This window comes from Microtus pennsylvanicus, chromosome 7 (genome assembly GCF_037038515.1).
Source record: "Microtus pennsylvanicus isolate mMicPen1 chromosome 7, mMicPen1.hap1, whole genome shotgun sequence".
Taxonomy (NCBI): Eukaryota; Metazoa; Chordata; class Mammalia; order Rodentia; family Cricetidae; genus Microtus; species Microtus pennsylvanicus.
Genome location: NC_134585.1, coordinates 11158484 through 11402276, shown reverse-complemented (window position 1 = coordinate 11402276; position 243793 = coordinate 11158484). Strand labels below are relative to the sequence as shown.

The window sequence follows — 243793 nt, the reverse complement described above, 5'->3', positions numbered from 1 at the left end:
TCCCTGAGGGAGTGTGGCCTGAGACTTGTGTAAGCCCTTCCCTTCCCCAAGTTGCTTTTGGTCGTGGTGCTTTATCACAGCAATATAACTAAGACGAATTAAAAATGAAAATAAATCCACTGGGGGGACTTAGATGAACGTATAGTCTCGTTCCCTTCAGGAGGGTGGGTGGGGACAGGTGCTGCTCGCCGGGTTTTTGCGTTCCCTCATGTGCACCAGGAGCATCTGTTAAGTGCATTTTTATCAGCTGTCGCGTTCATTAAGAGCAAAGTCCTCAGCACACTGTAAGCATATATCTCAACCGGAACGGACCCATTTGCCTGCGAGAGAAAACCTGGAACTTGGGGCTTGCGCACGTAGCACCCAGGAACCCTTACCTTCCTAGAGTGCACCTCCAGCTACGAAAGCGGCGACAGCGCATGCGCAGCCCCGGACCCCTGCGCGAAAGACAGCAGGCGCCTGCGCAGTGGTGGGCTGGGGGGGAGGCGGCGGACATGGCGCGTGCGCGGAGGAATAGTAAGGGGGGGCGGCGCCGGCCGGCCAGGGGTGGATAAGGGGCGGGCGGAGGGCGGGAGCCGCAAGGGAGACAGGGCGGGCCGAGGGAGCGGCGCCGTGGGGTTGGCTGCTGCCCTGAGGCCGGACTCAACGGATCCGGGCCGCGCCACCGGGCAGGCGAGCTCGCCGCCCGGCCCCAGCCCGGAGCCAGCGAGTGAGCGAGGCGGTGCCGCGCGGTAAGAGCCAGGCCAGGGCAGGGTCTTCTCCGCTTATGCCGCGGGCATGCTCGTCTCCTCAGCGCCGCCCGCGCGGCCAGGCCCGGGCGGCCCCGCAGACCCTGGCGGCGGCCCCGCGCCTGCGCTGTCCCCCCCTTTGCCACCCCCCCTCACCCCCAGCCATCGGCGCCTGCGCCGTGTCCCTTCCCGGGCGGACCTCACAGCTTGCCGGGCAGACCCCCCCCTCCCCCCGGGAGCCCTGGCTGGCGTGGTACCCAGCTAGCCGGGGATCTCATCCTTGCGGAGAGTCTAGTGCTTGGAATCCCTGTGGTGCCGGGGGAGACGGGGCTTTCACCCTGGTCCCTTGCCCTGGGCTGGGACAGGTTGCCTCCCCGTCTGGAGGATTGAGGGTGGGGAGCAGGGGCGGGAAGCGGAGGAACACCCCCCCCCCCGCCCTCCCTGAAGGCTGCGTCCTACTGTTAGGACCTGGCTGTTTGCAGCTGGCAGTGTTCTTTATTCTTGAGACTTGGCTAATTGTTTCAGGTTGGATATGTGTTGTTGAAGAAATGATGCATTTCCAAGCAGTGGTTACGTTTGAGACATCCGTAGTTCTTTGTTGTGTGTGTGTTTCTTGGTGGGTTTAGCTATTTATAAACCAAATGAAAATTTCGGTGATCATTCAAATTCAGGCAACCTTGATTTCTTCACTCCCTTGAAGGATCTGTCTGTCCTAAAGTGCAGGTGGGGAAGAAACTCCATGATAAAATGGAATATTGACCTTGTCATGGGAAAGAACCTTAAGCTTTGGCCCATACCTGTAATACTGGTACTTGGGAGGCTGAGGCAGGATGAGCTCAGAGTTGGGCTGCAGAGTGAGACACCTTGACTCAAAAATAAATAATAGACGGATCGTGGAGCCCAACAGGGCTTGCCCTTCAGGAGCTTAAATCCTGAGGTGAATTCAGCTATGGACCACAGGCAACAGCAGTTCTTCCTGAAGGTTTGGAGCGAGGGACCTGTGTTGTTGCATAGGCGGTTCGGTCCTCCTTCAGTACATTAGGGAAAAGTTTGAAAAACGGTATGTCTGTGTTAGAGTCGTACAGATTTTTCCCTATCCTTTCATTGTACTGGGTTAATATAAGAAACTATTAATGATTGAGGTGTACTTTGGGATTAAGGGCATGGCAAATGGCTAGATACATGCCTTTATAGCTAAGCTATATCCCCAACCCTACTAGCCTCTTAACCTTTAATTGGGAGATAGATGGAGGTCAGACCAAGTGTCCCAGACCGCTATAACTCTCACTTTGTTGCCACGCAGGCCTGGAACGTTCAGTCCTGCTTCAGCCTCTTGAGTAGCTGGAATTCGCTGCAAGCCTACCCCACACCACCAGCCTAACTCCATCATTCTGTAAGAGACTCGAGTGTCTACCCACTTTAGTTCTCTCATGCCCTGTGCAACCAGAACAAGTGTGATTTTTTTCTTAATTAAAAAATATATAAGTAATGCATCTATGTTGCAAAATAGTCAAACCATTGTAGAGGAGAAAAAGAATTGGTTTCGTTACAGTTTTTCCTATTGAGAAAGAGCTGGCGTCCTCCTTCCCTTTATCTCCCATTAAAAAGTCCCATTTTCCCCTTTGGATTCCAGTGTACACCAAACAGTGTTCTAACCTCAGAAACTTTAGATAGCGTGAGAATGTTTTGTATGTATGTTTGCCTCTATATTTTCTATGTATGTAAGGATTTCTTTGATGTTTCAGTAAGAAAGGTGATTAACGTGCCGTAGAAAAACTGTATCAAGCTGTCTCTTGGTATCAGTCAAAAATATCCTAGCTGATGCAGAGCGGACAGCTTAAGTGAAATTTGTTCAGGCTGTGACCCTGCATTTCGTTTTCTTGACAACACGTGACTTCTGAAGCAGAGGTTCACTTTCATTTGATCAGATGACTCGGGTATTGCAAAGGGTCAAAACTCTTGTCAGGGATGGGTTTTCTTCATGCTCACAACTGGCTAAATAACCATATGCATATTCAAATCACACGTCTGACTTGCACCAAGTGTTCTGCAAACATCTCACCCCAATAGAGGAATGGTGACAGTCTCACGACGTTGGAAAGATTTCTTTTGTCTTTATGTCTTTGGGCAAGTAAACCTTCCTTTCTGGTTCTCACTTTCTCCATTCTGTATGCATCCATGTGAAGGAGCTCTTGGAGCTTGTCTGCAGTTTTTAACAAGTGTCTACATAATGCTATGAAGTGTTAAATTATTCTTTTATCAATAAAAACTCAGGAGTCAGATATGGGGGGATCTGTATGATCAGAGAAGCAGTGGAGAAGCTGCCTTTGACCCCCTTTCTTATCCTTCCTTGACCCAAAAGGCTGAGATTATTTGTAGGCTGCTCCCTACTACTTTCTGTGTCTCTCCATATGTTCTAGGTTCTCCAAATCTCTATGGCTAATTTTGGTCAGCTAGTAGCTAGCTCCACTGTCTGATTCAAGGTAAACTTTATTGGCAGAATCAGAAGTGTCAGCGTGTGATCAAAATATCCCACACAACACTGAAGTTTCCTCAAAAATTTGGGTGACGAGCCAGGCTATGTAGTAAGGTAGGTGAGAATGAATTTGGGACCTTCTGGTGTGAAGGAGTATTGAGTAGTCCTTTATATAATAAGAAAAAGAAGGACAGTGTTTGGAGTTTTAATGATACTGAATTTTAGCCAATTTAAAGGACCGTCATTTCTAAAAAAACAAAGTAAACCAAAATCACTCAGTTTCTTGGTGATAACATTAAGCATTCAGGAACTGGAAAGTTGACTCAGTGGTAAAGAGCATTTGTTGTTCTTACAGAGGACCTGGGTTTGGTTCCCAGCACCCATGTACATGGTGCCTCACAACCAGCTGAAACTCCAGATACAAGGGACCCAACATCTTCTTTGACCTCCCTGGGCACCAAGCATGCATGTAGTGCACATACATACATTCTTGCAAAGCACTCATACATACAAATAAACCTAAAGCAATCTTAAAATTCAGCATCTAGTTGGATATGGCTTTACAAGCTTCTAGTTTCAGTTCTTTTGGAGACTGAGGTGGAAGGATTGCTTGCTCTAGTCTGAGGCCAGTCTGAGCGATATAGGTAGGCCCTGTGTAAAAGAAATTTAAGTGTCATTTATGATGGTGTGTGGGGATTGCAAATGGTAAATACAAGATAGTTTGTGGATTGTGAGTGTAGACCTAGAGAGAGCATAAAGTTGTGTTTTGCTGTTCTTGAGTTTAAGGGAAAATGTCTGGGCTGTTGCTTTTAGGAAGATCCAAATACAGCTGCAGCCCTCAGGAGGCCCAGGCAGATGGAGCTCCAGGACAGCTGAGACTACATTAAAGAGACCCGGTCTCAGAACACCAAGGGGAAAAAAGATGTACATACATTTTGTCTGGTTTTTTTTTGTTTGTTTGTTTATTTTTGAGACTGTATCTTTTGTAATTCAGGCTGCCCTTGAACTCACTGTGTAGCCAAGCGTATGGTCAGCAAACACTCCATCAGCTGGGCTATATTCCTAGGTCTGAACTACTACTTGAGAGAAATGACTTTGGGGTGGTTTACCATGCGTGTAAAAAGCCATTAAGTTCAATATTAAGCATGTCCTGTTTTGATTATGTTGAAAATAAAGCTCTTGGGCTGGGGGGTTAGGGGGATTAAGGCTCTTGCTGCATAAGATTGGGGACCGAAGTGTGGATCCCCAGAATCCACATAAAGTTGATGTGGTAGTGCTTCTCTGTCACCGCAGCACTGCAGTGGCAAGTTCTGAGGAGATAGGAGGATCCTTTGACGCTTGCTCCCTGGCCCGCCAGCTTGTGGTATGCTACAGCACACAAGGGGCCCTGTGTCAAGATGGAAGGTGAGGACCGGCACCGAGTGGTCTTCTGACCTCCACATGTGCTATGTGGCACTGGATGTCTGTATGTGAGAACACACATAGACACGCTATGCACAAACATCAGTGTGTATTTCTCGCGTTGATATAAAGTGCCAGTTTTTCCCCTCTTCCATTTGTGTGTGTGCTTGTCTGTCTGTGTGCGTCATGTGTATAAAGTGTCCGCTAGTGGAGGTTGACTGGTCCTTGGAATTGTGTGTGCCAACAAAACAATGCTAAGGGAAGTTCCTGTTGGTTAGAATTGTTAGTACTGAATAGATTCACTGCAAAGTAAAAAACTCCTGTCAACTCAGAAGTTTGTTATTGTTTTTTTTTTTCTCCTGAATCTCTTTCTGATCTGAAACAGCATGATGATCAAATTGGTCTTGGGGATGTAGCTTAGTACTCAATATCCCTAGAAATCAGGGACATGCAGATGAAAACTACTCGGAGATACTATCTCGTTCTAGTCACTGGCTAGTGAGAAATCTGATATGGGGAAGAGGAACTCTTACTCACAGATGGTGGGAGTGCAAATTTATATAGCCATTATGGCAGTCAGTTTGGCAGCGACTCTGTACTACTCCTGGGTATTTCCCTAAAGATAGCCTATCACAGAGATATTTTCACATCCGTGTTGATTGCTGCAAGGACGTAGAAGCAGCCTAAGTATCCATCAACTCATGATTGGACAATGAAAATATAGTGTGTACATACAGTGGAATAATATTCATCTGTAAGTAACAGCGAAATCATGACATTTGCAGGAAGGTGGATGAACCTGGAAAGCTTATTAAGTGAGGTGACCCAAACTCTAAAAAACCAGACCACATGTCCCTTCTCATATGTCAGTCCCAGTCTGTGATGTGTTCATGGGTGTGTATAAACAGGGGTAAGTGTGCATTAAATCCAGAAGTTAAGAAGGGAGACTGTCAGGTGATGAAGAAATGGGCAAAAGGACATAAGTCATGAGGGAGGACTCAAACTTCATTCCTCTGGTTTTAACTTGGTCATAGGTGGTTTTCTGTGTGTGTAGGGGGTATGTGAATTAAACTTTCTGTATGTTGAAATAGCAATAATCATTTCGTTCCAAAAAAAGAATCTAACATGTGTTAGTCTTTTGAGGCAGTGATTGTGAAGGTTGGGCTAGGTTTTTAATCCCATTGATTAGCACACTATGACATGATTAGTTGCTGAGTACATTTGTCTCATTGACCCACTTTTAGAAAAAAATGATTTTTTTTGTTGTTATTTTGGAGGGAGGGGTTTAAAAACTGGAAATTTTTCTGTTTTTTTTCTTTTAAAGTTGTCAAATCATTCTATTACAGTGTTATTTAATGTGTAAATTGTATTGCTATTTATAAAGTATTGTTTTAAGAAAACTTAAGCTTGGGAAGTAGCCTAGTGGTAGAGTACTTGCCTAGAGTGCACAAGGTCCTGGGTTCAGTTCCCAGTATCACAAAAATAAGTCAAATAGGTTTAAAGAATTGAAGGGGCGGGAGATATTGAGGCAGCTTTGATCCATAGCAAATATAGAGGACTTTGATGTTCATGAAGCTTTTACTACAGTTTATGGTAGTCTGTTCTGCACTTACCCTCCAGAAAATACAGTTACAAAAGCATACTGTTTAAAAAAAAAAAGCAGAACAGGGAAATCTCTGTGAGTTCAAGACCAGCCTGGTCTACAGAGCGAGTGCCAGCACAACTAGAGCTACACAGAGAAACCAAATAAATAAATAAATAAATATAAACTATATAGCAGTTAAAGAATTCTTGTTGTAGTTCAGAATAGCCTTTAACAGTGTGCGAATGAGCGTAACTAGGTTTCAGTAAAAGTTAAGACCGCAGATTTTCATGTTGTGAAGTAGTCTAGATTTACTCTCCAATCTTTCAGTAACACAGTAATAGAATCTGAGTTTGTGATACTTTACAATTTTGAGTTTGCACTTGTTCCTTGCTGTGTATGGAGATATAGTTGATTCTCACACACTGGTTCTGTACTCTGAGACCGTGCTGTGTTTAGATTCCTCAGTAGTACTTGCTGTAGATTCTATCGGCTATTTCATTCATTGGGGTCTAGCAGTCAAAGCAGTTTTATTTCCTCCTCCCCAGTTTGAATACCATTTAGTTTTTGTGTTTGTCTCTCTTTCCTGGCTAGAACCTTCGATATGTAGTAACACAGAAGTGAGAGGAATGGGCTTTCTTTCTTTTCTCTCCTCACATGGAGGCACCAGCTCCCTTGGAACTGGAGTTACAGATGCTGTTAGCTGCCATGTGGTCCTCTGGAAGAGCAGCCAGTGCTCTTATCTGCTGAGCCATCTCTGCAGCCCTTCAAATTTTTCTTCTAGGACAAAATTCTGTTTTATGGCATTCAGCATGACATTAACTATCAGTATTTCATAGAAACTATATGTCAAGTTAAAGAGATTTATAGCTTTCTTGGGGTTTTTGTTTTATTGAATTTTTTTCTGCTGAACTAATCGTATTGCTCTTCTTATTTATGTGGTAACTTTGAATTGCATTGAATTTTGAATGTTAAACTTTGACTTGTGGATTAAGTTACTTACATATGCTCTTAAAAATTATTTATCCAACCAAAAAAAATTTTAAAAAGCCAGGCAGTGGTGGCACACACCTTTAATACCAGCTCTCAGGGAGGCAGAGGCAGGTGGATCTCTGTGAGTTCAAGGCCAGCCTGGTCTACAGAGTGAGTTTCAGGACAGTTAGGGCTACACAGTGAAACCCTGTCTTGAAAAACATCAAAAATTTATTTATTTATTGGTGTATGTATGTATGTATGTGTGTGTGTGTGTGTGTGTGTGTGTGTGTAGGTGAGGTTTGTGTATGTGTGTATACATGTATGTGAATGTGTGTGTGTGATATACATGCCATAACACAGAGGACAAGTTGTAGGAGTTGGTTCACGTCATCAGATTTGGTAGCAAATTCCTTAACCCAACAAGCTGGCTCACTGGAACTCATGCACCATTGGCTATTTTGTTTATTTTCAAAACAGGGTTTCTCTATGTAGCTCTGGCTATACTTGAACTCTGAGATCCACGCACCTCTGCTTCCTGAATGCTGGATTAAAGGCATGTACCACCGGTCTGGTCCTGATATTCATTCTTGATACATAATCTTTGCTTTGAATTGTTGAATTATATTTGCTTCTTTTGTGATACAAGGACTCAAACCCAGGGTCCATGCTAGGCAAACACTGGTACAGTACCCTCAAGTCAGAGTTTTCTGAAATTTTGTTTAGAATTTATACATTCATTTTCTTAAGAAATATTGATCAATAGGGTTTCTTTTTTTTGTTGTTTTTTCTCTCCCTTTTCTCTGCCTTTGCACAAGCTAATTGATAAAATGAACTGGGAAATACTTTTTAGTTTTTTTGAAGAACATTATGATTTGGATGTGTTCTCCAAGAAGAATGCTTTGGAAACTCGATCTCCAATGCTACAGAATTAGGAGGTGAGGCGTAGGCAGCTCTTGAGTCATGAGAATTCACTCCCTCAAATGGATTAAATGGCAGTTATAAAAGGCTTGAGGCTATGCGTTCAGGCCTTTGCTCTTTCAAGTTGTCTGTCTTTCGCCTTCTTTCATGGGTGAGCACAGGAAGAGCTGGCCAGATATGGCTCTTCCAGACTAGACTTCTCTTTTTCTGTGTTCCAGTCCATTTCTGTTCACAATTACCCAGGCTGAGGTTTCCTATTAGATCAGTTCAGAACAAACTAGCTATAGAAAATTGATACCAAGAAGTCGGACTGTTCCTATTATCAATACCTGATAGTATATATGCACTTTGGGGCCTGAGTGGAGGCTAGATGAATTTAGAGGAGCAATCTAGAGAAAAATCTACATTTCTGTGAAGGGAACATTGCAAGCCCCATCCATAGGAGAGCCTGGACGTTAGGGATTGGCTAGGTGGTTGTCATCAGAATTTGCACAAGAAAGACCATTCTGATGAGGTCTCAGGTGGAGCTAAGGACTAGGTACTGGAAACCTGAGCGAAGGCTCTGTGGTTCCCAGCTGCAAAGACCTTAGTGGCGTGCAGAACCTCAGAATAGTGGCAGGTGAGTGTCAAAGTACAGGATGACCTTTGGTGGTGGGTGGGGGGGTTGCTTATGGTGAAACAAGAGAAATGACAAGGATGGATTAACAAGAGAAGTAGAATAGAAGGGGCTGGAAAATGTAGAGACTAGCCATTTACGAAAGCATGGAGCTGGATGTAATGGTGCGGGTTGGAATCCCAGCACTCACATGGCTGATGAACCCGTGTTACAGAGTGATAATCTTTCCTCTCTTAAAGAACCCAAACAAAGCCAGGTGTGGTGGCTCACAGATGTGATGGCAACACTTTGGATGGAGGCTGAGGCAGGAAGGTTCCTGTGAGTTCAAGGCCGTTTCTGAGCTACGTAGTGAGTTCCAGACTAGCTTGGACTACAGAGTAGAATCCCATCTCAGCAAACCAACCAACAAATCAAACAATGACAACAAAATTCTCCCAAAAGTAAAATTTAAAAGCGTGTTAGAGAATACTCAAGGTGTGACCAAGGAAACATCTGCTAAAAAGATTAAAATGGTTGAAGAAAGAAGGTTGTATTTATGAAGAAAACAGGATAAAGACCCTGAAGACATCTGAGAGACATCGAGGCAAAGTCTTTGAGGTTTGTGTTTGCCAGCAAGACACTGTGGGACGTCATTTGCTGTGCCGTGCTGCCCGTGGACTCTGTTCCCTGAGTTTCAGTGCAGTGTGTTCCAGCACAGTCAGTGTCCCTTTGCCCCAACTGTGACACATGTAGGTCTACGTCCAGGTCAGCTGTCACTCTGAAAGTGGAACCAGTAAGCCTTGGTGCTGTCTGCGTGGTACCGTTTGCAGAGGATGAGCACAGTGCACAGGCCGTGGGCAAAGGGACTGTGCAGTCTCCTTTAGACTTAAGGGGTGGATCAGACAGTCTAAGGGGCTTCGGCAGGAATTTCTTATGGAGTCTGCCCACCGCAGAGCCTTCCGCATGACACTAGCAAACTATGGGATTAGGATGCTGTGGCGACTCCAGCACTATAGGACCCATGGGAGAAGCAGGCACAAGGCTCCAGCCTGGGAGCTCTGTGGCATGACCAGTGTGCACGAAGCCTTGTGGACAGTGCTGCTTGAAGACCCCACATGTCCAGAAGGTGGGGTGTGGAGTCGGAGATTACTGGGGACCTTATGAGTTAATGGAACTTTGCCTGCTGACTTTTGAACTTGGTGCGAGCCGCTGCTCTACTTCCTACACCTAGTCTTCTTACCATTGCATCGCCTTCCTAGTTTCTGTTTTGAGCAAGGTCTCACTGTGTTGACTGTGTAGCCTCAGGTGATTTCAAAATCATCCTCCTATCTCAGCCTCCCTGATGCTGGGACTACAGGTGTGCTGCAATGCCCAGGGCAGTGAAGTGTTTCCTTCTGGTTTTAGTTGTCATTGTATTTCATTCTAGAATTGGAAAACAGATCCTATGAAATGTAGGAAGTGTTCCAGGTAGGGAAACCTTAGCCATAAATCTGACTTCTCTCATAAATACTGGCCATTCAGGTTATCTGCTTTCCACCCCGAGGCCATCTCTACTTTAACGAGCTTTTGTAGTCTGCCTTCCAAGGGATTTGTTTCAGCTAAACTTTTGAACTCTGTGACTTAAAGTGAATCTTAGGTGTAGTTCTCTTTGGCTTTGCTGTTAGTCTTTCTTTGTTTTGCTTACCTTGATTTTCATTGCTTTTCTTTAAAATATTTGAGTTAAATAGATTTATATGTGTATATATATGTGCGTATATACATTATATATATGTATATAGTGTGTGTATGTGTGTTAGAGAAAGAGAAACACGTGTGGCTTGTAGATGTTGTGTTGTTCCCTCCACCGTGTGGGTACCTGGGATTGAATTCAGGTCATCAGGCTTGGCAACAAGTGTCTTTATTCGTTGAATCATCTTGCTGGCCTCTTCTTTTTCTCATTTCTTGAAGAAGCAACAGAAGTATTGCTTTGAGTCTTTTCTTTTTCTTGTGTGTTGTATTAAAATTTACCCCCAAATATTGCTTTAATATTCCCACACATTTTTGTCATGTTCTCATTTTTACTCAATTCAAAATATGTTCTAATGCCCCATTGCTCTCTTCTTCTTCTTCTTCTTCTTCTTCTTCTTCTTCTTCTTCTTCTTCTTCTTCTTATTATTATTATTATTATTATTATTATTATTATTATTAATTGTGGAGGGCTCCTGTTGTCAAGCTGACCTTGAGCTCCTGGGCTTCAGCCTCCTGCAACCTTCAGAACTGCTGGCCTCCACCACTATTCCTGGCTGATTCCCCATTTGATTTCTCCTTTGATTGTTTAGCAGTGCTTGAGAACTTCTTAGAGATCTTTTTGTTATTTTCTAATTAACTAATAGTCTATTAAAAAGAAAACAGGCACAGTACCTCGGAAAAGAAAGCAGTAGTGCACAAGGATAGGAGATTCGTGTTAATCAGAGAACTGTGTTCAAAGGCCAGTGGAGAGCGTCCAGGAGGGTGGAGTGAGTTGATGGCTGAGAACAGGGTGGACAGGTAGATGCCTGGGCAGCCAAAGAGAACGTAAGTGTCAGAACTGCCCCACAGGTGGAGGTTATGCTGAGAGACAGCGGCTGCAGTGATGGTTGCCTGCAGGAGCTCCCAGCCTCTCTGGTAAGCAAGTGATAGAGGGAGACCTGTGAGTCTTTCCAGTACCACAGGGAAATAGAAAAAATTTGGAGTGAGCGTAGGACAAAGGACATTGCCTACTCGCAGTGCTGGGGGCCAAGGTTTATCATGTCACCCTTGTCAGTTCCCACACGTTATTTAATGGGGTCCTTGTAGAGTCTGTGTCATTTTGCTCTCTAACGTACCCAGCCTATGCTGTTTCAGATTCCCAGCTGTTTACCCTGCTACTGAGATATGAGTAGTTGTGGGGTGAGTTGTCGAAACCGTATGACAGGTCACACTGTAGTGGAGTGACTAAGTGACCTGACTCACTGCATGTATTAGCTCTTCAGATCTTAGCTTTTATTGTCTGTTTCTCGAGTGTCTGGTTATAGTTTTTATATAGTTGCTGAGTGGTGTCTTTGGCACATGCCCTGCTTGCTTCCTGTGCATTCTAGGAAGAAATGTATACATCACTGATGTATACTTTCAAGCCGCTGTTTGGAATTCCTCCAAGCACTCTAAGCTCAAGTCTGTTTCTGTTAGGCTAAACCGGCCGCTCTGCCAGTCATGCTGCCTGGGTCACAAGTCACTTCCAGGTGATGTATTTATTATTCCCTCATCTTCCGCAGCCAGTCTCGGAGGACTACTTCCCCTTTCCCACATCCCATCCCATGCCGTCCAACCCAACTATGTGAGCTACAACTCAGAGGACTTAGTTTTTTTCCCGTCTCACTGTCTGCTTTCCTCATGAAACCCCAAACACTTGGCTTTAACTCCTAGCACTTACCAGCAGCCCTCAGTGGCAGTTTTGAGTTGGTTTGGGTACAGGTATACAGATGTAAATTGATGTTCTAAATTAAAAGTGAATTTTTATGAATACTGTATTGTCTGTGTTTGCTACTGCCTACCAAAATATCTGAGCATAAAGCCATCATGATTTGAAGGGTCTTAAATAAAAATTTTCTTTTGATAAATGCTAAGAAATTGTGGCAGAGGAGGGAATGGCCAGAGAAGACTCACAATTTCTTGGATTCTGACTTTAACTTTGAGAACCAATTTATTTTGGACTAAATCTGCAAAAATAATTTGTGTACTCTAGCCGTAAATTCTTTGAGACCATCTTTTCCCAGTCTTGTCGCGTTGTTAAGTATTATCAGCAGTTCAGCAGTCTTCCTCAGCGGTGCGCCAAAACAGATCGCCAGGCCATGATTTCATGTCTGCTATGCTTTTAAAAGCAGTCCCAGGAGAGGATGTAGCTGGAGCTTTGGAAACCCAGGCTCTTTCTATTTGTTTCTTGTATTTCAGTGAGCTTTTCTGTACTAAAACAAAGAACTTCTGAAGACAAACCCATTTCTTGTGGCATCTGCTTAGTTGTGGCTTAATGGAAAGAGCAGCCTTTGGGCAGACCAGTCGCTGAGTTCTCTAGCTTTTCTTTCCCACTTAGCCATGATCCAGCTGCAGTCTGACTTAGACACATCCTTCGCTGGAGCTAGCTTGGCTCTGCTCACCAGTATTGGCATCAACTGCAGGGCCATTTGCACACAGCTGATGAGTGTGCCCCTCTCCCGTGCCTTCCCCTCCAGACTCCCTTTATCATGGCCAAGCAGGGAGGAGGGAGCTGTGAGGGAAAGAGAATCTCAATGTGAGGGTCATTTGCAAAATTTACAGTTACAATCTTAAATGCATACATGTTAATAATTTTAGATGTAGAACAAAACCTGGCCTTAAAAATAAGAAAATACTGTTATATTTTAAATATTCAAAACTTGGCTTTCTTAGACCAGTAAGTATTGAAATTTCTAAAGCAGCGCTAGGCTTTTGCTTGTGGATTTGGACAAAGAAGAGAAACCCATAGCTAAAGGTGCCTCATTCCTGTTTGTCTCCTTGTTTTAGGCATTTTGGCTACACGCCAATCACATGTATGTAGATTTCTGATATGACAAGGCTTGATCATCCCTCTGGGGGGGTTCTTGTATTTGCTTTGAAGTTACATTCCACATTCTACTTTTAAAGTGGTTATTTTTAATGTATTGTCTGAGTGTTATAATTCATAAGCATAATAGCTGTGGTGGAGTTGGGCTGGAGGACTGGATCAGCAGTTAAGACCACCTGCTGCTCTTGCAGAGGACCTGGGTTCAGCCACATTGTGTTTCATAGCAGAGTCTGTAATTCTAGTTCTAGGGGATCTAATGCCTTCTTCTGGTTTCTATAGACATTGCAAGCATGTGATGCCCTTGCCTAAATACAGGCACAACATTCATACTCATAAAATAAGAAGGGCTGGAGAGATGGCTTAGCTGTTAAGATCACTGGCTGCTCTTCCAGAAGACCCAGGTTCCATTACCAGCACCCATAGGGTCACTCACAATGTCTGTAACTCTAGTTCCAGGGGATCTAATGCCCTCTCCTGGCCTCTAAGGGCACTGTAAGCATGTGGTGCAGAGACATACCTGCAGGCAAAATACCCATACATGTAAAATAAAGGGAAAAAATGTTTTAAATCTTACTTTTAAAAACCTTTTGTTGAAGAATTTAGAGTAGAATTAGTTTATTGCATTATGAATGATTTAATAAAACATTTTTATTGGCTTTTCAAAATGAGTTTGGTTTTTGTAGGCATGATTTCTATCAGATTGACTTGGTTTTGATTCATCAGACACTGACTTACCCTTGGCACCTCCCATTCTGTTCTCCTTTGACTATGATTCCTTTCCAGTGTTTAACTCTGTTCTTACTTTATAATATTAAGATAATCTTTATATTTTAAGTACAGAGTTATGAAACTATAGAAAGATGTTTTTAGATTGCCTGGGTCAAGACCTTTTGTAGATATTAAATGGGATAATGCTAGGCATAAAAATCACAATTAATAAGCAATTAATTTTCTAAAAAATGTTTTGAGCACTCCTTGCTGGTGTAAACAAGTTAGCTGTTTACAGAATGTTGGCCTAGGATGTAATCTCAGTCTCTTGATTATCATTCTGATGGACTCCTTACCATGCATCTGCAGCATTTTTGGTTTGTAATTTACAGTGGGAACGATCTAGAAGCTTCTGTTGTTTGTTGACATCTACATGCTAGAATATGTAATTTAATGTAAGTAGTAAGTCAAACAGTCTTTAGTCATTCCTTATAAAGGAGCCTCAGCAGGCATAGAGACACACACCTTTAATTCTAGCATTTAGAAAACAGCTTGGTAGATTCAAGGTCAGCCTGGCAACACAGAGAGTTCTGGCCAGCTAGGGCTACAAAGTGAGACCCTGACTTAAAGGGAGTAGGGGAAAGATTTCTCTTAAAGTACCCTTTGAAGTGCTGCCTTAAAATTTTATGTTTGCTTTATGTGTGTGTGGGGTTTGCTTTTGTCTATTCTGTACACGCCTGTGTGCCCAGTGCTTGTAGAGGCCAGAAGAACGCATTGGATTTCCTGGAATTGTGGTCACAGATGGTCGTGAGCCACCATTTGGGTGCTGGAAATCAACCTGAACCTAGATCCTCTTGGAAGAGCAGCCAGTGCTCTTAACTGCTGAGCCAGCTCTCGAGCTCCAAGTTCTGCCTTTCAGTTAATTGTTTTGAGGTGGTCTCAGTGTAGGTCAGGCTGGTCTCACACTTGTGTGCAGCTGAAGATGACCTTGAATTGATTTTCTCTGCTTCTCAAGTGCTGGGTTTCAGGGATCCACCACTATGCCTGGCTGCCTTTATTTTAATAAGGCTTTAGTAATACTCGGGATTTGTAAGATGTTTTTCTATAAATTTTGATAGCTTTTACGTATCTGGTCGTCGTTGTGTGCTGTTTCCCTGATAAGCATACTAGGTTTATTATTTAATTATCTCAGCATCCTTACAAAGTACATACTGTTACTGACCCCATTTATGAATGAGGGAACTAAAATTTCAAAAGTTAAGCAACTAGTCCCTGGATACAGATTTGATCTCAAGTAGTTATTAGTTTTTATATTTTTGGTTGTGTGCCTAGCCTTTAACGGCTGAGCCATCTCTCCAGCCCTAGTTTTAAAACTAAGCATGGAAGTTTTTTTTTTTTTATCGTCCTCCTCAGCATGGAAGATCTTATGATAGCAGTTGAATTCAGATACTTTCCAATATCAGTACATCTCTTTTGCAGGAGGAAAAATGATTATAATGAAGGTTAATGTTTAAAGGAAAAGATAACATTCCGGTGTGACATAGAAAGTAGCTTGTATGTTTGTGTAGTGTCCAGAAAGGCTCCTGTCCCTCACTGTTAGGTTGGAGGCACCCACAAGCCAGGGAGTGGCTTAAGAGCCCCTCTGGTTTCCAAGACAGTTGGTGTCCTTGATTCAGGGTGGCTTCTCTCTGATGAATTCATAGGGTCCCATAGGCATTGCTTCTAAAACTTGATTGATGTACCTCTAGGTTGGAGAGGCTCAGGTTTCTAAACCCCTCTCTAATCTTGGTATGGTGTAACATCTTTCTAACCCCTGGCCCTGGTGAAATGACTTCTAGAACTAGGATGTAAAGACTTTCCCTCAATGGTTTACATGTGTTATTTGTACCAGAAGTCTTTAAGCAAGACTTTATTAATTCTTACTTATTAGAGAGGAAGTTTATAAAGATAAGTGATTTGACCTTGATAGCATAACTCATAGGCAAAGCTAGAGGTTGGACTCAGGCCTCCTGACTTTATCCTATTTATTAAAACACTATTATCACATTTAGTGTGTATGTATGTATGTGAATGCGTGAGCATATGAACATATATGTACATGGCATGTGAAAGACAGAGGGTAAAGTCTAGCTTGACTGTCTTCATGCTTCTTGCTGGAGAGGAATATCATTCTTCATTGGGTGTGAGGCCCAGAGGAGGCCTCTTTTGGTACACCACAGATGTTATTGTTGCTTTGTCCTATGTAACATTGTCAACAACTAGGTGAATATCTTAGTTTCTTCTCTATTGCTGTGAAAAGACACCATGACAAAGGCAATTTATAAAAGAAAGCATTTAAGAGCCAGGCGGTGGTGCACGCCTTTAATCCCAGCACTTGGGAAGCAGAGGCAGGTGGATCTCTGTGAGTTTGAGGCCCGCCTGGTCTACAAGAGCTAGTTCCAGGACAGGCTCCAAAGGTACAGAAAAACCCTGTCTCAAAAAGCCAAACCAAAACAATGCATTTAATTGAGGACTTGTTTACAGTTTCACAGAGTGAGTCCATAACTATCGTGGCCTGAAGCATGATGATTGGTAGGCAGAGAGGGAGGAAGATAGGGAAGGAGAGGGTGGGGAAAGAAGGGGAGAAAGAGAGTGGGTTCTGCTTGGGCTTCACACCTTCTCCAACAAGGCTACACCTCCTAATCCTTCCTGAAACAGTTCCACCAACTAGTGACCAAGCATTAAAATGTGAGTCCGTAGGGGCCATTCTCAAACAACTACAGTGAGTTACATTCAGTTATGAGGATGCCTTACACATGTTGCTTACCGTGCAGCTTACTCTTTTAGTGCAGAAGTAATAATAGCATGCGAGGCAAGGATGGCGAGATGAGTGAACAGTGGCTGATCTTCAAGGGGTCCTGGATTTGATTCCCAGTACTCGGGTGGTGTCTCACCCTCTTCTGGCCTCCACAGGCACCCAGCACACAAGTGATGCATAGACATACATGTGGGCAAATTATCCATGTACATACAAAAAAAATACATGTATGTTCAGAATGGTGTGTTCAAGTCACCTAATATTGACTCTGTCCTGTGGTTATTAGCCATTACTCTTATGCAGATTTACATTGAGAAAGAGGATACAGGGCAAAAAGAAAAATACAGAATGTACAGTTTGAGGAGAAAAAGATCACGGGGAAATTTGATGTTGGGATCAAGGTGTTTGCTATGCTGAAAGAGAAGGAGAAGCCTGGTGGGAGAAGACCAAAAGGGAGTGGTGGTGCCCTCAGGGCAACATGCCACCCAGCTAATCCTGCAGTGTGTGAAAGGAAATCTGAGGGATTTCCTCCACCTAAAAAGCAACTACAAAGGAATGCCTATGCAATTGTAATTCGAGGAAGGTTCAGGTTCCCTCCAAAGCAAATAGACTTGACAGCAGCAGCCACGTGATTCATTCTGGCTTTAGAACAACGAAAGATACAGGAGTAAAGGGGCTGTGGAATCTTCCTCAGTGTTTAACAAGAGCTGCAGAGGCTGGGCATGTGGCAAGTAGAGGCATGGAGACCCTGAGAGGTCACTTTGTGAAGATATAAATGTGAAGCCTGAATTGTGTTAGAGACCACAAAATGTTGGAGGTGCAAGTGCCATGCATGGGTCACACGCCAGGGAAAACTGAACAGGGAGTAGAACCAGCTGGAGAGAGAGAAGTGTGTTGTGGTTGGTAAAGTTGGGAGGAAAGAGCCATATAAGTAAGCCTTTTAACACTGGACACAGAGCTGCAGGATTTGGAGTTTGCCCTACTGAGTTTTGGATATAGAACTATCCAGCACACAATGTAAGGTGTTCTTCCTTCCCTTCTTCTCTCCGTCCGTCCGCCTGTCTGTCCTTCCTTCCTTCCTTCCTTCCTTCCTTCCTTCCTTCCTTCCTTCCTTCCTTCCTTCCTCCCTTCCTCCCTTCCTCCCTTCCTCCCTTCCTCCCTTCCTCCCTTCCTCCCTTCCTCCCTTCCTCCCTTTTTTTGTTTTTAGACTGGGTTTCTCTGTGTACCTTTGGAGCCTGTCCCGGAACTCACTCCTTATTCCAGGCTGGCCTTGAACTCACCGAATAAGTTCCTTTGCCTCTCGAGTGCTGGGGTTAAAGGCGTACACCACCACTGCTGAGCTTAAGGCGCTCTTTCTACTCAATGAAATAAAATACATTATAAATCAGTAAAGTATTACATTTTGGTAAAGTAATTTAAGGATTGAAATTACATTTTGATAATGTGAGTTTAAGGATTTTCAGCATTGTTTTCTGTTGTGTGACGTCATTTTTCAGATATTTTCATCACAGGGTGAAATTCTTTAGAAATAAGTTTTAAAGAGCTGTTTTCCAATTCTTTTTCAACGTGACATTGTTTCTTTCTTCCCACAGGTTTGATTGTAAATGCATCACCAAGAGGCAGCCCAGAATGAAGAAAGCAAACAGGAGTGTTGGCTCAGTGCCTAAGGTGTCTGGCATAAGCAAACCACAACCAGTAGAAAAAAGCAAACCTGAGAACAGCTCTTCTGCACCCACAGCAGGCAAACCTGTAAAGTTGGGAGCCGCAGCATCTTTGTCAAAGGTATTATATTAGCATAGCAATATTTGAATATGCAGTGGATTCTAGACCTGTATTTTAATATGTTGAATTTATTTATTTATTTATTTATTTTTTTGTTTTTTTGAGACAGGGTTTCTCTGTAGCTTTGGTGCCCGTCCCTGAACTAGCTCTTGTATACCAGGCTGGCCTCGAACTCCCAGAGATCCGCCTGCCTCTGCCTCCCGAGTGCTGAGATTAAAGGTGTGTGCTACCACCGCCCGGCATATGTTGAATTTATTAAATGAATATTATTTGGGGTTCACTCTCTACTAGGACTAGGAACATAGTCTTTGAAGGGATCTTATAGCAGGGAGCCTTAATTGGTGTTTTGGTGTAGCCTTATGAATGGAACTAATAATAGGCTCTGCATGAAAAATAACCCAGTGCCTGCTTTATGCAGGGTGTCGTGTGCAGGTGAGCTGGAGGTAGAGTCTGCCTTCAAGGAGCTTGAGGAGGGAAGGATGGCCACCATGAGATGCAAACAGGAATAACTGACCCACCATGAAAGGCCAGATGCCCAAGACAGTATGGACAGTAGATAATGCTCCTAGCTCAGGAGGACTTTGAAAGGAACTGGCAAGCTGTGTGTTAAAGGATGACTGGCTGTCGTGTTTCTTCCGTCACACACAGCATAAATTTCTTCCTTTTTGTTTTTGTTTTTTCGTGACATGGTTTTTCAGTGTAGCCTCCTGTAGTTTTTGGCTGGTCTGGAACTCTCTGTAGACCAGGCTGACCTTGAGCTCAAAGATCTGCCTGCCTCTGCTTCCTCAGTATTTGAATTAAAAGTGTGTGCCACAACACCTAATTTACAGTATGGATTTCTGTTTTGTCTTTTTTTTTTTTTCCTTTATTTATTTTTCATTGGTAGAAGGCTGTTTGTGGGCATCAGTCTGTTGTGGGAGACTGCTTGCTTGTTCGTTCCCAGCTGCCCAGACTCCAGAAATAATCACACAGAAACTATATTATTTAAGTCACTGCTTGGCCAATCACTTAAGTGTATTGCTAGCTAGCTCTTATATCTTTGATTAACCCATTTCTATTAATCGTGTATCGCCGTGTGGCTGTGGCTTACTGCCACAGTGTATTTGTCTGCAGCGGCAGCTACATGGCTTCTCCCTGACTTCGCCTCTCTCTTTCAGCCCGACTTTACTCTGTTAAGCCATTGGTCGAAAGCAGCTTTTTTATTAACCAATGGCAATAAAGCATATTCACATCATACATCACCTCCTGCATCACTTTTCTTTTCCATTTTATTCCCCCTGGTTTTTGAGACAGGGTTTCTCTACAGCTTTGGAGTCTGTCCTGGAACTAGCTCTAATAGACCAGGATGGCCTTAAACTCACAGAGATCCGCCTGCCTCTGCCTCCTAAGTGCTGGGAGTAAGGTGTGTGCCACCACCACCACCCAGCTGGATTTCTGTTTGTTTTTTTTTTTTTCTTAACAGCTGATCCAGTATTAGTCCTAGTCAGCATTGGGTTTTTAATCCAGTAAGAGCTTAGTTAATTTTCTTTAGACTTTCTTAGAGAATGGATTAATTCTTTTTTAAGAAAGAATTGTAATTAGACCAGAATCTTTGGGGACAGAGGTGAATCCATGGCTTCAAAGGATGGATTTTGGGAACATAGCAGTTTTTCAGGGGTGTTCTTTATTGTCTTGGGCTATCCAGGGATGCTCCACGCCGGTCAGTCTGTCCATCAGTCTGTCTACTAATCACCTGAGTACATGTGTGTGTGTGCCTTCATGCTACAGTAGGTTGTTAGCCTTGGTGATCCACAAATGTACCTGCTGAGCCACAGCCATTGTCCTCGACCTCTACTTTTAAAATGTCTTTATTTTTTTGTTGATGTTATGTCTTGAGACAGGATCTTGCTGTGTAGTCCAGGCTGGCCTCAGATTCCCTGCAGTCCTCCTGTCTCAGCTCCCCAGATGCCAGGATTACAAGTGTGTTGTTCCACTAGACCCAGCTCCTAGTTCAGTGTTGGATGCTGTTACACAGATCCACGCGGGCTTCTCCAGCCCTTCCCATTTAGCACTCATCCCCTTACTCACTTGCCTGCTTCCTTGCTGTAGTGTTGGGATGTTGGGGTCAGCCGATGACACAGGCTCCAGGAAGGGCTTCTGCTAGTCTGACAAGGAGAGACCAAGCATGGCCGACCTCTCCAGCAACCCTTCGTTCAGGCAGAGGGTTTTAGATTGGGGATTAATTTTAAAAGCATTTCAAGTTTGGCAGTGGTGTCACAGGCCTTTAATCCCAGCACTCATGAGACAGAGGCGGGCAGATCTCTGTGAGTTTGAGGCCAGCCTGGTCTACAGAGCGAGTTCCAGAATGGGCTCCAAAGCTACAGAGAAACCTGTCTCAAAAAAAACCAAAGGAAAAAAAAAAAGGAAAAAGCACTCAGAGGAACAACATGTGAGGGATTTCCATGCATGTTCTCAAAGACCTAGCAGGAACTTTCAAGGTTATTGAAACTGAACCTGAGCTGATTCAGTGGGCGTGGAGGGCCCTAATTTTTTCCTCACTATATCCTTGATGAAGTTGCTAGTTGTCATCCTGTGGCCTGGGGGGCAATGCCAGGAATGACCTTTGCCCTACTTCCGATAATCTGAAACAACATCCTGAAGTGTCCCCTGGGTGTCAGAGCTGCCACTCTTTCATGTAAGAGAGGTGGCATGTTCTGACCTAACTGGTTACTCGCTTGCTGGGCTGTCTTCGGAGTGGAGTGCCTGTGTCACAGGAGACCTGTTATTTGTGTGACTGGAAGAACAGGTTGAAATGTTGTTGTTGGATGTGTACCACTGCCTGCCTTCTGTGTCCTGTGTGTCAGATTCACTATGGTATGTGCACTGAGCAGGCATGCCGCATCTGCGGTGTGGGCCTGAAGTTGCTGGGAGTTCGGTCTTGAATGGTGAGTACTTTTCCATTGTAAAGCCAGCATGCACCAGCTATGCAGGCTTTAGGCTCTGTTACATTAGCAGCTTTGTTTGAGTGTGTGTGCATGTGTGTTGGGGGTGGGGTGGGCAGATTTGTATGTAGTAGGGAGGGTCAGCTGTCATACTCTCTAGAACACTGTGTGAACTGGATCGGTTACTGTCACTTAGAAGAAAACTGCTGTTGATTAGAAATTAAAGAAAAGAAAAAGTAAAATAAGCGAAAGGAAGGAAGGAAGGAAGGAAGGAAGGAAGGAAGGAAGAAAGAAAGAAAGAAAGAAAGAAAGAAAGAAAGAAAGAAAGAAAGAAAGAAAGAAAACATTAAAGAACTTTTGAGAGGCTTGGAATTCAGCTCAGTACCAGAGTGCTTGCCTAGCATGTGTTATGCCCCAGGTACCTACCATCCCTAGTACTGTGCAAAAGAAGAGGGTTGCCACATCTCTGGCTTGTTTATATTTTGTTTCTCAGAGTTACTGTAGTTCACTGTTCCTCTGGCACAAACCTCCCACAATCTTCATTCCTGGAACTATAATGGAGCATTGATGAGTGGCAGGATAAATGAAGTGTTTTGTTTCTGGTTATTTAGACATCATGTGTACATACTTAACCCCATTCATACATTTTTGTCATTGATCAATTTTCCCATGACCCCTTTCTCGTAGTGTCAGGGTAAAAGCCCTTGAACTTTTTAGTATCTTATTTCAGATGCCAACTCTAGCTGAGAGTTGGAGGATGATCTTGTGACTTAGCACTCGGTCACTGTGGATGGTAGAAGATGAGCAGTCATAGCTCTCCTCAGTGAGATACGGGAGGTCATTCTCACTCCAGCCAGGGGCTGTGCAGATCCCGCTGGGGCTTCGGCTCTTTTCCCTACTGAGGCAGTCCCTCAGTGCTGGCATCTGCCAGTGTGCATACTGCGTGGTTCTTCCTAGTTAGTACTTGAAGAAGCAGCAGAGTTCCCATTATACTGGGAGATGTTTTTTGTAAAAATTGATGGAGGGGGCTAATCAGCATCAGTCAGAACTCAAATACTGATAGTACTATGTAATTATTTTGATCATATCTTCTGTGATTATATTTTGTACAGGATTGTAGCTTAGAAACAGGCTGCGTGTATAGTATGTAAAAGGCCCTGGGCAGATCCTTAATGCTATACACACACACACACACACACACACACACACCACACACCACACCATATATACACACTACACCACACCACACACGCATAAAACATGCGCAGAGGGCCAGGGCGGGGGAGAGAAAGAAGAGGTTAAAGGTGCACCAGTTTATGTCTGAAATGTACAGTTTGGAAAGTAATCTTAAAATTTAGGAAAATATGTATATTAGACTTGACCATGAGGTGTAGGTGTGGGATTTCACTGTCTGAATCTGCAACATTTTTGCCAAATTAATTTAATCTTGCATCTGTTGTTAAAGGTGTATTCATAACATGCTCCTTCATCAAGCTCGTGTTTTGGGATGTTAATGGTAGGGAATATTTACAGGGATGTTCATCTATTTACAGAGTCTTGTAGTGCAATCAGAAGAAATGGACAAACAGTAGTGAACATACAAGCAGTTTACTGTAGAAGGCAAGCTGGAAAATGCAGCACTGTTTTGAGCGTGTTTGTACGTTGTTGTATAGCTGATGCTCTCAAGGCATACCTTGAGCTTAGTCCTTGTGCAGTGAATGTATCCTGCAACCATCACCCAGATCAGGAAACAGCATCCCTGCTTCTCAGAAGCCTCTCCAGCGCCTCCCCAGAAGGAGATACTGCCCAGAAATTAATTTGCCAGTTTTGAGTTTTATACAAATGTAACATAATAGGTTAGTTACGTTGTTTACTTCCTTTGTTTTAACCACTCAGGGCTGTGTAGAGGGCTATGTAGGAGGAATAATTTGCTTCTGTTGTGTTATGAATGAGATGGAGCACCTTTTGGTGTGTTTTGTTTCTTCCTTTTAGAGACAGACTTTCTATGTTACTGAGGTTTTAGACTCTACATGTATTCTTTACTAAGAATCACCACATACTAACTTTTATTTCTGCTGTTTAATCATTGTCCTGTGTATACATGTGCAAACATGCATTTACATATATGTACACATACAGTTTTTCTTTTTATTTAATTGTAAATTATAGACAGTAATGGTCCTTTACTGGTGAATATTTGTATTTTATAGGAAACGCAAACATTCTCTTTTATAGCCATAGTGTAATTATAAAGCCAGGGCATTATATCACCATAAGCTAGTAGCAGGTGTATAGCCTCATTACATTTGTTAATGGCAATAGTGTTCATTACCAAAAATGAGAGAATTTCTTTTCTCTTTAAAAGAGATTTGCTTTTGTGTGTGAAGGTGTGTTGCCTGCACGTGTCTCTGTATAGCACATGCATGCAGTGCCCACAGAGGCCAGAAGAAGGTGTTAGGTCCCTGGGAGCTGGACTTAGCGCTCCATTTAGATCCTCGGCCCATTTTAAAAACTGAGTCGTTTGTTTCTTCGACTCTTTGATTCCTGAATTTCTTGTCTCTGGTGTTAGTCTTCTGTCAGAGGTGGAGCTGGCGCTCTCCCCACCCACTGGTTCCTTCTTCCTCATACAGCGGCTTTTTAGTTTCCTGAGGTCACACTTGGCGATTGTTGGCCTTAATTCCTGAACAAATGGAGTCCTCTCAGGAAGTCCTTTCCTACACTGAATCTTGTCGATACTGCTGCTGTTTTCGCCAGCAGTTTCATTGTTTCAGCTATCACATTGAGGTCTTTGATCCACTTAGATATCATTTTTGTGCATGGTAATAGATGTAGGTCTAATATTGTTTATCTGTGGACATCCAGTTTTCTCTGCACCATTTGTTAAGATACTGTTTCTTATCCAGTGACTTGGACTTTCTCTTTCTTGTGTGTGTGTGTGTGTAGAGGTCAGAGGACAACTTGTTGGACTTAGTTCTTTCCATCATATATGTTGCAAAGGTTAAACTCAGGTCTTCAGGCTGGGTGGCCAGTGAGCCATCTCTCCAGCTCTCTATACTGTTTTTTAATAGCTGTATCCTACATTGTGTTGTGTGCCAATGCAGTTTAAACCATCCTTCTCAAAGGAGTGTGCTATCACACTTTCTGTGTTTTTGCCAGCCTGATAGGTATCAAGTATTTCACTATCTGCTTTCTTTTCTTTCCTTCCTCTTCCTTTTTATTTGTTTGTTTGTTTGCTCATTTATTTATTTTAACTATGATAAGGATTTTTTTTTTTTTGAGTCAAGGTTTCTCTGTAGTTTTGGAGTAGTTTTGGAGTCTGTCCTGGAACTAGCTCTTGTAGACCAGGCTGGCCTTGAACTCACAGAGATCCGCCTGCCTCGCCTCCGCCTCCTGAGTACTGGGATTAAAGAAAGGCATGCGCCACCACCACCCGGCTGGATTTTAATACTTTCTGAAGTTTTGTTTTTATGTACTTAAGTTGATTGAGTTTTTGTTTAATGATTTCAGAATTTCTGGTTGTAGTTAGAAACAATACATTTTATTTCTGATGTGTATATACTTCAGACTCATTCTTTTCCTACTTTGTGAATACACAGTTGCATGATATTTTGTTTGTGTTCTGACAAGTAAAGCTTGCGTGGAGCTCAGATAGCAGAGCTAGCCTCTAGTTAACCTTGGAGGCCAGGCAGTGGTGGCACACGCCTTTAATCCCAGCACTTGGGAGCAGAAAGCCAGCGTATCAGAAGTTCAAGGCTACTCTGGGCTGCAGGTGCTTGAACCAGTCTAAAAGAGTGCCAGGCAGTGGTGGCTCACACTAGGGAGGTGGAGACAGCACCTGGCTCCAGTCAGTCTGAGGATTTGTAGAGACAGGATCTCTCCCATCCAGTCTGAGATTTCGTAGAGGTGAGAAGTGACTGTGGCTGACTGCTCTGCTTCTCTGCTCTTTCAGCTTCCACCCCCTAATATCTGACTCCGGGTTTTTATTTAGTAAGACTAATTAGGATCCCGCTTCACACAGTTGACCTAGCACGGTTTCTTGTAAAACCTATGTCTTCCGAATTACTTTTAAAGCCATAAATCAACAATCTTCCTATATGGTTTCTTTATAGAATTTTTTGCTTATTACTTTGGTTTTTTGAGACAGGGTCTCTTCATGTTAGCTCTTGGCAGTCCTGGAACTCGCTATGTAGACCAGACTGGCCTTCAACTCACAGAGATCCACCTGCCTCTTCCTCCCGAGTGCTTATACTATCTCCTGTGCCACAACTCCTGGCTTATACTATCATTGTGCTGCTGAGAGTGTAACCCAGGACCTCACATGTGCTGGCTAAGAGCTCCGCTGCTGAGCTGCACTCTCGCTTTCGACTCTTATTCTGCTTCACCGATTTCTTCTTGTGTTCATAATGTGTGATCTGAGTTACACAGTAAGAGTTTGTGATTTGCTATCCCAGTGTGTGTTTGACTTTGTCATTACCTGAAGGCAAGTTGCAACCAGAGAAGTGTGACTAGGATTAGTTTCCCTTTTCACCTGACTTAAAGGAAAGAATATTTCAGCCTGGTCTACAGAGCTAGTTCCAGGACAGCCAGGGCTGCTACAAAGAGAAACCCTGTCTCAGGAAAGAAGGGGGGGCGGGGAAGGAAAGAATCTTTAACATAATGGGAAAGAAAAATTAGTTTGAAGATAGTTTGTTTTAAACATATGAAAGGCGATTTGAAATAGAGTATGTTGCTTTTATGTAACTGCTAGTGGTTGAAGATTGATGGAATAGGGAACTTGAGATTTAAAGGTATTTTGTGCTATAGTTGATGGCAGAGACAAGTCTTAAAGAATGTACATATTTCTTGGTTAATTTCCTCCTTTCTCTTTACTCTGTTTTTTAAGCACCAAACAGTATGACAACCCTTAATTATCAGAGTTTAATTCTTTGTAAATGTTTGAAGAACTGATCCCTTTTCTGTCTAATTTTATTTTATTTTATTTTAGTTTTTTTTTTCTTTTTTTTCCCCGAGACAGGGTTTCTCTGTGGCTTTGGTTCCTGTCCTGGAACTAGCTCTGTAGACCAGGCTGGTCTCGAACTCACAGAGATCCGCCTGCCTCTGCCTCCCGAGTGCTGGGATTAAAGGCGTGAGCCACCATCGCCCGGCTTTATTTTTTTTTAAAGATTTATTTATTAAGTATACAACATTCTGCCTCCATGTATGCCCATATATCAGAAGAGGGTGCCAGATCTCATTACAGATGGTTGTGAGCCACCATGTGGTTGCTGGGAATTGAACTCCAGTGCCCTCTGCTGGCCTCTGTGGGCACCTGCTCAAATGTGCTGCACAGTGATATATGAAGGCAAAATATCCATACATATAAAATAAAATAAAAAAGATATTTTAAACAATTGAGTGATGAGGACAGACATTTCCCTATGGAATCCCTGGTATTGAAAACTGGAATAAACTTTAGAGATTACTCATGTATGAGCCATTTTAACTTAAGAAGTCAATGATTATTTAAGAGCATTGCTTTAGCCAAAGATAGAAAATCGATCAGCTAATGTGTGCTTTCACCTTAAGTGGAGAAAAGCTTTGAGGTTTTTTTTAAAGTATTTTTTCTTGGTCTGGGAGATGTTAAATGAGTAAAGCATTTGTTGCCAGGCCTGACTACTTGTGTTTGATCTCCAGGATCCCACATAGTGGAATGAGAGAATAGACTTGTGGGAGTTGACCTCTGACCTCTACCTGTGTTACATTCGCTGTGCAAGAAGGCACATGCATGTGTACATGCACATGCATACACACACTAAATACATAATTAAAGTAATAACAAGTACTTTTCTATAGTTTAATTCCTGGTGTTCAAATAAAAGGTAAAAACAGGTCTGTTTAGTTACTTTTCTCTTGCTGTGAGAAGACATCATGACCAAGGCAACTTAAAAAAAAGGGGGGGGGCATACAGTTTCAGAGGTTTCAGAACTCTGTCATAGTGGGGAACATAGGCAGGCAGTCGTGATATGGAAACAGTAGTTGAGAGCTTAAATCTTGATCCATAAGCATGAGGCAGAGAGCCAACTGGGAATAGTTTGGAAACCTCAAAGTTTTGGAACCCTGAATCCCACCCCCAGTGACACACCTGCTCCAGCAAGGCCATTATCTCCTAATCTTTCCCAAATAGTCTGCCAGCTGGCGACCAAGCATTCAAATATATAAGCCACTGGGAGCCATTCAAACCACCACAGGGTCTCTTCACTGTTTTTTCCTTAATAATTTTATTTATTTTTCCCTAATAATTTTAAAGCTGTTATCATCATCTATAGTGTGTTTTCTTTGAAAAAATCCTCATATTTTAGTCTTCATCTTTTGTTTGTTTGTTTCTGTTTTTGTTTATTGAGACAGGGTTTCTCTTTGAAACAGTCCTGGCTATCCTGGAACTCACTTTGTAGAGAAGGCTTACCTTGAACTCACAGAGATCCACCTGCCTCTGCCACTAACACCTGGCTTTAGTGATCTTTATAAGGTATCAGTGTTAGGAAATAAACCTTAGTGGTGTGAAATTAACCCTTGATGTCCCTGTGAAGTCCCAGTTTTTGTTACTGTATTACTTGGGTCTTGAAAAGTTTCCCGGTTTTTGCAAATTTAGCACTAGAGAATTAGATAAGCTAAGGTGCATTTCAGAACAATTTCTTTTAGAGTCATTTTAAAGTAATGAAGCTTTACTTGAGTGTTAGTGGCAATTTTCGAGCTTACGGCAGTGTACGCCTGTGTAGTTTCATTGAGGTGATCCCGTTCACGAGTGGTGAGCCAAATGAAAGTTTAATGTAGATGACACCTTCCTGTCTCCCTGAATCTGGCACAAGTGGGCACAGCAGGCATCCATAGAATCTTCTATCGTGTGCATGATTTAGAATCTAAAGAAAGACTTGTGTGGTTGCCTGCAGCTGTAAAGAGACTTGGTGTCTGATTGTGCAGCACAGTGGTGCACTGCCTGTTTATTAAATGTCAGAAAGTCTTAGTAGAGTTCTGAAGGATAGGATAAAAGTCAAGAGCCTTGCTTAGCCTTCAAATTAATCTTGCTTCATCCAGTCAATGTCTTTTTATTTTCTCCTGCTTCTAGACCAAGAGCAATGATGACCTTTTAGCTGGAATGGCCGGAGGAGTAAATGCGGCTAATGGTGCTAAAGCAAAGAAGAGCACCTGCTCGTCCGCAGCGCCTTCAGCCCCTGCCCCTGCCATGACCGTCGTGGAGAACAAATCCAAGATTAGCACAGGTATGGGTGGCTTGTACTTATCTGCTTTGGCTCACTTCAGCCTGACACCTTCGTATCCACCCTCCTCCAGGTGAGAGAGAGAACACGCGTGTTTTATTTGTTTCTGTGTAAATGGTTTCAAGGTTGACCACTTTGTACTAGGTGACAGTGAGGGGCTGAGCCTGGGAGAGGTGAATTTCTTTCTCCCAGCAGTCACTGTTGGCTGGAGTGGACTCTGTGAGAATCATGCCCCCGGGTTAGCCCATCTAGTTCTGTCGTCGGTCTTCTTGTTGCAGCTGTTTCTAGAGGAGACAGTCTTGTAGGAGACTTCCTGGTATTCTGTGATGTTCCCTGAGTCCAGATGCAGGAGCTGTGATGTAGATGGATCCATTCAGGCTGGGTTCCCTATAATTGTTGATCTTTGCATTGTGTCCAGTTGGGATTTTCTATAATGGCTTCGGTTTTTTGTAGAGAGGCTTCTTTGAGGAGTGATGGCCACAGTTAGTTATCTGTGGCATAAGGGTAAGATTTAGAATAAAGTAAGGAACTATGCTGGTTTAGCAAAGTGGCATAGTAGAGTCTCTTGTGTGACCTCACTGGTCCTGGGGAGTTCAGTGGGTTTCTAGTACCGGCATAATTTCTCCCATTGACAGCTGTGGGTTACCACCAATGTGTGAGAGCCACTGTAGGGTACCTTTAAGGATATCTTGCCACGATGGTCATTGTTGTGGCTCGTGGTTGTCACAGCTGGCTAGGACTCTTAAGTGCTCCCCTCCCTTGGCAGTTTGCATAGTACTTCTGGTACCATGGAGGCTAGACTTCCAAAGAAGGCTTTTAGGTTAGACCCAGCTTAAATCATCGGAGTCCAGTGGGCTGTGTGTGATTTCTTCAGCAGCAGGGCCTTACCCTCAACCTCTGATGGGAAACCAAGAGCAACAGCCATAGCCTGTATAGTTTTGGGAGTCACTTAGACTACCCAGACCAGCCACTCAAAAAGGAAGTTTCTTGTTTCTGGTATTGGGTTTTTGTTAGTCTATGGTTCTTATGGGTAATGCCCAAGTGGCGTTTCTCTTTCTCTCTCTCTCTCTCTCTCTCCTCTCTCTCTCTCTCTCTCTCTCTCTCTCTCTCTCTCTCTCTCTCTCTCACACACACACACACACACACACACACACACACGTATCTTCTATAATTTTAGGTGAACATTAAATATGATTACTTGAGGCTTTATTAGTCTTGGAGTTATTTGTCCCTCTTCCTTTTCCTTAGCTCTTTGTTTTAGATTAATAATATTAATCTAATGATTTATATTATAATAAAACTAATCTAATTAATAAAGTTAACAAATGAACTTAGAAAATCCTACTGTCTAAGGAGGACTATTACCATACTTCACTCTTATAGTTACAGGGGAAAAAAAGCCTTCAAAACTGTCAGTAACTATAAGATCATGTGATGAAACCCCTAATTTGTACAGTTAATATGTACTAATAAATAATTATAAACCATGAAAATGTCACTTTATATGATAAGGCATATGAAAGAAAACTAATTGGCCGCCATTATAGCAGACCGTCTTCGGTCATTATGTAGTCTCGGCCCTTTTGTTTGTGTTGAACTTTCCTAGCCCAGGGTCCTGCTGTCCTCGTGCCCCTTTGAACTTCTGCAGTTTCTTCTTACATTCCAGATCCCACTCCACCATTCGGTTTAGATTAGCGAGGGAACATTTCCGTCTTTTTTTTTTATAAGCATTATTTTGTTTGATCGTCATTGTAGCTTTTGAAGTTTAGGCTGTATTTTCTTCATTGTAGATATGAGATAACTATACTGAAGTTATTAGCCTAATATCCTTGCCAAAAGCCATCCTTTGTTTCTTGGGAGCTCATTTTGTACCAGGCTATTTAAGGTACAAACCTGCTGATGGAATGAGGTTTGAACCTTCAGTATATTACTTCCAAGCCTGAGGTCATCACATTTAATGCTCTACTCAGGACAAGGATGTTAAGAAGAAATACTCTATTCCCATCTCCTCTTTGTGACTTACAGAGCTGAGCAGGTGGTCATCCCAGTATTCATGCGTGGTTGCCTATTGACGAGCATTCCAGTGTGCACACGTGGTTGCCTACTGATGGTTACACTGACCTTAGGATTCATTCATTACTAGGTACTCTAGTTCAGATTTGTGTGTCTCTGTCAGTCTGCTAATACACTGTAATAAAATACCACAGACTGGGTGGTTCACACAACAGAAATTTATTTTATTATAACGTAGTCTGTAATTTTGATTATAATCAAAGTCTTGGCAGTTTGGCTGCTTTCTCACTGTGTCTCCACCATGTGTCCCTATGCTTTTGTCCTAATCTCTTTTTGTAGTCACAAATCACACTGAGATCACACTGGATCAGGGCCACCCTAACAGCTGTCTTAGTCAGTGTCCCGTTGCTGTGAAGAGAACCATGACCGCGACAACTCTTCTAGAAGAAGGCATTTACATTGGGACTTGCTTACAGTTTCAGTGGTGTGGTCCATTATCAGCGTGGAGGAAGCATGGCAGCGTGCAGGCAGACGTGGTGATGAGCAATAGCTGAGAGCTCTGCTTCTAGATCTGTAGGCAGTAAGAAGAGATTCCAGGTCAAGCTTGGGCTTCCGAAACTTCAAAGTCCTCCCCCAGTGACACACTTTCTCTGACAAGGCTACACCTCCGAATCCTTTAACTAGTGCCACTCCCTAAGCCTATGGGGCCATTCTTATTCAAACCACCACACAGCTCTACCTGAGTTTCATTGACTGGTTCAGTTACCTGGCTACAAAGTTTACAAGAATGGAAGTCTTAGCAGTCCCAGTGTAGAGCTGGAGTCCTCGAGATTGAATCCTGAAGTAGTAGGCTCTAATACCAGCCTTGGCTACAGGATCGAAAAGCTTACCAGAGAGAGAAAGGGCAAGGATACACAGGCGAAAGCTGATATCAAAGGTGTGGCCCAGACAGAAGGTGGATCTTTCCACCTCAAATGACCCAGCCAAGAAAATCCTTCACATCTGTGCCCAGCTGGTTAGGGTCTAGTTGATTCCAGATGTAGTCAGCTTGACAGAGAAGATTAGCTGTAATAATCTTCTAGATTAATTTCCATAAATATCCCCTTTCCTTGTTTCTTTTTTGTCGTCCTTTTGTGTGTCATGCTCACTTCCTCTTCCTTGCCTTTGTCTGTCTTGTAACCAGTCTGACTTCTACCTTACCCTGATTTTGTGGTAAAATGGGCGAACCAAGATTTCTGTCAGTGAGTGACTGTAGACTCTATAACTTAGCCAGTAGTCACTGTTGCCTCTTTTGTAAAAAGTGTGTTATACACATTAATCAGATTCATTGAACGAATATACTTTGGAGTTGAAACAGAACCTTAGCATGTATCCCCAACTAGCCTGGAACTCAATATATTGAATCCTCCTGCCTCTGCTCTGCCTCTTGTGTTAGGATTGCAGGTATGTGCCAACCACTCTATCGTGAAAAATTTTTAACTGCTAATGTTTTATACCTTTGAAAACTGACATGATTGTTTTGCGTGGTGTAAAAGAAATAGAAAAAAATATAAAGAGCAGTATTTTTTACTTCAAAAAACAAGAGCTAGACCTGATTATTGTAGTCCTGTGTCCTCCTACTGTTTCCCCATGCTGGGATGGAACATGACGCCTAGCAGATGCTAAGATGCCCTGCTGCTGAACCCCAGCCTCCGTCCTCTTGTCTTGAGACAGGCTGCCACTGAGTTGTCTGGGCTGGCCTTGAATGTGTTCTGTCCCACGTGCCACCAGGCCCAAAAAGTCCTTGAAACCAGGGAATCATCTTCTAATGAGAAGCTATACATCTGATTTTATACATGAGAAGGGTAGATTTTTATGGTCTGTGTCAGTGTGGCTGGCTGCCCAGCTTTCATCTCAGTAGTCCTGGGTTCTGAACACATGCATTTTGTTTTTAATAATTTTATCTTAAATTCTTTGTTTGAAACATGTAGGCACTAGTTCCTCAGCCAAACGGAGTACTTCAGCCGGTAATAAAGAATCCAGTTCTACCAGAGAAAGATTACGTGAACGCACACGGCTAAATCAGAGCAAAAAACTGCCCTCCGTAAGTCAGGGAGCTAATGACGTGGCCCTGGCTAAGCGGTCTCGGAGTCGTACTGCTGCAGACTCCGATATTCGCATGAGCAAGTCTAAGTCGGACAATCAGATCAGTGACAAAGCTGCCTTGGAAGCCAAGGTGAAAGATCTCCTCACACTGGCAAAAACCAAGGATGTGGAAATCTTACATTTGAGAAACGAACTCCGAGACATGCGTGCTCAGCTGGGCATTAGTGAGGATCCTCTGGAAGGCGATGAAAAGTCTGCAGAGAAGGAAACCATTATTGCTCACCAGCCAACTGATGTGGAGTCTACTCTACTGCAGCTGCAGGAACAGAACACAGCCATCCGAGAGGAGCTCAACCAGCTGAAGAATGAAAACAGAATGCTGAAGGACAGATTGAATGCATTGGGCTTTTCCCTCGAGCAGAGACTGGACAACTCTGAAAAATTGTTTGGCTATCAGTCCGTGAGCCCAGAAATCACCGCTGGTAACCAGAGCGATGGAGGAGGAACTCTGACATCTTCAGTAGAAGGTTCTGCCCCTGGGTCAGTGGAAGATCTCCTGAGTCAAGATGAAAATACACTCATGGACCATCAGCACAGTAACTCTATGGACAACCTGGACAGCGAGTGCAGCGAGGTGTACCAGCCCCTCACCTCAAGTGATGATGCTCTGGATGCCCCCTCGTCTTCAGAGTCAGAGGGCATCCCGAGCATAGAGCGCTCTCGGAAGGGGAGCAGTGGGAATGCGAGCGAGGTCTCCGTTGCGTGCCTGACAGAACGGATTCACCAGATGGAAGAGAACCAGCACAGTACCAGCGAGGAGCTTCAGGCAACTCTGCAAGAGCTCGCTGATCTCCAGCAGATTACCCAAGAACTCAACAGTGAGAACGAGAGGCTAGGAGAGGAGAAGGTCATCCTGATGGAGTCACTGTGTCAGCAGAGCGATAAGTTGGAACACTTTGGCCGACAGATTGAATATTTCCGCTCCCTTCTGGATGAGCATCACATTTCTTACGTCATAGATGAAGATGTAAAGAGTGGGCGCTACATGGAACTAGAGCAGCGCTACATGGATTTGGCTGAGAACGCCCGTTTTGAGCGAGAGCAGCTTCTAGGCGTCCAGCAGCATTTAAGCAACACTCTGAAGATGGCAGAGCAGGACAACAAGGAAGCTCAGGAGATGATTGGTGCCCTCAAAGAGCGCAGCCACCACATGGAGCGCATTATTGAGTCTGAGCAGAAGGGCAAAGCAGCCCTGGCAGCCACGCTGGAGGAGTACAAAGCTACCGTGGCCAGTGACCAGATAGAGATGAATCGCCTGAAGGCCCAGCTGGAGAATGAAAAGCAGAAAGTGGCCGAGCTGTACTCCATTCATAACTCTGGAGACAAATCTGATATCCAGGACCTCCTGGAGAGCGTTAGGTTGGACAAGGAAAAGGCGGAGACTTTGGCCAGTAGCCTGCAGGAAGATCTGGCTCATACCCGGAACGATGCCAATCGATTACAGGACACCATTGCTAAGGTATTGCCCAAGTAAAGATGCCCTCATTTGGCATTACACAGTTGCCATACAAAGCAAGCTTGTTGAGAAACAGAAGTGGTTGCTTAATGTGCCATTGCCTTTTATTGACAATCATCTCAAGTTCTAAAATGTGCTGCCTTAAATAGAATAAAAATTTTCTTTTCGCTTTTCATTTTCTTCCCAGATGGTTTATAGTTAAAATGAATTTGTGCCTTTTTCTGGGCAATAGAGAATTTTATATCCTCATCTTTATTATACTATGGCACGGGGTATATGCTGAGTCAGGATTTCAGTTTTCAAGGATTGGCAGTGTCTGCTGCCTTTTGTCTTGCTATAGTTGTAGTTTTCTCAATGTTTTATTGTGAGTTAATTCTACTTTTTAAGAGCATGGTTACTCCTGTTTCTTGAAGGTGTGGGGTTTGTTGCTGGCAGAGAGCTTAGAGATGATTCCTTCCTCTAGATTTGTTGCTTATGCCACAGATGTTCAGTGTAGTGGTTCCTAGTTAGGGTTTCCGTTGTGTCACCGTGACAACCCTTCTAAAGGAAAACCTGTAATTGAGGTGTGGCCTAGTTTCAGAGGTCCATTGTCATCATGGCAGGACATAGCGGCATGCAGGCAAATGCGGTGCTGAGGAAGGAATGAGTTGGCTACATTTTGCAGGCAACAGGAAGTTAACTGAACAGTGGGTGGTATCTTGAGTGCATACACACACACACACACACACACACACACGAGACCTCAGAGCATCTTTTCGCAATGATATACTTCCTCTAGCAAGGCTACACCTCCTAATAGTGCCTTTCTCTTTGGGGGCCATTTTCTTTCTAACCACCGCAAATAGTGAAGACTAAGTCAGAATGGCTGGTTAGGTTACTGGTGTTCTGACCGGGGTTCTATATCCTGAATGATCATGGAAGTGAGTGTTTTTGTACAAGTTATCTATTCCATCTGATATTTTGGTTCTTTTTTTAATGTGTGTGTGTGTGTGTGTGTGTGTGCTTGTGTTGTTATGACGCATTTGTATGTGCCCAGCCCACAGAAGCTAGAAGGGGGTGTTAGAGTCCTTGAAGCTGGAGTTACAGTCACTTCTTGAGACTCCTGACATGGGTGCTGGGAACTGAACTAGGGCTGTAGAAGGACAGGAAGTACTCTTGATTGCTGAGATCTTCCCCACCCAAGTGCCTTGAGTTTTAAAGAGAGAAGTTCTAGTGCATCTTTGGTTTACATCAGAGGTGGGGAGGTAGAGTATGTGTGTGTGCTGGGGGTTCAGGACATCAGGTGGGGAGGTAAAGTATGTGTGTGTGTTGCTGGGGGTTCAGGACATCAGAGGTGGGGAGATAGAGTGTGTGTGTGTGCTGGGGGTTCAGGACATCAGAGGTGGGGAGGTAGAGTATGTGTGTGTGTTGCTGGGGGTTCAGGACATCAGAGGTGGGGAGGTAGAGTGTGTGTGTGTGCTGGGGGTTCAGGACATCAGGTGGGGAGGTAGAGTATGTGTGTGTGTTGCTGGGGGTTCAGGACATCAGAGGTGGGGAGGTAGAGTGTGTGTGTGTTGCTGGGGGTTCAGGACATCAGGTGGGGAGATAGAGTATGTGTGTGTGCTGGGGGATCAGGACATCAGAGGTGGGGAGGTATAGTGTGTGTGTGTGCTGGGGGTTCAGGACATCAGGTGGGGAGATAGAGTGTGTGTGTGTGTGTGTGCTGGGGGTTCAGGACATCAGAGGTGGGGAGGTATAGTGTGTGTGTGTGCTGGGGGTTCAGGACATCAGAGGTGGGGAGGTATAGTGTGTGTGTGTGCTGGGGGTTCAGGACATCAGAGGTGGGGAGGTAGAGTGTGTGTGTGTGCTGGGGGTTCAGGACATCAGAGGTGGGGAGGTAGAGTGTGTGTGTGTGCTGGGGGTTCAGGACATCAGAGGCGGGGAGGTAGAGTATGTGTGTGTTTCTGGGGGTTCAGGACATCAGAGGTGGGGAGATAGAGTATGTGTGTGTGCTGGGGGTTCAGGACATCAGAGGTGGGGATATAGAGTGTGTGTGTGTGCTGGGGGTTCAGGACATCAGAGGTGGGGAGGTAGAGTGTGTGTGTGTGCTGGGGGATCAGGACTTCAGAGGTGGGGAGATAGAGTGTGTGTGTGTGCTGGGGGATCAGGACATCAGAGGTGGGGAGATAGAGTATGTGTGTGTGCTGGGGGTTCAGGACATCAGAGGTGGGGAGATAGAGTATGTGTGTGTGCTGGGGGTTCAGGACATCAGAGGTGGGGATATAGAGTGTGTGTGTGTGCTGGGGGTTCAGGACATCAGAGGTGGGGAGGTAGAGTGTGTGTGTGTGCTGGGGGATCAGGACTTCAGAGGTGGGGAGATAGAGTGTGTGTGTGTGCTGGGGGATCAGGACATCAGAGGTGGGGAGATAGAGTATGTGTGTGTGCTGGGGGTTCAGGACATCAGAGGTGGGGAGGTAGAGTGTGTGTGTGTGCTGGGGGTTCAGGACATCAGAGGTGGGGAGATAGAGTGTGTGTGTGTGCTGGGGGTTCAGGACATCAGAGGTGGGGAGATAGAGTGTATGTGTGTTGCTGGGGGCGGGGCGGTGTCAGTCAGGACAACTTGTGGGAGTTGGTTTTCTCCTTCTCTCACGCGAGTTCCAAGGATTGGACTCTGGTATTCAGTTTGGCGTGGTGCCCTTCCCTCCTGAGCCATCTTGTCAGTTGATAGTCATCACTTTCAGAGATACAGTTAGGAGGTACATGTTGAGGGGCGCTACGACTAGAGAAAGACTAAAAAATGAAAAGCTATGTTTTACTTACTTTTTGTATGTGTGTCTGTGTGAATGTGCTGTGAGTCACACGAGGAGGCCAGAAGGGGACTTGGAGTATGTCCTCTTCCTCCACCATGTGGGCTCTGGGAATTGAACTCAGGTCCTCGGGCTTGGCAGCTAGCACTTCACCTGCTGAGCCAGATTGCTAGTCTTAATTTTTTTTTAATGGTTTCATATTTGATTTGAGGGGTTTTTTTTGTCATAAGTACAGCATTTTTTTTTAATGGTAGTGCCAGTCGTTCATCAAATGCACACTTTAAGACCAAACCGGAGAAGAGGAAATGCCCCCAAATGCTTCATAAATAATCTGGTTAAGTTCAGTGGTACATCAGTGTAATCCCCGCCAGTGACATAGTGGGGTTTGTCCCCATGTTGTGTTTAGCTAGGTTTTCTGTCTGTCTGAGGCTGCTCACGCTTAGCCTCCATCTCAAACAGTAAATACTCTGCTTGTAGAGTTTATCTTAAAAGACCTCTCCCTTTAACTGCTACCATTTCTTTAGGTCGAAGATGAGTATCGAGCTTTCCAGGAAGAAGCCAAGAAGCAGATTGAGGATTTGAACATGACCCTGGAGAAAGTAAGAGCGGAACTGGAGGAGAAGGAGACGGAAAGGAGCGACATGAAGGAGACTATCTTTGAGCTTGAGGACGAAGTGGAGCAGCACCGAGCCGTGAAGCTTCACGACAACCTCATCATTTCTGATTTAGAGAGTGAGTAGAGGCAGGCTCTCCATTTCTCTCTGTTCCACCCTTCGTGTGCTTGTGTTTAGTGTGGGAAATAATAATCTGACTGGCACGCAGTCTGGGCACAGTAGCACGGCTGACTTTCAGAAGTGTGCTTCCCACGTGAGGGGAACTTTGTTTGGGTCTCTATGTTTTGTTCTCAAATGTTCACTAGAAGCGTTACTTGAGAAAATTATATCTAATTAAGCAAAACCATTTACATGAAGAGCTAATGGCATCAGTTATTATCTAGACCGTAAGAAAAGCCATTTATTTTCTTTTAATGATTGTGACTGTACAGAACAAAAAAGAAAGGACCAATCCTGTAGCGCCCTGATTATGGAGCACTGGTTTCTGTTCTTCTTTTAAATTTATTTTATTACCCTGAAGATGTTGCATTATGGTAGAATGGAACCTCCATTTTCAAGTTTCATTGTACTTTGCATGAGTAGATTTTTTTTAAACTTTATTTTGTAGTTATTTTGGGTTTGTAAGAAAGTTGAGAAGTCAGGTTTTTTATATGAACCTAATCTGTTATCTTATGAATTGTTTGTTTATTAGTTACAAATGAGCGAAAAGAAAAACAACTGCTTGTGCAGTAGGGGAAGCTGAGCGGTCCTTAGGGTTTTCGTATGGGTGGTGGAGGCACATGGCTACGAGGCCCAGCACAAGTGAGATGTGTTCTGACTGAGGTTTTCGGATGGGTGGTGGAGGCTCATGGATATTAGGCACAGCACAAGTGAGATGTGTTCTGACTGAGGTTTTCGTATGGGTGGTGGAGGCTCATGGATATTAGGCACAGCACAAGTGAGATGTGTTCTGACTGAGGCATGTACTGACCACTGAGAAACATTAGACAAACAAGGCGATGCATGTCTACTAGCAGAGGTGTGGAGGGTGCTGCAGCCCTGCACACATTAGTATCATGAAAGAGAAAGGCTGTGGAAATGTCAGTATCCCAGACAACAGAAGATTCAGGAGACATGATAATTAGATGTCTAGACAGGTCGATTACTACAGGGAAAAAATGACATAAAGGCACTAATCAAAAATTGAGTTGTGGCTAAGAGATTAAAGATATGTTAATAATACATTTAGGATGTTGATAATTACACTGTGTTTGCATAAAATATCCCTGTTCTTAGAAACCACACACCGAGTTTTCCAATGAAGGGCTGTGATTACTGCACCCTCAATGAGTTCTGGGAAAAATGAGGTTAGCGGGTAGTAGATACAGAGACAAGGGACAGCGGTTGATAGAACAGTTGAGCACACTGCTGACAGCAGGGCCGTCTGGATAAGTGGGTTTGTACTGTTTGCCACTTCTTGTGAGTTTAAATTATTTCCAAACAGTGCATTTAAAGAACTCTTTGTGTGCCTTTCATCTAGCTCCTAAGTTACTAACAAGGGTTACAGTGTATCACTACTGCCTCCTCCTGTGATGCTGGAGATGAAGCCTAGGAGCCTGTCCATGGAAATCGCACTTTCTCACCACTGAAATACAGCCTCATTTCATACACTGTCCTTACATTACAGAGCTGGAGGGAATGGGGTAGTCTTTTCTGACGCACTAGTTAAAGTCTTCAGATTATTGGATGCGCGCAATACTTCTTTAGACATTATTAGTTTATTATTCCTTGACAGCGTTGATTAGCAAGTACAGCATTGGGCCTATTCATAGGTTGGTGGGGATATTTGAGATATTGTCAAAGAAGAACAGGTCATTTGTGGGAAATTTTCAGGATATAGCTTGGGAATTCTGAGCTCTGGTTAGCTGACCTGAATCTGTGGGTTGACTAAGGTTTTGTTAAGCATTCTCAGGCCTGTCTGTTGAAGTAACCAATGACAGGACAGAATATTTTTGAGAAGATGATGTGACTGTGTACTCTGGCTGGTTTTCTGTGTCAGCTTGACACAAGGCTGAGTCATCAGAGAGGAAGGAACCTCAGTTGAGGAAATGCTTCCACAAGATCCAACTGTAAGGCATTTTCTCAATTAGTGGTCAATGAGGGAAAGCCCAGCCCATTGTGAGTGGTGCCATCCCTGGGCTGCTGGTCCTGGGATCTCTAAGAAAGCAGGCAGAGCAAGCTAGGGGAAGCAAACCAGTAAGCAGTATCCTTCATGGCCTCTGCATCGGCTCCTGACTCCAGGCTCCTGCCCTGCTTGAGTTCCTGTTCTGACTTCCTCCAGTGATGGACTATGATCTGGAAGTGTAAGCCAAATAAACCCTTTCCTCCCCAGCTTGTTCTTTGTTCACAGTGTTTTGTTGTAGTAATAGAAACCCTAACTAAGACAGACTAACATGAACTTCCTCATCTCCAACTTAAAAAAACCTCTGGCCTGATCTTAGTGACATGTGTGTGATGCAGTGCTCAATAGCAATGGATTAGAGTTCTGAGCCATCTTCAGCTACTGCAGTCAGATCTGTGGCAGAACAAAAAACAGACAAGAAAGTCAAAGAACTTAATACTTAAAACTTAAAAAGCATATGTATTTAGGTTTTTTTTAAAAAGATGCATTTTTATTTTCTAAATTGTATGTGTGTGCACATGTCTCTGTGTGGGTCTATGCATATGTGAGTTGAGAGGAGGATGTCGGAGCCCTGTGAACTGTCTGACAGAGTTGAGAGGAGGATGTCTGAGCCCTGTAAACTGTCTGACACAGTTGAGAGGAGGATGTCGGAGCCCTGTAAACTGTCTGACAGAGTTGAGAGGAGGATGTCGGAGCCCTGTAAACTGTCTGACAGAGTTGAGAGGAGGATGTCGGAGCCCTGTAAACTGTCTGACAGAGCTGAGAGGAGGATGTCGGAGCCCTGTAAACTGTCTGACAGAGTTGAGAGGAGGATGTCGGAGCCCTGTGAACTGTCTGACAGAGCTGAGAGGAGGATGTCGGAGCCCTGTAAACTGTCTGACAGAGTTGAGAGGAGGATGTCGGAGCCCTGTGAACTGTCTGACAGAGTTGAGAGGAGGATGTCGGAGCCCTGTGAACTGTCTGACAGAGTTGAGAGGAGGATGTCGGAGCCCTGTGAACTGTCTGACAGAGTTGAGAGGAGGATGTCGGAGCCCTGTGAACTGTCTGACAGAGTTGAGAGGAGGATGTCGGAGCCCTGTAAACTGTCTGACAGAGTTGAGAGGAGGATGTCGGAGCCCTGTAAACTGTCTGACACAGTTGAGAGGAGGATGTCGGAGCCCTGTGAACTGTCTGACAGAGTTGAGAGGAGGATGTCGGAGCCCTGTAAACTGTCTGACACAGTTGAGAGGAGGATGTCGGAGCCCTGTGAACTGTCTGACACAGGTTCTCTCCAACCATAGATTGAGTTTATATTTTATATTTGAGAGAATTTGTTTAATTTTGCTCTTCTTTATTACACATTTTCAAGTTTTATTAGCATATATTAATCTTACATAAGGATGTTTCATTCTGATCTTTTTATGTGTATATAATATATTTTGACCATATTCAGCCATTATTCTATTTGTCTCCTGCTGGTGTCTTCCTCTTTGAGCTAATGTGTGAAGCAATGAGTTTTATTATGGTTTTTTTTATAGGAATGTGGCTAGATTTTTTTTTTTAAATCAGGTTGTTTGTAGACACATAGGCAAGCCACCCGTGGTTACACCGCTATGTCTACCCTCTGCCAGTAGCTGCTTATAAATCTTCAGAGAGAGACGGGGCAATTTTGCTTCTTGCATGTAAGAAGGTTTTACGTTTTCCAGATTAACTCTGGCAGTTCACTCAGTGTCCTGTCCATCCAGTAAACCGGTGCTGCCCTAGTTCTCAGGCAGTCCTTTTAGTTTTGAACAGGGGAAGAGCGACATCTTGTGGTAACTGAGCACTAGCTAGAAAAATCTTAGATGATGAAGATTTGGGCAGCAGAACTCTATAAATCGTTCATTTTCAACATAAGGAATTTAACTAGAAAATGACCAAAAATCCTGAGTAATTAAAAAATCTATATAGCTTCTTTCCCAGCTTTTTGAGATGAAAAGTGTGAATATGTATCATATTGGAAGTGCTTACACTTGATAGTCCTCACAGCCTTACACCGTCGCTGTGTGTGTTGAACTACTTAATAAGTTCCACCCTATGACACCTCATTCTCAAATATTTCTAGGTATGATCCCTGAAAGAAGAGTTCCTGAGCACGTCTAGCAAAATTACTCTTAGTTTCCTACTATCAACTAGTAACTATAATTAGATTTTTTTCAGATGTCACCAAAATGTCTCTATAGCTTTATTTACTCCCAACCTTTAGTGATTTTTAAAATAATGCTACGGATAGGTCCCAGGGCCTCTTGAATGTTAGGAAAGCTTCGTACCAGCAGTTTGGGGTTTTGGCCTGAGACCAGTTTCAAACTCCTCACCTTTCTGCCTCTGAGTTTCCACAGTTCTAGGACTATATGTCTGTGCTGCCCCCCCCTCTGTCTTTCAGATGATAGTCAGGGTCTAAACAAATTTGACACTTTATGTTGGATCTCTAGAGTTTGATGGCAGTCAATTTTTTTCTCTAGAAAATCCTCACATTTGGAGTTAACTCAGCACATGCTATGTGAATTTGATGACAAAGAATTTTTATTTAAGAAAGCAAAACTTTTTCTGTAGAATAATTTAACAGTCATCACCACAATTCGTCAGTCGCTAAATAAGCCTTGTATTCAATAGTAATAGCTCCCCAGTCACCCCAAGAAAAACCCCATATTAAGTAGAGTAACTTTTTCACCCCAATGTAAATTCTGGAATTGATGCATAGGGATTTACGACAGCTCCTAAACTCAAGAATGTGGAGGGACATATGCTCAGAATGAAAGGACAAGTAGAAAACTGCAGGGAAATAAAAACTACAAAACGTAACAAGTAGACACTTTACAACTCCAGATTTAGCATGTATTATAAAAAAAAACCTTACAATCCTTTAAATATCAAACTAAATGAAGAGCAGTGGAGTTGAGGATTAATCTGCTCATTCTGCAGTTATGAGGTATAGGGAGAAAATAGTTGAGGAAAATAAATGGAGATTAATGACCTATGAAATAATCTCAAATTTGCAACACATTTAGAGTCCCAGGAGACTCCCAGATCATACTGGCACCATACAGTATATACCTGGCCTTCTGTGCTCTAGGCCATGGCTTTAGCATTTAAGCCAGAGAGGTGTGATGTAAACTCACAACTTCCGGTTCAGAACATGGCTTCAGATCACCACGTTTCCCCCACCACCACCAAAAAAAGAAAATGAATGAAATATAAAAGCCTTGTAACGCTAACACTGAGATAAAAAACAGTTGGCTTGTGCCAGTAGACAGTGATTTGGAGTAATTTCTGGAATATGGAAAGCAGATAGTATCGGGTATGGAGAAATAAAACAGAATAGAAAAACCTACAGACCACCAGAACAGTGAGAATCAAAGTAATGTTCCCAGCAAGCTTTGGGTGGAAGGGGAGCATGTGACTAGAACTGCCCGCTCAGCACTGGGCACTGTACCGAGGCTCCCGACTTAGCTGGCTCCACCCTTGTTGGGCTGAGAATCTTCTGGATAAAGGAGTAGAACTGGGTGCCAGGACTCTTCTCATGACCTTGGTGTCAGAAAGGAAAGTGGATGGTGCCTACAGAAGTGCAGGCTACCATGTGGTCCAGGAGAGAGGACCATACAGAGGGAAAAGAAATCAGTTTGACCCCACTGTAAAATGGATGTACCACCCAGCACCTTGGTTGGAGTACAGTCCTCCTGTTGATGCGTGTCATCGCAGAGCCTTTACTGTTGCTGTACCGTGAATGAGAAGCCTGTGGGTAGAAGAGTGATTCCTGCAGTCATTAAGAAATGTGTATATGTCGCTAATGCTTAAATAAAGAAATAACAACCAGGACTTACTGGGCATTTTATTATCTTAAAAAAGAAACAGCCTACTAAAGAAAATCAACTGAAGAACACCCCAGATAAAGCTAGGGACTTCATCATCTTCCCTAGCAAGCTGGAGCTGACTGCTATTCTGGGTGTGGTGGTGCAACATACCTTTAACCCCGTCATAGGCAGGTGATCTCTATGAATTCAAGACAAGCCTGATCTAAACAATGCGTTCCAGGCCAGCCAAGGCTACATAGTGAGACCCTGTCTGAACATGATGTGGTGGTGGTGGTGGTGGTGCTGGTGCTGGTGGTGGTGCTGGTGGTGGTGGTGCTGGTGGTGGTGGTGGTGAGTAGCATCAGGGTCTCGTTGAGACAGAGCTGGCACAGTGGGTAAAAGAACTTACTCTGTAAGCACGAGGGCCTGAATTTGAATTCTAGCAATCACATAGAAATTTGGGCATGGCTGTGTGTGCTTGAGAGAGTTCACTGGCCAGCCAGACTGAGTGAAATAGCAAGCTTTGGTTCTGTGAGAGACCCTGTCTCAAGGGAATAAGACAGAGAGTAATGGAGTTTAATATATATAATATATTGAAGTAAAAGTTTATGAAAATACAAATCAGAAAAAGACAAAACAAAGATATTTGACATAGGAAAGAAAATAAAGAGCAAAACAAGATGCCAGTATTCATTGAGCAAATGTGAAAAATTAAAAAGCTTGATAGCATGCAAGAGGAGAGAGCGATCCTCTTCCCCTTCCCCCACCCATCCGACAGGGTGTCCTGGCACTCGCTCTGCAGACCAGGCTGGCTTTGAATTCACAGAGATCCGCCTGCCTCTGCCGCCCAAGTGCTGGGATTAAAGGTGTGCACCACCCCTGCCCCGCTGGGAGCGATATTTTTATGTGCAGTTAAGGAGTATGACCACTGCAGCTTTTTAAAAGAGTGTTGATAAGAACTCCTTTAAAAGATTAGCAGTTGTCTTCCAGGAACCTTCTGTAGGAACAGTATTATAGGTTTGCAGGTGTCTTGTGGGTGCTTGCTGCAGGACTGCTTTGTTAACACAACATTTGGAAATAGTCTATTATATTTTTTAAAGATATATTTTATTTTATGTGCATGAGTTTACTTCCATGTATGTAAGTGCACTGTGTATGTGTCTTGTGCCCCAAGAGTTCAGATGCGGGTGCCGAAACCCCCAGAACTGGGGTTACCGTGCTGGTTCTGGGAACTGAACCTACTACAAGTGCATCCAGTGCTCTTAACTGCTGACCCTTCTCTCCAGTCCCACAGCTTATCCGTTGTAATCTAGTAAATAGCTGTGGACGCAGTGTGGGTCTCCTCTGTTCTATTGCTGTTTTGCCAGTGAGGCTGGAAAAGACAGATCTGAGTCTGTTGGCTAAAAGACAAAACAGAACCAGCCATAGCGCACTTCTGTAGTTTAGAACCACTTAAAGTTTCAAATGTAATGTGGAAATGATAGCCAGACACAACAGTGTTCCTTTTAAAACTGCTGATTTCATTGTACTCTATCAAGCCATAAGTAAATTAGTAATTTTTCAAAAAAGCAGAAAAACAAAACCCCAAAAAACTTAACAAGTCATGTTCTGGTATTCCCTGAATTAGCTATGTTGCTTTTTGTAAGTGTTCTGTCATCATTTCTACTTTTGGAACTTTTCTCCAAGTATTTTCTGAACAACTTTGTAAAGACATTTGCTGTATTTTAACAAAAAGTTGGAACTATGTTAACTCCGTTAGTAGATTTTAAAAGCTAGTTCTGATATGTTCCATTGATGGAATACTCTGGGGCCGTCTAGCTGGTGCTGCACATCTGGCTCTTTCTCCGGGGCCATTTATCTGGTGCTGCACATCTGGCTCTTTCTCTGGGGCCATCTAGCTGGTGCTGCACATCTGGCTCTTTCTCTGGAGCCATCTAGCTGGTGCTGCACATCTGGCTCTTTCTCTGGGGCCATCTAGCTGGTGCTGCACATCTGGCTCTTTCTCTGGAGCCATCTAGCTGGTGCTGCACATCTGGCTCTTTCTCTGGGGCCATCTAGCTGGTGCTGCACATCTGGCTCTTTCTCCGGGGCCATCTAGCTGGTACTGCACATCTGGCTCTTTCTCTGGAGCCATCTAGCTGGTGCTGCACATCTGGCTCTTTCTCTGGGGCCATCTAGCTGGTGCTGCACATCTGGCTCTTTCTCCGGGGCCATCTGACTGGTGCTGCACATCTGGCTCTTTCTCCGGGGCCATCTAGCTGGTACTGCACATCTGGCTCTTTCTCGGGGGCCATCTAGCTGGTGCTATATATCTGGCTTTGCTGATAGTGGATTCCATTATTTACTACAGGCTTGTGAAGCAGTACAAACATAATCTTATTGTGCTTAAAAAAGAGAAAGCTAGCCAGGCGGTGGTGGCGCACGCCTTTAATCCCAGCACTTGGGAGGCAGAGGCAGGCGGATCTCTGTGAGTTCGAGACCAGCCTGGTCTACAAGAGCTAGTTCCAGGACAGGCTCCAAAACCACAGAGAAACCCTGTCTCGGAAAAAAAAAAAAAAAAAAGAGAGAGAAAGCTAGCCAGGTGTGGTAGCACATCTCTAGTTCCGAAACAGGAAGGACATCTTGCCACTGCAGGAATTTAAGGCCTGCCTGGGCAACACAGCAGGACCAAGTTCAAACCAAACCAAGCCAAAACGATAATATTCATATGAAGTCTAGAAAGATGTAAGTTTCAATTTCTGTTTTCTTATTTTTTTTATTGTGAACATATCTTTGAGAATTAAGAAAAAAAATCTTACTTTTTTTTTTTTTTGGAGAAGGGGAGAATAAAGACTTGAGCAAAATTTAAAAGTTAAGTTAAACCATATAAAGTTCATTTGGAAGTCGTTGTGTCTGCCAGGCTCTGTGCACAGCTCCCAGGTCTCTTCACAGATTATTTTGCTCTTGACTTTCCTTTCCTCTGAAAATCGCATTTAGTTATTCACTGGGAAATGCTGGACCAGATGGAAGCAGCTGATGGCACCCAGAGAGCTTCCTGGGCTTTGGAGGCTAGGAAGGTTGTTATGGATGTTGTTGATTTTAATAAGTTCTTGAGAGTACCGTAGCCTGAGCTTGGGTCCATGGTAATGCCTGGTAACACCTGCATGATTGGTGGGCATGGAACCAGAGGTAGCATGGATTACTCTTGATTTGTCAGGGGCAACAGGTCACTGGTGGCGAGACAATTATGGAGCCATTACTAAACAGGAAGGGCAGTGCACAGAACTGCTCAGAACAAAGTTAGATGGAATAATAATGCAACAGCAATTTATCTGATTCCTCGAACAAAAATAGCACTGTAAAAATAGAGGTTTAATCTGTAGTTTAAAAACAAGGAGATAATAGTTTTTAGTGGAATTTGAATTGAAAACAGTAGGTGGCAGTGTCGCTCACGTTAGGAAAGCTGGAGAGGAAGGGAGCACATTTGAAGGTTCCCGAGTGGGGGGATGCTTCCTTCTCCTGTGACCCCCCCCATTGTGCTAAGTGGCAGTAGTCTATAAAAGAACTTAAATAGACATTCCTCCGATATCGGGAAGGAAAAGCTTGTTGCCATTTCTTAACTTTTTATCTCAGAGGAAAAGTACAAACATGATCATAAAGTTTAAATCATATCCCTGAAGACCCGTTTCGTACAGTTTATGCTGTCTGAACATGTCCTCTGGCAGCTTTCCTTCCATTTAAAAGGAATAATGACAGGGCAGTAATTCATGTGTAGTACCAGCTACAGCAGATGCCTCGTTAAGAAGGACTGTGTGCCATCTGTGGACATGAATGTAGAGGTCGATGGAAAAAGGACCAGAACAAAAGGGGATGGTGAAATTAGACTGCGTGGGAGTTTAGTGGGCTGCAAGAATCGTGACGGCAGGTGCTGAAGGTGAGCTGTCCTGCAGTCGGCTGTCCTGTGAATTGTGTCTGACGATGTCCTCTGTGACCAGAAGAAAAGGAAAACAAGTTTTTAAAATTGAATTTTGTTTGTATATGAGTGTTTTGCCTGTGTGGATGTGTCTTGAATATCCTGGAGCTGGAGTTACAGACCGTTGTGAGGTGCCATGTGGGTGCTGGGAATTGAACCTCTGTCATTTGGAAGAATAGCTAGTGTTCTTAACCATTGACCCAGTTCTCTAGCCCCAAGAATTCAAAGAGAATTTTTTTTAATTTATTTATTTATTAATTATGTATACAATAGTCTGTCTGTATGTATGTCTGCAGCCCAGAAGAGGGCACCAGACCTCATTACAGATGGTTGTGAGCCACCATGTGGTTGCCAGGAATTGAACTCAGGACCTTTGGAAGAGCAGGCAATGCTCTTAACCACTGAGCCATCTCTCCAGCCCCTCAAAGCGAATTTTGTTTTGTTTCACTGTTTTTCTTATAAAATATCTTGGGCAGGTAACTTTGTGAGTTCAAGGCTAGCCTGGTCTCGTAGCAAATTGCAGGCCAACAAGGTCTAAATGGGGAGGCACCCTGGAATCAAAACGAAACAACAAACAACTCTGTCCATCAGTGGACCCAGTGTCCTCAGCTTCTGTCCTTCTGCTGTCTGTGTCCGGGTGTCTGCATTCACCCCCTGGGAGCTGACAAGGAGCCAGCCTTCCCTGCTGGTTTCATCACCTTTGTTTCTGTCGGCAGGGAACCGGGCCATGACTTGTCCACTCGTCCTGTTCTCTTTGCCGTGATTGTACTGGGAGGCCTGTCTAGCCCTCAGCGTCCAGTTCAAGGAGGTCTGAAGTAGCTTGTAGCTTTCCCGTGAGGCAGCCTCTAGTTGAATCCTTTGACCACGACACTATCCTGCTTTGCTAGTTCAGTGCAGTCATAACTTTTTTTTTAAAAAAAATCTCTAAGAATGTGGAAACTATGTCTCTTTTTCTTTATATCTTCATTATCTAGAAAAATACCCTGATTCATGGTTTATCTTATAAGATGATAATTGATTAATGAATAAATTTTGAACACTTTATTTCATGGGCCCTGACTTTACTAACAATTTTGGGGTAATGTTTCCTAGTGGAGACATTAGCTATTGGCTGCCATAGGCTGTCCCGCTGTCCCATACCTCATTTTATTCTGTCCTCTCCATTGTTTTGTCTCATTTTATCCAACTTTAGAAAATATTATGTGCTTTAATAATACTTCATACCATTATTTTATTACTGAAGTTAATTCATATCATTTAACAATATCATGGGTTTATGAGTGACTGGGTAGAAGTATTTGCCATGCATGCCTGAATAATCTGAACTCACTCTTGCAACCTAAGGTTGAAGAGAAGAACCAACTCTTAAAGGTGTGTCCCTGACCTGTACACCTGTGCTCACTTGAGTACACAAACATTCTCTCTCTCTCTCTCTCTCTCTCTCTCTCTCTCTCTCTCTCTCTCTCTCTCTCTAAGGTTGAAGAGAAGAACCAACTCTTAAAGGTGTGTCCCTGACCTGTACACCTGTGCTCACTTGAGTACACAAACATTCTCTCTCTCTCTCTCTCTCTCTCTCTCTCTCTCTCTCTCTCTCTCTCTCTCACACACACACACACACACACACACACACACACACACACACTGATTTAAAAAAGTTCAATGTGGTGGTGCATGCCCTTTAATCCCAGCACTTAGGAAGCAGAGACAGGCAGATCTCTGAGTTTGAGGCCAGCCTGGTCTACAGAGTGAGTTCCATATATATAATCATGGCTGGGATGTAGCTCAGTGGCTGAAAACATGTGTGACATATATGAGGCCCTGGATTTACTTTTATTTTATGTGGATGTGGGGGGAGAAGAAAAATATGGATGAGAGTGGAGAGGGAACTGTAACATCAATAGGCAAAATCTTAATAAAGGATTATCATCGTACGTAAGAGGCCTTTCTGGTGCATAACCGAGAAGTGACTTATTCCTGAGCTGTCAGAGTTCCGAGTGTGGCAGCTGTCCAGAGGGACAGTTAGAGCATGGTGCCCGCCTGAGAGATTTCTCTGTGCATGACTTCTAAGGCATTGTTTCCTTCCAACCAAACAGTATGCGATTTCCTATTGTGTTTACTGCTACTAGTCCATAGACTAATTGGTAGCTCTTTGGATATTACAAATTAGTTGTATAAATAATTTTACTGATTTCACTTTTCTTGAATTTATTCCAGTGTTTAAAGGGAATAATGCTTATATGGTTGACAGTGGTAACTTCTCTGATTAAAAGTTTACATTTTAATAGCAGTCAGTGCTATTTTGATTGACTCTGTGCCAATAGTATGTATGTTTATAACAATTGCTTTCAGTTTACTTAGGAAGTGAAGCAGAAACTGTGATCTTGCATTGAATATTTTTTCATGCTTTCAAGTCCTGTGATGAAAGGCAGACAAATCTTAGCTCAGGAAAACTGTTTTGATGGTCATATTTTAGCACCTCTTTTCTATCATTTCTTTGGAACATGTAGTATCATTAAGAACTTGAGGTCTAAGGAGAAATATTTAATCTTTGTGGTCTTTTCAGATACTGTTAAAAAACTCCAAGACCAAAAGCACGACATGGAAAGAGAAATCAAGACCCTCCACAGGAGACTTCGGGTAGGACGGATCTTCATGTGCTGCCAGTACTGAAGTACTAGTGATTTATGGGTAGTAATTTTAGGGAGATTAGTATGGGAGGGTATTACATTTTGAAAAGAAAATTTATTAACTTTTGATTTTAAGATCACAAACAAGGCTGTTTCTGTGTAAGATTTCTGCATTCTCTGGGTTGGGTTAGCTGCCAGCACCCAGGCTGCTAGGATGTGGAGGGAGAGAGTGCTCATCATAGACCTTGAGTCCTGACGCCGTTGTCCTGGCTGCTTTCGTGGTATTAGAAAATTGCTTTGAGGTTGAGAGGGCTCATGCAAGGCCCAGCTGTGGCTCTGGGGGAAGTGAAGCCCCTGGGGAGACTTCTCTGCCCAGCCACACCCGCATCCTTCTTGTCTGTGGGAAGCGGCAGACCACTCAGTTCCTTACAGTCTCTTTGTATGATTGTGTCTGCCTATATTGAGTTCAGTTTTTCTTCTGGCTTCCTCTTCCTTTTCCTTTACTTTAGTTTTTTTTTCCTGCTGGTTTTTGATGTCAGAATATTTATAGATTTTTCACTGTATGGCTCACATACCATTTATATACCTTCACAAACCACTTAGGTACTTTCTCATGCCTTTTATGTGCCTTCACATACTATATATATATACCTTCCCATGCCATTAACACACCCTCACAAACCACTTAGGTACTTTCTCATGCCATTTATGTACCATCACAATACAGTTTATATACCTTCTTAAGAGTTCAGAGGTAAAGCTCTAAGTTTTTGATGTTATTTATTTTTGTAAGACTTGCTTTGAAATTTGCATGAGGAAGGGAAGTCTAACATTTTTTCTCATTAATATTTATTGAGTACTCTGAATACTTGATGGCTCAGTAGGAAGACCAGATGGCAAGTCTTCCCTTCATTTAGAACAAATTCACTGATAAGAGCTGCTTTGTCTGTTAAAATAAGATAACAGCACTCTTGGGATTAAAAAAAAAACTCACCATTCGAGAATATGACTCGCGAGGGCAAACTAATCATTAACAAATTTTACTGCTTTTAAATAAATCTCCATTACTCCCCTTTGGAAATAAAAATTAATCTTTTAATGTAGGAAGAATCTGCAGAATGGCGGCAATTTCAGGCTGATCTCCAGACTGCAGTGGTAATCGCAAATGATATCAAGTCCGAAGCCCAAGAAGAGATTGGTGACCTAAAGCGACGGTTACATGAGGCACAAGAAAAAAATGAGAAACTCACAAAAGAATTGGAGGAAATAAAGTCACGCAAGTATGTTCTGAGAATCCAGTTGTGTGTTTCAGTAACGAACAGTTTGGTCTCAGTCTCGGGATGGGCCTGTCGCTAGTGCTGTCTTAGCTGGACTCTGGCAGTCCACCACTCGGACTTCTCTGTCGACTGCAGTCTGGAAGCGCACAGTCGGCTTCGGTCTGACCCTGCTTCTTGGTAGATGTGTGATCTGTTAACCCTTGCCCTGTGCCTCGGTTCTCTCACCTGTGAATGAAGGCAATGTGAATTGATTTATAGTCTTGTAAGAGTAAGTGAACTAATGCCTGAAAAGTGACCGACCAGTAAACTCGAGTTACTGGTTTTGGGAAAACAGCTGATCTGTTCAGTGTAAGTTTCTTTCCCTCATTCACTGTTGCAATTTCCATTTTTCAGTGACCTCCAAAGTAGTACCCCCCACATCTCACAAAGGGATCACTGGAAATCCGTAAAGATGACTGTATCAGGTGATACCTGTGACATGTTGAGTTCCACCATGAGACTCCGCCTGAGCGGGGGAGAGAATTTATGTGTTTGATGTTATTATTAAGAATTTGGTTTTACTTCACTTTAAATAATTATTAATTAGGCATAGGGAAAGGCTTTTATTTAATTAGTGCCTAGTTCTAATGTGTTGCTAAGTGTTTTTTTATTGGCATCCTTAGGCAGAACTTGGAATGAAGCTTAATGAATCTTCACTGGTATAAAGCTGGCATTACTCTTTTCTCTGTATATTATTAAATAAATAGTTTATCAGAAATGGCTCATTTGATAGTTAACCCTGAGTGATTGAACTTGGTTCTGCCTGTCCATCCACCCATCTGTCCACCCACTCACGGCCCACCCATGACCCACCCACTCATCCATCCATCCGTCCATCAGTCCGTCATGCAGTGGATTAATTTAAGGCCTTACACATGCCAGGCAAGTGCTCTATCACCGAGCCCTAAGATTCAGTTCTTGAAGGATCTTTCCACTGGATCCTGAAAGTTTACTATTCTTTATTTTTCAAAGAAATGCCTGTTAAAAGAGGCAGCATCTTGGGGCTGGAGAGGTAACTAAATGGTTAAGAGAATTCTTCTCTTCCCAGAAGATCTGAGTTTGGGTCCAGCCCCCTTATCAGGTGACTCCAATTGAGGGGACTTGTTGCTCTTCTCTGGCCTCTGTGGTCCCCCCCCCACATGCCCCCCACCACCTCGCGTGCACACACTATTTGAAAAAGGAAGATAGCATCTTACAAGCAGTGATTATCAGAGTGATGTTTTTAAGTACAAAACTACCTAAATGAAAAGTGTATGTTTCACTCAAAATATCCTTAAAGGGGAGTGTGTTGCTTTTACCAAATCCAGTCTTGGAGGGCCTGATTTTCAACCTTCCGTGTGACAAAATGGGAAGTGTGGGCAGGCACTTCCGCTTAACACTGTGTTTCCAAGTGTGAGGTGGCCTTGAGGTGGACACTGTGTGACCTTTCCAGTCTGAGCTGCTCTCTTCTCATGGAACAGCGTTTTTTTATTTGAGAATGATTGGGAGAGAAACTGGCTATTCAAACTCTGTTCTTTGACATTTTCTTTGAAAGTGATTAGGACCCTGTCCCATCGAGGAAAACGCCTGGTGGTATATGTTGTTGTTAATGAAATGTAGGTATTCAAGGGAATGGAAAACCTTTATCTGCCATTGCAAGATGATTTAAAAAGTTTTTTTAAATTATATTTCTTTATTTTGTGTGTGCGCCATTCTGCACATGTGGAAATGAGAAAGCACCTTGTGGAATACACTTCCTACCTTGTGTATTCTGAGCAGCACACTCGGGTTGTTAGCTTTGGTAGGAAACACCTTTGTCTGCTGAGCCATCTCACTGGCCTCAGAGCATGTTGATGCCATCATTTAGCAAGCGTGACTCCAATGTATTAAATGATTCAAGGATTTGAAAAGCCTCTATATTGCCTGTATTTTTCTTATGATCAATATATGTTATATGATGTTGCAGAATCAGATGGATAAAAGTCTTTCAGCGAATTTTAGTGGATAGGGTAGGAGAAATTTACTTACATGGCTTCATTTTCCACATTGAAGCTACGTTTTTCTTCTTGGCGTGCTGTTCTCAGACACAGGGCCTCATTCACGCTCAACACTGTCGTGCTGCACCACGGCTCCAGTCTGCAGCTAAGCTTACCACTTTGGCAGTGCAGATTTAACCCAGGGCCTTCTACCTGTTTAGTCAGGGGCTCAGGACTAAGTTACTTTTCTAGCGTAGCAAAAATTTGGTAACTACCCATTGTTTCATTTTAGTGTACTGAAAAGGTTATTAAAATATTCTTCCCTATTCCAAACACACGTTTGTTTGAGATTTGCATTTTTTATATCTCAGAAGATCGAATACAGAAGAAATGAGAATACATCATTTCTGTTTATCTATTTATTTTGAGACAGGGTCTCTGTAGTCTTGGCTGTAGCTCACTATATATAAACCAGGCTGGTCTTGAATTGGCAGAGATCCACCTGCCTCTCTACCTCATAAGTGCCGGGATTAAAGGCATACACCACCATACTTGGTTAAATATATATTTTTAAAAATGTAAGACACTGTTATTTTTCTTAGTAATTTTTTGAATTTGGAAAATAAAATTTTTTTATTTTTTAATTTATTTATTAAAGATTTCTGTCTCTTCCCCGCCGCCGCCTCCCATTTCTCTCCCCCTCCTCCAATCAAGTCCCCCTCCCTCGTCAGCCCAAAGAGCGATCAGGGTTCCCTGCCTTGTGGGAAGTCCAAGGACCACCCACCTCCATCCAGGTCTAGTAAGGTGAGCATCCAAACTGCCTAGGCTCCCACAAAGCCAGTACGTGCAGTAGGATCAAGAGGAAAATAAAATTTTTAAAAATATTCTTAGATTTTTATTTACTTACCCTTTTTTTTTTTTGAGATAGGGTCTCATTGTGTAACATTTGCTGATCTAGAACTCCCTGTATGTGAGCCTAGAATTCAGAGAGCTGAATAAAATATTTTATGGTCTTAATTAACTTAATGAGCTTTTCCAGTCTTTGCAGGGATTCTCTTTCTGTGACAGTTTTGTCTCATTCTTAGGGAACTGGAACTTTTGGTTCTGTTCCATTGTATGTGTACGCACAGTGCGTTGGCCTCTGTGATCTGCTGGTGAATTCCCAGGTGACTGAGAAGGGCTGTGCCTTCCTGGCAGCACAAAACCAGAGATTCCCAGTTGAGTCAGGCTGTGGCCAGTCTGCTTCCCGATTTACTGCTAATTGATTACTGATGTCCTCACCTGACACTTTATGAAAATGGAACTTGATGGCTATTTAACTTGCTTAGGATAACCTGATAGGAGCATTTCAGCATTATTTCCTGGTGTTTACCAGGCAATTGCTGTGTTCAACTGGTACAACTTATAAAAACAAAAAACAAACCCTGATACCCTTTAATGCTTTTAAATTTTAAATGTATATTTTCTCATACATGCAGATGTCTTTATTCCATTGTTTTTTGTTAGGCAAGAGGAGGAACGAGGCCGGGTCTACAACTACATGAATGCTGTTGAGAGAGATTTGGCAGCCTTGCGGCAAGGGATGGGACTGAGTAGAAGGTCCTCAACTTCTTCAGAGCCAACTCCTACAGTAAAAACCCTCATTAAGTCTTTTGACAGTGCATCTCAAGGTAAGTGAGTCCTTGTCTGTGGTTCCCAAGACTTGTGCTTCTCTGTTTGCTTGACTTAGTTGCCTTAGTTTGCTATTCTGTATCATTTTGTTCTGTTTTGTCAGCTTGCATATAGGGTTTATCATACAGTGCCATGTGCATGTAGTGTCACATACGTCATATTAGGTCTCTTGAGTCAAAGCAAGTTCTGCAGGGTTGGAATGCACTGCTTTAGAAAGCCTGGTCTCAGCCGCGCACCCTACTTCCCTTGCCCAGCAGTATCTTTTCTCTCTAGATGGATCACACTCATTCCTGATTTCTCGTATCTTCTTTATGCGCAGACTTCCTGATACTTAACTCTAGCTCCTAACCTTCCTCCAAATTTCCTAATTCTGTGTACCCAAGTGCCTCATTGACATTGATACTTGAGCATGTGTAGGCGTCCTGTGTTTTCCAGCCTCATCGCTTCTCAAGCCTAGAGTCAGCACGGGTCTACTGAGTCACTGGGACCAGAAACCTAGGACTCTGACTTAAACCCTTTTGCTCACTGTCTGACTTCCAACATGGACTTCTTTGTTCTGTTCTCTTTCTTCACTCTCAGTGACATCGACTTTAGTTCAGGCCATCTTCAGTTAGTAACCAGTAAGCTTCTACTCGCCTTTTTGTCATCAAGAAAGTCTTTCTTGTTTAAAATGCTGTAATTATCTTATGATAGAAGGAAGTGCAGATCAAGGTTGTGTAACCGCTGGGCTACTCTCCTTTTACCTTCTACAGCCCACAACAATGCACTTCAGGGTGAGAACCAAGCTAGACTCTTGATGAGGTAGCTCTTACAACACTGACCCTGAAGACACTTCTGCATAAAAGCTGTAGACGGTCTTATGTGACTGTGTGTGTGTGTGTGTGTGTGCCTTACTTATTGAGACAGGATCCTACTGTGTAGCCCAGGATGACCTAGAATACTCGCTAAGTATCGCAGTCTAGTCTGAGCTTGTTATCCTCTTCTGCCTTAACCTCTGAAGTGCTGAGATCATAGGTGTTCACTGCCATGTCTGCCGTTTATCTGCTTGTTAAAAATACATAAATAATGGTGCTGGGGATAGAACCATGCTACAAGTCACCCCTGAGCTGTGCCCCATCCCTCTTGTTTCCTTTCTTTAGAGTTCATTTCTTTATGGAGTATTTTAGCCATGTGATTAAATAGCAGAAATGAAGTACTGACCTAGGAAAGCATTCGTCTGGTAGGAAAAGAAATACCAGTGTCATAGGCTCTCCCTGTGAGTATTCAGCATAGGTCAGGCATTGTTTCCAGGATACAGTTTGCAGGAAATTAGGAACACTGGCTAACAGGCGAATCCTTCCATGGAGATGAGTAGGAAACTCCCCCTGCATCGTGATAAGTTTATTATTAACTTTCTCATTTACTATTTTTGTAGTGCCAAATGCTGCTGCAGCTGCAATTCCTCGAACGCCCCTGAGTCCAAGTCCCATGAAAACCCCTCCTGCCGCTGCTGTTTCCCCCATGCAGGTGAGTGCCCAGGATTATCAAAGGCTCAGGAAGGTTGAATTGCACGTTAGATCATCTTTTTCAGTTGTGCACATGTCTCAGGTGGTGAATGGACTACTTCAGAAGAGGGAGTGGTAAGGTTCGCTTGGTTAAAATACCACCTGTAGCCTTAACTGAGGCAGTTTATAAATTGTGACGCTCTTCTGGAAAACACTGATGTCTGAGTGAGTGTGTAGCTGGCATATCTTATCTTTTTGCTGTCTAACAGATCACTTCAAAACTGCTGACTTAATGGCTGGAGAGATGGCTGAGCACTTCAGAGCGCTTAGTGCTCTTGTAGAGGTCCTGAGTTCAGTCCCCAGCACTCGTGTGAGACAGCTCACAGTAGCCTGTAACTCCAGCTCCAGGGGTGGATCTGACTCCTTTTCTGGGCTTCCTTGGACACCTGAACTCAAGTGTACACCCAACATGAGTTAAATGTGGATCTACACAAGGCATGAGTGGAGAGAAGAGTTGTTCATTGGAGGCCATTTGTCACAGTTGAGCTCAAGGATATGGCATTGCTGATCTACTATAAATGACTTTCAGAGTTGCTATTCTTTTCTGTTGTTGGGAATAGAGCCAGGAGTAAGGCAGAAGGCTTTTCTCTGTGGAGCTCAAGAGACCCTCTTGTGATGCCATTTCCATAGCCACTTTCAGAATATGGCTGAAGTGAAATACTTTAACATGGGTGAGAGTAGCCAAAGGAAAAATAGCCCCTGAACTAGTATTCTGTGATAAGGATAGCCAGGGCTGCCATTTACCTTAAAATTGAGAGCTTGGGGCATTTTATTTTTTTGAGTTCTATATTGGGTTAATGATTGGCCCTGTGATTTGAGAGTGGACTTTTAAAGTCTAGGATAAGTGAAGTTTCTCAGACAGTGACTTAGCATTTGAAAAGTAAGGAAGCTCCATGGTTAGGCTGCAGATTTAATGCTTTTTAGATGTTCTCTATTAATCAGACTTTTAAAAGAAAACCTAAAGGTACAACGCAAGATGCCAAGTAAAACAAACCTCAAATAAGATAAATAAGACAGGGCTGAGAGATGGCTCAGAGGTTAAAAGCACTGCCTACTCTTCCAAAGGTCCTCAGTTCAATTCCCAGCAACCACATGGTGGCTCACAACCATCTGTAATGAGATCTGGTGCCCTCTTCTGGCCTGCAGGCATACATGCAGACAGAATATGTATACTTAATAAATAAATAAATATTAAAAAAAAGATGAATAAGACAAAGCTTCTCTAGCATTTATCTGTTATATTTCATGTCTAAGATTTTGTAACATCTTTTTGAAGATAGGAAGATTAAAAATACCTGTAGCTAGCAACAAAACTTATTATAATGCTCTTTAATACGTAGTTAGTCTGTCTAGTGTCTCTCAAGCCTAGCTGCACAGAAAACTGCATAAAGAGTTTAGAAATAGATTCCTAGACATTGTCTTTGTGAATAGAATCTCTGGGACAGCACCAGGGTTGGATGTCTTTTTAAAACACTCCATGGGCAGGAATAATTCTTGTCATGTGAAATAACAAGAGTTGTCACAAACAAATGGAAAGCTGGACAAAATCTAGGAAACAATGGTTTTCCGACATTGCACCGCTGTGGTCCCTGAAAAAATTCCCAGCAGATGAGGGAAGCCCTTGTGTGGCTCGAATTGTTTGCCTGGAGGCAGTTTCTAGGTGGCGGTTTAGGGAGGATGAACTAACTTAGGACAGAGAGGGCAGACCAGTTGCATCTGAGGGTATAAGCCAACATTCATGGAAAATGAGACCACTACAATTTTCAGGGCAGAGTCCTTGGGAAGAGGAAACTACAGAGAGGGTCCAGACATTCCCATGGGTATCCTTTGAATCTTTGCCTGAGGCTGGCTGCCGGAAGCCCTAGAAGGCCGGGCTGGAAGAAGTCTTCAGCAGCAATTGCGGGGACTTCTCAGACACTTTCAATAGTTTACGTAGGGTAGGGAATCATGTGAGTTCATATCAGCCACCATGAAGAAACTTCCTTGAACAGATAGGGAATAAAGTACACCTAGACAGCTTTCGAGTCTGGATACTCTAGGTCTGCCCCAAAGACCTCAAAGGTACCTTCCAAAAGGATTAGCAGAGCTGGAAGTAGCAATGCTGTAGGCAGTCTATAAACTCTTCCAGTGAGCTCATCTGCTGGTAGTTAGCGTTTGTGTTCTCTGCTCTTGCTGAGTGTTGGCTAACTTCGTGATTTGTTTCTAATAGCAGAAATATGCAGTGGTGCTTCCGAGAGAAAGTTATAAAATGATTGGCTTCTGCTGTGAGTGCGCCTCTTAGGTTCCCTCACTCTGAGGGAACCCTCTGTAGTTGCCTTGTGCTGAGCTTATTCTTGTGGAAGACCATGGAAGTAAGCTTAGCAGCCACTCTGAGACTCACCATCAAAGAGACCCCTACACCTTCCTCCTGCCTGTCTTTGTGATAACCTGTGATAGCTTGATTTGTCTTCTCACCGAAGACCTGGAGCTACAATTATCCAGCTAAGCTTTTGGACCCATGTAGGGATAAGTCCCGCCCCTAAGGGGGCGTGTTCGCCTCGGGCTAATGTTTGCCTATAAATTTGGTGAGCTCCCAGGTGCTGCTTCTGCTTTCCTGGTCTCCACAAGAACGGTGGTTCTGTAAGTCTATTTCTCCATTAAAGCTGTACTTTTGCATAGGTCTTTTGGGAGAGTGAAATAAGTAGCTAGAAGTTAGTTAGATTTTTTTTTTTAAATATGGCTGAGGGTTGGGGTGTGGAGGCAGAGGCAGGTGGATCTCTTTGAGTCTGAGAGCAGCCTGGTCTACATAGCAAGTTCCAGGACAGCCAGGGTTACATAGTGAGATCCTATCTTTAGGGGTGTGTGTGTGTGTGTGTGTGTGTGTGTGTGTGTGTGTGTGTGTGTGTGTGTGTGAGAGAGAGAGAGAGAGAGAGAGAGAGAGAGAGAGAGAGAGAGAGAGAGAGAGAGAGACGGCTGGAGAAAAGCCAAGGAAATGGAAGCACAAGGAAGAAGGGTGGGTGGCCTGTTCTGTATATTATGGGTTAGAGCAGTAGTGGTGGGTATTTTAGGCTGCTGTGTGTGTCTGCATCAGGGCATCAGGAAACTCCTTATATTGCTGTTGGCAGGAGTTCTGAGTTAAAGACTATAGCCTGAACTGGGACAGTTGTCAAATTATCAAGTGGGAGACATAGTTGAGGTCTGTTTGGAACCAGGACAAGAAAAACCAATAAAACCACAATAGAAACACATCCATATTTTGGTTTGGAACCTAATTTTGTGTTTAGCACATTGGCATATGGTAGTTCAAGAATCTCTTTAAACAGAGGAATTAAATTATATTCCGAGTGCCAGAGGCTTTCAGGGTCAGTGGTATGCGTAACTATAAAAGGCCCCAGGGAAGCATCTTTGTGGGGAGCAAGTGTCCTGCATTTTGACTGTCCGAATTCTGGTTGTGATACCTTAATACAGAAGTATAAGAAAATCAAATGAAGAGGGTGCCAACTGTTAAAACTGTATAAGAATATACATTTTTCTTATAAGTTTATTTACTTTAAAAATGATTAGTTTAATTTTTAATTTTATTATCTAATTTGTTTATTTTATATGCAATTATGTTTTGCTTTCATGTTTGTCTGTGTGAGGGTGTCAGATCCCCTGGAACTGGAGTTGGAGACAGTTGTGAGCTGCCATATGTTTGCAGGGAATTGAACCCAGGTCCTCTGGAAGAGCAGTCAGTGTTCTTAATTGCTGAACCATCTCTCCAGCTCTCAAGTTTATTTTTTTTAAAGTACTGATCACACACTGTATGTTTATATCAAAAGAGTTATGCATTGTTTGTAACTGACATCTACTCTCTGAAGTGTTTTTCTCTGTGAGTCTTAGTACTAGATTTAACATAGCTGCTTTTATTTCAGAGACATTCCATAAGTGGACCAATCTCAACCCCCAAGCCTCTGACAGCCCTGTCAGATAAGAGATCAAACTACGGAGAAATTCCTGTACAAGGTACAGCTAATGCATCCTTAGCATTTCACTTTTTTGTTAATTTTTAGACTCTTTGGCTAACAGCTTATTTTCTTGGTGCTGGTATTATGCTTGTCAACCTGGTATATGTCTTTTTCAAAAGTTTTTCCTAATATGTCTTAACTACAAGTAGGAAACTGAGTTATTAGCAAATGAAGCTTTCATGACAAATGTATTTTTTCCTTTTGTTCTGAGACAAAGTCTTGCTGTATAGTCAGACTTGCATTGAACCGAGTTCTAGGTCTTCCTGCCTGATGCTCCAGAGTGTGGTGTTACAGGGGCATGCCACTCTCCAGGCTGGTACTTTTAAATAATGATAAGTAATGCAGAGTGCATGTCACTGCAGGACATGGTTCACATCATCAGAACACATAAAGCCTTTAAAAACCCACACTTTAATATACAGGCATAGATAAAAGTAAAACAAAGGAAAAGATTGACCATGGAAGCCAAATGTGGTAGCACATGCCTGTGATCCCAGTACAGCAACAACAACATAGAGGTCTGGTGTTAACCTCCTTAGTCTGACATAAAAGGCATTGACCTAATCACTTGGGTAGTTCAGCCCATATTGCAGTCTCCTCTAGGTCCCCTACTTCCGTAATCCTAGTAGGTACCCAGTAATGTACAAACCAAAAAGGGAAATTTTGGGAGAAAAGGATTGGAGTTTGTAACTGAAAGCCTGAGGTGCAAGGAATTGTAAAAGTGAGGCTGTCTTCTGAGGGTTTGGTGGTGCTGTGAAGTTGGGTGTCACTCTTTTGTTCATTAACCAAAGTGACAGTGAACTCTCGTAGTCATTGCCATCTTGATGGTGTCGTTAACCAAGGTAGTGACAAAACTTTTTGCTTATGGTAAGCTCAGCTTCATGGTAATATGAACCTATTGTAGGAGGCTGCTTGTTTGTTCCCAGTTGACCAGAAATAACCACTCAGAAACTGTATTAATTAAATCACTGCTTGGCCTATTAGCTCTAGCTCCTTATTGGCTAGCTCTTACCTCTTAATTTAACGCATTTCTCTTAATCTGTGTAATCACCATGTGATTGTGGCTTACCGGCAAGGTTCCGTCCAGGGTCTGTCTCTGGCATGACTACATGATGTCTCCTTGACAACACCTTCTTTCTCCCAGTATTCAGTTTAGTTTTCCCTGCCTAGCTCTATTCTATGCTATCATAGGCCAAAACAGTTTCTTTATTCATTAACCAATAAAAGCAACATATATACAGAAGGACTTCCCACACCATGAGCCCATTTCCCATAGGGCACAGATCTTTTGGGCACCATCTTTCTCATAGATTAAAGGTAGACAGTTATCCCTTTCCTTTAAAATGACACCTGAGTTAGGTTACCATGGATATAGGAGGAGACAGTACATTGGCCTAGACAGGTAAGCTCCAAATAACAAAGCAAAGAAAAGGAGGAAGGAATTTCATGGCATTAGTGCAAGAAAAGTGAGTATGTCTTACCACAGAAATTGTAAGTGGGAACACTAAGCGGTGCCATCTGGATCTGGCTTTGATCTCCCGTCAGCTGCCCTCCACAAACTGTTGCTGGGAAAGGAGCCCGTGAAGAAATCAAAAGGAATAGGAGGTGTGCCCACCATCCATAGCTTGCACTGTTGCTCTGGGAGACATGGAGAAACTGGGACAGAATCATGACCTTGGTACCATCTTATTCCACTTGCGCATGACTTCAGCTGGGCCAGAAAGATCTGTGACTATTGAAAGGGCCAGAGGAGTTGGTTATCTCCTGTCTGGGAGGATCTCTTTCCTTAGAAATCTTTTTCCAGAATTGTTCTACATCTTGACTTTGTGCTGTTAGCCCATCGGAGCCTCAGCCTCTTGTCATGGAGGTTTCCTATCTCTGGTAATGGAGGGTTTTTGTCTTGCTTTGTATTCTGAGTTGGAGTGCTTTGTTCATCTCCAACCAGTTCCCTCACTTGGCAGTGTTCTATCTTAGGAGCTTTTTGGCAAGCTGAAGTCAGCAAGGACACCCATGGAGCTTTGAACCAAGAATCTATATTCACTTCATGCCAGGGATATCTCTCATTTACTCTCTTTGTCACCCTCCGGATGTCTTGATCCATCAACAAATACTTTGTGATTCTTTGCATTTGCTACCTTGGTCTTGTATATAAGAGTTGGTTCAGTATTTTCTTGTGCCTTCCTGACATTGCCAAAAAAAAAAAAATCTTTCTGTCCTGAGGTCCTTATCGATCCAAAGAGTCACTCACCCTAGATCCCCCATCACAACAGGTAGGACATGCCTCCTCCGAAGGAGGGGATCTCAACCTCGTTCCAAGTACATTTGAAATCCTCTAGATCCCCAAATTGTAGAAAATAAATACTTTTGATGCCACACAACGAAACAGAGTAATTTGGCAAGTCAGTTTTCCTTTTTTCAAATGGAGGAGACGTACCCACACCAGGCTAATGAGCGCCTGCCAGAATGGCTTCTGTCTTTCCCCTCTGGTAGGTGATGGCTGTGTCTTCCCATTGTTGGGCACTCGGCTTCACAGTCTGACATACTGGCTAATTGAATTAAAGAGGGAAATGGGTAGGCCCTTCTCAGGCTGCCTTTGATAGAAAACAGACCAGCCAGCCTGTGTCTCACAAGTGCTATCTCCTTAGGTTTTTCTAGACTTCTCATCAGCTCCTGGGTCCCAGAGCCCTTGCTTTTCCTCCCTTGAATACTTTACTCACAGAATAGTAATTGTCTTGTTCTAGATTCCAAGTTCTGCAAGGGCAAGCTTCGGTTTCCTTTCTTTGACCCTTGCACTAAGCTTAGCTCCCAACAAGTGGTAGATGCTCAAATGATAATGAACGATTTAAAGATAAGGCCAGTGGGGTTTCTCATCAGATAAAGATGCTTGCTACTAAGTCTGGGGACCTGACTTTCATACCTGGAACCTGCAACCTGCATGGTGGAAGGAGAGAACCAGACGTCAACAGAGTAGACTCTGTCACTGTAAAATATACACCAATCCTATTTCCTGAAGAAGGCTAACCCAACTTTTACCTGCAGGTGGAAAGCAGCTTGTTTACTACAGACATAAACAGTCTGTGTCTTACTGTGGCAGGTGTGTCTCAGCTCAAGTTTTTGGAGTGAAATGCTTTAAGAAATGCCAGTAGACTGTTTTATGACTGTTGAGTCACTATCGATGATTTTTTTTTGTATCTGGGGATGGAGCCTGTTGAACACCATTGTAGAGCTGCTCCTCTTGTCCTACTACACATAATCTTAAGAAGAGTAATTTAGCCAGCCGTGGCATTTCATACCTGTAAACCTGGGACTTGGGAGGCTGATGCAGGAGAACAGCATTTGAGACCATTGTGGGCTACATAGTGAACTTCTGCCTCAAAAAAATAAAATGAAATAAAAATTAGTTTTTGATACATTTTTGGAAAGGGCAACTGGGTTATGGCAGGGAGCACATGCTGAAATGAGACATAGGTGTGGACCTTTAGACATGCAGTATGAAAGCACAAGTGGACTGGTGTGTCGGGTATCAAATTACATGAACATTTTTCCAGTTGTGTGCATGTAGGGGTAAGATTGGATAAGGGGACACTTCCATGCAGGGAATGAGCGAGTTGTACGCTACCATCTATAACTGACACTCCTTAGTTTGCTTTTTGAGACAGGGTCGTATTGCATAAATGGCCTGGGACTCTCTCTGTAGACCAGACTGGCCTTGAACTCATGAAATTCCTCTGCCCTGCTGAATTAAATGTGTGTGCCACCACAGCTTGCTAGACACTACTTGTTTTGTCGTTATAACTTTTGTTTTACTTTCTTAGTTTGCTTTGTTGCTTTTTTTGGGAGACTAGACTTTTAAGGAAATGATCCTTATTGTTGGTTTATTATTGACTAAATTTAAAATATTACGGGACTAGAGAGTTCAGTTGGTAAAATATTTTCTGTGCAATCTTGAGGTCTTCAAATCAACCCTAAGCACCCATGTGAAAAATTGAGCATGGTGGTGCACATTTTAAGCCAGCACTAGGGAGGCAGAGACACAGATACTTGGGGCTGACGGGCAAGCCAGCCAGCCAGGCAGTGGCAAGACAATAGTATCAGTGAGAGATCCTCTCAGAAGCCAAGGTGAATGTCTTCTGAGGAAAAACACCTGATTCGACCTCTTGCCTCCACATGTACACACACACACGTACACACACGTACACACACACACACACCACAACACAAATATATAAGTAAATAAAACTTTGATTTCTATTTCCTCTTTCTGTTCTGTCCGTTAGAATTTGTGCATGCTATATTTTTCCTTTAAAAGCCGATAGGGTTTGGAACTCTGCTACTTGTAAGCTGTTTGCATAAAAATGATGTGTGTTAAATGATAAAATCACTAATGATTTTAATCTGCATGTGTCCTATTCTTATGTATAATATGAGCTATCCTCCCTACCCCCTGGGCCTCGTAAGTAAAAAGGATCACTTTTTATTTCAACCTAGATGCTCTGAGGACTCTTGGAAAATATTACTTGGGGACTGTGGAGATGGTTAAGTGCTTAGGAGCATACACTGCTTTTTCAGAGGACTTGTTTGGTTCCCAGTGTCTATCTCAGGTGGCCATAGCTTCCTTTAACATAAATAACCTGTTATTTAGAAACAATGTTGTATGTCATTACTTTTTACATTATGATGGTTAAGAGTGGTATCATTTAAATTGATAAATTCTTTGGTTTTCCCTGTTTAGTTTTTGGTGGTTATTGTTGCCAATCATTGATCCCAGGACCTCATGCATGCTAAAACATGCTTATTGTTGACCTGCTTTTCCAGTCACTAAATAGTTGCTATGTTTAAAAAAAGAAATAGGTGGACATTCATGGAAAGCAAGGCTAATAATAGTCCTTATTAAATAAAAGCCTTATTGTTTAGTTTTACACTGGTCATTTATCCTTAACATATCAGATCCTGGCCAGACAGAACACATACATTCATGTCTTCTAGGCCGAGGACAGCCAGTTGGGTTTGTAGTTGTAGATAAGACATGTACAGGAAGAGAGAATTAGCAGGAACAAAGAGATTTCCCCAGTGTTCCCAGGAACTAAAGAGACTCCTAAGATAGCTTGTGTTCAAGAACCAGACTGAAGCTGTAATAGAGGCGGTATCTGATTGTGCCCTTCCAGCTGCTCAAGAGAGATGAGACTAGACTGGCCCTCAGACTCGAGCCCACAGATGAGGCTGTGGAGGCTCTCAGCACCATCCTCCCAGGAGGAGCCCCTCCTTCACACCCTGTTGTCCATATAATAAACTCCATGTTTTATCAAACCAGGCTCTTGTTTCTTATTTGTGTCTTTGCTTCTATTATTGTGTGACTGAAGTGCAGTTCCCAGCCCTTTTTCTTTTTTTGCTAGTAAGGCCCAACTTGATACCATTATATTTTTCTTTTTAAAAAGAATTTATTTGACTTTATTTTATGTGCATTGGTGTGAAGGTGTTAGATTCTTAAGAACTGTAGTTACAGACAGTTGTAAGCTGCCATGTGGATGCTGGGAATTGAACCCAGGTCCTCCGGAAGAACAGCCAGTGCTCTTAACCTCTGAGCCCTCTCTCTAACCCTATCCATTATATTTTCCTATCTCCTATCTGAAATAAGAATGAACTATTCTCCTTCTGTAGTTGTGTTATGTGTTGCTGTTATGAAATTCTAACCATACGATGGTAATCCAGGTTTGTTGTGGATACACGTATAGGGGATGTTCCCTCTAAATAGGCACAGAGGGGCAAGGTTTTATTTAGTTTGTTCCTTAGGCCCATGCAATAAGGGACCTCTTAATTTTGATTGAGTTGCTTTGAAGAGCTAAGTGGCACAAAATGATTTAGAACAGTCGTGTGTAGCGTGTCTCACTGTCATCTCCAGAAACACACTATTGACCTGGAGTGTTTTACACAGTCCTTGTCTATGGAGGTTATTTTTAATAAATATGCTGTCTGGGGGTTGCAGGGTCTTGGATTAGGAAGAGGGGTGAGCCTCAGGTAAAGAAAAGTCAGTCACCTTTCTTGTACTCTGACCATCTCAGCACTCATGGTTCTGTTTCTGACCTTTCCACTTGGTGCAGAGCATCTTCTAAGAACGTCTTCAACTAGCCGGCCTGCTTCTCTACCCAGAGTCCCTGCCATGGAGAGTGCCAAGACCATCTCCGGTAATGACTTTTATCTGAAAAGTTGTTTGTTTGTTTGTTTGTTTTTTGGTTTTTCGAGACAGGGTTTCTCTGTGGCTTTGGAGCCTGTCCTGGAACTAGCTCTGTAGATCAGGCTGGTCTCGAACTCACAGAGATCTGCCTGCCTCTGCCTCCCGAGTGCTGGGATTAAAGGCGTGCGCCACTACTGCCCGGCCTGAAAAGTTGTTTTAAAAACTCCTGCAGAGGCTTTCAGTTGCCTACATCATGGTAGATGACACGTGAAGGTGCATCTTTGCAGAAGTTGATAGAGCTAGGTGTGCAACAACTGATCTGAAGAGTCAGAACACCAAAGAGTTTCTGGGAACTGAATGTGCCAGTGTGACAAAACCAGGTTACAACAATGACTTCGAAGGCTTACCGTGTTTGTCTTCTGGGCTATCTCTTCTGTCTTTCAGTTATTCGTACTGTTTTCCCTTGTGCCCTTTCAGTTGCACCCGGAAAGGAAAACTGATAACCCTGCCATGCATGGCTAATGTCCTCCATTACATGGCGTGAGCGCACACACCTGCCGCCTTTCCTCTCACCCTTGCTCCCAGCTTACTAAGATCTGTTAATAGGAGAAGGCGTCTGCCCCTTCCAGATCTTTAATGTAGCACATTCCTAACGCTGCCCGTGTTTGTCCTGCTCATCCAGACCCTGTGCGGCAGCCAAAGTGAGTGTATGCCACAGGCAGCATATCTGTGCCCGCTTGTAGAGGCGAGGCAGGAAGGCTGCAGAGTTCCAGGACAGTGTTTTATTTTGTTTTTTCTATGTCAGGCTTGCAAAATTATAGGTGACTGACTTGTTACCTTTTAGTTTTCCGTCTTCCTTGTCTGTCTGAACATGGAGCCTGGCCCAGAGCTGCATGGAACTCTATGAAGAAACATTTTTGCTTCTTCCCCTTTAGCAGTGTCTTGCTACATTTAGAAGGGATGTGTTTAATTGTGGGTGCTGGGTAGGGCTGAGTAGTTGCAAATGTACTCCCTCTGACTTTTAATTGTGTCTGTATGGTACTCATTGTGTACCAGGTGAGTGCTGCAAGGTTCTTGTTCACAGAGACATAAGACAGTTCATATTCTACTACCAACCTTTCACAGATTGTAATTTTTTATTTTTTATCATAATGTTTTATTCTGACCCCATGTTCATGGTAGTCCTCCTGCCTCAGTTTTGAAAGCATAGGGATTCTAATTATAAATTCCCAGCTGTCTAAGTGTTATGAATGAAAAGTAAATACTGTCCAGTCATCAGTAAGAGCAAGTATTAGTTTTTTCTTTCACAGGATATTATTTGTTCTTTAGGAATTGTCAGAAGAAAATGTCAAGAACTCAGACACAAAAACTGAAAACATATATATCACTTTATGTTCTTAAAGATATATAATAATTTTTCAATATATTCACTACATTTCAAACATTTGATGAAGCATTCTGGCCTTTTCTCTAAGACAACCATCTAGATGTCAAAAAATAAGATAACTATTAATCTTTCCAAGATATTTTCTTCACAGAGTTTTTATACCTTTTAAAAACTGAAATAGATTTCATACAGTCTACTCTGATTCTATTTCATACTGTATATTCTTACATTTTCCTGTCCAACTCCTCTCAGATTCTTCCCCACCCACCCAAGTCCACACCCTTTCTTTCTCTCTTATTAGAAAACAAACAGGCATCAATAATAATAGTAATATAAAAACAATTCAGAATAGGGCAAAACAAACAAACAGGAAAAAAGATCCAAGAAAAGGCACAAGAACATATACAGAAGCTCATACACACACACACACACACACACACACACACACACACACACACACACACACACAGAAACCTTTTCTTCAATTAGAAAACACATTGTGTTTGTTCATTGCACATGGCACCAGGTCACATAAGGATTTTCATACAACTCTAAGTTGATCATGTTCCCCATCTTCCTCTTCCATGATTTGTTTCCTTTAGTTCTGTTTGTTCCCCCTGGACAGTTCTGTTTCATGTCATGTGTTCTTCTGTTAGGACCTGTATAGCATCTAGAAACCACAAACGAGAGAAAACATATATTTGTCTTTGTGAGACTGACTTAATTTGTGTAAATAATATAAATGTTGTGAGATCATCTTATCTAGAGTCTAACTGCATCCCTTTCCCTGCAAGTGATGAAATCTTGTTCTTTTGGCTGGGAAAAGAAATCTGCTGTATATATACACCGCTGTTGCTTTGTCGCTTCCTCTGTTGTTTGACACCTGGGCGGGTTCCATAGCTCAGCTAGTGTGAATAGCGCTGCTGTCCACAGTGACAGACAAGTAGCTCTGTGCTGTGTTGATCTGAACAGCTGGTAGTTCTAGCTGTAGTTTGGCGTGAAGCCTCTGTGAGCTCCACAGTAGCTGGACTGCTTATACTCATGATCACTTTCTCAGTGTCACGGCGAAGTAGTGAAGAAATGAAACGGGACATCTCGGCGTCTGAGGGAGCATCACCAGCCTCTCTCATGGCGATGGGCACCACCTCACCACAGCTCTCCCTCTCCTCCTCTCCCACGGCATCAGTCACTCCGAGCACCCGGAGCCGAATAAGGTAGGAGACATGTCCTATGTATCTTTCCTGGCCTTTCCAAGCAAAGGGTGGGCTTACAGGTCAGTGCTGTCTGAGCACTCCCCCTTTCTATTATTCAGTGTTGACTAACTGCATGCTTTTGTTTGGTTTTAAACTAGAAATGAACAAATAAGTACAGGTGAGGTGTCCCTGGTGTCAAAAGTCAAGGGCCTGCCTTTTTGTGTACCAGCATGAAGGCCAGAATGTTTCAGACTTTAGATTTTCAAAATAGAGATGTTCTACTGGTAAATTTGGGGTAAATGCAAATATCCCAAAATCTGGTGCTTGCTTTTCTGGAGGGTGTAGCTCAGTGGTTAAATACTTGTTAGTAAGTGAAAAGGCCTTGGGTTCAATTCCCAGTGTCATAAGTAAATAAATGAAGTTAAGGGAGGGCTAAGAGAAATAAGCAATGTGGGTAGAAGGAGGGCATGCCTGCGGTCTCAGCCTTTAGAAAATGGCTATAAGTGTGAGCCAACCTTGACTACTTAGGGAAGCTTTGTCTTAAAAAAAAAATTAAATTAAAACAAGCTGAAAAGACTCTGAAATCTGAAATACTTTCTAACCTTATATTGTGTAACCACGGGCATCCTGTTAGAGTATTAGAGAGAGCTTCCTAGGTAGATAGATCCTTGGTGAAGCTTTGAGAATTGTGCATAGGGACATTATTGGCAGGATACATAACTTGAATAAACATGGGAAGGAGATGAATAAGCATATAATCAGGGATGTGATCCATGGGACAGATACAGAAAGTCACAGAACGATGTCTCTACTGTCTCAGGGCGGAGAAGATGTCGTTGAGTAGCTAGCTTTTTAGGAACCTTTTCAAAGTCATAACAAGGTCTCTTTGGTGTGGTTAAGGGTAATCAAGTGGAGTGAATGAACTGAGATGATAGAAGAAGTTTTTTCTTCTTCAGGATAGTCCAGGAAACTATCTCAAAGGATATTTGTTCTGGTATTGTGGGTCAGAGTTATCAAGTCTGATCAGGGTCATAGCAGAGTTGGAGAGCTGAAGAAAGGTAGGGTCCAGGAAGTGTCTGCAAAGGCGATGGTTTTAGCAACAGGTTTTTATGTAAAGAATCCAGGCATAGCAGACATGAGAGGCAACTCTGATTGTTCAGATGGACATCAGACAACACGATATTATGTTAATCATTGTCAGCAGGACATGAAAATGTGAATTTATGTTTTGTTTCTAGTTCTTTCTGGCAGAAGCTGCTTAACTAAGTAAGAGTTCAGAGGAAGGCAGGGATGGTGACACATACTTTTAATTATAACACACAGGAAACAGAGGCAGGTACCTCTGAGTTTGGGCCAGCCAGGACAGATAGTGAGACCTTTTTTTCCTACACAACACACAAAGTTTAGAGAGAAAAGATAATGTCAGAAATCTAGCATGCTTTGTTTGTAGGAATGAGAAAAACTGTTGGCTCTGTAGGATTAAGAAAAGAAGGACTAGGAAACTTAGCTTATATCAAGTTTTAGGGTTAGCTTTAAGAACTTTTCAAAAAATTATCATTGTAAAGAAAGGAACTTGCTTCATAGCCTAGGCTGGCCTTGAACTTGAGATTCTCCTTCCTGTTTCCCAGGTGCTGAGATTATATGCTATGCCACCATGCCTGGTATATGAATTTAACTTTTATTTGTATTTATTTATTTTAAAAATTGACTTTATTTTTACTTTATGTGTGTGTGTTCCCTGTATGTATGTCTGTGAACCATGTGTATGCAGTGCCCATAGAGGCCAGAAGAGGGCGTTGGATCCCCTGGGCTGTCAATGTGGTTGCTGGGAATCAAACTTGGTTCCTCAGAAAGAACAGCCAGCGCTCCTAACCTCTGAGCTATCTCCCAGCCCCATGAGCTAACTTTTAAAGTCATACCTCTTGGGTGACCAACCTCTGAGGAATGTGCAGTTTTATTAGAAAGTAGACAGTTGAAGGGCAAAGTAGCTTGACCATCCTGCAGTGCCAAGGACTTGGCCAGGCACAGTGGAGTTCGCCTGTGTCTTAGCACTCAGGGAGAATGAGGCAGAAGGGCTGAGCTCAGGAGTTTGAACACAACCCGGGACATAGTGAGCTTTCCTCTCAAAAATCGGGGTCTACAGCTAGCAGTAAACACATGAGATAATTTTTAGAAGTGATAGTATGGTTTTGTTTGTTTCATCTGCAGTGCTGGGGATTGAACCTAGGGCCCTGGACATTCTAGGCAAGCATTCTAGCACCAAACAGCAGCCTTAGCATTTTTTTTATTTTGTTTTATTTTTAGGTTAGTTCTTTGTTGTTTGTGTTGGTTTTTTTTTTTTTTTTTTTTTTTTTTGAGACAAGCCGGGCTAGCCTAGAACTTTCACTAAAGCCTAGACAGGCCTTGAGCTTGGAGTCTTTCTGCCTCAGCCTCAGAAATGGTGGGAAATGTGGGATTACAGGCGTTTCCCACCATGCTGGGCTTGTATATGGTTTTGGAGTATTTGTGTATGTTGTTGTTGTTTTGTCTCATGAACTTTCTTGGTAGACAAGACTGGCTTTGAACTTAACAGAACTCTTCCTGCCTCTGCATCCTAAGTACCCACACACAATGTAATATGTGTTTTTAATGTTTATTGCCATCTCTTTCCCTCCATACCTTTAAAAAATATAGTAAATTATTTTTGTTATTTTACTTTTTTTTTTCGAGACAGGGTTTCTCTGTAGCTTTTGGTTCCTGTCCTGGAACTAGCTCTTGTAGACCAGGCTGGCCTCGAACTCACAGAGATCTGCCTGCCTCTGCCTCCCGGGTGCTGGGATTAAAGGTGTGCGCCACCACCGTCTGGCCCCTATTTTACTTTTTGATGTGGGTGTTTTGCCTGAATGTATAACTTTGCACTGCATACATGCATGGTAGCTATGGCTGCCAGAGGAAAAGCATTGAATCCCCTGGAAATGGAGTTACAGATACTTGTGAGCTACCATGTAAGTGCTGGGAGTTGAACCTGGGTCCTCTGGAAGGGCAGTCAGTGCTCTTAACCACTGAGCTATCTCCAGCCCTCTAGTTGGAGGCTGCTCGTTCATTTTCTGACCACCCAGACTCGTTTCCTGGTGCCCAGACTCCCAAAATAATCACACAGAAACTATATTATTTTCAATACTGTTAAGCCAATAGCTTAAGTGTATTGTTAGCTGGCTCTTACATCTAGAATTAACCCATCTCCATTATTTTATATCTTACCACGAGGCTCATGGTCTATAAGCAAGGTTCCAGCTGGTGGCTTGCAGTCTGTCTCTTACTTGCAGCTTGTCTTCTGCGGAGGCTCCATGGCTTTTCCCTGACTCCACCTACTCTCTGTATCTCTCTTTCAGCCTGGCTTTACTCTGTTAAGCCATTGGCTGAAAGCAGCTTCTTTATTAATCAATGGCAATAAAACATATTCACAGCATATATCACCTCTCACATCACCTTCAACATCACAGCCTTATTGCCATCTCTTTTCTGTTTTATTTGTCTAGTTTTGAACTAGGCAGTGCTTTAGAATTTTTCATCTCATATAACCTTGTTCTTTATACTTATAATGAGTGAATTTGGAATTGATGAGAGAATTAAGGCAATAAAAAGAAGTAAAATAAACCAAGCATGTTTTGTTAAGTAAGATACTGAACCAAAGACCTGCAACAGTTTTCGATGTCACTGGTGTCACGTTGAGCACCCCAGAGTGCATCCTATTTCTTGTGACCGCTCTTGATGCAGGATCTCTGTTGCTATGTGGATGAGGAGTAGTGTCCCTCCTCCTAGACTTGACAGCTGTGGGACCAGACTAAAAGCTGACTGTGAAATTAAATAAAAAACTATGTCTTTCTGCAAAACAGCCTTAGTTTGTGCAGTTATCTATTCAAAGGTGTAATTAGTGCTGTGGTCTCTTACTGTGGTGCTCAAATATTTCAATTTTGTGTTTCTTATTTTCACAAATTAGGGAGGAACGGAAGGACCCCCTCTCAGCTTTGGCAAGAGAATACGGAGGATCTAAGAGGAACGCCTTGTTGAAGTGGTGTCAGAAGAAAACAGAAGGCTACCAGGTAACCATGTGTTCTCTTTTTCCCTGTGAGCGAATGCTATGCCACCTGTCATGGCTGACTTTGTTCTTACGTTCAACATTATTCTTATCCTGACATTTAGGAATACGTTCTCAGAGTCCATACTGGACTTGGTTGAGTGCTCCTGGGACAAAATAAGTTTCTTGTGTTTGAAAAGTAACCAGTTTTCCAGGACTTTTGATGAGCACCTTTAGAACGTCCTCCTCGCTTTGTGCTTGTGAGTGTGTGAGGGGTATGCCTTCGGGAGTTGCTTTTCTCCTTCCGCTGTGGGTTCCAGGCGACTCAGGCTTGTGCTGTAGGTACTTTCCCCCTGAGGACTTTCACTGGCCCTTACAGCACTTCTCAAGCCCAGGTGAAGGGCTTCTGTTGAGATGACGTGCAGATTAAAATGGAAAACACGCGTATTGTGCTCATAATAGGTTGAGGTGTTTTTGCGTTCATAGCACTTTGCCTTTCCTGTTGTAGTTTATGCCTCACTGTTTCCTCTCTGAACTGTTTGATATCTTGTCACTCCTTCCTGTCTTGCTTCCAGCATCTTATTCAGGTTTTATTTGATGTGATATTAAATACAACTGAGAAAGAGATCTAATTCCACACAAATTGAATGTATTTATTGTACTCCTAAAAAATGTGATTTAAATTTACCCAGGGTCTTCACATAGGATTTAAGTTAGAGACCTTTCCAGATTGCATCTGCTTTTCCTCATAATTGTGCAGGGAATGCCAGAAAGTGATTGGAGCTCTATATTCCTGGGTTCATGTCAACAAAGTAGCCAAGAGAACTAACTATATTCGCAGAAAACTTTCTTGTGGAAGAAATAGCAAAGCAGTAGAGGAATCGGTGAACAAGATCTACCAGTAAGAAACCTCCTGTGGACTTTAAGCAGAGACTGTCAGTTCATTTAGGATTAATGAGCCAAGTGTGTGCAGGAGATGCAAGGAGAAGGCAGTAGTCACTGAGAATTTGCCACCAGTCTGCCCGTTTCTGGCTCTTGTTAGCGAACGTGAGAATAGCATGAAGGTGTGAACAGGGAGCCGTGCATTGTTAGACAAAATGTGAAGTGTTTTAACTGCTGCGGGAAATAATTTAGTAATTCTTAAAAACATTCAGAATTGCCATATTACCTGACAGTTACATCTCGGGATATATATAAGCAGAAGACTTGAAAACAAGGATCCTAAGAGATAGCTTACATGTTCCTATGCCCATGGCACCATAATTCACAGTAGCCAAGAGGTGGAAAGTATAAGCATCCCAGGGACTTGGCAAATGAGTGGATGTGTAATCTTGGATCTCTGCCTACAGCAAAATGTTGTATGTGTATAATGAAAAAAATCTGATACACATTACAATATAGATGAGCCTTCAAGGCTAGAGGAACAAACCTGATGCAAAAGGAACAATTCTGCATGATGTTTATGTAAACACCCACAACAGCGACAGAAGTACACACAGGCAATAGAACCATCTTTGTGTGGGTCTAGGAGGGGTGGGAGCTACTTTAGTAGTTGCAAGATGAGATGGCAGATGGTGATAGAAGTAGAATAGTGCAAATTTCTCATACCACTGATGGTAAAGATTGTAAATTGTATGTATACTTCATCAAATAAGATAATTGCTATTAAAGAAAGCAAAGGGTTGCTACCCCAAGCTAGGAGGTTATTGTGAATGTATTGTTTCTCTGATTCTTTCTGATTTTGTTTTTCCTTTGTATATAAGGAGGCTGCTGTTTTTTAATCTGTTAATGTTGTACCTGCAACTTAACTGAAAGTGTTTATTAGTTATAGAAGTTTCCTGGTGGAGTTTTTAGGGTTCTTTATATATAAAATCATATCATCCCCAAATAAAGGTATGTAGACTTCTTCCTTCCCATTTATATCCCTTGATCTCCTTCCTTTCTTACTGCTCCAGCTGTGACTTCATGTACTATATATTGAAGGGCTATTGAGAGAGTGGACATCCTGTCTTGTTCTGATCTCAGTGGAAATATTTGAGTTTCCTGCTGTTTAGGTTGGTTGGCTCTAGATGTGGTGTAAATTGCCTTTATTATGTTGAGGTATATCCCCTGTATCCCTAGTCTTGTTGGGTTTTGTCAAAGACCTTTTCTGCACTTCATGAAATGATCATGTGGGTTTTGTATTTCAGAATGCTTATGTGGTTTATTATGTTTCTAGATTTATGTATGTTGAATATATAACTCCTGTATCCCTGGGATGAACCTAACAAATGATTATGCTGGAAATTGTATTTGATCTGTTCTTGGATCCAGATTGCAAGTATTTTATTGAGAATTTTTGCATCTATGTTCATAAATGAGATTGATCTGTGTCTTAGGATTTCTATTGCTGTGAAGAGACACCAGGACCACAGTAACTCTTATAGAGGGAAAACATTTAATTGGATGGCTTACAGTTTCAGAGGTTCAGTCCATTATCATCTGTAGGTGGGGGCTGCTTATTTGTTTCCTGGCTGCCCATACCTGAAACAATCACACAGAAACTGTATTAATTAAAACACAGCTTGGCCTATTAGCTCGGGCTTTTTACTAACCAACTCTTACATCTTAAATTAGCCCATTTTTATTATTTTGTATTTTACCATGAGGCTCATAGTTTATTGGTAAGGTTCTCAGGGCATCTGTCTTCTTTGGGCGGTTATGTGGCAGTTACGTGGCATCTCACTGATTCCTCCTTCTTTTCTCCTCTATCTCTGCTTGGAATTTCTGCCTTGCTCTATTCTGCGCTGCAGTAGGCCCAAAGTAGCTTCTTTATTAACTAGTGTAATAAAACATATTCACAGCAAAAAGAGGAGAATCCCACATCAATCATCTTCACGGGACATGGCAGCTTGCAGACAGACATGGTTCTGTAGAGAGACTTAAGAATTATACATCTTTGGTCCATTTGGAACAGGAAGTGAACTGAGACACTGACTGTGCCTTGAGCATATATGAGACCTCAAAGTCCGTCCCACAGTGACGCACGTTCTCCAACAAGACCAGCAGAGCCACACCTCCTGATAGCATCACTCCCTGTGAGCTTATGGGGGCCAATTACATTCAAACTACGATTTTCTTTTTTTGTTGGGTCTTTGTGTGGTTTTGGAGTCAGGGTAATTGTTGCCTTGTATAAAGAATTAGGAAGTGTTCCTTTAGTCTATAATTTGTGGAATAATTTTACAAGTATTGCTACTAATTATTCTTCAATTATTCTATGCTGACTTCATCTGACTTTGTGTGTGTGTGAATGTGTGTGCTTGATTGGGAGACTTGTAATTATTATTCTATTTAATTATTACTTCTATTTCATTCAGAGCTATAGGTCTGCTCGAATTGCTTATTTGTTCTTGATTTAAATTTAGTAGATTGTATATATCAAGAAATTCATCCATTTTTTTATTTAAATATTTATTTATTATTTATTTATTATGTATACAGTATTCTGGTGCCAGAAGAGGGCACCAGACCTCATTACAGATGGTTGTGAGCCACCATGTGGTTGCTGGGAATTGAACTCAGGACCTTTGGAAGAGCAGGCAATGCTCTTAACCTCTGAGCCATCTCTCCAGCCCCCATCATCCATTTCTTTTAGGCTTCCCAGTTTGGTAGAGATTTTTAAAGTCTATCCTTATGATTCTCTGAATTTCCTTAGTGTCTGTTGTAAAATGCCCCCTTTCTCCTCTGATTTTATTAATTTGGATCTTCTGTCTTCTTCATTTCATTGATTCTTTGTAGTATTTTTTGTTTTTATTTCATTGATTTCAGCTTTGAGTTTGATTATTTCTTGCCATCTACTCTTTTTGAGCCAGTCACCTTTTATTGGACATTAGTTCTCATGAGTTGAGTCATGATTTGGAGAGTCAGCCGTTGTAGACTTCTGCATGGATGGTAGCTGGGCAGCTAGTTGTGCTCAGGTGTGTAGCCGGTCTTCACACTGACCTCCCTTCAGTGGGCCTTACGTCACCACTCATGTTTGAGTTCCTTGTAAGAGATGCAGTAGCTGAAAACCTACGATGCTGCCTTTCCAGATGTTGATGTACTTGTGTTGCTGGCTGTATCCTCTCTGAAAGGCTCCCACAGTGTCACTGGAGCTGAAATTCTGTATCGATAGCAGCTTGGCAGCTCTCCATGTTTAACCTCTATGAGCTTCTCCTTCAGCAGCACGAGCATCAACCTCCTGCAGTGTCCCAACCAGTGTGAATGCTGGGAACTGATTTCAGGTCCTCTGCAAGAACAGTACGTGCTCTTGACTGCTGAGCCATCGCTCCAGCCCCAGCCATAATCTCTTTATACTAAAAGACTGATCTGTTAGAGCTCTTGATGTGTCAGACACCACGTAAGAAGTGCCAGAGCCCCTCTCCAGACTGGCTGTGTGTGGGGGTGAGCATCTGTGTCCCTAGGTACAGCAGGGGTTCAGGCCTTGGGTCTCTGCTGCCTCACAAATCTGTTTGACTGTTCTGTGGAGCAGGAGCTGTTACGTGACACTTAGTGTGCACTGTTCTACAGACCCCCAAATGAACCACGAATGCTTTATGTCAAAGAAGCTGGCTAATGAATGGAGATAGATTCCCTAATACTCATATCTGCTTTCATGAACTCTCTTAAGGGGCATCCTCACATTACTGTGCTGATCACTGTAATCTTATTAACCATCCATTAGGAAAATAAACTGTTGTGAATATACCTGTTATCTAACAAATACTTTTGTCTCCTTTAAATTGTGCCCTGCCATTTATTAAGCTCTGTAGTTTTAGAACACCAGAGTTAACATCGGAAGGACCTTGGTGCCCTGACTTTTGAGGGAGAGGAACTTATATGTGTCTGTTGAGTTGATCCTATGGTTTTTCTTTTTTAGTTTGTTGATAGAAGAAATTAAAATCACTCCTCTTTGACTGTTAAGTCATCTGGATTCCCAGGACAAACATTAATGGTTAATGGAGTGTATCTTCTCTTTATTTTTAGAACCTGTTAAGGATTTATTTAGAAGTTATGTCATTTTGTTTCTGTCTACTTTGTCAGTATATGGCATCAAGATATGTTGACTTCCTTGAATAAATTGTTAGGAATTACCTCTGTAGGCTTATGGAGATATCTGTGTAGAACTGGCATCATTTTTGTGTGTGTGTGTGTGTGTGTGTGTGTGTGTGTGTGTGTGTGTGTGTGTGTTCAGTAGAATTTCCCAGTGAAGCCTCTGGACCTGGGCCTTTCTTTGTGGGGAAGTTTTTGATATAAATCTGATTTCTTCAATAGATACAGGCTGTTTGTTTCTTTATCTATGAATGAACTTAAGTTTTAAAAAATCTGACTTGCTGAATATTGACAAAGGTATTCATAGTATCTGTAGGATTCCTTTTATATATAATAGTGTAATTTTTATAGTGTCTTTTTTTTCTCAGATGAATTTACCTAGAAGTTTATCAAATACATTTTTCTTATCAAAGAATTGGTGTTTGGTTTTTGTTTTATATTCTGTTATTTTTAATTTCTGTTTTATCACTCCCACTGTAATTGTTATTTCTTTCTCGTTCCTTTAAGTTTTATTTGTTTTTGTTTTCAAAGGAGGAATAACTTATTTTGGCTCATGTTTTCACAGTTCAGAGCTTGATCACTCAGCTCCATGAACTCGGGCAGAGTGTCGTGGTTACAAGAGTGTGTGATCGAGCAGCCGTGTGTGGCAGATGGAACTGAGGAAGGCTCATTTGCATTTCAGTTTCTTATGGTGAAAGTTGCTATCTTGGTTTGAAGACTTTTATCTTTTCAATTAACATTCTATAAGTTTGATGTGTTGTATTTTAGTTCAAAATGTTCTAACTTTTCATTTCTTTCCTTTTTATTTTTATTTTATTTTGAAACAGAGTTTTAATGCGTTGCTTAGGCCTGGACTCCTGGACTCAAGCCATCCTCCTGTCTCAGTATGTCAACTGGTTGACTAATTTAATCTTCTGACCCATGGGCTACTTAGAAGAGTATTGTTTGGTTTCTAAATATTTGAGGATTTTTCCAGTGATCTTAGTGTTTCTAGTTTAATTCCATTGTGAGCAGAGAATCCTTTCCAAGTTATTAAGACTCAGACTATGGTCTGGCGTGTTCAGAGCTTGTCTGCTGTGCTGGAGACATGCTTTAGATGCCACTTAGTTTCCTTGTGAGAGTAGTGCTCACAGCTCCCCATCCAGCTTTTGCTTACTTACTATCACTTGTTGAGAGGAGGACGTTAGAATCTCTTGACAGTAGTAGCAGGTTTCTCTACCTGTAGTTCTAACGGTTTGGAGCACTTTGACACTAGTTGGTTGTTGGCTGGTTGTTAGTTTGTCCCTGTATCTTAGGCTGGCCTAGAACTTGAGACCATTCTCTTGCCTCAGCCCACCACGTACTGGGGTGGCAGGTGTGCGCTGCTTGCCTAGCTCCAGACACTTACAGATCCATAGATGCTCAGGATTCTTTCTCTTGAGAAATTTGCCTCTGTTGTTATGAAATGACATTTCATTCCTGATGATATCTTCTATTCAACTTTCCTTGTTTGTTAATAATATACCTACTTTCACTTTCTTTTATTCATTCAGCATGGTATGTGTATTTCCGTGTGTGCGCATGTGCGTGCCTGTGCCTGCACCTGCTGCATCTGTATTTATGCATGTAGAGGCTGGACATCAACCTCAGACATTGTTCCCTCTGTTGTCCACCTTTGCTAAGAGGATTTATTTATCGATTATGTATGTGAGTATGTGCATGCATACAGGTACCCTCAGAGTGCATAAGGAGCTGTTGATGCCTTGCAACTAGAGCCGTCTGACATGGGCGCTCAGAACTGAATTTGGGTCCTGGAAGAGAACTACACTCTTTTAACCACTTCTCCGGCCACCACCCTCCCTCCCTTCCTCTTTCCTCCTCTTTTTTTAGAGTCTCTCAGTGGCTTGAGCTTGCTGATTAAGTTAGGCTGACTGATCAGCAAGCCCAGGGATCCCTGTCTCTACTTCCCCAACACTGGGCTACCGGCATTGCCGCCTTGTCTGGGTATTTACTGGGTACTGGGCCTCATACTTGCACAATAAGCACTTTGCCAGCCTCGCTATCTACCCAGCTCCTTTGTGGTGGCAGATAATTTCTTTTTGGTGGCAGATAATTTATTAGTATCTTTATTTTGTTACTGATTTTTCTAAGGTTTATACTATAAATTTTATCATAATTACTTAAAGCTTGTTCTTATTTTCTTTAAGAAAAAAAAAAGATAGCAGCTTTGCCCTCTTTGCTTCTTCTTTCTCTGAAGTAGTAGTCTCCTATGTGTCTACATGTGTTACAGACCTGAGAGTATAGTATTGGAAGAAGACAAGGAGAGCTGTTGTTAGCAGGAGGACCACACACCCACTGTTTTTACCTCATATTTTAGCCTCTTTTCATGAAGAATATTTCTTAATTTATTATTTGTCTTTAGATGATTTTCAGTGTTCTAAATGGTTGTTTTTGAAAATTTGGTCTTGTTTTGAATCTGCTTTTTAGGGGAAGTATTTCTCTCTTCCTTTGCTCTACCACAGCCAAAAATTTCCTAGCATGCTTTATTTTGGTATTCTCCCTGAAACCTCAGTCCTCTTTTGACTAAGCAGAGTCAAAGACAGGAACTTAATGTTCATTCTTTCAGGGTGTGTGTCTCCATGGTTTAGAGTCCACAGAGTCAGAAATAGTTGACAGATAAACTTTCCCAGCATCCTTTGTGACAATAGACCATTCACAGACAAGCAGAGGAAGGGGAAGTTCTTCCATAAACTGTCTGAAGTGAACACACTCATCTCTCCAAGCTTGTGAGTTGTGCATGTGTAGGCGACTCTGCCTTTAAAGCCCAGGTTCCTCCCCTTCTGTCGGGTCCACATGCTGGAGCAGAGCAGGGCTCAGTAGGAGTTGAAGCCTTTTCAGCCGACCTGTTCCAATTCGTCCCTTAGGTTTTACAAAGAGGACTCTTCCAGAGAGACAGGGCAGTGTGCGCAGCCCCCATCCATCCTTCTTTCTCCTTTCTCTTCCTGAGACTGCACCCCCCCTAAATTATGAGGATTAGGGCCAGGCAAGAGAGGGTGGATTGAGTCAGGGTCGGCAGGCTGGAGTCCTGCTGGAGACACACAGTCACAACTGCATATTATATTCCATTTCCTCTCCTACAGCTGACCCCCAGGTCACAGGAATGGCTTCCCAGAGCTCAATTAAAAAGGTGCAAGTGTAGATAAGGTTTTGATCTGAATCAAATCTAAGTTGAAAGTCTAAGTCTCTTCATTTTTCATTGTGTTTTACATGAAAACTGAGTCTGTAAAATAAATCTTATTGTTTGTAAATATTACTGTGTTCCAGGGGTTAAAAATACTTTAACAAAGGGGAGAAAGAATAGCCCAAATTGTAGCTCCACCTTGCTTTCTGTGGGATGCTCCTGCTAAAATGTGGCACCATGAAGCACAGAAACGCCAGTAACTTCTTCTGCCCTGACAGCAAGAGGTCATGGCGGACAGACGAGAGCTTCACATTTCTATAAGGCGCCACCAGGGAGTAGGAGCAGCCAGGGCTTTTCCTGGGCCTGTGTGCTCTGTGTGCTGCAGAGGTTAGATGATGGCTTCGTGGTCACAGTGGAGTGAAAGAGCTGTTTCCTGTTTTCAGGGGATTCCTTTTCATGCCAAACATAGCAGCTGGGAAACAGAGTTTTCCCAGAAGCAAGTGTACTTACTGCGTTTTGTCTAAACATGATTTTGACAGCAACTATTAACATCTATTTCCAGAAATGTCAGTGCTATAATTTTTAAAAGTTAATTTCTTAGTACTGTTACATAAATTACTTTGATCTGTGTCTTGTGTTTTTGTTTTTGAGAAATGAGCTCTCACATTATAGCTCAGGCTGTCCCCAAACTTGCAGTTTCCCAAGTGCTAGAGTTCAGTTATGAGCAATCATACCTTGCAAGTGTGTTTTAGCACATAGATGAGACTGCTCAGTCACCTTTTACCCTCCCTGGCTGACACAATTTCTGCATAGGTGAGGAAGTAGAGAAACAAGACCTATTCTTTGAATACCAACTTTGAATGTTTTCATTGTAAGTATTTTTGGATTTAAGGAGCTGTTTGGTAATAATGCCCTTCTAGCTGCTTGGTAGTCCTGCCGTGCATACAGCAAGAATAGCTGCGTGGAGATAAGGGCTATTACTTCACCAACAGGGTGGGTTCTCAGAGGCCCAAAGAAAGGCTGGCCTGGAGAGTTCAAATGGATTTTTGGGTCCTTGTCTTTCCACTGGATGCAGAAGTTCTGTTCATTTCCCATGCATTTTGCCTCCATGTAACTTCCACCCGTGACGTAGAGAAAACCTGCTGAGCGTAGTAAAATGTTTGGTTTCCAGTGTTCTCAGTTAGCTTTAAAATAATTGTCTTAAGGATGAATTTTCTTATATAAAAAGCAAGGCACTAAAGCCACACATGGTGTGTATGTCTGAATCACTGAGACACTGACTCAAGAGAAGATAGAGTGGAAGGAAGGAATATGGCTGTCTCAAGTCTGACCTAAGGAATTACACTGTTGAGAGACACAAATGTGGTCTGTGACTTTACAATTGGGCCTCCAAGCTCTCAGCTGCTGCCTGTTTATATACTACACTACCCCCCAGCAGCATTCTGATTCTTACATAAGATTCCATAAGTAGGTATTTTTATTATGAACAATGCTCAGAGATAGAAGGGAAACCAGCTAAGCAATGTTTTCAAGATATGCTTAATTATTTTATTAAAAGCAGAATCATTAAGTTGCCTGATTCAAATAGTTTTTAAAATATCATTGAAAATAAATATGTGTAGTGTGTTTCATCTGGTTCAGGATGCTAGCTCAGTGGTGCGGCAGCTCCAGAGAGCTGAAGTTTGACACATTGATTTCATTACATACATGATTGCCTTGGATTTCATAAATGAGGTTAGCCCGAGGGCATCCTGGCTATTTAGGGTGACCTCTCCATTTGTAGAAGCAGCTTACTTATAAAGATTGCCACGTCCTGATAAATAATTATGGAAAGGACAGTCAACCATTAGACTTTGTCAGGAGTGGAAGAGAAGGAGGTTTCTTTCTGAATGGGCTTTTTAGGTCTTAGAGAAAGACGGCTGGCCTGCGCATCTACAAGCACCATCCAGAACTTAATGGCTTCAGATAATGACTTCATCTGTTTAGCTCATCACTCTGCAGCCTGGGTGGGGCATAATGGGCTTATCTCTTCTTCATTTACTTTCCTCAGAGGTGGCTCAGTACTGCCTGGAGCTGGAATCATCTCTTGGCTATCTCCCCCAGGACTGGTGGTTGGTGGCTAATGCCTATAACAGAGGCTCAATACATATTTCTCCTAGCCATCCCTGCCTTCTGGGGGTATGCTCATAACAGAGATAGGTAAAAGTGTCTCTCCTTCTGCGACCTAGCCTTGGTCAGAGGAGCCTTTCTGCCTTACTATTTTTCAGTCAGTTTGGGTTGGGGGTAGGGGACGACGACAGGAAAACAGGTGGCCTGTCTTGAGAAAGTTGTGACAAGTTCTAAAGAGAGTGTGGTCCAGAAAGATTGCTGTAGCTATTTGCCCCAGAGACTTCTTTCTCTTATATAAGTAAGCCAAAAAGATAGTAATATGACAGGCTGGACACAGCCTTATACTCCTTTTTAAAATAAACTTTATTCATTCATTCATTCATTCATTCATTCATTCATTCATTCATTTATTCGTTCATAAGAAGGAGCAATCCGGGGAAGTAAAGCAGTATGAAGGTGAGAATAACAGAGTCTAGGAAGAATTACACATGAGTCAATCTGATGGATCTGCAGGACTCTGAAGCACCTTACCCAAGATGTAGCTTGTATGCTGGAACACAGAGGGAGGTGAGCCCTGCCCCTCAGTAGCCATCCAGAGTGTCTTTCCTCAAATGTCATCTTTTTATCAGAGGTACTTGGGCTGTGTCTGTGCTAATCATAGACCCTCCTACCGTGGTCTCCGGACCTTGGAGTGCAGGTGCACATCACCACCATTGGCACAGCTCTGAAAATGAAAACAGAATTTCTGAGTTCCTGACTGTTGTTTGTGGACCCTGGAATGCCTTTAAAAAAGAGACGTACTAAGGCATAATTGATAAGTACTAGTAAGCTACATATGAGTTTATAATTTAGTAACTCACGGCGTTTTGTATACTGTTAGACTGTAACCACAGCTGATAGGCACATTAGTACATGAGGTCCTCATGCATTTTGTACTCCCTTGGGTCCCACCTTTCACCCTTCGTTTCCAGACAGCCATCCATCTGCTGCCACTGTGCATCATGTGATGTAAGTGGAAAAGATTTACAGAGAGAGGGAATGGCCTCTTTCACTTAGCATTATTGTGAGAATCATCGCTGCTGTATGTATTAGTAATTCACTTCCCTTTCTTCTGAGTAGTAGCCCGTTTATAGATGTACCACAGTGTGTCGGTTCATCTTCTAATGAGCATTTGCGTTATTTCCCATTACTGCTACTGTAAGTTAAACTCCTAGGTACCTTCCTGTGCATGTGTTTGTAAACATAGCTGCTCTTATAAAGTATTATAGATAAACAATGTATCATTTACAAATAAACAAAAATAATTCTTTTAGATCCAGAGGTAAGATCCAGAGTCTGAGGTCAGGGTTTCCAGTGGTCAAATTTTTGTGAGGTTTATGCCCCAGGTTGCAACTTGCCATCTTGTATCTTCACATGACAGAAAAAAAAGATCTGGGAGTCTTTTGTTTATGTTTGATTTGAGATAGAGTCTGTGTATCCCTGTCAGGCCTGGAACGTGCTGGGTAACCAGACTGGTGTGGAGCTTTCATTGATCTCCTGTGTCTGCCTCTCAAATGCCAGGATTGCAGATATTCACTGCTATATCTGGCTTGGAATTCTTTTTCTGTTATTATTATTATCATCATCATCATCATCCTTCTCCTCCTCCTTTCCTCCTCTTTCTCCTCTTTTTAAGGAGACATACAGATTCAAGCAATCTTCTTGCCTAGCATACCACTACCCCCCCCCCACACACACTTGAGATCACAGGCATATACCACTGTATCTGGCTTGGAATCTTTTAGGACACTAATGCCATTCAGTGGTTTACTCTCATGACTTGGTCACTTGTCTAAGCCCTGGCTCCTTATGCTATCACCATAGAAGTTCAGGTTTGAATGTGTGGGTTTGGGGGGACAAGAGCGTTATCTGCGTATCTTAAATACATGAGATCTGAGGTGAGTTGAAGCAGCTTAAGAAGCTGCCAAGCTGTCTGTGCGAGGGGCAGCATCACTTTGCTTTTCCACAAATGTTGGAGGGTTCCGTTCTTTCCTATCCTCACAACACTCTGGGCAGCTCAAGGCTTTCATAAAGTGTGAAGGGAGCTTCCTTGTGGCTCAGTTCTTATAGCGTCTTTCCATATTCTTGTTTGCTACCATATAATTATTCTTTTGCTTGTTTGTTATTCTGTGTTGTCTGTCGACTTTTTTTTTTAATGTTCTGAGTTCAAGCCCTTCAAAAAATGGCTGGCTTTCAAACATTTCCTCAATTTGTACAACTTGCCATTTTTGCTCTTACTATTTTTTGGAGGGCAGAAGTTCTTGATTTTAATAACATCTAATTTATGAAATTATTTTTAATGGAAATCTTTTATGGATGCTTTGGTGTTACATATAAATGTTTGACTAACCCAAAATCTTAAAGAATTGTTTCTTCTTTTTTTCTGGAAAGTTTATACATTTAGGTCTGAATTCATCTCTGCATGTAGTTTAAGACATGAATTGGAGTGAACTTTGTGGCCCCGTGGCCTCTTAAATTGGAGAGGATTGTAGATGGTAGAACAATTTAAAAACATCTTAAAGACAGATTGCATGGTCACACTAATGCATACAGGATGTCCCACAGTATCAGTGGTGGAGCAGTGTGAAGCAAAGAGCATAGACCTTTCTGGAGAGAAGGATGGCTCATCAGGATTAGCACGGTGGCTTCAGAAAGGATGCAGGGGAAAAACAGTGCTTGGAAGCAGATTCTAGGTAATGAATGAACTTTCGAGTTCTTACTGTTTCAGTGCCCTGTGTTTTTATCTCCACACTCCGCAGAGGAGATTAAGTGTAGAGCTAAGTGCCAAGTGGGCGAAGTGTTGCTCTCAGTCTTGGTACTGAGTGACAGCGATACTTTGGGGTTCCACCTGCTAAGTGGGGTGCTTGTTAGGAGCATCTCTGTAATGCCAACCCCTTCAAGTGTCTCAACTTGTGAAGAACCTTTTCTTTTCTGTTTCTGTTCTAAACCATGACCTATGTACATAACCATGACCATGGGCAGCTGGAGAGGTAATTAGATACAAGTAGAAACGACTTATAATCTAGAGCATGACCTTTGTCCTCAGGAACTTTCAGATTATTTCTAAAACTATTACTTCCCAGTATTTTAGAACTGTGCCTTTTCCTGGGCATAATTTAACTGTTTTTTAATGGCTCAGATTTATCTTAGCAAATATTTTTACTTACATCAGCATCGAGTTTTGCGTTCCCTTTGTACTTCTGTTGCCTTTGCTTTTCTTTTATGGTCCTTGACCCTTTATATCTTGTTGTATCCTGTGTTGTATACCAAGAAAATAGCAAGAAAAACTGGTAACGAACTCATTTGCAAAATAAAATCAGAAACATATGAAGCAGCACACACAGGGCATCTGTGGTGGAGTATATGTTCCCCTCTAAGACCTGGGTGAGCTCTGTCCACCATAACAGCAGTGTCTGTTACATCTGGTCCTCAGCAAAGTCTCCTGTGCTTTCTCTTAACAATCTGTTGTGTTAAAGGAAAGTGAATTGCGAGGTTTGGGACTTAAAGGAAGCAAGAGGTGGCAGCACGTTGCCACCTTCTCAAAGGTTTTGCCATTTCCTTCTGCTAGAACTGCTTGGTAAGGTGTGCAGAGTAACACTCACAGGTTTAAGAGGACAACTTGGTCCCTGCTGCACACAACAAAAGAGGTTCATCGTAAGGTGAGCATGCTACGCAGAGCATCTCTTTCCTGAGATCATTTCCTTTCCGAGCTCCTGTGAGACCACAGGCATTTCACATCCAGGATGTCTGCACTTGGATGGCCTTGGTGTGCTGGGTCAGGCTAAATGCATTACCCACATTTCAGAACTAGGAAAAGAACAATGGTCCTCCCAAGTCTCCTGTGCCATCTCGGTGTGAGAGGTTGGGGCAGCAGGTAAGCTTTCTAAATGTGAGTTCCAAGAGAGAAGTGATGTGTCCAAGTTGCAGAGGAGCTCACCGTCAGTACAGTGGTCCAGATCTTCTCACTTTGTATTGACTAGTAGCATGCTGTGGTCTTGGGGTTATATTCAGCCTGTACTTTTAGATGCTCGGGGCTTTCTGAGTTTGTACGTCTTTTGGTGTTTTCTTATGGCTGCATATTATTCAGCAAGTCATGGCTGACACTAGAAAATCACCCAATTTTCTGATCAAGTCCTTAGGTAGGATGAAGCCCACTTTTGAAGAATCGCTTTGGGGAGCAAAGTCATGTAAGTGCTATTCCCTGGATGTACACTGTGAGGGCCCGTGACAGAAGCTTTCTTCATCTCTGGGTGTGGCTAGAGAAGAGGAATTGGAAACTACTGTGGCTATCTTTTGGTACCCAGAAGCCTCTCCCATGGGTGGGGAAGCGTATTTTATATTTGTTCTATGCTTTTGGTTGAATCAACACTGTCTTATGGTCAGGAGCAAGGAAGGCAAGAGAAGGTACAATATACCCAGCTCCAGTAAGAAGAGCTTTACTTACTGTCCTGTTGATCCTTATACTTTGTTGTTGTTCCCATTTGCGTGTGAGAAAAGTGAGGCTCGTATGAGTGAAAAGCCATGTGTTAAGGTCTTCTAGCTAGAGCAAAGTGGTACCAACATCAGAGGCTCTGCCCATAGGAGACTGAAACTCTCGACGCTCTGACCTCACTTGCCCTTTTCAGTGATGTTTACTGAGAAGGTGATTTCACATCCATATTGATTTACAATAGAGAGCAGTTAGCTTCTAAAGAGGTGCATCCCTTAATGGGAGTTCTAGCATGGATTGAAGAGCCTTCATGGAGAAGGTGTTTGAACAAGGTTTCTGTGATGGTTGCATGAGGTGCTTTGGTAGAATTCACATCCCACACTTTCAGATCCTGAACACAAAATTGATGACTTTTTTCTTCTAAAAGTAAACTGAAAAAGACCCCCAGGGATGTTTCATAATGCTTAATTTTCTTCCCCTCAAACATGACCTATTCCCTTAAGAGTTTGGGACAGGTAGTGATTTCCACACAGTTGCTCTCTCATCTTGCCCTGCCAAGTCCTTCCCAGAACACACACCAAGGCAGATGTTAGAGTTACTGTCTGCTCTCTAAAGTCAGAATTACACCTGAGTGGTTAATAACCCCTGGCAGAGCAAAAGTAAATGGAAAGTAAAACTCGTTCTTAACTTGCTAACAAACCTGCTCACACACAGTGTGCCCTTAGTTCATCCTCAGCTGTGGCCCAGCGCCAGTCTCTTCCTAGAAACTCCTGAGGTCTCAGAAAACCAACATTTCCAGTCCTCTGTGCTCTGCCATGACAAAGTTACTGCTTGTTAGCAGGGCTCATGGGAAGCAAAAGACAGGATCCTTATTTCTTAGGATGGCATTTGCTAACTTACTCTGAACTGTCCTCTCAAAATAGTTTAATTTGACTGAAAAAAAGTTTGCAAAGCCATTAACACCCCCCAAACATGCCTCATTTTATTTTTTAAATTGTTTTTATTAAGCTATATATTTTTCTCTGCTCCCCTCCATTCTTCTTACCTCCCCCTCTACCCTCTCCCATGATCCCCATGCTCCCAATTTACTCAGGAGATCTTATCTATTTCTACTTCCCATGTAGATTAGACCCATGTATGTCTCTCTTAGTGTCCTCATTGTTGTCTAGGTTCTCTGGGATTGTGAATTGTAGGCTGATTTTTCTTTGCTTTATGTCTAAAAGCCACTTATGAGTGAGTACATGTGATATCTGTCTTTCTGGGTCTGGGTTACCTCACTCAGTATGATGTTTTCTAGATCCATCCATTTGCCTGCAAATTTCAAGATGTCGTTATTTTTTTCCATTGTGTAGTACTCCATTGCGTAAATGTACCACATTTTACTTACTCATTCTTCAGTTGAGGGGCATTTAGGTTGCTTCCAGGTTCTGGCTATGACAAACAATGCTGCTATGAACATGTCCTTGTTTGTTACCTTGAGCATCCTTTGGGTATATACCCAAAAGTGGAATTGCTGGGTCTTGTGTAGGTTAAGAAATTGCCATACTGATACTATGTTTTATTTTTTATGCTTCAATATATTTGGAGCTTTGAACTAGCTGGGGGTATTATTATTTGAACATGGTTGTGCCTTTCAAAATTAGGGGACAGCGTCTCACTGTTGGGGTTTGGAGAAGCTGTTCATAAGGTCGATGTGTCAGGTTTCTGTGAAGGTACTAGGTCTGCTCAGTCTCCCACTGGTGAAGAAAGCCATTTGATACTCTGCCACTTACCCCATAATATTTTGTTTTGTTTTTAAGAAGTAATTTCTTAGGGCTGGGCCATAATCCATCTCCATAAATAGCTTCATGAAGCAACTACATTTAAGCTATGTGACCTTTTAGTAAATATTCTGAAGAACTAATTGCTACTGAGCTCTACCTGGCATATAGAGGTACTGGGTGTAAAGTACTGCAGGATATGTGATAATTTAAAAAATTGTGGGAAAATACATTTAATAAGGGTTACCATTTGTGAATTTGATATCCAGTGATATTAATTATGCATACAGTGCTGTGCATGGCCACCACTTCCCAGCTCCAGAACTTTCCATCAGCGCCCAGTGGAAATCTTCCACACAGGAAGTTGTCACTCTCCTTTCTTCTAGTACCCTGCAACCATTAATCACGTTCTGTGTGTTTCGTTTAGTGTCAAGACTCACTCATGTTGTAATGTGTCCGCACATGGTTCCTGTCTGTGGCTGACAAATATTCTCTTGTGCAGAAAGACTACACTCCATTTACCCATTCCTGGTTATATGGAGTGTTTCCTTTTGGAGGCTGTTGTGGTTGCAGTGTTGCTTTGACTGTTGCTATACAGGTGTTTAGATGAACATCTATGTTCAGTTCTTCTAAACCTTTCATACAGGCGTACAGTCATTAGTCGTGTAGTGGCCATGTTTGGCTGGCTGAGGACTTGAGAGGCTCCTCAGTGACTCCAGGGTTGGGTTTGTTGTCTTCCTTGATTCTCCAGCTTTCAGGCTGGTCTGGTGGGTCCCCTGACTAGCCTCATGAATTTAAGGATTGCATATTCTGGACAGCCCTGTTGGTTGTACTTACTGCCTGATCTCGGTCCTCTCTCACATCACCTAAAGAAAAGTTTTTGCTTTTTTTTTTTTTTTTAAATGGTGCCCTGACCTTCACAGCTTTAGGGTTGAGCCAGTGTCTTAGTTAGGATTTCTGTTGCAGTGAAGCGGCAAAGAGACACCATGAACACAGCAACTCTTATAAAGGAACATTTAATTGGGGTGCCTTACAGTTCAGGGTCCATTATGGTCCATTATGGTCATGGCAGGATGCAGGCAGGTAAAGTGCTAGAGAGGTAGCTTAGAGTACATCTTTCAGGCAGCAGGAAGCGGTGTGTCTCACTGGCTAGTATCTTGAACATATATAAGAGCTCAAAATCTGTCCCCACCCTATAGTTCCTCCAACAAAGCCATGCCTCCTAATAGTATTTATCACATTCAGACTACCACAGTCAGGTGGAAGAAAACCTGACAAACTTGGAAGGTGATTGTGGTGCACAGTGAGGACTAAGGGTCTCCAATAAGCACGAGGCCCTGCCCTTGGAGGCTCACCAGTTCTGTCATGGATGCCTGACAGGAACTTGAGGAAAGATATTTGCTGATGGTTTCATGGCTACTTGACCCCATGTACTTGAAGCAGCTGGAGTGTGTGGTAGAGACGGCTGTTTACTTTTGATGATGAGAGTTCACAGAACATGACAAGGACCCAGGGATTAATGTACCTTGAGAGCTCCCAATGGGTCTCTTTCCTCCCGCAGTTTCCACAGCCTTCCCAAATAGTGCCACTAACTGGGAAACAGGTGCTAAAAACGAGCCTGTGGGGTCGCTCATGTTCATACTGACAGCAGGTCCCAGCGTCTGACTTCATGGCGTATCTTCTTCCCCCTGGTTGGTCTCCAAAAGGAAAGAACATACATGGTGGCTCAGGGCTCCCACACCTCCCCTCTGGCCTTCTTTAAACAGCACTGGGGGAATGATTAAAAAAGTTTATTTTCAATTTTGTTTTTATAAATCCCTCGCCCCAGCATTTCATACCCAAGCTCCCAGACAGCCTACAAGCCCTGCCCCCTGGTGAGAAGATAGGCACCTGGAGAAACTCACTCCTGCTCCTGCCTGTTGGGTTTCTTTTTCACTTTATATCACAAAACTGGTTGTTAATGAAGATGGCTGTACCGTGTGTGGTCTACAGATTGTGCTTTCTGTAGCCAAGGGCATACGGAAGTAGATGATGAAAGATGAGTCATGCCCTCTGGCTTCTTGCCAGATGCCCATAAAATGCCATTTCCTTAAATAGATCAGACCTTTAATAGCTATTTAAAGAACATGTGGTCTTTCTTTAGATGTGTATTTGGTGGCCCTTAATTAAATTTCAGACAAATTCAAACATTTTTATAAGTGTGTGCGTGCGCGCACACATATGTGTGTACACTTGCATGCGTGTATGTGTGTGTGTTATGTATGTGCGTGTTTGTGTGTACCTGTGTGCACATGCGTATGGCTAGAGGTCTATGACAGGTATCTTCCTTAATTGCTTTCTACCTTATCTTTTTGTAACAGGCTTTCTTACTGAACCTGGAACTCAACTATTAGTCTAGATTGCCTGGGCAGCAAGCCCCGGGAGTCCTTCTTTCTCTTTCTCCCTGGTACTGGGATTGCAGGCTTGTGCCACTGCCCCCAGCTTTGTATGTGAGTCCTGTGACCCTTGTTCACATGACAAGCACATCACTGACTGAGCTATCTTCTCAGTCCCCAGTTTTAGGTATTTTGTGGCATTTTAAATACATATTGAGATTTCTGTACGTCTTGGCTTTCATATCCTACCCCTAAACTCCCAGTGCTTTCAAGGGAATAGGAAGACAGGCCCATCTGATGGCCACTGGCAGAAGTTCATTCCCTGGAAAAATAAAGGTACAAGGAACCGGGCTTCTCTGCTCCAGGCCATCTAAGGTGAGTGTCAAAGGTGACATCACATTTAACTGAGGAAAAGGTACTTTCCATATTCGGCACATGTCTTAGGGTTTCTGTTGCTGTGAAGAGACACTATGACCATGGCAACTCTTATAAAAAAACCTTTTCATTGAGGTGGCGGCTTACAATTTCAGAGGTTCAGTCCTTTATCATCATGGCAGAGAGCATGGCAGCACACAGACAGACATGGTGCTTGCTGGCATAGTAGCCGAGAGTGCTACATCTTGTAGGCAACAGGAAATGATCTGAAAATCACACTGAAGGAAGCTTGAGCAAAAGAGATCTCAAAGCCCGCCCCTACAGTGACACACTTCCTCCAACAGGGCCATGCTTCCTCTTAGTGCCACTTCCTTTTTTTAAAAAAAATATTTATTTATTTATTATGTATACAATATTCTGTCTGTGTGTATGCCTGCAGGCCAGAAGAGGGCACCAGACCTCATTACAGATGGTTGTGAGCCACCATGTGGTTGCCGGGAATTGAACTCAGGACCTTTGGAAGAGCTGGCAGTGCTCTTAACCACTGAGCTATCTCTCCAGCCCAGTGCCACTCCCTTTGGTGGCCATTTTCTTTCAAACCACCACAGCACATTACTGTAGACATTTCCTGGCTGAAACTCTCTATGACTTCTTAAAGACATGGTTTCACTATGTAGCCCAGACTGGCTTTGAGTTCTGGACCCTTCTGCCTCGACCTCGTGAATGCTAGGAGCATAGGCCTGTGCCAACACATTTGGGCTCTTGTAGGACCTTTCTTGCATTTCCTGCTTTCTTTTTCTTTTTTTTTATATTTTATTTATAAAACCTATTAAATTTTTATAATTTTAGTTTATTCTCTCCTACAATACATCCCACCTACAGCTTCCCCTCCTCCCAGTCCTTTCCCCATCTTCTCTCTCCCCCCAGACCCACTGCTCCTCCATTTCCCTCCAGAAAAGAGCAGGCCTCCCGTGATATCCACCAAGCTCAGGAGAATCAGATGCAGTAGTGAAGGCTGGATGAGGCAGCCCAGTAGGAGAGCACTCCTGTTTTCACAACCGTCACGTACTTTTGTCTCTGTGTTCTACTCCAGACGTAGAACTAACTGCTCTGTTGGGTGGGGAAAGCCCAGCTCTGGTGGAAACTGAATGCAAGGTGAGAACCCGCACTAAGAACTGCAACTGGAACTACTAGAATATTTCTTAGCTTCCTCATGGCTTGTTTGTCTTAGAAACAGACTCTCATTCTGTTGCCCAGGCAGGCCTCAAACTCAGGATCTTCCTGCCTCAGCCTCAGAGTACTGAAATTGAATTTTGGTGGATGGCTGGTATGTGTCACCTTGCCCAGCCCCTGCTGCTTCTTCTTGTTCTGGTTTCTTAAAGCTATTTTTTAAAAATATTTATCTTTTTACTTCTAATTACGTGTGTCTGTGTATGGGATATGTGCATTTGAGTGCAGGTGTAGATGGAGGCCTGAGACATTGGAGCCAGAATAGTAAGTGACCTCATGGGTGCTGGGGACCACACTCGGGTCCCTTGGAAGAACAATACATGCCCTTAAAAGCTGAGCCATCTCTCTAACCCCAAGATTTATTTTAATTTAATTATGTGTATATGTGTATACGTCCATTGATTGCCAGAGGAAGCCAGAGATGCCCGGGTAGTTGTGAGCCGCCTGATGTAGGTGATAGGAAACTGCCAAAGGATTGGCGGTGTTGCCTGCAACCAGTAGAAACTCTGTACAGAAAATTGGTGTACATGTTTTCCTCCAGAAAAGTAACTTTGGGCCTGATGGCATGGTTCAGTGGGTAAGTCTGAGTTTGGGCCTGATAACCTGAGTGTGATTCTTGGGATTTACATGGTGGAAGGAGAGAGCCAACCCCTACAAGCTATCTTCAGACTTATAGGGCTCGCGCGCGCGCGCGCGCGCACACACACACACACACACACACACACACACACACACACACACACACTGGCAGCTGTTCTGTATGAGTTGGGAAGTGACACCTCCAGCCAGTAACCCTTTCTTAACCTGCAGTGTAGAGGTACCTCTGGGATGAGCCCTGCAAGATTGGGATTTGCCTGAGCACCAAAGGTTGCTTTGTAAAACCTAGAAATTCCATTGTAGATCTTGTGAACTAAACGCCTTGTAGAAAGAGTGGCTGAAAGTCTGGCACTATTACTGTTACAGGCTATGGCCTTTGTGCTGTGCTCACCTCTTAATTGGCCATTGCTCACTGGAACGTCAGAGTTTTCATGTCCTCTTAGCCTCTGAGCAACACTACTGCATTGGTTACTCTCTTCTTGGCCTTTGGTTTCCACTCACTTTCGTGGTGCTGGGGATTACGCCCGGGGCCTCACGCAATGATAGGAACATTCCTCCCACTGAGCTGCACCACAGCCCTTATCTTCTGAACACCGCCTTCCTTCGCGTGCTAGTTCCTCTCCCACTCTTTGTTCCTCTTCATGCCCCATTAAAGGTTCTTTTCTTCAGCATGGCCACTGCTCTGGGGAGTTCCGAGACCTCCTTTCTCCATCTGCTCCTCTGCACCATCCCTGGGTAACTGGGACAGTGGTAGTCCTACATTTTCTCCTTTGCTCAGTTCTCTCATGACTCCTGCACCCATATCGGTGCTACTAGGCCCCTCTGTCTGTTTACAAAATAGCCTTAAGTTACTGCATCTAAATTGTACCTCCGGTGTGCTCAAACCCTGTTTCCAGTGAGTTCTACTTCTACGAAGGTCACTACAGGTGTTTGGCTCTGGGGAAGCCAAGGGTTATCCTTGGTACAACATGCACTTCCCCTTCGTGCCTCTAACTTGTCACCAAAAGCATTTGCTTTAGCTCTCAGTTACCTCTGTACCCTGTCTCCCTTCCCTCCCACCACAGACCTCTGCAGTCAGCAGTGCCCCCACACACAGACGCAGCCCCAGCCCCCCAACTCCCATTGGCTCTTCTGATTCCCTTTTGATTCCTGTGTAGCCACACTTCCCCCGTGGCCTTCTTTTGGCCCTGGACTGTGTCTGTCCACACGTGGGCTTGTTTTATTTGTCAGCCATCCCTGAGTGCCAAGGCCTCTGGTGAGAATCCATCAGATGGGCAAATGGTCCTCAGAAAGAAGAACTGTGCCCCGTACCCTCCCCTTCCTGTCATCTACCCAGGTTCAAGTCCCCTCATCCAGGCGATCCCAGGTGCCGGCTTACACATAAGCCTTTATTTAGACACAGACTTGAGGTTGTCACTGTCCTCTCAGGGACTCTGGGCCCTTCACTCATTACTTGTTTCGTCCCTTGAGAATTTCATACAGTGTGTTTTGATCATCCCCCCCCCACCACTCCTTCCAGACCCACTCCCCAATTCCCTACCCATCCACCTGTGTCTTTTTTTTCTCCTTGTTCTATGGTGACCTCATAAAGCCTTATTTAAGAGCTGCAGAAACATCCACTTAGACGGCCATGCCAGTCTTGCTGTTTTGAAACAAATGATGATAGATTGGGTGTCTTAGTGTCTGCCTTCTTCACAGTGAATAGGCAACTCGAGGACTCTTCAGGTGTCTCCTAGAGACATAGCAATTCATCATGTTGGGCTGACATTTCTGTATCTGCTTTACTGAAGCCAGGGACAGCTGCTATCAGTTATTTGTCCAGGAAGTGTGAGACCTGGCCCTCCGCCATCCGCAAACTTCACACAGTAGTATTGATTTGGGTTTTCCTGAGTCACAAAATGGTTCAGTTTTTACTAGTTGCCAGTCAAACCAAAGGGTGGCATTTTATTTGGCCATTGTGGGCAGGTAAAGTGACCGAGATTGTGTAGAGCAGCATCCCCAGGATGGCCCATCTGTCTTTGCTGTTGGCCTCCGAGGGGATGTTTAGCTTTGTACTTGTAGAGATAAAACATCAGGCTGCACCTGCTACACTGTGCAGTACAGACTGAGAGAAACAGTAAGAAACAGCTGGTTCTGGTCGCAGCAGACTTGGTGAGGGGCCCAGGATTTCCCACCTCTCCCGGCAGCCTCGGACCTACTCATAGTTCAATTTTGGGGACAGGTGGTCGTCTCTGCAGGGTGGGGCCCTTGGGCCTTCACTGGGTGACGAAAGGAAAAGCTGTTTCTCTGGTGACTTGGTGTGACTTTTTATTAGTCAGTGTGTTTCTTCTCCAGTCTGTTTACCAGTTCTGACATTGTATCGCTGGACTGTAATAAGCAGTGGTGGAGAGCTTCACACGTGGGCAGGGGTTTCCTCTCTGACTTTTTAGCACCGAGCTCTTTTTTGCCTTTGCAAGCCAGCCTGGTGTTTGCAGACCTTTGTAAATTCATCTGACATTATTTTATTAGTAGCAAGACTTTCCGCCCTGACCATTAACAAGAGTTAAACATCTGGAGTGGCTGAGGCAGGAGACCTGCTGTCTCAGCTTGCAGGCTTCTCCCCTCTGTCCAGGGAGCACTCCTGTGTCCAGGCCTGGCATCCTTCCCTACTGAGTGTTTTAGGAGTAGGTCTGGGCAGAGGCTAAGCTGGTACTTAGGGTTCCTTTGGGTTCAGTGCTTAATGGCCTCACAGCCCTTAGTCACCACCTCACTTCTAAACAGCACACTTCCAGCCACCAGGGGGGTGGGCACTCAAGACTCAGCCAAGCATATCTAGATTTGGGCATTATTTTGATCTGAAATGTTAGCACAGAGTATCAAACAAACACCTCTCCCCTGGAAGCCCAGGATCCTTGCCTGGTCAAGCCCGGAGCTGCATCCTGCCTCTGTTTGGAGAGGAGGAGCAGGGGAAGGAGACCCAGGGACAGCAGCAGCAGCTTCTCCCACAGCAGGGTGGGGCTTGTCTGGAGGAAACGGGCCTTAGCCAGGCAGCTGAGGTGCAGGAGCCTCTGCTGCGAGGCGCAGTGACGTTAGGCACGTCCACAACCCTGTGAGAACTGCCTCTGTCTCCGGGAGCAAAAGGGGGCACCGACACAGGAAGAAGGGGTTTGTCTTTTTCCAGCAGTGAATGACCTCGACTGATACTGCCACAGAACTCTGTGTGTCACTAAAAAACTTCCTGCCCTGTTGTCTGCACAAAGCCTAGGCCTTAGCTTCTACATCAGTCACTTAGATGCGAGCCCGAGAAGGATGATGGAAAGGTTTTTCTTTTTTCTTTTTAATTTAGTACCATTAGTGGCCTTTTCTCTTTGGCATTCTGTAAACAAGAGACCTTTCATGTTTATTTTATACTGGACCTTGGATGCCATGTCATTCATCAGTCTTAACCCATTCAGTTCTCCCATGTGCTTCATTCTTGTCTCTTTCCTGTGCCAGTCTGGACTTCTTTGTAAATGCAGCGCTGTCCTCTGAGCATAGGATCTTTACGCAGATACCACACAAGCTGCCCGCCAGTGAGAACTAACTCTGCAAGCCACTGCCCTCTGTTTAAGACTGGCCCAGAATGAGCTTTCCAGTGGTAGAGCACTAGCCTAGCATTTGTGGGAACCCCCAGCCCACCACTGCAAAAGTGACAGCGACCAAGTACTCCAGCTAAGCAAGACTTTAGATGCTTCCTGTGAAGTGTTTGAGACAAAGTCTCAGTCCCTGTCATCTCTACTGCTGCAGAGAACCTTGGACACATGTTTCATCTCCCAGGTCCCTCAGATGGGGCTGGCTGCTTGTCTGCTTCCTAAGATTCAGATGAGAAAAGAGACAGTCAACTGCGCATGAGTATATTCTGGCACCTCGTGTACACTTACACCTGAGGGGGGGGGGTGTTGAAGTCAGATGGGAGAAGCAGGAAGCAGCAGGTGGTCAGGTTACCCACTGCTCTGAGAGCCACTGCACCCAGCAAGGTGTGCTTGGTGAAGGTGCTGTCAGAGGGCAGAGTTCTGTTGTGTGCACCGTCAGGAGCAAGAAGATGCACTTGGTGCTGAAGCTGATGGCCTCATGCTGCTCCGTGAAGGGACCGCCTAGATCAGGAGACACTAGCCAGCTTGGGCACAACTCCCAGCACAGAGAGCTTGGTCTCTACCGGTTTTAGGGTCATCGTTTTATAAAGAGGAGTGAAGATGGTGAAGTGCCTTGTCAGCCGGAAACCACAGCGCTGTGCAGCTTTGAACAGTATTGGCGTACGCTGCTGACCACCCATTCCTGGAGGATTCTCAAAGGCTGGGTGGTTTGTCTTACATAGTGGAGTGTTTCCCAGCCAGCCTGACTTGAAATAATCACATGGAAGCTATATAATTGCAATACTGTTTAGTCAATGGCTTAAGTGTATTTCTAGCTAGCTCTTATATCCTAAACTAACCCATCTCCATTAATCTGTGCATCACCATGAGGTCGTGGCCTACCAGTTTCTGTGGGCTCCAGCCAAGGCATCTGTCTCTGGTAGTAGCTACATGGCTTCTTTCTGACTCTGCCTACTCTGTATATATCTCTTCCAGCCTGGCTATATTCTGTTAAGCCATAGGCCAAAAGCATCTTCTTTATTAACCAATAAAAGCAACACATATACAAAAGGACAGTGGAATTGAACTTTAATGCAGTTGAAGATGGCATACTGAGATGTGAAATGAGGTGTTGGGGAGCTGTTCCTCACGTGTGTGCCAAAGCCTGGTGGATTTGGGGTGCTTTTCACCTTCAGTGCATGTGCCGGTCCCTGAGCAGAGCATGTCTTCTGAGATGTGCAGTGTCTGAAAGGGTGGGAATGTTGTTGGTATTAATATCCCTGTCACTTAAGTGAACCGGTGAGTTTATTGGAGTTCCTTAAGGAGTATGAGAGTTCCCTCCAGGAGCATGGCTTATTCAGCAGTAGCATCAAAAAGCCCCCTCCATTGTAGATTACTCATGAAAGCTAAGTCTCTGCAGCTCCCTACTCAATTTGCAGGCAGATAGGAGAGTCTCCTCAGTGTTACTGGTGTGTGTGACAGTCTCAATGACTATATATCCCAGGCTGGCTTTGAACTCACAATCTACCTGCATAGTAAGATTCCAGGTGTGATCCATTGTGTATCACAATGCCTAGCTTGAAAAATCTTTGAAATGCTTTAATAAGTAATGAGGAGCCTCATTGGTTGTCACTGGCATCTGGCAGTCAGTATTGTTACCATAGCAAGCCTTGGAGAGGCCTTTCCATGTGTAGAACAGCTTATAGATCATGTCTCTGGCCCACGCCTTACCAGGCAGGAATACCAATCTTCAGCTAGTAGGTAGGTGGGTTGCGAGATCATAAAACGCCTAGTGATGGTCACAGGGTAAGTACTGGGACACAGCCCACAGCACGCTCTGGTTCATCCAGAGTGAGGTCACGATGGGAGGCCTCGGTGTCCTCCTTACACAACACTCCTCAGAGAAGACCAGAGCTCACACCGCGTTTCTCTTCTCTCTTCCTTCAGAATATCGACATCACAAACTTCAGCAGCAGCTGGAACGATGGGCTGGCTTTCTGTGCACTGCTCCACACCTATCTCCCGGCCCACATACCCTATCAGGAACTCAACAGCCAAGATAAGGTGAGGCAAAGCTAGGGATGGTGCCTGGTTAGTGGGTCACTCTCTCCTGTCTTGCCACACAGCAGTCTGTCTGGGCTCGTTACCCTGGGATTGGCTGTTACCGCTCAGCCAGTCAGTCCTGGATCTACCCAGAGCTGCCCATGTAACATCATTCCTAGTGGGAGTAGTTGGTTCTTCCTGAGTGACAACTTTTAGGATCAAAGACTAAGAAGTTCAAGAGGAAGCTGACTGGCATGAGCAGCCAGGGCAGTGCCAGCTAGCCTGGGCTAACCCTCTGCTCAAAGCCTGTTCTATACCATGGGTCTCAGAAATGAGAAGGCAGCCATTCTTCTAGTCCAGGCTGTAGTTGCAGTATCCCACTCATAGGGTTCTGCAGCTCCCCCCACTTTACCTTACTGCAGCCTAAGCCCTGTAGAAAACCCTTGAAGTTCCCAAGGGGGAGAATAACCTTTGGGCAGGCATGTGCTTCAGCTTTTGGGACCTGTATCCGGTTAGCTGAGGCCCTTGTGCTAGAATGCAACTTTCTGAGTAAGGAAAGAATAAGTAGATAGAGCTGGAGCTGATGGAGAGGGGTTGTCAAGACCCATGAAGGGGTTACTGTCTGTCCTTCCTGATCTTCAGATGTCTATACACTGCACTGACATGATTTCTTTTGCAGAAAAGGAACTTCACCCTGGCTTTCCAGGCAGCTGAAAGTGTTGGAATCAAATCCACCCTGGTAAGCCCACAACTTACTGAGGAGTTGCTGGCAGTGCCTTCTGCCTAGGCGAAGTGGTCACAGGTGGGCTGGGCTCAGGGTGTGGAGTGCTCGTGGGAGCTCAGCTGTTGCACCAAATGCTTCTCTAAGGAAGCATTCAAGCTCGTGATCATGGTCCCAGCAGCTCTTGTGTGGGGCTATTCCTCATGGTTCTCTGTTCCTCAGCAGAATCTCTGGGTTCATGGGGGGAGCATTGCTGTTCACTGCACTCTGCACAGGGCTGTGTATCTTTTGCTGGTCTAGAGGCTGAGGGCCAGGAGCATCCTGAGTCCAGAAGACATTCTGTAGGTTGCACAGCCCTGCCCACAGTTCCTCACAGGCCCATAGGAAGGTGCTGAAAATTCTGCTCATGGTGCAGGACACCAGTGGTGGGAAATGACGTCCTTTCTTAGGCTTCTGCCCTGCTGACCCCAGCGGGGCTCTCACAGACAAAAACCTGACAGCAGCTCTTGCTGTCCTCCGCAAACAAGCCTGTTGCTTCCAGATGCAAAGAGATGCTTCACCAGCTAGAGGGACAGTGCCCAGATTTGCTCCCGTGACCCTGTGAGACAAGAACATTCTTAGGGCTCTAGGATACCTGCACGTTTGCAGGCCTGCCTCCTCAGCCCTGGGTACCCATTACCTTGACCTGCAGTGACTGTGTGGGCTTTGAAGAAGTATTTACATTCTTAGTAATACTATAACAGTGTTTGCCTGTAATGGCATCTTCTGAATTCATAGAAGCAGGCTTGCTTAGAGTAGCTTTTATTGAGCCGTGTAGGAAGAGATCAGGTACAGTAGGACATTTCACACCACATACAAAGTATTCTCATACATGAAAAGTGGCTAGGTGTTTGAGCCTAAAAAGGAATAGTTGTCAAGATTTATTCTCCAAGCCTTATTTCCTGAAGTCTTAAGTTGCTCAGGCTAGCCCTTCTCACCCCAGACACTCAGGGACACTTCTGGGTTCCTCGGCTGTGAAATAGCCCTCAGACTACTTGGCTCTGCTTTTTAGTTTGCAGCAGGCACTTGTGACAGGTGCTCAGGTCCACACCACAGGTCACTAGTACTCTGCAAAAGGAACTAAAAAAGAAAATCTTTGGTAACTTCTGACACACCGTGGTACTGTGACCCCAAAGGGAAGTAAGTATTTGAGGCCTTGGCAAGCCATGGCTGGAACCCTGGTGGTGCAGGAGTATGACTTGGAATGATCCTGATAGGAAGGCGTGTTCACAGGGGCTGTTGTGGAGGTAGAGCAGCTACTCAAGGCCTGTCCTCTGAAAGAGGGAATAAGCCTTAGACTAAAAGCTGTCTGTGTTTGTTGGGACTAGAAGCCCATGGGATGACCTGGGAAGGCAGATGAATCCTAACCGAGCCTCTTCTCTACCAGGACATCAATGAGATGGCGCGCACCGAGCGACCCGACTGGCAGAACGTAATGCTGTATGTCACGGCCATCTACAAGTACTTTGAAACCTGAGCACACAGGAGGAGCTGCTGCTACCAGCTACGGACCTCTGCAGTCATCAAGTGACAACACCATTAGCTAGAACCCCTAAAGCTTTCAGCGACTCTGGGCCTCTCTGCAGGGAGTGTGCTCAGCTCTAGGCCTCTGCATCGGAACTGGAACTGCAGACCAGGGCTCTTCCATATGGCCATCCTCGGGAGCAGGAAGCACAGCCCACAGCCATCTTACTTCCAGAGACCGTCAAGCTCCATCCGTGCCCTGAAGTGTAAACATCAGGAAGGCTTGTGCCTAGCTCATCTTAGGAATTAAATTGTGGGAACCAGGGGTTAGTGAAAGCTTTAGCCATTGCAATTCTTGACTGTCATCTCTGTGATTCCCAATGCTGGGACAAAGCTGGCCTTGGTCCCTTTGTGTGGGCCTGGGTTCTAGAAGTGTGTTAGAGTCATTATCCTTTCTGTGTGACAGGACTGTCCTAACCACCACAGTTTAATTTAGGAGTGTCAAAAACCCAGCACCCAGGCCCACAGCTAGCTGAGTCTGTACTGCCACCAAACAGACTTTGTCATTGTCAGAAAGAAGCAAGTGGCACATTCAGTGGGTACTTAGCTACTTGCTTCTGGCCCCAGGCAAAAGACTGGTCCAAGGAGTCCTAGTTAAAGTTGCTGTTTTATCATAAGCAATATTGGGAAAATAGCTCCTATTCTGTTAGTACCAAAGTTAGTTGTAGCATAGAAATAAAACACAAAATGTGGGTGTTAGCATGGTGAGAATGAGGATTCACGCAGTAGGGAAAGGAGGAGGCACGTTAGGGAGCCAGAGATTCAAGTCATTGATGGTTGCCCCTCCAGGGCAGGAGTTAAGACAGTGCCTTAGCCCTGCACCAGGACAGCTGCACCCACGCCTACATGAGTATCCTGCATGTTGGTGGGGACTCTGTGGTAGAGGTGGCTCCATGCTGTGCCTGGCATGTGGGGCCTACATCACGAGCCAAGGCCTTACTCAATTCTGTTGATTTCTGGCTGGAATTAAGCAGCCCCTTTTTGGGAATAGGAAGCCCTTATCTCATGTGCCTGACACAGAACTGTTGTTTGAAAAATGTCAAGACCTGTAACTTCCAGTATACACTTGTTTGCCACCTGCAAGACACCATGAGGAAGACCAACCATCAGTAGAAATGGGGTCACAGCCTCAATAACTAAATGGATGCTGGAAAGGTCTCCCAGGAGGCATGCCCAGTTCAGACATGCACTGAGTGAGGTTCTGTGTTCAAGTGTAATGCTTTATGCTGGGACTGTGGTGTGTCTGGAACCTAGAGAAGAGAGTAGTTATTAGGACATGGGCTGTGTCTAGGTGTTCATCAGACAGCCAGTCCTTCCCATCCACCCTGCCCAAATGTCCAAATCTGGCAGCTCGCTTTGCAGTTTTCTGGTGACAACCCCTATTGTTCTGGCTGTCCCAGTGCCTCTCTGGTCTTCCTTGGCCCAGTTCTGTTCTTGCTCTTGTTCTGCTGCTGACCACCTGTCAGGGTGACTGACTATCCATGAGAGAATTACTGTTTCCAGATGAGTCTCCACTGACATCTCTGAGCTTCCAGTGTCTGCTGTCACTTGTCTTCATTGAGGCCTGTCCACTGTGCACCAGGGTGTTGGACCTGAGGCCAGGCTTTATTTATTATGTCATGTTAAAGAGACTTTTCTGGGCTTGCGGTCCACCGCTTCTGTCCCTTGCTGACTAATATGAGCCTAGCCTCGTGCCAGAGTAGAAGTTGCCAGAGTTTTCTGAAAGTATCTGGAGTAAGTTGACTGCTGCTGAAGGGTATGTCCGTATAGAGATAATGTTGATCCAGAATCTGTGGTGCTGGTATAGGCCTGGAGCCAGTAGCAGGGATTGGATGCTAGATGGTGGACTAGGAGGACCCCCTCCCCCAGGCTGCCCATGTTTGTGTGAGGGGCCACAAGTCTTTTGCCTTCTGTAATAGGCCCCTAAAAGAGCACTGTTGGCCCTGTAAACAAGCTTGTAGATGGCCATGTGTATTTAAAAGTAGTATGTGGGAGTTGGTAGAGTGCCTGTCTACAATGCACGAGGCCCTGGGTCGATCCCTAACACCACGTGAACTGGGTGTGGTGGTGTATACCTGTAATTCCAATCCTTGGGAAGTGGAGGCAGGAAGATCAGGAGTCCAGGATTACTGTTGATGGCATGGTGGATTCAATGCCAGCCTTGGCATGGGAACCGGTCCCCCCAAAGAGTGATATTTGGAGGGTCCCTCATTCTGGGTGACTTCCTGGGAAGCTCCAAGATGTAAGCTTGCCCCTCTTCCCTAAAGCACAAATTCACTACAGAAGGACCAGTACCTTTCTACTTTCTCAGTCACAGGCCTCTGCTGATGAATGATACTTTGTCATTTTGTTCTAGTAAATACTCTTGAATGTATTAAATTGTTGTGCTTTGATTTCCTAGTTTGTTCTCCTTCTCTGCTACCCCTCTGATCTTACACAAGCTAGAGCTCTCAGCTCTGATGTGGAATTGGAGTAGAAGGCAAGGGTGTACCTGCCGTAGTACCCTGCCGTGTGGGCTCAGGCAGCTCTGGACAGAGGGTGGAGGAAATGGATGAGCCCAGAGGTTCTGGCCTGCCCAGAAGCCACATGGTATCCGTGGCCAATCTCGAGATCCCATCTTACGGCTAACGCGTCCCACAGTGGAGTCCCTGCATGAGTGAAGCCTCCAGCATAGCCCACACATTGGAACAGGATGTCCCAAATGTTTTTGTTTGCTTTTCTTTTCTTTTTATAAATGTTAGCTTCTTAGAGATGGATTTCAGGATATATAAAGCTATGTATGGGGTTAGGGTATTCTAGCTAGAGGCAGCTAGTTAGGCATTTTTTTTCCTGTGCATCTTTTTTGTTTGAGTGCTGGGGTTCAAACTGCAGGACCTCGCATGTGCTATAACAAATTCTATACCTCTGAGCTGTACTTCCGCTCCGAGTGTGGACCTTGTGTGCAGTGTTTTCAAATCCAGTGTGCTGATGTTGGCCGCTTTCTTTCCTCTTTGCACATGTCACATGCGGGAGAGATCTGTGGACTCAGCATCTGTACACAGGGCACCTATGTTGAACATCCTGCCTAGGCATGATAGTCTCCAGGATTTGGGGTCCCGTGGCGGCCAAGACTCCAGCTGGCCTGAGTTTGGATATGTCCTTAGAGTGCCCACAAGCCATGACCTCCAACATTTCAGGTGCCCAGGACAACCCACATGACCCTAACTCAAGCCTGGAGCAGAGGGCTCTGCTGAATTTTTGGAGCTGTCGTGGCAGGGACTGGACCAGGACTACTCCAGCTCTTCCTCACTCTGAACACTGGATTTGTGTTCTCAGGACATCAGGAACCTGTTGCAAGGCAAGAGGAGTGCTGACCTGCCTGTGGCACTTTCATCTGCCCCTGAGACGGCATCGGGCCCCTCCAAAGAAGGGTCTCCTCAGCCCTGCCGACTGCATGTTGTATGCTGACCCCGAGGGGCTCTTATGTAACCTAGTTTATCTGCCAAGAGTTCTCAGTGATAGTATCTTTTCTTCTTTATCATAGATAAGGGATTGCCAGTCCCAGCCAGTACCTTGATAATGGAGGTTTAGAGCTGTGAGGGGCAGCTCTATTGGAAAAGGAAAATAGGTTCCTAGGAAGAAAGGACTAACTAGAAAGCTTCCCAGACACCTGTATCTACAGCCTCTGGGAGCCAGGGCACCCAGCGGCCACCTCATGCCCCATTTTGACAGGGTTGGCACTTCCCCCAAAGTCTCAGAGGGGCTGCATTATTTGAAGTGGTTCCTCCAGCGGGAAGTGGTCAGATGTGAATGGTCTCAGTGTGTGGCCACTATGCTCTGTGTTGAGTGGTGAAGGTGGAGTCCCAGACTGCTGTGACTCCATTCTGGTGGAACTCTGACAGCAGCAGGTTGGACTCCCCAGGAGGCCAGGCAGGGATAGGAGAGGAAGCCACACTTCTTGGGGGTGAATTAGTATGTGGTTTACCAATGACTACCACCAGGCCCAAAGCCTGGGAGGACTGGTCTTTGTCACCAAAAGTGCCTAGAGGGTGTCTGCATTACCCTGAGTGTGAAAAGGAACCATCAGGGGGCTGGAGAGATGACTCAGCGGTTAAAAGCACTAACTGCTCTTCCAGAGGACCCGGGTTCAATTCCCAGCACTCACATGGCAGCTCACAACTGCCTGAAAAATCCAGTTCCAGAGCGATCTGACACCTTCACACCAATGCACATAAAATAAAAATTTAAAAAAAAAAAAAAGAAAAGGGACCATCAGGGTATCTGAAGTTTGGGAGCTGAGTCCTAGGAAGAGAACGAGATCTTGGAAAGACTACAAGCCAGCGTGCTCTTCATTTTTTATGTGGGCTGGACCGTAGGGTCTTCCCAAGGTGAACAACTTTTCGAATATGCTGGAGCTGTTCTGACCTCTGTGGGCTCCGACTGTCAATCATCCTTTAATGTGAGAGAGGCCTGGTGCATCCCCAGGACTGGGGACACAGAGCACAGGGAGGTGACTTAGGGCCTTCATTGGGGTGATAAGTGGCAAACCCTGGCAGAAGGAACTGCAGAGCATAGTTGCCTCCCACCATGGGGCCAGGACAAGGTTGTGGACACCTCTGCCGTTGGCCCGTCTACAGTACTGCAGCAGATGAACTCCACCGTTGCAATCCAGGGCCGCTGCTCTGTCCCAATGGTAAGAAGTAAGTGAAGGATGGAGCGTTTTCTTGCAAGGCCATAGGTTGGGAGGGAATCACCCTCCTGTCTGCCCTGCTTTGGACAATTTGGTCTGCTTCCTCTCACAGTATTTTGCCTTTTCAGGGTGTCCCTCTAAGGATGAACTTAGCCTCTGGCCCACAGGAAGAAAATTGAGCACTTGGGGTGGCGTGGGGTTCTCAAGGGACTTGGCCCAGAGCCGACTAGGTCCATAGTCCCCAGTCTTGGCGTGTCTTGTTCCCTGATGTGGCCCAGCTGGCCCTAGAGCAAACAATGAGGGCCAGAGGCCACGCAGGTGCATCCTGGGCAGGAACAAAGGGCTGGGGGTAGGGTGGAGGAGTAAGTGGAGAGTGGAATTCTGGGACACGATAGAACCCAGCTGGCCCCACACTTCGGGCTGAGGGGTTGGGACCTGGCCTTAAGGAAGGGTGGGCAGCTAAAAGGCTGCCTGAGGCTATGCGGGGAAACCAAAGCCCAGAGCTAGAAACCGGGCAACCAGGGACCAAGTGCGCTCTCAGGCAGGATCCGCTAGGAACAGGCTTTTACCCTCTGCCTTTGAACCCTTTTCAGGAAGACCCAGGCTCCCGATTGATCTCAGCACCCGCGAAAAACCCACATAACTAGGAAGGGAGTCAGACCAAGACCAAAGTGAACCTTTATTGCCTAGGAAGGCCTGACTCAGCCTCTCGTGGCTCAGCACAGCTCTTCATGGCCATGTGGGCCTATGGAGTTGAAGCCAAGCCAGGCTGTGCCTTACTGTGGTGGCCTTAGGGCACAGTTTTCATGGTGGGTTTCTACCCATCAGAACTTAAGAGTGAACTGCAAGGGCCACTGGCTTTACTTTCCTGCGGGCCGGTATTGGAAAGGAGGCCTTCCTTACTCCTTGGGTAAGACATTGCTGCAGTACACCAGGCAAGACCTCTAGGGCAGCGGTTCCCAACCTTCTTAATGCTGTGATCCTTTAATACAGAGTTCTTCATGTTGTAGTGGCCTCCAGCCATAAACCTATTTTCATTACTACTTAGTAACTAATTCTGCTACTGTTAAGAATCAGAGCAAATATCTGCTATGTCCAATGGCTTTAGGTGGCCCCCGTGAAAGGATCATTGGACCCATGAAGGGTCGCAACCACAGGTTGAAAACCAGTTCTCTAGAGGACTCCTGAAGTGTAAAGCAACCTCTGCTCTCCGCACTAGGAGCTACCGCTACATGCTACAGTATGGTCCTGTAGCGCCTGCACTTCGAGACAGGAACTAGGCTGGAGATTTAAAAACATACAGAAACAGATATACAGGGACACGGGTCATCCTTGATGCAAGAATGCCCACTTTATTGTGTTCAGGGGCAGCTTATATAGTGCTATGGCCACGTCCCAGCTCTCAGGATCTTTCAGCTGCAACCACCAGAAATCACTCCCCTGTCTCGTGCTCAGAGCAGCTGCAAACACAGGAAAACAAGTTTTGCTCAGAGCAGCTGCAAGTTGTTTACAGGAAATTCAGGGTCTGGGGGTCTACAGTCCCCAACAGCTCCCCGTTTTCTATATAAGTAGCACTAATGTTCTTAACTGGCCCGAGCGTGGCACAAATATGTAAAAAAGGAGAGCAACAAACAACCACATGCAAATCGCACAAGAAATCCAACTGCTCTTAAAAGCTGGAAAATGCCCTAGCGAACATGCTCATTCTACGTTCAACATGAATGATAGTAAATGCTGGTGCTGGCTACAAGGTAGTTACAGCAGCCATCCGGCTAATGGCAATTCCAGCTATCGCAAAGGGGGCCCGCAGCGGTGACAATAGGAGCCACTCGTGGTGATCCCGAAGTCTCGGCCAGGATGGTCGGCAGTCATCCTCAAACTCCAGATCCTCCTGCCTCTGCCTCTGCCTCTGCCTCTTTCAGCAAATCCTACTAGCGAGCGCTACCACAACCGGCCAGGGCTGTAGGCAGGCTCAGGGACCTTCGTGGCTACTGTGCGGGGTCCTCAGGTCCTGCCGGAAAGCCTGCTGCTCATGCTACAGCGCTACAGACTCTTGGGTGCACAGAGCTGGGAACCACCACCACCTTCTCGCCCAGCTGCAACCTTCTCCATTGAGGCGGCCCAGAGGGGTCTGAGCAGCTCCGGCTTGCCTCGGCTCCAGCACTTGTTGCCACGCCGATGCTCCTGGCACTACTGCTGTGTCCCCCTGGGCCCCATAACCTCTATTAAACAATTTTGGGAATTTGGGTGTCATTCTCTATACTACTTCCTGCTGTTTATTGGGCAAACTTTCTTTGGGGGGCATTCACAGCAACATTTCATGGGGTCTTGTTGCATCAAACCACATTAGCCTGGAATGAATCCGCAGGTTCTCATCCTCTGTGGAAACAAAAGCAGAACCTCTTTTCTAAAGCCACAAATCCTTAGACCCGTATTTTAAAGTCAAGATACCTTCCTTAGCAGTCCCCAGAATCAAATGTCTCTCTCCAGTCAAAAAAACAAAAGAAAATATACATCTGTGCACATTCTTCCATCTTTTCGAGGCTTATTATTTCTTTACTCCTTTTAATCTGACTGTCTATACTCTCTTTAAAGACTTACTCTTTTTCTTCCATACGCATATACACATACGCATCTTCAATCCACCCTCACCATTCCCGAGGGCGATCTCTCATTATCTCCCTAGTTCCTGTTGTCACCGAGGGCCTTGTACTGTCTACCTATACTACGGGACAATTCAAGTTTGCGAGTCTCGAGCAAGGACCTGGAGCTTTAAACACACAAAGACACAGATACAAAGAGAGACGGGGACACGAGTCATCCTTGATGCAAGAATGCCCACTTTATTGTGTTCAGGGCTCTGGCCACGCCCCAGCTCTCGGGATCTTTCAGCTGCAGCCACCAGAAATCACTCCCCTGTCTCGTGCTCAGAGCAGCTGCAAACACAGAAAAATGAGTCGTTTTGCTCAGAGCAGCTTTAAGCAAGTTGTATGCAGGAAATTAAGGGTGTGGGGGTCCATAGTCCCCAACACTGGAGGAAGGTGCTGGGCCTTGGAATTGTAAGGGCTGGGAAGAGAAGCCTGAGGAATAAGGAGGAACCCTCAGAACTGGGCAGTAGTTGACTTCTACTTCATGAGTCCCCATAACGCCTTCAGGGTGATTTTCAGGATAGTGTTCCCAGGACATAAGTCCGGGAGGATGGCACAGTTCAGGCATGAGGAGGACCAAAGCAAGCGTGCAGTGTCACCAGCTTGAGAATAGGCCCCAGCTTGGTTGTGTCCCCATTCTTAATCCTCTGGTAGCTGTTGGCAAGTCCCGGGAGGTGGCTAAACAAACAACCACATCCCTGGAAGGCATATGGCAATGCATGCCGGTGCCAGAGCAGCCCCAGCAACTGGTTCTGCTTGATGAAGCCTATGGACTTCTTCACCTGCAGTGACAGTACCTCAGTCTCATGTGCTCCTCCAGGGGGTCTCGGGTTTAATTCACATTGCATGCAGGTCCCTGCTCTAACCAGATCTACACATGTGCACACACACACGCATGCCCACTCTCCACCCTACAGTTACTGAAACACTAATGGAGCCTGGACTCATCCAATGGAAACAAGAGGCCAGACTTTGGAGGGATGAGCCCCGGAAAGCGACAATTACCATTTTACAGGCAGGCATTTGGCTTCTCCAAGGGCTAGGCACCTGCACACTCGCTGCCCACCTGTTTCTGTAATGGAGCAACGGGCTGCTTCTGAAGAATTGTTTCTTCACATCCAGACCTTAGCCCTGGGGTCTAGCCTGGTTCTCAGCAAGCCTCTCCACACTTGCCTCTAGACGGCAGTCTGTAGGTTCCAGCAGGTTTCCAGAGAGGCCTTGGCCCTCAGTGCCTGGGTGTATGAAGGACTTCTGCTGGAAACAGATGGAGATTCGCAAATCCATCCAGAGACATGCGTCCAAGGCAGGCTTCGTCGTCCAGCCACCTCCAGAACCAGGGTAGTGAGAGGAGGGGATTCCCAGCCCAGATTTCTGAAAGTCCTAGTTAGTCTGTGGTGCAGACGCAACTCCCTTCTTGCTCTGTAGTGAGGATTGTGGGGAGGAGTCACGGTCCCGTAGGCGTCAGGGGTGAAAGAACAGAAAAGGACCCCGGTCTAAAGTCGGGTGTGGAGCGGTAGCTGGAGTAACAGCACCAGGGCAGCCTTGCTCCGATAGAAAGCAGAACCGGGAGCCCCAGAGTGGCACAGGCAGCCAGCCTGATGCCTTGTAGAGGAGCCACCCGAGAGGGGTGGGGCGCCAAGGCTTCATGGGTGGGGGCATTCGGGTGGGGGTGGGAGTGGCGCTGGAGGAGGCGGTCAGGATGCGTAGACCAGAAGCTCCCATACTGGGACAAGGGGTGCTTTGCTGCCAGACCCATCAAGACTTAGCCCTCCCGGGGCTATTTCCTCTGATTCCCGCCTCGGGGCCTCGGTTTCCCCAAGCGGCGGGGCGGGGCGGGAGCAGCGCTGGTTTCAAAGTCGCCTGCAGGGTGCGCCCATGAGCGGCGCGGCCGGAGCTGGAGCCCGAGCCGCCTCTGAGACGGTGGGAGCCAGCGCAGGAGACAGGTCAGCCGGGGGCCTGGGTCTGGGGAATCTGGGGGAGGAGGGTGTCGCGGGCCGGCGTCTTGGCGACTGTGGCCGTCGGATTCCGAAGGGCCAGGAGGTCTGAGCGAATTAGGACCCTCCCGCCCCTTGGAGCGCCCGCCTCTCCCTCGGACCGGACCCTTCCTTCCTGCTGTCGGGAGGAGAGTCCGCGGGTATCAGGGTCCGAGCCTGTCCTGGCTGCCTCGGGAGTGGCCGCAGCTGGGTTCCTTGGTGCTGGTCACATCCTAAGAGCCCGTGCCTTCGGGGCGGTCCTCAGCGACCGGAAGGTGAGCATGAGCAGGTAGCACGGAAGGGGCTCGAGTAAGGCAGGGCAGCGGAGTTCCTTACAGTCAGTCGATTAGACCGGCAGGCGACGCGCGGCGATGGCCGTCGATTTGTCCGCGCTGAGGACTGAACCTGCAAGCTCACAAGTCGCTTTAGGGCGCGTCCCTGCCAAAGCTAGGCTGCGGACGTCGAGGCGCGGCCGGAGGTAGGCGGGTCAGACTCCCGGGTAAGGGGTTCAGGCTGGCACCAGCTTACAGCCAGGAAGGCACGGAGAGAGCAGGGGAGTTTGGAACCCGGGGGAGGGGAGCATCCTGTTGACAGTGGTGGCGGGAACCCGACTTAGGACACTGGAGAGGCCAGAGGACAAGAGGGTGGGTGAGCGTTTGGGGCTGCCCGAAGCAGGGGGCAGAAATGGCGGGAACGGTGGCAGCTCTCAAGGGTTTGGCAGAAGATGGGCAAGGGAACATTTAGACTAATTTTGCCCGTCCATACAAATGGAGCAGCAGGGATTCACAGTGGTCCAGGGCGACAGAAGCAGGTGGTCTCCAGGACTCTTTCTCCCCACAACTGGGGCAGGCAGAGCTCGTATTCTCCTGATGACTGGGAAGGGATTTGGACCCCTCCCCTTACCCACCAGAGCCCGTGCCTTGTCTCCCTGAGAAAGGAGCCTGCTTTCTGTCCTTCTACCTGGAATGTTCTGCCTCTGCTGCCTAGCTTTCTCTGGACTCCTAGATTCCGCAGCCTTTCAGAAGAGTGTCACACCCAACCAATCTTGTCCTTGGTGTCAGGACTTTTAGGATGATGGTGGAGAGCTTTTGGGAAACACCGGGTTGGGAAGGCCCTGCTTGTTTGGGTCCTTGAGGGCTCCTTAAAGACTGATGGGTCTGTGACTATGATGTCAAGATCTCAAAGTTCAGCCCTTACATTCTGGAAGTTCCCAGGTTCTCTCGGGTTCTGGCATCTCTTGGGCAAACCCTAGCCAGTGTGCACTCTCTCAGAGCTGACCATGACTGTTCCGGGCTGAGCCTATCTCCCTGTTCATGGCTTGAAGTTAGACTAAGGGCAGTTCACACATGTAGTAAGAGACACACTTTGGGTCAGGCAGAAGAAGCAGTGGCTGATCTCCAGGGCCCTGCAGAAGGACTAAAGATTTTGGTGTCCTAACCTGGGTTTTGCTCTTGTCCTCTAGATGTGTACTAAGTGGCCTTGCCACTGCCCTGGGAATCCATTTTCCCATCTATAGAGTAGTGATGTTCTTAGTAATGCTGAACACACAGGTGTAGAGGAAGAGGGGGAAGATAGTCTTTGGCTGGTTATGGGGATAAATTCAGGGGAAGGGGTTGTGGTCAGGATATGCCAGAGGGCAGGTCAGGGAGCTCTGTGCTTAGGTTGGGTAGTCCTGGAGGAAGAGGCAGAGATTGCTATGAGCAGAGGGAAGTGTGGACAAGCGTTAGCTTGGGAGCAAGCATGTGGCATCACGGTGTCAAGTTCTGCAAAGTCCAGGACCTGTAAGGGGAAGCACAGTCCCTGGTAACTCGCTTGTTGCCTGAAATCAGCAGCTCTGGCCTCTAACCTGCCCATTCCTGAGCTAGCGCACCTCATAGAAGTTACGGTCACCATCGCTGTCCTTTTGATACAACCAAACCGGGGCCTTGCCTAATGTGTGCATATGAGAGTAGAGGGAGAGAAAGCTAGGCATATATATATATGATAGATAGATGATAGATGATAGATAAATATATGATATATAGATAGATGTTGGATGATTGATGATAGATAAATAGAAGATAGATAGATAGATAGATAGATAGATAGATGTATGGATGATAGATGATAAATAGATAGATGATAGATAGATAGGTAGATAAGGTTGATAGATGATAGATAGATAGATGATAGATAGATAGATAGATAGATAGATAGATAGATAGATAGATGATAGATGATAGATAGATAGATAGATAGATATTGGATGATAGATGTATGGATGATAGATGATAAATAGATGATAGATAGATAGGTAAGATTGATAGATAACAGACAGATAGGCACAGGTAGGAAGGGTTTTGATGACTATGATGGAGGAGCTGAGGAGGTGGGGCAGATAGACAGATAGATGATGGATGGGTGGATAGATAGATAGATGGACAGACAGACAGATAGATAGACAGGCACAGGTAGGAAGGGTTTTCATGAATGCAATGGAGGAGCTGAGGAGATGGGGACATACAGGTGAGGATGCTCTACCGGCAGGTAACTGAGCTGGTAAAAGAGACTCTCCCAATTACCATGGAAGACTCTGGTCTCTGGGACACATTGGGGACCACAGAAGGGTAGCTCATGACCTGGGGAACTCAGTAGTGGTGAGGGAGCAGAGGTGATACAGTGCTTGAGGAACTGCCCTAGGTCCATACTGGGCCTCCGATAGGAGGAAAAGATTAGGGGTACGGAAAGGGAACCCTGGAGGCTGCTCATGTTCAGAGCAAGGCCCGGAACCATGAGGTGCAGAGAGGAAGGTCCCAGCTCTGAATCTGGAAGCCATGAGATCCTGCCGTGTGCTAAGCAGGGATGGAACGGGGTGGGGGAAACAGCGCCCTCACTCTTGGCCTGGCAAGGGGTTAGACACTAGGACGACAGGTCCTGTGTGGTGTCCCGGGGCTACCTCTAACTTTATGTGACAGGTCTCTTCCAGAGGCTCTAGCTGGAGGAATCTTTACATTTGACCTCGCAGTGACCTCTGAGAGCCATGAGCCCTTCATCTTCTACGGCTGCATCATCACACCCATATCCTAGGGATATGGATAAGCAGTGGGTTTGAACCCCTCATGTCTAGTGTGCAGGCCAGCTCCCTGCCAGGGTTCCACCCCGGGATCCCTTGTTCCCTTTTCAGGAGGAACAGTACCTGTTAACCACTATTTATGGCCGTCACAGGGGCTGCTCATCTATATGATGCTCTAGCCTGTGCACATGGGAGAAGCCAAGGCACAGTAGGGGCGGGGGGAGTCTGTGATGGACGTGGTATGGACCCCGCCGCAGGCTGATCCCACCGCAGGCTGCCCTCCGGGCCCCTCTGTAAGGCCTGGATCCCGGGAGGGGTTATATCTGGAGAAGCAGCCTGCAATGCGTGAGTAGCCCCTGAGGTGAGGACTGGGAACCTGTGATCTTTCTGGGTACCAGACCTGGACAAGTGGGCATGTCAGGGTCCATTCTAGGACTCTCAGTGGGAGAGAAGGGAGATCTGACCAGTAGCCTTTGAACCTAAACGAAGGGAGCCTGGGTCCTGGCTGGTGATAGAGAAGTTGTTTAGAAAGGCAAGCTAGTGCCCCGGCCTCCAGCTGCAGAGAGCTGGTTCTCCCTTCCTGCCCACATCCTGTCCCCAGGAACATAACAGCAGCCATACACCCTGGTTGGTAGGGGAAGGACATACTGGTCACCTACTTGTATTCTTGAGGTCCCAAGCCTTTACCAGGTATTAGAATGTGGGTGCTGCACAACCCTGGAGGGACCCAGGAAGGGGAGGGAGGCCCAGGCCATGCAACATCGGGCAGCCTCAGAGCACACCTGTCTTGTTGATTGGTGTGCTAGGGAGGTTTTCCTGCAAGTCCAGCTACTGCTGAGCAACTACAGGGCTGTGCTTCAGGTGTAAGAGGTACCAGTGCATCCAGCCGTGACTGCTTCGGGTGTAAGAGGTACCGGCACATCCCGCCGTGACTCTTGCTTGGTGCCATTCCACATATCACCCACTTCCCAAGGACAAATATTGAATCTCCTCCATCTAGACTTTGTCTCTGGTTCGTATCACCCATTCCCAAGGACAGATGTTGAATCTCCTCCATCTAGACTTTGTCTCTGGTTCTTGTAGAAATTCCTCGGGATTCTCTTCCATCCACCACTGCCTCGGGCCTCTGCTGCCCGCAGGGCTGACATCTATCACGCTCTTTATGACACGCTCTTTATTTTGATTCCTATTTGTCCTGCCCACGATTTTATGCTGCTTGTTTGTATTTGCTCTGGTGTGCCAGAGAGTTTGCTAGCTCTCATTCTCGTTTATGGCCCTTCCTTTGTAAAATATCTAAATTATCACTACATAGGCCATATCCTCTCCTGTGGGTTTGATACTTTTATTTTCTCTTTCACGGGCTTTTTTTTTTTTTTTTTTTTTTTGAGGGAGTGTCATCATGTAGACTGGCCTGGCCTCCAACTCAGTCACAGAGACCCGCCTATTTCTGCCTTCCAAGTGCTAGGGTTAAAGATAAATGCCGCAATTTTTCTTCTTCATAATCTTGTTTTCTTCTGGCATCTTAAATCTAGTGTGCAGCTCCCCTGAAGTGGGAGATGAGGTCCTGGGCATGGCTTCTAAGTATCTGAATCTCATAGGTAGCAGCTGTCATTGAAGAATTCCCAGGTTCTTGTCTTTTGAGACCCCTGCAGTAGACTCCAGGACGGCAGGGAGCAAAGGTGGCAGCAGACGGCTCAGAGGTTCCCCGTGGCCCAGAAGGTTAGGTAACTGGTGAACATTGTCTATGAGAAAAAGGCAGCCCGGGAACAATGGCACAGGCCTATGTTACAGCAGTTAGAGGTCAGAAGCAGGAGGATCACGAGTTCGAGATTATACTTGGCTACATAGCAAGCTTAAGGCCAGCCTGGGCTACAAGTGACCCATCTCACAACAAAACGAAATCGTAAGGCTGGGGTTCTAGAGCCCAGGAAGAAGCCCAGTGCCGCTGCAGTGGCCTGTCCCTGCGCTACTCTGTTCTGTGTGCTCGGCTGCACCCCGGAGCAGTACGTGGAGCACTGTCTGGGAGCACGGAGACACAGCCAGCAGGGTCCGGAGGCACCACCTGGGCATGTGTACACGGAGCCTGGGGTGGGGTGGGTCAGGAGATATGCGGGTTGGGATTAAGTGGTTTTAATTAAAGTAGCTGGATCAGGGTGGGAGTGAATGGGCGGGAAAAGACAGCATGGAGTGTGACCGCTGGGACCCAAAGGCATTGTCCCTTCAAGTCTACTGATACATGTCCCGTAGCATATGCCTGTGGTTTACACGGGACAGTTCCTACACCCTGCCCTGTCCCCAGCAAAGGACAATCATAAGGAAATGCAACATTATTAATATTTAATTTCCCCTCTTGGCTAGCAACAGATGACTCAAGGATTAATTCGATGGAGACAAAAGATAGGGATAGGAAATTGCTAGATCCCGGCTCTGCACTGGCCCCTTCCCCTGGGCCCCCAGGCTTCCCGTGACTCTAGAGCGGTGGTTCTCAACCTTCTTAATTCTATGACCCTTTAATACAGTTCCTCGTGTTGTGGTGTCCCCCCAACCATAAGATTATTTTCATTACTACTTTATAACTGTAATTTTGCTCCTGTTGTGAATCGTAATATAGATAATTTTTTAGAGATAAAGGTTTGTTGAAGGGGTCGCCTCCCACAGGTTAAGAACCACTGTTGTTGCAGAGAGGGACGTCGGCTGCCGTATCCCTTAGCATTCTCCAGGGACTATGCCACCCTCTAGCGTCCCTGATAAAGGGGAGAGTCTTTTCACCTGTTTGGGCTGCAGCTTCTCATCTGAAAAATGGAATTCACCAGGCCAGCCCAAACACAGCTTTCAGGCATTTTCCAAACTCCCAGACAACACACACAAGTTCCTCAAGGGGGCCCAGTGTAGCCTTGATATTCAGATCCACGGCCACCTGGAGAGCACGGGACTTAACAGTGCAGCGGTGGCTGACGTCTCTTGGCCCCGTCTGTGTGTGGCTCCGTCTGGTCAGTGATACATTCGTAGGTCTGAACTGGCCCAGTGGGAACATTCATACTACAAAGAAAGGCTACAAGGCAGGGTGCCCTGGCCCTGGGCTATTTTGCCTGCCTATAGCTAGACAGCCTCAGCCTTCCCCTGCAGGGCTCCTCCCTCCTGTCTGTCCTGAGAATGCCTCTGGCTCCGCTGATCTGCTGGACTTGGAGCTGGGGAAAGCACAAACGAAAAGAAAGATTCTGGTTTGGCAGCTGCCCAGGTGGCCCTGGGATCAGAGGAGCTTCCCCTGGGATGCGCTGTGATAGCTGAGGCAGGCTGCAGGAATGCTGAAGGAAGGGCAGAGGAAAGGGCCCTGGGACAGGAACCTTTGGTGTGTCCTCAGCCCATGCAAGGCAGGCCTGGCAGGAGGGCCAGCTGTGTTGAGACTGGAGCGCAGCAGGGTGGCCTCAGGGCAGTCAGGGAGGGTGCTGGTGTCCAGAAATATCCAGCGCGGACCCAGCACAGAATGTGAGGATCCTTGAGAACTGGGATGACTCAGTCAGGTAGCGAGGCTGCTGGGAGAACCTCAGCAAATACAGGCCTGAGTTAGGCACTTTCCAAGCCAAGGTTCTGGAAGCGATGGAGTTAGTGCAGTCACTGGCGGGTCAGCCCTGGCGGTGTGGCCATCAGCAGGGCTCTCTCTCGGCTCAAGGAAGGAGCTGGCTCACCTTGACAGAACTGTGTTACGTTCCGCTTTTCCCACTGGGGACCTTGAAGATGGAGGATGTTTAGTGCCTAGGCCGGCTTTCTAGCCATGGGCTGGTCTAATTCCAGACAGCTTCAGTGCCCATCAACACAAATTCCACTAGAACGGGCCCAAGGGATATGTGGTTACCCTCCCCCCAGAAGATACCAGTTGGGAGTCAGGATTCTTGGAAGACAGTAGCTCTCCCGGGGCTCCCTGGGCCTGGCTGGGCCTGGTTGAGCCTGGTTGGGCCTGGTTGAGCCACAGAGGGCTGCTGCAGCCCCACACGTTGAAAGCTACAGCCCAAGGTAGGAGCTGCTGGTCCTGGGCTTGCTGTGGACCCCTGATGCATGCTTCTGTAAACTGTAAGTTGTGTGCACAGAGGGACACGGACCCAGAGGCGGCACACGTCCCGGCTCTAGCCATTCTGCTGGGGAGATGCTTTAAGAACAACTAGTTGGCCATTGGCTTATGCAAAGCTGGGATTCATAAGGGCTTAGCTATAGCTGTCTCTGCTTTACCTAAGGAGCCATGGCGCCTCTTAGGTAGAAACGGTAATACCGTCGGCTTCTGCAGACTTTGGCCTCCCGTTCCTAGCCTTCCGTATCTGCTTCCTCGCTGGGTAGAAGGGCTTCCACACCTGCACAGCTGCAGCCGTGTCTCCCCTGGCTCCAGACTGAAGCCCTGAAGGGAGCTTGGGGTTTATTTATTGCAGTCCCATCTTACCTCTTGGCCATATTCGAGTGGAGAAGACCCTTCTTCCAAGGCCTGGAGTTCCACTCACCCTCAGTCCTGGCGTATAGAAGTAGGAAAGATGTGTTTTCGTGCAGGCACAACCTGGGGTCCTATAGAGGTTCAGAACTGAAGAGGATGAACTGGGAGTGGAGGGATCTCTTGGTTCTTGCCTGGGGGATAGCAGGCTTTTGGGAATGTCCTGCTTACACTGAGTTTTGCAAGCTCAGGGAGTAGGACAGGAGTTTGGGCTTGACTGGGGACTTGCTACAGAGAGAGCAAGACTTCCAGTTTCTAGGGGGTCTCAGCTATTCCTGTGGTCTGACGTTGGGACTCTGGGGTAGTCGTTCCAAATCTGTTATTCTTTTCTCAAGGGGTTATGGATAAGCACGGAAATGAGCCCATGGTTGTCATCTGGGACAATGTAGTGGTGTTACACTCTGAGTGGAGAAACTGAGACCCGGGAAAAAAAAGAGCATTCCTGCCCACAGTCCTCCAGTGGGTCCTCACAAAGCGCCTGTTTTCCTAAAGCTGTAGTCCCAGCAGCAGCTAGGCACGGGGACAGGTGGGAAGAGGCGTGGGAGGAGAGCAGGAGGCGGATCCCTCAGAGAAGGGAAGCAGCCGCAGTGCCTGCCCTGCCCGGGTGCACAGCCTGCTGGCAGGAGCTCTCGGAGCGGTGGCCTTCGCTTGGATCCTGGTTTGCCACCTGTGAGGGTAAGAAAGCTTAGGACATAAGGCTCCCGGGTCCCTTCAGAAAGGAACTCCAGGAGTGTCTGAAGAAGTGTCTGACCTGAGTGACAGTGGTGTCCCTCAGGTGGGGATGGTAGTTCCCTGAGGGGATGGAGCAAGATGAGCTGGGCTGGGAGGCTAGCCCAGTGTGAGAAGGTAGATGGGATTTGGGAAGCCTGGTAGGGAGAGAGCTTTGCTGGAGGGAAGGGTCTCACGGGGCTGATCATGGATGCAGGGACCCAGAGGACAGGACAGGCTGTCACAGAAGATCCGAAAAGCTACAGAAAAGAGGAGCCAGTAGAAGCATCATTTTGCCTTGACTTTAACTTGCTTCCATAGCGCCAGCTGCTAGTCTGGGCTGGTACCCGAAGTGAGGAAAGTGGCAATGTTGGGTAGAGAGTCCTCGTTCTGACTGTTATCCTTCCCATGTCTGTCCTGAAGAGACTGGGGGAGGAACTACTTCCCTGAGAAGGGTTGGGTGAAGATCTTGACCAGAATTCTTTGGAACCATTGAGTTTTTCAGGCCTGTGTCCTGACTGACGGTCACAGATAGGGCAAGACGGGAGTTGTTCCTGGACAGACACTAGGCAGAATCTGGAGTGGCTGGGGTGGCTGAGCTGCTCACTGGCAATCTCTCTTTGCAGGTACTTCAGAAGCCTAAAGTCGAGCGGAGCCCGGCCGGATCCCTTGGCGTAGTCATGATTTTAGGAGACGCGGAATCCTCTGTGAGAAAGCCTGTGGCAAACTCTCTCTGGGAACACTCGTGGCTCTTGTGAGGAAAGGGCTGCGAGACTTGAGTAAGTGGTCAGCTGGGCTGCAGCTATGGACCGAGAGCTGGCCCAGACCTGCATCCTTGCTGAGCCTGCCCAAGTGTGGCTGCTCCCACCATGGTCTCCTCCGTGTACATCATGGTGGAGCTGGCCATTGCTGTGCTGGCCGTCCTGGGCAACGTACTTGTGTGCTGGGCCGTGTGGATCAACAGCAACCTACAGAATGTCACCAACTACTTTGTGGTGTCACTGGCAGCGGCTGACATTGCAGTGGGTGTGCTCGCCATCCCCTTCGCCATCACCATCAGCACCGGCTTCTGCGCCGCCTGCCATGGCTGCCTCTTCTTCGCCTGCTTCGTCCTGGTCCTCACTCAGAGCTCCATCTTCAGCCTCTTGGCCATTGCCATTGACCGCTACATCGCCATCCGCATCCCACTCCGGTGAGCCAGGGCTTGCATATCTGTGGGTACAGAGGACAGGCCTCTGGGTCTTGGTCTGATTCTTGATAGAACTGGAGGTGGCCATACCTGTCTGGCTTATCCCTATAGGTACAGGGTACCCTGGCATCTCCCCAGGTGCCATGCTGAGGCTGTCTACAGGCAGCTGTGTATGGCTCCTGTCAGATGAGGGTGGCCTGGCTCTGATACTGCATGCTGGTGTGTGTGAGTTAGTCTTCATACCTCTAAGCATGATCTGAGGTGGGTGGGGAAGCATGGGAAACCACAGAGCCTTAGCTAGGAACCCGCCTCTGTCACCACCAACCTTCCCCCAGTGTGTGCTTAAGAAGAGTGACCCAGAGAGGGGAAGTGACTTGGCCAAATGCCACAGTGAGTCATTTGGACTTCTATGCAAATTACGTTGCTCTTAAGTCTGAGAGGACTTTGCCTGCTTTAGGGGCTGACTGTGCAGAGGGGGTTTTCTGGTGATTCTGTTGTGACGTGACTTTGGCCAAGTGTTGTGTAATGAAGATCTTCCCAGAGGCCTCTTCCCAGCCACCCTGTAGATAACCCAGACTCTCCCAGGGATTGTACCTCTGTTCTTCTTACCAGAGCTCGGTCCTGTAGCCAGGGTGGCTGCGGGCCCTGAGGAGGGAGTCCATAAAGGGAGATTACAACGTATAGCCCCCAGAGTGAGCTTTTCCTACCCCAGTGGAGTTCCCACCCACAAAGGAAGCATCAGTAACTTTGCTGCGGGCTGAGGGCAGCCAGCGATAGGGACCAGGCTTGGTGAATGGTGAAAATTCAGGGTCAGAGGCAAGAGGGCCTTTAGAGGTCATTTCCTTCCCCCTCATCTTCTGGATGGAAAAAAGAGGCTCTGAGAAGGGGGCTGCCTCTCTCACAGCCATCCAAGGAGTGGGTAGCAGAGCCTGGGGAGAAGTGTAACCCGCCATCAGGGTGACACCAGGCTTCGGGGGTCTCCCCAAGTGCCTCGGTGGTGTCCTGGACAGTACATCACACAGCTGTTGCTTTAAGCTGAGCCCTGAAGCGAACACCCACGCTAGCTTACTTGAAAGGATGGAGCCTGTGCCTTGTGTTGCCTTAAAGACTTCGTCAAAAGGGACTCAGCCAGGCATGGTAGCAAGCACACACACTTGTAGCTGGGAACTTGGCAAAAGCTATAGCCTAAACATGGAGAGTTGCCGGTCAGCCAGGACTTTGCCTGAAGACCCCTGTTCAAAGAAAAGAAAAGAAATAAGCAAAAATGAAAGGGGAGAGACTTCTGGTGAGCTCTACGAAGGGATGGAGTTAAAGGTCGCCTATGGGGACAGTCTGCCCCATTGCCTCCACCCCATACTTCTTAAGTAGACCAAGGTCTAGGTTTCTGCAGTGACAAACTAGAACCCAGAGGCCTAGGGGAAATCTACATGTGGGTCCCCAAGGGGTCAATGGCATCTACCCTCTACTCTGGGAGTCTCCAGTGGTCAGTGGCATTTGCCCTGGGAGTCAGGCTCAGCCATGCAGTAGTAGGTCACCAAGAGGAGCAGTAGCTTAACATTCTCTTTTCCAACTCCGAGGAGCGGCATAGTGGGAAAGATGAGGCTGGCTAGTCTTGGTTTAAAGGCTTCGGCTGGCTCTCCTCTCCTTGGCCTCTCTCTGTCTTTGTCTTCTCAGTATCAAGAGACTGAATCCCAGAAATGGGATGGGATGAGGTGTGTGTCTGTAGGATGCTAGCCGCTCTATGCTAGGCCTGTTTTCTCAGGTGTGACAAGAAGACACATTTCTATGTTGTCCCTCTGAGCTCATAAAGAAAGGTCTGCAGCTTCAGTAAATGGGCAGGAATGACTAGGTCAGGCGGGGTAATGGGGGAAGGATGCAGCTCTTTTGTGAGATGGAGGCTTGGAGCCATTGTATCCTTGACCCCCAGGACCTCCTGACCTCAGTTCCGCTTGGACCTTGGGTCATCTGAGCTCTGAGTGGGGCTGCGAAAAGCACAGGCTGGTCTCGGCCAGGAGCCGAGTTTTACAGCTGCCGCAGAGTGTTAGTACAGTATATCCTTTGAACATCCTGGTCCAGCTTTTCAAGCAGAGCAGATGACATGACCCTTGTGGGAGACCAGAGCCACGAAAGGACATCTCTGTGTCTCCCAACCTGAACAGACTCTAGAGCCTGCCACTGTGTTCCTGGCTATTGAGCCCCTTCACTTGCCGATCCCTCGAAGTTTCTGGTTATTGAGAATGTGGAGGTAACTGTAGAGCAAGGTATCTGAGAGCAAGCCGGGCGTGATAGGAGCATAGAGGACACCAGAGGACCAGGCATGGGGGAGGGTTCTAGATAGGGAGCATCCAGGCATGCAGGGTTTCTGGAAGGGACCAGGGCACCAGGAATGAGGGGGATCTGAAGGGGATTAGGGGATCAGGCATGAGAGGAATCTGGAGGGGACCAGGGGACCAGGCATGAGGGGGACCTGGAGAGGACTAGGCACCCTTGGATAGCTCTGGAGATGTTCTTTAGCTTGGACTCTCATTTTCTTCCCTTCACAGCCAGGAATTCAGCCTCTTCTAAGGTACTTCTTGTTGTATTGGCAAGGTCCATAGGCTCTGGCCTTTGATGGAGGCTTTGTCCCAAGCTTGTACCAGGCACCAGGAATTGGACTGATCACTTCCCTCCTTCCTGAGTGTAGGGACCCTGTTCAATTAAGGCAGGGTCTCTTGGGTGATAAAGAAAATGGGTCGGTGGCAGAGATGAAGTTCTGTGCCTGTAAAGAATGAAAAGCGAGGTGTTAGAGACCAGGCTCCCTCTCCTAGGGACCCTTCACACCACTGTCTGCAAGTCTCACATTGGCCTCTGGGGCTCTCAGACCCAAAGAACGGGCCAAAGGACACACAGGAAATCAGTTGGTGCAAGACCTGAAGTCCTATAAAATACACTTCTCTATTTCCAAAAGGGCACGAGGGCCAGGCATATACACAGTGGGAGAGTGTTTATGTAGCATGCCTAAGGCCTTAAGCGGTATCGCTAGTACCACAAAATGGAAATAAAAAGGCTTTCCATTTGGCTGTAAGTCCCTGCTGGCTTGGCTCAGTGTTCAGTGGTGGAATACTAGTTGCTTAATATAGTGTGAAGCCCGGACTCCATTCTTCCCTCCATGAGGGTGCTGGTGAGGGTGCAGAATTGGGAGGCGGTGTGCCCTGAAGGAAGTCTTTCTGTATTAGTGTTACAGGGTGTGCCTGGTCTTGATAGGTGAAGTAGGGAGTGTCCAGAGGGTAAAACCCTGCCAAAGGTCCCCGAGGAAGGAGTAAGTGAGGCAGGTGTGGTGTGAGGCTGATTTAGGCTGGTCTCTGCCTATGGAGGGATTTTGAGTTTCTTCTTTGGTCAAGATGCTCTTCAATTCTTAGGTCATTGCCCCTTAAGGTGACTTAGAAAATTCCACCTTCTCTCTAGTGTGGTGAATACACATGGAAACTCCACCTGGAATTGTGGGTATGTTCTGGAGCCATGGGGTGAGCCCCCAGGATGGGTGATGAGGATTCCCAGGGGAGGGCAACTTCTACGGATTGGAGGATATACCGATGCAGAGGCCACTTGAAAATAGGGTTGCTGGAGACTCTGGTACCCACACCCTATATCTCCGAGGCTCCCTGGAAGGACTCCATGTTGCACTAGACAGCCTGGACATCATTATGACTGCATAGAATGTATTTATCCAGAAAGCCTCAATGAGACTATGTTAGTCACAGATACAGGCCAGGATGTGCCCTTGAGACAGCTATGGTCTGTTCGTGATTCCATTTGGGTCCTGATGCTATTCTAGACCTCAGACTTTAGCCCTATGACCTTGAATTCTTGATTCTCCTGCCTCTATTTCCAAGTGCTGAAAATATGAGCGTGGGGTCCTATTTGGGTTGTGTGTGTATGTGTAAAAATAAAGCTTGCATGCACTTAAACATTCAAGAAGACTAAAGGTCATATAACCAAATATCTCCAAGACCGTCAGTACATTGCCAACATAGGAAAGTACATCCATAGGGGCTTTCTTTCTAGAATCCAGGGGAAGACTTCCCCTTATGGGTTCCCTGCCTGTAAAAGTAAACTGGACAAACCAGGGATTTCCATGGTGTATTCCCAGAAACTATCAGCCCTGACCTATTGTCTCCCACAACATTGTTAACTCAGAAGCTACTTACTACCGCCTTTCTAACTCCCTGGACAGGGTCAAGAAGGCCTGTTCTGAGAATAGTTTGAAAGTCACGCGGTGGGGAGACCCTACCCCATTCCCAGAAGCCCATCAGTCTCCCATGCAGCCCGTTTCTCTGAATAGCAGCTGAACAACTGATCCCCCCTGAGCCGTTTCTCTGAACAGCGGCCGAATAGCTCTCTGATCCACCCTGAGCCACAGAGTGGTTCCCTGGGGTTTCCAGCCACTAAATTCAGCATCTTGCCCTTACGGAGCAGTGGTGATACATCTAGAATTCTTAGTTTCAGTTTACAAAGGAGGAAATTGAGGCCCAGAGAGGAGAAGTGACGCAGCATTCCCTGCTTATGGGAATGTACCGGTTCTAGGACCCAGGAAGGGTGTGCTTGCCCCAGGAAAGATGTGAACAGTAACATAGCCTCCCCTCCCGTGAGGATCATGTAAAGCACTGTTGAGGGGTGCCTGGCACAGAGTAAGTGTTAGATGAGGTGGGGGCCCTAGGACGTCGTGTTTGAGCCTGCAGAGAGGCACACATACAGTGCTTGGTCTGTGATGGTTGGTGGGCAGAGTTAGTCGGTGACCCTCCTGCAGAGGCCCTGTTACAGGAGGCCAAGGGCCCCACTCGGCGGGCCTGTGAAGCTCCTAAGAACGTGCCTGACAGTTACTGTCTGGGTTCTGAATTGACAGGGCTGGAGTGATAGCTCAGAGGGAGGACTCTTGCCTCTCATATGCAGGGCCTCGGATTTGATCCCAAGCACCACGGCAGAAGAGACTGTAAAAGATCCTGAGAAATTCATCCAGGCTTCAGTTGCCCCAGGGTCTGTTCACAAGAAGTCCCTGTGTCTCTTTGGGCTCAGTTTCAGTTTCCCCTAACACATAACACAGAGGAACAGATTAGATAAGTGGTAAGCAACTACTAGGGCCTGTCTGTCTGTCTGTTTGTCTGTCTATCTATCTATCTATCTATCTATCTATCTATCTATCTATCATCTATCTATCTAATCTATCATCTATCAGTCTTATCTATCTATCGATCATCTATCTTATCTATCTTCTATCATCTATCTAATCTCTATATCATCTATCTATCTTATCTATCTATATATCAGCAACATTTGAAATGGGAGATATTTTTGCCTCAAAAAAAAAAAAAACCCTCTGGTCCTTCTCGAGATCTAGCAACACTGGGTATACATTTTCCTTCTTCCCTTCTTTCTCTTTCTTTCCTCCTTTCTTCCTTCCTTTCTTTTTTATGATACTTAGGGCCTCACACATGTGAGGTAAGTTCTTTAACTCTAGGCATACATGTTGCATCGTGACGAAGATAGGGCAACCAGATACCAGCTTTCCTCCTATGTCTTATATCAGTAGGTGCCTGTGTCTGCTACCCGTAAGCCTTTCTGGAGCTGCTTTCAGTCTGGACTCAATAGGTGTACGTGTTTTCCTTGTTACCTGCTGTAGGCCCCTGTCCACCAGCTGGCAGTGTAGAGATAAATGCAGGAGATTCCTACTCTAAGTGGGCTCCCGGCCTCGGATGAGGCAGGAACCTTCTCCAAGATGTCTAGCCTGAATCTGAAGAGTGGAAGTTCCACTGGGCACCACTGCAAGTGGGCAAGATCGCCCTGGGCACCACTGCGCATTCGTCTTGTTTGGCCAGAATTGAAACCTTTAGATTTATCTCTTAGATGCTACCAAAGCTCCTTTTTATCAGCCAGAAACTCTTACTGAACAGCAGCTGAATGGCTCTGATCCACCCTGAGCCACAGAGTGCCTCCCTTCTTTCTCTAAAGTAATCATGTATTTCCAATGGAGCGGAGTCTACTTTCTGGTGGACAAGTCAAGCCCTGCCCCCACCCCCACCCCGGGGCTGGGAATCAGCACAAGAATGTTTTTATTTACTGCCTTATTTCAGACCCCATTCAGTACCTCTTGATTATTAAGATTGCCAGGAAAATGTCAAGACATAATTGTCTCGTTTCCACCGAGAGGATTGTGGGTGGGTTTGGAGGGCAGGAGGGATGATATCTCATCTGGCCTGGGACTTCTGCTCCTTCTCCATGACCTGGACAGCCTTTTCTTGAGGCCGGTGGAGATTCAAGTCCGATGGGGAAGAACAAGCGTGGAGTATAAGTGGCTCTGACCATCTACAGGTCTGATCTTGCTCGCTCTGTCCCCACCCTGGACAGAACTAGTCCTTCTCTAAAGGAAATCATGTTATCGAAGGAACCACGATTAACCAAACAGAAGAGGCACTTGTCCCCCTAAGATCACCTATTTCTCCCAAACCAAACTCCAGGTGAATCTCATACCTAAGACTAATAACCCCCGAACATTTGTGAGGTTGCGTCCACGTCCTGGATGACCACTTCCCGTCACATCCCTACAGCTATGATAAGGACGAGCCCAGCACCTCACCTACAAGAGATACTACTGAGGCTAGGAGAAGGAAGTGCTCAGTGAAGACCCTGTAAGCAAAAGAGACAGGAACCGTTGGGGCTTCTGTGGGCTTCTGAGCTTGCTGCTCCGCTGACCTTTGTTCGTCAGGCCTCTAACGCTGATCCTCTCTCCCCAGGTACAATGGCTTGGTGACAGGCATGAGGGCAAAGGGCATCATTGCAATTTGTTGGGTGCTGTCGTTCGCCATCGGCCTGACCCCCATGCTGGGCTGGAACAGCTGCGGTCAGGTCAAGGACGGCCAGAACTACACGCAGGCCTGCGGCAAGGGCCAGGTGGCCTGTCTGTTCGAGGACGTGGTGCCCATGAACTACATGGTATACTACAACTTCTTCGCTTTCGTCTTACTGCCCTTGCTGCTCATGCTGGGCATCTACTTGCGGATTTTTTTGGCAGCCCGGAGACAGCTGAAGCAGATGGAAAGCCAACCCCTGCCGGGGGAGCGGACCCGGTCCACGCTGCAGAAGGAGGTCCATGCTGCCAAGTCCCTCGCCATCATCGTGGGGCTCTTTGCCCTCTGCTGGCTGCCGCTCCACATCATCAACTGCTTCACTTTCTTCTGCCCCTCGTGCCAGCACGCCCCTCCGTGGCTCATGTACCTGGCCATCATCCTCTCACACAGCAACTCCGTCGTCAACCCCTTCATCTACGCCTACAGGATCCGCGAGTTCCGCCAGACCTTCCGGAAGATCATCCGCACCCACGTCCTGAGGCGGCAGGAACCCTTCAAGGCCGGGGGTTCCGGTGCCTGGGCCTTGGCGTCTCATAGCACTGAGGGAGAGCAGGTCAGCCTCCGCCTCAATGGCCACCCCCTGGGGGTGTGGGCCAATGGCAGTGCCCCCCATTCTGGACGGAGGCCCAATGGCTACACCCTGGGGCTGGTGAGCGGAGGGAGTTCCCAAGGGTCTCCTGGGGATGTAGAACACCAGGAAGGCGGCCCAGAGCATCCTGGCCTAGGGGAGCAACTGGCCGAGGGCAGAGAAGGAACATCCTCGTGGTCCACAGAGTTTGCCCCTTCCTGAGGGAAAGACATCTTTATCTTTTTGGTTGGCTGGACCAATCTCACTGAGAGAAGACGAGGAAGACCATGCCAGGAAACACACTGGGCATCTGGTTCCCACTTTGGACTAAGAAGAGGGAGCATTGAGCTGGAGCAGCATGAAGCCCAGTAAGAAAGGCCTGGGGTGGAGGAAGCAGATGCCTCGTGCCGTGGGGCCCTGCGTTAGGCCCTAGTTAGAGCAACATCAGCGTCTTCGAAGGTGGGGACCAGTTCCCTGACTCCAGAAGCATCAGAAAGTTCTATCTTGTCTCTGTAGAGCAGCTGTGGCCTGGAGGACTGGCCTGGCCTGATGTTGGGGTATGGCTGCTTCAGGCCTCCCGCCATAGTACACTACCCTCCCCAGACCGTCTCGGGCTCAGGGAGATGCTGGCCTGGAAGTTGGCACTTGACTACTTTTTTTTTTCTTTCCAGAAGATGAAAATGTGAGGAAACCCTTTCTATTTTATTGACGTTCCCTCCCCGGCTGCTGGATCTGTCCTCGATCCTGCCCGTATCCCGAGGAGACACAGGCAACCCTCTCGGGCTGCCACAAGCTGCCATGCACTTAGTCATAGGGCCATCTCGGGGCAGCAAAGCTGGGCTTGAAGACAGGAACTGCAAAGGGAATGGTGCCAGAGTGTGGGCTCTCAGGTCCCATGAGAGAGGTTAGAGCCGTCAAGCCATGGACCTGAGCCTGGGAAGCTCAGAGCTGCCCCGTCAGAGGCCCTGTCTACTGCCTTTCCTCCTGGAGGGACTGATTTCTTTGTTTTTGTTTGTGGGTTTTTTTTCCTGAGATAAAATAAAATGAGCCACACTTGTGTTTTAAATTTATCCGCGAAGAATGATGTCTGAGTTCTTTTCTCGATTTCCTAGCCAGGCCTGATGCACACACGTGAGCTCACGCGATTACACGTGAGAGAATGTGTTTATGGACAGACAGACAAAAGCTACATTGCTCATCCTGGAGATTTTCCAGGCTCTTATTCTCCAAGGGGACAGGCTGCCCGGGTAACACCAGAATCCAAATGCCGGTGTGTTAGGGTAGAGTTGGGAGCATGGGGTGGCAAACTTATATTTCCTATGGGAGACACGGCCATTCCTCACAGGCACCGTGGAAGGTGGGGGCTGTTTGGTCATGCCTTTAGGGTCTTTAACCCCTCCTGTCCTAAAGACTGAAAATGAGAATACCTAGGGCCTTCCTCCTATGCTTCAAGAAGACCTGTCTGTAAGTCACCTCAGAGCCGGGGCCATCAACTCCCGCCGTAGCCAAGAGGCTATCCAAGTCCCAGAAACAGATCTGGGCTGGGGCAGAACTGCCTTCCCTTCCTTCCAACAAAGAAACTATGAGACACTGTCCCTTGCTCCAGCCCTGGGTCCCTGCCTAAGGAGATGCTGCTTTCTCACGGTGATGGATGGTGATGACAGCTCGGGATGGGCAGGGAGCCATGAGTGGTTCTGACAGGGCCCCGAGGGCCGCTTGAGTATTTCTTGGGCTGTGATTTGAGGAAAAGGGTGTTAGAACTTCAACACCACCCTAGGAGCCTTGTTTCACACGCAATTAACAAGCCCAGAGAGGTTAAATTCTTGCACTGGGTTACACAGCAAAACAAGCGGCAGAAGTGGATCTAAGTCCAGGTCCACTCAACTGTGACACTCACGCTTTGTAAAATTGACTGACGATGATCTCAACCAAGCCAAATGGTGTGCAATAATAGCTGTCTCTTGAACTGGCGTTCGCCTTTAATCCCGCCACTCAGGAGGCAGGAATCTCTGAGCTCGAGACCAACCTGGCCTATAGAGTGAGTTCCAGGACAGCCAGGGCTACATAGAGAAACCCCATCTCAAACAAACAAACAAACAAAAGCAAAAAAGATCAAAGAAAAGAAAAAGATTACTTCATTTGATCCATCTGACTCTTCCATTACCCTCTTCACTCTTCTCCTTCACACAGAGGCAGGAATATGTGCAAATTGCTCCCAGCCTCTTTTTCACAAGCTCATCAATTACAGGTCCTCCCGGCTGACTGAGGAGAACCATCTAGAACACTTCTCAGCGGCTCTGAAGCCTGAGTGAACCGCCCTGGCTTGCTCTCCACCGTTGTTAGTAACCTAAGCCTCTTAGTCAGGACAGCGAGGCCAGGAAGTGCCGGTATGAATGTTGAGTGTGTCCTCGTCCTCACCAGCGTCTCCCTCCTCATACCTTAGGTCTGTACTGGCTGAAGACAGAACAGCGAACGAGCCGGGCTGTGTGTGAGGAGGCAGAGAGCAGGGATGTTGCTGGTCATCACTTGGTCCCCAGTTGGTAGGAGAAGTCCAAAGAGAACCACAAATGCAGAAAAGGAAGAAATCTCATCGCCCCAGCCTTTTCTGGCAACTGAACTTTCGGGCTGAGCTGCATAGGTGTAGGCTTTGGGCTTAGGACATCAGGATGAGGGGCTGAGAAAGGACTTATAGGTACAGCTGCGATGCTTTCAGTCAGCCAGGCCCAGCTCTGGAACCCAGGCTTCCTTGTGTCTTCAGAATTCAGTGTTCCATGTTCACATCTACCCCATACAGGCTCCCCCTGTGAGTGGAGAATTTCAGTGTGAGGACACATGTCTGGACACAAACGTATACATGCCGTTCCTCTGATCATAACTGTAAGTGTTCATACATGAACACTGCAAGTGGATGCAGTAAAAATGAGAAGAAAGAATGAAAAAAAAAACTGCCACCGGGCAGTGGTGGTGCACGCCTTTAATCCCAGCACTCTTGGAAGACAGAGACAGGCGGATCTCTATGAGTTTGAGACCAACCTGGTCTACAAGATCTAGTTCCAGGACAGGCTGAATAGCTACAGCAAAACCCTGTCTCAACCCACCCCCCCAAAAAATCCAAAACAAAACCTGCCGAGGTCGAGGTTACCAGTCCATTGTATGACTTAGGTTTTTATTCTGACTAAGAGAGAGCAGAGGGAAAAGGCAGAGTGGACATAGGTCAGCAGGATAAACTTGAGTTGGAAGTATAAACCAAGCGACCTCCCAAATAAGAGTGACAGATTTACCCACTATCTGGACAGCCAGCTTGTGATTCTCAGTGGGGATCTCGAGGACTCTGTTGGGGGGCAGAGGTCACCAGTCTTTGGCTGCCACACAGGACAGCATCAGCTCTCGGCCGCCAGACAAAAAGATCTGAGGGATTTTTCTATGGGGGAGGAACTTGAACTGGCCTGCTTTAATGAGGCAGAGATAGCCATCCATCCCACAGTGTGGCGAGGCATGAAACAGTTCTTTGCCCAGTGGCACGTGTCACCACACTTGAAGCCGGCTCAAGGTGGCATCTGTTGCTGCTCGTGTTCTTTGGAGATAGCGCCAGCTGCTACCAGAAGCTAGTATTCTGTCTGCCAGGGAAGACCTTTTTCATTAAATACCTTAAATACCATGTTCAACTCTCTTTGAGGGGTTTGAGGGTTCCCCATATAATCTATTAACTATACCAGATTTGAAACAAGCTTTAATTGATTTTAGTTCATTGCTTCAGGCTTAACCTTGACAACGTATACAGAAGGCTAAAGCTTGTCCCTCTAAACGAACTAATTTGTGCTTAGCATATATATATATATATATATATATATATATATATATATATATATGACTACAAGCATAATTCAAGCGTGCTATTAATAAGTTTTATTTATTGAATCCAAGTTACAGATATAATATATATAATATATATGTAATATTCTGTAGCAAATTAAGATTACCTATGGATAGAGCCGCCAATACTTTTTGTTACATGTTTTCCACACTGCCTCCAGCCTCTCTGTTGGAGTCTTTTTTTTTTTTCAGTTTACTTAGCTTTATTTTATGTGCATTCGTGTGAAGGTATCAGATCCTTGAGAACTGGAGTTACAGACAGTTGTAAACTGGGAATTGAACCCAGGTCCTCTGGAAGAACAGCCAGTGCTCTTAACTGCTGAGCCACCTCTCCAGCCCCTGTTACATGTTTTAAGTTAAGTATTTTGGTACAGATTTTACAGGCTTTCTTTTTTTAAACCACACTCAATGAACTTACAAATCCTGAGATAAAGTTTAAATAATGGTCTGTTTTGTTGTTGTTTTTATTTTTTGTAAATAAAGTATGAAGTCTTAGCGATAAGAGATTTTTGAGACTAGAGAGTAGAGAAAGCTTAGTGATAAAAGATTTTGCGCAGGTGAGTGGGCAAAAGATTTGGGGGAATCATTGTGTTGTGCAGTGGCAGAAGCTGTTACACAGGCGGTGGCCACCTCAGCAGGAGTGTCCACGGCAAAGCAGATAGTGAAGGACATTAGCCACAGCATGCAGCTCCAGGCAAGGACCCCCTCGGCCTTTGAAAATGTTGTTTTGAGACAGGGTCTCACTATGTCGTCCTGGCTGGCCTGGAACTCACAGAATAGTACCTGTCTCTGCCTCCTGAGTGTTAGCATTAAAGGTGTGTGCCACCAAGCCTCTCCAAAGAGCTTTTCTGAGCACATGGGACCATCATATATTCGTGTCCTCTGGCTACCAGGCCATCTCCAGGACAAGAATGATAGGACCACAGGGAGGCCCAAAACAAAGACCTGACTCAGGCCTGAGCTCAGCCTATCTCAGTCCCCTGAGAAACAGGTTTCTGGGGCTTCTTCTTGCTCTGCTCCTTGCCAGACCTCAAAACCCCACCTTTGTAAATCTCTCCATCTGCCTGAGGCTCCTTGTTTCCCCATGGGTGGCATCGTGAAAGGGGACCTGTGGAACTTGGGGAGTGGAGGAGAGTCACGGGTCTATGTGTTGACCATGGAGCGACAAACCATCAGACATGGAGGAAGGGCTTTTGAATGAGGAGAAATGGACTATTGATGACCCTCGAATCGGTTCCCCACGAATGGGAAATTGACCTTCTTTTAAACTCTCATGGGGAAGTTGAGCATGGTAGCTCATGTCTTTAATCCCAGCACTTAGGAGGCAGAGGCTGGTGGGTCTCTATGAGTTCAAGACCTGGTCTACATAAATAGTTCCAGGACAGCGAGTCAGGGCAATGTAGGGACTCTTTCAAAATAAAAAATAAAAATAAATTTAAAAAAGGTCCTTGCCCTAATCTGCTATTCTGCTCACAGCAGTCCCTTCTGCATCTTCAGGTACCCCTCCCTGTAGCTGTATTAGCAGTAACTGTCAGCTTTAGGACAGCCAATCAGGCCCCAGAACCAAGAAAGATGCCCTCTAAAGAGGGGCTAGCAAGAATGTGGAGCCCAGGTATGGGGGTGCCTTTCTCGACCTCTAGCTCTGCCTTTTCTTCTTAAGGAAGTTTTATTTATTTACCTTATGTGAATAAGTGCTTTGCCTGCATGTATGTCTATGTACCACATGTGTGCCTGGTGCCCGCAAAGGTCAGAAGAGGGCATCAGATTTCTTGGTGCGTGAGTTAGAGATGGTTGTGAGCTACCGTGTGAGTGATGAGAAACTGGGGCCCTCTGCAAAAGCGCTAAGCAGATCCATCTCTCCAGCCATCTGTCCTTTCCTTCCCTGTAATAAAGTACAGCCCGGTCTCCTCTGCCTCCAGCTGCCAGGCTGGGGAAGGACCTGGGCATGGGGAAAGAATGACCAGGCATGGAGTGGGTGTGAATAAAAGTAGATAGTAGCATCCCCAATCAAGGGACTATGTTACAAGGATCCACCTCTATTACTGTATTTTTGAAGTGGAGGGGATTCTGTCTGTTTAGCCCTCTGGACTGGTACCTAGCTAAGAGCAAAGTTCTAGAGAGGGCTGCTTAGGAGCTGAGTCATAAGCCCTGCTCTGTTCCACCTCGAATCACTCAGGGATCCTTGCTGGTCCACACTGAGCCTGGAGCTGGCAACATGCAGAAGGGTCAGCAATCAGTGTAGGAGAATAAACCAGACCTGCCTGATGAGGGCCAGGAGAGAGACATGAATTTGCCGAGTTTGGAAGAGGAAAAGGCCACATTTCCAGGGTTTCCCAAAGTGAGCCATGTTGAGTTAGCCATGGTTGGTGGCGGTCAGCCACATTGAGTTATCTATGGGTTGGTGGTAATCAGGCAGTGAGTTAGCCATGGGTGGTGGTGATCAGCCAGGTTGAGTTATCTATGGGTGGTGGTAATCAGGCAGTGAGTTAGCCATGAGTGGTGGTGATCAGCCAGGTTGAGTTAGCCATAGGCGGTGGTGATCAGCCAGGTTGAGTTATCCACGGGTGGTGGTGACCAACCAGGTTAAGTTAGCCATGACTCGTCCAGGACTGTGACTCTCCAATGTGTTAAAGATAGGAGACCCAGGGGAGTCTGAGTAAGTCTACCTGACTTCCATCTGCCTACGCAGAATTATGCCATCCATTTAGAGGCAATTTTCAAGTTAAAATGTTGTCAGGAGGTTGTCACGGCTTTGATGTCTCTTTTCTGTTCCTTTCAAACCACCCACATCAATAGTTGGGTTGGAATTGGGAACAAGTGGGGTAGAACCTAGTTTAGACTTAGAGATTTTTTTGCAGTTGTTAAAGGTGGTTGGGACTTTCGGGAACGACTGGGTTTTCTCTTCAGAAACTTGAACCACAGAACCCATTGCCACAGCTGCTCTGTTGCCTTCAGGACTTTTAGGGCAACTGGAGAGACCAGAACAGGCATTCGGTGGTTATCCCACACTATCTCCAGGGGTTTCATCTGGCTCGTACTTTCTGTCTCACACAGCAATGCCAGCTAACCCCACCACTGTGTTTGGACGAGACCTCAATGGAGAGTCAGGGTACCAGGTCCCCATAGACCTCTTGACTGTGAGCTGTCCCTCTTGAAGCTGCCGTGCCTCCTCTCCGATAAAAAAGGACAAGAAGTGTGAACGTGCAGGAGATGGTAAATGTGACCTAAGTTCCCAGAATTATAATGATTCCAACTACCAATCAACTGATGAACAGCTACAGTGTCCTTGGCATCGAAGGGGAAAGGAGGCTGTGAGGGGAGAAAAAAATAGGGACAAAGCCAAGAACTGGTGGCCTGGTTTCTGTGTTCCACTCACCACCATTGCTCAGCTCCTCCTAGATGAAGAAATAAGGTTAGCATAAGTTTCAGTCATATCCGGAGGGGTCTCATCACAGGGGGCTCGCCCCAGGTTCAGTGTGGACCGGCAAGGATCCCTGGGTGGTTAGAGGTGGGACAGAGGCAGGGGGTAGGGTTCAGGTCCTCGGCATCCCTGTCTCACACTTTGCTGATAGCTGGGTGCCAGTCCAGGTGAGCAGGTGACTGAAACAGGGACCATTTTCTGCTTCCAACCCTGCCCTTCCCCTCTGCTAACAAAACTCTAGAAAACAGAGGCGCTCGTACATGTGGAAAAGGTGAATGAAGAAGGGACAGTGCAAATATCTGTACATAAAAGAGATCAGATTTCAGAATAGCCTCAGCTGACCAGGCTGATAAAACTGAGCCAGGATCCATGGAAGCCCCACACAAGCTTGACAAGGCAGACCTGTGGAAGGAGATTAACTTGACGGACGGCTCCTTCGTCCAGTTCAGCACTGGATAGCTCCAGGAAGCCGACCTGGGGAAAAAACATCTGAGGCTTGAAACTGTACCTTCACCCCAGCGAACGGGATGGTACCAGGCAAAGGGGACTGTGGCGTGATCAAGGCAGGAAGGGTCTGGGAAGCAAAAGTGGTTGGAGGAAGTGACGTCGAAGACCTGGCAGAGTGGCAGCAGCAGGCGAAGGGAAGATAAAGCGTTAAGAGTTGGTTTTCAGGTAAGTTAGGTGGGCTGTGGTTATCTGGTGGAAGACAGAAAGGAACCTAAGGGACCCCGAGTCCCTGGGCTCGGAATCCAACCTTGTAGTGGCTCTCCAGGGGAAGGACGTTTACTGTTTGCCGGACACAGCATAAAGCTTTGTTGGGTCTATATGTGGGCAGAGAACTAGAGACGGTCACGTGCAAGATAGGGCTAAGCAGATTGTGCCACCTTTAAAATTTTTTATTACATTTATGTACTGTATGCAGAGTGTGTGTTGTTGAGGGGAGGATCAGAGGACAATGTGTAGAAGTCAGCTCTATCTTTTGGTCACATGGGACCCAGGGATGGTAGTCAGGTTTGACAGAAGTGACTTTACCCACGGAACCAACTCGCTGGGTCAGCTTGGGTGCCTTTACAGAGCGTGGTCTTCTCACCCAGTGACCAGCAGAGGGGTCTCACTGCCTCCTCCATCCTGCTGCCACACTTCTGCAGCAGGCTCTTTGGGGGGCCACCAACCGGCTCCCAGATCGTGACATGAGGACTTACTAATTAATGCCTGGCCCTATCCTACGCTTGCTCACTCACTCTTAGAACTTAAACTAACTTGTTTCTCTTCACCTACATTTTGCCTCGGGACTTTTCCCTTTCTTTTATTCTGTGTGTCCTACTCTGTCTGGCTGTCTGGCTGCCTGGCCCTGGGCATCTCCCCCTCTTCTCCCTCATTCTCTCTCCTTCTAGTTATTTTCTCTGCCCACTACCCCCTTGTATCCCTCTACGGCCTAGCTACTGGCCGTTCAGCTTTTTTATTAGACCAACCAGGTGCCTTAGGCAAGCAAAACAACACATCTTTACATCATTAAACAAATGCAGCATAAATAAATGTAACATAAACAAATGTAACACATCTTTGCCTAGTTAAAGTAATAGTCCACAACACACTTCACTTCCCTAATGCTACTGATAAGGGCTCCTTCCTTATAGTCTCAGATCTAATTTGTCACATCTGCTACTTCCTCCTAAACACCTTTGAATCTGTTCTATTTCCCCCTGGATGAACTAACCCTCGAATGTAATAGTCTCAGCTGTGACCCTGTCATCCCCACACAGGTGGGTAAAATTCCTTCTCAGGGTGAGATATAAACCATATCTATTTCTCCTCTCAAGGTCCCAATGACAAACCCAGGCACGATTCCATCAGAGTTCACTCCAGGGAACGAAGAGTTTCTTGAGTGATCTTAAATGAGGGGTTTGTGGCTGCTCCTGCTCCCAGCAGGCAGCACCTGAAAAACCTTTATCCAGCAGGGAGGAGGTCTTTCCCATAGCCGTAGAAATGGAGCTATACTCCCCTAGTCTTTTCTGGCCTATAAACTAGCCCTTCCCTGAGGTCACATACAATTAAGGTAAGGAACAACTGGACACTCAGATGAAGGTCTTATGGCCCTCCCCATCCCCCCACGATGGGGCAAAAACAGTTAAGAAGCCCAGCTGGGGCAATTTATTTGCAAGAGGATATAGCTGCATTACCTAAGATGATGGTTGCGCGATTCAGGAAAGAGTCCCTCACAAGAAGACTGACCTCTCCAACCGACCTTGCATACTTACAATTTCTCTCTGTCTGTTCATTCCACACAATCAAATGAATCTTCCTAAGGCTTCCGTTGTGGACTGGCTAGTCTTATGACACTTGACACAAGCGAGAGTCATTTGGGAAGCAGGAACCTGGACTGAGAAAACACCCCCACCAGACTGGGCTGTAGGCAAGCCTGTGGTGCATCATATTGAGCAATGATTGATACACGAGGACCCAGCTCACTGTGGGTGGGGCAAGTTCTGGGCTGGTGGCCCTGAGTTCTTTAATAAAGCAGGCTGAATAAGCCACGAGGAGCAAGCTAGTAAGTGCCACACCCTCTATGACTTCGGAATCAGTTCCTGCCTCCAGGTTCCTGCCCTGTTTGAGTTCCTGTCCTAATGTCCCTCAGTGATGTACTGTGACCAGGAAGGGTAAGGAGAACTGTTCCCTGTTCCCTCTCAAACTGCTTTGGGTCATGGTGTCTCACCACAGCAATAGTAACCCTAAGATAAGCCATGGCTTTTGTTTGCTGGAAATGATGCATTTCCAACCAAATTCCTAAAAATGCATGTGGCATTTTTTGTTAGTTGAATATAAAATGTTTGTGTATTGGATGCTTGGTCCCACACCAGGTACAGATAATGTCAGAGTTCTAGAAACTTTAAGAGGGTGCACTGGAGAAAGTCAGTCACTAGAGACATGCCTTGTCCCCGTTCCCTGTCATCTTCTGCTTCCTGTTCCCCATAAGGTGAAGAACGGTTTCTGTCACATGTTCCCCCTATCATTTTGTTCCGCCCAATTACACACGGATTGATCCCTGAGACCATGAGTGAAATGGGATGAGAAAGGACTTAAAAATCTCTGCTGAGTGCCTCTTCCCCTCGGGTCTCCTTTAGCCCTCGTGCCTGCCACACATGATGGAAGTTTGTTGCCTGCTGGGAGCTTAGCTTCAGCCACTGAACCCCAATTTAGCTCCTGGATACTGACTGGTTTTCATTGGGGCATGTTTGGTAGACCAAGCATCCTGATCTAAACTCCAGAGTCTCAGAGGCTACAGTGCGGAGAGGACCTCCTCCTTCTGAGGTCAACCCCAGTGAGCACTTGAGACATGTCATGCCTGTGGTGAGAAGGCAGAAAGCACAGCCATGATGTCAAGAGGTCTAGGTGGTCCTCTCCACACATTAGCTGGTCATGTGACTCTGGTCTTGAGAGAAACGGTCCTTCCTTGCACAGTGAAACGGATGGATGGGTGGGTGGGTGGGTGGATGGATGGATGGATGGATGGATGGATGGATGTGTGTGTCCCTTACTGACTGCGGATTGACTCAGCTTTAGGAGTGGCTAAGGAAATAGTAAGAGAGGCTACGAGAAGCCCTGGGAAAGGGAGAGGGAGATGGGGGAGCTAACAGCTCAGAGGAAGGAAGGGCATGCTGGGCTAATGGGATAATTGGATGATCCTCTGAGCTGGGGGCTGCCAGGCTGGGGCCAGCTGGTAGAAGCAGACACAGATAGCACAAGCAAAACAGGGTGCTGGTGCAGGAAGCAGCTTGCTGTGAGAGGTGGGGGAAGGGCAGTGGGAGCCCACGGTGGAGGGCCTTGGAGGGAAACAAATCCCGAGAAGACATAGAGGACAGGCCCTTGGGGAGCTTGAATTCTGATCCTGTGAACTAAGGGGACAGTTAGGGACCCTGAATCCCTTTCTGTACCAGAGCCCATGGACTCAAAGGGTGTCCTGGCCACCAAAGACTTGTCGACACCATGAGGCCTCATGCTTCCCCGTTGGGGATTGCTACAGATGGGGCTTCTGTTTGACATGCCTGTGAAATATTGCTGGATTCTTGTAAAATAGTGAGTTTAGATTCAGGGTTCAGAGAGGCCCTCTATTTCAGGTGTGTATTGGGTCTGCGTTGGGCACAGGACAAGACACATTTTTGGGGAGAGGCCTGATGTAGGAGTCAGAAATCTGACTTCAGGTCTTAGCTTGGGTTGGTCACATAAGTGATGATGTGAGCTCAGTCTATTCATATGATGGGAGCAATAAATGGTCCCTTCCTAAAGGACTCCATTATGAATGGGACCATTATGAAATCATTTGTCAAATACTTTGCTCTCAAATATGTACGTAACTTATGTGATTTGTAGAGGTTGTGTTTTGTTTTAGGAGTCCTAGTTTTCTTTGTAAGATGGTTATATTAGACTGGGTATCCTTATTCTGTTTTTCAAGACGATATTGCCATTAGCCTAGACTGACCTCCAACTCATGAGCCTCTTCATGGCCCCAACTGCCAGCATTACAGCTATGTTCAGCCAGCCATACCTGGATTAGGTGTTCTTTAAGTTCCTTTCTAATTTTAATGACACCAATTCTTACTTAAAAGTCTATCTTGAGATTTGAATACAGTATGAAGAGAAATGTTAATTAGAAGCCAGTTTTATCTATGAATGTAGATATACAATATTAGATATTAACAAGCTGACCTAGCAATGTAGAAAAGGCAATATAAAATCATGACCAAGGGGGCTGAAGAGATGGCTCAGAGGTTAAGAGCATTGGCTGCTCTTCCAGAGGACCTGAGTTCAGTTCCCAGCAACCGCATGGTGGCTCACAACCATCTATAATGAGATCTGGTGCCTTCTTCTTTTGGCAGAAAACTGTATACATAATAAATAAATCCTAAAATAAACAAATCATGACCAATTAGGGTTTACACTAGGGATGCAAGAATGAGTTAACGTTAGGTACCACTCCAATTAATAAATTAAAGAACACCATAGGAGCATCTCTGGACTTGCAGAAAACATTAAAAAAAAAGTCAGCACTGATTCAAGGTTAACACTTGACCAAGTAGAACTACAAAGATGTTTTCTTAATACAATAAAGGGTAATTTTCTTTTCTCTTTTAAGTTTTTTTTATATGTATGTGTCTGGTATGTGCATAATGTGTGTGCAAGTACCAGCGGAGGCCAAGAGAGGACATTCGACCCCTTAGAACTGGAATTAACAAGCAATTATGAACCACCTGATATGGGTGCTGGGAACCAAGCCTGGGTCCTCTACAGGTGTAACAAAGGTTCCTAACCACTGAACCATTTCTTCAGCCCCCTCTTCTCTTTTTAAAATTAATATACAAAGTTTCTAATAATGGGTTTCATTATGGAATTTTCAAACAGTTTTTAAAATTATATTTATTTACTTACTTTATGTTTATCTGTGTACACACACATATGTGCCCCCTCGTGTTTGCCACAGGGCATGTGTGGAAGTCAAAAGAAAATTTTTAAGAGTTGATTCTTGTGGGTTCCAGGGATGAAAATCAGATTTGGCGGCAAGCACCCCTATCCACTTGAGCCATCTTTCCTGCCCCATATTTTGTTTCTGTTGCTCCTTCATTTCTGTCTACCCCACCCCTAACCCGTGCCTTCCTGCCCTGGACTGTGCCCTTCTACCCTCAGTTGTCCCCTTTCCATATTACGTATATTCTATTATCCTCTGGGTGGTCTGAATAAGAATGGCCCCCATGGGCTGATAGATCTGAACGCTTGGTCACCAGGGAGTGGCACTATTTGACAGGGATTAGGAGTTGTAGCCTTTTATAGAGAAAGAGTGTCACTTGGGGTGGGGCTTTGGGAACTCAAATGCTCAAGCCAGGCCCGGTAGCTCTCTCTTCTTGCTGCCTGCTGATCTGGATATAGAGCTCTCGACTCCTCTCCAGCACCATGTCTGCCTGTGCGACGCCACGCTTCCCACCATGATGATAATGGGCTAAACCTCTGAAACTGTGTGCCAGCCCTGATTAACTATTTGTCTTTGTAAGAGTTGCTGTGGTAATGGTGTCTCTTCACAGCAATAGGACACTGACTAAGACACCCTCCCTCCTCACTTTCTTCAAAACTCTTTGCCCCCTCTCCTGGTTTTCTGCAACACCTGTAGAAAACACATGAGATGGTCAGAACTGCGAGTCTTCTCCCTGCGGTGAGATCTTGTGCTCTCTTGTGGTGCAGCACTAAAAGCCCCCAACACACAAGGAAAGAAATGTGTATTGTTAGAAAGGGAAAAATGTTACAATATTTATAAATTTATGGATTTATTGTCTTTAGAGAAAAAAAACATAACCTTTTTCTTCAGAGTATTATAGGAACTAAAAGGGTTCAGTCAAGGATGTTGAATGTAAGATCAACATGAAGACTCAACAGTGTTCCTATATACCAGTGAAAACTGTCACCAGTAGTAATCAAAACAACAATAGCTACGAGAACTAGAAAGCATCTGGGAATAAATTAACGAATAATGCCCAAGACAGATGACAAAGGCTTGACAGACAGCCCGGTAGTAGAGGGCAGACTTGGTATCTGCAAGCATGGGTTCACACACCATACACACAAAGAACAGATCTCAAATAAATATGTGTTATGTTTATGTGTGTGAAGATATGACAGTATAAGATTGGCAGCTCTTTCCAATGCTATATAATCAGCAAAGAAAAACTCTCAAGTAAATAAATATGTGTTATGCTTACAGATAAACAGAGTGAAATTCTCTCCAAGTCTGTAGAGCAGTTGAAAGCTCTTGAAATTACTAGTAGGAGTTTTTCATGAGACCAAAAAATGGAATTTTAAAGATTCATTGCATTAAAAAAAAATGGTCAGAAAGAGCCAGAATAATTCCCGTTCTTTGGAAGAAGGTGAGGACTTACTTTACTGGTTATTCAAATTGAAGTAAAAGCCAGTACAGCAATGCTGTTCAGGAACAGGCAACAGGGGATAGATTCCAACAAGACAGTTGGAAGTAGACCTATCTACCCGTGGGAATGCCGTGTGCGGTAGATGCCCATCTACCCGTGGGAATGCCGCGTGCGGTAGATGTCCATCTACCCGTGGGAATGCAGCGTGCGGTAGATGCCCATCTCCCCGTGGGAATGCCGTGTGCGGTAGATGCCCATCTACCCGTGGGAATGCCGTGTGCGGTAGATGTTCATCTACCCGTGGGAATGCCGTGTGCGGTAGATGCCCATCTACCCGTGGGAATGCAGCGTGCGGTAGAAGTAGACTGGACATGGTCAGGGCTATCTGCAAGAGAGGGGAGAATAGCAGGGGATAGAGAAAAGAAAAAACATAGTAAGAGAAGCAGGATCAGAGAGCATAGAGAACACAGCAAAAACAGCAGGGTTACAAGGAGAAGGGGTAGCTGGGTGCAAAGGGAAGACCTTGAGCAGGAGGACTGTGGGGTAGTGGGGCGAGGTGAGAAGGGGCTAGGGTGCCAGCATGGACTCTGAGATGTGTAGCAGGTGATTGTGATACCAGCGTGAGCTTTGCTATGCCGATAGGCACCACAGGTAGCCAGCCGAATGTCCCTTCTGCCAGAGGCAAGGGAAATGATTCCCTTTGGTCGCGGGGAACCAGCTCCACAGGTCCTGAGGAGTGCTGGCTTCTAACTACCACAAATCCCTCTACAGTTTGAGCTCATTCGGGATGTTTGAACTGCCTTTGGGGATTTGAGAAGTTGGAGTTTTTCTTTGGATCTGATGACCTCTAGCTTTGTATCACTTCTTCAGGGGGACGCCTTTGTAAATCTCTTCTCTGTGTTCTTCTGGTTTGGCCTTCCCGTCATCTTTCCTGGGTTCCATAGAGCTGCCACCCGCCCCATCTACCAGCCACTCTTAGAGGTCCCTGATGTTTAAGGTCTACTGAAGCACGAGGTGGAGGGCTGTACCTGACCCAAGTAACAACAAATGCTGAACTAAGCCCAGTGAACAACAGCCTGTGTCTTCTCCCTTACCCGGCTGCTGAGTGCCAAGCGGGTCCTCCTGCTCACAGAAGGACGCCTGATGGGTCCCTTGCTGCAGAGTATTGGGACCTTTTCATTTGTCTTCCTCTTCTAGGCTCTGTGTGGTCAAGCTGACCTTGGGAAACAATGGTAAACTTGGCTATGGGTCACACAGGACAGTGGAGAGAGGAACAATGGGTGGGACCGTGCAGGGCCAGGACTGCACGGGCCTCTGCTTCCCAGCCCAACTCCTTCCCTAGCCTAGAGGTTTCACACCATGTCCCCTCACAGTGGCAGAGCAGGGGCCTGGAGACCCCTAGACAGATACAGGATTAGGGCTAAGGAAAGCTTTGAAGTTGAACAGTCTCTGCTCACTCTCTCCTTTCATTTTTAATTGAGAAACGTTTCCTTTTCTTCTGCTTCGGAGTACTCTTAAGAGAAGTAAGACAAGACAGAAGGGAGCTGAGAAAGGTGCCTCCCGAGTCCACTGGGCCTGCTAGGACCTCCTGTCTGTGGCACTCACACAGACAGTTTAAGCAGTCTCTGAGGGCCCTCCCCTCACCTGCTCCAGGAACATACAGACTAAATGCCAGAGACCTGGCATCTCCAGTGACCTTTTATCTACACGGGATTGTTTTTGTCTGCCAAATGGAGCAAGAGGAAGGAAGGTCAGCAAATTCTTTTCTTAGCTTCTAAATGGCTAACATTTCAGGAAATCAAAATTCTGAATGGACTAGAGGGCACTTCAATTTATTCTGCCTTGGTGTGGATGGGGCAAGTCCTAAATAAGCTTTCCAGTGTGCAAAGGTGTGGTTTTTTCCTCGCTTAGGGAGGCGTGTGAACGTGTGCTTCTCCAGGCTTAGGGATACGTGTGAACGTGGGCTTCTCCAGGCTTAGGGATACGTGTGAACGTGGGCTTCTTCAGGCTTAGGGACGCGTGTGAACGTGTGCTTCTCCAGGCTTAACGATGCATGTGAAGTGTGCTTCTCGAGGCTCGGGGCATGTGTGAAGGTGTGCTCCAGACTTAGGGGGAAGCCCTTCAAACTTACCGTTCCTGTTTGGACACTCGTTATTAGAACTTTTTTGTTTGTTTTTGTTTTGGCACAGGACAGATGTATGTTTCTGTCTTCTATAAAATTAGACAAAAGTCATATGAAACCGCATAAATCACATGTATAACACTGTCAGGAGCGTGGGGATGTGGTTCGATGGCTCATGCTGGCCTAGGTTGAGGGTCCAGGTTCAGTTCTACAGTATCGCACAACCAACAAATGATAGGAAAACTCACACCCTTCTCTGCAGCGTGTATGGAGGGAGATGGTTTCTCCAGAAACCAGGCTCAGATTGAATAACGCTGAAGGCGGTGGTCCCCAAAGCTGTGTGGAGGAAGAAAGCATGTGAAGAGGAAGGACATAGGAGAAGATGGTAACCCTCCCCCTGGAGAGTCAAGTGTGGGCTCCAGAGCATCCCGAAGAGGGACGTGAAGAAAATGAGATCATTCTGCCTAATTCCATTTGAGTCCAGTGAATGCAACTGCACGCCTAGTGACAGAGGGAAGACCAGTGGTTGCCTGGGCAGGGCCAGGGAGCGAATTACCAAGGGACGTGGGAGACTTGGGCAAGACTGGTGTTTGGACTATGACAGTGCTTACGGGATTATATGTGTACCAAAATATATCCAATCAGATATGTATGTATAGTTATTTTATTCCAGTTATCCCTAAATAGCACTTTTTTTAAAAAAAAATCAATCCACAGAAAACTAGGTGCCTTTTCTAATCATCTCTCATGATTCTAGTTAATTTCAGCTTAAAAAAAAAAGGATTTTCCCTGGCTGATGTCATAACTTTCTGAGGATGAAGTTTTGTTTCTAGTTGATTGAACTGACAAAATGAGCCCAGGACAAACAGCCCGGGCCGTAGCTGTTATCCATCAGCCGAGAGGAGAACATTACACAGACTTGACGGGATTCATCGCAAGCCTTAGGCCAGGGTGCTCCTCGGGTTTCCCTTAGTCTAACAAGGTATGTGAGGCAATCAGAGTTTTGAAAGGAAAGGTTGATTTGGGCTTATTGTGGAGGTCAGGGTCCAGACTGGCTAGCCCAAGTGCTATGGACCTGGAGCAACACAGCACATTATGTCAGGAACGGAAGCCCACTGACGGGTCAACGAGAGTCCAGTGCCTCAGATCACGTAGGGCATTCCCAAGAGCTCTCTCACTAGGCCTTACCTCTAAGGGACACCCCCTGAATAAGTACTGTGGGTTAGGGACTAATCATTTGACACAGGCCTTCAAGGGCTGTTCCATATCCATCCATAGCACTCAAAACTATTAAGGGATTTACGCCTAGAGTGCTACTAGGTAATGATAATGTGTCAAACACAAGTATTTAATTTTATAATATCTAAAATTTCACTAAAATGGCGTTCAGTAGCAAAGTCTGCAGAGAAGTTCTTAGGAAAGCAAACACTTAACATCCTATCCAGAGGACGGAGTGAAGACACTTCCCAGAAAGGCAAGCGAAAGGGCAGGGGCAGACTAGGAATAAACAGAGGCAAAATTCATCGCAACATCAGAATAACAGGCATTTTTAGAAGCACAACAAAGGAAATGAGACAATTGAAGAAAACATCCCAGAGCAAAGGACACGAGTTTTCAGTATGAAAGGGACTCTGAGTGGCCAGCAGGATAGGTATCTCGTGGTGACATTTCCTAATGCCGAGACAGAGAAGTCCTGCAAGCTCACACTTGACTTTGGCCTTTCAACAGCAGCTCTGGAGGCTCAAAGCCCATGGGCTGTGCTGGGAGATGATGGCTGCCCTATTCCGAGGCAGGATGGCTTCCCACCTGGAACTGTACTTGTAATCAAGCATTCGATATCTTCAGACAGGCAAGACTTTGAAGGAGAGTGTCCCACATGTCCTCTCAGGAAGCTCCTACAGTCTGCATGGCATTCAGGAGAAGGAAGGGAAGAGCACAGAATGAGAAGACATGGGGTCCAGGAAGCAGACATCCATCCCTGGAAGGAGGCACAGGAATTCCCCGGTGATGCCGGCAGGGGATTCCAGCATGGCAGCCACACAGCAGATCCTCGGAGTAGGAGCACAGACTCTAAGACACATCCCAAGAGCGACACATTGAAAAGAGATCAAGATAATGGGCCGAGATCAGCTGGTAGGAAGGACCGCTGATAAGACCCTAGACACGTAAATGCATGAAAAAACAAGATAATCAAAACAAAAACATGTTGGAGAGGAAAAGCCCTTGTAGCTGACAACATGGTTCTGTGGTGACCAGTATATGCCTTGTCATGCTAATAAACACTAATTTGAGTACTTATTTTTTTAGTAAATATAAAAATAGCAAGCTTCTTTTACATTTTTAATTTTTGATTATGTGTACATGCGTGTGCCTGTGAGGGACCATGTGCACACACATACCAGTGCCTATTGAAGTCAGAAGCAGCAGATCTTCCAAGAGCTGGGGTAACAGGCGGCAGTGAGCCACCCAGTGTGGGTGCTGGGAATTGAACTGTAGTCCTCTGCAAGAGCAGTATGTGGTCTTAGCAACTGTGCTATCGCTCCTGCCCCTAAAAACAGTAGTAGTATTTTTACATAGTCATGCCTACATATTGTTACAGCTAGCCTATATTAACCCCTTATTAACCATGCTTGTCTCTTTTTTTCTTCAGGAAGAGAGAGAGAGAGAGACGGGGGGGTGGAGAGAGAGAGAGAGAGAGAGGAAGAAATAAAGAAGCACATAGATCTTGATTCTGAATATGAGAAGAACATGTAGTAATTTCCCCCCTCCTATTATTCTTTCTTTCTCCATTTTCTTTTCTCATTCCATAGGGGTCTTCTTTCTACTTTCATATTTTACTTAACTGTATTTATTTGGACAGAATCTCTCATAGTCTAGGCTGTCCTCAAACTCACCGTGTAATCAAGCCTGCCTTTGAACTCCAGGCGCTCAGCCTCCACCTTCCAAATGCTGAGCTGAAGCGTTCTGCTGCATCTGTTTTCATACTTTTGGTGTGTGTATATTTTACAGTCTACATATGGTACCTGAGAGAAAATGCGTGGCATTTGCCTCTTAACAGCACTTTATTTTGCTTAATGCACAATCTCTAGCTTATTTTCCTGCAAATGTCATACTATTTTGTGGCCAAATAAAATTCTATTGCTTGCATAACTAGAGTTTTGGAACTTTTTCTACTTTTAGCTTTTAGATGGGGTCTCACTATGTAGCCCTGACGGACCTGGAACTCACAGAGATCCGCCTGCCTCTGCTTCTGGTGCCGGGATTAAAGGCGTGCGCCATCGTGCTGAGCTATACCACACTTTCATTATCCGTTCATCTGTTGACGGGCGTCCAGGCTGGTTCCGTGTCTTGGCTGTTGTGAGCAGTGCTGTAACAAAGATGGATGCCCAAGTATCTGTACCTTGCTGGCTTTGATTTCTTTGGGTGTAACACAAATGGTAACGCTAGATTAGATGGTGGTTCTATTTTTAACTTTTGGATTTCCATAGCAGTTACACTAACTTTCATTCCCACCAGCAACGTATGTGTTCCTCTGCCTTCCCACATTCCGACCGACATCTGTTTCTTTTCTTGATAACAGCCATTCTGATTGGAGTGAGATGAAATCCCAACATAGTTTTGTTTCCCTGAAGGCTAAGTAAGGATTTGGAATATTTTAAAATACTTATTGGGCTGCTGTAATTGTTCCGAGAACTGCCTGATCAATTAATTTATCTACTTACCGCTTGCTTCTTTATTTTCTTAACTATCTCGGCTATTAATTCTCTGTTGTATGCATCGTTAGCAAAGATTCCCTCCATTCTGTAGATCGTTTCTTCTACGTCGGTAATTATTTTGTCACATGGAAGCTTTTAATTTTGTGAAATTGTATTTGTCAAATTTCGCAATTGTTTCCTGAGCTGCCACAGTCTGTTTTGGAAAGGCCTCGCCGATGTCTCTACATCCTGAAGTGTTTTTCTTGTTGTTTCAGAGCTTTGATCTTATTATACATTAAAGTCTCTGATCTATTTTGAATTGATCCTTACCTAGGGTGAGAGTGAGATCCAGTTTCAAGCTTCTGTGTGTGGACATCCGGTTTTCCCAGCACCATTTGCTAACGAGGCTGTCTTTCCTCCAATGCATTATTTTCAACAGCTTTGCCTAAAACGAAGCGAATAGCAATGTGGTTTTCTTGCTGGTTCCTCTGTTCTGCTCCATTGATTGACATATCTGATGCTATCAGATACTGTGATATCATTAGCATTTGCTCTTTCTGCCCAGTGTTTAGGCTATCCTAGGTCTTTTGTACTTCCATATGAATTTAAGCATTGTTTTCCCAAATTTTGTGGGGAATGCCATAGAGATTGATGGAGATTATACAAGATCTTAGATGACTTTTGGTAGGACAGCCATTTTCACACACCACCCTGATGAACTGTGAACATCCAAAGATTTTCCATCCACTAGCATCTTCTTTAATGTCCTTCAGTTTTTCAGAGATTTTTGTTGTGAAGGGTTTTTCACCTTACTGGTAATGTTTCCTCCTATGCATTTTGAAGTTATACTATTGATATGCCCCAAATTAAGCCATAACTGTATGGAGCATACGGGGACTTAAGAGATTTCTGGCACATATAGAAAGTGGGGGAAAGGGCAGCCAAGTCCTCATTTCCCATAATGTGTATGAAGTCAAAGAACATGCCTAAACCGAAAGATCAGGATGTAGCATTGTAAACATGTCATTTAGAGATAAGTAAATTCCAGAAGAATTAATTAAACAAGCTCAGAGCGCTTCCTTGGAGAGAGGAAAATGGCTTTGAGATGGGTCAAGGGAGATCGTGGACCACTCTTTTTTTGTTTGTTTGGTTTTTGGGTTTTGGTTTATTTTTTGTTTTTTTCAAGACAGGGTTTCTCTGTGTATCTCTGGCTGTCCTGAAACTCACTCTGTAGATGAGGCTGGCCTTGAATTTACAGAGCTCCACCCGCCTCTGCCTCCCTGAGTGCTGGGATTAAAGGTGTGCACCACCTACACCCAGCTCAGAAACCTTGGAGGACTAGCGCACTTTTATACTTTTACAACTCCGTGCTCATGTTATTGGGGAGAGCATTTCAAATCACAGCTATGATAAACAGCAGTAAGCACTGTTTACAGATGCCTGTATGTGGGTGCTGATGTTGGCACCCAGGTTTTAGGAGCAGCCAAGGATGATGCTCCATGTAGGCGTGAAGCCTCCTCTTCTTTTGGGAAACAGCGTGGGGTTGGTCCTATGTTATGCTGACTGCCGTATACAACTGCCCTATGCAACTGCTCTATGCAACTGCCTTACGCAACTGCCCTATGCAAATTCCCATTGTCTACCAGATTGGCAAAGTGGTGAAGCTTTCCTGGGCAGACAGTGCCAACAGAAAACCCGAGCAGGGACAGGGCTACAGCCTGCTATTGAGGGGCCTTATTTGGGAAAAGGGCAAAGGGTAGCAATGCACTGAAGGGTGGTTACCAACATGCAGACTGGCAATGGAGCATGAGAAGAATGAGGTTTCTTGCTAGGGCAGAGCAGGGTTCCCTGAGGCTGGCTACTGCCCTCAGGATCCAACCTTGATTGGACTCCTGTGTTTTTAATTCAGTTAAAGGATGGGCCCAAAGAGGGTGGCTTCCAGCTGAGTTCTCTTGTGTGCTACTAGCAGCAGGTACTGAGGTGGGGAGCAACATGAGATCACAGGACTAAACAAAGAGCAGAGAGGCTGACTCCTAGGGCCTGAGACAACCCATAGTTCATGAAACTCACAGGAACACTTCAAACCAGAGTTTGAAACAAAAGACCCAGAGTTCCCGACCTTTTCTCAGCTACTTCTTGCTTTGTGACTCTGGAGAAGTTAAAATACTAGATTAGATGCTTCTGAGGGTCCCTCCTATTAGGTAAGAAATTAAACTCCATGAGGGCAGGAATCCTGTTTGTCTTATTTGTTGATCCTTCCCCCTGGTACCTAACACAGTGTATCTAAAATAGCACAAACAGCAGAATGAAGAGAAGAAAGACGGGGAGACAAGGAATCTTGGATAGTAAGTTTGACTGTGCAGAAAAATGCACAGCAAAAGACATACACAGTGAGATGGAGCACACCTATAATCACAGCACTCTGGAGATGGAGGAGTCCAAGACTGCTCTCTCTAGTCTACGGAGCAAGCTCAAGGCTCACCTGAACTATCCAGTGAGGCTCTATGCTGAAAAGCAAAGCCTAGGCAAAGTAGCTCAGAGGTTCAGCGCTTGCCTGGCATGCTCAGAGCCCCCAAAGCCAATCCCTAGCACCGCAAGGAGCCAAAATGAATAGCATAACAGCAGGTTCACGGATTCAAGTCCCATCTCAGCTACCCTGCCCTGTGATCTAGCCTCAGATTCTCCTTCATTGTATGAAAAGAGATTTTGTCCACTTTGTCAATTTTTGCTACAGTTTAAATGTTAGACGTTGAATGTCCAGGGAATGTTTTTCAAGCTTTAAATTGTCATACATACAAATAACACTATACACACTGAGCTGGTTGTATGTGTGTGTTTAGAAATATATATGTCTTTGCATACACACACACACACACACACACACACACACAAAACACGGGAATCCAATCAAGGAATCAAGGTTGGATTCCGGGAGGGTGGTAGCCACAGGGAACCCTGTTCTGCCCTAGCATATATAGACACATAAATATGTAACAACCATTAATGAAAAAAGAGGTCATGAATTTGAAAGAGAGCAAGGAGAGGAACACGAGAGGATTTGGAGGGAGGAATGGGAAGGAGGCAATAATGCAATTATATTATAATCTCAACAAAAGAAAGGAATGATTAAAATTCAAAAGGTGTCATAGACTGTGAGCCTGTCTGGTTGGATCCTTGCTAAGTAATATAATCATTAACACATCCACAGCACTCCTGGATGGCTCAGCTCGTCAGCTACTTGTGCCGCTGCAAGTCAAATGTAAAGATCTGGGAGGGTCGGGAGTTTTGATGGAGTAGGCAGGAGGAAGAAGTGAGCTTTTACAATCAAATGGGCAAAGTGCTGAAATGGTCTCAAAAAGACGAGGGTGGGGAATGCCGAGATGAGCACGAGAAGATTGGTCCAGGAACCCAATGCCATACTGCACACTCATGGCCTTCTTTGGGCTTGAATTCTTTCAGACATAGAAAACAGATAATATACCTTTATTATTACTAACAAATCAGCTTTAGGGCTTTTTTAATCAACATTTTTTTTTGAGACAGCCTTGCTATGTAGTTGAGCCCAGCCCCTAGATTGCAATACCCCTGCCTCACTCACATACTTCTGTAATCAGAAGTATGTGGTACTAGTCTTGGCTCTCAAACACGTAGAATGTCATGCCAACCTCTACCAAAAATCATAAGGATAGAGTAGAAAATAAAACTAGCATAATTTCTGTTCTAGAACCTAGAGTTGAGCGAGAGGTAGAGGTAAGAGCGTAAGGACAAAAACGAAATTCTCTGACCTGGCATTGAAAATCTAGTTCAGTCTGAGGCCTGTCCACCCCTACTCAGGTGCCTTGCTAAAACCAAATCCCCTTCATCAAACCTGACATCTATTTCTTACCCAGCATGTTGCTTTTGCATTATTGTAAGTAAACAAACAAACAAAACCCACCATAACTAGGATAGCTTAAGGAAGAGTTTATTTTACTGACGGCTCCAGAGAGAGCTAAGAGTCCATAATGGCAAGGCTGCAAAGAGTATTGTATTGGGGGACCATGTTGGTGAACCTGACATCGGAGTCCCTTCAACCACAATTAGCCTTTACGCTGAGAGCTCAGCTACAACCTGATCCTTGACCAAAGAAAGAGCCGCATAATACATGTTTGTTGTCTGAAGCCGCAAATATTAAAGTGATTTGTTATGCGGTAATAGACAGTGACACCCAACGGAGGTAACATGTGACACAGCAATAAACAGCAAACACATAAGACCTGGCTCACATTGTTAATGAATTCCCTTGACTTCCCCTCGCCCAGAGCAACCTTTGCCTCATTTGAATGTGATGGATCTGCTCTTGTCGGTCATTTTGCACACTGGTGTCACCTCTTCCTTCCTCTCTTGGTGTTTGTCCTTTTCAGTAATTGGAGGCCAGGAGCAGCTTCAATTCCTTTTGGCCCTGTGTTTGGACAGAGCAAGTGTTTGTAGAGAGAAAGAAGTCTGGAAAGGTGGGGAAATGGGAGGGGCTCGGCTTAGGGAGGGAGAGGCAGGTAAACACAGAAGAGGGGCAGGTAAACACTAATGTAAAATTGTCTGAAGCAGTCATCAGAAATCAGTCTTAACTATTTATCAAAGACTGATAATACCTGTAAGTCTGTGTGTAAATGTACATGAGAATTTCTCATCTGAGTTGACAATGCATTCTCCAAGAGCCAAAGACTAGTTATAATAAAAAGCCTAACACCAGGCATGAGAAACCTTCTTTTGAGTTGTTGGCCAGGGTTTGTCAAAGAGACTCCCAAGACGTTACAGTCTATTGCTGTTGCCACTGGCTGCCCCCTGCCCTCAGAGATGGGAGGCAAATCCCTATTGCTGAAGACACCATGCACTTCAGACACAGGGCCCAGAGGCCCCTGAGCTAGAACTGACCTGAAATTCTCCTCTCTGAGGACTAGATTTCATGTTACAGAAAGCAAGCAACCAGCAGCCCTACCCAGTTAGGATGCCTGTGGACCACAACAGTGACCAGCACGGAGCAATAACACGAAGTGTGCACTAGTGACGCTCATGATGGTGACCAGCGGCTCTCTAGTTAGACTTAAGACTCACTCCAAAAGAGGAAAATCCTGCCTGGTACTGGAAACCCAGCTAACTACTCAGACTGTAAAGTCATGGATCTTGAAGGAGAACCTACAACCACCAATTTACTAAGTCAGCATCGTCCCCACCTGCATCCTATGCAGTTGTCCTTAGATACACAGATAAGTGCATCTTGTCTCCACTCTCATCAAGGAAAACGCGCTTTGTAGCAGACAGAGGCCATTACAGAAAACCATAATCAATCAAAATGCAATTGTGACAACCCTCCTTCCCCGCCCCAGCTCTTCGCTCCTTGGACAAATTTGTTGTGAGATTGTATCTCCTAGGATTGTCAAGCACTAACCACCACTCAAAAGTCTCACCAACGTGACTGCTTAAATATGAGATGAATAAGGACAACAATAAAAGACATGCTGAAATGGATGGGGGAAAACTCACAAGGATTTAGCCCTACACAAAGAACTACAGGCAACCGAGGAACGCTGAGAAAGAGAGAGATGGTCTTCCCCAGAGAAGAGCACACTAACTGGGTATCCCACACCATGTGGTCAGCCCTGAAAACATACAAGCACGGAATATGTATGTATATGCATACAAATAGTTATGTGTAACAACAATTAATGAAAAAGAAGCCATAAATTTGAGAGAGAGCTAGAAGGGGTATTTGGGACATTTCGGAAGGAGGAAATAATATAATTACATTATAATATCAAAAAATAATAAAATTAATGAGGCTTCCGAGGCAAACACCAGCGGCCAATCCTCCCCACAATTTGTTTCTGGTGATTTCACCTCCTTGTGGACAGCTTAGCCTTGTTGGCACTTGTGACCGGCGACAGAGAGAGCAGCTCTTGCTCACTTGAGAGGAAAGGAAGCCAATTATTTTTTCAGGCCTCCTTGTCTCATGCTTCTTCTTTCTGGGACCTCTGCAGCGGGACTGGCTGAAGGCTGCTTCCTACACGTAGCCCCACTTACTAAAACACAAATCACATTCACAGCAAACCAAGTGCAAAGGGAAAAGGAAGAAAGGGCTGGAGAGCAGAGTCACTGGGAGTTCAGGCTAAGAATAGAGAGGAACTCTGAGAGCTTCTTGGCTGTGTGACCTCCTGCAGGGACTTGGCAAGAGGCCGGTGCAGCTTTGTTTTTCTAGGCTTTTTACAGAGAAAGAACTGGGCTAGGAGGCAGGAGACTAGGTACCAGGCTGGGCTCTGATAGGCCTCTCTCAGTGACCTTGGGTAAGTGTTCTTTCTAGGCCTCCCTTCCTTGTTTGTAAAATTAAGGGGTTGGAGTAGGCTCCAAGATGATCCAGACTAAGTGTGAGGAGACACAGAAAAATGAAGACTGAATGCTGATGACCAGGGTGGAAGAGCCTGCCTTTCCGCCATTTCTGTCTCTCTTAAAAACCTGATTCCTGTGACCGCCACTTCCTCCTGTAGAAAATCAGGTGTTGTGCCCATTCATCCAAAACCTGGTCCAAAGTTTCCTCGCCACCTGCCTTGTGCCTGGCTTGGTGGCCAAGAAGCAATGGTGAGTCACACACACACACATACAGTTTCCGGTTTATTGGACAGAAGAACGGAAGGGCATATAAGTTGTAACCAATCAAATAAAAGGAAGTGTCATTGAAGGAGGGATTATGCTTGGCCACCGTCTCCATCAGTTCCAGGGTCTGTGACCCAGTCTGGGAGGCACAGACAAACCATTGGAACATGTCACTTAAAAGCCAGTTACCCTCACCCACCTCCGGGAATGAGACGGTTTAAGCCAATCCACTGCTGGACTATTGGAGGTGGACTAAGTGAAATCGACACCCTCGCTCCTATCTCCTTATCTAAAGTTCACACTAGAGGCCACACCGCACTCACAAATTGACAAGGGTATAAAACGTTTCACGCCATTCTGTGCTTGAAACTTTTGAGTTCCAAATAACCTGGTTGATGAGCTAAGAACTAAAGAGGGGGGAGGGTTCAGGGCAGGAGAGCTGCTCTTCCACAGGACCTGGGTTCGAAACCCAGCACCCACTGCTCCGCTAACAACTCTCTGTAACTTCAGTACCAAGGAATCTGACCTCTCTTCTGCCCTCTGCTGGGCGCTGCTCACAAGTGGCCCACAGACAGGCATGCAGGCAAAACACTCACATACATAAAAAAGTTTTTAAAGAGAACTAATTGGGGATTTGGGTTTGGAGGGGCTACAAAGAGAATTTCTTAGAAAGAGACACTGAGGATGTCCCTGAGAGTTTCCAAGTGCCCTTTTCTGCATGGCTTTAGATAAACATGAGCAAGGATGTCAGGAGACAAAGCTCCATTCTCCTTTCCTAGACCTGACAGGTTCCTGGGACTTCTAAGAGATATTCCAAACCAGAGGCGGCTAAGTCCATGCTGCAGGAAGCAATGCACGCCCCACTTTCTGTTAGGGAACAAAACATCTCTTGATGATTGACTCTGAAATTGGACTGGAAGGCCCTGCTAATGATAGGCTTCCTTAGTTCGGGCATCCACCTTGCCTCTTAGACCTGCTTATGTAATACAAAATGGGGTGTTAGCTGACACCAAACATCCCATTGAGTACCCGGAAGTATTGGCAGAAGTAGAATTTCTGTAGGAATCTAGATTGTTTTATAATAAGCTTGCTGCTATACAGTATGGTTTGTGAGACCTTCAGCATGCTTCCAAGTTTTCTACATAGTGGGTGTGGCGGCTCATGCTAATGCCAGAGTTTGGGTGAGAGAATCAATAGGGTCAGGAATTCAAGATCATCTTCAGCTGTATAGTGAGTTTGTAGTCACTCTGAGCTATCAGTGATCCCATTCAAGAGTCAAGGTTAGGATAAAACCGGACTCGCTGAACATAGCGGACAATGAGGACTACTGAGAACTCAAGAACAATGGCAATGGGTTTTTGATCCTACAGCACGTACTGGCTTTGTGGGAGCCTAGGCAGTTTGGATGCTCACCTTACTAGACCTGGATGGAGGTGGGTGGTCCTTGGACTTCCCACAGGGCAGGGAACCCTGATTGCTCTTTGGGCTGACGAGGGAGGGGGACTTGCTTGGGGGAGGGGGAGGGAAATGGGAGGCAGCGGCGGGGAAGAGACAGAAATCTTTAATAAATAAATAAATTTAAAAAAAGAGTCAAGGTTATACTAGGCTATAAGAGACTCAAAGTTGGCCTAGGATACATGAGGAAATTCTACCTCAAAAAAAATACGCATAATCCACACTAAAATTAGTTACAGAATTCCCATTGGAGGTGATGAGGACATTTTGGAAATTGTGGCCATTTACACAATATTGTGACTGTCATCAGTGCCAGCAAGTCATGCACCTCAATGGCGTAGAGAACGAGGCAGCTGTGAGGTACACTTGGGAGGCCGAGATAGAATTGCTGTGGGTTCGTGGCCAACTTGTGTACATACACAGTGAGTTCAGAGACAGCTTTAACTACAAGAGATAAAATGTGTTAAAATAGGTAACTTTGTTTTATGTGTATGTATTTTTAACATAATATGAGCATTAACTAAATATTTGAAACACATATTGCATACGCAACTGTATGTGTATTGTGTGCTCCGTATTCTCTACAAAGAACTTGCTGTGTGTGCCTTAGCCTGGCCTGGGACATATGTTTCTCCCTCCTCTGCCTGCCAAGAGCTGCAGTTACAGGCTCGTACCCCCTCCCCCAGTTGAGCTATTAATTATATCTTGGTAAAAAGCCTTTCTCCATACACCTAAAACTCCGATCTCTTTCTCAATGGCAGTTACTTTCTTCTTGCCTTCTAGAAAGAACCCAGGCATACCAGGCACTTTAAGGTGCCTCTTAAAGTCCACCACATACTTTTATTTTAATACAAATACAAAGAAGTGTCGTGTCGTTCTTTGATCTTTTTTCTTACTTAATAGTACACCTCTCAGATGCTGTGAACCGGCATGGGCACATCCACGCCTTTCCTTGCACCTCTCTAGAACCCACCTAAGAACCTAGGGGCTTCTTTGATGAGTGCCCATATTGATGAACATGCTGCTTGCTTCTAGTCTTTCACCAGAAAGCAATGGGTTTGTAAACATCCATTCATTTATTATCTCAGGCACATGCGTGAACCTTTCATGTGTGGGATGATTTCTTAGTTACGTGGTGCAAGGTCCAAAGTCAGGGCATATCAGGTATTGCATGGTTGAACTTTTTCCCTACAATCGAGACCAATTTTTGTTACATTCCTAGTTATTTATTTGGGGAGTGGGCATGGTGGGCTGAGGCCCATTGTGGAATCAGAGAACAGCTTTAAGAAGTTCATTTTCTCTTTCCGCCACGTGGGTCCCTGGGACTGACCTCAGGTGGTCCGGATTAGCAACAAGTGCCATTAGCTGCTGAAGCACCCTGCCATTCCTCAAATTCTTTTAATTTAATCCAACCAAAACTCGAGTAATAGGCTTAATTATGGGCCTTGGGAATAAAATAACTAAGTAGTAATGGCAGCAGCAAAGGCAAAGTTTATTTCCTAATGAAACTTACATTATTGTAGAAATGAGAAAATTTTTTTTAAATGTAACATTTTAAGTAATACTAAATTCTAGGACCAAATAAAGCAAGAAAGGAATATCAGGCAGAGGTAGCTTAGCAGAAATGCTTTTTGAGACAAGGGTTTGCTGTGTCGTCCAGGTTGGTCTTGAACTCTGGGCTCAGGTGGACTTCTGCATCTGCCTCTCAAGTAGCTGGGATTCCATATCATATCACCATGCCTGGACTGGGCCATTGCTTACGTGGGATGGCGAGGGTTATGAAAATCTATGCAGCCTACATTTTAAGAAAATCTTTTCCATCTGTATAGATGATAGATAAATATCTAGACTATATAATGAACTTAAACTAAACATAAAGGAAACAAACAACTTGATTTTTTAAAGCGAACTGTGGGACAGAATAGGGAGTTCTTTTTTTTTTAACTTTCTTTTTTTTATTGAGAAAAAAACAATTTCCGCCTCCTCCCAGCCTCCCACTTCCCCCCACACACTCCTCTCCCCGTCCCCCCACTCCTCTCCTTTTCCCCCAACTCCTCTCCCCCTCAAGTCTGAAGAGCAGTCAGGGTTCCCTGCCCTGTGGAAAGTCCAAAGTCCTCCCCCCTCCATCCTGGTCTAGGAAGGTGAACATCCAAACTGGCTAGGCTCCCACATAGCCAGAACATGAAGTAGGATCAAAACCCAGTGCCATTGTCCTTGGCTTCTCAGCAGCCCTCATTGTCCGCCATATTCAGAGAGTCCGGTTTTAAAGAAACACAAATGGCTAATAAGGGGCTAGAACGGTGGATCTGCAGTTAAAAGCACCGACTGTTCTTCCAGAGGACTTGGGTTCAGTTCCCAGCACACACTTGGTATTTCATGACTACCTGTAACTCCACTCTAGAGGATCCGATGCCCTCTTTTGGCTTCAAAAAGCTCCTGCATACACCACATAAACTCATGCAGGCACACACCTACGAATTCTTAAAAATCTCTTAAAAACAAAAATGGCTAATAGACTCTAAAGTCTTCAAGAACATAAGTCGTTATTGATGTGCACACCACGACTGCTTTGGGATTCTACCTTACCCCCGTCAGAATGCCTATCATCAAGAAAACAACTGGTAACAAATGCCGGCACAGATGTGAGGAGCCCTTAGCCACTGCGGGAATGTGATCTGGGCAGCCACTGTGGAAACATGTATGGAGTTTTCTTGAAAAGCTGAAAAAAAAATATAGGGGCTAGAGAGATGGATCATCATTAGTAGCCCTGTGGTCTTGCAGAGGAGCTGGTTTTTGTCCTGGTAACTCAGAACCTCCTGGAACTACAGGTCTGGGGATCCAATATCATCTCCTGGCCTCCATGGGCCCCTGCATGGGTATAGTGCACACATACTCATTCAGGCTCGTAAATACACATACATAGTAAATAAGTTTTTTAAAAGCTGAAGATTTGTATCTACTATATGACCCAGTAACACCACCCCTGGGCACATAATCAAAATACTTTATATCCTACTGCAGAGGTACCGGCACATCCCATTCATGTGTGTTGCTTTTATTCCACAGTGGCAAGGAAATGGAATTAACCTAAATGTTCATCTACTGATGAATGTCTATTGGAATGGTGGTATACATAACAATGGAATTGTATTACTCTATAAGGGAAAATGAAATTATGTAATTGGTAGGAAAATGGGTAGAGCTGGATAATATACCGAGTGAAATAACACAGGCCCAGAAAGACGAACGCCACGTGGTCTCTCTCATGCGTAGATTGGTGTGTTTAATCTAGGGTATCTGTAGAGGTCAGGAAACCAGAAAAGACCCATGAGTGGAGAAAGGGAAAGAGGTCTTAAAGGGAAAGGACGTAGTGGAATGCACAGGATAGACAAGTGGGGAGGATACTGGGGGCATCAACACTAAGTAGGGATGGAGAAGGGGCATGGGCAAGATGAGAATAAGGAGTCTGGATGGGGCCACTTTGCATGAATGTGCAGTGCTTCTTCAAGATGACACGAAGCCTTAAGTGGTAATCTCAGTGCTGGGCGTGGCAGGTGTTGGATACCGCCCTACCTGGTTTTGGTCAAGGATGCTCCAGAGAGACACAAGCCACTGCTCTTGGGAATGTCCACCAGAATCAAATGGTGAGACTCTCACCGAAGGCAACACATACTCTGGTTGCAGGATTTAGAGGAATCAAGCTGGAACTGACCTGACAGTCCCCTGCCAGCAGGGTCCAGAGGGCCAGAAGGGGCTGCATAAGCTGCTGGGAGAGAAAAGTCATCAGCAGTTTTAGACAACAGTGAAGTTGCTGTACTAATAATACCAACCTGCTGGCAAGATGTAGCCATTGGTGCCATAGCGGGATGATTGTTATGTGGCTCACCAACCATTTTCTGCTTCCATTTGAGGCTTGGTCCATGTAAGTCTGCTACCCTAAATCTGGTCAAGAGCCCACAGCTGGGGAAGGTTATAGGCCCTCTGGATAACTACTATTGTTTTGCCAAGGTTTTGTCAAACTCTCTTAAGTATTTAATACCCATACAGGCTTCTTTCAACCTTGGTTAGGAGGCAGACTTCTTTTTGTAGTGGTCAATGATCACGCAGAGAGTCACAACAGGTCAAAGTGCTAAAAAAAAAAAAAAGTGACTGTGGAGTGCTCATCCATAAATGTATCATCTACATCAAGGCCCTCAAGGCTCATGGATAACTGTGGTGAAGTATAAGAGGCAGAGGATGTGGGAAGGAGTGCTGGGGTATGATGCCCTTGGGTCATGGCAAGGCTGTTGCTCTGTGGACTCACAGCAGCCAAGGTTGTCACATAAGACCTGCAAAGCCAGTTGTTGTGGCACATACTGGTAGGATATGTGGAAGAGGCAGAGGAATGAGGATCACGGGTTTGAAGCCAGCCTGAGTTCAAGTTGGGCTGGTAAAATGGCTCAGGAGGCAAAGACGCTCGCCGCCAATCCTGGCAACCTGAGTTTGATCCCACCTCCTCCCCAGAACCCACATGGCAGAAGGAAAGAGCTGACTCCAGTAAGATGTCTTCAGACCGCTGCATTTGTGCCAGGGCAGGTGCATACCCAGTGTTACAAATAAATGTAATAGAGATAAGACTTGTACAAGCTCAAGCCAAGCAACCTTTCAGCAGGAATGGGAGAGGAGCTCTTGAGGCCCCACCACTCGCTGACTAGCTACTGACTTATGATATCTGCTGGGGGAGTGGGACTTACTTTTTCTTGGGCACGTAGTGTGGGGTAGGTTGTCCATGTTCTAGTGGTTGTCCCTATACCCATGAACATGCAAACATATGGACAGAACTAATTGGATTTGATGGGCATGAGGATAGGAACCGGAAGAAGTTGGAGAAGAACATGATCAAGATACATTGAATACATATATGAAATTATCAAAGAATATAAAACGGAATTCTAAGCCTCCATTTTCTTATCTGTAAAGTCAGACAATAATAGCACGCACACCAGAGACTGTTGAAAGACTCTAGTGAGATTACATAATTTATTATAAACAGCCCTTATAGTGGACAGGGAAGGACAGTTTGGCCACAAGGGAGCAAGATCCTGGGGGAATCAGCAACTGCACAGCAACCAGAACCCAGGCCCCTGAGCCTGAGCGCCATGCATTTGTGGATGCTCCAAGGAACAAACAGCACTGAGCTCTAATGAGCACAGAAAGGCAGAAAAGACTGGGAACTGCCTACAAGATAGCTGCCCAACTCAGGCCTATTGGCCTAGCCTGCTGGGGTCTACTCACAAGACATGCACTTCCGGGATGGTGCTCTCAGCCAAAGGCAACAGTCTTGCTGGCCGCCCTGGCCCATCTGCTCCGATGAGACTCTCCCAAAGCCTGGACTCCCATTGGGTTCTGTCCAAAGACTCTCTTGGAAGATAAGCTCTTGAGTCGCAGCTGTGGAAATACACAGACCCAGCAGAGCATGCGCATCTGCCGGCCTGGGCAAGACTCTCGAGCCCACCGAGGGTGTGGTGGACACTGCCCCTCAACTCTCTGTGTGTCCCTGTCTCACCCGGTGGCATCTCCTCTTCTGCCCACAGTGAGCTCCCTCCCTCTTCTCTCTTCTTCTGCTCCCCAGAGTCCAGTCCTTGGAGGGCTCTGACCCTTCTTCAACCCCTTCCAGGCCTCATAACTCCATCTTTGGATTTGGGTTCTTGGTGGGTTAAAGTGTGAGTGTATAATGGAGTTCAGAAGTTGGTTTTCTCTCTCTTAATCAATGCTCTTATGAATTAGGGGGAAATGATGATTGTTTGGGGACTTCAATTGTACATTATATGTTATTTCAGACAAGAATGGGTACATTCAGGGTGCTATGGCTAGACCATTGAGTAGATTGTTTTCTGAACAGGCATTCTCAGCCTAAATTTAAAATGATATTTTATATATAAACATACATATATAATATTATATATATACACAAATAGCACATGGTTCAATTCTATGAGATGTAAAAATGTTTGCCCTGTAGAAGTAGAGTAGGAACATGGTTACCAGACCTTGGGAAACTAGCAAGGAAGTGTGAGAAGGCAAAAGGGGAATCAGGGCTACTGCATTACAGCTAGGTAAGAAAAAGAAATGATGAACATCTATTGTAGAGTAAGGACCAAAGGTAATTACATTGATACTATGACTATAGATAATATTATACTTTAAAACTATGTAAAAAGGGGTTTTGAATATTTACATCATGAGAACATGATGTTAGAAGTCTTGCCCTGATTTGAACACCAGGCAATGTATTTATGGATCAACGCATCACATTTTATTACCTCATAATTGTGTACAAGTTTAAGTGCCAATCAATAAAACAAAAATATATACAATTTAGATAAATTTGCATGCACAATATTTTCTTTAGAGACAAGAGTAAAACTGTGTTATAATGACTAATGTCTAGTGAGAAGTATCCAGTGTCTAGTAAGGGGCCTGTGTTTTGGAGTTTATTCTTGCATTGAGTGGATCCCAGGGCAGGGGTGATCCAGACCATCACTACTCTTTAAAAAGGATCATTAGAAGTAGAAGATTCTTTGGTCCAGATAACTAGTATATCAGTTATTGGAACATCATGGTATATGATGAATTACAGGCTTCCTTTGTGTCTTAGTTAGAGTTTCTCTTGCTGTGATGGCACGCTGTGTCCAGAAAGCAAGGTGGGGAAGAAAGGGTTTATTTGGCTTATACTTCCACAACATAGTCCATCACTGAAGGAGCCAGGAAAGGAACTCAAACAGGGAAGGAAGGAGCTGGAGGCAGGAGCTGATGCAGAGGATGTAGAGGAACCCTGTTTACTGGCTTGCTTCCCATGCCTTCCTCAGCCTGTTTGCTTATAGAACAGAGGACCACCTGCCCAAGGGTGGTGCCGCCCAGAATGGACTGGATCCTCTCCCCCATCAACCATTAATTAAGAAATTACCTGTTGCCCTATAGGCATTTCCAGGAGCCCAATCTTACAGAGGTATTTTTTCATTGAGGCTCCCTCTTCCCCAGTGACTCTAGCTGTGTTGAGCTGACATAAACTCATCAGCACACTCTGTAAGTCTAGAAAGAGATAATACAAGGACTATTCATGTTGTGCAATGATTGGCTTTATTTGTCAATCTGACAGAGTCTAGACTCTCAAGAGAGTCTCCATAAAGGGCTGAATAGATCAGGTTAACCTGTGGGATTGTCTACAGAAGATGGTTTTGATTACCTTCATCCGAGTGGGAAACCCCACCCACTATGAGTGGCACCATTCCCTATGCAGGGAATTCTGAACTGCACGAGTGAAGAAAGCAGCTGAGCCTTAAGCTACGGTCTTTGCTCTCTGCTCGTTGACTATGGCTACAGTGTGACCAGATGTCTGGAGTTCCTGTAACTGCTGGCAATGACAGACAGTCACTGGAACTGGACCCACAGGAAACTTCCCTTCCCCTAAATTTTTTAGGGTATCTTATCACAGCAACAAGGAAAAAACAAAACTAAGACTGACTTTTAAAATGACATCTATTTTCTTTAAGACAGAGTCCAGCTGAGATGCTCAGGTTGACTTGAATGTCCTGTGTCCCGGGCAGGTCTTGAAATTATGATCATCTACCTCTGTTTCTTGACCATCCCAGAAATAAAGATGTCTTGAACTCAAATTTGTAAAAAAATGATCTAAAAGGATTCAAAAGATACTAGAATTATAGACAAGTAACGTAGATTATTCCCTCTACTTCTGCTTCAGATGTGGAAGTTACGTTAGTAGATGGAACTTAGGCTGTGGTGAGATTGAGAAAACTGAAAATTTCAGGGAGGTCACTAAATACATGCCGTCTTTCAAGGAGTGTGTGTGTGTGTACGCGCGCGCGTGTTGCTGGAGATGGGAGCCACAGCTCTGAGCACCCCAGACAAGCACTCTGCCACTAACGTACACTTCTAAGTTGGCATTCCTTCCTCCCCATTCTCTGAAACAGTCTTTCCATGTAGCCCAGGCTGCACTCTTCTTGCCTCGGCTAACCAAATTCTGTGCTACCACACCTCTAGGCATCCATGGTCTTTACCCGCCGAGAGGAAGGCAGAGAATAGTCTGCGAACAGACACACAAGATTCTGAATTCTGAAATAACCTGTGATAATTACTATGTCCTTTTCCCTGTATGGAAGACAGTCTGGACTCAAGTATGTCTCTCTTTATCCTTGAAATTGGCCTGAAAACAAACTCTCACAGGCTGAGTCTCACGGCATCATTGGTTTAGCAAAACCCTGCTGTAGACTCTTAGCGTTTAGGTTGGAAAAATCTACCTAGCCTGCTTAGAGTCCTATCTCTGTCGGGACAACAATGTGCCCTGGAGTCAGCAGGGTATCCTGGCAGATGAATACCGACAAAGGGGAACCACCGTTTGCATGTTGTTTCCAGTGACTTTCCACTGAACTATGGGAAGATTTCTCAGTGGGCTCTGACCGAATGGTAACCCAGAGGTCCTGACCACGCCATCTCTCCAGATTCCATGCATTCCTGGCAGACTCCACTGGCTCAGCTTCGTTTACCTTCAGTGTCTTGGAGTTCCGTGAGGCACAGAGTTGGATGCTGTCACTGGTGCCAGATGGGTATTAGAGGACCAGCAGCTACAATTGCATTGACAATCGTTTCTCTCTCCTGTATTCCCTGGGTCAGGCATTTTAAAAATAGCTCCTTTTTATTGATTCCTTACACACATGAGTAGGCGTATCTTCACTGCCATCATCCCTAGTCTGCAGATGGGGAAGCCAAGCTCCAGGGCGACGACCAACAATTTGTCCATGGCCATATAGCTAGGACTGAGATGGGGAGACCAAACCTAAGCATTTGAGTCTGTGCTTCCAACCGTTAGGCTATACTATGTACTTATACAGATATTCCGAACTCAGAGGCACCTTAGACATCACAGATCACATGCCCCTCTGGATTTTGCAGCTGAGCAAACAGACCCAGTGAGATGATGGAAATTACCCATTGACAGAGCTAGGATTCCAAGCAGTTCTCTTCACACCGGGGCTCCATGCTCTCTGCTGAATGCCTTCAGTTTTCACATAGCCTTGAGAGTCTCGAGCTAATACATACATACACACACATATGTATATATATACATATATACATACATACAACAAACAAAAATGTCTTAGGTCCTACTCTTTATAAAGAATTTCTATTTGGATAAACATAAATTTGTTTCTATTAATTTTCTATAATATACTGACTTCCCAATTCTCCCCCCCTTTACAATATAGGATTTATTTTAAGAGTGTGTTTGTGACTCATTGTAGTATCGTGTGGAATAGTTTCACTACTCTAGGAATCCTGTCTCTTCTGTTTATCCTTTCCTCTCCTCTAAAACCCCTGCCGATCGCTAATGTCTTTCTATCCGAATATTTTCCCGACTACCTATCATGTGGTGCACAGTCTGGTGCCTTTTTTTTGGACTGGCTTTCCTGCACCGTACTATGTATGTAAGGTGCCTCCCTGTCTTACCATAGATGGAGAGCTCATTTCTTTCCAGGACTGAATATACTATATGATACCAGTTTTATCTGTTCATTTTACCCCCTAAAGGGCGTCTTGATTGCCTTCGAGCTTGGTCGTTTGCAGATGATGTCGCCATAAACACATATGTACAAATGTCTAAGTAAACGTGAGATTTCTTCTCCTCTAGGTCAACGCTAAGGGCCACGACGACTGGAACACGTTTCAAGATTAATCTCACAAAAACCCTGCCAAACGCTCTCCCAAGGTGCCTGTACTCTGCTTCTCTAGCGCTACGAGGAATGGGAGCTCTTAGCACCCACCTCCTGATCAGCGTTTCACACGTCAGTGTTCTGGATTTTAGCCGGTTTGCAAGGTATGTTGTGGTATATGTTTAATTTCCAGTTCTCTAATGATACTCAATGTCAGCAGTTTCCGTGTGCCTACCTGCTGTCTGTGGGCACGCTGTGTGGTGAAGTATGTTTTGATACCGTGCTGGCTATTCTGATGTTATATTTGTTGGCTTGTTGACCGTGGGTTTCTCAATATTACTCAGGCTGGTGTGAAACTTGTAGGTTACAATGTTCCTTCTGCCTCGGCCTCTGAGAAGCCGGGACTCCAGCTGCATGCCGCCATGGCTGCTTTACTTTGTTTTCTGATGTAATATTTTTTATTGATCTTTAGGAATTTCATGCAAGGTATTTTGATTATAGTCATCCCTGTTCCTCTCCCTCACTCTCCCTTTCTCATGCTCTTCAAACTTTGTGTCCTCGTGTTTTAAAGCAGGACTGTTCCCTACTTAAAAAAATGGCCCAGGGATAGAGAGACAGCTTAGCAGTTAGGAGTCTATGCAGGACTGAGCTCAGTTCCCAGAACTACTTGTAACGCCATCATCTAGAGGACCTGGTGCCCTCTTCTAGATGGGGTGCACACTTGTGTGTGAGTGTGCATGTACACACACACATGCATCCACACACACACCAGTTTTTAATAAGAAGAAGTTTGGGCCTGGAACGATGGTTCCGCAGGTATGAGCACTGGGTGCTCTTCAGAGGGCCTGGGTTTGACTTCTAGCACCCACGTGGCAGCTCACAGCTGTATGTAACTCCAGTTCAGGGATTCTCTCCTGGCCTCCTTGGGCACTGGGCATGCACATGGTGCACAGACATACACATGCAGGCAAAACACTTACCCAAGAAATAGAAATAAATCTTTTTTAAAAACGGGGCTGTTACTTTATTTTCAAATAAAGAGGCTCATTTTTTTTTAATCCTCTGAAAGCTAAAGAAATTTCAAGTAGTATAAAAACTGTTTTCACCAACTTTCCCCCCATTTATCAAATACTGACTTCCAGCTGTGGTTTCTAATTATTAATCATCGTGCAAGTGTTTCCTGATGTCTTCATGACGCCCACTCCTACTTTCCCTCGGAACAGATGACCAGCCAAGGCTTGGTGTGCCCACTCAGCTCCTGTGTTTCCATTTCCTGGCCTTACTGTGTGCAGGTTTGCTTTCATATCCTGCCTGCTGTCGAGGACAATGCCCCATTCTTCCCAGGTAGTTTTCCCACGCTGACACTGGCCCTACTAGCGTTCCTTTTCCCTTCCATATCTAGACCAACAAATTATTCATTCTCATTCTCTCTCTCTCTCTCTCTCTCTCTCTCTCTCTCTCTCTCTCTCTCTCTCTCTCCTCTCCTTCTTCCTCTCTCCCTTCCTCCCTCTCTTCCTTGTCCCTCTTCCTCTCTCCCTCCCTTGCCCTCCCTCCTGACCATTCTCTCTCTCTCCTTTTGTCCTTCCTTCCTTTGATTACTTTTCTGACAGACCCTGGCTTGGAACTCACAGTGTAGCCCAGGCTAGCCTCACACTCACTCCTCCTACCTCATCCTCCTGAGTGTGGGGATTATAGGTGTGAGCCACTACTTCTGGTTTTCCCTTTCTTTTGTATGACATTGGAGATGGGTAATGGGCTGGAAACAGCTACATGGAGTGGAAAGATTGTTTCTGCAATCAAATAAATCTTAGTTATCCACACTGTGCCCTGAGCCTCAAGTACATAGAGACCATTAAGGATTATAAAGTATGGACCGTGAAAAGGGTTAGCTCTATAACCTAGAATGCAATACATACCAGGCTGCCCCTCTTTCATCTCCCCGTACCAATGTTTTCAAATATGGCCCACAGGGCTTCATTTTAAAAGACGCAATTCTCATCTTCAGTCAATGTCCCAGGCTTTCTCCTTCCTGCTATTACCAGCTTTTTGAGAAATTATTCTCACCGCAGATCCCTTCAATGAATTTTGCCGACCAGTTATCGCACTCCAACTAGGGAATATGTTGGCCATTTTCAATACTCTCTCAAGTGCTAAATTTAGGAGATAACTGGAAACCAGTCCCACCTAGGCACTAACTAGCGGCTGGCACACAGACCTCAGGCGCCCACTTGTTTCTGCAGCTAACCTCTCTGAATGTTTGTTTCGGGCGTGGAGTCATTAAATAACTGGCTCTGAGTCACATAGCTACTTACAAGGCCCTGCATTAAGCATCACTGGCATCGATAAAACTGTGTCCGGCTTTTAAAATGCTAAAATTTTAATCAAAGAGACAGATACACAAGCCTTTGTGGGTAGGGTAGGATGGTATGGGAATTGAAGTGCAGGATCTTTCACGGGGCAAGTATCCTGGCACTGGACTCCATATGCAGTTTATTCTTGGCATCTTTGTCATAAACGAGGTGACTGTAACTGTAGGATTATATCTCACTGGTCATCTGGGTGTTTCCCTGTGCCATGCTGTTTGTGTTACGATGGTTCTGGTAGAACTTCCAACATTGTTTATATGGGAATGTACATTAGTTCAAACACTAAAGACATCCGTAGAGAGAGTCTTCAAACAAAACTCTGAGTAGGTGCTGGGGAGAAAGCACAGGCAGAAAAGCTTTGCTGCAGAAGCATGGGTTGGATCTGCAGCGCTCACATAAAAGCCAGTCATGGCGGCATGCACTTGTCATCTCAACACAGGGAGGAAGACAGGAGGCTACCTGGGGCTTCCTGGACATCTGACCTGATTAATCTGCATGTCCTCGGTCCCAGTGAGCCCCTGCCTAGAAAAAATTAAGAAGAATGATTCCTAATCAATGACCCAGGAGGTGTTTATCTGGCCTCCTCACACACATGCAAAATATACATGTATACCTGACACAGATTTTTCTGTACACAGATGAACATACACATGCACACACACACGCGTGCGCGCGCGCACACACACACACACACACACACACACACACCTTCCCCATGCAAAAAATAATAACTCCTAAAAGTAGAACTACCTTATGACTCAGTTATACCACTTCCAGGTATTAGTGTGATGGCTATTCTTGGTTGACAGCTAGACTGTATCTGGAATGAACTACAATTCAGCACACCTATGAGAAATTTTCTGCTTGGTTTGAAGTGGGTGAATTCACTTTTAGTCCAGACTGTTGAAGTAGGAAGACACACATCTTTGATCCAGATCTTAAGGCTGGAAGACACAGGCCTTGAGTCCAAACCTTGAAGTACAAAGACACACCTTTAATATGGACCATACCTTCTGCTGGAAGTCTACAGTAAGGAATAGAAGGAAGGTTCACTCCTTGCCTGCTTGCCCTTGTCTTGCTAGTGCATCCATTCCTTCCCTGGCCTTGGAGCCTACTTCTTCTGGATTCCAGCACATACAGAAGACCAGGTGAGACACCCAGCCTTGTGGGACTGAGCAGCTGCTAGATTCCTGGATTTTCTATTCACAGCTAGTCATTGTTGGACTGAAGCCTATAAGTCATTCCAATAAATCCCGTGTGTGTGTGTGTGTGTGTGTGTGTGTGTGTGTGTGTGTGTGTGTGGAAAGAGAGAGAGAGAGAGACAGAGAGAGAGAGACAGAGAGACAGAGAGACAGAGAGAGACAGACAGAGAGAGAGATTCGTTCCATAAGTTCTGTGACTCTAGAGGATCCTGACCAATACTCCCGAGTAACCCCAAGTCAAAGTCAATGTATCATAAAGATGTATATGAGGGGGCAGAGTAAAGACAATGCCAATATGGCTGCTCCATTATTAAGAAAGGTTTGTATTGTACATAAGAAAGAGAGAGAGCAGCCAGAGGCATCTGGGAGAGTTCAGAGCAGAAAGGAAGGAAGGCAGACTGGCCAGGTCAGGGTTATCTTCAAGAGGAGACTAGCAGGAAAAGAGAGAACAGGGGAGAGAGGAGGGAGGGAGGAAAGGATGGAGGGAGAGAGGGAGGGAGAGAGAGAATAGTGGCAACGGAGGAGTAGCTGTGGGGTAGGAGGTGTGAAAAGAACAGGGGACCTGAGAAAGGCCAGGGTAGAGTCCTTGAAAGATATAACAAGTACTTGTGACTAGGGACTGAGGGAGCCTGGAGGTTGCAGGACCACAGATAAGTGTTAATGGAGCTATGTCCTTCTGCCAGAGGTAAAGGAATGACTCCTTGTGACAGATGGGAACTGGTTCCACAAGTTTCTGAGGATCTCTGGCTTTTATCTAGCTGCCAGAAATCCTCCTATAGTCCAGGCTGAGCTAGGCCTAGACTCAGTTTTGGACGAGTCATTGGCCTGCCCTTTTGTGTGCACAGGGGTTGCAGGGGGTACCCTTTGGACCTTACAAGAGATATTTGGCCATAGACGTTTACTGTAGTTCTTCACACAATACATAAGTTAGGGACCGATCTAGGTGTCCCTTAACTGAGGAGTGGATTTTTTAAAATGTGTTATAATTACACAATGGAAAGTTTTCAGCCAGAAAGAAGAGCGAAATCATGCCATTTGCAGGAAAATGGATACGACTGGAGATAATCACATTAAGCAAATTGAGTCAGTCTGAGAAAGACAAATATTGCAGGTTTTTCTCCTTTGTGAGGCCTGGATTTTTCCCCCTACACTTTGACCAATTGTGAGTCTCTGGATTAATCTCTGTCTGTGGCAAAAAATAAGCTTCTCCCAGCTTCTCCAGTAACAGCTGAGAGCTACACCAATCTATGGCTATAAAGATATATATTTAGGGGGCAGTTTAATAGAGTCCACTTAGCAAAATAGAAGCTGTAGGTCTCTCCCTAGGGCAATGACATGCCCAGCCTTGAGTTCTTGGCCCAGTTAACAGAACTGTGTATCAGTTCTATCCTGTAGAGCAGGCCATAGGTACTATCAGAATGCAGGTATCACTCCTGGAACACTTGTGGCATTATTGTACCAATAGGCATAACTTTCCAGGACAATTGTATTGTAGCTCACATTTAGTGTTGGTTGCCCCTCCGTGTACCCTCTCCTTTACCTTGCCCTCTTGTTCCCCCACCTCACTTAACCCTTTCTGTTCCATTATTTCCACACACCCCCTCCTCATACCATCTGTATTTCATATATGGTTCATACCTAACTTCTTTTGAGGTCCTTAATTTTTAAACAGATATATAAAGTCATGTATGACGTGCAAGTAGCAAGTATGATGAGATAGCAGAACTGTCCATAGGAAAAAATGGAAAGGGGGAAGATGGGAGTAAGATGGAGGGGGATACACAAAGTACATTGCTTACTAGAATGAAAATGTGCGTAGGTAACCCAGTACCATGTACAATGAACATGCAACAACACACACATACAAACTCAGGAGACTGGATATGATGGAGCACCTCAGTATTCAGGAGTCTGAGGCAGGAGCATAGCTAGCTTTAGGCAAGTCTGTGCTACAGAACAAGGCTCTGTAATCCTTAATACGGACAAGCACCACCATCTTTTATATTGAAGAAACACGGGGTAGTCATACTGAAGCAGCTTCCAGTCCTGGCTTCTCTGGGAGCAATCTTAACCACGACAAACAAAACTCAAAACCAAGCAGACAGACACGCCATAAAGGAATTCCATCAATTCCATAATTTGCTCAATTAGCAAAGAAAGTTGGAAATGGAACACTTAATGGCTTTGAGCCAGGCAGAGTGGGACAGACCTCTCTTTTCAATACTGGTGGTGGAGGAAGGAGGATCAAGAGTTCAAGGCCAGGGCTGGAGAGATGGCTCAGAGGTTAAGAGCACTGACTCTTCTTCCAGAGGTCCTGAGTTCAATTATCAGCAACCACATGGTGGCTCACAACCATCTGTAATGAGATCTGGTGCCCTCTTCTGGTCTGTAGACACACTTGCAGACACAACACTGTATACATAATAAATAAATCTTAAAAAAAAAAGGGTTCAAGGCCAGCCTTAGTTGAGACTCAACCTGACTACATGAGACCCACATTGCTTCTGTCAAAATAAAAATCTACTTTCAGTGTCTAGAAAAGTGATTAGTTAAGTACTCTTTACGTTATGTATATAACTTAAGCCACAGTGTGGGTGCTGGGAATCAAACCTAGGTCCTCTGGAAGAGCAACCATAGACTTAGGTTTGACCTTCCTCTGAATATGATAGTGTAATTCTCTGCTGGTCAGATTTTGTCAATTCGACTCAAGCTCGAGTCCCCTGGGAAGAAGAAACCTCAGTTGAGAAACTGCCTCCCTCAGACTGGCCTGTAAGCCTGTCTATGGAGCATTTTCTTGATTAATAACTAATATGGGCAGGTCCACGTCACAGTGGGTGGTGCCTCCCTGAACTGGTGGTCCTGGATTGTATAAGAAAGCAGGCTGAGGAAGCCATGGGGAGCAAGCCAGTGAGCAGCATCCCTCCATGACCTCTGTTTCAGTTCCCGCTTCCAAATTCCTGTCTTGAGTACCTGCCTTAGCTTCCTTCCATGATAGACCGTGATCTGGAAGCCAAATAAACGCTTTCCTTCGAAGTTCTTTTGGTCAGAGTTTTCACACAGTTAAGTGTGGTATAGTTCAGGTCAACAAACCAATAGTGTTTCCTTCCCTGCATACCAAGGCTGAGAATGAAGGCTTTTGTGTAGTTGCCACCGGGGACTTTGTTTACTCATTGATTCTTTTTTTTGATATTTCGAGACAGGGTTTCTCTGTAGCTTTTTGGTTCCTGTCCTGGAACTAGCTCTTGTAGACCAGGCTGGCCTCGAACTCACAGAGATCTGCCTGCCTCTGCCTCCCGAGTGCTGGGATTAAAGGTGCGCGCCACCACCGCCCGGCTACTCATTGATTCTTGTACAATAAGTTTTACTTATTCTTCCTTTGAATTCTTCTCACCCACACTCAAACACTCCCCCACATTTACATATAACTGACTCTCACACCATACTAACAGCGTTGGAAGCCTGCAGACTTGAGTTACCAAAAAGAAAGAGCTCAGCTGGCCTACCAAGTGCTTCAATCGACGCACACTTAGGTGACAAGATCATCTTTTGTTTTTTTTAATATTTATTTATTTATTTTATTATGTATATAGTATTCTGTCTGTGTGTATGCCTGCAGGCCAGAAGAGGGCACCAGACCTCATTACAGATGGTTGTGAGCCACCATGTGGTTGCTGGGAATTTTACTCACGACCTTTGGAAGAGCAGGCAATGCTCTTAACCTCTGAGCCATCTCTCCAGCCCTCATCTTTCGTTTTATGAGCTCTCCTCTCTCCAGAGGTCACTGAGCATGGCAATAATGTCGCCTTCCTTTGATGAGACAGCTTCAGAGATGGGCCTTATTCTTCTAGTGTTTACAAATTCATGCAGTCCTTTTCCTCTGAGGAAAATAGTAGGGTTTCGAAGGGTTCCTTGACTCCAGAACAGTGTGGGTCTGCTTCTTTGTAATGAGTCCAGCAAGACCCTCTGTCTGCTTGTGATCTAGACGCACTGGCTACTTTCCAGTGGTCGTCTTCTGATAATAGCCTTGCTTTTCTTTCCTGGGCTAGCCTTAATATGTTCAACACACATCCTTCTGGCTCACAATTGTTCTCCCACTTGGGGACGTTTGTGGCGATTTGGTAATGCTATTTCATAACACCATGAACACTGATGTCTTTAATAAACACTAACCACATGCTTCATTCACAGTTCTCATCGTCTATGAGGGCTGTCATTTATAGACCTAAGTGACACACCTCTAGTCCTCTGTGAGCCTGCCACTAGAGGTCTTTCACACTTGGCATATAGGAGGAACTCCGGAAGTAGAGATTACTATTACCATAAAATGGGACCAAACACTAGTTAGGTATTAATATTTGGCACGATGCCTGGCTCACTAAGTGTGTGTTTATACAACACATGCTGAATGATTGATTGTGAGACTCTTGTGATTCAATCTGACCAGTTTGCTACAGGTTGATGAAACCAACGTCACAGGATCTGTAGGTAAAGTGCACAATTACAGAGATTCAGCTGTGTTTCCCAGAGGCCCGGTACATGTATGGTACCGGCTGCAGTTGGAAGAAATTCTTTTTGGTTAGAGACTCTGCGGGCTGAGTTTGGAAGAGGGCATGGCTCTGGATACAGGCCAAAGAATCCACAGCCCCCTTAAATGAGAGGAACTTAGAATTACCAAAAAGACTCCTAGGCTAGGGGTTGCAGCTTGTCTAGAACACATAAGGTCCTGGGGTCAGTCCTGAATGCTGTGTCGCTACTATAATCATAATCAGTGGAAGAGGCCCTGGTGATGCAGCGATGGCTAATTCAAATGGAGAATTGAAGCGTGGAACTGTAGTGCTCACACAGACCCGAAGGCGAGGTGCGAGGGCCCTAGGATTTAGCGATGGCTCTTTAGGAAGCAGCCTGAGCCATAAACTCTAGTGAGAGGTAACAGACCAGGGACCAGGAGGACACTTGGACTCCAGTCGTGACCAACATTAAGCTTTAAAGCTTTCTGTTCACCAACAGAAAGAGACTTAGGTATATAGAAACAAGATGGAAATTAAAGGAGTGACTACAGAGATGTTGGATGCTTCAAACATAAACAATTACTAATTCAATTTGGGGTCTTATTGTAGGCAGGGATGGCGGGAAGGCTGAGATCTGCAGGAGAGCTGGGAGCTAGGGGACCCAGACTGGACAAGTACTTAAGCTTGGGCTAAACTTGCCAGTGGTAGAACTGCAGGTAGGGCATTGAGTGTGGTGAGTCCTTGCAATGTTTTGGCATAAATCACAGCTTTTCAGCATATAGTGTGGCAGACTTTAGGATGCCAGTTTCTGCAGACGGTGAAGTACTGAGCATAATTTCGAGTCATGATGAAAATCTCATCACTTGGTCCTTCACATTTCTGGACTTCTGTGTCTTCAGATACCAGCTGTCTGTTATTGTTTTATAATTTGTCTGTGGTTCTTTTGATTAAATTTTCCATAAGGGATTTTTGTTTGCTGTTTGCTTGTTTTGTGGTTTATGTTACAACACTACACATAGGTCACGGTCTTCTTAGTTCAAGGAACCATCTCCTAACTGACTTTCTTCTACAATACCCCCACCAAGTGACCATCTGGACTGTACCTGAACATGATGAAGGACCATTAAGTCATCTCCCGCTGGCATCCTAACTCACCTTTTGACACAGTCTGTTGGAAATAATTATCCTGATTTCTATCGATTAACTTCACTCCTATTCTTGGGGTAGACGGAACAAATTAAGACCTTTTATATATCACCTTCCCTCTAGGAGTCCTTTCCTGGTTCATTGCTTGTTTTGCTATAAACATGTTCCCACAGTTTTCAACCCCTGTTGTCAGATAGCCCTGTCAACAGCTTCTTCTTTTCTTTTCCACATAGTTAAGACAATCTATATACCATATATCTTACCTAGAGATAGATGCGTGCAGCGTAAGCCCAGAACAGAGTGAGACAATCACATCTTTTGTATCCTAGACACTATAAGATAATCTAAGACTACATTAGCTCTTTGGACAATCAAATGTCTTCACTTGTGTTAAGCTTTTAACCAAGTGGATATCTATCCCTAAATGACACATATAGTACTTTTAAGCCACTTACGTATTTATGCAATTGTTTGAGAAGTAGGCAGAAAGAATAGCTTGTTTACCATATTGCTATGCGCTGAATTTGAGATCTAAATATTCTAGAGTTTGGATCCCTGATGATACCTAAGCTTTCATTCTCTAGGTCAAATTATAGGCAAATGAACGGTGGGTCATTGGCTGGATTTCGGCATAGGCTAGTCAAGTTTTGCTTTATTTCATGGTCTCAGACTTGTAGCCTTCTTCAAAATTATCCCATCTTTCAATTAACTTACTTTATCACCAGAAAAATTGGCATAAGGACTACAAATGACTCAGTTTAAAGCTATCTATCACCCTTAGAAAAATAAGTGTAAATATCTACTACATTTAAGATAGATTGTGGGGGCTGGAGAGATGGCTCAGAGGATAAGAGCACTGGCTGCTCTTCCAGAAGTCCCAAGTTCAATTCCCAGCAACCACATGATGGCTCACAACCATCTGTAATGAGACCTGGTGCCTTCCTTGCCAGCAGTACATTGGATGCTTAATAAATAAATCTTTTAAAAAAAAGATAGATTGTTTATAAGTACCTGTGGACAGATTCCATTCAGATGCTTTTCTGTTAATTAGTTATGGCAGCTATAACACTGCATAGATTATGAAATACCTCCAAATGTGGTGTTTTTGATTCTTTCAAATCAAAGGAAGTGGAGTATTAGTACTCTTATTTTTCCAAGAGAAGAAATTAAGATAGAGACATCCAGTGACTTGTCTACAGCTGCACAGCAAGAAAGGAGATCCACGAGGGCTGGCCCCTCGGATGTTGGGCAATCCTTCTACCCATGTTTCCCCAATAAAACAAGAAGCAGTTCTTGACCTGAGACACTAATATCCAAAGTTATCCTCCTGGTGGTGGGTAACATGATACAGTTGCTCTTGCTTTTTTAAAAGGCCCCCACTTCATACTCCCCAATCACAGAATTTACATTATTATGATGCTTTTAATTTAGAATTTATAACATACCAAACAATTTCTCAAATATAGAAGTTAGATCTAATAGTAAAACTCAGTTTAAAACCTGTCCATGTACCCAGCCCAGTGTTCTTTCTCTTCAACTACTTTTCAAGATACAAACAGGTATTTTAGATTCTCGTTTCTTAAAACACAAGCAGAGAGCTGTGTTATCTGTAGTAAGAGGTCAGATGTAAATTCTCTATAACTCAGAAGCAGCATTGGATAAGGAGCCTTCCAAATTCATAATCTAAAGAAATGTGACCCTGGAGGCTGATCAGAGAGAGAGATGATCTATGTTTACTTCTGAGTAAAGCATCGGTCATATGAAGCAGCATAAGGGTGTGGACCACCTCATCACTCCCAATACCTACAGTCGCTGGAGCTACTGAAGGACTCAGACCACTTCTGCATCAAATATCAAGTGTGCAAAGATGGTGAAGAGCCTTGTTGAAGTGAAACAATTATAAATCCCCCAGCGCTAAGCGTAGTCTTTTGTTAAAGCAGAGCCGATAAAAGCGACTGAGTTAATATGTATAAAGGAGCCTTAAGCGATTACATATACTGACAGCGGTGTTCAGTGTGACTCAACAATAATTTCTGGGGTACCAGTTATATACAAAGCACTGTAGATGCAAAGACAAGCTCTATCTCTGGATGTGGGTGGCAGCATTTCATGGGTGGAGCCACAGACTGCATGGAAAGAAGAGAGTGAGAGAAAGAAGAGAGCGAGGCTCTCAGGGCCATTGAAACTTCATGGATGCATTGTATCCGTAGTCTGATAGTCAAAGGTCAGGAGACAAGGCGGGCGTGTTACAGTCGTGGCTTGTGGGAGCATGAGACAGTGCAGATCTCTTTGTCTCCACAGAGAGGGCTGTATGCTCACACTCAGGGGCTTCCTCCTTTTCATGAAGTCCATACCCAGGCCTGGGGATGATGCTGTCTTCCTTTGAGGGTGAGCCCCCCATGTCAACCTAACCTAGATGATCCCTCATGGATACGCCCAAAGGCCTGTCTTCTGGGTGATTCTAAGATCCTATCAAGTTGGCTGTTGCTCTTAGTCATCATCATAGCAGGCCAGAGAAAAGCTCAACTTCATTAGAGCCACTCTGACTTGGCAATGAAGCCTCTTCTAGGGTAGACCTTCCTGGATTTCTCTTTCTGGGGTGGGAATCACGGCCTCCGTTTACCAGTCAATGTGCAGTTCCTCCGTTAAGGGATATACCATTTAAATGAGGCTTTAGTGGGGTTTGTGCTCAGGTGTCAAGGAAATAATAGCACACCCGACAGAGTTCCTGGTCTGGTTAAGTCCCTGAAGTGAAGAGGAACGCTTGCATTTGAAGTGCTCACCATTGTCACCCCAGGAATGGGCAGAGCAGGCATCCCGTGATGCAAGCTTCAAAGGGGGCATCTAGTACAAGTGATGCAGGAGGATGTCTTGGGATGCGCATCCTACAAAATCCTGCTTTTCCTCAAAGACAGAGAAACCCATGCTCTCATTACCCCTATGAGATGTTTTTGTTTTTCCTCCTTAATCTTAAAAGGTCACAGGCAAAGGTTGTTCTGCTCCGTAGCTGTTTGGTGCAGTCAGAAGACTGTCCGTATGGTTCCTTGGAATTGTAAAAGAAAAAAAAAATCACTAAGTGCTATGTGTGGGCCCAGTTCCTCCCTCAAAATTCCATAGAAAATCAGGAGTCAACCTAGGTAGAGAAGGCCTGACCACCTCTCCAATGGAGGTGGCCATGGGCTGATGGATCTGAAGTTGTGAGCTGCTTTGCTTGGTTGCCAGGACCAAGCTACGCCCTACTCTACATCGCTCCATATTGTATAAAGCAGTGTTGCTTTTGAGAGTGTGGTTAATTCATTGTTCTAGACAGTGGTTCTCAACCTATAGATCGAGGCCCCTTTGGGGAGTCGAACGACCCTTTCACTGGGGTTGCTTATCTGATATCCTGCATATCAGATATTTGCAGTACGATTCATAACAGTAGCAACATTTCAGTTATGAAGTAGCAACGAAGATGATTTTATGGTTGGGGTCATCACAATGTGAGGGACTGTATTAAAGGGTCTCAGTGTTAGGAAAGTTGAGAGGAAATTCTTTAGGAAATTCTATTTTACAAGCAGGTTTTTTATTTTACTTTGAGAAGGAAGACTGCAGCCCCTGTATGGAGCCAGACACTGAACCATCTGTTAGGCAACCCCATCCAGCAAAGGCTATTCTTCCAACTAGAAAGGGAGCCACCCTGTAAGTTTATTGGGGGAGAATTAAAATTGTGAGGCTACATGAACATATTAAAATCATATCAGGGAAACCAGACCCAAGAACTTAAAGGACACACCAGATTGAGGAAAAGGTATAAGTTCATTGTCTGGACCCCTTAATGCGATGGACACTTAACACTACGATAGCATGGCCCTGCGTCAATTTCTCACCCGATACCGTGTGTTTGAGCAAGACCCAGGGCTCCTCCTGGACTTGATTAGGGCCCTGCTACTGATACAGCCTGCTTGACCGCCTGCACATCCACCTGTCGGCCCATCTGGACCTGGGCCTGACCACGGTTTCCTGCTCTTGACTCATTTCCTGCTCCAGACCCAGTGTGGCCTTTCACCTCCCAGCTGAGTTCTGCAGCTTTGTTCTCTCTCCTGACTTGCCCTCGCGTCTCCCTCCTGGTGTGTGGGTCTGGCTCCTTATCTTATCTATACAGAGTCTTTCTCGGCCCGCTTCTGAAACCGCTGGAGTGCTGCTGCGGCCTCTTTGGTGTGTATTTTATTCTGTAACCCGTCTATATTGTATAGAGATGTACTTATTGTGTGCTACGCACTTTGGGAGTTAGTAATGAAGCTCGGAATAAAGAACTTGTATTTGCTTCGGCCGAGACACAAAAGTAGACATTTTTTATGACAAATTGCTGTCATTGAAACTGCTGAACTCTGTGAATTTATTGTTCGATAAATTCTGACTCTGTGGAAAGAGACAAACATGTTGGTGGTCTACGTCTCTGGCAAATCCTTATACAACCTTCGGTATCCCGATGAGGTGAAGACCTGAGACTTTTCTGATGTAAAGCTTTGGTACACAGAGGCAAAAGAGGTCTTTCTCTGAGTGACACCTCGCTAAAGTGAGGATGAGGCAGGGAAAGGCAGGGGAATGGAACTGACTGCGTGAACACAGAAGGAGGAAGACAACGGAGCCGCAGAAGTGGGGACAGGAAGTCTGCTCGCACAGGCTCACTCATCCACCCCTGCATCCTCCTGCTGTAAGACAAGAAGCCTCCTCTGCCACCAAGTCCTACAGCCATCCCGGTGGGGGTGCGGGGAGATGGGATCATCCTCCTTCCCTCCATTCACCTCCTGTAATGGCATTTCTGCTTACCTCTTCCTTCCGAGAGACTCTAGTTTAAACTGCTTTAGAAGTCCGCTGACTGCCAGCTGCCTCTGCTCTTTCCTTTCCTGTCATCCGCTGCCTCGTCTGGCCAGCCTCTTTCTTCCTTGACCAGCTCTTCCAGACTGCTCTCTGAATATACGTTGTTACCCAGGATCTATCCCTAGCCTGCTTTTAATCCCATTTGAGTTAGTTTATCTGTTCCTCTGACAAATGCCTGAGCTGGGGGTGGGATTGTAGAAAACACCTAACCAAATAACAACAAAAATAACTCAAAGTGGGAGAGGCTATTTCATCTCGGTTTCAGACGTTTTACACTGTGATGTCTGGACACATTGCTTTAGGTCTCAGGTAAGCGCGGCTGTCTAGTTCCTTCTGGTTAAATGTAGGTTCCATGCAGGTGACGGCTGTTCTTGGTTGTCAGCTTGACTCCATCTGGACTCAACTAACCCTGAAAGGCTAAGCACACCTGTGAGGAACCTTTTCTTATTCAACCATTTGAAGTGGGAAGACCCACTTCTAATCCAGATCTTTTTGAGGTGGGAAATCCCACCTTTAATCTGGACAGCCTATATAAAGAATGTGGAAGAAGGAAGCTTACTCACTCTCTCTGCCTGTACACTCTCGCTAGGAAATCCATTGCTTGGCTGACATTAGTGCCGACTCCTTCAGCATATAATGTAGACCAGCTGAGACATCCAGCCGCCTGGACTGAGCAACAACTGGATTCTTGGACCCACCACTGGGAGACAGCCATTGCTGGAGTAGCTAGACCACATGTAAGCCATTTTAATATATCACACAGACACACATATGTATATAAAATCATGCCATCAGTTCTGTTCCTCTAGAGAACCCTGACTAATATAACACGTGACGGAAAGCATGCAGTCTATGTCTTCACAGCGTAATTTCCATTGCCATCCCTTTTCCAGTGAGTGCTATTTTTTTTTAACCATGGTTGAATAAAATCCCACTTTCTTTATCCATGTATCTGCCGGTGGACATCTAGGCTGGTTCCACTTCTCAGCCATGAAGAGCGTAGCAATAAGCGTGGTTGCACCATATCTTTGTGGTATATTGACCCACAGTCCTTCGGTATATATCTGGAAGTAGTGTAGTTGGGTCCTGTGTCAGTTCTATTTTAAGTATTTGGGAGAGCTCGGTAGTGACTTCTATAGTGGCTGCCCAAGTTTACAGTCCTAGTAGCAATGAGCGAGTGTTCCTTCCCACCCTTATCTTCACCAGCGTTTGCTGCTCTTTGTTTTCTTTCCTTCTTTAACTGAACACAATCTTTTTCACACAACATATTCTGATCACCATTTCCCTTCCCTCAACTCTTCCAAGATTCTCCCTACCTCCCCACCCACACAACGCCAGCCACGTTCTTTCTTTCTCTCTTAAAAAAAATAAACAAAAAACAAATAACAAAAAATAAACAAACACACACACAAACATACAAGCAAAGACCAATAAGATTGTTTTTAATGCCCAAACAAAGCAATAGAAGACAAAACATTTACAAAAACACCACCTAGTTCTCTTTGCTTGGATAGACTACTCATAAGTCTGTCCTGAAGAATGGTGGATATACTCAGTCAAACTCCACTGGAGAACACTTGGCACTGCTTTGTATAGTTTCTGACCACCTCTGGTTTCTACTGTCTTTCCACCTCCTCATCCACATGGCTCCCTAAGCCCTCAGAAGTCTGGTGAAGACATCTCCTTTAAAACTGAGTGCTCCAAAGTCTCTCACTCTCTGCATTCTGCCCATTTGTGGGTCTCTGTGACAGCTTCCATATACAGCAAGAAGAAACTTCTCAGATGATGACTAAGCAAGGGACTGATCTATGGGTATAGCAAAATGTCATTAGGAGTCACTTTCCTGCTATGTTCCCTTAACAGAGCAATAGTATTTGGTTTTCCCCTAGGCCCACAGTCTATGTAGTCTCAGAATCTTAGCCACCCTAGCGGTGCCAGGCTTGGGTTCTGTCTCATGGGGTGAGCCTTAAATCTAATCAGAGAGTGGTTCGTGATTTCCACAATCTCTGTGCCACTATTACACCAGCAGAGACAGGTCACTGTTGTAGATCACAGGGTTTATAGCTGGGTTGGTGGTCACCTTTTCCCCTCTAGTAGTGAGCAGAGTAGCTTCTAGTGTACTGTCTGCCTGTACTACATGTACTACGGTACTACGCCTGTAGTGCGATGCCTTCACTACTAGACAGTAAGGTACGTGAGTCTCGGGCAAGGGCCTGGAAATTTAAACACACAGAGATACGGGTCATCCGTAAAACAAGAATGCCCCCTTTATTGTGCTCAGGGGCAGCTTATATAGTGCTCTGGCCACGCCCCAACTCTCAGATGCAGACCCATCAGAACCCACTCCCCTGTCATCAGGGTCTCGTGCTCAGAGCAGTTGCAGGCTGCTCAGATCAGAGGAAAACAAGTTGTTTACAGGAAATTCAGGGTCTGTGGTCCGCAGTCCCCAACATTCTAGCACCACAAACACTCGACAGTAGGGGTAAAACTCTAGATAGGCGCCAGCTTGGCTTCTCTGTGTTAGATGGGACATATAAGTGTTATCATCAACAATAGGTCCTTACTGTCAGGCTGTGGGGAGCAATCAATAGCCTGAGGTGTTTCAGGGTTTCCATGGAGCCCTTTGGCCAGTGATGCAACAAGATGTAAGCCATTCCTGGCACAAGAGGCTTCACTTGGTGGTGTGAGATGTCTAGGTAGCGCATTGTCTCCGCCATTGTTTGATGACTCCGTTTAGATTCCTTTCACATATGTATAAATTTTAGTAGACTTTTACAGTAGCAGGTGTCATACACCCTATCAACGGCCTTTAGCGTTAGCTGGTTCTCCCCATATTCTCTCCCTTATCCCTTTCTTCCTTCCCCCACATTGAATCCTTCCATTCCAGTCTCAACACCCCCCCCCCGTCTCTCTATAGTTTATAGAGTCTATAATAACATATTCTATTTCTCCCTTCCTTGGGAGAGCCACCCACCCCTGTCTCTTCCCAAGGTACCCGACCTCTGTAGCTAGATGAATTGTGGCATGCATACTGAAAACTTAAAAGCTAATATGCACATTTAGGAGAAAACATGCTATTTGTCTTCTTGGTCTGAGTTCCCTGGGGATGATTTTTTTTTTCTAGCTCCATCCATTTACAGGCTGCACTAGTCCAGGTTCTTTAGAGAAACAGACTGATAGGATGGATGAATACATCCTACGCATGCACGCACACACACACACACACACACACACACACACACACACAGAGGACTTGTTCAAGTAGCTTACAAGCTGTGGTCCCGACTATTCCAACAATGGCTGTCTCCCATGGAAATTCTAAGAATCCAGTGATTGTTCAGTCCATGTAGCTGGATGTCTCAGCTGGTCTTCATTAGGCCGGAATCCAGAAGAAGTAGACTCACTACCAGTGAAGGGATGCTCTTGCCAGTGAAAGCGAGAGCAAGCAGGAAAAGAGCAAGAGCTTCCTCCTTCCATGTCCTTTATATAGCCTGCCATCAGAAGGTGCGGCCCAGATTTTAATGTGGGTCTTCCCATCTCAAATGATTCACTCAAGAAAAATCTCTCGCAGGTGTACCCAGTAGCTTGGGGTTTAATTGATTCCGGATGCCATGAGGCTGGCGACCAAGAAGAGTCACCACATCTGTGAATTTCATAATTTTGTTTTTTAAGAGCTGAGTAGTATTCCATTGTGTAAATGTACTACAGTTTCCTTACTCATTCATCCACAGATAGATATCTAGGCTGTTTCCAGTTTCTGACTAATATGAAAAGCACAGCAATGAACATGCATGAGAAAGTACCTCCATAGTAGGATATAGAGTCCTTTGGGTATATGCCCAAGGGCGATATAGCTGGATCTTGAGGTAGATCTACTCCCAGCTTCCCAAGGAATTGCCACACTGATTTCCACACTGGCTTTAAAAATTTGCAATCCCACCAGCAATAAATAAGTGTTCTATTTTCCCCGCATCCTTGCTAGCCTGTGCTATCATTTGTTTTATTGATCTTGGCCAACCTGACTGGTGTAAGATGAAATCTCAAAGCAGTTATAATGTTCATTTCCCTTATGACTAAGGATATTGAATATTTCTTTAAATGTTTCTCAGTCTTTTGCGTTCTATCTTTTGAGAGCCCTCTGCTTATTCTATAAACCATTTTTAAATTGGGTTATATGTTTTCTTGATGTTCAGTCTCTTCATTCTTTTTAATTTTAGATATTAACCATCTATCTGTTGTGTTTGTAATTGGTTTAAATCTTTCCCCATTTTCTAGGCTGTCATTTTGCCCAGATGATGGTGTCCTTTGAAATATAGAAAACTTTTTACCGTCATGAAGTTTCGTTTATTAATTGCTGGACCTAGTGTTTGTGTAATTGGTGCCCTGTTCAGAAAACCCCTGCCTGTGCCAATGAGTTCAAGCCTACTCCCCACTGTATCTTCTATGAGTTTCAGGGTATCTTACTTCGAGGTTCTTGGTCCATTGGAGTTGAGTTTTAAATATGCAGGGTGATAAATATGGATCTATTCGCCTTCTTTTACATGCAGCTGCCAAGTTTGACCAGCACTGGTTTTTTTTTTTTTTTGAAGATGCTGTCTTGTTTCCTGTGTGAGTTTTCAGATTTTTTGAAAAAAAAAAAAGGTGTGGCGATTTATGTCTGTGTCTTCAGTTTAATTCTGCTGATCAACATGTGTGTCTTTGTACCAATTCTATGCTGTTTTATTACTATAGAGCCCTGTAGCACAGCCTGAGATCTGGATGGCCATACCTCCAGCATTTCATTTGTTATTCAGGACTGCGGTATCTATCCTAGGCTTCTGTGTTTCCATACGAATCTGAAAGTTGTTTCTTCTCTTTTTCAATTTCCATGAATTGGGTTGGAATATTGATGGTGATTGCATTGGATCTGTGGATTGATTTTGGCAGGATGGCCATTTCTAAAATATCGATTCTACTAATTCATGAGCATTGGAGATCCTTCCAGCTTCTACTGTGTTCAGTTTCTTTCTTCAATGTCTTAAAGTTTTTATCGTACAAGTTTCTCCCTTGTTTGGTTAGAACTATCACACAATATTTCTGAGGCTATTGTGAGAAATACTGATTCGCTGATTTCTTTCTCTTGCATTTATATATAGGAAGGCTACTGATTTTTGTGTGTTAATTTTGTATTCTGCTACTTTGCTAAAAGTGTTTATGAACTCTGGAAAATTCCTGGTCAAGTTTTTAGGGTCTTCTATGTATAAAACCACCTCATCTATAAATAAGGATACTTTGACTTCTTTCTTTCCTATTTGTATCCCCCTTGATCTCCTTCAGCTGTCTTATTGCTCTAGTTAAGACTTAAACATTATATTGAACAGGTATGAAGAAAGGGACATTCTTGTCTTATTCCTGATTTTAGTGGAAATGTTTGAGTTTCTTTCCATTTACATTGATTGGCTGTGGGCTTGCTGTAGATTGCCTTTATTTGTCGATCTATATCTCTTGTATGCCTAGCCTCGCCAGGACTTTTTATCATGAAGGGATGTTAGATTTTGTAAAATATCCTTTCTGCATCTCATGAGATGTGATTTTTGTCTTTAGCCTATTTATAGGGTGGATTATATTTATTGATTTAGGTATGTTGAACAATCCCTCTATCTCTGGCATGGACGAGCTTGATAATGGTCTTTTTTCATGTGTTCTTGAATCCAGATTGCAAGTATTTTATTGAGAATTTTGCATCTCCATTCATAAGGGATATTGGTCTACATTATTCTTTTTTGTTCTGTCTTTGTGTGGTTTTGTTATCAGGGCAAGTGTGGTTTTATATAAGGAATTAGGAAATCGTCCTTCAGTTTCTATTTTGCAGAATTATCTGAAGATACAATCATTAATTCTTCTTTGGAGGTCTGGTAGAGTTCTGGACTGAATCCATCTAGCCCTGCATTTTTGTTTTTGTTTGTTTGTGGTGAATTTTTTCTTTCATGAGGGTATAGTGTTCTTCCCTATCTCTTCTGATTAGTTGATAGTCCATTTTGTCAAACATTAAAACAGCTGCACCTGCTTGCTTCTTGTCCGTTCGCTTGGAATATCTTTTTCTGTCCTTTTACCCGGAGGAAATGTCTGTTCTTTACGGTGCGGTGTGTTTCTTGGATGCAGCAGGGAGATGGATCCTGCTTTCTAATCCAGTGTGTTAGTCTGGGTCTTTTACTGGGGAATTGAGACCACTGACACTGAGTTTTCAATGAGCTGTTTTTATGGATTCCTGCTATTTTATTGTTATGGTGTGGCATTTTCCTCCCTCTTTCAGTGAACTATTCCGGGATCATTTATTGCTTGTGTCTTCTTGGGTGTGGTTAACCTCCTCAGACTAAAGGTTTCCTTAGAGAGTCTTCTGAAGGGCTGATTGGCAGAGAGATGTTGCTTAAATTTGGTTTTATCCTGAAATTCTGTTCTTTCCCCACCAACTGGGATGGATAGCTTTGATGGTTAGAGTAGTCTAGGCTGGCTTCTGCAGTCTCTTAGATTTTGCAGAACATCTCTTCAAACCTTTCTGTCTTTTAGAGTCTCCATTGAGAAGTCAGGTGTGAATTGTTTTTGTGTTTGTTTTCCCCTGGCAGCTTTTAATATTCTTTCCTCTGTACATTTAGTGTTTGGCTCATGCTGTGTCACGGGGAATTTCTTTTCTAGTCCTATTTGGTTCTATATGCTTCCTGTACTTTGATAGGCCCCTCCTTTTACAGGTTGGTTTATTTATTTCCTATGGTTTTGTTAACAGTATTTTCTAAGCCTTTGACCTGGGTTTCTTCTGTTTCCTCTATGCCCGTTATTCACATATTTGTGCTTCTCACAGTGCCCCAGACTTCCGGGATGTTTTTTTGTGTTTGGAGTTTTTTAGATCTGCTATTTTCTTTGGCTGAGGTATCCATTTCCTCTACTTTGTCTTCAGCACCTGCGATCCTGTCTTCTGAGTCTTGTGCTCCGTTGGCAGGGCTTACCTCTGAGGTTCTGTTTGACATCCTCAAATTTTCATTTCCAGTTTTATTTCAGTTTGTGTTTTCTTCAGTGATTCTATTTGTTAACCCCTACTTTCATGTTTTGAATTATTTTCATTATTTTATCGAACCGTTTGTGTTTTCACAGACTTCATTAAGGCATTTATCCCTATCCACTTTCAGGTCCTTGAACATATTCATAATTGCTGCTTTGAAGTCCTTGCCTTGTGCTTCCAAGAGCTCTCGTGCATTTCTGGGTGTCTTCTGCTATTGCAGAAGGCTTGCTGACATCTGGTGGAGGCATATATATTGTCTTGGCTGGTCATGTTTGCAGTTTTTTGTCTTGGGGTCTAGGTGTCCGTAATCATGATGTCTGAGGTGGTTCTTGGTGTCCGTATCTGGTCTGGTTAGTGGATGTTCTACTCTTTGGCTGTTGCTGTGTCTGGACTCTAGGCAAGTGTGGCGGCTGCGGTGGCTTTGATTAGAGGGTGTTTCTGTGGGTAGGCGGGTGGCAGAAAGGAATGGAGATAGTGGAGGGAAAGGCCTGAGAGGGTCTGTAGGAAAAAACTAGAGGGACTGAGTTAGCGCCAACAGGGTGTCCCCAGGGAGTGGAAGTGTTGGGAGGAGGGGCTCCTGAAAGCCTTCGGACAAAGAATAAGTCTGGAGAGACAGGGATGTAGGTGGAGGGGGACCCTGGGGCACACCAGGAGGTGGAGTTTCCAGGGAATGGAGTCCGAGAAGGGACTCCTCCTATAAGCAAGCCTTTGTTTTCTTGATGATGGCCTTTTTGCCCAGTGTGAGACAGAATCTCAAAGCAGCTTTAATTTGCATTTTCCCAATGACTAAGCATATAGATCACCTTTTCAGTATGAATCACCATTTGTATTCTTTTGAAAAACTGCCTATCATCTTATTTGCCCATTAATTGAATGGATGATTTGGTTTTGGTGTTTAGTTTCTGCACTTCTTTATATATGCTGGATAGTAGGTCCCTGTGTGATATATGTAATTGGCAACATCTTTCTCCCATTCTGAGGGTTTTTTCATCCTCTGATGATTCTTTTCTCTGCTATGCAGGGGCTTTTAAACTTCATCTAATCCAGTTTGTCAATTCTTGGGATTACTTCCTGTGATGGTGGAGTTTCTTTTCAGAAAGTTCTCGGTTATACTTGTATCTTGAATGTTTTGCCTGTGTTTTCCTCTGGAGCTGTCAAGAAGACTTCTGGCATTACAATAAAGTTTTGATCCATTTTGAGTTGGTTTTCATGTAGGATGAGGGGGAATTTTTTCACCCTTGTACATATGAACGTTCAGTTTTCCCAGTACCATCATTTGAAGAGGCTGTCTTTCTCTGATGTATATTTTTGACACCTTTATAAAATTTTAGATGGATATAGCTGTGTGGGTTTATCTCTAGGCCCTCTGTTCTACTCCATTGGCCAATGTGCCTGTTCTTGTGTTAGTACCACTCAGTTTTTAATCATTATGGCTCTGTCGTATAATTTAAGATCAGGTATTGATACTAACAATGATGCTTTTTCTTCTTGGAATTGCCTTAGTATCCTTTTGTGCTTCCACATGAATTTTTCAACTTTTTTTCTCTACTTCTGTGAAAAATGTTGTCGGAATTTGTGTGTGGCTGTATAATATGTGTGTACACATTGGAATTTGTGTGTGGCTGTATAATATATGTGTACACATTGGAATTTGTGTGTGGCTATATAATATGTGTGTACACATTGGAATTTGTGTGTGGCTGTATAATATGTGTGTACACATTGGAATTTGTGTGTGGCTGTATAATATGTGTGTACACATTGGAATTTGTGTGTGGCTGTATGTGTGTACACTTTGGAATTTGTGTGTGGCTGTATAATATATGTGTACACACTGGAATTTGTGTGTGGCTGTATAATATGTGTGTACACACTGGAATTTGTGTGTGGCTGTATAATATGTGTGTACACATTGGAATTTGTGTGTGGCTGTATAATATGTGTGTACACATTGGAATTTGTGTGTGGCTGTATAATATGTGTGTACACATTGGAATTTGTGTGTGGCTGTATAATATGTGTGTACACATTGGAATTTGTGTGTGGCTGTATAATATGTGTGTACACATTGGAATTTGTGTGCACCCATGAATGTACAGAAGTCAGAGGTTTCAGCTTCATCATTCACCAGCTGACCCCCACACATTTGCGGTGGCATGCACGTATGTGCCCATATGTATAAGCACACACAAAACAATAAGAACGAATAATAAATGTATTAATAAGCCGTCAGAAGACAATTTGTGGAAGCTGGTTCTCATCGTCCACAGTGTGAGTTCTGGGATAGATGGTGGGTCATCAGGATTGGTGACAAGTGTCTTTACCACTAAGCCATCCCTCTGGCTTTGTCATTGGAACTCTGATGGAGGGAGACTGTGCTGAATCTGCAGATCACTTTCAGTGACACGGCTATTTCAAAAATATTAATTCTTTGCACAAAGGGGGCGTCTTACCTTTTCACACCTTCTTCTATTTCTTCAATGTTTTAAAGTTTTCAATGAAGAAATATTTCACCTCCTTGACTAAATTTACTTATAGGTATTTTCTTATCTGGGGGAATAGCTTTTTGGTGTTTTTAGCACTGCAGTATTTAAGCAAGAAATTCATAAAGGATATGAGTATTTTGTTCATCAAGAAACGCAGCTGCTTGTTGTGGGGTGTATTTGTAACCACCATGGCCAGCCGAGTAAAGAACCGTGTGAGATAAGAAGGTAGTCTGGTTCAACAAGGTGTTGGTTCAAATAGTCTGATGCTGAACAGTTTTTTTTTAGGTGCATTTAAGCACAGCACAGTTGGGTGGAGTGAGGAGTTTCTTGGTACAACCAATGCAGTTCCATGTGCACAACAGAGCTTAAGACATGACTGCATTGAACCTCTTTGTCAAGCCTATGTGATCTTCCATAAAGATGGGTTCGATAGATTAGGCACACGTGACATCTTCCATAAAGACAGGCTCTGTAAACTGAGAAAAACGAGCTCATGATAAGGGTCTGGGGAGGACCTGGTGCGGTTGAGCACACAGCTAGCACAAAGGTCACCAGGGCTATTGACTAGCTCTGCTCCCCGCCTTCTGGGCATCTCTCTCTCTCTGAGGAGACAACCCTGTGTGTTTGGCATTCCTGGTTTCCCTAGTGCTTCTCTGTGAGCGCTTTTATTAAACTAATATAATATAATTCCAGGCATCCGGGGACAGACTTAACCATAACGGCACTAATGAGGCTGAGGCAAGAGGATTGCTAGTTTGAAGCTGATCTGGCCTACATAGGAAGCTCCAAACCAATTCCAGTGAGCGTACCTCTGAAAACAAACAAATATGAACAAGTTCTTTCTACTTAATTTTTTCTGAGTCATTTAAACCTTGCAAAGTATTTGGGCTCGTGTCTGTTTTCAATTTCAGAGCTCTCACTTATTTTTCGGATGGCTTTGATCATCACATTAATGACTTTTAAATATGAACATATTTTTTGATTTAACATATAACACATATACATAAAATAATTTTCTGATTTGTTTTTGTTTTGTGTTTTTTTCAAGACAGGGTTTCTAGCTGTAGCCCTAGCTGTCCTGGAGCTCACTCCATAGACCAGGCTGGCCTCGAACTCACATAGTTCCATCTGCTTCTACCTCCCAAGTGCTAGGACTAAAGGTGTGCACAACTACTACCAGGCAAAATTTTCATATTTTATCATTTGCTAGTCTTTCAAAAAGTGTTTCTTTCTTTGAATTATCAACCTAATCATTTTCTCCATAACATAAGCAATCTTTAGTCCAACATTTGCATTTCTGAATACTGGTTACAAATAAGAAACACCTAAGTCTCAAAGACACAAAGCTTAGCCCAAAGAAGGGTGTAAAGGCCTAGTGACAGCTAACACGTGAAAGTGACCCTTGTTATAAACTGGGTTCCTGATTTTAAGAAGTACTCAGCAGGAGCAGGAGAGATGGCTCAGTGGTGAAGAGCACTCACAGGCTGAGAGGACCAGAGTTCAATTTTGAACACCCCCATGGCAGCTCACAACTGCCTGTAACTCCAGTTCCAGGGAAATCTGACACCCTCTTCTGGCCTCTGCAGACACTACACACACGTGATGCCTGGCCATACATGCAGTTTGTACCCAGAAGTGCCCAAAGGCATAAAATAAAAACCAATAAAAAATAAAGAAATAAGCAGCAGATAGAACAAGAAAGAACAGGCTACTTGATAACTCTTGCCCACCTCTGTGTGTTTGTTTGTTTATATTTTTGAAACAACGTATCTCTGTGTAACTCAGGCTAACCGCAAGTATCAATCATCCCACCTTAGCCTCCCACTGCTGGGGTTACAGACCTGGGCTACCACCACTTCACCTGACTTTAATCTGTTTTCTGTACAGACATAATCCTTCAACAAGTAGGGTAAGGAGCATTTTCTATGCCTATCCAACTTGGGAAAGCCTCCTTTGACCTTTCTAAGGGTTTCCTTTTATATTTTAATTTCTTTCAGGTGTCATTCATTTTAGAAAAAGTTTGTGCTTAAACCCATCCCAGTTAGCTAGCAGTCAGGTACCCTAAGGATGCGTCTGTCGGGTCCTGGAAGGTTCCCCGTGGAGCAATGGTCCTCAGCCTGCAGGTCATAGCATTAGGAAGGTTGAGGACCACTGCTCTAGAGATAACAACTAAATATGTATGTAATGAACACTTCCCTCACATAGAATGGCCTTGAGTAGCTTGTCTTTTGCATGCAAATGGACTCATCAATGAGAGAAACAGTAGGGCGTTGAGACCATAAAGAGTAATTTACAGGTGAATGCGAAACTACTCAGCGCAATCAACAATTGCGTCTCCACCGGACAGAACTGATTTGCATCTGCGAGTCATCTTCATCACTAGTGTTTCCTACAAGCTACACTTACAAAAAATGTCTAAAGGAATGGAAGGTGCAGATGACAAGGTAGCACGTTCTGGATAACACATCCACTAGCCCCTCCTCCCCTTCAAAGTCTTGACTCTCTGAACACAAACACAGTCCCTTTCCCGTGGCAGCTATGGGTTTTGTCATTACCAACAAGCCCAATGCGTCATGATGCTATTGCTTATCGGACTCGATGAAGTTTCTACACTATCCAAAACACAAAGACTTCTAGCCATTCCCTAGCAATTAGTGAGTAGGGCAATGACAGACGATTCCGAAATGCGATATGAACATTTGAGAGTCCTCAGGTGGGAAATAAGGAGCATTTTCTGTCATTGCTCTAGACAGTTATTTCACGTTAACAAGACAGTTTAGCTTTTCAAGTGAGGCTGGAAGAAAACCCACTAAAAACTGGTCCTGAAGATACAGAAGGCTGCTGACCTTGAGGGATGCTATGCCCAGTTCTTCACTGTGAGCGATCACTGTGTACTTTTAAGAGAGTGCCCACTGGGGCTGGAGAGATGGCTCAGAGGATAAGAGCACTGGCTGCTCTTCCAGAGGTCCTGAGTTCAATTCCCAGCATCCACATGGTGGCTCACAACCATCTGTAATGAGATGGGCAGGTGGTCCTATAAGAAAACAGGCTGAGCAAGCCATGAGGAGCAGGGCAGTAAGCAGCACCCTTCCCTGGTCTCTGCATCAGCTCCTGCCTCCAGGCTCCTGCCCTGTGTGAGGTCCTGCCTTCACGGCTCTTGACAAAGGACTGGTCTATGGAACCAGGAGTGAAATAAACCCTTTCCTCCCCATCTTGTTTCTGATCATGGTGTTTCATCACAGCAATAGGACCCTGACTAAGAGTAACACTAACCCCAATGGAAAGGCTATTACTTAGGGAATGGTGTGAAGAAAAACGTCTTTGAAAATGGGTACAACTTGGAGGAAATTTTTTTCTTTTTTCTTTTCTTTTTTTTTGGGGGGGGGGTTCGAGACAGGGTTTCTCTGGAGCTTTTGGTTCCTGTCCTGGAACTAGCTCTTGTAGACCAGGCTGGCCTCGAACTCACAGAGATCCGCCTGCCTCTGCCTCCCGAGTGCTGGGATTAAAGGCGTGCACGCCACCACCGCACGGCTGGAGGAAATTTTTTTGATCAAGGTTGGTTGAACATGCAGCTGTGGGGCTCCGGTGGACCCGGACAGCTGTCTTTATCTCTCTCTCCATCAAACCACGGTACCTCTCACCTGTCTTTGTCTTACACTTTGTGAAGTCTCACACACAAAAGCTCCGAGTTTCTGGCAAAGAAAGAGACTGGAAACCGTCAGATAATATCAAAGCAGTGGTAAACCAAGTATCTTAAGCCCCATCCTCTCATTCCAGGGCCTGTAGCAAGGAGGCAGCGGGTACTCTCCCACAAAGCTAAACTCCAGCAAGGCTGTGAAGTGGTCACAGCCTTGCAGGTTCACAGATAAATCAACAGATGACCCCGTGTAACAGGATAACTGTCCAAGCCCCAGAACTAAATTAGCGTCTTGGGGCTGCTTCTCTCACCATTCGGTCTGGAGCAAAGCTAGCCGGGCTTTCATAATTCACAGGAGGTTTGTAAGCGTTTCGGGGAACAGCAGGAGGGGCCTTCACCACTACCACCTGGGAGAAAAGTCTAATGCAGCTGGCAAAGCGCCCACGAGGGCACGAGTACTGCAGAAGGCAGAGATCCTGAAGCCGCATCGGAGTACAGGAGAGTCCCCTGCTCAGGATCCGGGATTCTGCAGCACTGACTCCAGGGAAGTACCGGATACCAGCCTCGCTTTGCCTGACTCCCGGGACCTGTGGCTCAAAGGAAACTGTACTGTTCTGCGGCATAAGACCCAAGTCAAATGACCTCAGCCCAGGTCCCGAGAACCGCCTATCATATACCTGGGGCAGGAGAGGGTGAGTTCCAGGGACGAGGGAGAGCAAGAGAGAAGAAAGAGAGAGGAGACAGCCAGGCTAGGGAAAGCTTCCAGGGAAAGCCTCCAGCTGTGACCCACACTGGTCCAGAAGGCAAGTCTGGCCAAGTCTGGCACTGGCCCCATGGTGAGCCAAGGGGGGCGGTTTCACTATGAAGATCCTGAGCACGGATTGGCTGCTGTCAGCAGAGGCGTGAGAAGAGTGCTGTCTGCTCATGGGCCCTCCTCCCCCCTGAGAATCCAATACACTGCAGTTGAAGAGCTGCCAGAAGTCCACGGTTGTCTCCTCCCAATCCTGGGGCCCATAGGCAGAACATTCTATTCCTGTGGGACACGAGAACCTGCAGCCTCTGGCCATGGCGGGACCTGAGTGGCAGTCCCTGGAGCAGTGCCTGGAAAAGCATCTGCCGCCTGATGATTTGGGCGAGGTGAAACGAATTCTCTATGGCAAGCAGACTAGGTCAGGGATCCAGAGGCTGAGTTTGGGGGTGGTACGGGGGTGGGATTGTAGCCACCATGTGTGGACTTGGGGAGGGCTTCTGGGCTGAGAATGGCTCTGTGGGGGCTGGGATGAGGAATCATGTAGGCTGGTAGAGGCCATAGACCGAACTGTGAGGAAAGAGCCCTTAGAGGGTGACCCTTACAAACCGCTTTACGGCCCCCCACTGCCACCGCCACCTGACACACACCTTGTGTAAAACAAAATAGGAAGAACGGGAATTTGTCTCTTCAAGCTTTCTCTGTAAGTTCCTAGCTCTGACCCGACTCCCAGCTTCCTCTCTGGGGTTCTGTCCAGCGCCTCCGACTAGGGTCCTCTGATCTCTCCTTCCTTCTGTGGCCTAGCATCTTGGAGGTGGAGGCCTGCTCAACCAAACTAGCTGAGAAGCTTCCGAACTGTCAAGCCAAGAGAATTGGCAGCACAACTTTTCCCACAATGGGCGATCTGGCAGTGGGTCCCCAGACTTCTATTTTAGAGTAGTGTGCTATTTGGCGTCTGGTAAAACGGAGCTGGACAAAGTACCCCCTCCTGGATGTTCTTTTCAATCTGTTTTTCTGGAGCAACCAGAAAGTTGTCTTTAAGAGGACTATGTCCTTGTCCTGGGCTTCAACCCTGTACCCTGTACGGGGTTTTCTCCGCTGTTAGAATGAAACGTAGACTCTGAACCTTGCTAAACCTCTTTCCACCCCATTGCTCACAGCAGAGTGTTCAATCCAGCCTGTTTGCTCCGCGACCTCTCCAAGGGCCCATGACCTTGTAGTAGGACCTTGATCAGCCAAAGAGAATTAATGAAATCAAGTGGTTCCCAGCAACTTTAGAGTCCCTGCAGGGAGGCCTCATCCACGAAATCTAACACAGCAAGTGTGTGGAAGAACAATGTCTTTGGCATTTGGGGGGAAAAAAAACTCCAACCCTTCCCCCCACCAAAGAACAACTCTCCATAAGCTATGAGGGGCTAGGTGACCCCCAAAATGCTCTACTTCCTATGGTGTTTGCAAGACCAGTCAGTCATGCGGATGGGTAGTGTAGTTCAGTGGCCTGCCAGGCGTATCAGAGCTGTCTTTCTACAGCCCCATAGAAAACCATACAACAGCAGGAAATTAGTCACATGAGAAGTACAGAATCCAGACTTCCAAAGAAGGCTTTTGTTGTTGTTATTATTGTTGTTGTTGTTGTTATTTTTAAACAAAACAAGGAGTATCCTACCCCAATTTCTAGGCATGGCCCAATTGCTTTGTTTTAAGGGTAAAGTGAGTAACCATGGAATTGGCACTGTTAGCATCAGAGGTAAATTTGAGGGGCATTATGAAGACAGACATGTCTCCCCCAGAGGTGACTGGTATACACCCTGGGTAGGGGAAGGCCAGGCCATGGACTACCAAGTGGAGGGATTGTATCAGCGTTTGGAGAACCACAGAGTAGGGTAAAATAGTAACGGAGGCTAAAATGCTAACCAGGGCCAGTCTGTGACTGCCAGGCCCTAACTCTGGGGCCTGACTCCCACTAACTGAGCAAGGCCCTTCTCTCATTTTCCATTCTTCCCTTGGGTTCTGTTTCCCTGACAGCCTTTTCGCACTTTATCTCTTAAGGTGTGAACGGGCATGCTCAGTTCTTGCGCTTGGGTGAGGTTTGGCTGTGAGCAGATTCCCACCTAAAGACAGAAAATTTTTCTATCTTTAAAATACGTAAAAACTCTTCCTACTTAAACCCTTGTTCGTTCTTCAGAGGCCGGTTTGTACCCGGCTACTTCCCTGCAACGCAGTATCTCCAGATTTGCTGCTGTGCCCAGTACACTGACAATGCTTATTAAATATTTGCCAAGTGAGAAAGCCTACACCAAACAGATGAGATCCTCAGAGAACAGAACCGAGGAGCGTTCACTAATCCCTTCAGCATTTGCCGCTCACTTATTTCTGCCTAGGACAATCAAGAGACGATTGGTTAGGGGCAGTTTCTGCCCTTGACGGAGTATTATTTGTTGTTTGTTTGTTTTTGGTGGCACTGAGACCCAAACTCTTGCATGCTAGGAAGTCCTGGAATGTGAAAGCTCAGAAACCCACGTTCTTGACTGTATCGAAGACTTCCCAGGAGACGTGAAACCTGAACGTTCAGAACGTCGCTTACAGAAATATTCAAGAACGACACGAAGGGCATCCGTGAGGTTCCAGGAATATCATATTGAGCAGAATGAAGCCTTGGCAGCCAAAGCAGGACTCTTTGGTCAGCCGTGATAGGGACCCCACTAGAAGACTACCAACAACTTTACCTGGTAGAATCCTCTGGGTGCAGTAGCAACGATGGTCAAGCATCTGTTGTGACTGCTTGGTGAATAGAAACTGCTGGAGAAACCAGACTCACTCTTTCCCAGAAGTCATCAAAACGGAATCTTACTCAGTGAAAATGGCAGGATGTGCCAGGCGGTGGTGGCGCACGCCTTTAATCCCAGCACTCGGGAGGCAGAGGCAGGCGGATCTCTGTGAGATTTTTCTCATGTGGTGCTAGGAATGGAATTTAGGAGGCTTGGCACATGCTAGATGTCTTAGCTTTCTTTCTATTGCTGTGATAAAAATAATGACCAAAAGCAACGGAGGGAGGAAAGGGTTTAATTCAGCCCATACCACACAGTCAATCCTGGAAGTCAGGACAGGAACTAAAGGCAGGAACATGGAGGGAGGAACTGAAGCAGAGGCCGTGGAGGGGAGCTGCTTACTGGCTTGCTCATCACAGCCTGCTCAGCCTGCTTTCTTTTAGAACCCATGAGTGGCACCACCCACAGTGAGCTGGGCCCTCCCACATCAATCATTAATTAAGAAATTACCCCCACAGATTTGCCTACAGGCTAATCTGATGGAGGCGCTCCATCAATAGAGATTTGCCTTTCCTAGATAATGTCTAGATTTTGCATCAAGATAATAAAAATCAGCCAGCACAATAAGTAGGGACCACCTAAGCTGTAGTCCTTTGCCATAGACACTTGATGCCTTCAGGAAGGATTATGAATATGAGATATTATGCTGGTGCAATACAGTGTCCTGCTTCATATTAACCGTTATGGTCTATTCTAATTTAAAACTGAAGCATTTACGGAAACCAGTAACACAGTTATTTATTATGGTCAAGTATGATGTTCTGTGCATAACTGTATATGCTGGGCTTTTTAAGACTGGCTCTACTGTGTGTGCTGATATCAGGATCATGACAAACCCAGTAATGTAATGTATAATAATGTCATAACAACTAAGATATCACAAGGTGATGGGACTTTTTCGGGTCCACTACATTCACAGGGAGCTGAAGTAATCCATGCAGTCCCTCACTGATAGAATAATTATGCCCGCGTGCCTCTGTGTTACCAAGAGAAACAGGCAAGATGAAGAGCCGAAAATGCAGAAGGCTGCCAGTACATCTGGCGTTTCTGAAGCTCTCTGGAAGGATGCACAAAGATTAAGAGCGCTGGCTGCCGTTGAGGTTTGGAACCAACACTTGGAGAAGACTTATTTTTCCTTTTCTACCCCCTGGGCTGCGCTCTGCCCCCTCCGCAAACATGTTTCCTCTGTGCCAAGGCTCTAGTTGAATAATTGAAAGAACGAACGGCGAAGAGCCAGCGCAGGAAGAGAGATGAAGTTCCCAATGAGAGACGTTGCTGAGAAAGCGGAAGCCTAGGGCCCTGAAGGCAGGTCTACCTCAGCCCTAGTAAGGAGAGAGGGACCCAGGAGTGTGGGTTGGAGCCAGAATGAGAACTAACAGGCCTTCTTCCTTGAAGTGGGGGTAAGGAGAGGGGAGTTGAGGCTCTTCATAGCAAGAGAGGCAGAGGAACGAAAAACAAAAAGCACAGAAGTGGTTCTCAACCTGTGGGTCGCGACCCCTTTGGGGTCACATATCAGATGTTTACATTGCGATTCATAACAGTAGCATGATTACAGTTATGAAGTAGCAACAAAATGACTTTATGGTTGGGGGTCACCACAATCATGAACTATATTAAAGGGTAGCCGCATTAGGAAGGTTGAGGACCACTAACTACAGGGACAGACAGCTGTGTGCAGCCTGAGACCCCCGAGTAAACTGAGGGTTTACTCATTTTCTGGGTTCCATTCCTTCACGGGCTATGGCTGATCAGAGCCCATCATAGTTTTCCTGAGCTTTGACATCATCGAGTGGGTGGCTCTTTCAGGAAAATATATTGCCTCATAGCACTGGAGACTCATTGGTAGGTGTAAAGTCTGGAGAGGGCCTGTTTCTGGATTTGTAAATGGTGACTGTTTGTTCTGTGGATGTGTGGTCAAGAAGCAAGCCATATTACCCTGGGCTTTAATGGCAGTGTTAATGCCATTTGTAGGGGATCTACTTTAATCGCCTCGTCGTATTCTAGGCCCTCCAAGAGGCTAGGCTTTCAGTATTTCAAATGACGGTAGGGACACGATTTCAGTTGTTCACAGTGTCCACACGGTGTCCCACAGACTCCTCCAAATCAAGCCCTTGCCCTTAGAGGCTTGAAATTCTTGAATGCAAGTGGAGGGTAGGAGGGTGGGGGTCTAGCTTTGAAGAGCAGGATGGAGGAGAGAGCCTCCAGATGGTAACCAGAAAAATTGAAGGGGTCATCAAGATGCAGAACCTGCCAAAAGGCAGCTGATCTGCAGGATGGAGCAGCCTGGCCTGCCCTCCCCTCAGGACCAAGGGGATAAGTGTCTGCAGGGAGGGAGCTGGGAATGACCCAGTGCAGTCTCAGGAAGACAGAGGTGGGGACAGCAATGGACTCACAGGGAACTCAGGACAGAAGGGGAGATTAGCACAGCAGGACAGTGGCGCTCAGAAGGCAGATGCTGAGGGGTGCGGTAGAGAGAGATGTCCACCCACAAGCTGGGCTTGCTGCACCTGCCATCTTCCTGGACCGAGACCACAGGACGCTCTGGAAGGGCAGCCTGGCCCCTGAGCCTTTGGGAAACCAGCATACACCCTGTGACACGGGTGTCCGCATGTCCTCAGCGTGTAGCTCCCTGGAAGCTGTGAGACTCTTTCCACCTTCCCAGGGTCTGAGACCCACAAGAGGGGCCCCTCCACCCGAGGTGGGAGGACTGAGGCAGTCACAGTGAGGGGAGGCCAGGTGTGGGCACCACAGCTATTTCTAACCTGCAGAGGAAAGGGAGCCTTGCCTGTTTGAAAAGCAGGCTGATTGTCAGGGGCGGAGCCCAGCTCACAGCTGTCAGGGAGAGCTCCTGGCAGGGGGTGGAGACAGGGGGCTTGGGCTGACAGGGCTGTGATTTTGAAAGAAATGTCTTTAAGAGAGCGGCTTCAAGTAGGAGAGAAATATTATTATTAGGTAACGCCTGTCAGGTTATTTTTTGATGTGTTCTTGGTATTTCATAATCGTTTTGCCTTTAGATGGTAAGGTCTTCCTGGCCCTGGGCCATGAACTGTGCCCTGGGGTTTTACCCCAGGCCTGGGCATGCAGCAGGCCCCAGGAGGTAGCTGCTGCCTGACCTGTGGTCTCTGTGGTAGAAGGGAAATAGTCCTCTAGCAGCTGATGATGAACCACAAATTTGGGTTAACATTTACACTTGCACCCCATCAAGCCAGCACCCACCCAGCACCTACCCATCACCCACCCAGCACCCACCACCCTTACCAGGCATGGAACTAGCTGAAGGAGTGTCAGAGAACAAGGCTCCAGGCTGACTTCCTGAAACTCAGCTTCCCGAGGGGCCAATGAGTGCAGGGCCTCTCTTTCCTTTAGCAGTTCCTGGCCTCCATCCAGCCTTCCTCCTGAGCCCCATCGCCCCTCTCTGGTAGCACAGATGGCCCAAATCCTAGGATCCACATAGCCCTCTGATCCTGGTTCAAACGCTTTTTTTTTTTTTTTTTTTGGAGCCAATTCCTTCCTATCTGGGTTGGCCGCTGGGGCTGTCGTCTTTGCCCTGATCCTCTGTAGTTCCAAACACCAGCCTGTTGATGGATAGCACTTCCTCCCTTTGCCAGGCCTCCTTCATGCTAGGTCCCCCAGTTCACATCAGGGTAGCAGTGTTCATTTCTATCCCAGCCTGACCGTTCCACAGGTCTCTTGGCCCTGTTGAAGGCTTTCCAAAAGAGACACTCCACAGCTCTTTATCTGAGAAGCAACTACAGAGAAGTGGTGGGGTGGGCCTGGGTTTTTGTCAGTGCTGGATCTGACTCAGGGCTTCACACATGCTAAGCCCACACTCTACATCTGATCCCCCAGGGGTAGGGGAGTAATATATCAGACACTTCAAAATCCTCTCTCTCTTCTCTCCTGCCTTTTCAGAAATCTTGATCTGCCCAGAAAAGCTTTAGAAACTGCCTCAGAAAGAAACTTTGAACTGAAGGGATACGCCTTCGGGGCAGCCAAGGAGCAGCAAAGATGCCCCCAGATCGTGCGTGTGGGGCTCGTTCAGAACAGGATCCCACTCCCCACATCTGCCCCTGTGGCGGAACAGGTGCGGTCTTTGTTTTAACAATGTACATATAACGGGGGCTCTGGCTCTGGCTTGTCCCATGGTACAGTCACTGGCGGGCTGTCCTGGGGTTCCATAGCTAGAGCACCGGAAGGACATCTGAGTCACCTCTCTCTGCCTTTTCTTCTTCCTTCCCGTCTTGCGCCTAGCTCTTCTCTTCTTGTTCTTCCTTCTCTCCTCCTCATCTCCATCACCCTTCGGCCACTTCTACCACCCCTGACCTGAAATTCCTTTCCCTTGCCAACTGGGAAAGTGCCCCTCTGGAGCTCGAGCTGGCTCCCCAGCATGCTTGCTTTCCCAAGGCCGCCTTTGCCTGGACACACTGACCAGTCATACCCGTGTCTTTTCCTGCTTGTCATAAAGCCAGGAGCTCACTATGCCTAGATGTCTGTTTACCCAAAGTCCCACAGGTTATGAAAGTATGGTAGACATTCCTTTATGGTTATGGCACTATTTTACAGTTCTCTAAAATATTGATGTGGTAATATTTTACAGTTCTCTAAAATATCATGTCACAGATGCCAGTGGTTTATTTATACAGCTTGTCATAGCTGTATCAAAAGAGAAGGTTTTGCTGGAACTTTGGCTTTGTCTATCATGGTAATCTCCAGACACTTTGATAATTCTTAAGTATTCTGCAGGAAACCTCAGGTCGTTTGAATTCCAGGATGTGTGTGTGTGTGTGTGTGTGTGTGTGTGTGTGTGTGTGTGTGTGCGCGCGCGTGCGCGTGTGTGCACACTTGCGTGTTGGTAGGTAGTGGAGAAATGGCCCAGGGACTCGGCCTACTAGCAATCACTATTGCACAGAGTTACATTCCCAGTTCTATTAAAAGATGACAGGGAGCCAAGCAGTGGTGGTGCACACCTTTAATCCCAGCACTTGGGAGGCAGAGGCAGGTGGATCTCTATGAGTTCAAGGCCAGCCTGGTCTACAGAGCAAGTTCCTAGACAGGCTCCAAAGCCTAAAGAGAAACCCTGTCTCAACAAAGGGGAAAAAAAGGAAAAGAAAAAGAAGAAGAAGAGGAGGAGGACAGGTACAAGTGGAGTAGCATAAGTCAGGGATGGAGCATTCTCTTGGTGTATGTGAGACTATAGGTTTGATCCCCAATATACACACACACCACACAGATACACACATACACACACACACCCACACACACACACACACACACACCACCACCACCACAGATACACACAAGATGTAATAATCCCCAGTTCACTTTTCTCCCTGGATTTGTTGTTTGTGAACACATTTGTCATCTAGCTTGTCAAGCTGTAGGGACAAGGACATTCTCAGCCCCACTGTACCTAGATGTAGACTTTGCATGTTGATGGTGCTGAGCCTGACTGGAGCTCACAGCCTCCTGGGAAGACTAAGAACACAGGAAAGAATCCTTCCCAGGATTTCCACCTGCCCCCCACCCCCAACCTTTTTTTTTTTTTGAGCAAACATACCTGACTGTCTTCTGGGAACCAGACATTATGCCAGGACACAAATGACAAGTATCTTTCCTTCCCCACCTCCCGCCCCCTCCCTCCAAGGGCCCTGCAGGGTCCTCTGAGTGACAAACAGCAGAAGAACCATAGTACCACAGTAGGGCCTGTACTGCCCACAGATAGCGGAGAGAGTTTGTCATGGGAAAGCTGAGAGGGTGAGGTGGGATAAGGATGGCATCCTCTGGAAGACTGGGGCGGCGGCACACTCCTGGCTCAGAACACATCCCAGCTGACTTAAGATTTAAATCAACTAAAAAGCCAGATCTTCCAGGATAGCGGGAGCAGCAGCGCGGTCCGGTGAAACCTTGATGCAGCTGGTCTAGAGTGTGGTGTGTGTGTGTGTGTGTAGGTGTCCCTGTACGTGGATACACCCCTGCTCTGTGTACTGGAAGTTACAGCCATACTCATTCACATTGTTCAGCAACACCATGAGAAAGATGCTGTTACTCCATCACAAGTAGGGTAAGGTGGGATGGGGATGATGGTATAGAGAGATGAAGGGCGGAGAGGGGCCGAGTCCGTATCTGGGGGAGCCTAGAGGTGCTTTCGTTCCATCTACCTTGCAGGTTTGGGTCTGATGAAAATAACAGACACTAAAACTCCCACCCCCTTCTTTCTTCTTCTCTGGGGGTCACATGGGGAGTTTTGCTGTTCTAGCTGCATCTGGGTAAATTCTTTTGCTTCAACAATAGTACTGGCCACATTCTAATCCTTGCCTTTTGACTTGCCAGGTCTCTGCTCTCCACAAACGTATAGAGGCTATTGTGGAGGTGGCTGCCATGTGTGGGGTCAATATCATTTGTTTCCAGGAAGCATGGAGTAAGTCTCTGTCATGATTTTTTTTTTCTCAACCACCTTTAAACCAATGTGCTTTTTATCTCAAGACTATCTGCTGCCTGAGGTTTGTGTTTTTTGTTTTTGATCTCCTTTTTTTTCCTTCTGTCTGTTTGGTGGTGGTGGCTTTTCTTTGATTGTTTTGTTTTGTTTTAAAGACAGCTTCTCTGTGTAGCCCTTGCTGCTCTGGAACTCATTCTGTAGACCAGACTGGCCTCGAACTCAGAGATCTGCCCACCTCTGCCTCCCGAGTGCTGAGATTTCAAGCATGTGCCAGGATGGCTGACCTAGACAATGTATTTAACACTACTAGAAACCAAGAAGCCACTGTCCCTTCCCTCCCTCTCTCATGGGTGGATCCAGGTAAAATCACCAGGTACCGACAGTGTCAGCCTTTTCCCTTTTAGCCCCAGAGAATCAAAGCTTGGCTCTGCAAGGCTAAGTACACCCTCCCTGACCGAGTGGCATCCACACCCTGCAACTTAGCTTTTGTGAATTCCTTCCAGCTAGTCTCCCTCACCTCCTGTGGCAGGCAGCTCAGGGCCCTCTTCTTTATGTAAAACAGAGTCCTCTGTTGTTTATAGTTTAGTTCTATGTACCTTTTCTTCATGCTATCTGTTATGTCTTAATTGTCAGAGAAATAAAATGAGTCTATAATCTGGTATCAAAAATAAAATTAAGTATTCTCCTGGACAATGCTTTCAACACTCAGTGGGTTCCGGGGGAATTTCCTCTGGTTTCTGTAGCTACTTCTTAATTTTCAGCTTTTCAAACATTTATATGTGATGTGTATATACACGCACACACATGCACGCACGTATATGCATCACGCAGAGGTCAGAGGACAACCTGCAGGGCTCGCTCTCTCCCTCCAGCATGTGGGACCTGGAGGTTGAACCCAGGCGGTCAGGCAAGCTCCTTTGTCCACCGAGACATCTCTCCAGTCCCCTGATTTTTCAGTTTGCATCATCTGTGCGCCCTTTACCGTGATGCACACAGCCGCCCTCCACACGTGTGCGCACACCTTCCCGTGCTCGCCCCATTCCGTCTCGGCCAAGCCATTTTGTCCTGATTCACTTTGCTTCCCCTAAAATTTGCCTTGTGTTCTACATCTAAGTCATGTCTTACACCTTTTCTATCAGTTTCTAAATCCCTTGAACCTTTTTTAAGAAACATTAAGCAGTCTATCAATTCCATGCCAGAGAGAATCCACGGGCTTCGGATGGCTTCCGTCTGAATTAGTTGCCCCCTCTGCTGGCCACTCAGAGACAGCGCGCAGCTCTGCCTTAACTGTGAAGGAGTAACCCTTTCCCTTCTGTTTACTTCAACCGACAGCAAGGCTCCCTGAGGAGAGCTTTTGAGATAAGCCTCTTGATTCCTGCGCGCGTGAACTCTGTGTCTTCACAACTTGCCTGGTTTAAATCGATCTCAAATTCTGGGTTAGAAATTCGTTACCAAATAAAAAGAAAAAAGAAGGAAAAAAAAACCGAACAAACACACACAAAAAAGAAATTCGTTACCTTCACACGTTGGGATCCCTTGCTCCATTGGCCTCTAGCACCTTGTGCTTGTGGGCGGGCTCAAAGGTGCTTAGATTTAGGAGCCATTCGTTGTCTTTGGTTTGCTTACTTTTCTCTGGCAGGTTGTAGGTCTTTTGGTTTTGCTAATACTGCTAGTTTGTGAGGGTTTTCCTTTGTGTGTGTGTGTGCCCTTTGCAACCTATTGTTCTACATGTTTGGGGGCGTCTCTCAGTATAGATCCTGGGGTCTTTCTATGTTTTCTTGCATTCTCTTATTCCTTGCCAATAATAATAATCTTAGAGGTTTAGTTTTTGTTTTTGTTTGTTTGTTTTTTGAGACAGGGTCTCTCTACATAGCCCTGGCTATCCTGAAAATATGTAGGCCAGGTTGACTCCAGACTCACAGAGACCCATTGCCTCTGCCTCCCCAGTGATGGCATTGAAGGCAGGCACTGCCATTGCCTCTGCCTCCCCAGCGATGGCATTGAAGGCAGGCACCGCCATTGCCTCTGCCTCTGCCTCCCCGCTACACCAGCTATTTTAGAGTTTCAAAATTAATTTTATTCTAGAATCAGGCTATAGAGGAAGGGTTCAGATGAGCTGAGCAGGAAGTTTGACTTCATAAACATAAAGCAGAAACAAAGAAGGGAGAAAGGACCGGCCATGTCATGGCCACTTTCCTTGTTAATTGGGGACAAGGAGACAGTACCTAAGTGGGTAGCACCGGGATCCTTCCAAGTACTTCTTTTGGTGAGGGTGGAAGCAGAGAGCATGATACTGAAACTGGTCTTTTGGGGAAATTGGCTGTCATCTCTTTCCAAAATAAAGAGATAAACAACTGAGTTGCTATTTGGTGCCGTGAGCTTTAGTGTATGTGATGCTATTTTGAGTTTTAGTCTGAGCTGATGGGCCTAGACTGAAACAGCGTCTCCTTAAAATCTTCACTTAGCATGTCTCTGCCCCCTCCTTATCCTTGCTACCTGATAAACTCCATTTGGGTCTGTCTCTAGCCTAGTTCCAGAATTTTCTCCTTTTTCTTCTACTTTGTTCCTTTACTTTTCAAACTGGACGTTTTATATTTCTGCTTGCCCCACCTTCTCTTCTCTGATGTAGACTCGCCCTAGGGTGCTTACTAAGAACCACATGACGGAGTCAGTATGTGCTGTCTTGGGATCTCCTCTACCAAAGAAAGGCATCCATTACTTTTAAATTTATTCCCCAGGCGAGCTCATAGAAGGGCAGAAAACAGCACATTCTTTGCTAAGATATCCCAGGTATGCTCCCTGGCCCCGTTGTTAATATTTTTCTCCTCTAAAGCCCCTTGAGCTGGATCTTCCAAGTCCATGTTGCTCTCAACCCCAGTCCCAAAAGCCGTCCACATAAAAACAGCATCCGTAATAGCAATAGCCCACTCTCGGGGCTGCAGTCAGACTTTCTTTTCCACCACCAACCCCAAACAATGACATGGAGACTTATTACTCATTATGAAAGCTTGGCCTTAGCTTAAGCTTTTTTTCCAAAGAGTGCTTAAAATTAACCCATATTTTTAACCTATGTTCTATCATGTGGTTCAGTTTCCTCTCAAAATTCACTTACCAAGATTCCTCCTCTCTCTCTCTCTCTCTCTCTCTCTCTCTCTCTCTCTCTCTCTCTCTCTCTCTCTCTCTCTCTCTCTCTCTGAAGATCCACCTATCCTCTCCTGCCTAGCCATTGGCCATTCAGCTCATTATTAAACCTGCTATAATTTCTGCATGGAAGGGGCCTTGGCAGCAGGTGGGTCCAAACCTCGCCAGTTTGAGAGCCAGTGGTGAGGGACAAACATGCCATGCAGAGAGAGCTTAGGTGAGGAGCTTATTGAGAGAAGGGGAAAGGGTAAGGAAGTGAGAAAGAGAGACAGAGACAAAGACCTCTTCAGGAGAAGAGCAGGAGTGGGTGAAGCTTCCTCTCTCTCTCTCTCTCTCTCTCTCTCCTCTCTCTCCTTCCTATGTGTGGGTGAGATCAGAAATGTGACCTCCCAGCTTGCTTGCTTACCTGCTGTCGTACCTCCCCCACCATCATGGGATTTCCCTCTAGAACTGTAAACCAAAATCAACTCTCCTATAAGTTGTTTTTGGTTATGATATTTTTATCACAGCAATAACAAGGTAGCTAGTACACCTTCCAATACCATAAACTATCTCATTCTCTTTGCTTTTTTTGATACAGGATTTCTCTATGTAGCCCAGGTTGGCCTCAAACTCAGGACAATCCTGCCTTACCCTCTGAGTCCTGGGGTTCTGGGTAGGTAGCACTCTGTCTGGTATAATCAATGTGTTTTGCTCTAGGCCAGCAGTTCTTAAGAACAAAGTAATGTCTCAGTCATGTTAGGTCTGAGAATGTGAAACCTTTCACTCTCTAGTTCAAAAACCTGACTGGGATTTTGTAACCCCTGCTTCCTTTAATTTCCATTCAATATCTTCTCTTTGGCAATTTTATTTGTATCAGGATATTTATGTATACAGGAAAAGAAGTCATTCAAAGGGAAACAGAAATCTGGAACCCGTAGCAACTTGAAATGAAATCAGCATGGGAAATGCTGTTCTCTGGGGACGCTTAAGTCACTTCTTATGTTCTGGAAGCTGAGAATTAATGGTCATTAGGGAATATTTTTGTTATTAGCAGTTCTTCTTGCTGGCTTCCTTAAAATAGTTCTCTTGTCTGGACTGAAAGGACTTCAGAGAATCTTGATTCTGGAACCAAGGTTTCCTGGACTCTGTTGACAACATCTTTTGCCTGCTGTGTATCTGGGTGGTTGACAGTGCTTTTGGTAGCAAGCTTGCTCAGTGTGGCTTTGGGATCAGGCTTACTGAGATGGGGAGACATGTGAAGTTGTGGCATCTCTTTCTTTGATATGAAGGGGAAAGGATCACACCGGCTTTGCAAGGCTTGCGAGTTGAGCTGTCCGTTCCCACGGTAGACACCATGTTTGGCCAACACTGGCCATTGTTGTGATCCCTAAATAGGCCACAAACTCCATGCCGATGCTAAACACAACCAGGTCATGTCATGAGGTGATGTATGTTTCTTGAAAATGGGTCAGTTTGGCGCCACAAGAGCAACAGCAAACATCTAGGGAAACATCCATTCAGTTAGTCAATTTAAAACAAAGAAGATGGGTTTCTGTAAGACAGGAAGCTAAAGACTACTGAATGGGGACAGACAAGGGTGGTGCATGCCTTTAATTCCAGCACTCAGGAGGGAGAGGCAGGCGGGGCTCTATAAATTCGAGGGTCTTCAGAGTTCCAGGAAAGCTGAGACTACACCGGGAAGCTCTGTCTCAAAAAATAAAACATAACAAACAAACAAACATACCCAATGGGCCCAGTCAACATACACAGTATTTCAAATCAAGAAAAAACAGACAAATAACAACAAACCGGTAGCGAGCAACCAGGGCAATGGGCAGAGAATGTGAACAGCGAAGAGAGGATGGATCCAGGATTCCCAGGAAACATGCGGCAGGACACCCAGCAAACATTTGCATTTCTGTAGTGGAGAGTCTGGATCTAGCTAAGCCTAGATGCTGGATAGGTGCCCTACCACCATGCTGCTTCCCGGACAAGAAAGACATAGTTAATCATGGCCGTATATCAGGTTGTGTCCACAATGGAAGATATAAAGATAACTGCATAGTTGCGTGCCTCAGATGTGCCCCGGGTACTATAACAATATCATACACAGCTGAGAGCCCCGGATCTTCTCCTAGTGTGATCCCTCTGACCCACATGCTGGGTGGGGACGACACACGTTCTGTATTGTTGCTGTATGTGTATGTATCCAGCATTGGAAAACAAAGCAAATACAAACCAGTGACTTTTGGTTTGGGGATGTGATTCGGTGGTGGAGCATTTGTCCAACATACGTATGGCCCTGGGTCTAATCCTGAGCACTGATAAAACAGATACGTGGTGGTATAGTCAGTGCTAGAATGATCAGTTTGCCCAAAGACCCGCCCCCCAAAAACATAGCAGACCACAACCAAATAAACAAACAAAACACAGTTTGATAAAATATTTCCACTGAATTAAAGCCCTGGCAGGGTCTAGCTAGAGATCGTGGAGGTGCTGCCTTTATCTTTGGGCATGCGCCTCCTGCCCAGTAGTTTTCCAACTCTTGTAGTATCATCTCCCTGTCCCCAGGAAGAGAAAGATCCCGGTGGTGACCTGCTCTGGGCTGAGGACACTCGCTAGGGGACCATAGGATTCACTGCTAACCTTTCTCTTTCTCCTAGATATGCCCTTCGCTTTCTGTACCCGCGAGAAACTGCCTTGGACAGAATTTGCTGAGTCGGCAGAGGATGGGCTCACCACCAGGTTCTGTCAGAAGGTGACTCGTGAACTGTGCCCCCCCCCGGGGGGGTGATGGCGGGCAAACCCACGCAGGTTGTGAGCACAACTGCAGCTGTCAGATGTGCCCTTTCACTGTGGAAAATGCAACTGTGCTTGTTTGGCCAGATGAGATTAGCTGGGACTTGGACACTTTCCTTGTTGCGGGGTCTCCTTTCGCTCAAGTTCCTGGTTTCAGAGCTACAAGAGCTCTCCTTGGCTTTATTTGTGGGCAGAGCTGCAGCCCAGGGAGGGATGGTTTGGAGTGACTTCATGGAAAATCTGGCAAATGGCAGCGCTAGCACGCAGGGCTAAGTGACATTTATCTCCTCTAGACCTTTGCCCGCCCCGCTTGCTGTTTGTGTAACTCAGCAAAAGCGTCAATACACGGTCTGTCTCATGGTGTAGGAACTGGTTTTCCGTTTTCCCCGATGAAAGCCTTGTGACGCGTGTGGTCTGATCCCAATTATCCAAAGTGCCCGCAATAGCCAAATCTCTGGAGACAGGAGGGAGAAAAGCAGGGTACAAGGATGAGGAAAGAAGGGGGGTGACCGCTGTAGGGTGCAGGGATTCTATGAGGGGCGATCAGAATGTGCCAAATTCAGCCTGTTGAAACAATTGCACAACTCTGGAAATATGCCAAACACCAATGATTTATACACCTTGAAAGAATGATTCTGTGCTGTGTGAATTATACGTTAGTAAAGCCATTATCAGAAAAGCCCATGTAGTCAAGGGATTACTGGCGATGAGTCCTTGTTTTGGCTCTAAGAGCAACACCTTTGTTTCTCTTTTCATTCAGACTTAAGAGTCTGGGGCAGAGCTGTAGCCGCGCTGATTTTTATCAGGACAAAATGGTGATTCTAAACATCCGTTCTCTCAAGCTAGGGGGAAAGCCTCTCACCGAGCTATTGATTCATTGTTGTGGTAAAAGAAAGGGGCCCAGGTGAGGACTGTTTCCATCAGTAAGCCTAGATGAGGGCTTGAGGGAGAGTGTGGTTAGAGCTGCTGCCAGGAAGACTCAAGAAGGACCAACGTCCTTTACTGAGGTCACAGGTAATGGTGGCTTAGGTGGTGTGGAGAACAAGCGACCATCTGAAGCTGCTCAGTCAACAGGTCCTGATGTCCGTATTGGAGACAGAAAGAATTTAGTGCCTGCTATGGCTTGAATGTGTTCTCCAAAGTTGCTGGGGTAAAAATATGTAAGATGAGTGTTGTCAGGAGGCATATGATAATGGTGGTCAGGTCGTGAGGATTAAGCTCCTGTGAGTGTTTTTCTTTAGCTCCAGAGTGTTTTTCTTTTAACAAAAGCAAGTTCAGCCTCTTCCTCCTCTCTTGCCCCAACCCTCGGATGATTCCACACAGAGGCCCAGCAGCTGCGGGCTGCTGCTGTTGGACTGACTTCCTTGGGTCCAGAACGCCAAGGACAAATCTCTGTTCTCTATGAGCCACCTGTTTTCTACTCTTGGTATCAGAGCACAAAACAGACTCAATGGCAAGATATCTTGGTGTAGATGAGAAGAATGATATTTCATCACAAATCTTTGGGAGACAGGGTCTTCCTCTAGGTTTAGTAGCCTGGAGCTCACTATGTTACCCAACCTAGTCATAAACTCATAATTCTCTTCACCCCAGCCTGCCAAGTTCTAGGATTACAGGTGTTAGCTACCATACCTGACTCCATTTTATTTATCTTTAAATATCTTCCATTTATTCTTTGACAGTTTAATACATGTATACAATGTATCTTGATCCAAAGCTTCCCCTCCCATTCCACAGTACACGCCCTGTCTTAGTCTGGGTTTCTATAGTGAAGAGACACTATAACCATGGCAACACATATAAAGGAAAGAATGTCATTGGGGCTGGTTTACAGTTTCAGAAGTTTAATCCATTATCAAGGCAAGAAGCAAGGCAGCATGCAGGCAGACATGGTACTGGAGAAGTAGCTGAGAGTTCTAGATCCAGTCCCACAGGCAACAGTAGGAGAATTGAGTCCCACACCGGGCATAGCTTGAGCATATAAGACTTCAAAGTCCACCCCCCTAGTGACACACTTCCTCCATCAAGGCCACACCTCCTGACAGTGCCACTCTCTATAGCCAAAGCATTCAAACCCAAGAGTCTACAGAGGCCAACCTATTCAAACCACCACATCCCCCAACATGGCCTCTTCCAGCCTTTGTGCCCTCTCCTTGGTTAGGGTAACTCAAGAATCCAACTCATTGTATGAAGAATGTAAAACTTGCTACCCACCATGCTTTTGCCTATGTGTCCCCAGTGCTGTGCCATAGACCATCAGTCTCCAGTGCCAGGAATCTAGAGCACTGTATCCACTAGAGAGCCTCCTGGTGTCTCTCCCCTCCAGCCCCTGAGAAGCACATTTTACTTTCTATGTCTGTGAATTTCATTACTCTAGGGTTCCTTTATAAGTAAAAAAAAAAATCATATATTGCATTTTCATAGGATGATGTCATTTAGCATAGTGCTCTCAAGGTTCATTTGGTCTTTTAACATTGATAGGAATTCCTTGGATTATATGAGTAGATAAAAATCTCATTGTCTTCAGACACTACATTTTGCTCAGCCCTCCATCTGATGGTAAAGAGTAAAACTGCTTCTACCTCTTGGCTGTTAATGATAACCAGTAGTGCGTCTCTGAATATGGCTCATCAGTTCGTAGACCTGTCTCACTGAGTGCCTGCCTTCTCAGTATATGCATGAATGGTACTGTGTCACAATTCTCTGTTTAACATTAAGGAACTTTCACTAATTTCCTAGAGTGCCTAAATCACTTTATAGTCTCATCCCAGCTTAGCACAAGGATGATTGTTCAAATTTACACACACACACACGCGGTCTCACTGTGTAGTCCTGGCTGGCCTAGAACTCACTGTATAGAGCAGGCTGGCCTCATGAATGCTAGAGTTAAAAGTGTGCCACCATATCTGGCTATTGATTATTCTTGATAACCAGTTCTAGGTATCAAGACAACGCTGACATTTAGTACTTTTTAAAAAGCACTGCTTTAAGTAGTAGCCAAAAACCAAGTCTAACTATTTAGGAACATCGCTAAATTCCTCTCCAGTTTTAAAAAAAGAAGTAATAATTCACCTGAAAGAGGAACTTCATGGTTTTCAATTCCCTCAGCTGGCAAAGAAGCACAATATGGTGGTGGTGTCTCCGATTTTGGAACGAGATCGCGATCACGGGGGAGTTCTGTGGAACACAGCTGTGGTGATCTCCAATTCAGGAGCGGTCATGGGAAAGACCAGGAAGAACCACATCCCCAGAGTGGGCGACTTCAATGAGGTGAGTGCCTATCAGAGCTCCTCAGGCCTTTCTCGGGCAGGAATCCTGTGCCAGACGCTGTGGCACGCGACGCTGCAGGGCAGTGCCGTTGTAGGGTCCAGAGAGTCTGATAGCATTGCCATGCATCATATGGACATGAGGTGCTTAGAGCCCCCAAAACTTTCAGTAGCGTGGGATTTATACATACGTCATATGTATGTGGAGGGACTTGATCTGAGTTTCTGCAATATTCCCTTGAGGGAATTGGTTCATAAGCTAAAATATGAGTAAAGAGAGCACAAATATGTGATTATTTCTGTGAGCCCTAGGAAAGGGGCTCTGAGCTCCTAGGCAACCGTGATATAATCCTAGTTTCAGTGGATGCTGTTCTTTGTGACTTACATGGTATCTCAGTTAGCACATGTTCAGGTGTCTTTGAATGTCTGTGCACAGCAGTGGTTACACAGGATGCCTTTGGCTCACTGGTGTGAAGAATTCTCAGAGAGGGACTGTTTTTGATTGGTAAATACCAACTCACAAGTAGTGGGATGGTGGCCGAGGGCATTTGGCAGAAGAAAATGGACTCTATATAATGCCAGAATACTAAATCTGGATTTGAACATGACTTTTCAAGAGGATCAATAGTTTGGGGTGTACCACCCCCATCCTTAGTACCCACACTTGCATCCTTGGATTGAGGATTTACGCTGCTCTCAGGCTAGGCTGGCCAGCAGGGTAAGAAGCCATCTTCAGGGCTACGGTGAGACAGAAGAGCCGGTGTTTCTAAGAAGCAGCTGGAGGTGGGGTGGGACAGACACACTACTTGCTTGTTTACCCCGTGGTTAATCATTAGCTCCCTGCAGACACCCCTGGCCTGACTAGAGCAGGATCTGCTTAGGGTCCATATCCTGGTTGCTATCTAACCTGGCCAGTTTTGAAATTAATGAGAGAAAGCCTAAAGCTCCAGGAGCAGATCTGTTTGGGACCCAGCGTGCCCTCTAGCATCCCTTCAACTAGATCTCCATCAAGTCCTAGAAGTGGCAGCCTGGGGGGAGGGGGACAGGCAGGGAAGAGGAGGTGGGAGAATAAGGTTCCCATTTGCTTGTCCTACAGGGAACCCTCGGCAGGATACCAGGCTGCTGTGTGGAGGGCGTGTTTTACTCTTGGGTTTAGTCTTAGTCAGTGGGGAAAGTCCCAAACCAATTCAAGTGACATACAGTTTCCAAACAGGAAGAGTTGCCCCGGCTGGGTCTTTTCACCTCTAGCATTCTGTGTAAGGAGCTGAGGTCGGTCATTCACGTTAACATTGACCTAACCACAACCTTTTCTTGTATGGTGATTAAAAACTTCCCATAGGTTCTTCTGGAAGTCATGTGATCTACCACAAAGCAAATCGTGGGTTAAATACTAGACCATGTGTTCTCCCCCTTGGGGTTGCTTTGTTATTGTGTCTGGGTTTTGTGTGTGTTAACACTGCAGTTCTGGAACATCAACACCCCAATGTTAATTTTAGATTGGTGATACTCACTTCTGCCGAGGCTGAGGAAAGCAGAGCTGTTTCCACTCTGAGGCACCAACGTAGAGCTCTTTGTCCTTTTCAGTCCACTTACTACATGGAGGGAAACCTGGGCCACCCCGTGTTCCAGACCCAGTTTGGCAGGATTGCCGTGAACATTTGCTACGGACGGCACCATCCCCTCAACTGGCTCATGTACAGCATCAATGGAGCAGAGATCATCTTCAACCCCTCAGCCACCATTGGAGAACTCAGGTCACTGGGGGCAGAGATTGGGGGGGCGCTTTCTGGACCTCATTCACCACTTCAGGCCTGGCCAGGGTCAACCTGTGGGGTTCAGACATGGCTTTGCTAAAATATAGTAAGCAGGTGCAATCATCAGGATGTCTAGATCGCCGCCCTGTGATTGATTGGCTATTGCACATTGAACCAGTTTTTCAGTAGGGGGAAAAAGTGCTCAACGTGACCATTGCATAATCTGATCTCCCCAAAGAGCCATTCTACCGTAGGCGGCAAGTTTTGCTGGGATTCTGAACATTGGGACAAAGATAATACAACCACCCTCCTGCATGACGGTCTGGAATCCCAAAGCCTGACTCCTAAGTGGAGTCCAATGGGTGCCTGGCCAGCATGACCTCCGGACAAGGGTCTTCAGAATCCAGAGCCCTGACTCTGACAGGCCTGGAAGGAAGGGCAGTCCTCCAGAGTAGTGGCCCAGAGGGAGTAACACTACCCAGAGGCACAGGATAATCCAGGATACTTGATTTAACAAGTGGAAAGGTTCCCTTTAGTAATATGTAACAGCAAGTATTCGAGCCCCAGCTTCATCTCTAATAGAGGTCAGACTGCTTTGTCGTGGTGTCGCTGAGGGCTGGAGCAGGTGAGCGCATGCGCATGAGCGGAACTGCAAGGCAGGGAATTGGCTGAGATTGCCCACGTGGCTGAGATTGTGCTGCTGAGGGCTAGAGCAAGTGAGCGCATGCGCATGAGCGGGAGTGCAAAGCAGGGTGTTGGCTGAGATCGTCCACACGGCTGAGATTGTGCCGTGTCTCCCTTCCACTTAAGTTAAGCGTTGGGAGGTTTACATGTCTATTTGTCATGGCCATGAATGAACGGCTCACAAGACTCAAAGAGAGGAGGGTTTATTTTGGCTCTCGGCTTGAAGGTTTAGGACATTATGACGGGGAAGGGAGGAGGAGCTTGAGGTGGCCAGTTGGTCGTCTCAGTCAGAAAGCAAAGGGACATCAGTGTTGGCACTCATCTCGTTTTCTCATTTGCTACTTTTTACTTAGTCTAGGAGCCCAGCTCATGGTTGGATGCTTGCAAGGCTAAGGGTTTAGGGTGGGTCGTTTTTTCCTCTCAAATATCTGTGGAGATGCTCTCATAGGCTCACCAGAGACTGTGTCTGCCAAGCTGACAATGCAGATTAGCCATCATAAGTCCGTTTGCTGTACTTCACACTCAAATACATGACTTTTAACTCACAACTTTGCACTGCTGGTCCGCGGGCCTCAGGCCTCTCTCATACTGCAGCTTCTTGTTGTCTCAATGGTTTCAACATTGTTCAAAAATCCAGAGTCTCTTTTGAGACTCAAAGATATCTGTGAATCTCTGTGGGGTAGGGGAGAGGATCCCAATCCCAATATACAATGTCACAGATCAAACATTCCGATTTTAAAAGGGAGCCTAACAAGGAAAAGCCAGACCAGGCAAGACTGATGCCCAGCAGAAATAACTACCAAGTCTTAAAACACCATGTCTGGCTTCTGAGGCTCTTGATGGCATCGCTTGGGCTCCTACAATCCTGAGTAAGCCCGCCCTTTTAGTTCTGCCTCAGGCAGACCATGTAGCTCTCTCTTGGGCGAGCTCCTTCCCATGCCTGCAGATCTCTTCCATTGATGGCCCACAGCCCCCACATCTCCAGTGTCCTGGGGTCTCCATAGCAGCTTAGGTTTCATAGCTTCATTCATTGGCCCTTAAAAGCCCCATTACAAGGAATCTGACCCTGCTACACACTGCCTGGCTTTCGTGGCTTTCTGGAATCTTGATGTAAGCTATCAGGACCCTGTAACTTTTGCATGTGCATGCCTGAGAAACCAATACCATGTAAGCAAGGCTGCCAGAATCTGTTGCTAGCTTGAGATGTAGCCTGTCCTCCCCTCACCCCCTTTATACTACAGCCACGGTGGCCTCTATGTGCCTGGTGTCTGAATCTGGAGAAACACTTCCTAAAGCCATGGTTTTCCAGCATAGAACCCTTTTTGAGGGTATTCTCAATTCAGTCTCTTTCTTTTCAAATAAATTTGATTTTTTTCCAAGCTGGATTCTGCCCTCAAGACACCTGTGTCTTCCGCTTTTCCTCAAGCAGTCTCTTTTTCTCTCACTGTAAATGCAGATAAGAGCAGAAAGGAGTAACCATGCCAAAGCCTGAATGCTATGCTATCTTGAAATTACCTTGGCCAGACAAATGTGTTTTGAATTTGGCTATGTCCAAGATTCCAGTGAAAATATATTGGCATAAATAGAGCCTCATTCTTTGCCAGAATCCAAAACGAATGGTGTCTTCCCTACTTCCTGATAGACCTCTATGCTCCCCTAAGAGGAACTTTATGAACAGAGTCTTAGCCATCTGAATTTATATTAGCATTCAGGCCTTTTCAATTCTGACCGAAACGGCCCATTAACTCTCTTTAGTCCATTCTCCAGCATCTCTGGTCCAAACTTCAGCATTCCCTCAATAGGCCCATGAACCACATAAACAGGTTTCTCAAAGTATAAGCCCTACTTTCAGTATCACTGGCCTGAATAGTTACTTTTCTTGTTACTGGGACCTAAAGTCAGACAAGAAGTAAATAAAGAAAGGGTTTATTCGGAAAGCATATGGTTCCGTGGTTTAGCCCGTGGCAGGGAAGGCACAGTAGGAGGGTGAGCTGTGCATCTACAGGGAGGAGGTAGAGAAGCTTCTGCTCAGCAACCTTCTTCCTCCCTCCTTTTAATTCATTCTAGGACTTTAGCCCATAGCATGGTACTGCCCAAGGCATGGTACTGCCCAAGTTTGGTTAAGGGTGCCACGCTCCTCAGTTAAGTCTCTCTGGAAATATCCTCATATATATCCCCAGAAGTGTATCTCCCAGGCGATTCTGAAGTATCATCGCAAGTTAAAAGAACTCTAGGAATTTATGTACAAACATTCCAACCTGGAACTGCCTTCCTCCAGAGCATGATGGATGGGTACAGCAGGAAGTGCTGGCTTTAATTCTCTGGCTACGATGTCTGTGTTCTGTCCCACTAGGGTTGGGGTCATGGGAAAAGCTCTACATTCTCAATGGATTTGTATTCAATGTCTTCTAAATGTCAGAGGCAACATTGAATTTACTTTCGCTTGGAAGCATGGTGCTCATGTTTTGAAGAACATCCCTCCACGTTCAGAATTTTCCCAGCAGGACCCTAAAAACCTAGAACTCAGCTATCCAATTGCTTACGTTAGGTGCAGATGGAGGTGTGGGCTGGGTCTAGGAAGGGTGCTTTGGAGCCAAAGGGCGAAGGCCATACTTTGGGCCTCCCCTCGGGTTTTCCACTTGGAAAATATGTCTCCTGGCGCTTTGAATGCAGCTAACTGTCCATTGTCAGTTGAAAGGCAAGATGGTCATTAGTCGTCCGTCCACTAGGTCTTAGTGGAACCTTGAGGCCACCTCGTGGAGTATCTCCCCTTCACCAGCTGTGTATAAGACTTTCGGAAAATGACTAGAAAAATGGCTGAGAGGGTAAAGGTGTCTGCCACCAAGATCGAGGACCTGAGTTCAGTCCCCAGGCCCCCACATGGTGAGAACAAGTTGTTCCCTCAGCTCCAAATGTGCACATACAAAATAAGGAAATAAAATGTAACAAAAAATTTTAAATACATCTGGGGAACTCCATCTCCCTCTCAGGTTTCCCTAGTGGAACCTGAAGTCTACTTCCTGGGCACATGGGTGTGCACAGACTTCTGAGTGAACCCAGAGAGTTACCTCATGTTATGTATGCAAAGGCCCTCCCCAATCTGTTATCTTGAACCTTTCTTAGCTCCAGAAGTAAACCAATGTCATGGGCACATAATTCCTTAGGTCCATAGCAGCCTAGTTGAAAAATGATTGGTTTCTCCTTCCTTGGCTGAGATTTGCCCAGCCTTCAGCTTTCGAGGGTGTGAGGAGCTAGAAAAGCCTGTCTCTGGTCCTGGTCTCTGGAAGAGCAGGGTGCTTCATGGGGTAAACTTCACGGCGTGAGTTCATGCCCTTTCCCAGTTGTTCTTGTAGAATTGTGGCCCGAGGAAGTGATGTCAAAGGGAGAAAAGGGACGCGTGAGACGTGAGTGACAGTGGTGGTGACGGTGTTCATAACAGAGCAGCTGGCGGCCACAGGAAGGCCAGGGTTAAGGAAATTTCAAGCTGTTTCTTCTCTGGGTCAGTGTCATTAAAATGGGCCATGATGAAGATAATGCAACGTGGCGATTTTAAAACACGGAGTCCTGGGCTGGAGAGATGGCTCAGAGGTTAAGAGCATTGCCTGCTCTTCCAGAGGTCCTGAGTTCAATTCCCAGCAACCACATGGTGGCTCACAACCATCTGTAATGAGGTCTGGTGCACTCTTCTGCCCTGCAGACATACATACAGACAGAATATTGTATACATAATAAGTAAATAAATAAATATTTAAAAAAACACGGAGCCCTAAGAAGATAGGAGATGTCTCACTATGTGTGCTCAGGATGCTGTGTGTGTGTGTGTGTGTGTGTGTATGTGTGTGTGTGTGTGTGTGTGTGTGTGTGTGTGTGTGTGTGTCTATTCAAGGGTAGTCATGAAGGATGGAAAAAATGATAGCAACTAGTTTATTAGGCTGGTGGGATTCTGGGAAATTTTCTTTTTTTTATTTAAAGCAATAAGTGTTCTTTTTTAAATATTTATTTATTTACTTATTTATTATGTATACGATATTCTGTTTTGCTTGTATGCCTGCAGGCCAGAAGAGGGCACCAGACCTCATTACAGATGGTTGTGAGCCACCATGTGGTTGCTGGGAATTGAATTCAGGACCTTTGGAAGAGCAGTCAGTGCTCTTAACCGCTGAGCCATGCTCCAGCCCCTGGGAAATTTTCTTAAAGTTACATGATTATTTGTGTGAGTGGCTAGTTTTCCTTTTCTTTTCCTTTTTTTTTTCCCTAAGTACAGTGTTAGGCAAACCCCTATGTTGTTCCATGATTTCCAAGCCCATCCCCTATGGGCCATGCATTAGCTCCCTAAACCTGTAGCTCCTCTCTGATACCTACCAGCCTTCAGTTCAACTTAGAAGATGGCCTCCCTGGGAAGAATAACAAGGGTAGACATGACAGTTGCAGAATAACCATGATGTGGAACTTCATCTTCATGACCATTCAAGCTACATCATCTCACTCAGATGTTTTGGGGGGAGACCGAGACTTAGGGTAAAGGTCGTCTGACCCCCAGTAGACTACGGCAGTGTGGGCTCTGCCTTTCACTGGCTTTCCTTAGGAAGCTGGTATCGGTTAAGCAAGGTGTTGACAAGCTGGTCAGCTTGCAGATCGGTTGTCTTCAGGCTTGTCCCAGCTAGCTCAGGTGGGCGGGGTCCTCCCTGTGTCACCTGGACTAGTGTCGCCTTGGCTTTGAGTGCTGACTTGGTGCCATGCTCAGCTCTGCTCCCAGCCAGGCTGCGTCGCAGAGCTGAGCATGCACGGAGTGGCTGAGGAGTCTCCAATCTGCCTCTCCCTCCCGTCTCACAGTGAGTCCTTGTGGCCAATCGAAGCCAGGAACGCAGCCATTGCCAATCACTGCTTCACTTGTGCCATCAACCGTGTGGGTCAGGTACGCGTCTGAGGTCCAGCTAAGGAGGGGGGGCACTGACTGATCGCCTTGGGGAACTTCACCTGTCTTCTTGCTCTCTCTGCACGCATGCCACAGACTGTAGGGTCCCAGGAGAAAAAGGCTTCATCTGGTAGTTTTCTTCTGGGTTTTGGTCACTTCTCATCCTGCCTGTCCTTTCCCCTCCCCTCCCCTTTCTCGTCGTTCTTTCCCCTTCCCTCCTCTCATCTTGCCTCTCCTCTCCTCTCTTCTCCTCTGCCCTCCCTTCCTCTCCTCTCCCCTCTTCTCCTCTGCCCTCCCTTCCTCTCCTCTCCTCTCTTCTCTTCTGCCCTCCCTTCCTCTCCTCTCCCCTCTTCTCTCTTCTCCTCTGCCCTCCCTTTCTCTCCTCTCCCCTCTTCTCCTCTGCCCCCTTCCTCTCCTCTCCCCTCTTCTCCTTTGCCCTCCCTTCCTCTCCTCTCCTCTCTTCTCCTCTGCCCTCCCTTCCTCTCCTCTCCTCTCCTCTCCTCTCCTCTCTTCTCCTCTGTCCTCCCTTCCTCTCCTCTCCTCTCTTCTCCTCTGCCCTCCCTTCCTCTCCTCTCCTCTCTTCTCCTCTGCCCTCCCTTCCTCTCCTCTCCTCTCCTCTCCTCTCCTCTCTTCTCCTCTGCCCCCTTCCTCTCCTCTCCCCTCTTCTCCTTTGCCCTCCCTTCCTCTCCTCTCCTCTCTTCTCCTCTGCCCTCCCTTCCTCTCCTCTCCTCTCCTCTCCTCTCCTCTCCTCTCCTCTCCTCTCCTCTGTCCTCCCTTCCTCTCCTCTCCTCTCTTCTCCTCTGCCCTCCCTTCCTCTCCTCTCCTCTCTTCTCCTCTGCCCCCCTTCCTCTCCTCTCCTCTCTTCTCCTCTGTCCTCCCTTCCTCTCCTCTCCTCTCTTCTCTCTGTTATACAAGGTGGGGTGTTGCTCCTCTGGCAGGCAGGCTGACCTCACATTCCATTGCCCAGCTCTGAGACTTGTGGGTACCTAGCATCTCCCAGCTCCAGGATTATGAACCCAAATACAAAATCAAGTCTTGCTTTGCCTGTCGCATTCCTTGCTGGCTTCCTAAGGTGCAGCACTGGCCTGCTGAACATTTACCAAAGCTTGCCGATTGCCCAGTGAGTGCAGACCAATGCCTTCCTTTAGCTGGTCCCTGCTTGGGCTCCCTTGCGGCTCTTGGTCTGGCTGGGTGATCAGGAAAGACTGTCGTGGTGCTGCCACCTAGAGGTTCATTTTAGCATTACACTTAATTCACAGGAACGCTACCCCAATGAGTTCACTTCTGGAGATGGAAAGAAAGGTATGTTCATGAATCTTCCAGTGGCTGGGCCTCATCTCCCCTGCTCCACCTACTTCCTCTGAGCGGGGTCTGCTCCACAGCCTGTATCTGCTCACTGGGTGCCTAGGAAGGGGGCACTGACTCTCCTCTGCTCCCTAACTGTACTGATGATGTCCCTTGAGTCAGCATAGGTTGTCATAGGATTTGGGGTCCTCAGGTGGTTATGAACTGAAGGCAACTACCAATGCACCACTGCTAGAATTCCTCCACCCTGAGGTCTGGCCTCTCTGCCCAAGAATGTTAGCCAGAAGTGCCGCTTCACTTACCAAAAGGGTGTAAAAGACTCGGTGGGCCCTTCTCAGAAAGACACAAGAGGATGAACAGAACTGTTTCACGATCCCTCCATCTGAGGGCCCAGGCGCACTCCAAACTTACAGAGGTTCCGATCCTAGATTCGTCCAAATGATTGACAGGCAGAGATGTCCTGGAATCTGTCTTAGAGGGGCTACCTCACTCCGCTATGATGGCCTTGAACCGTTCTCGGGGCAGGGGAGAGTGATGTGAACGGAACGCTACGCCACCTTCTCTCAGACCTGAAGGCCTGAGGAGGGAGGCTGGTACGCGGCAGACGCGGGGGCGGTACGCCAGGTTGCTTTCTCTCTGCTATCCTGCCCCGTGCCTGCCCTCCTTCTTAACCCACACCATGTACAAACTCGTGGCTGCTTCCCTTGTCCCCTAAAGCTCACCACGACCTCGGCTACTTTTACGGCTCAAGCTATGTGGCAGCTCCTGACGGCAGCCGGACCCCTGGCCTCTCACGTAATCAAGATGGGCTGCTGGTCACTGAGCTCAACCTCAACCTTTGCCAGCAGATTAATGACTTCTGGACTTTCAAGGTGGGTCCTCAAGTCCCCTTCTGCCCGCTGCAGGCAGCTGGAAGGAAGCTCCAGCTCTCCAGTGAGCAGAGGGCCAGGATCCCTGGGTGGGATGATGCCCGAGCAGGGGCTATCAATAAATTCCCCTTTCATTTGATTTAGACTCTAGGCGCCCTCACACAGATTAATCTCAATTTCATGTCTAGAGAAAACAGTGGGTTGGCTTCTGTAATCCTTTTTCCTTTCCAGGCATTTGCACTTGTCACGAGATAAATGCGCCTGTCTCGTTCTGCCTGCGACCAGGCTCCAGTCTAGGCATTGAGACAATAGTGGGAACCGGGTCACAGGGTCTCTGCCTGGCTCTGACTCCTCCTTACTCGGTTCCCTTGGCCTAGGGACAGTCTCCAATGCTGCCTATGGTCAGTAGTCTGGGAGTGCAGTGCCTGCCCCGCTGGGATGAGACAGTGGTGGCCAATGCCAGGACCCCTGGCCTCCAGCAGTTCACAGAGAAAATTCATGTCCCCCTCTGTGTGACTGAATGGCGTTGCCAAGTGTGACTGGAGGAGCCCAGATGCGGACTCTGGACTCTGTTCCCCAACTTGACCTGAGAGCGAGTCCTTGGTCGTATTCCAGAGACTCAGATTCTCATTGGACAGACAAGGTACTGCCCATGAGAAGTTCTGACTTCCCTGTCCTCTTCTTGGGCAGCTGGGCTGAACGCAGGATTCCATTTCAATCAGAAGTTGGAGCCACGAACGTGGCCAGTTCTTTTACCAAGTATCTCTGGGAGCAGCAAGCAGAGTGGTTTCTCTTTAGACCCTTTCTGGAGACACAAGCCTTCCCAGGGGTGCCAGTGTGAGCTCATGCCCCTCTCCTCCATCCTGCCTCAGGCCTGACCACACCTCCAGTCAACTGGGCTGGGCTGTGTGAGTCATCTCGCATCCTTGAATTTCACTGGCATCCATGCTGAGGTCATAAGGCAATTATTGTCTTTATTACTGTCTGAAATAACCTTGTCGATCCGCAGGATGGATATAGTTCCTGCCCCGTGGCTGCCCCCTAGTGGCCAGAAGTAGTCGCAAAAAAGGAACAGATTTTTAAATCCTCCCCAGCCTGTGTCTTTTGTTTTCAGATGACAGGCAGACTTGAGATGTATGCCCAGGAACTTGCTGAAGCGGTTAAACCCAACTACAGACCCAACATTGTGAAGGAAGACCTGGTTATACCCCCTAGCTCGGGTTAATGGCTAAATTTTAAAATGTGTGCGGGAATTGGGGGGGTGGGGTGGGGCTCAATATCCAGGCAGGAGGAGGATAGAATGGGAACAACTGCTAATAATGAACACATGATTTTCTTCTGGGGACTTGGAAATGTTTTGGGATTCAAAGGATGATTTAACAACAATGAGCATCTATTAAATGCAACTGGATTGCACACTCCGAAAGAGTTTCGTTTTGCGTGTGCGAATTCTACCTCAAGCTAAGAAATTCTCAGGTGCTGGGGGCGTATATCCAGCCCTTTGAAAGGAGCTGCATCAGAGGAGGATGGGAGGGGGGGTATGCTTGGGAGTGAGCGGCTTTGATAGTCTCCCCAGCTTCCCACCTCACTCTCCATCTGTGTCTATAATGAGATGCCACACGGACCAGGCAGACCTCAGGTTGAGTTCTGGTTCCGAGTGTCACTGCTCCTAAGCGTTCTCCTCTCCTCCATCCTGGTACAGTCTCAAGGTTCCCTCGGCTCCTTGAGAGTCGGTTTGGGAAAGTGTGCGCTAGTGGGAAGAGGGTAAAGGCAGGTGAGAGCCAGAGAGCGCACAGCATGACTGAACAGGTGGCTCCGCGGGCGCCGCCCTCGGGAAGAGCGGAGTTAATTAGCTACAACAACCTGCCTGAAGCGTGGTCCCGTTGTGTTTCCCTGGCTGGTCTTGAACTCTAAGGTTCAAACCGTCATCCTGTCATAGCCTTCTGAGTAGCTAGGACTACGGGGAATATGCCACCATGTCCGGCAGTGTGTCAAGGTATCTTCCAAATGCGATTAAAGTTTATAATTTGTTGACTGAGTGAGATCACGCCATAAAACCAAGGTGGACCTCACTCGGTCTGTTTACAGTGGTAAAGAGAGAGCATCCTTGAGCCTTCTGTGGAGAGGAAGGAACTGTCTGTAGACGGCAGCTCCAGCCCTCGGAGAGGGGTTCAAGCTGCCTCCCTGACAGCCCTCTGTGGAGCTATTAGACTTACCTGGCCAGCCCCACTATCGCTCCCTTCACGTCCTCATAATGTCTCCTAATATCTACCCTACGAGTTCTGCCTCTGGCTGGGTCTAACTGCTACAGACTTTGATGCCGAAAGCAATCCCAAAGAACAGAATCTTAAGGATGAGCTCTGGTTCTGGGCTTCTGGAATTCTTTTTTTTTTTAATTTTATTGATTTTTATGGAGCTCTACATTTTTCTCAGCTCCCCTCCCTGCCTCTCCCCTTCCTTTCAGCCCTCTCCCATGGTCCCCATGCTCCCAATTTACTCAGGAGACCTTGTCTTTTTCTACTTCCCATGTAGATTAGATCTATGTATGTCTCCCTTAGGGTCCTCATTGTTGTCTAGGTTCTCTGGGATTGGGATTTGTAGGCTGGTTTTCTTTGCCTTATGTTTAGGTTTCTGGAATTCTATTCATTTGATTTGGTTTAAGGACATTAATGACTCTCTTTCCTATGGCAAAAACAGAAGACATTACCCATAGCATGATGGAAGTTACCACAAACAGGTATATGGGGGGCAGGTCACCAGCCGGTGCCCGAGAGTCCCAGCTTGCCCTTCCTGATGGCTTTCCCTGTGGGTCTCAGTTTGCCTAACCAGCCCCAGCATCATGACAGAAAATTCCTTCTACTAAGTCTCTTGCTGTCTTTTATTTCTGTCCATTTTCTCGTGGGTCCCACTTCAGTTTTGACCCTGACTTACGATTAGGTCTCTCAGTTCTCTGCCTAGCTATGTGTATAATGGAGCCATGTGACCGTCCTGCTTTGTGTCTTACATGGTGGTGAGAGAGACTAGATGGTCCATGAAGGCCCCTGGCCACCGCCAGGGCAGTGCCTGTGTGGGCTGCGCCCCTTATACCAACCTCAGGTGCAGAAGGCACAGCTCAGGGGTCGAGGGCTGAGTCTCAGACCATAGTTGACCAGAGAGTCAGGGGTGGGAGGCAGCGTTTTGTAGTTCCACCGTTCCTGTTCCTTATCAGAGAAGGCAGTCTCATTGCCCAGTAGCTAACTTACGTGAACAACCCCATGCTGGGGATTGGCGTCCCTAGGCAGCACCTCAGATGACAATGTCCAGTGGAACTTCCTGACCATGTTTGCAGTGTCCTTAACCCTTCTGTGCTGCAAGGACAGCCGCCCTTGGACCTCAGTGTGTGTTCAATTATCCCTGTAGATGTGGTGAACGTTCTGGTATGGCCCTTCAGCACCCAGCATGCATGTGGTTTTTGGAAGAGGTATCTAAGCATCCCCATACAGAAATGCTGAGTTGAGACACAAAGTGCTAATTGATTATCCATTCCTGTCATTGTCTGGGAAAGAACAGTCAGCCTTGTTTTCAGGGACGCTGACCCTGCAGAGGTGGGGGCTTCAGGGCTGGGCTCATGCTTCAAACATGGAGATGCTCAGTAAACGTTTGTTGACTGAGCCTGGGAATGGAGTTTTTTTAATTTTACTTATTTATTTATTTATTATGTATATAGTGTTGGCATCAGATCTCATTATAGATGGTTGTGAGCCACCATGTAGTTGCTGGGAATTGAACTCGGAACCTTGGAAAAGCAGTCAGTGCTCTTAACCTCTGAGCCATCTCTCCAGTCCCGAGGGACGGAGATTTTATGTCACCATTGCTAATGTCATCAGACAGAGACTCAGGCAAGAACTGCATTGGTCCAGTGTCTGCCACCTATAGCCCTGCAGGTGCCTGCACCATCTTGGATGAAGTCTTTTGGCCCTGTTTCCCACCTCACATCACGGGTGCTGAGGCTTTGTCTGGCAAGCAGCTTTTCTCTCAGACTACAGATTCCTTTGTTTCAATGCTGGGGAACCAGACCCATGGTCCCATTTCTGTTAAACACGCTGTGCCACTGAGGCTAACACTCTGGCATTTAATTGTGGGCATCTGTGGTGGAGTTAGGTCGGCAAATTATTTGTACAGATTATACCGTACAAACAACGAAACGGCACCCCCCAAAGTAGACGGTATGCCACAAGAAGTCTTTGTGAACTAGGGGCTTTCTACATTCCGGGTAAGCTACATCTTCACCTAAAACACATCGTAAGACACAAAACAGAAGAAGCCACTGGCAAAAGTGAAAGCAGCCTCATAGATGAGAGACAAGGGCCCTGCCCTGAGCTACCCCGCAGCAGCATCTCACACTCCAGAAACCAAAAGACGCTAGTCCTGTTTTTACAAAGCGCTGCTGTGCACCGTTCAAATCAATTAGGGAGGGGTCCTTTAAGCGTGCCTCCTGGAATTGATTTGTCCTTTAAATGAGCAAAGATATTGAAGGGGGGGGCAGTTGGATTCCCCATTTGACAGCTGTATTTCCCCGGTGTCCTGGCTGCTTTGTGCAATGGTCCAATCAGCCGACCAGATGTTGTCCCTGTATACCAACACAAAAGATCTGATGAAACTATAAAGTGGTTGCAACTGCTTACTGCTAGAGCACAACTCTACCCCTGAAGGTAAAGCCCCGGCCTCCACTGCTGCCATCCTTACAGTACCTTTTGCCATCTCAAGTCCCAGCGAACTCTAGAGACATCCTCCAAGCCTTTTCCACCCAGACTAAAAGATACTCATCTCCCCTGGACTGTTGTGACTGGTGCCAAAGGGACAAATAACTATGATGTACATTCACACAGCCCCCCATTTTTTTGCATAAAAGCCTACTGTGGCTGGTGTGGACACCCCCTTTTCTGGCTGCCAGTAGGCAGTGAGCTAACTGGGGCATATCCTTTGTCTGCCTCTTCCCCGCCTACTGGTTTTGGGCTTAATTTAAAAATTGCTGGTTGTTGCTCATATGGAAGCTGCCACCCTTCCATTGTTAGGTCCACGAGAGCTTTTCCTGTGGCTTTACTTCTGCCATCGTCAGGGCTGCCTACAACTCCCACAGTTCTGCAGTTTCCTCTTCTGTGGCTCTGGGCTACTTCCTGTTAGTATCTCCTCCATCCAAGGCACCGTCTTAAGGAGCACTTGATGAGACACCTCACGCCTGTGGTAAGAAAGCAGAAAGCACAGCCATGATGTCAAGAGGTCTACGTGTTCCTTTCAATAGCTGGTCATGTGACTCTGGTCTTGAGTGAAACACTCCTTCCTTGCACAGTGAAAGAGATGGATGGATGTGTGTGTCCCTTACTAACTGGGGGTTGACTCAGCTTTAGGAATGGCTAAGGAAATAGTAAGAGAGGCTATGAGAAGCCCTAGGAAAGGGAGAGGGAGATGGGGGAGCAACAGCTCAGAGGAAGGAAGGGCATGCTGGGCTAATGGGATAATTGGATGATCCTCTGAGCTGGGGGCTGCCAGGCTGGGGCCAGCTGGTAGAAGCAGACACAGATAGCACAAGCAAAACAGGGTGCTGGTGCAGGAAGCAGCTTGCTGTGAGAGGTGGGGAAGAGCGGCAGGAGGCAGAGGGTTGGTAGAGGCAGGCCCTTGTTCGGTTAGGTCGGGTGCTTGGCACAGCTGTGGCCTCAACAGGACAGCTGAATCACATGAGGCCCTGGGCCTCTAAGGCAATGATTTGGAGCTCAGAATTTACCCAGACAAAGCCCATCTTAGCCCGGCAGAGAGCAGATGCGGAGAAGGGTGTTTTCCCAACATGTAGCCCTGGGCCAGTGGGGAAAGCAGCCACCTTGGTGGAACCTCCAGATTAAAAGTTTTTGCAGCCCAATAAACCTCTCTGCCGATGCAATAATCCAAATCAGACCAAATCAAACCAAATTAGAAAAGGCCCAGGTTTAATGGATGCCAGTGCTCCTAGGTAGCCTTCCAGCCCTCAGAGAGGAGCTGGGGAAGGAAGACTGGAAAACCAGTCTTGTTTGTTCTCTGGGGTACAATTTAAATACCCTGTGGGAGTGGTCTTGAGCATCTCTGAGGAGGGGTCATCTTTGCCGGTCTTTCTCGGAGGTGGAGTCTGGACTGAGCCCAGAGGAGGGGGCTTGGGGTGGAACTTTCCACCCAAACGTTCCAGACTTTTGGATATATGGATGCCAGGGGCTACGGTGACACTTCCAACCAAACATCGCAGACTCTTTGGGTATATGGATGTCAGGGGCTAGGGTGAAGCCTTAACCCAAACAGAACCCTAGCTGATTGACCTAACGCGGCTTGGCCATTGACAGCTGGCCATCCACATGGCTGATTGACAGCTGACCATCCACATGACCATTGACAGCTGACCATCCACATGACCATTGACAGCTGACCATCCACATGACCATTGACATAGTCAGATACTTGTAGCTTTGAAAATCAAATATAAGAACCTGGAAGGTTTGTTAAGTTTTAATAGAGTAAAGCAAGAAGTGGGCTTTTAGAATCAAAGGCAGATCAGATCATAAAAGGCTTGGCCCAGGGACTAGAAGCTTAGAGGACCTGGGAACCTGCCTGATCTTTGCCCCATCAATGGAGTAGAGATGGCAAATCTACCTCTACTTTTGAAGGCTATGGAAAAGTCCTACAATGTCATGCTATGAAGGATTTTGTTTTATCTCTCTTTCTCTCTCCGTGTGTGTGTGTGTGTGTGTGTGTGTGTGTTTAATAACCCTAGCTCTACACAGAGCAGGACGTGTTGCCTGCCCCGAGGGAAGAAAGTGCACCAACTGGTTGTCTAGTGCCGGTCTGTCCTGAAAACACATACAAGTAACATTATGTGAACTCAACAGGTTACATTTGGGAATATTTATGTATATACATATACTGTAGTGTGAATAACAGACAGATATTGCGGTTCAACCTGAAGGTCAGAAAAACAAAACAGCCAGCGACTGGCTCTTACCTCTACTTCCGTCTAAAATGGCGATCTTGCCTCCAGAAATTTCAGAATGAAACTGTGTTTCTGAGAGCTGTCTCCCCCCCATCTTATATTCCTATCTACAGCTGGGATTAAAGGGGTGCACCATGGGCTGGAGAGGCCCTGACCTAACAACACGTGCCCTTAGAAGAAGGTAGAGACACGGGGGACATTTGTGCATAGAGAAGAGGCCATGTGGGTACACGGTGAGAGGAAGGTCATGGCACACCACAAGAGAAACCTCAGTTGCCTCATTACAAAAGAACATCCCATTCCAATCTTTCTGTCATCTGTGTGTATATTTAAATCTAAGTCACTCAGCAAGATGTGGTACAGTCTCTAAGACAGACCCCAACGATCACTGCCTCTTGGAGTCCACCTTCCCATCCAGGGATTGACCTCGTGCCTTTCTTTGAATCAAAAGCACAGATGGTTTTACAATGAAAATCTCGTTGCAAGTTGGGAACAGCCTGAATGAATAAAGCATTGAAAATGCCCATTCTGTTGAATGCCACAGATCAGAATCGTTGTATCAGCCTACAGATAGGGGAAATAATCCAACACAAAGTGTATTCTAGGGTAAAATGTTCAAAATCTCGTGAAATAACAGTTGTGTATGTGTGTGCTCTCAACTCCACCATGAAGGTGAACGCTCTAACTCCTGAAAGTTGGGGAGCATCTGGAGAGCAATAGTGGGAGGCGGTTGTCCTGAGATGAGGTAAGCGAAGGTCCAGGGCTTCTATCCTGGTCATTCACCTCTTTTCTCTCACCCTAATGACATTTTAGAAATGTCCTATATGGAGGTCTGTATCAGGGCACCAAGGTCTACAAAGGACCATGTTGGTGAACCTGACATCGGAGTCCCTTCAACCACAATTAGCCTTTACGCTGAGAGCTCAGCTACAACCTGATGAGACGCTCTCAATCAGAGGCGGCCAGTCCTTGTAGCTGATCCTTGACCAAAGAAAGAGCTGCATAATACATGTTTGTTGTCTGAAGCTGCAAATATTAAAGTGATTTGTTATGCGGTAATAGACAGTGACACCCAACGGAGGTAACATGTGACACAGCAATAAACATCAAACACATAAGACCTGGCTCACATTGTTAATGAATTCCCTTGACTTCCCCTCGCCCAGAGCAACCTTTGCCTCATTCGAATGTGATGGATCTGCTCTCGTCGGTCATTTTGCACACTGGTGTCACCTCTTCCTTCCTCTCTTGGTATTTGTCATTTTCAGTAATTGGAGGCCAGGAGCAGCTTCCATTCCTTTTGGCCCTGTGTTTGGACAGAGCAAGTGTTGGGACAAATAGAGAAAGAAGTCAGTTTTGAGACGTGAGAATTGAGCCAGAACTGGGCTCTCCATTCGTGTTTGGAAGCTCACTGATGAAGACTTGAGCAGTAAAATGGAAGCAGATGTTCAGGATGGGAAGAATTGGGTTTTGTCTGTATCAAAACGAGGCTTCCGAGGCAAACACCAGCGGCCAATCCTCCCCACAACTTGTTTCTGGTGATTTCACCTCCTTGTGGACAGCTTAGCCTTGTTGGCACTTGTGACCAGCGACAGAGAGAGCAGCTCTTGCTCACTTGAGAGGAAAGGAAGCCAATTATTTTTTCAGGCCTCCTTGTCTCATGCTTCTTCTTTCTGGGGCCTCTGCAGCGGGACTGGCTGAAGGCTGCTTCCTACATGTAGCCCCACTTATTAAAACACAAATCACATTCACAACAAATCAAGTGCAAAGGGAAGAGGAAGAAAGGGCTGGAGAGCAGAGTCACTGGGAGTTCAGGCTAAGAATAGAGAGGAGCTCTGAGAGCTTCTTGGCTGTGTGACCTCCTGCAGGGACTTGGCAAGAGGCCGGTGCAGCTTTGTTTTTCTAAGCTTTTTACAAAGAAAGAGCTGGGCTAGGAGGCAGGAAACTAAGTATCAGGCTGGGCTTTGATGGGTCTCCGTGTGACCTTGGATATGTCATTCTTTTTAGATCTCACTTTCTTGTTTATAAATTTAAGGGGTTGGACTAGGCTCCAAGATTTTTTTTAAAGATTTATTTATTTTTATTTTATGGGTGTGGGTGTTCAGCCTGCATGTTTATATTCACCATGTGCATGCAGTACTTGTAGAGGCCAGAAGAGGGCATCAAATCCCCTGGAACTTGGGCTACAGAAAATCATAACCAGCCACGTGAGTGCTGGGAATCCAATCTGTGTCCTCTGGAAGAGCAGCCAGTGCTTTTAACTGATGAGTCATCATCTTCAGCCCCTAGACAAGACTTTTAACCAATAGAAAAGAAACAGGAACACAGAATGAATGCTGTGTGGGCCAGGGTGGAGTAGCCTGCCTTCTCACCTAGTTATTTCTCTTTAAAAAGAGAGAGAGAGAGAGAGAGAGAGAGAGAGAGAGAGAGAGAGAGAGAGATTTCTTTGACTTATACTTCCTTGTGTATAAAACAAGCTGTTGTCTTTGCTCCTCTAATTCTTCATAAGCCACGAGCCTGGCTTGGTGCTAGAGACACAACGGTGAGTCAGGAAGCTGTGTTCATGCAGTTCCCAATTTACTGGATGTGGAAGAAAGAAAAAAAAAGATGAGCTATAGTTAATTACGTAAATGAAGGTGTCATTGATGCCAGGCTAGGTACAATGGGGGAGAATTATATGTCCTCGGTAAATGAGGGATAGCTACAATCTCCATCAATTTCAAAGCCTGTGATCAGTCTAGGAGGCAGAGAGAAACGCATCTAGATCCAGTTCTTCTCATCCACCTCCCCCAAATGGCCCATCTAAATCCAAGCAACTCCCAGACCATTGGAGATGTACATGGATCAAGCCCTAGAGACCATCTCCTCCTATATCTTACAGTAGTGTGCAGAGGGGCTCATAATTTGTCATGGCAATAAAACATTTTATACTGGGTGGGATAAGGTGTATGCACATTTAATCCCAGCACTCAGGAGGCAGAGGCAGGTGGATCTCTGTAAATTCAAGGCCAGCATGGTCTACTTAGAGAGTTCCAAGACAGCCAGGGCTACATAGTGAAACCCTGTCTAAAATACATACATACATACATATGTTTTATACCATTCTGTGATTGCAACTTTTTTATTCCAAATACCCATGTTTATAAATTAAGAACTATATGAGTGTTGGGAACCCAACCTGGGTCCATTCAATTATGGTAACATTTGACATAGCTTCAGTTTGGACCTTGTAACACGTAACTATGAATTCATCCTATACCTGAAAGGTTCACACGTGTGCATAAGATCATAAGTAGAAGTGTGGGTTTAGAGAGACAACCAAAGAGATTTTCTTAGAAATGGACTCTGTGAACTTCCCTGGATGTTTACTGCGTGGTTTTAGATAGACAAGAGCAAGAACCAGGATGCAAAGTTCCGTTCTCTACTACTACCCCCGACAGGTTCTTGGGACTTGTAAAAGATACCCCAAACCAGAGGCGACTAAGTTCATGCTTCAGGAGCAATGCAAGCCCCACTTTTTTTTTTTTTCCGAGACAGGGTTTCTTTGTAGCTTTAGAGCCTGTCCTGGAATTCTCTCTATAGACCAAGCTAGCCTCAAACTCACAGAGATCCACCTGCCTCTGCCTCAGTACTGGGATTAAAGGCGTGCGCCACCACCCCCTGCTGTGGGACCTCCTTTCGCTCCTTCAGTTCACTGGGCATGGTCTCTTTTGGGCGTGGTCTCTTTTGCGCTGTTTCTCTCTCTCTCTCTCTCTCTCCCTCCCTCCCTCCCTCCCTCCTTCTCTCTCTCTCTCTCTCTCTCTCTCTCTCTCTCTCTCTCTCTCTCTCTCCCCCCCCCCCTCCTCTCTTGCTTTCTCGCTCTCTCGCTTCTGGCTCTGCTTTCGGCTACTAGATTCCATTCCTGGTCCTGCAGAGTCGGGCTTCACTTCCGACTTCCGGCTACTAGACTCCTTTCCTGGTTGCACAGAGGGCTGTTGTCTAGGACGGTGATCTGTAAGTTTTCCCTTTAAATAAGTAACCCTTTAATTATTCATAATTCCAAACTGGTGTGGGATTGTTTTGTGATTTACACCTTCAGCCCCCCTGCTGCAAGCCCCACTTTCTGTCAGGGAACAAAACATCTCTTGGTGATTGGCTCTGAATCCCTTGGGTTGGGAGACCTACTAATGATAAGCTTCCTTCACTCAGGCATCCACCTTACCCCCAAGAGCTGGTTTTGTAACTTGTAAAACGGGGACCTTAGATGATACCAGACATCTCACTGAGTGCCAGAAGTTGAGTCTCCGTAAGAACTTGTTTTATAATAAACTCGATGTTTACTACGCTGACGTATGAGCTGTGTAACCTCAGGCATGCGACCACATACTCTAAACCTGCTATGCTCTTTTAGAATAACTTTTACAAAAATGAAAACAATGTTAGTTGATAATTTTTGAAAGTAAAACATTTAATAATAGTCTATAATAATTGCTGACAGAGGGCATGAAAAAGTTCCGACTACTGAAGACATGTTTGCACGGTATCATGACTTTAATTAATGCCTCTCAAGCTTACATTTTGAAAGAGTAAAATAGATAATTTTGTTATATGTAAACTTTTTGCCATAATGCTAAAAACGTTTGTGCTATACTAAGAAGCACTGAAGTTCACACTTTAGATGCTTCAGTCACGAGGTTCACGAGCATATCTTTTGTTGCATTGTTCTGGATTTTTGTTTGTTTTTTATTTGGTTTGGTTTGATTTTTTTTTGACATGACATCTTGTTATATAGCCCAACATCCCCCACCCCCCAGAACTCAGGTTATTCTGTCTTTGCTCAAGATTTATGATCAAAGTTATGTGCCACCCTACCCAGCTGTGAAGTATATCTCTTTGATTGTTTGTTCTTGTTTACTGAGACAGATTTTCTCTGTACAATAGTCCTAGCTGTCCTGGAACTAGCTCTTGTAGACCAGGCTGGCCTCGAGCTCACAGAGATCCGCCTGCCTCTGCCTCCCGAGTGCTGGGATTAAAGGTGTGTGCCACCACCACCTGGCCAGTGAAGTATATCTATCTTTTTCTTTTTTTGGTTTTTTGAGACAGAGTTTCACTGTGGTTTTGGATCCTGTCTTGGAACTGGCTCTTGTAGACCAGGCTGGTCTCGAACTCACAGAGATCCACCTGCCTCTGCCTCCCAAATGCTGGGATTAAAGGCGTGCACCACCATCGCCCAGCTTGAAGTATATCTTAATATTAATATATTCCCACCCTAACCTAGAACTTCAGACCTCCTCTAAAGACAACTATCTTTTCTTGTCTTCTAGAAATAGTCTGGATATAGCAAAGAACTCTTAAAATCTATCATATATTTTTATTTTAATATTTGAATACAAACAGAAAGAAGCACTATGCTGTTTTTTGCTCTTTTTCCTTACTTTGTGGTATGCCTCTTGGTGTGTACCAGCGTGTGGACATCCACGCCTTTCCTTGCACCCCCTCTAGAACCCACCTAAGAACCTAGGGGCTTGTTTAGTGAGTCCTCATATTGCTGAACAAGCTGACTGCTTCTAGTCTTCCACCAGAAAACAATGCTGCAGTAAACATCCATTCACTTACAATCTTGCGCACACACATGAATCTTTCGTGTATGGGATGAATTCATAGCTGCACGGTGCAAGGGCCAAGGTTAGGTGATGTCAAGTGTTACCGTTGTTAAATGGACTTCCAGAGAATCTACACCAATTTACATTCATACCAAGAAGGTATCCAACCATTGTTTTAATTCAACCAATATTTGAGTCATACATAATTCTAGGCCTTGGGGGACACAATGATTAAACAATAAAAAACAACACCAAAGCCCTTACCCACTGGAGCCTCCTGTCTCGTGGGAGAGAGGGCAGAGGGAAAAGATAATACATGTAGCATATGAAGGGGCACTAAATTCTAGGACCAAAATAGAGCGGAGAAAACACACAATAAATGCTTAGCACAAAGCCTGACAAGGGAGATGGATCTCCAAGACCTGCATGGTAAAAGGTGAGAACAGCTCCAGCCAAAAATCCTGGGACCTCCACAGGAGCCCATGGAACAAGCACTCCGCCCTCCTTCAGTAAGGAAGTAAAGGGCGCAGGCCTTTAATCCCAGCACTTGGGAGGCAGAGGCAGGCGGATCTCTGTGAGTTCAAGGCCAGCCTGGTCTACAAGAGCTAGTTCCGGGACAGGCTCCAAAGCTACAGAGAAACCCTGTCTCAAAAAAACTTAAACAAACAATGAAGAAACAAAATGAGACACAGTCCTGCTAGGTTCCCCAAGTTGGTCCTGAACTCAAGGTTCACGTGGTCCTCTACCTAAGCCTCTGAACAGCTGGGATTACAGATGTACCTCACCATGCCAGACAGATAAGAGGGTAGTTAAGGTACAAAAGATCTAAGTTCCTACCTTCTTATCTGTGAAGTGGGATAATAATAGCACACACACCAGAGACTGTTGAAAGAATCCAGTAAGATTACGTAATTTATTATAAACAGCCTTATAGTGGACAGTACTGTGGCCCAGGGAAGGACAGTTTGGCCACAAGGGAGCAAAATCCTGGGGGAATCAGCAACTGCACAGCAACCAGAACCCAGGCCCCCTGAGCCCGAGCACCAGGCATTTGTGGATGCTCCAAGGAACAAAAAGCACTGGAAGGTAGAAAAGACGGGGAACCGCCTACAAGCTGGATGCCCAACTCAGGCCTATTGGCCGAGCCTGCCGGGGTCTACTCATAAGACATCCACTTCCGGGATGGTGCTCTCAGCCAAAGGCAACAGTCTTGCTGGCCGCCCTGGCCCATCTGCTCCGATGAGACTCTCCCAAAGCCTGGACTCCCATTGGGTTCTGTCCAAAGACTCTCTTGGAAGATAAGCTCTTGAGTCGCAGCTGTGGAAATACACAGACCCAGCAGAGCATGCGAATCTGCCGGCCTGGGCGAGACTCTCGAGCCCACCGAGGGTGTGGTGGACGCTGCCCCTCAACTCTCTGTGTGTTCCTGTCTCACCCGGTGGCATCTCCTCTTCTGCCCACAGTGAGCTCCCTCCCTCTTCTCTCTTCTTCTGCTCCCGGGAGCCCTGTCCTTGGAGGGCTCTGACCCTCCTTCAATAAGAGACCCCTTCCTTCTACCCTTTGTGCTTAACTCTGATATTTTTATTACCAGGAAGTGGGAAATAAAAAGAGAAATATCTTTGCCCTGAGTTAACATTATGTAATACATTCGTGCACCAGAATATTACCTGCTGCCCCATATATATGTGCTATTTTAGTGTGTCAATTACATTTTAAAATATACATACATACACAAATACAATTATCTTATAAAGAAAAATGGGTGAGTTATAATAGAGTCTAATTTAAGAAAAAAAGGTAATTCAAAATATTTTTTATTGGGATTTTTTGGGGGGGGGGGAGACAGGGTCTCACTAGCTAGTAGACCAGATCATCCTTAAACTCACAGAGATGCTCCTGACTCTGCCTTCCAAATGCTGGGATTAAAGGCCTGCTCCCTCCCCCTCGTGCCCAGCTTGTGATTCAAATTAGAGAGCTTGGCCTCAGAAGAAGGAAAGATGTTAGGGCTATGTGAATGCCTGTCTATTTCCTGTTCCCATTTCAACTGCGGGCAGCTACATTAACAGATGAATGTTTTGCTGGTTTCAGCCCCTACCACACACTTTAAAATCCAAGTTATTTGTGTCTTTTGCAGAGGCACCCACACCCTTTCCTGGTTTTATTTGAGATGGGATCTTTTGTTATTTAACCCAGGCTATCCTGGAATCTGACTCCTCCTGATTCAGTCAACTAAAACTTGTGACCACAACACTTCTAGAATCCATATTCATAACCTTATCCCCACTGACTAGGGCCTCGGGCACCCACACGTGAGATCAGGGCTGGGGAATAGTCTGTGACAATTACTAACTACATCATTGTCCCTGTTGGACAAACAGTATGAGGTCTAAAGTTTTCTTCTTTGATTGTTAGGTTGACAACAGACTCCAGTCTTGGCATCATTGGCACAGCAACATAAATAACTAAATAGGTAGACGAGTAAATAAAGCAAACAAACAAGCGGGTCGAGATACTTAGCATTTTAGTTGGAGGCAGGGAATTAATCTACCAAACCGGCTTAGTTTCCAGTCCCCGACAGAGCACCTTTGTGCTGGTCCTCCGGAGTCAGCACTGTGTTTTAATAGATTAACTCTGGAGGAAAGCCACTGTTTTGATGGAGGTCAGCGACTTTCCACTGAGCTGTGGGAAAATTTGACTGCTGACTCTGGCTGAATCATAGCCCCGAGGTCGTGAATACACAACTCTTTCTGAAGAGTCTTTTTCCAAAGTACAAACCCAGCAAACTCCAATTGGTATAGTTTTTGTTCCATTTTGGTTTTGGGGTTTTTTTATTTTAAATGTATCTAGTGTTGATTTTTGTAGATTCTTGTGCTGACTAGTGTCATGTCAAAATGATACAAGTTAAAGTCATCTGAGAGGAGAGAACCTCAATAAGAAAATGCCCCCATAAGATCTATCTTTAAAATGTCTGTAGGAGCCGGGCGATGGTGGCACACGCCTTTAATCCCAGCACTCGGGAGGCAGAGGCAGGAGGATCTCTGTGAGTTCGAGACCAGCCTGGTCTACAGAGCTAGTTCCAGGACAGGCTCCGAAGCCACAGAGAAACCCTGTCTCGAAAAACCAAAAAATAAATAAACAAATAAATAAATAATAAAATAAAATGTCTGTAGGACATTTTCTTAATTAGTAATCAGTGGGGGAGGGTCCAGTCCGTGGTGGGAGGTGCCATCCCTGGGCTAGTGGTCCTGGGTTCTTTAAGAACACAGGTTGAGAGGCTGGGGAAATGGCTTGGCGGTTAAGAACACTGGCAGCTCTTCCAGAGGACCCAGGTTCAATTCCCAACACCCACATGGCATCTCACAACTGTCTCTGCTCCTGTTCCATGTATCAGATGCCCTCATACAGACAGATCTGCAGGCAAAACACCAATGTACACAAGATATCAACATAAATAATTTTTAAATATAAATATATATAATATATTTATATTATATATATAACTTATCAAAGATAAATCAAGACCAAATAAGCAATTTAAACAGACCCATAACACCTAGTGAAATATAAGCAGTAATAAATGTCTCGCCACCAAGAAAAGCCTAAGGTCAGATCAATTCAACTTAGAATTCTACTAGACCTACACAGAAGAATTAATACTAATACTAGTCAAATTATCCTTCAAAAAAGAAAATGAAGGAACATTTCTTAATTCTTTTTATGAAGCCGCTAGTACCCCATACCAAAACCACAAAAAGACCTAACAAAAAAGAATAATATAGGCCAACATTATAAAAAAATTTAAAAGAATCGTAACATATTTGCAAACAATATTTAAGAGCTCTTAAAAAGACTATCCACCATGAGCAAGTTGGCTTCATCCCAGAGCTGTAGAGATGATTCGCTGTATTCAATCAATACATATGATACAGCACATACACAGACCAAAACCACAGGTCATCTCATGAGATGCAGAAAAAGTCTTTGACGTAATCCAGGAGCCCTCCATGATAAAAGTTTTGGTGAGACAAGGGATGCAAGAACATACCTCAACATCATAAAGACAATCTACAGTAAGCCCGCAGCAAAAGTCAACCTAAATGGAAAGAAATTCCAAGTATTTCTACTAAAATTGAGAACAAAACAAGGTTCCCCACTCTCTCCATATCTATTCAATAAAGTACTTGAAGTCTTAGCTAGATCAATCAGACAACTGAAGGAGATCAAGAAGATACAAATGAGAAGAGAAGAAGTCAAAGGATCTTTATGTGTAGATAATATGATTTAAACCAAAAGACCCTAAAAAAAAAAAAAAACCAGTCATTGGCCTTGCTGCTGTGTACTCAGTAAACTGACTTGACTCTAAACTTGGGCGGATTCTTTTTGGTCTGCGACTCTGACCCACTGCAACTTGCTAATTGACTTGAGAATTTGGCCTGAAAATACCATCCCGACTCTTAACTCCCTCGCTGAATATAGATATACAAAGGATTCCCCTACAAGCACAAATCTGTAAGGAACGAGTGGTTTCAGCTACAGCAAGCTTAGCCTAGAAGCTAGCTGGAAACGGGTGATTCTGGCATTCAAGAGCCTAAGGCCCACCAGTAGCTAGCTAAAACTGCTGCGGATAGTGGGCTATTACAGAGTATGGGTTCATAATTACAGACTTGTGACAACGGCTCTAATTAGGAACAAATCTCTAGTGCCTAATCTGGACCACAAAACATCAAACAGCTTTTAAAGCTCCCAAACATCAATTAATGTCCACTCTTGCCCTATAAAAGGCATTTAGACAGTGCCTACATTAACAACAAGCAGCTGCTGGAGTCCCTGGCAGTTCCTAGGAAAGAGCCTCTCACCGATAGTTTCTGGTTCAACATGATTAGGTCACCCAAGCGATCAGTGGCCCTCCCGGATGAATGCCCTGGCCTTGGCAGCCAGTTAGGAGTGGCTAAAAGGAGCCTAAGAAAATATATTTGGGCAACAAATCGCCATATTTGAACAATATTACGTCTTGAATCTTGACGGAACAAAAGGACAGACGCTGGCTGACTGCTAGCATGCTAGGGGAATATCAGACGGCACAATCTGACAACCCCCAATGTAACTTTTTAAACCTTGGATTTAAATCCCCACAGCTCTGATGGCTGCAAGTCTCTGACCCCATGCCCGGAATTACCCACAAGTACTTGATGCTGTTTTGTTTTGTTTTCCAGCAAATCAGATCTGGCAGACCATCTGGAAACGGCTTTTTAGACCTTGGAAGACACAATACTGGCTATGCAATAGTGACTACACAGAGATCATTGGACCCAACCTTCTGCATAGATACTGGATATATTTGTCCAACAGACTGAATCCATAGCTCTCACTGAACTCTGGAGCCTTCCAAAGAGAAATGAGCTAACCTTTATACTGACTCAAAATATCATTTTTGGTGCTCCATACCATGGAGTCATATGAAGAAAGACAAGACTCCAATCTCTGAATAATAAAGACATAAATATTTTGGAGGTAAATAAACTCTCAGAGGCTTTCCTCAGGCACGAAGGGGTGGCTGCCGTGCCTTGCTCCAGACTTTGTAAATGAAACCACATAACCACCCAAGCCAGTAAGTCAGCAGCAAGGAAAATGTGTTTGGGTCTTCTGAGACTTGGAATTGACTCTTCTCTATCCCGAATACTCAGAGGTTGACCTCAAGAGTGGGATTTTAAAGAATGGGACCCTTTCTTTCAATGGGAGGTAAGTTCTCAGGGAACTGTCTTGATACCCCCAAAACCCTGTGTTTCCTAGAGCTAACTTTCTTCCTCAAGTCTCTCATGCTGGAGAAAGCGTGTTAACTGAATTTTTAAGCCATACCATAGAAGGTCAAATAATAGAAAGGTGAGTGAGAGTTACAGTAGAAACTTTAAAGAAAAAAATAAAGCAGCTTCTTTTTTAGTTTGTGTTGTTTTTCAAGACAGGGATTCTCTGTGTAACGGCCCCGGTTATCCTGGAACTCACTTTGTAGACCAGGCTGGCCTTGAACTCACAGAGATCTGCCTGCTTCTGACTCCCCAGTGCTGGGATTAAAGGTGTGCACCACTACTGCCTGGCTGGTGATGGAGGAAGGTCATTGGTTAAATAAAAAGAAACTGCTTGGTCCTCATTGGTTAGAAGATAGGTGGGAGGAGTAAACAGAACAGAATGCTGGGAGGAAGAGGAAGTGAGCTCAGACTCCACAGCTCTCCTCTCCGGAGCAGACGCCTCAGAGAGACGCCATGCCCCGCTCCCGGGCAGAAACACGCGATGAAGCTCCGCCTAGAATCTTCCCGGTAAGACCGGTGCTCACAGATTATTAGAGATGGCTTGATCGGTATATCAGAATTAGCCTGTAAGGGCTAAAGCTAAAGGGCCAAGCAGTGTTTAAATGAATACAGTTTGTGTGTTGTTATTTCGGGCATAAGCTAGCCAGGCGGCTGGGGTGTTGGAGATGCAGCCCTGCCACCCATATTACTACAGGCTGGCAGCTTCTTTTAATAAGACCCAAAGTATCATCATTCTCCAAATCCAGGAGACCACACAGATTCAAAAGAGAGTCCTCTCAATCACCAGCTGGCGAGCAGTTTCTGCTTCAGCACGTTAGACATTACAACAGCAAGAAGCTCTTGACGTGCTGGACTCTGGCCGATTTAGTGAGCAGAGGACAGGGAGTCAGCAGGCTGAAGCTGCTGCAAGCAGCATCCTCTAGGGTTCCAGTTCTCGTGCCTTGTGTTCTTGGCAGAGGCCTGTGTTACAGCTCTCAGTCTGGGTTCTTTGAAACCCTTAGCCCTGGAAACATGACAGCTTACTGGAACTCTTCCCACAAATGCCTACAGTTTCTTTTCTTGATGTTCATCTTTTTATCCTTTCATAGGCTCTCCCTTCCATTTCTCTACTCCCACTGCCCTTTTCCTTCCTGGCCCGGCTGCTCTGAAACCATGATTCTGTTTCTTCATCTGTCAGGTATTGGGCCAGATGACTGCTTCCGTAGTAGGGACTCTTCAGAGTGCTTGCCAGGGTCATTTGGGACCAATATGTCTGCCACCACCAGGAGCCCGCCTCTCTGCTGCCACAAGTCATCTGTGTCTGTGGCTGCTTCCTCCATGTCATCAGCTCAGCTCACACCACTGTAGAGAGACGGGAAATGGTCCCTGGGGAGAAGCCTGTCATCGGGTAACCCAAGAGTATCTCCCAGCTGACTCACTGAGCTAGCCTAAGCAGACTAATTACAGCTCAGGAAGGGATGGCTGTGTCAACACGACCATTAGTTTGTTTAGACCAATCACAGCCTTGTCTCTTAGTACCAATCAGTCCCTGGGGCTTGTGTTTTGCACCAATCTGGACCTGGCTTCTTAGTATCAACCAGCGTCATCAAGACTTACATTTGGACCAATCACAGGCTTAGCACCGCTCAGAGAATTTCTCTGTTAGGCCATGGATATGCTGTCCCTCTGGTCAAAATGGGAGTGATTGCAGGGTCCTCTGAAGTTCATTTAGTATAAAATTTTTGCTGGTGCTGTGCTTTTCAGGAACTAGACTAATCAACTGATCTCTCTCTCTCTCTCTCTCTCTCTCTCTCTCTCTCTCTCTCTGTGTGTGTGTGTGTGTGTGTGTGTGTGTGTGTGTGTGTGTGTGTGTGTGTGTGTATAAAGGTGATTTATTAGAATGACTTCCAGGATGTGGTCCAGTTAATCCAACAATGGCTGCCTATGAACAGATGGTCCAAGAATCCAGTAGTTATTCAGCCCCTGCGACTGGAAATTATCTCTGAAGGAGCCGAAATTTCTTTGGCACCACTCAAAAGTTGCCTCCAGAGATGCAATTCTCCGTACTGTGGGACTCCCTGAGCTACAGGGACCCCTCCAGAGATACAATCCTCTATACTGTGGGACTCCCTGAGCTACAGGGACCCCTCCAGAGATACAATCCTCTATACTGTGGGACTCCCTGAGCTACAGGGACCCCTCCAGAGATACAATTCTCCGTACTGTGGGACTCCCTGAGCTACAGGGACCCCTCCAGAGATACAATCCTCTATACTGTGGGACTCCCTGAGCTACAGGGACCCCTCCAGAGATACAATCCTCTATACTGTGGGACTCCCTGAGCTACAGGGGCCCCTCCAGAGATACAATCCTCTATACTGTGGGACTCCCTGAGCTACAGGGGCCCCTCCAGAGATGCAATTCTCCGTACTGTGGGACTCCCTGAGCTACAGGGACCCCTCCAGAGATACAATCCTCCGTACTGTGGAACTCCCTGAGCTACAGGGACCCCTCCAGAGATACAATCCTCTATACTGTGGGACTCCCTGAGCTACAGGGACCCCTCCAGAGATACAATCCTCCGTACTGTGGGACTCCCTGAGCTACAGGGACCCCTCCAGAGATACAATCCTCTATACTATGGGACTCCCTGAGCTACAGGGACCCCTCCAGAGATACAATCCTCTATACTGTGGGACTCCCTGAGCTACAGGGACCCCTCCAGTTTTTCCTCTGTGCCTTCCCTTCTATGTAGCCAGACAGCCGCTGCCTTTCAAGCTTGTCTGCCCATGTGGCTATTGGAAGATTCAACCTCTTTTTCTTGTTTTATCGTTGATTTCTCTACCCACTTATCTTTGGAAGCTGAGTGGCTAAGTCTAGGTGGGCTGAGA

The 243793-nt window shown here is 45.5% G+C and overlaps 3 protein-coding genes across 7 annotated transcripts; all 3 read left to right on the top strand.

Annotated features, from left to right (window-relative positions):
• The first annotated feature begins 589 nt into the window (after positions 1-589).
• Specc1l (sperm antigen with calponin homology and coiled-coil domains 1 like) lies at positions 590-105007 on the top strand. Of its 2 annotated transcripts, none has more exons than XM_075979984.1 (16): positions 590-731; positions 18346-18535; positions 28559-28712; positions 32693-34326; positions 37634-37841; positions 50209-50282; positions 51377-51552; positions 55050-55213; positions 56629-56720; positions 60652-60742; positions 66843-66926; positions 69361-69517; positions 73476-73578; positions 100235-100351; positions 101010-101069; positions 102478-105007. In XM_075979984.1, the coding sequence occupies exons 2-16, from the start codon at positions 18383-18385 to the stop codon at positions 102565-102567; spliced, it is 3357 nt and encodes a 1118-aa protein (XP_075836099.1). In that variant the 5' UTR covers positions 590-731; positions 18346-18382; the 3' UTR covers positions 102568-105007. The 2 variants fall into 2 exon arrangements, with proteins under 2 accessions (XP_075836099.1, XP_075836098.1); XM_075979983.1 differs by lacking the exon at positions 590-731 and adding an exon at positions 5391-5515.
• A 6289-nt stretch (positions 105008-111296) lies between these two features.
• Positions 111297-129846, top strand: Adora2a (adenosine A2a receptor). Of its 4 annotated transcripts, none has more exons than XM_075979978.1 (3): positions 111297-111874; positions 120765-121330; positions 128095-129846. In XM_075979978.1, the coding sequence occupies exons 2-3, from the start codon at positions 121008-121010 to the stop codon at positions 128996-128998; spliced, it is 1227 nt and encodes a 408-aa protein (XP_075836093.1). In that variant the 5' UTR covers positions 111297-111874; positions 120765-121007; the 3' UTR covers positions 128999-129846. The 4 variants fall into 4 exon arrangements, with proteins under 4 accessions (XP_075836093.1, XP_075836096.1, XP_075836097.1 ...); XM_075979981.1 differs by having other exon boundaries at positions 111854-112179; XM_075979982.1 differs by lacking the exon at positions 111297-111874 and adding an exon at positions 112161-112382.
• Positions 129847-194837: 64991 nt separating this feature from the next.
• Positions 194838-223975, top strand: Upb1 (beta-ureidopropionase 1). The gene is made up of 10 exons (XM_075979977.1): positions 194838-194991; positions 201311-201482; positions 203729-203816; positions 209621-209715; positions 212865-213026; positions 214607-214776; positions 220294-220375; positions 221635-221677; positions 222398-222552; positions 223664-223975. Exons 1-10 carry the CDS (start codon positions 194888-194890, stop codon positions 223772-223774), a joined length of 1182 nt encoding a protein of 393 aa, XP_075836092.1. The 5' UTR covers positions 194838-194887; the 3' UTR covers positions 223775-223975.
• The last annotated feature ends 19818 nt before the right edge of the window (positions 223976-243793 follow it).

Coding starts and splice junctions, on each gene's coding strand:
- Adora2a (XM_075979978.1), top strand. CDS start 121,008: ATGGTCTCCTCCGTGTACATCATGGTGGAGCTGGCCATTGCTGTGCTG. Junction 121,331..128,094: donor GCCATCCGCATCCCACTCCG/GTGAGCCAGGGC, acceptor CTCTCTCCCCAG/GTACAATGGCTTGGTGACAG.
- Upb1 (XM_075979977.1), top strand. CDS start 194,888: ATGGCGGGACCTGAGTGGCAGTCCCTGGAGCAGTGCCTGGAAAAGCAT. Junction 220,376..221,634: donor CCATCAACCGTGTGGGTCAG/GTACGCGTCTGA, acceptor CTTAATTCACAG/GAACGCTACCCCAATGAGTT. Junction 222,553..223,663: donor ATGACTTCTGGACTTTCAAG/GTGGGTCCTCAA, acceptor TTTTGTTTTCAG/ATGACAGGCAGACTTGAGAT.
- Specc1l (XM_075979983.1), top strand. CDS start 5,469: ATGTCAGTCCCAGTCTGTGATGTGTTCATGGGTGTGTATAAACAGGG. Junction 28,713..32,692: donor CAAATCCAAGATTAGCACAG/GTATGGGTGGCT, acceptor TGAAACATGTAG/GCACTAGTTCCTCAGCCAAA. Junction 60,743..66,842: donor CGGAGAAATTCCTGTACAAG/GTACAGCTAATG, acceptor CACTTGGTGCAG/AGCATCTTCTAAGAACGTCT.